Source organism: Bos grunniens, chromosome 26 (assembly GCF_055505025.1).
Source record: "Bos grunniens cultivar Pamir isolate PY7600 chromosome 26, Bosgru_T2T1.0, whole genome shotgun sequence".
Lineage (NCBI taxonomy): Eukaryota > Metazoa > Chordata > Mammalia > Artiodactyla > Bovidae > Bos > Bos grunniens.
The window spans coordinates 30,933,098-31,188,719 of NC_141190.1; the positions used below are offsets into that span (position 1 = coordinate 30,933,098).

The 255,622-nt window shown below is 44.9% G+C and overlaps 1 protein-coding gene and 1 long non-coding RNA gene across 6 annotated transcripts; both read left to right on the forward strand.

Annotated features, from left to right (window-relative positions):
* Positions 1–28,659: 28,659 nt before the first annotated feature.
* On the forward strand, positions 28,660–225,324 carry RBM20 (RNA binding motif protein 20). 2 transcript variants are annotated; one of them, XM_086378979.1, is made up of 15 exons: positions 28,720–29,339; positions 168,971–170,048; positions 171,427–171,488; positions 174,102–174,193; positions 174,975–175,072; positions 187,236–187,379; positions 190,173–190,304; positions 199,280–199,359; positions 200,995–201,114; positions 201,246–201,864; positions 206,169–206,273; positions 207,836–208,496; positions 210,086–210,220; positions 218,119–218,240; positions 222,418–225,324. In XM_086378979.1, the coding sequence occupies exons 1-15, from the start codon at positions 29,155–29,157 to the stop codon at positions 222,526–222,528; spliced, it is 3,744 nt and encodes a 1,247-aa protein (XP_086235105.1). In that variant the 5' UTR covers positions 28,720–29,154; the 3' UTR covers positions 222,529–225,324. The 2 variants fall into 2 exon arrangements, with proteins under 2 accessions (XP_086235106.1, XP_086235105.1); XM_086378980.1 differs by lacking the exon at positions 200,995–201,114 and having other exon boundaries at positions 28,660–29,339.
* Positions 225,325–227,298: 1,974 nt separating this feature from the next.
* Positions 227,299–248,366, forward strand: LOC147344322 (uncharacterized). Of its 4 annotated transcripts, none has more exons than XR_015155737.1 (4): positions 227,299–227,437; positions 228,607–228,703; positions 237,498–237,551; positions 247,666–248,366. It is a non-coding gene; the product is annotated as an uncharacterized LOC147344322 (long non-coding RNA). The 4 variants fall into 4 exon arrangements; XR_015155739.1 differs by lacking the exon at positions 247,666–248,366 and adding an exon at positions 243,967–244,833; XR_015155738.1 differs by lacking the exon at positions 237,498–237,551 and having other exon boundaries at positions 247,666–247,795.
* The last annotated feature ends 7,256 nt before the right edge of the window (positions 248,367–255,622 follow it).

Sequence of the window (255,622 nt, forward strand, 5' to 3'; positions counted from 1 at the left end):
TGACTCTTTATGACCCCATGGACTGTAGCCTGCCGGGCTCCGCTATCCATGGGATTCTCCAGGCAACAACACTGGAGTGGGTTGCTATGCCCTCCTCCAGGGGATCTTCCCAACCTGGGATCGAACTCAGGTCTCCTGCATCTCCTGCACTGGCAGGTGAGTTCTTTACCATGAGCACCATTATCTCATTAATGACGGAACCTGCAGGATAACAGATCTGGATAGGTCAATAAAACCATAATCTTTCGGGGTTATTTTTCTAGCTTACAAGAGTCACTTCCAATGTTCCAATTGGGGAAAGTTTCATTTCTTTGTAAGTTAACATCTAACTCAGCAGGATCTATGCCCTGATCCATGGAAGACAGTGTGTCAAACAAATGACTTCCCTTAGAAAGTTGGATGGCCCAAGGGGGGTCTGCTGGTCACTGCTCTAGTGTGACTTTGAAAGGGCATTCAGTAGGCTTGTTGCCTAATCCCCAAGAACTGGATACATTTGCTAAACGCCTGAAGCTTCTCAGACACATACTCCAGCCCTCAGAGGTGTGACCCAGAGGAGAGGAGCTCACCATCTTGCAGGGTTGGCAGGGGGAGGCCTAGTTAAGAGCCTTGGGTCAAGCCCAGTGGAGCAAGGGTGGGGCTGACAGGAAGGAAGGCAGCAGTGAGGAGGAGAGTAGAGTCTGGTACCTGCACCACAGGGAATGGATGGATGGATGGATGGATGTGGGGTTGTTGGTTTTGTTATTGCTTGTCGGTTTTACTCAACAAGCTTTTGGTGAGGACCTGAGATATAAAACCTATGAGTTAGGTGTTATATGGACCCATTTTACAGGTGAGGAAACTGAACCTTAGATTAGCAACTGGTGAAGCCCAGAGTTAATCCAGGCCTGGGCCTTCTGTGGGAGCTACTGGGTGGGAGGTGGCTTCCTCTGTGTGCGGGCGTGTGCGCTTGCACGCACTCTGGGGCAAGGTAGGAGGGGACTTCCTCCGGCAGCAGGTGCAGAGCCCGGGCCTGGTGCGGCATCAACTCGTCTCAACAAAGCCAACTGCAGGATTCCTCACAGCCCACCGCAGGGCGCGCACTCCTGTCCGTCTTCACCACCAGCCGCTGAAGACCCCAGAGAATGAGCTCAGCGGGCGGGGGCGCGGCGGTGACGGCAGCTGGCAGTGCCTTGGGCGGTTTGGTCCTCCGCCTTCAGTGCTGTTCCCAGGCCGGACGGGGCTCTGCCTTCCGTCCTGCGCACGGGCAGGAGGAGGAGGGGGCTCTGGGGTCTGTAACCGGATCTGAGGCCCGTGATGGTGACAGCTGCGCCAGGGGCCTGAGGAGGGGACGTGGGCAGGTGGCGCAAGGCTGGGCCGGGGTTTGTGCTCCGTCGTCAGCCTGGAGGAGCTTTCCTGGGGCCCCGGGACCCCCGCTCCAGCGTCCACCCGCGGCCCCTCGTGTCACCAACACGGTGTGCGGGGGTGTCCTCTCAGACGTGGGGAGGGCCCCGGGGAAGCACCCTCCGTGGAGAGAGGCTCTTTGAACCCCAGCCCTGGCGTTTGCGAGTTGTATGGTCTCAGGCAAGCTCCTTAACCTCTGTTTCCATGTCCTCTCTGGTAAAATGGCGATACCGCATCAAACTACCCTAAAAGGTGGTTCTTGAATTAAATAAGAACAGAGGCCTGTGCTATACAGTCATTGCACCAGGAGAATTAGGTTTAATTTTTTTTTATGCCAGTTGGTATCCAAGTTACATTTATAATATTTGGAGCCCAAATCAGCTTTATGAAATCTCGAAAGGCATCTGAGCTTAAACGGTGTATACAATTCAGGAGTGTGTGTACTTGCTTTAGAAAGGAGTCTGCATCCAGCTGCTCTGTTCTCTGGTATGTTCAAGATGGAAAGTTACCCTATAGTTATCTATTGCTGTGTTAAGAGATGACACCAAAACTCAGTAGATTAAAACAACCACCATTTTATTTTCTCTCATGGTCTTGTGGGTTAAGAATCCCGGCAGGGCTCGGTGAGGTGATGCTCCACGTGGCATCAGTGGTGGGCACCTGAGTGGGATTCAGCTGGAAGATGGGCTCACCTGGGTGACTTCAAGGCGGCTTCATTCCTGTGTCTGGTAGGAAGTTAAGGGAAACTAGCCATGGATGTCCCAGAGCGTCATTCTCACATCATTCATTGTCAAGCAAGTCATGAATCCATGAAGCCCGGCCCAGTTCCAAGGTGAGGGGAATAGGGCCCCACCTCTCCATGGGGGGATCGCCAAGATTTTGTGACCATCTCTAATCTGCTGCAGTTACCCTTTTGTAAGTAGGGGCTTACAGAATGTCTCTTTATGTGGAACTCTAGCAGTAGCCTCTAGAGCAGGCAGAGTCTTGCCACCAAGAACCCTGGGCTGGAGTCCAGCCCACCATCACTTTGAACCCCTGTTACCCCTGGGGCCTCTGATCTGGCTCTGGGAGCACAGAGGTGGATGGGAGAGTACTCCTGGGTTCTAGCGCTCAGCCAGCACCTGCTTGTACTGTGGGTGACCTCAGGCCAGTCCTGTCCCTGACCTTCTTGTCCAGGGGAATGCGAAGGAGGCTGGTCTTGCTGCCCACTGAACCCTTCCCCAGGACCCCCACTCCCAGCAACACTCCCAGAGCTAACTGGAATGACTAGGGGGGGACAGGCCTGCTGGCTTCACACTGACCTTCCAGAGCCATCTGTGTGCCTCTCAACCTTCTGCAAAGTCACAGAAAAACAGCTTTATGGAGCTCAATAGGGAGGAAGCAGCTTTCGGGTTAGAAAGAGTCCCAGTGGGAGTCCTTCGATGGCCAGCTCTCCCAAAGCTCCAGAACAGGAAAGAGATTCCTGGTTCCTCCTCAGAGACATGGAGGCGAGAGTGCCCCACCTGCTTGGCCAGCTCCCAGGTGGGAGGGTCTGAGGACTTGCACCCCTGGCCGGGCCATATTGTAAGGGGGAGAGGTCCAGGCTGTGTATCGCTCCCCTCCCTGCTTCTAGATAGATCTCCTCACCTGGAGAGGTCCCCGGAGAGGCCAGGGTCTCCAAAAAGCCCAGCAGACCTGCACCCAGGACCCTTCAGGACCACCCTGATGATGCCTCTGATGCTCCGTGGCTTCCTGGGGCCTTGGGCACGCTCGGACCAGGCCATCTGGGGAAAGAGGAAGACAGCAAGGCTCTGGCCACCAGCGGAGGAGGTGGGGGAGGGTGGGCTAGCACTCTTTTGGCCTGGGGCCAGGGCTGTGGGATTTACAATCATCCTGGGGCCTGTAAATGCTTGGAGCAGCTTTTTTATTTTGAGGCCATGAGTAATTGAGCCAACTGTGTGCTGTATCCCCCAGCCGGCCCTGCCTCCTCCCACTCACACACATGTATTTAACACCTGTTACACACACACCTGCACACACATCATTTGGAGAGAGAGCAGAGGTATCTTGAATGGAGGGGTTGTCCTCTGTGCTAGGCAGGTGCCAGGCGCTTTGCATATGCGCTCTTACTTAATTCTGACAACTCTTTAAGCTGGACCTCATGCATTCCCGGGAGAAGGCAATGGCACCCCACTCCAGTACTCTTGCCTGGAAAATCCCATGGAAGGAGGAGCCTGGTAGGCTGCAGTCCATGGTGTCGCTAGGAGTTGGACACGACTTCACTTTCACTTTTCACTTTCATGCATTGGAGAAGGAAATGGCAACCTACTCCAGTGTTCTTGCCTGGAGAATCCCAGGGATGGGGGAGCCTAGTGGGCTGCCGTCTATGGGGTCGCACAGAGTCGGACACGACTGACGCGACTTAGCAGCAGCAGCAGCAGCAGCATGCATTCCCATTTTGCAGAGAAGTGAACTGGCTGAGCCAAGGCCAGGGAAGGTAGCTTGCCTGAGAATCCACAGCTAAGCAGTAGAGAAAGGATTTGAGTCCCTGTCTGCTCCCCACCAGCTCAAGCTCTTCCCAGGCTCAGTTCAAGGCTGCTTTATTCGTTCATCTATTGACAGGAACTTCAATATCTTCCATATCTTGGCTATTGTAGATAATGCCGCAGTGAACACAGGGGTGTATATGTCTTTTCTAGTTAGTGTTTTTGTTTTCTTTGGATAAGTACCCAAGAGTGGGAGTGCTGGATCGTATGGTAGCTTGTTTCAATTCTTTGAGGAATCCTCATATTCTCTTCTTTAGTGGCTGCACCAATTTACACTCCCACCAACCCTGCACAATAGTTCCCTCTTCTTCACATCCACTGTACAGTAGAGAAGTCTGGAAAGTCAAGTGGCCAAAGTGAACATCACTGTTAATAAGGCAAAATGAAACCATGCACCACTTGTTCAGATGCAATGAGAAAAATGCAACCTCAACGTGTCATTTCAAAGTTTATGCCAGAAAATCCTATTATTTTCATTTAATCTGTATGAAAATTTCATGTCTATTATTTGATTTGTTAGCTTTCTTCCCGAGTGTTCGATTTCTTGATGTTCTTAAAATTTTTGGTTTTCAGGCTCATTTTGAGTAGTCCACAGAGATGTTCATTGTGCTTTCGAGCAGGATTGATGTTTTTCATATTTTATCCATTATTCCTGTGTGCTTGGAGCAGGAGTAGTACCTTAAAGTATGAACTTACAGAGAAAATTGTAGAAATCAAACATTCTGTCTCTACCCTGTGTGTGTCCTAAATCGCCTCAGTCATGTCCAACTCTTTGTGACCCCATGGACTGTAGCCTGCCAGGCTCCTCCGTCCTTGGGATTCTCCAGACAAGAATCCTGGAGTGGGTTGCCATTTCTTTCTCCAGGGGCTCTTCCCAACCCAGGGATCAAACTTGCTTCTCTTGCGTCTCCTGCATTGGCAGGCAGGTTCTTTACCAGCCCAGCCACCAGGGAAGCCCGATTTATATTGAGTGGTCCCTTAATCCAGTTTCTGTCAGGGGAGTTCTCAGAGGCAGTAAGGAGAACACAAACAAGCCAGAATGTGTGATATTTCTGGAGCCTGAAAATGAAAATCCAGTAGCAGAAAAACCTTTCTGGTGCTAACCAGTTTCTGGAGCTCTGGTAACTTGCAAAAATTAATGAAGCAAGACCTCTGTCTTTCTCAGGGACAGAGTCAAAGAGTCCAGTCATTCAGATCCAAACAGCCAGTAGTAATAATAGGTTGGAGGATATTGGATGTTTAGGTATGGGTGGTGGGAACTAGAGCGAAGGTTTTTTTTTTTTTAATTGAAATATAGTTGATTTCCAATGTTGTGTTACCTGCTGGGGTTCAAAAAAGTGATTCAGTTATACATATACCTGTAAATATATGGGGACTAGTTTTGAGTGAAACATGCCACAGATGAGCCCTGGTGTGGATCTGAGGCTGCCTTCCTTTGGCATTTTTAAAATTAAATTCCTGAGTCTTGACAGCATTTCTCTGGAGCCCTTCCAAACCCAGGATCCAGCCTGGGGGATCCAGTCCACTTCCCAGATAGTCTAGAGTTCTTTTTGTGGGCCCTCTGTCCCCTGGAGGTACTCACCAGACCCCCTCCAGCTGACATCACGGCCAGCCACACATGGATTTTCACTTGAATTACTGACTCTCCCTTCTCGTTCAGGGTGTGTGTCATAGCCAGTACATCCTTCACCAGGACACCAGAGAGGGAGATTCAGGCAAGAGAGAAAGAACTGGGAAAGGTATGTGACTACATCCAAGGCACTTTCACATTTGGAAATTAACTTAAGTCATTGAAACCTTATGAAGCCAGGAGGACATAATACTTATTTTTACTTCGTTAATGAGTTTCAGTTTGCTGGTAATAAACCCTGGTTACTTTAATAACAAAATTTTTGAAATTATAGAAAAGAATTACATGATTTTGCTACATGAAAAGAAATGATTAAAATTTGTTATTTTATTCAACATTGGCCTAAAAGAGTTATTTTTGTTCTTTGTTTCTTTCACCTTTACTGTAAATGATAATGACAACAAAATAGCTATCATTTATCAAAATAGCTATCATTTATCAAAATAGCTATCATTTATCACAGGTTCATAATAAGTAGAAGTGAAAATGAAAGTGTTAATTGCCCAGTTGTGTCCTGCTCTTTGTGAACCCTCTATAAGGCTCCTTTGTCCATGGAATTCTCCAGGAAAGAATACTGGAGTGGATAGCCATAGCCTTCTCCAGGGGATCTTCCCTACCCAGAGATCAAAGCCGAGTCTCCTTCATTGCAGGCAGATTCTTTACTGTCTGAGCCACCAGGGAAGCCCCTCATAATAAGTGGATTCTATGATAAACCTATTTTGTCTCACTTAATCATCACAGTAAACCAATATAGTAGATGTTAGTAAGCCCATTTTCCAGGTGAGGCCAAAAGAATTTAAGTTATCCATCGCTTAACATTCTTACACAATTATTTTCCTAAGTTCTCACATAATGTTTGTGATTCTGGTTGTTAGTTGCTACATGCTGATAATGTTTCCTCATCCACCCAGTTCCATTTCCCTTGTTAGCGATGATGATTAAAAGAGCTGGTTACTCACCAGCTCACTCACTCATGGTTGCCCATGAGTCTCTGCATATTCTTGTCTTGGGATACTTCTGTGTCCGTGGAAAGTAAATGACCAAGTGTACCATTTGAAGTCCTCCCCATTGGGAGGACTTCCTCTCTACACTCTCACAGAGCTATGCCAGAGTAGGGCTGCATGGGCAGCAGTTCGTTTTTGGCTCCAGGTATCAAGTGACTCACCTGTGAGGCCTTTTCCTCCTCTGTCGGCTGGTCATAAAGGACTTTCCCTTGTGCACGTAGATCCGGGCTGAGGGAGACACACTGGTGCAACAGTGATGGGTGACAAGCGGTCTCAGTCACCTGTTGGTACGGCTCACTTGTGAGTACTTGTGTTGCTTGTGCCCAGACCTGCCATACTACTCTCATCTTTCAGCGGACTGCTGGTGGACCAGCCTCAGCTTTTGACTTAGTGTGTCTAAGATAATCCAGTTCATGATGGACAGCTGCAGTAGAGACCATTTCTAAAATGGTCTCCCAAATGTCATATCCTAATCCTTGTAACTTGTGAATATGATAAGCTCTCCCTCCTGTGATGAGACCTGCATGTGCGTGTTTAGTCATGTCCTACTCTTTGTGACCCCATGGAACGTAGCCCACCAGTTTCCTCTGTCCATGGGATTTCCCAGGCAAGAATACTGGAGTGGGTTGCCATTTCCTCCTCCAGGGGATCTTCCTTGCTCAGGGATAGAACCCCTGTCTCCTGTGTCTCCTGCATTCCAGATGGATTCTTTACCACTGAGCCATTGGGGAAGCCCTTCTTCCATGGTTCTATTATGCTCTCCAGCACATTTAACCTTAAGATAAGAAGATTATCCAGGAGGGCCTAATTTAATCACATGAACCTTTCAAAGTGAGAGCTTTCTCTGGCTGGTGGCAAAAGAGGAAGCCAGAGATTTGAACTGACGGGGGAATTAGGTGCACTGTTGCTGGCTTGAAGAGGATGAGGGACACATTAGGAGGAATGCAGAGGCCTCAGGAGCTGAGAAAGGCCCTCAGTTGGTAGCCAACAAGAACAGTCCTACAACCACAAGGAACTGACTTTGGCCAACAACCTGAATGAGGTTGAAAGCAGATTCTTACTTTGAGCTTCCAGATAAGCACTTAGCCTGGTCAACAATTTGGTTTTGGCCTTGTGATTTGCTAAGCAGAGAACCCGTTTGAGCCATTCTGGACTTCTGACCTATATAACTAGGTTAATAAATGTGTATTCCCTTACACCATTATATTTATTTGATTTATATGATTTATTACACATCAATAAAAATATAATGCAGTGTCTCTGCCCACATGTGCTATGCTTAGTCATTCAGTCATGTCCAACTCTTTGGGACCGCTATGGACTGTAGCCTGTCAGGCTCCTCTACCCATGGGGATTCTCCAGGCAAGAATACTAGAGTAAATTGCCATGCCCTCCTCCAGGGGATCTTCCCAACCCAGGGATCGAACCCAGGTCTCCCACATTGCAGGTGGATTATTTACCATCTGAGCCACCAGGGAAGCCCAAGAATACTGGAGTGGCAAACCTATCCCTTCTCCATGGGATCTTCCTGACCCAGGAATCAAACCAGGATCTCCTGCATTGCAGGCGGATTCTCTACTGGCTGAGCTACCAGGGAAGCCCCCTCTGGCCACATAGCCACTTGTTATTCCATGGTCAGCAAGGTCAGAGATACTGTCTCTACCAGGGCCCAGCTATTTTTCCTATGTATATAATTCTCTGCTGCATTTGTCATGGCTTATTCCAGAACTCAGGTGTGTACATTGTGATTCTCCTGCTAGGGCTTGTAATGAATTCTACACAGCATCTTCTCCTTACAGAAGCCCCCAGAGGGCTTCTACAGACACCATAAGGTCTTCTGTATCACGTGGCCCAGGCAGCAGCCTGAACCTGACTGCAGAATCTGTTCCTAGTCGGAGCCTTGGTCAAAGCTGGCAGCCTTCTGTGTCACTTGACAGATGTGTCAGGGCAGTATCACAAGTGTGAAATAAATATTCTGCCTCCAGAACAGAAAGAGGTCAAGCAAGTGTTGTGTTTCCTTTTTGGTGGTGGATGATGCAAGATGCAATAATTTGTCTGTTGCTTTGAGAGGATGTCCTGGCAGGCTTCAGACCACCGGATCCTTATCAATTCACTACTGTGGCAGGTCCCTAAGTCTTTATAAGTTTTACTATCTCACCATTTGGACTGCAATACATTTCTCACTCATCTACTATTATTAATATGATATTATCAAAATAGAGGACTATTGAAATATCCTTCAGAATTTCCAGCTTGTCAAATTTCCTTTGGACTATTTTACAATGGATGACAGGAGAGTTAACTGAGTTCTGGGCATGACCATTGATGTATATGCCTGATGGCCCCATGTGAATGAAAACTACTTTTAAGAGTCCACATAGGTTATAATGGGCTTAGCCCGCCACGCTAAAAGTGGAACAATTAAAGCAGAAATTAATGAGTTTAAAAAGTAGAAAGACAGCAGAAATAGCAACCATATTCAAATGCTTGTTCTTTGAAAAATCAACAAAATATGTAAACTAATATTTACGCTAATAAATATCATTTATTATTTAAGCTTATTTAAGCTAATAAAGAAAAAGAAGCAAGGCCAAATTCACAAAAGAAATGACAGGAACAAAATAACCATGGAAAAGAGGAAATTTTCTAAAAATAAGGCTATTTTGCACAACTCTTTTTGAATAGAGCTGAAGATATAGATGAAATCAATAATTTCATAGAAAATACAATTTATCAAAATTGTCCATAAAAAAGATAAAAAGTTAAACAACACAATTCCCATAAAATAGCAGTTCTCATTATTGCTGGTCTCAGGACACTTTAATATTCTTAAAAAAATTTTGATGACATCTCAAGACCTTTTGTTTATGTGGGTTGTTTATCAGTATCTACTATATTAGACATTAAAAGTGAGACCACTGAAATAATATTTAAGAGACAAGCCTAATACATGTTAACATAAATAGCACTATTTTATGAAAAACAACTGTATTTTCCACCAAAAAAATTTAGTGAGTATAATGGTATTGTTTTACATTTTTGCAATTTTTTTTGTTTGGCTTAATCTAAGACAGCTGGATCCTTGTGTTGGCTTCTTTTTTTAAAATATTTTATTTATTTACTTATTTGTTTGTTTTTGGCTGTGCCGGGTCTTTGTTGCTGTGTGTGGATTTTCTCCAGTTGTGGCGAGCAGGGGCTACTCTCTAGCTGTCACGTGCAGGCTTTTCATTGCAGTGGCTTCTCTTGTTGCGGTGCACACACTCTAGGTGTGTGGGCTTCAGTAGTTGCAACTCCTGGGCTCTAGGACACAGGCTCAAGAGTTGTGGTGCACAAGCTTAGCTGCTCCATGGCATGTGGGATCTTTTCAGACTGCGATTAAACCCGTGTTTCCTCCATTGGCAGGCCAGTTCTTTACCACAGAGCCACCAGGGAAACCCCTCATGTTTGCTTCTTCATTCAGTATCTTGTTATATATTTGGACTGAAGAATATAAAGAAAATTTAGCTTCATGCAGATATTTAGTTGAAAGGAGAACTTTGCTGTCACCTTGAAAGGGTTTTATGGACCCTTGAGTGTCCTTCAGTCACTTATTTGAGAAACAGTTCCATAGAAGAAACAGAAAAAGTTATCCAAAATTCTGTCTCCCTTTCTCTCTCACACACACAGCATTAAGGTCACATGATTTACGGGAGAATTCTTCCAGTCCTTCAGAGACCAGATAATCCTAATGTTAGAGCCTAGAAAAAAAGAAAATTCCCCAACTCTTCCTCTGAAGTAAACACTGATACCTAAATGCAATAGACAAACAAAAAAGAAAATACATAAATAATTTTTACTTATAAAGATGCTTATAAAGATGTTTGAGATGCAAACATCTCAAAAAGCCAACAAATATTCTAGGAGTACATTCCAAACAATATACCATGATTAAGTGGGATTTATTTTGGGAACACAAAAATGGTTTGATATTATTCATTAATGTAATATGTAAACAGGTGGCTCAGTGGTAAAGAATCCACCTGCCAAGGCAGGAGGTGCAAGAGACGTGGGTTTGAGCCCCCAGTGGGGAAGATCCTCTGGAGAAAGAAATGGCCACCCATTCCAATATTCTTGCCTGGGCAATCTCATGGACAGAGGAGCCTGGTAGGCTACAGTCCATGGGGTTGCAAAGTGTTGGACACAACTTCATGACTGGGCATGGCTTCCCTGATAGCTCAGTTGGTAAAGAATCCTCTTGCAATGCAGGGGACCCCAGTTTGATTCCTGGGTCAGGAAGATCTGCTGGAGAAGAGATAAGCAACCCACTGTAGTATTATTGGGCTTCCCTTGTGGCTCAGCTGGTAAAGAATCCACCTGCAATGTGGGAGACCTGGGTTCAATCCCTGGGTTGGGGAGATACCCTGGAGAAAGGAAAGGCTACCCACTCCAGTGTTCTAGCCTGGAGAATTCCATATACTGTATAGTCCATGGGGTCCCAAAGAGTTGGACACGACTGAGTGACTTTCACTTTCATGCATGCAGAATGAAATTCAGCATTAAATTTAAATTTAATAAATTTAACATTTATTAAAAAATTAAATGAGTATTTATATACATACTGCAAATCTTTTGATAAAATTACTCATTCATGATCAAAACATTAATTAAACACAAGAATTAGTGAATTCATTTTGAAATAATAAATATATATGTATATTATACAATACACGTATATATTAGAAATGCATAATTCATTCCTAAAGTCAGAATCTTATTTAATAAATAAATACACAAGGTCAGGAACAAGGCAAGGATACCTAGCAAATCTACTACCATTTAACATGATATTGAAGATAATATAATTGGGGTTTAGTTGATTTACAATATTATATAAGTTTCAGGTATACAGCGTAGTGATTTAATTTTTAAAGGTTATAGTCCATTTATGGTTATTATAAAATATTGGCTATATTCTCTGTGCTTTACAGTATATCCTTGTAGCTTATTTATTTTAGTCTGTAGCAGTCTGTACCTCTTAATCTCCTACCCCATCTTGTCCCTTCCCCCTTTCCTTTCTCCATTAGTAACCATTAGTTTGTTCTCTGTACCTGTGAGTCTGTTTCTTTTTTGTTATATTCACTAGTCTGTTTTATTTTTATTTTTTAGATTCTACATATCAGTGGTATCATATAGTATTGGTGTCTTTGTCTGGCTTACTTCACCAAGCATAATACTCTCACAGTCCATCCATGTTGTTGTGATATTGGAGATTTTAATCAATGCAACCAGACAAGAGAAAACTATTAGAGGGATAAGAATTGAAAATGAGAAAATTAAAATATCTCTATTCATAGATAATATGATAGTATAGTTGGAAAATTCAAAAGTTTTAATGACAAATCTAATGCAAGCAAAACAATTCTATAAGAAATACATATAGTTGCACAATTTTAGATAAATAATATATAAATATTAAAATATGTTTATATAAGCAAAACTAGTTACAGGAGATAATAAAAGAGAAAAACCCTATTTTTTAAATAAGGTATATACAGTTCTTATCTTTTATAATAAATATTTTTATTGAAGTATAGTAGATTATAATATTGTGTTAATTTCTGCTATGATTCAGATTGTACATATATATACATTCTCTTTTTTAATATTTTCCATCATGATTAATCACAGGATATTAAATATAGTTTCCTGCACTATACAGCAGAACCTTCTTGTTTACCCATCCTATTTATAAAAGCCTGTATCTACTAACCCTAACATCCCACTCCATCCCTTCCCCAACCCCCTCCTCTTGGCAACCATCCATTTGTTCTCTATGTCAAGATCCCGTTTCTGTTTCATAGATAGGTTCCTGTGTGCTATGTTTTAGATTCATATACAGGTGATTTCATGTGGTACAGAAACAAAAACCCACATAAAATATTTAGGAATAAACCAACAAATATACGTGAACTATGTGGAAATTCTAACACAATCTGTTATATGAAGTTTTTACCTAATATTTCAGCATTAGACATCTAGAAAATGAGTTACATGGTCATAAATAAGAAAACAGGCAGGCTTATAATAGGTAAAAGTTTTAATGGCAAAACTAACACAAGCAAAGCAATTCCATAAGAAGTACGTATAAATGCACAATTTTAGATAGATAAGTAACATATGAATATGCAAAAATGTTTGTATTTAAATAAACAATAACCAGTTACAGGAGATAATGAAAGAAAATAACCCTATTTTCTTAAATGAGGTATATACAATTCTTTATTTCATTATTTTTAATCAATATTTTTAATAGAAGTATAGTTGATTTACAATTCTTTTGTAAAGAATTCTTTTTTTTAATATTTTCCATATTTTATACGCAGGCTCGGCTCTGAAAGTAGCCCCCTATGTGAGACATTTTGAATCCCTAGGTTATAACAAGTCCATGAATCAGGAGGTGGTGTCTAGCCTCCAGAGAGGGGCTATGGCTGCACTTTGTGCCTTCGCTGGTTATCTGTCTGGCTCCAGGTCTCTTGTGCCTCTGGGCTGTAAGACTGGCATCTGGTGTCAATGTGGTGATTTTGTTTGGTTCTGTCCTCTCTTCTGGTATCACTTTTTGTAATAAAACTTCTGTTTGATCTTCTGGAGAGTTGTTTTATTTGCTACAGCTAAAATCACCAAAGGGTTTCCCTTGTGGCTCAGCTGATAAAGAATCCACATGCAAGATGGGAGACCTGGGTTCAATCCCTGGGTTGGGAAGATCCCCTGGAGACGGGAATGGCAACCCACTCCAGTATTCTGGCCTGGAGAATTTAATGGACTGTATAGTCCATGGTCCTCCTGGCCACCGCCCCTGGCCTCGGTCGTGCGGTTGCTCCTCCCCGCCGCCGCCCTTGGCCTCGGGCTTAGGGGCGTGGGGTAGCTCCTCCCGGCCGCCGCCCCTGACCTCGGACGTGGGTTAACTCCTCTTGGCCACCGCCCTTCGGGCATGGGGTCCTCCTGGCTTCTGCCCCTGACCTCGGACGTGGGGGTGGCTCCTCTCGGCCGTGCTATGACGCGCCATGTCGCAGCCGCCTGCGCTATGGCGCGCGTGTCGCAATCACTGACCTAGAGCCAGACATCCTGGAATGTGAAGTCAAATGGGCCTTAGAAAGCATCACTACAACCAAAGCTAGTAGAGGTGATGGAATTCCAGTTGAGCTATTCCAAATCCTGAAAGATGATGCTGTGAAAGTGCTGCACTCAATATGCCAGCAAATTTGGAAAACTCAGCAGTGGCCACAGGACTGGAAAAGGTCAGTTTTCATTCCAATCCCAAAGAAAGGCAACGCCAAAGAATGCTCAAACTACCGCACAATTGCACTCATCGCACACGCTAGTAAAGTCATGCTCAAAATTCTCCAAGCCAGGCTTCAGCAATATGTGAACTGTGAACTTCCTAATGTTCAAACTGCTTTTAGAAAAGGCAGAGGAACCAGAGATCAAATTGCCAACATCCGCTGGATCATAGAAAAAGCAAGAGAGTTCCAGAAAAACATCTATTTCTGCTTTATTGACTATGCCAAAGCCTTTGTGTGGATCACAATAAACTGTGGAAAATTCTGAAAGAGATGGGAATACCAGACCACCTGATCTGCCTCTTGAGAAATTTGTATGCAGGTCAGGAAGCGACAGTTAGAACTGGACATGGAACAACAGACTCGTTCCAAATAGGAAAAGGAGTTTGTCAAGGCTGTATATTGTCACCCTGTTTATTTAACTTATATGCAGAGTACATCATGAGAAACGCTGGACTAGAAGAAACACAAACTGGAATCAAGATTTCCGGGAGAAATATCAATAAGCTCAAATATGCAGATGACACCACCCTTATGGCAGAAAGTGAAGAGGAACTCAAAAGCCTCTCGATGAAAGTGAAAGTGGAGAGTGAAAAAGTTGGCTTAAAGCTCAACATTCAGAAAACGAAGATCATGGCATCCGGTCCCACCACTTCATGGGAAATAGATGGGGAAACAGTGTCAGACTTTATTTTTCTGGGCTCCAAAATCACTACAGATGGTGACTGTAGCCATGAAATTAAAAGACACTTGTTCCTTGGAAGGAAAGTCATGACCAACCTAGATAGCATGTTCAAAAGCAGAGACATTACTTTGCCAACAAAGGTTCGTCTAGTCAAGACTATGGTTTTTCCTGTGGTCATGTATGGATGTGAGAGTTGGACTGTGAAGAAGGCTGAGCGCCAAAGAATTGATGCTTTTGAACTGTGGTGTTGGAGAAGACTCTTGAGAGTCCCTCGGACTGCAAGGAGATCCAACCAGTCCATTCTAAAGGAGATGAGCCCTGGGATTTCTTTGGAAGGAATGATGCTGAAGCTGAAACTCCAGTACTTTGGCCACCTCATGCGAAGAGTTGATTCATTGGAAAAGACTCTGATGCTGGGAGGGATTGGGGGCAGGAGGAGAAGGGGATGACAGAGGATGAGATGGCTGGATGGCATCACTGACTCGATGGACGTGAGTCTGAGTGAACTCCGGGAGTTTGTGATGGACAGGGAGGCCTGGCGTGCTGCAATTCATGGGGTCACAAAGAGTCGGACACAACTGAGCGACTGATCTGATCTGATCTGATAGTCCATGGGGTCGCAGAGAGTCAGACACGACTGAACGACTTGCACTTCACTTCAAAATCACCAAAACCTGAGGAAAACTTTAAAATACTCCCAAAAGGCTTGAAAGGAGATTTGAACAAAGCAAGAGACCTCCCTTGTTCTCTGACAGGACCCCTCAACATCATAAAGTTCTAATTCTCCTGAAGTTAATATATAATCTTAACACAATCATAATAAAAATACCACATTCTTTTCTGGAGGAGTCAACTCTGAAAATCATGTAGAAAAATAAGCATGCAAGAATAGCCATAAACTCCCCCAAAGAAGAGCTATGAGAAGAGACTAGGCTTGTCAAATAGTAAATGATATTCTAAAGGATCTATAATTAAAACTGGTAAATGAATAGACAGACTATTAGAATAAAATAGCAAGTCCAGGAATAGATCTAAGGCACATGGGAATTTAGCATATGATAAAGATAATATCTCAAATCACCAAGGAAAGCTGGCTCTTTTAATAAGTGGTGTGGGAGCAACTGGATGGACATTTGGAGATGGATAAAATTGGATCAACGCCTTACACTGTACACCAGAATAAACTCCAAGTGGATCAGAGGTCTGAGTGTAAAAAATAAAATGACACAGGTCATTTTATTTTATTAGAAGAAGACATAATTTAAAGGATTAAAATATTTTATTAGAAGAAAACACAATTTAAAAGATTATTTCAGCGTGGAGAAATTTGTCTAACTCTGTCTCAAAATCCAGACATAGCAATAACAGCAGATTGATGAATTTTTCTACGTAAAAATAAAGCAATGTTAGCATGACAAAACTATAAACAAAAATCAAAAGACAAATAATCTAGGAGGAAATATGTGTCACTCAGAGATAAAGATATAATTTTCCTAATACATGAAGATGACCTAAAATTCTAGGGTGGGAGGGGGAGATGAAAAACCCAATATAAAAATGAGCAAAAGAGACAGTTTATCAAAAGAAGTATACACTGTTTCTGAAATACCTTTTGTGAAAGAAAGGGAAATAAGAATAAGTGTATATAATAAACACACATACGCTAGAAAGAGAGGGGAGGAAGGGAGCAGGAGAGGAGAGAAAAGAAAGGAGAGAGAGGAGACAGGATATGTTCTTTCACTACAAAAGACATCAATCAACAAATGTAGAAGGAATGATTCAATTAGAAAACCTTCATTTATAACAGCTTCTGGCAAGGATCATCGATGGATGCTAAAACTATTGGGTGAATGACTATTGGTGACCAGGGCACTTACATAGTCTCAAATTGTCAGCCCAAAGAATTTCTAAGCACAAAGGGAAAGAGACCACAAGACCTGCTTTAACCAAGCTGGACCACTTAGAATCACTAATAATGGAACAATCTGACAAAATGGGCCTCTGGTGTGAGGAATGGAAAATATACGCCACATGCAGTCTTCTTGCTAAAAAATCTTAACCTGAATCTAGTAATGAGAAAGTGGTAAGACAAATTCAGTATATAGAAAATGAATTCTACAGATCAGTTCACCTGGATTCTAAATATATCAATGTTGTGAATGACCCCCGCAAAAAAGAGGTGTGGAGATTGTTCTAGGGTAAGCAGGATAAAGAGAATAACAAATAAATACAATGCAAAATGTTTTGGTTGAACCTTAGATCTAAACAAAAAAAAACAAGTATAAGGGACATTATTTAGATGACTGGGGATATTTGCATATGAACTGAAAATTATATATTATTGTATCGACATTATATTTCTTGGGTGTCTTATTGATACTGTGGTTATAGAGAAGAATGTCTTGTTCTTTGGCAATACTTGATATTTAGAAGTGAACTCATGCTGTCTATCACTTATTTTTAACTAGCTCAGCAACAACAAAAATACTAGATAATTATCTGGATCCTTGAAGCTTAATATGCAACATCCATTTTAAAAAGTCTTGCTTGGGAGTTCCCTGGTTGCCTAGGGGTTAGGATTCCAAGCTTTCACTGCCATGGCCCAAGTTCAATCCCTGGTCTAGGAACTGAGATACTACGAACTGCATGGTACAGCCCCCAAAAAAACCCCAAAACAAAAAAATCTGCTGCTTTAATAATGATTTTCACGACACACCCTTAAAAACCTAAATCCCAATTGTTGGGGGTCTGTGCTGAAGGTTTTAGGGACGCTCGATTATAAAAATCATCCTAGATGAAATAGTTCTTCAGGCAGTGAACACCCAGAAATGGAGTGGTTGTAACTTATCAAAGGTTATAGACAGTAAAAAAAGACTACAACATGGAGAAAGAATGCAGCCTTATAATGTAGCCTTAGACTATGTGAAATTTTTTTCTTTTACTTTTAAGGAACACTTTTATTATAGGTATAACATATATGGAGAAAGAGACACAAATCATAAATATTTAGCTTATTGAATTTCTCCAAAGTGAATACATCCATGAAAATGTTAATCGCTCAGTTGTGCCCAACTCTTTGTGACCACATGGACTGTAGCCCACCAGTGTCCTCTGTCCATGGAATTCTCCAGGCAAGAATACTAGAGTGGATTGCCATTCCCTTCTCCAGGGGATCTTCCCCACCCAGGGATTGAAGCCCAATCTCCTGCATTGTAGGCAGATTGTTTACCATCTGAGCCAACAGGGAAGCCCAAACCACCACCCAGATCAAAACACAGAATATCCAACAGCTCAGAAGCCTCTCCAGGGCTAAGATTTAAAACTCCAATTGAGCACTCCGTGGATGCTTTTTTCCACCATTTATTAGGAATACATATTTATTTCATTTTTAAAAGCAGACATTCCTCTGAGTCAGACACCCTGCAATCAGTGCATGTTGCACTTCCCATCAGCATGTCCTTCATTCTCGGTGGGCACTTGCTCTACCATAGGCTGTTCCTATGCTAACATTCTTTTCAGTTAAAGAATAGACGTTTGTCAGGCTTTCACAGTACAGCGTCCATCTGTTCCTGGCACTCTCAGATTTTCCACTAGGGGAATCACAGGCTCTGCAATTTTCAATCTGCCTGCTTCAGGTGGAGTGCATGGGGCATCTGGCACCAGGGGTCAGCATGAGGCTCTGGCTCAGCCAGTGAGATTATCACATTTTCTGGCTGTAGATTGGTTCACAAATAGGCACAGGACTCAATCAGAGCCAAAGAAATGTAATAAGGATTTTGTTAGGGTGATTGGGAGGGGCATACTCACTCTTCTAAGACTTGTACCTAGAGGGAGTGTTGATGTGGAAATGCTGAGAGCCATTTGCCTCAATGGATAAGGTGGATGACCCCAGCCTCAGAATCTCCGTGGAGTTGGTTGAGGTCTCCACTGAGACTTTTTCAGAGCCTGGTATCTCTTTCGGCCCAATTCTGCTTCCTTCTATTCTCTTCCACTTTATTGATCAGCCATGAGCGGCCCCAAATAAAGCTGCTATAGCCTGTCTCAGAGTCTGCTTCCCAGGGAACTTTGGCAGGCATGGTGCCAAGCACTTACATTCATCACACAGATGAATTCTGAAGGCACCCTGTGCGTTACACACAGTGCCGTCACTCTCAGTCTATGAACTTCATTTTAGAGGTGAGGAAACTGAAGCATACACAGGTTAGGTAACTTACCCAAGGTCACACAGCTATTAATTGACAGCATCAGGATTCAAGATCTGGTCTGTCTGATTTTAATGGCCACGCCCCTAATGATACAAACAAGCCAATGGCAGAACTAAAAAAAAAAAAAACTACTCTAGATTTCCAGATCTTCATAGCCAACGTTCTTGTGCTGGGCTTCCCTGGTGTTCAGTGGTTAAGAAGATGCTTTGCAATGCAGAAGACTGGTTCCATCCTTGGTCCGGGAAGACTCTACATGCCGTGGGGCAGCTAAGCCCATGCATCACAACTACAGAGCCTGAGCTCTGCGGCCTGCGCGCTGCAATGACTGAGCCCATGTGCAGCAGCTACTGAAATCCGCATGGTCTAGAGCCCGTACTCCACCAGAAAAGTCACCACAATGAGAACCCCATGCACTGCAACTAGAGAGTAGCCCCTACTCTCCACGACTAGAGAAAGCCCTTGTGCAGCAGTGAAGACCCAGCGCAGCCAAAACACAAAACAAAACATCTTTGGGCTGAATCAAGGAAACAACTATACATTCTACATGGGCAGATCTCCATGTTTGAGGATGAAAGGGCAGTTTGGAGAGGCATGCCCAGTCCCTGCATACCAAGATACCTGATATAGTCACGAGAACAAGGCACGACATGTGAAAACCTAAACCACAAACCAGTAAAAAGGGATCACTTTATCAAATAAAAAGTACACACAATTTACCGGGGAGTACACGATCAGCTGCTAAGTGAGATGCACAGTCCAGCAGTGCGATACATGCTCCACGAAGGGAGACATTCCGGGGCTGGAAGGTGCTCCCAGGATGGAGGTGGGCTCAGTTAGGCAGGGCACAGAGGGAGAAAGGCAGACAAGAAGAGACTCAGGGGGACAGAACACATAAGATGCTTTTCCAGGGAAAGAATTAGACTAGCCTGGCCAGATTTAAGTGTCGAAGGAGTTGAGCCTGGAGGCTGGACCACAGAGAGGCTGTGAAGGCTTTTGGGTGGGAGAGTCCTTCCTTCTTGGACCATGGAACTTGTCTCTGGCTCTTCTCTGCTTGGTTCAAACATTGTTTCTCACTTGGTTCAAATATCTTGCCTTCCTTGGTGGCCTCTCGGGCTGGAGGATAAGGTGGGGAGCCCCCAAGGACCCTCTAGCTGGGCATCTCTTCACCTGGCTTTCTGGGCCCACAGTTCCTCCCACGTCCCCAGTCCCTTTCCTCCCCGTATTACTCTCCTCCTGGCTGCTGTAACAAAGCACTGCAAACTAGATGGCTTAAGACAACAGAAATGGATCCTCTCAGAATGCTAGAGGCCAGAGTCAGAAATCTAGGTGTCAGCAGGGCCATCTGAGCCTCTGGGGAATCCTTCCTCCCATCTTCTTGGCTCCTGGTGGAGTTCCCAGCCTTGCAACTGCATCATGCCAGTCTCTGCCTCTGTCGTCACAGGGCATTCTCCCTGCGGAATCGATGTCTCAATTTCCCTGTTCTTGTAAGACATCGGTCACACTGGATCAGAGCCCACTCTAACAACTGCATCTTAACTTGAGGACATCTGCAAAAACCATTTCCAAATAAGGTCACATTCACAGATATCAGGGGCTAGGACTTCAACAGATCTTTTTAGAGGACACATTTCAACCCACAACACGACCTTAGACCTTTTAGACGTGCTGCTTTACTCCTTGCTGGGGAGAGTGGAGGAGAGTGAAGCAGACATATGTTAACAACCCTCCTTCTCCCAAACGAACCCTAACTGGCTTTCTTTAGGATTCTTTAAATCATCAGAGTGAAGTTTCTGGGGGAAATATACCAAGGAACAGGCACTCCTCCAGCAAGTTCCACCTGCCACGAATTCCCACCCCCCAAACCAAACCCAAACATACCTTTCACTTCCACACCCCCTCCTCTTGTGGGCATCCTGCTCTCACCGGATTTGTGTTACCTGTTACAGAGAGTAGGTCATCATTCCAGCCTCTGGGACTGAGAAGAGACTCTGGGCCAACCTTGGGTTCATCCTCACAACAACAGAAAGGAAATGATTGTTATCCCATTTCATGGATGAGGAAACTGAGGGCAGAGAGCTCACAAAGCAAGCCCAACGTCATGAGGCTGGCAAGGGCAACCCAGGTCTGTGAATCTCTTTTCCAATGTGTTCTTCTGACAGTACCCACTTTTCCCCAGTTTTCCTTCCAGATGGTTCTTATGATTACATCCTTTTTCCCTGGGACTTTTACATGCAGGAGGTGACAGACATCCTGGACTCAGAGCACCCCTCTCTCTTTCAAGAGCAGTCTATGGATTATGATTGTTGATTCTCCATTGGGAAGCCCGGTAATCATAATATTAAAAGCAGCTAACAACAGCTTGCTGACCTCAATCATATGCCTATCTGAAGTGCTTTAAGAAAATAATCAGCTTTATAGAGGTATAATTGACACATAAAAGGGTAAGATATTTAAAGTACATATTGTGGTGGTTTGATATACATATTCATTGTGAAGGAGTTCCTGCCACCTAGTTAATTAACACGTCCATCACCTCACATATTTATCTTGTGGGTGAGTACACGGAAGTTCTACTCTCAGCAAATTTCAATTATACAACACATTGTTATCAACTACAGTCACTATGTTTACATTAGATCCATAGACCTATTTATCTCTGAGCTGAAAGTTTGTACTCTTTTACCAACATCCCAAGTGCCTTACACTTAATCCTAACAATTACTTTATGATGGGGGCACTATTGACCCCATTTTTCAGATGGAAACACTGAGGCTCCCATCTGAAGGGAGCACAGAGAGGTAAAGTAGCCTAAAGTCATGCAGCTAACTGATCATGGGGCTGGGCTTCTAATCCAGCTCTTCTGACTCCAGAGTCTACACTGAGAGGGGGCTGGGCAGGACATCCGGCATCAGGTGACCCTGGGATGATCAAAGGTACCACATCGGGGAGTGGCACCAGTTTCCTCACTCAAGCCAGCTGCATGGGTGCCCACTCAGTGAGGTCAGCACATCACAGGCTCTCACTGTTCCTGGCGTCACGCTGGCATGCAGAGGCCTCCGGTGTTGCCTTCCATAATGGTCACCTGATCTCCGCGCTGGTGGGCAAACAGCCTGAGATGTTTATTCCCTGCAGACCAACTGGCCTGACAGCCCTGGTGATAAGGGAAGACAGAGCAGGCGACTAGGGGGAAGGGCTTGATAAAGGAATCCCCTGCCTCTAAGAAGTGCTGTTTGGCTTGGCTGGGGCCCCGAGTCACACTAGCAGCCTCTGAATGACAGTGACATTCCCCAGGGATTAAGCTTGCAGTGTAGAAGCTGGGTCTCCACGGGGGGTGCGGAGCCCCATGGAACTTAAATCACGCAATTAGCCACCAGCTAACGTTTCTCCCACATTCGCTTCATACCTCCGTCACTTCCCATCCCCCCTCCAAGAAAATTCAGCTGCAACTTGTTTTATGACACCCCTTATTGTACCCTGCTGCTTTGCTTTCTCTTGGTAATAGCAAAAGAGATGAAGCCATTCTCTCCTTCAAAACAAAGCTCAAAATTTTTCTTTTCCTGGAAGCCAGACCCAGGTAACTCTGCCCTATAATACCATGAGCCCCCTAGGATTCTAACTCAATCCTCTGTTGGTTTGTGGCCAGGTCCTGAGCAAGTGCTGGAACGGCAGAGCTCAAGCCACCTGGGCTTGGAGTTGTGATGCTTTTAGAGGAGGCAAAGATGTTGATTTCACCCCTGGTTTGGGATGACTGCTTTTCTGTTCAGGAACATTGGATACACCTAGAGGTCCAGAACTCAGATTTTCTGACTCCCAGTCAACTGTTCCTTTGATTATAATACAAGACTTGCACGGCTCATCAGAGGACAAGGAGCCTGGCTGGTAAATCCACCACCAGAGAGACAGTGGCTAAGCCTTACCCGGCAGCCAATGAGGGACATTCTGCATGAGTTGTTAGGCAGAAAAGAACCATATGGGTCATGTCCTCACTTTTCCTCAGCTAGAGTTCCCTGACTGTCGCCTTCACATTCAAATGTGCATCCAGTTCCATGAGTAACCATATTATTTTTAAACAGCATCCTTCAGCCGCTGCCTCTCTGGCATTTTCAGAGAGGTGATCCTTTCCAAAGCTAGCACAGGATTTTATTTTATGATTGTTTTAAGACACATGCAGGGATTCCATGAAGTTTGAGTAAAAGATTAGGGTGTAGCTCTGAAAGAGGAGCCAGCAAACAGATAAAGCTGACCTCAGGGGGGATGGAAAAAAGAAGCCAGGTTTGGTGGAGAGATGGGAAACCAAAGCATGAGGTACTGGAGATAGCAGAGAGGTCAAACCAGCCATCATTTAGCAGAGGAATATCTGGTCTTAAAAGCCCCATTATACCAAGAAACATCATTGCCACCATGTTGGAATAGTTAAAAGCCCTGTTCTAGGAGGAATGGAGACTGGCATTAGATGTGCAGTTCTTCCACAAAGTAGCTGTCAAGTGGCTGAACTTCTTTGAGTCTTGGTTTTCTTATCTGTAAAATGGGCATAAACACAGCCAACTAACAAGGAAGTTGTGAGGATTAAATGAGAAACATTATGTGCTCAAGACAGCTTGACATAGAGTAATACTAAAGAAATGATAACTGTTTATTAACACCCAGATAACAGTTAATATGTTATAGCTAATGTTGATAGGTTGCTTATATGATTATCAAACTAATAGACTGTATCAAAATGACTGTTGGGAATTAATGAATTAATTATTCAGTTGTCTCTATTGGGGTTGTTAGGATAACAAAAGACTACTCTGGACAATGCATGGTTCAAGGCGTTTCTCCTTCAATCTTCCAGATGATGTTTTGCTTAAAAAAAAATCCTATTTGTGTGCTAAGTGCTGTTAAGAAAGACTAGTTGAAGAGGGAAAGAACGGCTTTGTTGTTAGTGATCAGTAATAAAAAACAATACATGTTTATAGTAAAAAATTTCAAACAGTACATATACTTCAATAAAATTTTATTTCAAATATTCAAATGTAAGAGAGTTCCTGCCCTATCCCAACTTCCAGAAGTAATTACTGTTAGTAATTAGTTACTTGCATACTTTTCTAGAAGTGTTTTATACTCTTTGGTTTTATACAGATTTAATTATACTGCACTACTGCTGAGGAACTTGCATTTTCTCCTTAGTGATACATCTTGGAAATTTGGAGAAGGAAATGGCAACCCACTCCAGTCTTCTTGCCTGGAGAATCCCAGGGACGGGGGAGCCTGGTGGCTGCCGTCTATGGGGTCGCACAGAGTCGGACACGACTGAAATGACTTAGCATAGCATAGCGTAGTGCATACAGACCTAGCCCGTGTTTTTTCAGGGCTGCATTGTATTCCTTTCCAGGCAGGGACCATCCATTTGTAACCAGGCCCCCTTTGGCACCCCACTCCAGTATTCTTGCCTGGAAAATCCCATGGATGGAGGAGCCTGGTAGGCTGCAGCCCATGGGGTTGTGAAGAGTAGGACATGACTGAGCAACTTCACTTTCACTTTTCACTTTCATGCATTGGAGAAGGAAATGGCAACCCACTCCAGTGTTCTTGCCTGGAGAATCCCAGGGATGGGGGAGCCTGATGGGCTGCCGTCTACGGGGTCGCACAGAGTCGGACACGACTGAAGTGACTTAGCAGTAGCAGTAGCAGTGATTGTTTCTGGTTTTTGTTGTTACAATGCCACAATCAACTTCCTTGCACATGGAACTTGGGTTGTTGCTATAAATAAACCTACCTATAGGATAAATTCCTAGAAGGATAACTACTGAGTCAGTTTCCTTTGTTGTAATTGTAACAGACAGTACCAACTCACTTCCAAAGAGGCTGTAGCAACTGACACTTTCATCCACAGTATATGAGAATATTTGCAGTCCTGTATTTTTACCAGCTCTATTTATTATCAAACTTTACAACCTAAGTAAACTGTTTTTTTTTTTTAATAGTAATTACACATAGGGAAAAACAATACATATTAAACGATTTCATCTGTGGAGCTGAATGCTCACAATCACCTTGAACAGAGGACAGCGAGTTGCAGGGAGTCAGACCAGGGTATGAACTTCAACTCCACTATGTATTATCCTTGTGACCTTGGAGAGGTTCATCAAGCTTCTCTGTCTGCAAACTGGTGATAATTAGAGAAATTAGGCATGAGAAAGCTCCTAGAACCACTGTCTGGAACCCAGTAAACATTTATTAACATTACAGAACAAACCAGTGTGCCAGAATCCCTGGCAAGTTTGAGAATGACAGAGACCTGGTTTCTATTTTTTGTTCCTTTCTACTATCCCCCGCTAGGCTTCTTAATTTCTTTAAATTTTCTCACTTATGTCAATTTGGACCTTGCCTGATAATTTACTGATTAGATAAATATGAGTGGCAGAGTTGAATCACAATGCAGGGGGTATTTTACATTCACTAGAAGATGCAGGCAGTTATCACAGCAAAAGACTAGGTGGCTTCTCGGGTCTCTGTGTGCCACTGAAGCAGTGGGTGAGGTTTGGGGTCCGATCGGTCTAACTGCAGTTCTGCTTCTGCAGCTTAAAAGGCAGGTGACCTGAGGCAAATTCTTTTAGCCCTCTAGCCTCACTTTCAATTATAAAACATGGGTCAGTAACATGGAAACTTACAATACTATATGTAAAATAGATAGCCAACGGGAATTTGCTGTATGGCTCAGGGAACTCTGACAGAGGCTCCTTATCAACCTAGAGGGGTGGGATGGTGAGGGAGATGGGAGGGAGGTTCAAAAGGAAGGGGATATATGTATATCTATGGCTGATTCATGTTGAGTTTGACAGAAAACAGCAAAGTTCTGTAAAGCAGTTATCCTTCAATTAAAAAACAAATAAAAACATGGGCAGCTACCTCATGGGATTATTATGAATATGAAGTAAGTAATAATCTATGAAAGCATTTAACAGCTGACTCCCATGTAGTCATGTATGGATGTGAGAGCTGGACCATAAAGAAAACTGAGGGCCAAAGAACTGATGCTCTTAAACTGTGGTGTTGGAGAAGACTTTTGAGAGTCCCTTGGACAGCAAAGAGATCAAACTGTTGCAGGACAATCCCAAAGGAAATCAACCCTGAATATTCACTGGAAGGACTGATGCTGAAGCTCCAGTACTTTGGCCACCTGATGGAAAGAGCCAACTCATCGGAAAGTTGACAGAGGATGAGATGGTTGGATGGCATCACCGACTCAACGGACTTGAGTTTGAGGAAGCTCCGGGAGATGGTGAAGGACAAGGAAGCCTGTTGTGCTGCAGTCCATGGGGTCACAAAGAGTCAGACACGACTGAGCGACTGAACAACAACAATAACGTATGAAATGTTCAATATATTCATAGACAGCAAAAGCCTCACTGACCTCAGTTTCCTGGTATGTCAGCAGGGACAGAGCGCTTCTGCAGAGTGGAACAGAGATGTTACCAACCCCTCCCCTTTTCCCATTTGTCAAGTCAGGTGACCCCTACAGCCTTTCCCTCAGGTCAGTAACCGCAAGCACATCCCGGTGTGGTGGGGGTGGTGAGGACGCAGGGCAGACAAAGGCAAACCTACTAAAGGATTCCTGAACGGCTGCAACCCCATCCCGGGAGCTTTCTCATTTTTTCCTGGAAAGGAGTGAAATGACATTACGTTAATAAATATTTTTCACTGGACTTGCTTAATACGCTGAACACCTGACTTGCAAAATGGAAAGTCTCGTTCGTTGTTATCCTGGACAATATTTTGAGGGGATCTGAGGTAGGACCAGAACTAGCTTTAGGTTTTTGCTGCAGTGCTTCCCTCTCCCTTCACATCTGCTTCAAGTTTCAGTTCTTACGTAACACATACGTTGCAAATATTCAGCTACACTCACAGAAATGGGGCTTCTTAAAAACACCTTGTGTATTATTAATTTTCTCCATTTGGGGGGAAATTTTCAACTTACAGAAAGGATGGAAGAAAAGTCTAATAAATACCCTAGATGTATCCACTGTTATTTTGTCACAAAAGCTAATACCTTATTTTTGAGATACAGAGAGCTGCATTTGTATAATATGAATTTCCTCTCCTCCCTCTCTCCCTTCCTTTTATCCTTCCTCCCTTCTTCCCTCCCTCCTTTCTTTCCTTCCTTTATGTTTCTGCCAGGAAAAACGTTATGAGGATGGATTAAGTTATATCAATATTATGATTTCCAGGCACTCGGCTTCCTAGAGTTTGAGATCTATTGTTCTACTCGGTTGTAAGGTTGGAAGATAAAGAATCACTTTTGTGATAACTGCCAGACTGAATATCTCTTGTACCAATTACGCATCAATTATGCAGGATACATTATCTCTAATCCTAACAGTGACTCTGCAAGTCAGGGTCTCATCACTGCCGCTTTACATATTTGGTAACTGACGCTCAGAGAGACTGAGTCAGTCAACCTCTCTGGTAAAAAGTGATCTGTCTTTTTTTGACTACAAAGGTTTTGCGGGATTCTCAGAGGGATAGTTTAATACAAGCATATGGAAAGTTTTCCTTTCTGGGAGAGTTGCAATGTTTATTTCAGATCATTTCCCTCAACCAAGGAGGTGGGGTGGGGGGCGGCAGTGGAAGGTGGAGTTTTATGAAAACCATGGTCAGTACTTCAGTGATAGAAACTGAAAATGATGAACTAACTACTCTTAGAGCCCAAGAGGACTCTGGGACAGCCCTTTACTAGCCATATATAGTTGAACAAATAAATCACGCTGACTTGCCCCATTGGCGAAATGAATAAACAATTGGTTCGTCTTTACCTGGGCTTTCTGGTGAGATTCAAATTTGAGAATTATGATTACTCTTACGAATACAAGGCATTGGGTGTATCATTTTATCTGTAAGGGGAAGAAGGGAGAGAGTGAGAGAAAAGAAGGAAGCCAGAGAGTAGACAGGACCCTGTGTGTACAGGAGAGAGGGACGTGGGGGAGGATCTAGGTAGGATGACAGCAAAAGGGAGGCTAAACTTCTTGAAACCGGCAGGAAAGTTGACAGAAACTCACAGTCTAGGGAGAGAAGAAATCATCTTCCAGGGGATTCAATAGTTGCTGGTCCCCGGAGAATTCATCTTCAGAATTCTGCGGGAGGAAGATGGGTTGGCCTGAGACCCCCAGGAAGCTTCGTTCCAGGCCCTGGGGCACCCTGGCGCGCGCTCTGGCTTCCAAGGCACCCAAGGGACGCCTTTCCTCGTTTCTCGGGGCGCCTGTGTCAGGATTTAGAAAGTTATGTGTCCGCCAGACGGTAAGGATCTCCAGGGTAACCACTGTCCGAGATCTTTGCCCAGCTTCTGGACGTTTCCGCGGCACCAGGTGCGTCCCCAGATCTCTGCCGGTGCTCTAGGACATTACGCTGCACCTCGTGGGGTGACTCCTCAGCGCAGGACGCCCGCGTCCACCGCCGTGAACCGCCGTGTGCAGGTGAGCTGGCGCACGGTGGCTCCCGGGCAACCAGCAGAGCTTCCGAGGCGGTGATCCTGGGGAGAGCCATGGTAGTGAACTCCTCTTCATCCTTTACTTTCCTACTGAGATTTGGCCAATAAATAACAAGAATAAAACATACACGTTGTTTTGTCTTTGAGCTCGCGGGACAGCGGCAGGTCTTTTAGAAAAGTGGGGAAATAAATGAAGAGAAATCACGGCGGCCCCACAGGCTGCCTCTGGGGATTGCCAATTTGGAGAGCCCTCGGGTCCGGTCATCTTAGACCTAGGGTTACCAGTCGAATCGACCTGAGGGAGTTGTGGGCTTTCCCCCCCGCGGGTTCGGGCCCCTCAGCCACGAGTGGCGCTGGCTGGGCACCAATCGCGGGAAGGTGCCAAGGCCCGCGCACCTCGCGCTGGCGATGCGCGCAGACGCCCGGGGCGCACTCGGTCCGCCCCGCTTGGCAGGAGCGCGCGAGGCCGCGCGCGTCGTCCCCGGGGACAGTCCGGAGGCCGCCGGCTAGCGGGAGAGGCGAGAGCTCGGCGTCCGGCGGCGGGTTGCCGTGTGTCTCGCCGCCTTACGCGGTGGAGCTGAGCTGCCGAGAGCCGACCCGGGGACCCTGAAGGCGCGCGGGTGGCGGGTGGAGAACGCAGCGCCCAGGAGCTACGGGCAGAGATCCCCTGACCACCCGGGCGCCGAACGTCTCCCGCTGGCTGGGAGACGCCCCCTGGCCCCCACCTCTGAGTGGCCCGGCTGGGCGAGCGGGACCCGCGGGAGGAGGCGGAGGCGGCGCCGCCGGGACTGCCTCCTCTCCGCCCATCGCGTCTCCTCCCCGCGCTACCGGGAAGGACAAGGGGACTGGGCACGGGGACCCCGGCCAGTGAGCGCCCGTGCCCCGGGGCCGCCCCTCGCGCGCGCTCTCCCGCCGCGAGCCCGGGCCGGTCTCGCCTCACATGGTGCTGGCCGCAGCCATGAGCCAGGACGCCGAGCCCAGCGGCCCCGAGCAACCGGACAGAGATGCCCGCAGCGTGCCCGGTGCCCCGGCGCCCCCGGCGCCCCCAGGCCCGCGAGGGATGCAGCCGCCGCCGCCGCCGCCGCCGCCTCCGCCCCAAGCCAGCCTGCCCCAGATCATCCAAAAGTAAGAGGAGGGAAGGGGGAGCGGGGACCTGGATGCGCTTGGGGGACGCGCCCTGGGCGCCCCCTTCTGTGGCTTCCTCTCTACGGACCCGGCTAAACTTCGCTCGGCCGCCTCGCGTTTGAAGTTTTCTTGCCCTCCCTCTCGGCAGGGTTGGTGTCATTCCGGCTGTTCGTCAGCTTGGGGAGAGGAAAACCAAGCTATTTGGGGAAAATAATTTTGTTCTTTCTCATCCCCTTTCTTTTCTCTACTGGATATTTTAAACTCAATTAGCTCAATTCCGGGGGAATGGCCTAGAGACGATATTTCATCTTTCCAGCCCCAGGAGGCCGGTGAAATGTATGGAGAGTCGCGCGCGAGTATGTGCGCGCGCGTGCGGGAGGGCGCGTCAGTAAGACGCCCGCCCGAAGAAACCACCTTAAATGGTGACCCTGATACTGGGTACAAAGGGTACCGACGGTTTGTGGACAACATAGTTTGCTTTGCCCCACAAGAAGTGTTAACACTTTCCAAGAAGGCCCTTGCGAAGAGTTCTTAGCAGCGGAACCGTTTTCCATTAATGTTACCATCTCGTGGTTCGGGGGAACCGTGCGGCTTGGGTCGCGAATATTCCGGGCCGGACGTCCCAATGCGTGAGTAGGTTGGGGATGGCCAGTGTGCTCTCAGAAGCTCTATTCAACCCATCTGGGGGAGATAAAAGTAAAATGGTGAGGTTCCGTTCATTCTTTCCAGATTTTGTTGGACAGTTTAAGGCCTAGAATGTTGGTTTGTTGAAAGGATCTTTATTTTCCTAAAAATTTCCCTCAGTCTGTAGTGAAGTCCTCAAAACTAGGGTAAGAAGTGTTGGAAAGCCTGGACGATGAGTGCTTTGGTGAAGCTGGAGAAAGTAAGAGAAATAAACACAAGTTCAGCAAAATCAGCCCTATGGAACGAAGCAGAGGTTTTCCAGCGCTGTTGTGTTGATGCTTTGAGTTATTAAACTTATTAAAATGTAGTAAGAGAAATAACCAGTAATGGGGCGTAAATGGAAGTAAATATTGTTTTTAAGACTAACATGTCATTGAAGAATAGTGAAAATTTATGTTTGACATCAAAGAACATTGGTATCCTGTTGCAGAACAAAATGGTTCCCCCCCTCTTTTTCTTTTGACTGGTAGAATATTAAAAGCTCCATTTATGACAACTTTTGGCTTTAGTTTGATTTTATAAAACTTTTCAACTACCTATAAGTAGCTAATTATTTGAAACTGAAAATATTTTATATTGTTATTCTGTTCCCTTTGTTTTGCAAGTCATTTTAGCTAAGATTTACTAAGTATGATGGACAGTTTAAGTACATCATTATTTAAAATTTCTCTTTAGTCCTTAATATAAAGTAACACAGAAAAGATGTTTAAAACCTAAAGTTTATTTAGTAAAAGAGGAAAAAGCCCTAATTGACTGATTATTAATTGGGAAACATCTAATGTGCTTCTTATCAGTGTCTCCTGGCTTGAAATTAGGCTGCAGGTTAAGTTTACTGAACTTGTTTTGGTATTGTAATCACCCTACATTTTCCAGTCACTTACTTTTAATTAGGAAAAAGCCAAGAATTTTATGTTCACAGAAAAATCTTTGTAAATGGGTGTCTGACTATGAAATATTGCCCGGTTGAAAATAAAGGCTATTTTTGTGGGAGATGAATCATTTCAAGTATATATCAATTACCTCATGTAATAAAAAATTAACCTTGTAAATTCACCCCTGTTTTGAAAATTCCACCCCTGGAATATTTTACTTTAATTGATGAGCCTGAACTGTTCAAAGATGGCCCCTTCTGCTAGTAGTTCCAGGATGGAGACCTCAGGAACTACCTGATGGCTTTTCCTTGTTTTGCACTGGTGACGGATCAGTCTTCAGGCGCCAAGTCCAAGGCTGGTGAATGTGCGCATGGGATTTGATGTTTGTGCGCTTATGTTTCAGAGTCTTTCTTTTTATAAGGATGACTTGGGTTTTGTGCTCGCCTGATCACCCACTGTGATTCTGCTGGAAGCAGGCATAACATGACAAATGATTTGCAGGTCCATCTTTAATGCGCTGAAACTTGAGCAGGTTATTTTGAAACTGCGTTTGCATAATTTAATCTGAGCAACCATTTTTATGTAGTTATGAGGTGCTGTTTGCATCAGCCATCTTTGAGAAAATGTGGCGGGGAGAGATTGCCCTCAGCGGCAAAAAGAGTTGTCCGCCTCTTGATTTGAGAATTTTGTGAAGCTAGAGCTTTGGTTGTAATTCTCTAGAGGATGGCATGTTAAATGCATTGTATTGAGGAAACTTGTGTTTTTTCTAGTTATTTAAATGAGGTTATTATGTAATTTGTAAGAGGAGCTTTGATTGCTTTCAAAATGATGAAGATATCAATCTTCATGTTGCATAGCGTTTAAGGATTACAATAATTTTTTCACTTAAATTCTGTGTTTACTGATCTTCTTTAATAACGTTTTCATTTGGGGTGACATCAAGGATTTTGGTAAAGTAACAGTCATGAACATGATACATACTGAATCCTATTCACCTACGTTACATTTGGTCTCAAGAGAATGAGGTGTGACAATGAATAATGTGATTGACTTTGGGGTTTATTTTATAGAATCCAGTCTCTGTATTTATGAAGACTGCATCAGAAGTTAACTACCCTGGAGGTCTTTCGTCCTGTTCAGGTGTATTTAGTTTTTTCATTGTTGTATTGTTAGCTTCAGTCAAGCATGGTGCATGACCTCTCCACCCTGGTTAACCCCTGACCTCAGGCTAGTATTTGCCTTACCTATGAAGATTATCAGCCATGTTTAGACGCATATAACTAACGTCTTATAAGATATGTGTTTTAAACATGCATTCTTTAAGCTGGCCAGTGTGGAGATATTACTGAATAAAATCTGAAGCATTATGTAAGCCATTTGGGCAAAGGAATTATAAATAACACCTTAAGAGATTTGGAATAAGTTTAGGAAATCAGAATAATTTGAGAGCTTAAAAAATATATATTATCTTCCTATGAACAGAAAAAGAACAACATTGATATGTGTCAGTGAATGTTTTACAAGGATTTATCTCCTCAAATATTCACAATATTTTATTTTCAAAAGTATTTTATTTTTTAATTTTGTGCTTTATAACCAAACCTAATTCTTGATTTATAAGAAGTTATTTATTAATCCTGATGAACATCAGAAATTACAGTTTTAGGTTGTAAGTTTTAAAACTCTTCAGAATGAAAGCAGTCATTGGTTCTGTGTGCAGTGTGGAAGTCAGTTGTCAGATGCAGTTAGAAAGTATGATACTAATCATGGTGAAAATTAACCAAGCAAGCATATACATCTACGAGATGAGCACTCAGGTGATTTTCCTAAATTATTTGATTTGCAGTGAAATACTCCTGACTAATGCTTGATGTCAGGTTGCATCTTTAATTTGTATATTGATGACTTATTTTTTTCCTTTCCAGATTATTTTGGTATGAAGTGAATAAAAATCAATTATGAAAAGGAAAAAGTTTTGATTTAGCGTTTGATAGTGTCACCTGCGTGTATTGTGATTTATGAAGATATAAATCCAGTTTTGATTGCTTTTTCAGTCTTCTGCCTAGAGTTAAGATGCTGGCCGGCTGTGTCTTCAGTGCACAGTGCTCCCCGGATCAGTCTAGGGAATATTACAAGTAGTCACTCTGATTGCAGATAATTTTACAGATGTCTTGTATTTGGAAGGATCTCCATGTAACTCGTACGGTGACACTCAGACAAGTTGTGTGTGATGTCCACCCACTTTAATGGGCATGTTGACAATTACTTCCAGAATCTGAGAGAAAATGAGAGTTTGCCAAAAAGGGACATTATCTCAACTCATACTTGGTCCTGTTCTGGAAAGAGGTTGGAATTTCTAACATCTGTGCCACTTTCTAACATCAGTTTGGGTCCATTTTTAGAGGAAACAGGGATACACTTGTAGAAGGAATTTTGAAAATTTTAAACACCATCTTAAACTGCACATAAGACAAGCATTCAGCAGGAGAAAACATCTGAGAGGATTAAGCATTTACCCAAAACAGGGAGGGTTCTTGACATTCTGAAAAGTTTCTTTGCTTCACTAGAAAGCCTATTAAGGGTTGTTTTTTTAAAAAAGAAATTTTGCTTGAGGGTTTGTTTTGATAAGTACTTTTAGATAGTAAGTGTAGCCATCCAGTGTTTTCTCAAATTGCCAGAGATCAGTTTTATGAAATGTAGTACATTATTCCCATTCGTCACACTAAATGACTGTACATATGGTGTACACAGAGCTTTTCTAATGCCAATGCTGCACGGGAAGGAAAAGAAGACAAATTTTATCCCCTATTTTATTCTTCTGTCCACTTATTCTCTTGCTACTGCTTTAGCAGTTCATCAAATTAATAATTTAAAAAACCCATATCTGTCAGTTGGAATGTGGACTTGGATCTGTTAAGTTCTTTTTGCCTATGCATAAAGTCACCAGGGGGGAAAAAACCCCACCAGGATCGACTCACAGTGAAATGATCCCCCATTATCCAGTTTCTCTCTCTGCTTTATTTTTCTTGTGGCTGTAGGTTCTTGACTCCAGTTGAACAAATATTTCTTCCTTGACCACAACAGCTAATCCTCAAATAAACACACCAGTATAGCTCAGTTCACATCTCTGATAAACAAGAATCTACAAAATGTTAGGAACTGAGATCTAACCAAGGGATAGAATTAAAACAGATCAAACTAAACTTGAAAAACTAGAATGGAAGAAGTTTGAGACAGTGGAATTAAAACTCCAAAGGCAAATTCGTCCTCCTTGGTCCCTCTGTCAGGCAAAAGCTTAAAGGGGTCTCCTGTGCCACGAAATTCCGCTTAATCTGATTTTTTATTTCCTGACACAGTAATTACCTTGTTTGGGATGGTGTAGCTGATACGATTTTGTGTATTTTAACAAGGAAAGTCGCTGTGAATCCACAGCTGGTGTGAGTGACTGATGGCTGTGTTTAGAATAGTGCATTGAAAGGTTTTGCAGAAAGTAAAGTGATCCGTATTCCAAAATCAGGCAAAAGACGGTAATTAGCAGCTTGTAGAAAGGAGCACATGGCAATTCCCTTTCTGGTTAATGAACCTGACTGGATCTTGCTGATGTGTGTGTTCTGGAAGCTTCATATTGCCTCTTCCCCCCCAGTGAGAAGACTGGGAAATCCTGACTTTAATTAAGTAGGCACATTTTTAATCAGGAATGTGAATTTGGTTTCCAACAACCACCAAGGGGATATTGGCAGTGGGCTGATATTTTGCCTGGCGCAATGGGTGGTCACTGTTAATTCCACCCAACTGAGGTTTCAGTCTTCGACATTTTCAAGACAGCAAGTTGGGGGTATTTTGGATTTAAGGCGTATATCCATCTAATAGGATAAAGTCTTTACAGTGGCAGAAGTTACAGACAAGTTAATTGAGCCTCTCTTTTCCTACAATTCCTGCTGGATTTTATAAGATAAATAAGTCCCCTGATAGTTTACAAGGAAACTTTTCCAGCTCGCTGACAGCAGCTCTGTCAGGGGGATGGTCCATATTGATGGGAATGTACTTTATGAGCAAAACAGGAGCTGTGAAGCAAGTTGAATGAGGATGTGTTAATAACTTGCAGCTCAATTTGCCAAATAATTCTTTCCATGTGTTCAAAAGCAAAAGGCTGGAGGTCACGCCTGCATTTGCGGGTAGTTGTCACCCCATGAAGATAGTTTTCACGCCACTTTTCCCTTCTTTAATGTGGGTATTTGCTTCAAGGATGCACCAGAGCTATTTGCTGCTCTTTCTTTGCACCTGCTTTCTCTGGATCACAGTGATGACCCACCAGTTCTCAGTTGCCACTTCCACTCTGATCTAAACCTGGAAACCTCCATTCACGGCTGTCTAAACATCCTAAGTACTTTTCATTGGTGCAGCTTGTCTGCAGACTATCTTCCAGATGTGTTTTTGGTTCTTATTAGACCCACCCTTAAGCCTGACCTCCAGTGCTATGATGCTGAAGGAGAAGACAAGGTAATATATATTTTAAGGACGTATTCATTTCACAGAGTTACTTCTTTGGCTCTATTTTGAATTCATTACTGAATTGAATGACAGGTAGGATCTTTCTGGTGTTGTCAAATGTAAAATGAGTATCTTTGTTTTAAATTAATAGTTGGGTTTCTGACAAAGAGGGTCAGAGAGGAAAAGGAAACCCTGGATTGGGAGCGGGTAACCTGGACACATCAATTAATCTTCCTAATCCTGCTTCTCCAGGGTTTGGAAATGATCAATGTCAGTTCCTTCCAAGAATAAAATTATGTGAATCCCCAGGAATATTGCTGAGTGCTTATCACTGTAGGAGGCCTCTCCTTGCCTTCACATGTGATGGAGAATCAGTTACATTTTAATCAAGGGCTCAGGTACATGTTTGTGAGACTGATTACTCACGGAAACAGCAGTAGCCACAAAAAGAGAATTAAAAGTGTTCTTCAGCACTTGCAAAGTGCTGGATCAATGACATTTGGATCAATGACATAATTTTAAAACAGGTAGATTCTAATGTCAGTGAAAAGGAGGGCATTTCATACTGTTTCCTAATTATTACCAACTTAAAAAAATAAAAACAAATACTTTGGAATGTTCATTATTTTGGAATGTTAAAGTGAATGCTTGAGTTTGTAGAAAGAGTATGGTTCTCAATTTGGGAAACAGATCTAGTAATTTTCATGTGTCTAAATTAGATTGTATTGAATATAGGCAGGTGGGAGTGTGTTTGGTGGCGTTATTATTTTTAAAGGCAGAAAACATAAGCATAGGCCGACAGACATTTGGAGGAGCCTGCTGGCTGCCCAGGCTAGGACTAGATGCTGCCTGCTGTACTCATTCGCCGCAGCCTGGGCCGCAGACTCGCCCAGAACTCTGCGCCGACAAACACTTTGCAAAGAGATTACAGTTATCCAGAAGCTGGGCCTCAGGTTTCCGAGTGCCTCCTTGAAATCAAAGAGATCAAACGTTGCTTCCAGAGCATTCGAAAGCCCAGGTCTCCTCAGGGCCCTGCATGCTCCTGGGCTGGCAGGCTCACTGTAGTCTGGAGTTACGGGAGAGCCTTTATTTAATACTTGAAAAGAGATTTTTTTTTTTTAAACTTTTATGAAAAGGGAGAGGGGTAGTGTGATTAAATCTTGATTTAGATACTTTGTTATTTACATAATGAGGATGAACCTGAGGATATTTATTGCAGCATTTTCTAGAAGGACAAAAAATTAGAAACCACCCAGATGTTTCTCATTGAGAAAATAAATCACGTGCTTGTATAATAGCATGTACCATTCATCCATTAGAATGATGCCTTTATTCTATATTTGTTAATATGGAATGTAAACCATATAATATTGTTAACTAAAAGAATTACAAACAGCACATATATTGGGATCTTATGTTTTTTAAAAAACCTTTATGAGCATGTGCTGGTTCCTCAAGCCTGAAAAACCATCTAAAGAACAAATAAAAGATATTAATAGTGGTTTTAACTCTAGGTGGTGCAATTATAGTGGTTTGTCTTTCTTTTTTCCCTTTTTATAGTTTTTTTTTTTTTCCAGTGAGCATGTATTAATTTTCTAATCAGAGAGGAAACACTTATTTCCATTAAAAAAAAGAAGGAATAGACTTTTCACATTGGCATTGCATGTTGTCTGTAAGACTGAATGAGCCATTCACATCTTAAATTTTAGATCTGGAAGGCATCTGAGAGCTGCTTTAGCCCAGCCGCCCTGTTTTTCAGGGTAAGGCAAGTGAGCATCAGAGAAGTCAAGAGAATTGTTTGAAGTCATACAGCAAGTGGGGGTCAGGCTAGCATAAGAATCCTCATATTTCTGTCTGTTGCGTTTTCTGTTATTTGCCCTTTTCTCCTGCCTGGAAATGAGCGAGAAGGAAATGGAGAGCATTCCTTTTTATCTGCCAGCTCTAGTCGACCTCTGAAAGAGAATTTTGAAAATTATCTCTGGGTGTGTTATCTCCTCCCATCTCTCCCCACAAAGATCTTTCTGTTTTCTTTTTTAAAAAATTATTTATCTATTTTTGGCTGCACTGGCTCTTCATTGCTTTGCCGGGGCTGTCTCTAGTTGTGGCAAGCAGAGGTTACTCTGTTGCTGTGCTAGGGCTTCTCATTGCGCTGGCATTTCTTGTGCCAGGCTCTAGGCACACCGGCTTCAGTAGTTACAGCATGAGGGCTCAGTAGTTGCGGCTTGAGGGCTGTAGAGTGTGGGCTCAGTACTTCCCACAAAGATCTTTCTACGTGTAGGGGTAGACTGGGTCTCTCTAGGGCACCTCACACTCTTTTCCATATTTCCAAACAGAAGCAGTGTCACGTATTTTTCTTTAGCACCTGGAAGTAAATTGCATAGCCATGATGCTGTTGTTGCATCTAAGATGGTTAGTCTTACTTAAATGATTTCTCCAATAAACACTTAATTTTTAACTTTTTCCAGTTGTCAGAAAAATGTCTCATATAGCAATTCTTAAACCCCTCTGGTTCAGATTCAAGTACATTGTTTATGGTATCTCTTTGAATTTAGCACCTGCTAAACTTTGAATTTAGTACCTGCTCTTTTCTGCTCTTCGTGACCAGAGTCCCCACTACAGAATGAACCATGAACTGAGGGCTTCCCTGGTAGTCCAGTGGTTAAGACTCTGTCTTCCAGTGCAGGAGGCAGGGGTTCAATCCCTGGTTGGGGAATTAAGGTTCCATATGCAGTGGGGTATAGTCAAATTCTTTTTAAAAAATAAATATGTAAAAAAATAAGAAGGAACCATGATCAGGATGTATTTGTTGTTTCCTCATGGCCAGATTCAGGTTAAGCATTTTGGCAAGGGTATGCATTCAACAGGTGATATATGTTCCACTAAGTTTGATCCCTTGGTTAACATGGTCACTGCCAGATCTGTCTATCTAATCTGTCTATGATTAGGTTGTCTTTGGAAGTGATCCTGTGAGACCCTCTGAATACCCTGTTTCCCAACAAACTTTCGTCTAGTGATTTTATCTTTTAACTTGACCACCTTAAACAAACAAACAAGCAAAAAAAAAAAAACCCTTCTCAATGAAATTCCTGGAACTGGAAACTTAACTAAATATCACTTTAGAATAGGTTAATTTGGATAAATAGATTAAATCAGACAGCCTTGCAAATATGTTTGCATTGTTATCTGGAGCCTCTGGATTTTTCTAGTCTTGACCTGATAAGAAAGGACTTAATTGATGGGCCTGCCGCTTTCCATGTAACCCCTCCAGAGACATTCTGTCCTGAGCTGCAGTACTTTTTAATGTCCATACAAAGTGAATGTAAACCCCTTTTAATGTTGAAGCAGTGAGTGGGCGATAATGTCATTTTTGCTAGCTGGCACAATTTGGGGGGCATCCTCAAAGCTCAGTTGACTCTTTGCAGAAACCTTTAATCTCCTTTTTCAAAATCACTATATGAAGCCGACTTTAAAAATGACTGATGACTTGCCCTGGGGCCTAAACTGGATGAGTCTTGGAGTTGGTCTGTGCCTACCAATTTGTTCATGCTTTTTAGATTTAAGTTACACAACTATTTTTGCCTCTTCTCAATTGGTACTCTTATTTTCATGCACAAAATATGTATGGGTGGGGAAAGTGGTGTGGAGTAGTGAAAAGAATCAGGAATAAGCATGCTCTGTGTTCTGGATTCAGCTTTGCCACCACTAGCGCTGAGCCTCAGTGTTCTCATCTGTAAAAGGGAATAGTAATAATTACGTGAATAACACTGAACATTCATTGAGTGATTCCTGTGAGTCAGCCAATAGTCTCAGCACTTTATATATGTTTAATATCCAACAATAATCCTGTGAAGTTAATGCCCCTATTCACCCCATTTTACAGATGAAGAAATCAAGTCACAAACTTCAAAGGGCTCAACAAAGCTAAAGGAAAATAGTATTTATGAAAGAACTGGTGGTGTGGGGCTGGGATGGGAGAATGTTATATAAATTCAAGTGATCATGTCATCTGTATGTAAATATCTGCATCCTCAGAATAATTATTAAAAAACCCATTATTTACAAAGAAAATATTATTATGGAAAGATTACGGAAATAAATTTGAAACTCTGCCAAATTTAATTTGAGACAAACTAAGCAGTCCGATCAGAAACCTCTTTTTCCGTTTCTGGTGGCTTTAAGTATTACTTTTGGTTTAAAGTGAAATCCATATCCCAATTTAAATTCCACGAGCAAATCTGACTCTGGCATTTGATTCACTGTCTTATTCTGTCGTTATGCATCTTAGGCAAGATCTGAACTGGATGCTCACGGAGAGTACATAAACACTTATAATCCTCTCAGCATGTGCTCAACTAATAACAGATATGATCGTTTGATTTGCAGAGTGAGCCTCTGCCAAGTTCTACCAGACCTTTTTTGAACCAATTCAAAAAACCAGGATTCAGCAATGATTAAAGTGTCCTAGGCGCCTATTAATAGCAAAAAGAATTTCTGACTTGAAACATGGCCACATCAAGCTCGCTTAGTCTCCACCAGACATACTCTTGAACGGTTTTAGCAGATATTGTTACAGGTGTTCTTTTGCTTTAAGAAACCATTGAATGTAAAAAGCACACTTAATAGAATCAATAAATCAGGGAAAGATTGTTTGCTTTTGACTTTCAAAAGGGTTTATAGCAAAGATCCTCTAAACAGTTCCCCCGTGTATTTCAAATAGAAATTTAGTAAGTGTAAGAATTTAGAGGGCCAGGGATAATTTTTAAAACATTTGTTGATCTTTTCTCAGTTTTGCAGAAGTGTAATTGAAGTTCACTAAGCTGTACATGTTTAAAACATCCATCAAATAATAAAGATAGTAAACATTTGTATCACCCCCAAGAGTTTATTCATGCCTTTTATAATTTATCCTTCTCTCTTTTCCTTAACCCCTTTCCTCTCAGGCTACTAGTGATCCAGCATTATAGATGAGTTTGCATTTTCTAGAATTTTATACAAATGAAATCATAGTATGCACTCTTTTTGTTACTTGGCTCTTTCACTCGCATAATGATTTGGGGGGAAATAATATTTTTCAAAACTGTGATAAAATACATGTACGTTAACCATTTTAATGGTTTTCAAGGGTAATTTGGTCGTTTTAAGTATATTCACAATGTTGCTTAACGGCTACTGCTGTCTGTTTCCAGAACATCTGCATCCGCCCGAAAGGAAACCCTGTCCTCATTAAGCTGTTGTTCCCTCCTCTCCCAGGCCTTTGGCAATCACTAATCTGTTTTTTCCGTGTCTATGGACTTGCCTGTTCTGGACAGTTCATATAAATGGAATCATATAATATGTGGCCTTTTATATTAGCTTTCTTTCCCTTAGTGTAGTATTTTCAGGGTTCATCCATATTGTGACCTGTATCAGTACCTGATTCCTTTTTATTGCTGAGTAAATTGTATGGATAGATAATGTTTTGTTTTTCCGTTCATCAGTTGATGGATTTGGGCTGTTTCTACCTTTTGACTATGGTGAATCATTCTGCTATGAATTTTGTGTGCAAGTTTTGGCTTGAACATCTGTTTCCAATCCATTTGGGTATGTATCTTGACGTGGAATTGCTGAGTCATATGGTAATTCTGTGTTTAATTTATTGAGGCACTTCCAAAGTGTTTTCCAAGTAACTGCACCATTTTACATTTCCACCAGTAATGAATGAGGGTTCCAGTTTCTTTTCAGCTTTGCCAACACTTGTTATTTTCCATTAAAAAAAAAAATTTATGGCCATCCTAGTGAGTGTGAAGTGCGATCCCATGGTGGTTTTGATTTGCATTCCCTAATGACTAATAACGCTGAGCATCTTTTCATGTGTTTGTTGTGTTTATCTTTTTCAGAGAAAAGTCCTTTGTCTCTTTTTAAACGTAGTTGTTTATTTTTTTGTGTGAAGTTATGAATCAGATTCAGAATTTATAAATTCTGAATCCTAGACCCTTATCAGATACATGATTTGCAAGTATTTTCTCTCATTCTGTGAGTTTTCTTTCAGCTTACAATTTTATCTGTTCTTTTGCGCATATCGAAAGTTTGGTCCTTTTCATTGCTGAGTGGCTTTCTGTTTTATGGATATGTCATACATTGTTTATCACTTACCTGCTGATGGACATTTACACTGTTTCCAATTTTTTGGCTATTACAATAAAGTTGTATGAATATTTCTTTGCAAGTTTTAATGTGGACATGTCTTTAGTTTTCTTAGGTAAATATCTAAGCCAATGATAATTCAACCTTTTGGGAGCACAGATGTTATAAATAAGAATCAGTTTGGGGGAGATGAAAATTCCTTTGAATTTTTATGACTGTGTCTTTGAATGGAACTTATTGATACGATCCTTCAGGGTTTTTAAAGAACACACACTTTATCACCTTAGTTTTCAGTGTCAATCACTCATTAGCTTGGTTCTTTTCCTTCTATTGATGATTCTTCTGTCAATAAGTTTTCATTTGACAAATAATTATTACTCTGGAAATTGGGCTACAAGGCGAATAAGAAAGCAAAACTTCAAGCTGAAAGGGGCCCTGGAGATCATCTGATTCAGTTCTCTTGTAGAAAAGGAAGCCAGGTCCAGAAGGAAGATCAGATTTACCAAAGGCCACTTAGCTGTCAGAGAAGTTCAGTGAGCAGAGGAAACCTTCGTGTCTGTGAGGGTAAATTTAAGTCTCCTAGCGATGAAGGGTCTACAGATGCGACAGTGCAGGAGGGATTGGACAGCACTGGTGTCCTGCCGTGCTGTATGGCTCACAAGGCACTGTTTTTCCTCCTAGGTTATCCCATTTAATCCTCCAACAGCCCTGTGAAGTAGGTAGGGATTAAGTAAGTACGAGGAGTTCAGGGTCCTCCCGCCAGTGATTGGAGAGCCCAGGCTCAGAGCCCAGCTCTGACCCGCTCCAGTTTACACTGCCTCCTTCTTCCTTGGGAACCCCTCCCCACTTTCCGTGCCCACCACCTCTTCCCCAGGCCTCCCAGTGGGGCCTGTCCTCAGATCTTTCTTTTCTCTATGGGAGCACAGTGCTAACCATATCATCTGCTTGCTTAAAGCCCTGGGGAAGTTTCTCGTCGCCTGTAGGTCGAGATTCAAGCCCCTTCTGGCCTTGCCCCCCATTAACTCTCTCTATTCTCTCTTGGCTGCCATCCCGTCCCGTTTCCTTCACCTGAACTACCTTCTCTCTCCTCAGATGGAACATTCCTTTTGTCTTCAAGGATGGGGTGAGAGCCTGTTTCCTGTAACACTCTGTGGCCTCACCTGTAGCATTCACCCCATGCTCAGTCCATGGGGTCACAAAGAGTCAGACACAACTGAGCGACTAACGCACCTCCTGTTGGTCTTCCCTGAACACCCTGCAGAGTCTTTGCAGGCAGGACCACTGTCATTTGTCTGGGTGTCCTCAGCGTCTGGCAGGGTCCCTGGCACATAGTATGTTGAGTCCATGAGAGATGGAGCAAGTTAGCTGCAACCTAACTTTCGATCTCAGCAACTTTGTGATGAGAAAATCCACTTGGAAGGGCCTCATGGCTGAGAACTGATGGGAGACCAAAGCTTGGTGTTTGGTCTTTATGATTGGAGAGGTGGTCTAAGCAGTTGGGTGTGTGGGGGCACAGACTCAGGAAGTAAGAAGCTCTAGCTTAGGGCCAGATGCCACCTTCAAGTCACAATGTGGGCCGAAGTGCAGGGCTTCTGAGAGAGTGTGGGCTTCTCACAGGATGTGAGATTGGTTGTAAGAATCAACGATGTGACACAGGAATATAGGAAGGACATGCTGAACACACGTTTGTCTCAATGTAACCTGGCTTTCTGTCTCACTCCACCATCTCCAGCTGGGGACCTGATTGTGCCTTTAAAGGCACAGGAAATTTCCAGGCTGAATTTCTTCTCTGAGATTCATTTCAAACAGGGGAAGTTTGAAATGAAACGGGACCACTTGGGACATCCTTTAAGCCCCATTGCCTCAAAGCTTTCCAAGAAAGAAATTTCTAGGTCACAAAAAGGGTTTTCAAGCCCTCCGTGAATACTCTGCTTATTTCAAGCAATTTCTAGAACAACACAATTCAAGACGACTGCAACCCTCAGATACTTTGTTGTTACCTTGACACTGTGATGATGGTGACAGTTTAATTGTGGCAGTGCTAATGACAGTTGACCTGTGACAGCTGCAAAAAGGAGTTGCCCCCGAAATAACTTATTTGTCATGATTTCCCACTGAGATCTACTTTGACCACTGTACTTCAGTTGCATCCTGTATCTTCCAGTCCAAACTCCCTTACTTTGTTCTATCTTTTCCATAGTACTCGTCATCTTCAAACAGATTATATCATTTACTTATTGTACTTATGTATTATTATTATTATTTTGGCCATACCATACAGCATGCAGGATCTTCGTTACCTGACCAGGGATCAAACCCATGTTTCTGCAGTGGAAGTGTAGAGTCTTAACCACTGGACCACCAAGGAAGTCCCTATTTATTATGGTTTCCTTGTCTGTTTTATTTCCTAGCATCCTGCCTGTGCCAGTGAGCTTCACCCAGTGATTTATACCCCCATCAGTGGGTAAAGAATCTTATCTGCCTGCGATGCAGGAGACACAGGAGACACAGGAGAAATGGGTTCAGTCCTTGAGTCAGGAAGATCCCCTTGAGGAAGGCATGGAAACCCACTCCAGTATTTTTGCCTGGAGCACCCCATGGACAGAGAAGCCTGGCAGGCTACAGTCCATAGGGACGCAGAGTCAGACACAACTGGAGCGACTGAGCATGCATGTGTGCACACCTAAGAACAATACCTGGTACCTAGAAGCAGTTCACTAAATATTTGTTGAATGACTAGATGAAATGCCAAGTTTAGTTAATGACACATGGTACCATTTGTTTCCTCTTTGAGTCCACCTAAGATGTGAACTCTGTGGGCTACTGGATCTGAATTTTGTGGTTCTGTAAACTGAAGCGAAATTCCAAGATGTTAGAGGATCGTAAACTTCCAGATGTTCAAGCTGGATTTAGAAAAGGCAGAGGAACCAGAGGTCAAATGGCCATCTGTTGGATAATTGAAAAAGCGAGAGTTCCAGAAAAACATCTACTTATGCTTTACTGACTATGCCAAAGCCTTTGATTGTGTGGATCACAACAAACTGTGGAAAATTCTTAAAGAGGTAGAATACCGGACCACCTGACCTGCCTCCTGAGAAATCTGTATGCAGGTCAAGAAACAACAGTTAGAATTGGACATGGAACAACAGACTGGTTCCAGATCAGGAAAGGAGTATGTCAAGGCTGTATATTGTCACCCTGCTTATTTAATTTATATGCAGAGTACAGCATATGAAATGCCAAGCTGGATGAAGCACAAGCTGGAATCAAGATTGCCGGGAGAAATATCAATAACCTCAGCTATGCAGATGACACCACCCTTAGTGCAGAAAGCAAAGAAGAGCTAAAGAGCCTCTTGATGAAAGTGAAAAAGGAGAGTGAAAAAGTTGGCTTAAAACTCAACATTCAGAAAATTAAGATCATGGCATCTGGTCTCATCACTTCATGGCAAACAGATGGGGAAACAATGGAAACAGTGACTTTATTTTTGGGGGCTCCATAATCACTGTAGATGGTGACTTCAGCCATGAAATTAAAAGACACCTGCTCCTTGGGAAAAAAGTTATGACCAACCTAGACAGCATATTATAAAGCAGAGACATTACTTTGCAAACAAAGGTCCATCTAGTCAAGGTTATGGTTTTTCCAGTAGTCATGTATGGATGTGAGAGTTGGATTATAAAGAAAGCTGAACGCCGAAGAATTGATACTTTTGAACTGTGGTGTTGGAAAAGACTCTTGAGAGTCCCTTGGACTGCAAGGAGATCCAACCAGTCCATCCTAAAGGAAGTCAGTCTTGAATATTCTTTGGAAGAACTGATGCTGAAGCTGAAACTCCAATCCTTTGGCCACTTGATGTGAAGAACTGATTCATTTGAAAAGCCCCTGATGCTGGGAAAGATTGAAGGCAGGAGGAGAAGGGGATGACAGAGGATGAGATGGTTGGATGGCATCACCGACTCAATGGACATGAGTTTGAGTAAGCTCCGGGAGTTCGTGATAAACGGGGAAGCCTGGCGTGCTGCAGTCTATGGGGTTGCAAAGAGTCAAACACGACTGAGTGACTGAACTGAACTGAACTGAACTGAAAGGATCATAGCCTCTGCTCTGGTGTGATTCTTGGACGTAAAAGAAGGTACAGAACCTGAGCTGCTCCTGCTGGCATCAGTAACTTGGTCTCTTATTGTGGCTCTGGCAGTGGCCAGTCTCATTGGACTCTCTTTGGCAGAGATCTAAGCTGTGCATCCAGTGGGATCTTGATGTTGGATGAAGAGCAACAGGACTGGGTCTCATTCAGTCCCTTGAAATAAGGGGATATACTCTACTCCAAGTCGAGCAACAGGCGATGAGTAAATAGATGTGGCTCTATCCTCTCATACTACAAGGACCATCTCTGTGTGCTGTAACAGAGAAATGCCAAGGATATATCAAGCAGAAAAAGTAGGGTGCAAAAAGTGTGTATAGTTGGCTACCTTTTGTGTAAGAAAAGGGGAGAATAGGAACATATGTATAATATTATCATGTAAATTATATGTATATATATTATATACAGATTTTATGTATCAGTTCTGTTCAGTTCAGTCACTCAGTCATGTCCAACTCTTTGTGACCCCATGAATTGCAGCACGCCAGGCCTCCCTGTCCATCACCAACTCCCAGAGTTCACTCAAACCCATGTCCATCGAGTCAGTGATACCATCCAGCCATCTCATCCTCTGTCATCTCCTTCTCCTCCTGCCCTCAATCCCTCCCAGCATCAGGGTCTTTTCCAATGAGTCAACTCTTCACATGAGGTGGCCAAAGTATTGGGGTTTCAGCTTCAGCATCAGTCCTTCCAATGAACATCCAGGACTGATCTCCTTTAGGATGGACTGGTTGGATCTCCTTGCAGTCCAAGGGACTCGCAAGAGTCTTCTCCAACACCACAGTTCAAAAGCATCAATTCTTCGGCGCTCAGCTTTCTTCACAGTCCAACTCTCACATCTATACATGACCACTGGAAAAACCATAGACTTGACTAGACGGACCTTTGTTGGCAAAGTAATGTCTCTGCTTTTGAATATGCTGTCTAGGTTAGTCATAACTTTCCTTCCAAGGGGTAAGCATCTTTTAATTTCATGGCTGCAGTCATCATCTGCAGTGATTTTGGAGCCCAAAAAAATGAAGTCTGACACTGTTTCCACTGTTTCCCCATCTATTTCCCATGAAGTGATGGGACCGGATGCCATGATCTTAGTTTTCTGAATGTTGAGCTTTAATGTATACTTTGTTAAAAAAAAAATACTAGAAGGATAAACAAAAGAAGACCTGATAAAATGAGTACCTCTGAGTGCAGGTGGAGAAGAGGGTTGAGGTAGTGAGAATGAAAGTCATGTTATAGCAGGTTTTGTATAGGCATAGAGGGTAGAGGAGAGGGCGTTCAGGAAGGACCAGCCCAGATGTTTGAGGAAGCCATTCTGAGCTGGTTCTGAATCTCAGCATAAGAAGGTCTTGTGAAGTAGATGGGAGAGGGTGGGATCTAGATGGAGGTGGGAGAAAAGACTCATTTTCTGAGAGGAGAAAAACCATGATGACCTGGGAGCCTCAGAGTAATTCCACATGACTGGAGATCAGAATGTGTTTTTAACTAATGGGATGGAGTGTCTGGGAATGGCTAGCACTGAGGATGCAGACAGGCAGGATGCTGGTGATACAGAACATGTTTCTCAAGGTAAGGAGTTTGGATGTTCTCTTTTGAGTAGTCATTTGTGAGCAGGGGTCTGATGTAATGAGATCTGTTTTCTGGAAAGATTATATTGGTATTGGAGAAGGATAAATGGCAGAGTTTTGTGCATGTGTGCACAAGTGTTTGTGTGTGTAGGTGTGCTCCTAGAGGTGGGTTGGGTGTAGTTGGGAGGCCGCTGCACTGGTTGGGCAAAAGATGATGAAGGTCTGAAACGTGGAAGCACCACAGCACAACAGTTAAAGGTAGGCTTTAGAGCTGGAATGCCTGCGTGCACATCCTGGCTCCCTGTTTGCTTGCTAACTGTGTGACCTTGGACAAGTAGCTTCACTTCTCTGCTCTTTCATTTCTTCAGGTTTAAAAGGGGGCCAATAGGGCATCCACCTCATAGTGTTATTGTGAGGTAAATGAGTAAATGAGATAACACATGTAACAGTGCCTAACCTCAGACGCTGGGAGGATCCTGTGCGGAAAAGGAGGCTGGGGGAGATGTTCTGCGGTGGATGTGGACGGGAGCCAGTATCCACGTGTGGTGCCATCATAATGCACATCAGATCTTACTTGTTAAATGGGGGGAAGGAGAGGGCACCGAGGAGTCTCCCGATCTCCTCCGTGAACTTCAGTTTCAGTTCAGGGAACCACTTGTAGTTTGCAAAGACCTAAGCTAACCTGTGATATTTTCAATCTGAATGTTTAATATTGTGCTTGATTTCTCTGACATGAAAAGAATTATGTGTAAACTGTGTATTTAAAAGGTGAGGGATACAGGCAGTTCCTTGAGCACATCATTGCCCTTTCTCAAAAGAAATTTCCTTTGTCCAGAATGTGGAGAATTGAATTAGATCCCTTTCAGGGATTTTAAAGGAAGTCCCCTGAGATGTCAAGAGATTTACAAAAATGGCACCACCTCTAAGGAGAGGAATTTGACAATATTGAGCAAAATTACACGTACATTGTCTTTTGACCACACAATCCTATTTATAAGATCTATTCCAAAAATACACAGGTGAAAATAAGAAAAGACGTGCAGAGGGTATTCTGTGGTGGCGTTACTTGTAATAGCAGTAAGCCACGGGACATCTATACAGTGGGATGCTGTAGGGCTATATAAGGAAGCAGAATTATCTGTCTGCACAACTACGGCTATGGATGGAATGGTCTCCGGGGTGTACTGTTAAGTGAAAAAAAGCAGGGTGCAGAAATAATGGATAGCATATTACCTTTTATCTGAGAAATACATATGTATTTGCCTGTTATTAAAAGAAATGGAAGAGTAAACTAAAATTTTACACTAATAAACTAATAAAATTTACGAATACTGATTAACCTATATGGAGTGGGAAGAAATGGATGGGTAGGTCAGGATCAGGTCAGCTAGACTTTTAAAAAAATATTTGTTTATTTGACTGTGCTGGGTCTTAGCTGTGACACGCGGGATCTTTAGTTGTGGCATTCGGATTCTTAGGTGCAGCATGTGGGATCTAGTTCCCTGGCCAGGGATTGAACTTGGGCCCCCTGTACTGGACAAACAGAGTCTTAGCCACTGGACCACCAGGGAAGTCCCTAGACTGTTTTGAATGTATTTTGTTTTATAGATTTGACTTTGGAACACTATAAATATTTTCCTTAACTCTAAACAAAATTTAATTAAAATAGAAAAATTCACCCAATCAAGATGAAAATAAAAGGTTTATGTATCAAGTTGGTAGCTTAATCACACAGAGAATTATTTCACATACTTTAAAACATAATTCGATTATACAGCTCAAGTGGAATGTATCTTAAGGTCAAAACAAATTCTAAATAAATCTTAAGCTGTTTTCAGTAATATTGTTAGTAATAATATTGGTTTTACTATTTTGAATCTATTATATATATATGTAGTAATTATGTTAAAATAATCAGAAAGCAATATTTTTAGTATGATTTTGTAATCAAAGATGTTAAGTAAAAATCCTGATATACCTTCTCTTTAACAAATGAAAAAGTATTTCCCAACTTTGTCCACTGAGAAACCTATAAATAAGGACCAGCTCAGTAGCAATGAGCACCTGTAACACCTAGATTGTGGCCTCTAAATGCAAGTCTCCAATAGGCTGAGGGCAGGAGGAGAATGGGGCAGCAGAAGATGAGATGGTTGGATGGCATCATCGACTCAAAGGACATGAGTTTGCGCAGACTCTGGGAGACGGTGAAGGACAGGGAAGCCTGGCATGCGGCAGTCCACGGGGTCACCAAGAGTCAGACATGACTGAGCACCTGAGCAGCAACAACTAAAAGGGACTAAGGGGCCTGAGAAAAATGGCTGATTCCAGTTCTGGGACAGGAAATGTACAAAATGAGTTGACTTATCTTGTCTCAGAAAACAAAGGAGCTGTCAAAGACCACTTGTGTCCTGTCAAAAGGACTTGGGAACCAAGTTAAAGGGCTTCCCAGTGCCCAAATATGGAATAATTTGAGCATTAAAAAGAGTAACTATAGTGGATTAACACATATTAAATATATTCCAATGTGTAAAATGCATGAGTTAAAAATTCAGTGGTTTTTCACTGGAGGATGTTGGGGAACCAACTCATTCTGAACACCGTTCAAGAAAGGGAATGAATCAGACATTCATTCTGTCCTTTCTTATTGGTTACCTCATCCAAAGTGGATGAGGAAAAATCCTTTTGTAGAAGAACTTTCTAATGGATGGATCAGCCTGGTGACATCAAACCCACTGATCAATCTTAACGTCACAAAAAAGAAAGACTTCCAAGCATCACGTGCCTACTGTTGCAGTAGGAAGTACACAACACCATAAAAAAAAATAGAAGCTCAATCTATGCCAGACTCAAGATCGAACCACCAGTTCATAGAAAATACAGGGAACAGAGGAACGTGTCAAAACAACACCACGGAGGTAGAAATCCACCAATTGGAATGTGGGCATTCTGTGGGCCAGAAAACCTATTTTCTTTCTTTATTTATTTAAAAAAATATTTAATCTATGTATTTATTTGGGGGCTTCCCTGGTGGCTCAGACAGTAAAGAATCTATCTGAATGTAGGAGACCCAAGTTCAATCACTGTGTTGGGAAGATCCCTGGAGAAGGACATGGCTTCCCACTTGGTTGTTCCTGGTCTTAGCTGTGGTACACAGGCTGCTTAATCCTTGCTGTGGCATGCAAGATCTTTCAATTGCAGCATGTAGGATCCAGTTCCCCGACCAGGGACGGAACGCAGGCCCCCAGTGTGGAATCCCAGCCACGGGAACACCAGGGAAGTCCTCAGAAGACTTGTTTTCTTCAACAAATCAATTATAAGAATAAGAACTGCAGGAGTATGGATTAAGAGAGACTAAGAATACTTACCCCCATTCTCATGGCTTAGCAATTAAGTATCTGCCTGCAATGCAGGAGCCTTGGGTTCAATCTCTGGGTCAGGAAGATCCCCTGGAGAAGGAAATGGCAACCCACTCCAGTATTCTTGCCTAGGAAATCCTGTAGACAGAAGAGCCTGGTGGGCGACAGTCCATGGGGTTGCAAAGAGCAGGACATGACTGAGCACATACACATACATAGGAATGCTTAACAGCAAAATGCGGTCTGTGCTTTTTGGGTCTTAGCTCAAACAAACCAGCAATTAAAAAACAAACTATGCTCCAGGTCTTGAATGCCTAACACATACAGACATTTAATAAATATTTTAAAAATTGCTATACTAGGGAAACACAAGATCTACAGGTTAAAATCCTAAAGTACTTAGGATAAGCTCCCATGGAAGATGCTCATTGTGCCAAGTCACTTCAGTCGTGTCTGACTCTGTGATGCTATGGACTGTAGGCCACCAGGCTCCTCTGTCCACGGGGATTCAGGGAATAATACTGGAGTGGGTTGCCATGTCCTCCTCCAGGGGCTCTTCCCGACCCAGGGATCGAACCCGAGTCGCTTACATCTCCTGCATTGGCAGGTGGGTTGTTTACCACTAGCGCCACCTGCTCATTAGTCTTGATTAAATAAGGTCCCTTATTTTTTTACAGGCTATAGAATTGACTTTGATTTCTACAGTTTTCATTTTGGCTTGTGCTGGCTACTGGGTGGAAATTAAGTCTTTTAAGTGTAGTGTGCACATATGAATAAAGTACTATCCAAAACAAAACAAAAACTAAGAGATTATTTAGGATGTTTGAACAGACTGGATATTGAGGCTAAAGAATTATTTATGTATTGTTGTGATCAAGATACTGAAATTATGTTAAAATTGAAATGATATATTTTAGTGCTAGATAGCGAAATACTTATAGATGAAATGATGTATCTGGAATTGGCTTCAAAATAATAGTGTGGAGGGTGAGAACAGGTAGTAATAAACAAGGCTGACCAAAAGTTAGTATTAATAATTGTCGAAGCTGGGTGATATGTTTGAGACTTCATTGTATTGTTTTCTAAGGTAGCGCTAGTGGTAAAGAACATGTCTGCCAATGCAGGGAACATAAAAGATGCAGGTTTGATCCCTGGGTTGGGAAGATCCCCTGGAGAAAGAAATGGCAACCCATTCCAGTATTGCCTGGAGAATCCCATGGACAGAGGAGTCTGGCAGGCTACAGTCAACAGAGTTGGACAAGACTGAGGCAATTTAGCAGTTACTCACCTTTGTGTAGTTAGAAAATTTCCATAATAAAAGTTTAAAAAAAGCCACAAGCTCAGTCAGTTGGCCAATTCTTAGTCCAACTGTTTCTGAATTTAATTTTGGGCTGTGGAGTATACCCTTGTTGAAGTCACTTGGCTAGTAAGTAGATGGGCTGGGATGGGAACTTGCATCTCTCTGGCCCCAATGCTTAAGGTCTCTCTATTTTCCCCTATATTTTATGCCATTCTATGGCTTGGAGAAGGAAATAGCAACTCACTCCAGTATTCTTGCCTGGAAAATTCCATGGACAGAGGAGCCTGGCAGACTACAGTTCATGAGGTTGCAAAGAGTTGGACACAACTGAGCAACTTCACTCACTCACTCATGGCTCAGACTATCATGGCATTGTTTAGACTGAGGGTTTATAGGATTTTACAAGTGGCCTTAAAAAAAACACACAAAAAAATAGGGGCAGAAGCAAAACAAAAACCAAAAATTGAAACCAAAACATTATAATTGTTCCCTTTGAGGGGAGGAAATTAACCCAAGTGAAAGGCAAGAAAGTGGAAAAAGACAGCTTACCTTTGACCTTGACTTTGTCAGGCTTTTCCTGTTACACCATCCTGAGTTGTGGATTGAGAGAGGCCTGATTAAAGCAAGAACTACCCCTTGCTAGTTGTGTGACCTTACTGTTCTGTGCCTCGGTCTCGGTCTCTTCAACCAGCCTCGTCTGGTTGTTGGGAGGATTATGTGAGTTTTTGAGGGCCTTAGAAAAGAACGCAGAATCGCAGGTCACTGAGATCCTAAGAATCCCTAAGCTGGGCTGGGGATTGTGTGTTTAAAAGTGCCCTGTGACCTGGGCACAACACACACACACACACACACACACACACACACACACCCCCACACACCCCCACACACCCACCCACCCACCCCCTCCCCCTCAGTCCTAGCACTTTCTCCAGGACCAGGGGCAGCCCTGCCCAAGCTTGGAGTTAACCAGTTAGCCTGGGTGGGGAGGCTCAGTGCCCTAAGGGTGGTAATTTTCCCCACCTGGCCACATTTTATTTTGTTAGGTAGCTTGATAGCCAAGGGTCACTGGAGAAGATCCTTCTTTGGCGGGTCCATCAAAAAGTCCAGCCACATAGCCGGAGGCCAGTTTTAACTTCGCCATCTTTGAGATAAGAAGGAGAAGTTGAAATTGTGTGTCATTTCTGAAGGAAGCATCACATTTTCTCTCTCTTTTATCCCGTGTACCTTGCGCAACCAAAACCGTCCCTCTCTCCTCACTAAATCTTGTAACACAGGGCTCCATCCTGGCAATGAGGATCTTTTCAGGAGCCCTTTAAAAGAGTTCCTGGCGAATGCTCTTGGTTGAATCATTTGGTCACCTGGAAAGTGTCCAGGAGCCATACCTTACTGTCTTTGATCTGGTGTGGCCTCTGACCCCTGGGTGTCTGGCTCACTTTGCCCCACTGCGTGTGACAGGCCCACTTGCACACTTGCTGGGGGCTTGGGTGTGAGGGAGCTGCCGACCTGGGGAAACTCAGCTGGAGAGAGTCCTGATTTACGAACTGTCCAGATTTAACTGAGGCTACAGCACTTTTATTAATAGAACATGCTGCATTTCCTTTTTATAAAAATATGAAGATCGCTGCCCTCAGGAAAATGCCTGGTGACTTTCTGTCTTTAGGGCATGTTCATCATCAGGCTAAAATTAAAAATGAAGTCAGGCCCTTCTTGAGCCTATTTTTAACTGAGTTTAGCATATGAATGTGAACGTGAAGTCTTTCTTTAGATCTCCCTTAACTCAATTACTCACTTATGCTAAGCATCCCGCCTGGAATTCCTGAGCTGTGGCTGGATCTACCTACTCTGGGAGGCCCAGAGGGAAGTTAGGGGCACCTCACCGATCCCCGGCTTTCTGACTTTTCATGCCTTTGCCCATCCCAACCCCATAGAAGGTTATTCTGGAAGGTTAAGGTGGAGCTAGTCATTATACTGAAAAAAATAAAAGGAAAAATCCCATCAGCCAGCGTATGGCCGATCTGCGATGCTTAGTTATCAAGTAGCCCTTAATTGGTACATATTTTTCTTGGGGCCCCAATTTAGAAGCAGCCACTTGGGTGGAAGAGGAGACACCAGATTGCAGGGGAGACTTTGTCATTCAAGCAGAAAGCGCGAAGGGCCCCAGCATACCACGGAGACTTGGGACGACAGGTGGAGGGAGGGAGACGGGAAAAAACTTAACAAGTGTCATTCCTGTCCAAAGAGTTCCTGATGAGTGATGAGGGTGCCAGGGAAAACTCAGAAACCCTCTTAAATTCCCTCTTTGAAATCTTTTTAATGTCTGCTCTTTGAGGACTGTGAAGGGAGGGGAGGGCAGAGGGTAGAATTGATCCTAACTCTTAAGATTCTTTGGCCTAAAGTTTCACTGGAAGGGCGGGACTGACAAAGGCTCTTTTTTTGAACTTGTCCTAGAGCAGTTCTATGTGAATGTATTTTTTTGGGGGAAAATAGCCTGTTTATCATCATAAATTCTGGCCCTTGTTTTTTTTTAAAGTGATTCCCCTCCCCCACTCCCCTACCCACTTCTTCTCTTGTGTGGCTTGTGGGATCTTAGTTCCTGACCAGGGATAGAATCTGTTGTGCCCTCGGCAGAGTCCTAACTGCTGGACCATCAGGGAATTCCAGAAATGTGATTTTTTTTTAAATGGTGATTTTATGTGAAATAATAATGACAGTTTGCTCGAGTTGTGTCATTTCTCTTTGCACTTTTAAATGATTGTGTATTCAACTCCTGTTGTTTAAGGTGTTGTCATTTTTAAGCAAAGGGAAAACTTCCTTCTCTTTTTTTGGTATGCAAGCAAAGCCACTGTTGAGGATAAGCAGATTAATTTAAAACCCAGTGATTTTTGCTAAGCCGCTGACGGTGAGGTTGTTTATGGCTAGAGAATTTTGAAAATGTCTCCTGATAGAGTCTGAGAGGGGAGCACAGGAAGAGGTGTGTGTATATGTATGTATGTATGTAAGTGTGTGTGGTGTGTGTGTGGTCATTTTATTTTAGGGGAGTAGTAAAGATATTTGAACAATGAGCTCCTTCCATATATTAGTTGCATTTTCTGTTAAAAGCAATCAAAATGAAGTATGATGTGTTTATAGTCTACTACCATCTGTTTGGACTCTTATGGGTTTTTGCCTGCACTTCAAAAAGCCATTTGCAGGCTTTAATGATCTTTTCAATAAAATTTTGTATTAAATTACAGCGCTGTTAGGCTCAGAATGTTGTTGTGAAAACTCTGCACCTTCGTTTGCAGTAAATTTTAAGGGACAGGCTCTCCCAGCCGGATTGATAGTTTGGGTTCTGTCCATTTAGTGAAAGAAGGAAAGGGCAGGGCTGGGGCGGGTTACACATTGTCATAGTCCTTAAGCACAGTGACTGAAAGATGCTTTCCTAGTCTGAATAAGGCAATTTCTTGGGACTTGGTAAACAGACAAACCCCTCATAACCAGACTTCCTGAATTCAAAATAATATGCTATTTCGTTGAAACCATTCAGTTTTGCTCTTTTCACTTGTTCAGATATTTCTGTCTTACTTTTGACCTTAACTTTAATGGTTGAGCCTGTGAAACCTTTTGGTGTCACTTTGGTTGTTCATGTTAAGGAGAGCATTTTTTTGTCTGATTTTTCCCTTGTCTCAACGTGGCTCCTTGTAGAGAAGGTAAGGATTTCACCTCTGGGAGTTTCAGGGTAGATCAAGAAAAGGTCAAGATCACTCTTACATCTTTCCCAGGAACTGTTGGGTGGTGCCTGGCGTTTACAGGTTGGGAAGTGAAGAATGTGGCATTTTCTGAGATGGTCCACTGAGGTGAGAGTGGAGCCAAAATTTCTCACAACTGGACTGTGTTTCTTTAGATCGCGTGCTTGTGTGTGAAAAGCCTCTGGCATTATTAGCCTTGCTTCTTTCACTGTTACCGTGATTTGTGGGGTTGAGGCTAGGCCTGGAATCCCAACAGTGTTGTCTCAGCTGGAGTTTCCTAGCACAGGGGCTGAGAGCAGTACTAATCCCAGCTGCCGCCGGATCCTCCTCCTTCCCTGGCTAGGGGCAGCCGGGCTCAGGGAACATTTAAATACAATAGAACTATCTCTTAACAAGTTTCCATCTGAATGCTCCTGACTTGTGCAGATTTGGCTTATTCTCATAAATCCTTTAAGACAAACTTCCCTTTCTCCAGATTTTATTTATAACAGCTCAACTGTAATTATATAAAGGGAAGTTTTTGAAAGAAAACATTATTACCCGTGATCTTTGTCAGACTCAGTTATTTGCCTGCTTTGTCTTCATTCCTTTAATGTTTGGCTGTGTTGCATGTATTTTGAAATATTACATGCAACTTATTTTTTCTACTTAACAATATATTGTATTTGCAGCTGCATCATCTTCATAATTTAATTTTCCATGACTACTTGATATTCCACTGAGCTGACCTACCAAAATGCATCTAATTATTCACCAACTGATAGAAAACTATGGTCTCAGTTTTTCCCACTCTTAATACTATAGTAATGGATATCTTCATTTCTGGAGCTTTGGAATATTTCCCAGGAATTGGATTATTAGGTCAGAGGGTATGAATGTTTTTATTGCTCTTGATATATCTGCTGTGTTGCTTTATGATGAAGTTACAGCAGTTTACAAAGTTAGCAGTTACTTAGGAGGGCATGAATTGCACTGTGAAACTCCTGATTTTCATGAGTGGATAGGAGGACCTTTGCCTGGGTTGAATCCCAGGTTTGTCAATTGCCACTTACCAGCTGTGTGTCCTTGCACAGGCCTTTTAACCTCTCTATACCTCAGTTACATCCTTTGTATAACCATGTATGGGGATAACCATAGTACCTACCTCAAGGGGCTATTATTAGGAATAAGTTAATATTTGTATAGTGTCTAGAACAGAGTATGCAAGTATTACACACTGTGTGTTCGTAAAACATAACTCTCTAGTTCAAGATTTAAGAAAAATTAATAAAGTGACATTTTATTTTAGAAATAGTGACAGAAATGCTGTTAACAAATATGTAAAAATAGAAAAAAACCAAAGTGTCACTGTATTTCTATAAAATCAATTTTTAAAAATCTTGAAGTAGAGAGAGAGGTGTTAATAGTATTTCTAAGTAACATCCGGTTTAAAAATCTATTTTTTTGGAAAACGTAGATTTTATAATGTTAATTTACAGAACAGATCCATTCTGGTGGGACTATTCACATTATTTAGGAGCCGTTAACTTTCAAAACCGGAGCGCCTGTCTGCCCTTTGGTTCGTGTGTGAAGGTCAGATGTCAGCCAGCCGAGGTGGGAGGTGCTGAGACTGACAGCCACCCATCTCTAAGGAATTGGAATAATTAAATGGGGCCTCCCTCCTCTCCTCCCGACTCGCTAGGGGTGGGGTGGGGATGGGCAAATATGTGGGTACTTTTAGGCCTGTATTAAGGGATCTTCTTCTTCCTCTCCTGTTGAATGGATGGCTGTTAATGTAGAATTTGGGTTTGCGGGTCCGAGATAATTTTCACCTGGGAGCATGCACGGGACCCTTCTTGCGGCTCCCGCGTGTCTTGGCGCACGTGGAGCGGGTCCTTCCGTCCCGGGTGGCGATGCCCGGGACTCTGCGGGCGCGGGCGGTGGTGAGGTTTCAGCTCGCATCGGGCGGCTGGGGTTGGAGGGCGAAAGAGGTGGCAGCGCTTCTCACTTTATGGCTCGATCAGCTTTCCTCTCTTTAATCCTGGTTGTTTCTGCTGAGCTCTCCGAATAATTCAATCCTTGTGTGTGCTTAAAAACTCTAGAAGCCTGAGAAATCTCCGCGAGCCGGTCAAAGAGAAGGCTGCCCGTGCGCCGTATGTCAACTGCGCCGGGGCCCTGCGTCCTCCCTCGGTCAAGACCGCTTCTCCCTTCTGGGCGGCCGGGGCTGTCGGACTCGTCGAACTTTCGGGGGTCGTCGGTCGGAAGCCCCGGGGCCGGTGCGCTGGGCCCCGGGGGGTGTGCGCGCACGCCGGCCCGGTTCGCCCGCGCCCCAGAAGCTTCTCGGTCCGCAACTTCTGCCGTCTGCATGGAAACCTTCCCAGGCCTGGGCGGGGACAGCGGCCCGGAAAATGGTCTTTCTTCCTGCGTTGAGAACGCAGGTTCTTTCTTTTGGGGTGCCAGTGTCCCCATCATGCTGGGATGTACCGTGGAGTTGAACCTTACCAGTTTTTCAAACAGGGCTTAAAACGTGCTTAATACAGGACAGTAGAAAAGTTGGGAAAAAACCCTCATGGGTCCATTTCCCAAAATCAGTGGCTGTTTGGGATAGTTCCTTTGCCTTCCTCTTCTGTCCATAAATTAGTTTTTCCCTTTTTCCTGCTTTTAATTGTACTATAATGTTGAAGTTTGAAGTCTGCTTTTTTCATTTGACATTATCTTACAAACATACATACTGGTGCATAACAGCCCTTCCTCTGTGGATATTTACACGGTTGGGGTTTGCTTGTTCTTTAAAAAAAAAAATAAATTCCGTGATAAACACCTTTTTGCCTAAAGCTTTCTTTGTATTAATTGGTAGTCTCATTATTATAATTTTTTGGAGCAAAATGTGGGGTTATTTTTAAGTCTTTCTCTTTGTGTGTGTGTGTGTGTGTGTGTATTTCAAGTCATTTTCCAAAAAGTTTGTACCAGTTTTCACTTCTGCTGGCTATGTCTGAACTTGTGTTTTATGCCAGCCTCGCCAGCACTGGGTATTATGAAAATCCTCATCAGACACTGAGGTTAAGGCCACAGACATAGAGCATTAGGAAGTACTGACTGGAAGCCTGCCTTCTGTAACCCACTTATTTCCAACTCCCTGCATTTTAAAGATATCAGCCTATACTGAACCTGAGGGAATGAGGTTTAGTTGTGTGTCAGGGATTGAGGTGGGTTCTATAAGTTTTTCTTGGATTGATGTGTTTAAGATAGAGTGCTATCTGAAATTATCATGGCTTGGCAAGTAACGCAGGAGCTAGAGTTACATATAAAGGGAATATCATTTTCTATGAATATCATTTTCTATCACCTTTGGGGATTGGCTTCCATTTTGAGCAGAATGAGTCCATAGCAGAGAGGCTTTCTTTCTGCAGTTTGAGGTTGTGTCTTGCTGGGGCGAGGGCTGAATCTGAGATTGCTGGGTACACTTCCCCCTCACCAGCCCCAGAGGTTATACTACAGTTTCTTCTTGAGGTTGTTGCCTGGAGAGAGAGGGTCTCTCTTCCAGGATATCAGGTGAGTGGGAAGAAATGCAGAAATCACTTATAACCATTAGTCTGCTAATGTATTAGAAGTGTTGCCGACCAGGGTTCTTGGCCTTTCCTGAAAGTGAAAGTTAGTTGCACAGTTGTGTCTCTTTGTGATCCCATGGCCTGTAGCCCACCAGGCTCCTCTGTCCCTGGAATTCTCCAGGCAAGAGTACTGGAGTGAGGTTGCCATTCCCTTCTCCAGGGTATCTTCCCGACCCAGAGATTGAACCTGGGTCTCCTGCATTGCAGGCAGATTCTTTACCAACTGAGCTACTAGGGAAGCCTTTCTTAACCAACAGAAATTGATGAAGAGGCCAGACAAGAAATTCAGGCAAGGCTTCATTGGGGCCCTAATTGCAGCAGGAGGGGGCAGAAACAAGCAACCAGTTCCCTTGCTGGCTCTCTGAGCAGGGCAGGCTCCTTCCTTATACAGCGATAAGGTAGGAATCAGGTGGAGGGGTGGCTTAGGTGGTTTGCCCACTGTTTTGGTTGTGGTACGTACAGAGTGCATGCGCAGTACCCTGCTTTTGCTCTAGGTACCTCAGAAGTGGCGCTTGGGTTTTTTTGGTGGGGAGGTAATAGTTTTTTTTCATAAACTTGCCCCAACTGTGCATGCGCACAGTCCCATATTGTTTCTTTGTATTTTGTTTGTCCAGGTGAAGACACTGCAGCAAAGGGTCCCAGGTCCCAGCCTGTCTCAGAAGGGCTAAGTTTTAATAAGTGAACTATGTAGGATGGTATTCATGTTTGACTTGTTCATGGTCAGTACTTATTTTCTGTAAAATCCATTAGAAAACCTGTAACTGTATCACCAGTTCACATATTCTGTGCTTGGCTCTCGTGTTCCTGGGGCTTTGCTTACAACCCTGGTTTCTTAAATCCAAGGCTGTTATATTTGCCCTACTGCTTTAGAGTTAGAGCAGGGCTTCAGTGTCCTGCAGTTTAAACATGTTCTGAGTATCTTCTTAGAATTATTCTCAACTCCCAGCGCATGTCCAGATGATGGACAGATGTGAATTACGCAACCTGTAGCTGGACATTTGTGCCATGACTACACAGGCTCAGTAATGTGTCCCGTCTTTGTGGCTCACAAGATTAATAGTATTGAAGCTTTTAAATTGCGTAAAGGAAGCCAGCATATTAAGCTGATAGCAAGTGCAGGCATTAAGATCGATACTGCTTAAGGCTTTAAGATCAAAAATTAATAAATAAGGTTAGATAGGATGGTGGATGTAGGTTGGGAGGAGCCCAAGGCCAGGAAGAAAGGCTGATCCTTGAAATGCCCATCATCGTCATCAATAGTGTAGTGTTAGCACCTAGCCTTTATTTTGTGCTTGCTGTATGGTTCCCAGGATTTTACATGTGTTATCTTATTTAATCCTTGAACAGCCTTATGAAGCAATGACTAATATGTCTGCTTTACAGCAAAGTGAGATGTAGAGAAGTTAAGTAACTTCCAGCTGGGGTTGGATAGAGGTGGAGTTCAGATAGATTGAGTCAGGCAGCCTGGTTTCAGTCTGTGTTTTCACCGTAATATATTATGGCCTTTTAGTAATAGTTGTGAGCCCTTGATAAGATTAACAAGGTCTTCCCCCCTGCCACTGGCCCCCATTCCCCACGTCCTCCCTTGGGTTTTGGAGGAGATCAGCATTTCAAGTCAGACAGACCTGGGCTCACATTCTGGCTTTGCTGCTTATTAACTGTAACCTTACAAGTTATTTCTCTGATCCTGGATTTCATCATTTATCAAGAAAGGATAATAATAATGCTTACTTCAGGGTTGTTGAGAGGGTTAAATGAGATAATGTATGTAAAATCATCTAGCAGAATACCCAGCAGGGAGTTAGCAGGCAGAAAATGATAGCTACTATGGTTCTGAGATATACCTCTATAAAGAAGCCTCTGAGGAGAAGGATAAGGGTAAGACATGATTCAGGTAGAATTTATTTGGTGTCATTTGCAATAATAATTAGCCAACACAGATACCAGAAGCTGGATTCCTTCTGCCAGGGTGTTCCAGGAATGGACCAAAAATTCCAGATGTGGTTCTGCATTGTTTCCATGAACTGAGTGCATTTCCCTTTGTCCTCTGAAACTTGGAGGGTAAAACCAGGACATTGCCATTGTGCTGAAATTTGGCACATAGTTCGGTGCCAATTGTGCATTCCACGGGCTGAAATTGGGATCTGCTGAAATTATGAGTGTCCTTTCTCTGCTGCTTCCTGCTTCCTGATGGTGCTTGACCGCAGATAATTGGCCTGCCTCTTAGAAAGGACCATAAATATTTGAAAGTTTGAAAGCATTTGAAAGCAATTAAATTTGAAAGCATATTTAATTGTCTATAAAGTTAAATGATGCATGGAATAATTATAACTAAGACAGAGACATTTGAACAAAATATTTAAAAGAAAAAAAAAACCAGTAGAAGAAAAGCCGTGGACTGATGAAACACTGTTTAGAAACATGACTCTCAGAATTGGTAGAGGAACAGTACCCAGTGCTTCTGTTTGAGTCCCTGCACATTTCAAACTGTCCTCATGGTAGCTCTCCTCTGTGATATTCCATGGCTGTAGTTTTTCTTAGCATTGCTTCCTCTGAGAATTTCAAAAGCCACAATGTAAAGTGAAGTCGCTCAGTCGTGTCTGACTCTTTGCGACCCCATGGACTGTAGCCTATCAGGCTCCTCTGTCCATGGGATTTTCCAGGCTGGCAAGTGCTGGAGTGGATTGCCGTTTCCTTCTCCAGGGGATCTTCCCGACCCAGGAATCGAACCCGAGTCTCCCGCATTGCAGGCAGACGCTTTACCGCACACAAAAAGAACAGTTTCTAGTTTTTTTTTTTTCTGATTTTCAGCCTCCTTGGTTGTGACACATCTATTTGTTTCTAGTTTCTGTGCCCTTGGTATAATCCACCTTGGTTTCTTTGAAATTACTTAACATTCTTTGTTGCTCTTAATCCACTATTGGTTTTGACATTTGGGAATGCAAGAGAAGGTATAAAGGGAAATAAATGCTAAAAAATAGGTTGTTGTTCAGTTGCTAAGTCGTGTCCAACTCTTTGCAACCCCGTGGACTGCAGCGCCAAAAAAATGTAGTGTTTCTGAAAATGTGAAAATTTATTAAAATTTCTACAAATTTTAGAAAAAAATTATTAAAGTTCTACAGAAAATTTATTTCTGTAGAAACAGATTTCTAAAAATTTATAGAAAAATAAATGTCTAAAAATTTCTAGAAACTTTATTAAAAATTCTGCAGATTTGCTTTAGAATTTTTACGTTTTCAAATATGGCTAGAGTCAGATTGTAATCTGCTAGATCTGTTTGGTGCTATGGGGTATTTTGGAAAAATTGCAGTGTTGCCCAGTTTTTCATATTCCAGTTTTCTAGATTGGTGCATTTTAAAATGGGGGTCTGAAATGGTTGGTTATTTTGATGAACATATATCTCACGTTGCATGTCTTCATGTGATGGATGACCACTGAAAGGTAATGATGTCAACCTGGTTGGTAAAATAATGGTTTTCTGAACTGTTTTGCTCTAAGAAAAGGGGGTTCACATTCTTCAGAGGCTGGTGCTTCCCAGCCTAACACGTGGGACACTTCATTCAACTAGGAGAAGTATATATTAAACACCTACTAATGCTGGGTGCTGATGTGAAGTGACGTGATGTCAAGTGATAAACAGAACAGGTGTGGGCCTTATGGGTGGAAATTACAGTCTAATGAATAAAACAGAAACCAAATAATACAGATAACTATAAAAGCATAAATTGAGACAAGTAATATGAAGGAAGAAAAAGGAGTTCTTTCTACCCAAAGTGGGAAAATAGAGCTAGGGGAACTAAAACTAAAAAGTTTATTCGTATAAAAAAAGTTTCTATAATAGCCTAAACAAAGAGCCAAGGTTAAGAATGATTATGCAAAAGATATGATGTCAAGGTGTTCAAATATATCAAGTTGCCATTAATTGGCCCTGAGGGGGTCACTAATGAATTCAAGACACGTTTGAGCCATGCTGAGACCATAAGCAATGAATCGTCTCATAATTTGGTTCATTTTAGTTAAAACAGCCTTGTACTTACTGCAGTCTCACTGGGGAAAGGACCCCCTGAGGCAGGGCTACCACCGCAAATGTCTCATTGGGTGACTCCCCCTCATTGTTTATTTCTGGTGCAATTTTGTTCCGGAAAGCATGCTTGAACATGTAAGGCCAGGGGGATGTGGGGTCTACTCTGTGTTCTGCTGTATCTCCTTTATTCAAGGAGGTTGGCTTCGCTGAAACTAAAAGAGTTGGAATATAAAGGGGTTGAGCTTGATGGCCTTAAAGAGTTTTCCGAGGTCCAAATTTTATCTTAGAAGAAATGGGCAGTAGGAGAATGTTCGGGTAGAATCCCTTTATGCTTAATCAAGACGTGACATTTTCATGGTGCGGTGCAGCAGAGGGAGCTCTGGACCAGAAGTCTGAAAGGTCCAGGCTCAACGATACCATGGACTCCTGGAATGACTTAATTTGTGCTCATTCAGACCCAGACCACAAATGAGCTCATGCTTGGCTGCAGCCCACATTCAGAGACGGGAGGGCTCCACAGTGGGTAGGCTTGCAGGCTGTGGGTCCAAACCCAGAAAACCATGCTAAGTAGCTGTGTGGACTTGGGCAGAAAACTTGGCCTTCTTGAGCCTTGGTTTTCACATCAATGAAATGGAGCCTCCATTTCTCATCTATAAACACTCCTCTCTTCCTCTGAATGTTCTTCCTGATAAATGTCCATCATTGCTGACATTTTTCTTATTAATGTTTATAATGGCTTCAGTTACTGCAGTTTTCCAGTTAGGCACATCACAGACCCTGCTGTGTCTTGGTGTCCTGCCTGCGGTGCCTGCCTCCTGGGATTGTTTGGAAAGTCAAATGTGATTGTGTGGACGTGCTTTGTGAGCGCTTAGATCCTCTCCAAGGCGCAGGTGGTAGGACTGGGCAGGTAAAAGAGGAAGGCTGGAGGTCTGTCTGTGTGCAGAGTAGCTGTTTTCCGAGAGAGGGCTTGGCTGAGGCTGGAAGGCAGGTCTGTTTCTCCTGCCCTGACGGACTGGGGCACATGCAGACACGCTTCCCGTCCAGACAGACGGGCCCGGCCCGCAGATGGCCACCGAGTCATTCAGTTGGTGATTGTCATTCACAACTCCTGCCGGCTCAGGCCAGAGGCAGTCGGAGGTCATCTCCATCTCAGTTTCATCTCCCCACTGACCCTGCTTCCCTAGGCTCTTCCTCTGAGGTGTCCAGAGAAGGGCATAGTAAGGCAGAGCTGTTTTTAAATGATGTTAAAAACAATCATATAGGCCAGTTAACAAGGATAAAATCCAGAAACTGAGTGGTGGCACTGGGGCCGGGCACCTGTTGTTACGCAGGCTGGCCTGGGGGAGAGCAATTAGTTTGTTTGGCAAAACCACTGGAATGTTCCTGGTGGGGGCGGAAGCTGGGGAGTGGGTGGTGGGTTTGCTCCCCGGGTGTGTTGCCTCCTTCCGAGCAGATGGGGCTGAAAGAATTTCCAGAGGGAGGAGGGACAGCTCCACCCGGGGAGGGCCCAAAGGGCTGTTTTCCTGTCCAGATGGCCCATTCATAAAACGCCTCTTCTTCCTTCTCCACATGGCACCGGCCCTGGCCTAGTTTTCCCCACCCCAGGGGTTCATTTCTCTCAAGGCGGGGAGGAGGAGCACCATTGGCTGAAGAAGCACCTGGTTCTCCAGGCCCTACCGGGGCACTCTCAGTGGGCGCAGATGCTCAGGAATGGATGGCCGGCCTTTGCGGGGCACGGGTTCGGCCGGGAACCATCATCTGCCAAGGGTGTCTGGCTAGCTCCGGGACTGACTCACACGGTGCCCCAGTCCAGGCTCCGAGACTCTGTCCCAGGGTGCTTGTCACAGCGGCAGCTCACCTGGGGGCCCAGGGCGCTTGGGGACCACGTGATGGACTTGGCCCGGTTTGTCTGGACTTTGCCCTCCACCCAGCTTCATCCGCTTACTCAGGGGCTGATCAGTAAGGTTGCGGGGAGACAGGTGGTCTTTGAGGGTCCTTTGCAGGGAAGAGCTGCACCCACACTTTTCCTTGCCATTCCTCCTGTGTGTTCCCCCTGACCCCCGACCCGTGCTCCCCTTAGCATCTTTTTGCCACGTCTTTCTGGCAGTCTCAAACTGATTGTCTCTCTCTATTCTGGCATATTTATAGTGTGACTTGTTGAAACACATGAAAAATCCCAACTCTGTGGCTTGTTTTTGCCCAGGGGCAGTTGCCTGATGGGAGAGAAGCAGAGGTCCTTAGCCTCAAGCTCCTTGCTAACCCCGAAGGGCTCAGCCCTTGAGTAAATGAAGAATGGACATCTCTGCTGAAGGCATTTCACTGCTGTGTCAGGGCTGCACGGGGAACCGGTGACAGAACTGGACGTGCAACCCAGGAGGACGCTATCTCCCCCTGCTGTCAGACCAGGGTCCTCGGCAGTGGGGTCTGCACCCAACCTAACCCCCTCGACTCTTCCAAGACAGTCTTCCTGTCCACCTACTTGTTATAGCTCGTTAGAGCTGGTTATAGGCTCCGACAGACCTCATGGGAGAAATTTAGATGTCTTAGTTCATCCTTTTATTCAGTACTTTGTATTTAAGGACAGGAATCCCCAAGCTCAAATATATTTTTAAAGGCAGTATTGGTTGAAGCAGGAGTACTCTCTGCTAATCCTGTCTCCCTTCAGGCCACTGGCATGAAGTGCCAGTGACACTGGAATTATTTTCACAGTTGCCTTTAAGCCCCATAGAGACAAACTTTGGAAGGTGATGCTGGCCTCAAGACGGCTGCTGCCACTCCCTCAGCCTCATAGCAGGCTGAGGAAGTCATCACAGTTCTTTCTTAACTTTTTATTTTGAAATAATTTTAGACTTACAGAAAATCTGCAAAAAATAGCAAGCAGCACAGAGAATTCCTGTATACTCTTCATCCAGCTTCCTCTTGTGTTGACTAGTTACATAAGCGTAGTCCATTTATCAAAACCAAGAAAGGAATCTTGGTACAATATTTGAAACCAAATTGCAAAGGTTTTTTTTTTTTTTTTTTAATTTTAGCAGCTTTTCCACGAATTTTATTGTCTATTCAAGGATATTAAACAGGGTGGTCCCACATGGGATTTAATTGTGATGTCTCTGTTTGGATGGTATCACCGATTCAATGGACGTGAGTTTGAGCAAACTCAGGGAGATAGTGAAGGACAGGGAAGCATGGCAAGCTGCAGTCCATGGGGTTGCAGAGTAGGACATGACTGAGCTACTGAACAACAAACTGTAGTTTACTCCAGTGCGTGACAATTCTTCACTCTTGCCTTGCCTTTCACTCTTGAGGTGTCCTTTTTAAAAAACAAGGATCAGCCAGAGTTTTCTGTCAAGGGTCAAACAGTAAATATTTTAGACTTTGCAGGCTGTACGGTCTCTGTTGTGAATCCTCAGCTTTACGGTTGTAACCCCAAAGCAGTCTTAGACACCATGAAAATGAGTGAGTTCATCAACGTAACTTCATTTATGAAAATAGGCAGAGGCCTAGGTTAGGCCCTCAGGTTGAAGTTTGCAACCCCTGTTGTAGAAGGACTCTCTGTTTGAGTTTGTTGGACGGGTTCTCATGATCTGATTGAGGTTAGACATTTTTAAATGGGAATCCCACAGAAGGGTTGTGTCCATCTCAGTGACCTCTTAATCACTTGGTTAAGGTGGCATTAACTGTAAATTTAACAGTTATCCACCACCCCGCCCCCCGCACTGTGTAATTAAAAATATCTCAAGGGCTTCCCCGGTGGCTCAGACGGTAAAGCGTCTGCTGCAATGTGGGAGACCCGGGTTCAATTCCTGGGTCAGCAAAGATCCCCTGGAGAAGGCAATGGCAACCCACTCCAGTACTCTTGCCTGGAAAATCCCATGGATGGAGGAGCCTGGTAGGCTATAGTCCATGGGGTCGCAAAGAATCAGACATGACTGAGCAATTTCACACTCACTCAAAGCAGATACTCTATGCAAATGTCCCATTTCTCCTCAAACTTTCGTCTGCACATTTTAGCTTCCATCAGTGGATCTTGCCTGTAACAGTTATCTCTGTGGTGTTCTAATGGTGAATTTCTATTTCTATTCCACTCATTTCGTCTACATTTATTAATAGGAATTTTGTGAAGAAAAACTCTTCGTTTGTATCAGTGTGCACTCATAGCTATTTCTTCTGTATTTTGGATTAGGATGATCATGATTTTTGAAGTAGTTGCAAGTGTGTCCTCTTTTGGATTTCTCTGGTCTCATCTAACTCTTGACCATCCTCTTGATTTCATAGTTGGCTTTATTCTACCTAACTTCCGCTTTGTGGACATCTGGTGGCCCTAGACTAGTAGGTTTGCTTTTGTTCACTTGTCAGTGGCAGAGGCAGTTTTATTTTTCAGCCCAAAATGCTGGCCAAATTTATATTCTGTGTGTACTGCACAGCTGGTTGAGTTGCACTGGGAATGTGAGCCTTGGGGTGATTGAAGCTGGTCAGGAGCTGGCAATAGGTTTTCATTAATTTTGTTGGGTGAAGGAGGAGTTTGGAATATTTTCTGGTGCATTCTAGATCGGGTTTGAATTGTGAGTGTGGTCCAAGTTACTAGTTCTTCCTCCCTTCTGGCTCTTAAAGAACTTTCTTTTTACTCGTTGGAAAACTTTAAGGGTGAAGAACCTGGCTGAGGAACAGAGTTTAAAGTAAATAGAGTTTCCTTGCTTTTGTATGCATGTTTCTAGCTTGAAGTAAGATGTTGTCTTAAATGATTTGGCCTCAGTTAGAAAGCCCAAAGTGAAGTGAAAGTGTTAGTCTCTCAGTTATGTCCAACTCTTTGTGACTTCATGGACTGTAGCCTGCCAGGTTCCTCTGTCCATGGAGTTCTCCGGGCAAAAATACTGGAGTGGGTAGCCATTTCCTTCTCCAGAGGACCTTCTCAGGAATCGAACCTGCGTCTCCTGCATTGCAAGTGAATTCTTTACTACTGAGCCACCAAGGAAGCCCTTAGAAAGTCAAACAGGTTTCCAAAAAACAGGCTGTCCGATCTATTTTTAAACACAAGGTGAATATGTTGAGTCAGCTTTCTAAAATAGGAGAAACTTCTGTTTTTTCCTGTAAAAACCATTCCTTTAATAGCCATACAAAAGATGAACTGAAGAGTGGTGGGTGTGACTGTTCCATTTTTATAGGTCCTTTAGGTGAGTTCAAAAATGTTCTTTACTTAGGGCTTTGTGGTCAATGATGATAGAAAGAAGAGAAAAATCAAGGCACGTCCTGTGACAAAGATTTTTGAACTGATTAATTTTGGGGGGACAAGTTACATCAGCCCAGCTTTTAAAGAAATTTGTAGGAAAAAATTCTCCTATAGTATCAGTTTTAAAAAAAAGACACAGAAAGGAAAGAATTTTCATTTGCCCAAGACATTATTGGAGTGAAGAATAGGAAGGAAATTTGGGTGCTTCTGATGTTGTCCTAGACAGAATTTACTAAAACATGGACCCTTAAAAACTGCAGCTTAAGTCCTACCTTCTTTGGTGTAAAAAGGAATGGGTTGGGGAAGTTCAGGCGGGTTCCCACTAGTACTGAGAAAATGCATCCAAATCTCTGGCATGCTGTTTCTCCATAAGTTGTTCATCTTCCCTGATTGTAGGATTGGATGAAAAACCAAGATATTAATTTTTTAAACATTTATGAAAGGGAATCATAGACTTTGTCGCCATGTATTCTTATCAGTGTTTATGAAGCAGCCTAGTAAAGTCACACGCATGAGTCAGATGTAGATCCCTTGAAGCTCAGGGCCTCTAGAAGAACATAATGTGAAGGAGACAAAAGAACTGCTGGTGACATCTGTGTATGACTATGGAAGCTCCTGACATCTAGGGAAGGGAATAAATTCACAAAAGCTCTAGCACAGGTTCCTGAACCTGCCCTTTAGTCTGAAATGAAGTGCAGACTGCGGACGCTGTTTGTGAAATGAGGTGATTGAACCAGCTGTAGGTTTGGGAAAGATGTCGTGTGGGCCACTCCTGGCCTTTCTGGGGTTTGTGGTCACAGTGGAAACTCAGCGCTGTCACTTTCGACCTTACAGATTCGTTGTCCTCTTGTCCTTGGCGGGCCTGTCAAAGAGGAGTTATTTCGAAAGCATATCGCTGATTGTACATTTCATTCCATCAAGTGCTCAGCGCATTTCACCTAACTGCTGGAGGCTGCTGAGATAAGAGTGGAAAAGTGCCTTGTGCCCTTCTGAGCGGTGGGTGATCTATTTTCGACTTGGAGACTGGTGACAAACCTGTCTTCTGTCAGGTCAAACTCGCGTGGACTTTCTTGTTTTCTGTTCTTCTGTTGACAGCTGTGTCCGTGTGCAGGATGGTCATAGGGTAACTGGAAGATAGCTCTGGCATTTAAACACCTAGATAGGAAGGGGAGATGGAATGCATTTTTCTTTTCTATTTTGGTTAGCAAGTCCCCAGCCGTTCACAACAAGAGGTAAAGAGGAGAAGGGAGACCTCCGGGAGGGTCGGAAAATACACATAGAGAGAGACATTTCTGCCTTTGGATTTAGTGCCTGGAAAGGGGATGGCTGGAAGGAAAGTGGAAAATAAAAGTTGGATTTGGGGTGGCCTTGGGTAGTGGGAGAGAATGGAAGAGGGATGGAGGTGATACGAAAAGTAGGCTTTGTTTTGTTTTTTGCATGATGTATAAAACACAAATTAAAATTGATGCACTGCAAATTACATTTCTATAGTACTTTAAATAGTGTAAGGTTTTGTTTTAAAACCAGTGGTGCAATCTGATGTGATAGAAACACTGTTAGCTCCTCGGCTCTAATTTAATATAAATGTGCAGGTAGCTCTGATGAGGATTGGTTTAAATGACATCTGAATTTCCATTGTCTTGAATCCACATCTATTGGCCACGGAGCTAATCAAAGCTCTTTAGTTTCCTCATCCTCAAAACAGAACCAGGTCTCCCCGCCTGCCTCACAGAGCTGCTACATGGTCTATAATACAGTGCTATAGTGCATTCTTGAGGCTCTTCAGATGTTTCATAAAACCTGCAACAGAAACAAGGGGTCTCATGTCCAAACCTCACTTTCTGCTATTTATAGTAGCTAGCGAGTCTTCTCCTCACCCTTCCTTTATTTAAGATCATGGCTCCATTCAAGAGTGTTGTATGGGCTTTCTTTCCACACACACACACACACACACAGACACACACACACAGATTTAGCATTGATGTCAGAGGTTCATAGTCCGAAGCTCAGTTGAGAACCTCTGATTTGATTCTAGTTTTCTTTTATGGAAATTATAATTCCATTAGAAAGAACTAGGTTTTTACAGATGCCTGGCATTTGGCATTTTCTGTGTCTATGCACCTTTTTTAGATCACTTACTTTTCTAGAAGAAGAAATCATTAAATTGTGTCCTTTTGAGCTCAGTGCTTTTTCTAGGACTGCTGCGGTGTACTGCGTACAGCAGGATTGTAAAACTGTCAAAAGCAAGATCGTAAATGCAATGGAAGGAAAAGCTGAGTCGTATGGTACCAATCAGGAAAGTAGTAAGATAAATCACAGGCCCCCAAATCACGTTTCCCTTTCCATCCTCAAAATGTCCTAGTTAACCAGAGGGTTTTTTTTTTTTTTTTTAGTGATGAGCCCAATCAATGTGATGTAAGTCATCTGTGATATTATATTTATAGCCAAATAATTAAGTTGGATGATGTGACAAAACACTTAAATTGTATTTATGGTCATTGAAGGTTTTACACATTATTAGAGGGAAGCATAGTTACACCAAATTAGATGGGGACATCTGATCCAGACTTCAGTTCAGTAATTTCATGGGAAAAAATAAATCTAAATGAGCAAAAAATGTTTTGGTATTAACTCCAATGTGATGATATTACAAGTTTTCCCAGTTAATTAGTAACACATATTGTAGAACAAATGTTTGAAGCCGAAATCTCATGTTTTTGCATAACAGATAGAACCCTGCACTAGGGGTTGAGCTGGGAGTCTTAGCTCTCCCACTGCATTGCTGTGTGACCTTGGGCAGCTCACTTCACCACTCTGGAACTGTGGAGCCAGGAAATGGGACTACATATCTTCAGTGAGAGAAGATTTCTTGCAGTGTTAGCATTTGGTGACTTTGAATTTAATTCTGTTGGTTACTGCTTTTGAAAAAAAAAAGTCAACATTTAATGTACACGCAGAAAAGTGGCCAAATCATACATGCATAGCTCATTGAATTTTCACATTTCTAACGAGCCGTGGATTATGATACATAATTTTAATGTTATCAACATTCTAGAAGCCACCGTGGGGCTTGGATGCAACTCCTAAATGTAGGGAAAAAGTGAGAGAGGGAGGGAGAGAGGAAAAAAGAATTGAGATGGTAATACTTTTTAGAAATTTGAAAGTTTACCATTAACAGTCAAAATTTTTTGTTTAACTTTCTCTTTTTTTAAAAACTTTTTGGCTATGCCATGCTGCATGCAGGCTCTTAGTTCCCCCACCAAAGATCGAACCTGCACCTCTGCAGTGGAAGTGTGGAATCTTGACTACTGGACCTCCAGGGAAGCCCCTTAAAGGACAAAATTTTATTCATTTGGAATCCTCTATAATCCAGTCTGTAACCTCCTGTCTGCTATTTTAATATCCAAATAGCTCTGAAAACTGCAAGTTTTTAGAAAAATTTTTAGGCAACAAGATCTCACCCAAAAGAATGGTGGCTGTTGGCAGTCTTCATTTACCCTGCAGGTGTGACTGCTCACGCATCTTGCTAAAGAATTTTTCATGCGTTTGACAATAAACTGCTTCCTGGACCCCACTGGGGTTTCATGAACAGCACACATCATGTTTCTTCTTTGAAATCAAGTAGATTCTAAATTCCAAAACAAATCTGGTCACAAGGATTTTGGATGAGGAATTGTGGATTCAAATCACAGCATAATTGTTTACAAGAGTAGACACCTAATTTTTTTTGCTTGTTGTTGTTGCTTCGTCACTCAGTCATGTCCGACTCCTTGCGACCTCATGGGCTGCAGCATGCCAGGCTTCCTTGTTCTTCACTATCTCCTGGAGTTTGCTCAAACTCATGTCCAGTCAATGATGCCATTCAACCATCTTATCCTCTGTCACTCCCTTCTCCTAATGCCCTCAATCTTTACCAGCATCAGGGTCTTTTCCAATAATTGTTATTGCTTAGATTTGCATGATTTTATCTGAAAAATTAGCAGGTGTAGTTTCAGTTAACTACCCGGTGGGTTAACAGATGTTTCTCTTCCAACAGTAAATTTTTTAAAAATTAACGTTTATTTTGGAATAGTTTTAGATTTAACAAAATGTTGCAAAGATAGTACAGAGAGTTTCCATATGGCCTTCACCCAGCTTCCCCTAACCTTAACAGCGTACATTTGTCAGAACTAAGAAAATAGCATTGGGTACCAGCCTATTGACGAAATTACAGACATTATTCAAATGTCTGAACTTACCATCCTATTGACTCAATTATAGACATTATTCAAATGTCCCCAGTTTTCACACTAACATCCTTTTTCTGTTCTGGCATTCAGTCCAGGATCTCACGTAACGTTTAGTTGTCTTGTCTCTCTGATCTTTTCCAGTCTATGACAGCTTCTTAGTCTTTTCTTTTCATACCCTGATATCTTTGAAGAATACTGATTAGGTGTTTTGTAGAATATCTTTTAGGAATTTGTGTTATTTGCTTAAATTTTCATAAGCTTCTTAAAATTAAACTTTTTATTTTGAAATTATTGTAGATTCACATGCAGTTGTATGAAATAATACATATAGACCCTTTATTCCATTTCCCTCAATGGTAACATCTTGAAAACTACAGTCCAGTATTACAGTCAGGATGTTGATACAGTCAGGATACAGAACATTCCCACCACCACAAGGTTCCATCATCCAGCCCAACACTTGAACCCTCTTGATTCAGTGCATGTTGACTGAGGGCTCCTGGGGGTCAGGCTCTGTTCAAGTTCCAGGGAGGCAGGAGGTGAACAAGAGAGAAAAAGCTGCCCTCTTGGAGCCTAGCTTCTGGGAGGCAGACATGAACAAAGAAACACGTGCAGAGATAACAGGATGGCAGCTAATCAGTGCCATGAAGAGAGACTACACTCAGAGAGAGGAGGAAATCCAGAATTCCAGCTTCTCTTGAAAATTGAGATCCCTGGTCCCATGGGGTGGGAGCATCAGAGAAACTGCTTGCTTTTGACAGGGTAGCTGATTGTATTTCACATTAAAATCATGTATAACTACTTTACACCCTGTTTATTGAAAATCCTTGGTATTGTTCTGTGCTGGTAGTGGGTCTTTAAAAATCTCAGGAGTTTAAGTGAAATTCCATGGAGAGCCTTGTTTCCATTGCTTGTAGTCCCGCAGCGTAGGGTCTGGCCTCACAGTGGTGGTGTTTTGTGCATTTAGTGACAACAGGTGTAGTGTATAAAGCCTGTTACTTTGTTTTTATTCCTTAGTGTTTTTGGTACCTGAAGAAGTTGTGACACGATCAAAGGGCCAGGGAAGGTTTCGGATTGCAAGTGTTTAGAACGGGCTTTTCATCTGAATGTCGAATTGTGTCCCTCAGAAAAGAGGAATGGGTATTAAAAAATACTTAAATAGAGTTTTCAGCTCAATATACTGAGTGATATCAGTTATTTTCTACCCTGGAAATGAACGATTTCAAATGAACAACTAAGGCCATTTTTTTTTTTTTTAATTGGCGGCAAAGTATACATAACATGAAAGAAAGAAAGAAAGTGAAGCTGCTCAGTCATGTCCAACTCTTTGCAACCCCATGGACTATAGCCCACCAGGTTCCTCTGTCCATGGGATTCTCCAGGCAAGAGTACTGGAGTGAGTTGCCATTCCCTTCTCTAGGGGATCTTCCCGACCCAGGAACTGAACCCAGGTCTCCTGCATTGCACACAGATGCTTTACCCTCTGAGCCACCAGGGAAGCCCATAACCATTGAACAAAATCATTCTTAACTGTACAATTCAGTGGCATTATATACGTTTATAATGTTGTAGAGTTACTATCCACACTGTTTCCTGGACTTCTCATCATTCCCTAATAGAAATTCTGAACCCATTAAACAGTAACTGTCCTTTCCTTCCTTCCCCAAACCCCTGGTAAGCTCTTGTTTACCTCCTGTCTATATGAATTTGCCCATTTTAGGTATCTCATGTAAGTGGAATCAGATAGTATTTGTCCTTTTGTATCTGGCTTATGTTACCTGCTACCTGCTGCAAAGTCACTTCAGTCATGTCCGACTCTGTGCGACCCCATAGACGGTGGCCCACCAGGCTCCCCCGTCCCTGGGATTCTCCAGGCAAGAACACTGGAGTGAGTTGCCATTTCCTTCTCCAATATGTTACCTAGCATAGTATTTTCAAGATCATCCATATTGTAGTATATGTCAGAATTTCATTCCATATTTCAGCTGAATACTATTCCATTGTATGTGCATTGTATGTGTTTTGTTTATCCATTCATCTGTTGGTGAACACATGGGTTGTTTCTGTGTTTTGGTTATTGTGAATAACACCGCCATGATCATTGGTGTAAAAGCATCTGTTTGGGTTCCTGCTTTCAGTTCTTTTGGGTATATACCTAGGAATGGAATTGCTGGATCATCTAATTCTATGGTAAGGTTTTCAAGGAATTGCCAAATTATTTTCTGCAGTGGCTATACCATTTTACATTCCCACTAGCAATGAACAAGAATTCTGGTTTCTCCACATCCTCAAAAAATGCTTGCTATTTTGCTTGCTTGTTTGTTTTTTATTATGGCCATCCTAGTGAGCATGAAATGATGTCTCTTTATGGTTTTGATTTCCATTTCTCTAATGACTAAGGAGAGCTTCCCCAGTGGCTCACCAGTAAAGAATCTGCCTGCAACACAGGAGACGCAGGTAAGGTGGGTTCAATCCCTGGATTGGGAAGATTTCATGGAGGAGGGCATGTCAACCTACTCCAATATTCTTGCTGGGAAAATCCCAAGGACAGAGGAGCCTGGCAGTTTACAGTCCATGGGTTGCAAAGAATCAGACGAGACTGAGGGAGCATGCACGCACGCAGTGGCTAATGATGTTCAGCATCTTTTCATATGCTTATTGGCCACTTACATATCTTCTTTGGAGAAATGTCTATTCAAGTCCTTTGCCCATTTGTTATAGAAGCATAGTGTCTCATCTACTATATTTTTTTATTTTTAATTTTTAAAATTCTTGGTCTGTACCACGTGGCATGTGGTGTCCTATTTCCCCTACCAGGAATTGAACCTGTGCCCCCTGCAGTGGAATTGCAGAGTCCCGGCCCCTGGACCGCCAGAAAATTCCCTGTCCTTTGCCCATTTTTGAATTGGGTTGTTTGTTTTTTGTTGTTGAATTGTAGGATTTCTTTATATGTTTTACATATTAATCACTTATCAGCTATATGATTTGCATGTCTTTTCTCCCATTCTGTGGGTTTTCTTTTCACTCTGTTGATGATATCCTTCAGTGTTCCTAATAGTTAAATTTGGAAGTCCTGTTTATTTTTTTTCCTTTTGTTGTTTGTGCTTTTGGTGTCATATCCAAGAAATCATTGCTAAATCCAGTGTCATGAAGCTTTCCCCTATGATTTCTTCTAAGAGTTTTACAGTTTTAGTGCTTACGTTTAGATCTTTGACCATTTTGAGTTAATTTTTGTATATTGCATAAGGTAAGGGTCTAACTTCATTCCTTTGCATGTGGATTTCCAGTTTTTCCAACACCATTTATTGAAAAGATGGCCTTTCCTCTGTAGATGTGAGTTTTTCCCTGTTTTGTTTCTTTGGTATATATGTCTGTCCGTATGCCAGTATTATTTTGATTACTACAGCTTTGTAGTAAGTTTTGAAATCAAGAAGTGTTAGTCTGCCATTTTTTTTCTTTATTTTTTTGCAATTCAGAGTCCCTTGAGGTTCTGTATGAATTTTTTGATGGATTTTTTGTTTCTTCCAAAATTTTTCATTGGGAAAATTCCATTGAATCTGTAGATCGCTTTGGGCAGTATTGACATCTTAACAACATGATTATATTTTCCAATCCATGGGCACGAAAAGTTTTTCTATTTATTTCTGTCTTCTTTAATTTTTTTCAGCAATGCTTTGTAGTTTTCAGTGTACAAATCTTTCACCTTCTTCATTAAGTTTATTCCTAAATATCTTATTCTTTTTGATGTTACTGTAAATTGAATTATTTTAGTACTTTATGGTTTGTTCATTGCTACTGTATAGAAATTAAAATGATTTTTGTGTGTTGGTTTTGTATCATGCAAATTTGCTGACTTGTTGATTAGCATGAATGGTTTTATTCATGGAATATTTAGTATTTTCTACATATAAGATCTTGCCGTCTGCAAGCAGAAATAATTTTACTTTTTCCTTTCCAATTCAAATGGTATTTGTTTCTTTTTCTTGCCTAATGTTCAGGCTGGAATGTCCAGTACTGTGTTAGATAGAATGGTGAAAGCTGGCATCTTTGTTTTGTTCCTCATCTTAGGGAGAAAGCTTTCAGTCTTTCACCATTGAGTATGATGTTAGCTATGAGTTTTTCATAAATGCCTTTATCATGATGAAGAAGTTTTCTTTTATTTGTAGTTTATTGTTTTTACCATTAAGGGGTGTTGAATTTTGTCAGATGCTTGTCTGTATCAATTGAGGTGACCATGTGTTTTTTTCCTTCTTTTTTTTGAATGTGGTGTATTACATTGATTGAATTTTTATGGTGAACCGTCCTTGTATTCTGGGAATAAATCTCATTTGGTCATAGTCTATAGTTTTTTTTTTTTTCTATTATGCTGCTGCATTGACTTTGCTAGTATGTTATTAAGGATTTTCCATAAATATTCATAAGGGATACAGGCTTATAGTTTTTTTGTAGTGTCTTTGGGATCAGTATCGGGGTTATGCTGGCCTCATAGAATAAGTTAGGAAGTGTTCTCTCCCTCATCGTTTTTCTGGGTAGAGTTTGCGAAAGATTAGTGTTAATTCTCTAAAATTCCCCAATAAAGTTATTTCATCCTGAAATTTTCTTTGTTGAGAGGTTTTAGATTAATGATTCAACCTCCTACTTTTTTATAGATTTTCTCAGGTTTCCTATTTTTTTATGGATCAGTTTTTGCAAATTGTATGTTGCCTGGTATTTATCAATCTCAATTATGACCATTTGAAAATTGAACTTTTGGCAAATTATTTCTGTTTGATTTTATTACTGTCTTGCCTAAGAGTGAAATTCTCATTTTAAATGACATGTTGTCTCTTTACAAAGTAAAATCCAATGAAATATGAGAGTTTCATTGTATATAGTATTGATGTGTATTCTATTTTTGTCAAATATTTAATAAAATACTTCACGGTGTGTTTTGTGACTCATTCAAGGTGGAGGGTATATGTTATTTTATGTTATCAGGGTATAATATTATATTTATAATATAATATAAAATATTATATTTTATAATATAAAATATATATTTTATAACATAATATATATTTTATAACATAAAATATATATTATATTTTATAATATATAAAATGTATTTATATAAAATATATATTATATTTTATAAATATAAAATATTTATAAATTATTTTGTGTTTATAAAATATTATAAATATTATACCCTGATAATATTATCAGGGTATATATAAATGTTTCCAATATACTGATTACTTATAACTTAGATTATAGGGCTTCTGTGGAGTTTTTGCTATCATATCAGAATAGACTAACAATTATTCTTACTCTTATAAACTGACTTTGTATTTTATGATCTTGAGCCTGTTTAATTGGTATGACATAATGAACCAGTGATATATTTGGCTCAAGTTTAGATTTCTCAAGTTTCTTTTTAGCAACTGGGTCAGACAAAGCCAAGAGAAGCAACCCCCATCTGTGTGGTATAAGAACTTTGTGACTTTCCCCTCTGCTTCTGTCTGGTCCTCAGGCTGGGTGTTTTCTGGTAGAAAGTCATTCATTCAACATTATTTGAGTGCCTGTTGTGTCCCAAACACTGTTGTAACCATAGATTTCCCAATGATGCAAAATGCAGAAACACACAAGAAAGGTAACTTTCCTGTCTATTGGGAGAACCAAGGGGTAAATCCAAAACCAAAAGGCAGGGTTGGTCCTCAAAAAGAAAATAATTCTGCCATCCAATGGTACAGTCTAGGACCTTTTGTCCTGTTCCTTTTAATGGACCAACTGCATTCCCAGGTGCTGCCATCTTGGCTGTCATCTCAGTCGGTGCTGGGTTGGCCCTTGTGTTGGAAGCTTGAGTAGCTCCTTGAAGCGGAGGGAGACTGATGAAGCAGTAGCTAAATTTGTGCAGGACCTTGGAAGCCTTTCAGAATTATATGTGAAAAGTGATACTGTTGCCACAAAGGAAAATATAAGCAAAATGGGAATCTAACCCTTTCACTGAAACAAAAGATTGGACCTACTAATGCAGGGCTAGACGGATACAGAAGAGGTGAGGTTTGAATTCTAAGTTGGTCTGCATGAAGTGAAAAGCTGATGATGGTTTGGTTAAAATAGTTATTTCCAAGCTATAGGTCTTTCAACAACAGCAAACTAGATCTTACTATAAGAGAGGAGCTAGTTCTATTAGAACGTACCTTGGTTTTGCATTTTAATCACAGTCCCTGAGAAGCTGACTGGTGTTTAACTTGAGAATTGCTACAATTTTAAAATATTTTCTACCCAAGAAATTGGAGTAAATATGGCCAGTGGCCTCCTACCACAAGTCAGACGTGTGTGAGGAAAGACATTTTAGCAAAAGTGCTGTATCCATGGTCCAAATGTTGTGCCTTTACGTCTTGAGTTACGTTGTCATTGAGAGAATAGAATTGGGTTTTTTCAGATATTGTCACTTCAAAGTGTTCTTAAAACTCTTCCTTCCTCACATGATCGAATTTCATGAGGACATCCTTTGAGAGTGAGATGATATCCCTAGGTGCTGAAATCACTAAGTTTTCCGGCCCCTGCTGAGTGGTCACCCAGAACCCCCCTGCAGTTTAACTGAGATGCTTTATTCATCTGCAGACTGGAAGCCCAGGATTGGAAATCTAACACGAGATAAATAATTAAATCTCGGCTTCCACAAGTGCAAAGGGCATAAATAATCCAACAGCATGCTGCCCGGGCATTCCATACCATGGGCCATTTCGATTTCATGCCCAGGCACTCACTCGTAACTGAATATGTCAGAACGTGGTTCTTGCCCGGGACAGGGAGAGGGTGCTGTTTCAGAGAAGTGTGCTTGCCTGTCTGCTGGAAGGCTGCCTCCACCCTCTGACTCTCCTGGAGACCCTGTGCTGGCTTGGTCTCCAGGAAAATTCATCTTCCCCATGTTGAGCCCTGAGTACAAAAGATCTGTAATTAACTCCTTTTCTAGTTAAATGAAGGAGGTGATATATTGAAAGGAGACCCAGGAAAATCACTGATTTATTTGAAGAAACAGATGAGTTCACTGATGGCAGCGGACTTTGAAAACTTCATTCTCAGAATCAGGAGTTTGAACCTGAGACCATTTGAGCATTGGGGAGTGGCCTCAAGTTGGTGTCATTTTCTGCTTCAACGGCAAGTCTTGTGAAGGGTACAGAGGAGTAGCAATCCATTTTCTGGTGCCCAGAGGAGAGAAGACAACGGCTGGTTCTAATTATGTCTGCATCTTTTGTATGACTTTGCTCCTGGCAGAGACTTGATAAAAGTTTGTTAAATGAACAAGGAAAGAACACTGATGCATCGTGATGTTTCACACTTCCTGCTTGTGGTCTCGTCTGGTGCCAGTTCCAGGGAGGTCCTTGGACTATCAATACCAGCATCACTCAAGTTAGTTTGGAATGAAAATGCCCAGACTTTGTTTCAGACCTCCTGATCTGTAAGTCTGGGATGGGCCCAGGAATTTGTTGTTAACAAACTCGCCAGAGGTTCTGATGCTTGCTAAACTTTGAGCACCACTGGCCTGGAGGTGCTTGAACCAGAGAGATGACTTAAGAATCTTACCCATACTCACTTCCTCTCTCAGTAGGAAGTCACCACATCTGGTTACAAGAGAATCACGTTTAAAATCCTTACATGGGTCTGTTTCTTCACCCTCTTACCCAGGATGCAGCTGGTCTCCTGGCTTTGTTCTGCAGATGTCATGTTTCCAGATTTTACACTGTTCGTTCTAGGAAAATAGAGATGAGGTGTGCTGGGGGACATCCTTCTATTTGCTGATTGCCTGAAGGAGGATGAGCTGTCATGGCAGACACTAACGCCCACCATGTGCCAGACTGGACCCCAGTGAACAGTACACAGTCCCTGGCTCCAGCACCTCAGGGGCTCCCAAGGAGTCAGACAAGGAGGTGACAGGTGCTGGGGGGTGAAGAAGTCACTCCCTGGACTGTGTCTGGGAGCAGCCAAATGGGCCCAGCTTAAATCTGGGCTGGCCTGGGGTAGGAGAGTCTTCCTGGAAGAGGTGCTGCCTGGGCCACCTCTTACTGGATGGGTTGATGGCAGCAGGGTGTCGAGAGGGAGGGGCTGAAGGGAATTATAGGTGGAAGGGGCAACATCACAGAGAGCACACTCTAGAGAGCGTGGGGAGACTCCATTTAAATTGCATTGTAACCTACAAATAGTCAAGGGTGCAGCTCTTCAGTTTGCAGCTGGGTGAATTTTTAAGTATGTCCTCACTCTTGGGGGGCTTTTCAGGTGGCTCAGTGGTAAAGAACCCATGTGCCAATGTAGGAGACGTGGGTTCTAGCCCTAAGTCGGGAAGATCCCCTGGAGAAGGAAATGGCAACCCACTCCACTATTCTTGCCTGGAGAATCCCAGCGATGGAGGAGCCTGGCGGGCTACAGTCCATGGGGTTGCAAAGAGTCGGATAGGACTGAGCAGCAACAATAACCTCACTCTTGTAACTCACCACCCAGATCAAAATATGGAACATTTCTAGTCTTCCTGTACTCATTCTAGTCCAGAGGCCCCGCTCCCAAAGGAAAACCCATTCTCACTTCTGTTACTGGGGACGTTTTTACATTATAAACTTCTTGCGCAGAAAGTTTATCCTGAATAGCCAAAGATCGCTAACAGGCTGGATATGGCTCCAAAGTATGTTTTGTTTGGCTTGCACAGTTTATTTTTTAAAAAATTATTGTCTACATTTTAAAATTGGGGTGTTTCATAAAATAATCAAAACATCTGATAATTCTGGGCTCGTGTACCTCTGTGGTGGCGCTGGGCTGCGGTTGGGTGGGGACTTTCCCCCGAAGACGGGCTTCTGCACTGCGGTAGCTCCCCCTGCTTCTCCCCATTCCCTGCTCCATTGCTTACCCCTAGCCGGCTATGCTTGTTGCCTGCCTGGCCCTGTGGGCATTTGTGTTTGCAGCCCCTGCCATTGGGTGTTGTTTAGTTTCTTGGTTTGGGGCCTCTAGCAAGGATGAGGGTCCTGAGTAATTTTTACTCACTGATTCATCAGCATTTGTGGAGGACAGCCTCTGAGTCAGGCACATGCTGGATGCTGGAAATACAGAGGTGTTCACGGGCAGAAAGATGAGGCATTGCTTGTTAGCTTGCCCTGCAGCTCACTGGATGTGTGGCGTGTCCCGTCTTTGTGGGTTCATTTTCGCTACCCTTTTGGGTGCCACCCATGCTGGCTGTGTCCTGGCCCCTGAGCCTAGGGACTTACAACCATCACACTTCTGCTGTCTCCCTCTCTTTTTTCTCCCTGTCTGACCTTCACCCTTCCCTGAAGCATTTGCTCAAGTTCCTTCTCTTCAGAGAAGTCTTTGCTGACCATCCCTTTCTCCTGTGACATCTCCCTCCTCTGAACTTTTAATCAGTATATCTCTTACAGCAAACAGTGAGCTCTGTCTTTGGTTTCCTCACATTAAAAAAGAAAGACCTTATTTCTCAAACTACAGGTGGCATGCTCTGTGGGCAGACTTTGCCTTTAATTCCTGACATGGCTGCATAATCCCCTCCATGGCTGAGCTTATAGAGGCATCCAGTAAATACAGGAGGTGGTCTGGGAAAGTAAGTGGAACTCAAAAGAAGAGGCTGCAGATGGTAGCACCTGGGGTGGGAGGCGGAGAGGAAAGCACTGGGAGATGCCCCCGCTGGCGGTTGCCCAGTAGGAATCCAGCCTGGGAGGACCTCTCGTCCTTGTGAGAGTGTTGACACCCACGTGGAGATACAGACATTCTGGCTGGCCATCAGGCTGCAGGCATTCCAAGCAGTGTCATGTGAGGTGGCCTTTGAGGTTCTCCCCTTACAGCCTGACAGAGTGTCCCTGCAGGATGGCAGGAGAAGGTTCACTGAAGACAGCCAGTGGCTAGAAAGGAAAGGTGTCATTTTGATGGCCGTTGCCCCAGCTCTGCTCCATCAAGAGCCTGAGTGCCTCGCTCAGTCTCACTTTCAGTTCCTAACTTGGTGATACTGATCGCTAAGGGTAATCTAATTGCAAATAGCCCCACACCTTGTCACATTGCCTCCTTGAAAAATACCTTAGATGCTGGAAAAGAATAATGACCTTTCTTACTGGACTTCTGCACCCAGTCGGACCCCTTGCAGTGGAGGTGAAAGAGGTAAGAAGAGTCTTTAAATTTAAGGGCACTTGGCAACGAGCCACCTTGCTTGCTAGGGTTCTGTAATATGTCACTTGGTGTGCAGAGTTCCAAGAACTACTTGGCCTCCTGACAGGGAACATGATAGAATGTCAGGACCTGAGCTAATGTAAAATATGCTTTGCTCCGCCAAGTCATGCACAGGCAGTACCAGAAGCCCATCGGTCATTCGCATGTCTGCACCATGTGGCCGAGGGGCTCCCCTGATGGGATCTGGCCTTCCCAGAGCTCCGTGATGATGGAGATCAGGCACTCAGCTGCTTTTTACTCAGAGTGTGCTGATTTTGAAAGCACGAGGGCATCCCTCAAAAAAAAAAAGAAAAAAAAATGCACATTCTTACAGAGCGCTTGTTTCCTGTCTCTTCTTCCCCCCATACTTCTCTCTTCCTGTCCCTCCCCACCCACCCTCCTTTCCTCCTCCTTTCCATGCCTTTGTGTTTACTCACTGTGCCTTTGGCAGTAACTCCTGAGGTCCAGGTGACAAGGCCTGCTAGCTTTATAGGTGCTACACTGTGTTATGTGGGAGCTTCAGATTAAGTACAAGGATAAAGAGGTCTACAGGTTTCATCCAACTTTCAGCCATGGGCCAGTTAGGGAATGTGACTTTGGCAGCTATAATACAGTTGTTGAGCAAAATCATTATGGGAACTTTATGCCAATTGACAAATGTTTGCCTGACAACAGAAAAGTCAAACAGTAGGTTTAACCTGAGGGACATTTATCATCTTCTTAACAAGAAGTCTGGAGGCAGGAGGCCCAGGGTTGCTTTAGTGGTTCAACAGGGTCCTCAGGAACTCCATCCAGGGTCTTCCCATTTGTCTACCTTGATGCTTTTGTTCTTCTGTCTGTGGCCTCCTTTTCCCAGGGTCTTGACCCAAGTATCATGTACTTTCATGCCAACAGGCAGAGCAGGAAGTTAGGGGTGGATGGAGGGCAACGGAACGAGGTTCCGTAAACGGAACGGCTCTTTGTTTACATCTCTCTTATCTGGGAGCAGAACATTTTGGATCTTTGTTGCAAGTGAAAGTGAAAGTTGCTCAGCCATGTCTGATTCTTTGCGACCCCATGGATTGTCGCCCGCCAGGCTCCTCTGTCCATGGAATTCTCCAGGCAAGAATACTGGAGTGGGTTGCCATTCCCTTCTCCAGGGGATCTTCCCAACCCAGGGATCGAACTTGGATCTCCTACATGGCAGGCAGATTCTTTACTGTCTAAGCCACCAGGGAAGTGCTGTTTAGATGTGAAAACTGACATGGATCCCAGTCATCTGGGTGACAGAGTGAGCCAAGACTCCATTTTCCCAGTGCATATTTCCAACTCCATTCCCAATTATTCTTTCTTAAAATCACAGTTTGAGAAAAACTATTTCCTCTTAGTTTCTTTCAGCTCAGAATTCTTAGTTGGGCTTAATTTTCATCAACTGAAGAGCCAAAGCTCATCTGAGAGTATCTACGAGTTCTCATCTTAGAAACCAATAAATTCTGACCCCTACAGTCTAGTACCCAATCCCCCTTTTCTGAATGGTGCATCGTATCAGCCTGGACCACTGGTAACATACTGTTCACCTCATTCACCCAGTGGAAACTCTGAGCTAGAGTGTTCACGATTAGTGTGAAGTTACAGTGCCCTCTGGTTGGTAGTCTGTCTTTTGAAAAATCTGAGTCTTTAGCCCTCCCTTTGCCCTTTCTAGCACTGAATCTTGGGAAGTGATTTCTCTGCTAAAATGACTTTGGTTTGTCCACACACACCAGCACATGCACATACCCCAGCTCTGTGCAACTCCAGTGGGAAAGGGAGACTGTGGTTTCATGGTAGCTGTCTTTTTGACGAATGTCCCCATGTCCACCCACAGAGGCCGTGACATTCCTGCCTTCCCCACTTGATAATCTGAAAATCTTCTGAGCCAGATGGCCTTTGCTATAGGCCTGCTACTCTAGAATGCCATGCAGGTTCTGGGTTTCAATCCCCAGGGCCCTCCCTGGCTCTTATTTGTAAGAGCTGGTGGGCTTGAAGCTGATAAGGCGGGGAGCTCCCTGAGGTCCGTTCCCAGAGTCAGGAAAGACACAGTGCTGGAGGCAGGGCAGCAGGGCGGAGAGAGCTGGGGTCAGGGTGCGCAGAGCTTGACGCAACTACATGGTCTTGTTTGAGCTTGCCCCTTTCATCTACTCTCAGATGCATTTTGCTTTTTACGGCTCCACACTCTTGCAGTGTGTTCCCAAACGTGCCCAACTCTTACCTCCATCTTCTGACCTCTGTTGGCTAAAGTGACACAGGGAAGTGTAGACTTTACTCTGTGGTGAGTTGTTCCTGTGTTAGAAGTTTTCATCCTCTCACCCGGTGGGAGATTTTTACACTAGAATCTGATAATTCGTTTACTTCCTTTAAAGTTGACAGCTTGGGAAGTTTATGGTTGACTTTCTGGTCAGAAGGATTTGTCAGATATTCGGCCTGGATTTTGGGGACTCTTCTAGAAGAGCCACTGTCAGCATCCAAGGTCTAGTCTGTTTGGTGGTCCCCAGACTCTGAAAGTGAAATGCAGAGATCTCTGAGGGGAGAGTTTTGGATCTTAATTGCCTGCCTTGGGAACTTCCCAGGTGGTCCAGTGGTTAAGAACGTGCCTCGATTCAATGCAGGCAACACAGATTCGATTTCTGGCCGGGGAACTAAGAACCCACATGCTGCGGAGCAGCTAAGTGCATGCCCCACAATGAATGATCCTGCGTGGTGTGATGAAGGTCTCCCATGCTGCAACTAAGACCTGATGCAGCCAAATAAATAAGTAAATAAATATTTTAAAAATTAAAAAACTTGTATGTCAAAATAATCCTCATAAAGAAAGAATCGCCTGCCTTTGGATCAGTTTCATCAGTTAACCTATTTGCTATGTGTCCTTTGGACAAAGTGTTCTAACTTCTCTGTACTTCAGTTTTTCCATCTGTAAAATGGGAATGGTAATAGTCATGCCACCTGTGGTAGTTAGGAGGAGTCATGAGATGATATTTAAGTGTTTATAATAGTCAGTTCAGTTCAGTTGCTCACTTGTGTCCGACTCTGCGACCCCATGAACCGCAGCATGCCCAATATAGCAATTTTTAACGTAGGATATACCTAGGCACTATGAACATTTAGTGCTTAATGTTGATGACTCTTCAGTTCAGTTCAGTTCATTTCCGTCGCTCAGTCGCGTCCAACTCTTGGCGACCCCATGAATCGCAGCACGCCAGGCCTCCCTGTCCATCACCAACTCCAGGAGTTCACCCAGACTCACGTCCATCGAGTCAGTGATGCCATCCAGCCATCTCATCCTCTGTCGTCCCCTTCTCATCCTGCCCCCAATCCCTCCCAGCATCAGAGTCTTTTCCAATGAGTCAACTCTTCGCATGAGGGGGCCAAAGTACTGGAGTTTCAGCTTTAGCATCATTCCTTCCAAAGAAATCCCAGGGCTAATCTCCTTCAGAATGGACTGGTTGGATCTCCTTGCAGTCCAAGGGACTCTCAAGAGTCTTCTCCAACACCACAGTTCAAAAGCATCAATTCTTCAGCGTTCAGCCTTCTTCACAGTCCAACTCTCACATCCATACATGACATACCTGGTAATTAGTAAGCTCCTTATAAGTGTTATAAGAAATGGCAACCCACTCCAGTATTCTTGCCTGGAGGATTCCATGGATAGTGGAGCCTGGCAGCCTACAGTCCATGGGGTCGCAAATAATCAGACATGACAAATATATTTAAAGTAAATATATTACTTTAAATAAGTAAATATTATTAGTTTGAGATATTCTTGTTAGCTTACTGCTTTTCTGCTATGATTATAGCAGATTTTACTGCTATGATTATAAATTTAGATGTAATTGTAAGAAATAATACAGACAGTTCTCATGTTCCTTGTTCCATTTATCTAGTTTTCTCCATTCTGCAAAACTGTAGTACAGTAGCACAACCAGGATATTAACACGGATGCGATCCATTTGCCCTATTCAGATTTCCCCAGTGTTACGTGTACTCACTTGTATATGTGTGTACATTTCGTTCTGTGCAATTTATCACGTGTAGGTTACGCTTGCAGCACCACAGTTAAGATCCTGAACAGCTCCATCATCCAAGGACTCTTCACATTGCCCTTGTGTAAATACACCCACATCCCTCCTTTTCAAGCAACCCCTGGCAAAGACTAATCTGTTTTCCATGTCTAATATTTTGTCATTTTAAGAATGTTAGAGACTTCCCTGGCAATCTGGTTGGTAAGACTCCAGGCTTTCTCCCACTGGGGACATGGATTTGATCCCTGGTCAGGGAACTAAGATTTTGTAAGCTGCGTGGTGCAGCCTTTAAAAACAATACTATATAAATGGGAATCTTACAGTTTGCAACCTTTTTGGATTAACTTGATTCACTCAATATTAATTTCCTGGCGACTGACCCAAGTTCTTGAGTCTATCAATAGTTCATTCCTTTTTCTTGCTTGATAATATACCATGATATAGATGTAGCTCTTTGTCTAACCATTCACTCAATAAAGAACATCTAGGCTTTCCCCCGTTTTTAGTTATTACAAGAAAAGCTGCTATGAACATTTGTGTACAGGTTAGTATGTGAACTTAAGTGTTAATTTCTCTGGGAGGAGTGTCCAGGAGTGCGGTTGTTGGGTGGTTTGGCACATGTTTAAGCTTACCACTGTAAACATAACACTTCGTTGTACCCCTCAACAGTAAATTTATGTTCAGTTCTTTGATTTATAGTAAGTACTTTGTAAGTATTTGTTAAATAAGTTAAAACGGGCCACTGACTTTTATAATGTGTGCAAGACTATGTAAGAGATAGGCAAGGGAAAGAGATTCAAATGGTATGGTGATGGTTTTTGTCTTCAGGAATGTTTTACCCTGGGTGTGGGAATTGAGTGGTTGCAAATAAGAGCCCATATATAAAAACTGTGTGCTATCTGATTATAGATGGCTTGAAAAAGCCCAGTGGACAAGTGCAGAGGTGGGAGGTGCGGGATGGGGAAAGAGTGGAGATCTGGGAAAGGGTTTGCAATGTTGGTGCCACCACTGCTTGAGACTGGGAATTTGCTGGTCTTCTGTATTTGAGGAAAATTTGGAAACGTTTGAATTTGAGGAAAAGCATCAATTTTGCATGAAAAGTATGTTTTGATCAAATACAGTGATCATTGTAGAATCAAATTTCTTCACAAGGGCATTCTTTACTTACGAGAGAGAGCAGAGCATGGCATTGTTGGAACACCAGCTGGATTGAACATTTTACCATTGTGGACAAAGGACTCACACCTGGCCAGGTCACATGCTGGTTTTCCCAGGCTCTGGAAGGATGTTGGTTCTTCCTGTGAAGAGGGGTCAGTTTGATGGAGTGCAGTGAAAACTCACCTAGCACATCTGACATCTGGAGCAGATAATTTTTCACATTCCTGTCCTCCAAATGACCAAATTATTTCCAGTAAAAGCCATGTAACCAGTACTTATTATTTTCTTGATTGGTTTCTTTAGTTTGTAAACACCGAAGAATTGAAAAAGAATACATTTAAGGTTTAAAAATACTACTCAAATTTAATATTTCACTAAACTAAATTCACTAAATTTAGTATTTCACTGAATTAAAATTTATACTTCCAGCAAAATTATCACATCTTGTAGTTTGGTATTATACTGTTTTAAATTTTAAACAGGAATGAAAGCTCCAAGTGGTCTCATAGCAGGACTGAATTAAAGTAACTTAAGTTCTGTTTTTTCATTTTTACAGTCACTGTGCTATTGCTGTTTATTTTAAATTGGCTTAAACGCAGGAATATATAGTACTGTAGGGACTGGAGACATGACTGTCTGAATTGAAATCAAGATTCTGATCTATTATAAATTTATTTTTGAGGTCTGGTTTGCATGGATGGGGCTAACTGAAAAGCTAGGGATGCTCTAAGTTACCTTTCCTGTAAATACAATGTTTATCAAAGGATAAATAACACAGATATGCTCATTTGAAGCTTACATATATGTTGTTGTTCAGTCATTAAGTCGTATCCAACCCTTTGCAACCCCACAAACTGCAGCACGCCAGGCTTCCCTGTCCTTTACTATCTATCTCTCCAAGTTTAGTCAAACTCATGTCCATTGAGTCGGTGATGCCATCCAACCATCTCATCCTCTGTCGCCTCCTTCTCCTCCTGCCCTCAGTCTTCCCCAGCATTAGGGTCTTTTCCAATGAATCGGCTCTTCGCTACAGGTAGCTCAACAGTAACTGCAGGGATATTTTAGAACTTAAGCCAACAAAATATGCTTTCCAAGAGGAATAGCTTCTCACTGACATTATTGCTGATGGTTGGTGATAAGAAAAAGAAGGTGGCTTTTCGTGGTTTTAAGTTCTCTAGGGACAAAGCCTTGTCTCATTGCCTGCACTGGGCAAGCCCCACATTGGGCTTCATTGCTGATGAAAGGCAGGGGCAACGTCTGTGTGTCTCTGGGACTAGCCCTGGACTCTGAGAAGGGAGTTCAGGCTGGCTGCTCACAGACCTGCCTCCCTTATCCTGTCTGCCATTCCCTCGGGAAAGGCCACAGTTCGTTTAAATAGAGTTCACTGAAAGACTCTACTGAAGACTCCCAGGAGAAGCCCTCTCCCTGGGATTCCAAGATGCATCCATCAGAAGGCGATATTGGGTGTAGACGGTTATTCTGGTCTCTCCTGGGCTGAAAGGTTGGGAGTCTCAGCACGATGTGTCTAGATTGTCTATCAGAAGGGTGACCCTCAGGAACACAAGTGATTTTCCTTTGCTTGGGTGAGAAGAGCCCTGCAGCTGTTTCTCTTAAATGAAGAGGCTGGGGTGTAGTCAAGGCTTTTTACAAACCACTTTCCCCTTCTCTCTCTGCCGCCTCCTCACACTGATAATTGCCAAAGAATGTGGTCCAGGCCTTTGGTTGGCTTTGGTGAGCCTTTTATAGACGTTTAGAAAGAATTCCTGGTATTCTTATCATGTATTAAAGATCAAGCTATTCTTATTCATGACCTAGCTCATGTTAAACATGGAAATACATTTAAATGACCCAGGGAGTTGCTAGGATGACTATTTTATGTAGCAAATATTTGTTGTTGTTGTTGTAAAATGAACCTTTGTGCTTTGGAGAGACTAAAGAGAATTCTTAATTTTATACAGTATAATCTGGCAAGTGTTCAGGTTTTCTTTTCCCTTGCTTTTAAGGGAAGTCTATTTAGTTGTGGTTTACTGGAGTAGAAAGAAGTACATATATTGTTGTTTTTAAAAAACTGAAAGCTTATTACAAAATTTATCCTAGAAAATTATCTCTTGTAAATAATCTCAATTATAGATTTTTGAATGTGAAATGGAGTTTAAGATTTTATTTTTGCTACATTGATACTCCAGACTGTTTTGTGTTTGCAGTATTAGCTACATAATCAGTGCATTCTTACTGGAAAATATGTCAGAAAACATACAACTTAATCAAAGTCAAGCTGAAAATATACTGTTTTGGGGGGTGTGTTTTGCGTTTGGCTGAGCAGCATGTGGGATCTTAGGGCCCATGAGGGATTGAACCTGTGTGCATTGGAAGAGTGAAGTCTTAACCACTTATTTGCGTGTGCTCAGTCACTCAGTTGTGTCCAACTCTGCGACTTCATGGACTGTAGCCCACTAGGCTCTGTCCTTGGAATTCTCCAGGCAAGAATACTGGAGTAGGTTGCCATTTCTTCCTCCAGGGGATCTTCCCAACCCAGGGATCGAACCCAAGTCTTTTGCCTCTCCTGCCTTGGCAAGTGGATTCTTTACCACTCTGCCACCTGGGAAGCCCTTAACCAGTGGACCACTGGGAAATTTCCTGTACTGTTTTTTTTTTTTAACATTTTTTCCTGGCCTTGCTGCTGCTGCTGCTAAGTCGCTTCAGTCGTGTCTGACTCTGTGCGACTCCATAGACGGCTGGCCTTAGTCTCACCTAATTCTCATTCATTCCTTCGAGAATGATAAACATTTTTAGAAAATAAAATGAATGGTCTTGAAGGCAAACATGATAGATCTGAAGCCTTAAAAATACAAAGATTTGGCAATCATTGGTTAAAGTAATGTGACTGGCAGGTGACATGAGCAGTCACACAAGGCCCCATGCTTAGAAGGGTCCTGGCTTGGTTTAATGCTCTCATATGTGACTGGCAGTGACATGAGCAGTCACACAAGGCCCCGTGCTTAGAAGGGTCCTGTGCTTGGTTTAATGCTCTCGTATCACTGTTTGAAAATTCTTAATAATTTTCGAACATGGGGCCCCACCATTTTCTTTTGCTCTGGGCTCTGCAAATTAGGTAGCTGGTCCCATGAATCAGCCACCCGGTAATTCACCTTAAACTAGTTTTAGCCTTGTGAATTTCCAGCTTGATCCTAACCAGATGTTTACCAGTTCTCTCTCCCTAAATATGAATTGTGAGGACCAGGATCACACAGGACTTTCGTTTAGATACATTTCTTTTCAACTATTTTCAGAGTTCACAGATAAGTCTATGTTTATGAACATTTTTATTTTGTTGCGTATGATATAAAACTAAAACCCTGTTTTTTTTTTACTAATATCTATTAAAATATGTAGATTCCACATATTTTTGCTAGGTAAGAATAAGTGAAACGAAACTCTTGTTTCTCAAATTATTAATGGTGGCTTTTGCTAGAGGCTGAGATTTCAGAGGATTTCCACTTTTTCTGTTTTATGTTATGGCTCTGAATTCGAGTTTCTACAACCAGTGGGAATTATTTTTGTAATAAGGGAAGCAGGGGTAGGAAGGAGAAACAATAAAGCTAAAAAACCCAAACTGACTCATTCATTTTAGCTTTCAAAGGAACATCTCCTTTTGGTTCTGGCAGGCAGCCTTACAGAGTTGGGATGCTAGGGTTCCCATTCCTGCAGGGCAGTCAGAGAAATGTTAGTAGGGGTCAAGAAATGGCTTGGAGCGTGTGTGGCCGAGAGCGGGTGGTACTATTTTGGCAGAAATATTCAGTGGGTGTTTGTAAACTTGAGGATAATCTGGGCCTGGGATCCAATTTTACAGGAGGCACTGATGGCATCTTATTTCATTTTAAGTCCTTGGCTATCAAGTGTTGTGTTCCTTTGTTTTTCTTGTGTGTGTGTAAGTATCATCTATAAGTCTTGTATTTTTTTTCTTGTTTTAAACGCTCCTCTCACCCTTCAACAACAAGATAGGAAATGTATTGCTTTTGGGCAAAGCTGCAGTTGGCCTTTGAACCAGGGCAGGGCTGTCCTTCTTCTGATGTGGGGTCAGATCCAGTGTGAGATAAACAGCTTTGGCCTCAAAACTCTTGTTGACATCTCACCCCACTGCTATGCACAGTGGCACCACTAAAGCCCTCCTGCTGGTTGTGGACTGGCCAGGAATTAAATGCCGGGTTGAGAGTAAGAGAACTAGGGGGTGACCGGGGCGTCCTCCTGGACGCCTGCCTTGGAGAGGGCAACCCCGAGGGCGTCCTGGGAACACTAGACCAGACGCCAGGCCAGTCTGGGACAAGCCCCACTCCAGCCAGCCTCTGTCCGGTCCCTCTGCTAAGGGGAATTTCTGCCCTGATGCCCGGGGGTCATCTTTTATTTTTCTGTCTGTGGCCAGAAATGCTTTGGTCTACTCCATGCTTTTTAAAGAGAAATTGTAATTTCAAAAATTATAAGGCTCAAAGTAGAGCAGAATGAAAACCCTTCTGAGGTTAAGAGAATGTTATGTTTGATCCATTCAGCTGGCTTTTGAACTTGTGTCCCCTGAAGCCCCAGGGGCTGGGGCAAAGGGACAGGATGGGGTGAGGGTTCCCTCCAGGTCCCTGCCCTCGCATCTCCCAGAACTCCTTCAATCACATCAGCATTATATTTTAGTCTTCCACCTATTATTTCACACGAGGAAAGAGTTCATTACTAAAAGCCACAGAATTTGACCATTACCTTGCAATGCTGTTCAGCTCTTAGCATCTGCCATCTCTTTAGTGCTAATATTGTGCTGAGGTGTGAAAGCAGGTACCAGCAGTTGGGCCATGACTGAGTTGAACATGGTGCTTTGTATTTGAGGTGGGTTTTAGCATGACAGGTTGGTGGTTGAGCTGAGTAGCTTCACCCCAACAACCTGGAAATGCAGCCAAGACTCCAGTGATGAGGACAATCGCTTCCGAAGCTGTCACTGGCCTAAGTGCTCCGTGTTCACTCATTTAATCCTCACAACAACCCCATGAGGTAAATACTGTTCTTATTCACATTTCACAGCACCTCTGGTTCTAAGTTTAGAGAATAACTAAATGTTGGGGCTCCTGAGGGCTGCTTGGAAATTAAAGAGGAGGCCGGCCCCTCCCTCTCTGAGCTGGGAGAGAAGAGAAGAGAATAGGTGGGGTTCCTTTCCCAAAGTCTCCTGCAGAGACTGGGCACCCCTGCGGCTGGCTTCCCAGTTGGACAGCCTGCTTTGTCAGGATGTGCTATCTGCTCTGGGCTCCTGGTGCAGGGGGAGAAGAGAGATAGGACCCCCACCTCGGAGATAGGTCCCACGTGAGCTCCAGACCCTAGAATGTGGAGGAGAACAGGTGACATTGGGCCACAGTTTGTGGGACTGTCATTACTTGAGGAACAAGGAGGCTATGTGGACAGGTTGTCCGGAGATGTCACCACTGGAAGGGGGCACCCAGGTTTTTCAAGGTTCCTCCAGAGGAGTGGCTTTCGAGGGAGGTTCTCGTCAGTTTCCAAAGCCAGAGACCACAGAGGAGGTTCTGTGTGTGTGTGTGTAGTAGTAGTAGTAGTAGTAGTAATAGTGAACAAAATTGAGTCCTTTTAAACTAATGACTATTGCAATTTAGTAGGGCTTCCCTAGTGGCTCAGATGATAAAGAATCCACCTGCAATGCAGGAAACTGGGATTGATCACTAAGTCAGAAGGATCCACTGGAGAAGGGAATGGCTACCCACTCTAGTATTCTTGCCTGGAGGATTCCATGGACAGAGGATCTTGGAGGGCTACAGTCCATGGGATTTCAAGAGAGTCAGACACGATTGATCAACTAACAGACACGTGATAGTTCAATCATGACATGAAAAGACTTTCTAGAATTTTTCAGTCTTTATTTTGTTGAGATTATTTTATTATTCATATTGCTATTTTTAATTTACTTTTATTTTTTGACTGTGCTGCACAGCATGTGGGATCTTATTTCCTTACAGGGATCAAATCCATGTCCCCTGCTTTGGAAACGTGGAGTCTTAACCACTGGGACACCAGGGAAATTTCTTTCAGTCTATATTGATTGAGGCTAATAACCTGTTCTGGAGACCTCAGTAACCACTCTCCTGTCATGTCATAGGTGTTACTTTATCACCTAGACTCAAATATGTGTTTCTGTTTGGCAGAAACAGTTTTTGCCTTTTCTGTAATTCCCCATCACATCCATGACTACATTTCTTATATTCTCTATAGAGTGTCTTGAAGTGGTTTTCTGTCCTTTGAGGTCACCCATCTCTTTGGCTTCCATATTCTGAGCGTTTCTTCTTCTCCTTTGAGCCTCAGTTCTGGGCTATCTGCTGTAGTGGTCTTTTGTTCTGCCCACTGTCTCAGTTCTTGGTTTTTTTTTTCCTGTATTCTTCAGGACTTTCAATATGAGGATCACAAAGATGAGTAGTGGATATAGAGCCTGGACTAATAGGGCACATGCAGAGAAGTGGATTTATTTCATTGTTGTTCAGTCGCTAAGACGTGTCCAACTCTTTGCTGCCCCGTGGGCTACAGCATGCCAGGCTTCCCTGTCCTCTGGTATTTCCCAGTTTGCTGAAACTCACAGCTATTGAGTCGGTGATGCTATCTAACCATTTTATCCTCTCTTGCCCCCTTTTCCTCTTGCCTTCAATCTTTCCCAGCATCAGGGTCTTTTCCAATGAGTCAGCTTTTTGCACCAGGTGGCTAAAGTATTGGAGCTTCAGCTTCCGCGTCAGTCCTTCCAATGAATATTCAGGGCTGATTTTCTTTAGGATTGACTGGCTTGACTTCCTAGCAGTCCAAGGGACTCTCAAGAGTCTTCTCTAGTTCCACAATTCAAAAGCATCAGTTCTTCAGTGCTGAGCCTTTTTTGTGGTCCGATTTTCACATCTGTACATAATTACTGGATTTATATGTACATGGGAATAGTCCTGGCCAAGCAGTCTGGACACTCACACTTGGGTTCCAGGCCTGGCTGGGCTCCAGGCCTGCTGGGCCATCCTAAGCAAGTCTCCAAACAGAGTAATACACAGTAAGTGTTAGCTAGCATTATAGCTGCTGTTGATTATTAGTTAACCATTCTAGGCCTCAGTTTCCCTCTATCTTATGTGGGGGACATGGCTGGGATGAGATTCTGAGTCCTCTCCACTCGTATTTTAAATTATAGCCCTGATAAGAATAAGACACTAAGGAACAAGGACCACGCCTTAAACCTCTCTGGGTCTCTTGTGATACTTTGCACACTTAAGGGCCAGAGTAGGTAGTTAGTAATTTAGTATTGTAAGCTGATTAATTATGACATTGATAAGAAATTCTAAAAATTAAATATATGTATTTGCTGCAAATAAAAGAATAAATGAACTAGTATCACCCAGAGTTTGCATAGTGTTTTGAAAGAGTGTTCACATTCACCAATTTTATTATTGATCCAATTTTTTATTTCTGTATCAGTGTATTTTCCAAAGAGCTGTCTTGTTTGTTAGATGGGTGGGAAACAGTATAGAAATACTTGCTCATGAAGATCGATTATATTTTGATGTATTTTTAACCCCTAGAAGATGCATGTCCAAGAGGATCAAAACCCAGGAATATTCCAAGGATGATGCTCATGCATCTATGGTGGGGACCTGGGTTAAGCAGGTCTGTGCCCGAGGTTAGTCTCAGAGGCGATACTGATCCTGCATCTGTGGTTCTGGAGGAAGAAGTCGGACTCCTGCAGACCCACTGAGTGGACACTGGAGCCTTGGCACACTTGGGATTGAGGGATAGTAGGAGATATCTACTCTTAAGGGAGATGGGGTGTTCCCTGATCCAAGAGGCTCATCAGCTTGGGTCTTGCCCATGCTGGGCAGCTAGAAATGTTAACTATAAGTCCTTGAAGGGAAGTGAAAAGATTTTGTCAAGGAGGAGTTTGTTGGCAGATGTCTTCAGTACCATTGTTGCAACAAAGAAGGCTGGCCTGGCATGGGCTTATCTGAAGTGATGCCTTGCATTAACCCTGCTGGCAGGGCTGCTGGACTGTCTTAGAACTGCTGGTTGGGTAAGGCAGTGAGGACCCCAAGAGCAGCCATCAGAAGGCAGCCCTAGAAGATCACTTTACCTGAGAGCAGGAGATTTTGCTACCAGGATAGTTGAGTGACCTGTTGATGAGAGCATCTGCTGGCCACAGTCAGAAAGAACCGCTGCCCCCGGAGAGCAGAAATAGCCAATGGGAGCTGTGGGTGCCCTGTAGCCAATGGGAGCCCCCAGTGGGAGCAGCAGATAGAGTTCCAGGCATTTAAGCATCCTCTGTATGACAGTATCTTTCCTGCTATTAATAACAGGGAGCAGGGTGGTTAGAGCAGGCCCAGATCCCTCCATCCAAGGCAAGGTGTGACCTCATTTCCTATGAGGCAACAAGGGCTAGAACACCACCCCATGCCTGAACACCAGAGTGCTGGCTTCTCTTGCTGTCCAGGCCTGGGTGAAGGCAATCTTAATTATGTGGCAGCCAACATAATTAAAAAGTGCATCATCTACCTTTATATACTCAACCACCATTGAAAACGTGTGGTTTGGGATTGACGTAGGCTGGTTGATTCAGTAGTGCAAAATGTAGATTGTATCCTAATTTTGAATGAAGCCCAAGAGTGGTCAGGATTTCAGAAGGCAGAGGGTATTTGAGTAAGCAAGTATTTATTGAATAAATGGCTAGAGTATGGGAGTAAAAGGGTTAAACAATATGGAAAAATTGAATCTACAACTGTGCCTGTTATCCTTCCTGTTATTATATTTTTCATTTATCTGTTGGTGACTTTGGGTTGGGTTTCTGTCATGTGCAATTAAAGAGTTTGAACAAGTATCATCAGCCTGTAGAGCTTTAAAAGATTTTGCAAGCAATCATCTGTTGTGTTGCGTTAGTCGCTCAGTCATGTCTGACTCTTGGCAACCCCACGGACTGTAGCCCACCAGGCTCCTCTGTCCTTGGGATTCTCCAGGCAAAAATACTGGAGTGGGTAGCCATTCCCGTCTCTAGGAGATCTTCCTGACCCAGGGATCAAACATAGATCTCCTATGTTACAGGCAGATTCTTTACTGTCTGAGCCACCAGGGAAAGGAATATGAATTCATAATTAGAAACATTCAAATAGCTTAGTGTTTCCTTAGAAGCATTGAGTAGTAAGTGAGGGGCTCCTTCTTCCGCACCCCTACCCAATAGAAATCCCTTCTCCCAAAGTCTAACTGCTGGGAACTTCTAGCTTTTTTTCTTTGTATTTACATCCTTATAAATGTATATACATACTCAATTTGTGTTTTATTTTTTAACATTTAGAGTAACATTATGCATATTATTCTATAATGTTTTTTCAGGTTTTTTTGGAAATCTTTAAGGCTAATACATATAGTTCTACTTCATTCTTTTTAAAAGACTTCACTGTATTTGATAGCGTGGATAATTTGCTTAAGTAATCCCATGTTGATGGACGTTTAATTGTTACTGTCATGGCTTTTTCTTTCTGTAACAGCACTGCTGCAGTGAATAATTTCACGCGTTTTCTTGAACACATATGGGCATATATCTGTAGACAGAGCCTTCTAGCAGAATGGCTGAGTCGTAGGAAATACACGTGAAATGTTTTGACAGATTCTGCCATGTCATGTTCCAAAAAGGCCAGACTGATGACTCAGAGTAATTTCCACTCCCTACCCTCCTAATCCCCAAAGTCAAAGCATGAGGTCCTTGTTCACATGAATTCCTCTGAATGCTGGGGAGGTGAGCACCCTGTCACAGAGGTTCTGAATTTCTTCTTTGGGCCAGTGGGTATCCATAGTTTTTGCTTGTTAAAAATGTATTTCTTTGACTTTTTCTTATGGATTTGAATATATTCTTTGCACGTTATAGATAACTGTTACTGATGTAAATAGCTTCTCATATTGCTTTTAGTTTTGTTTACAGATAAGTTTGAATTTGTTTTTGTTTTTGTCTCTTGGGTGTGTGTGCATAGTTTTAAGTTTTGTCTTTTTATCTTTGATCAGGCAAACATTTTACATTCTTATGAATTCAAATTTGTTAATCTTTTTCTTTATGGCTTCTGAGTTTTGCATCTTGTTTGGGAAGGCCTTTCCCATCCCATATTGTAAAGAGTTTCTCCTATGAGTATTTTTACAACTTTAGATATTCTTTCTGTAACAGCACTGCTGCTGTTACATTTCCAAGCACTGCACTGAAGCCTTCTTCCATCATACTGGTGTTATCGGGCTGTTTCTTTGATGCCAGGGAGTTTGGGCACAATATTCTGGAATCCTGTGTCCATTCTGCCACCAGTGGGTGACCAGCTCCTTCCAGGGAGTACCCAGGACTTCACTTGCTGTCCTCGAAAAGCAAAACTCTGCCCATGTCTACTGTCTTAATGCACAGTTGGCACCATAACTTAATGCACAGTTTGAGACTCAACATATTCTCAGATCCCAAACCTTAAAGTCATCTGGGACTTTCATCTTTCTCTCCCACATCCAATCCATCGGCAAATCCCTTTCAGATCAGATCAGTCGCTCAGTCGTGTCCGACTCTTTGCGAACCCATGAATCGCAGCACGCCAGGCCTCCCTGTCCATCACCAACTCCAGGAGTTCACCCAGACTCACGTCCATCGAGTCAGTGATGCCATCCAGCCATCTCATCCTCTGTCGTCCCCTTCTCCTCCTGCCCCCGATCCCTCCCAGCATCAGAGTCTTTTCCAATGAGTCAACTCTTCGCATGAGGGGGCCAAAGTACTGGAGTTTCAGCTTTAGCATCATTCCTTCCAAAGAAATCCCAGGGCTAATCTCCTTCAGAATGGACTGGTTGGATCTCCTTGCAGTCCAAGGAACTCGCAAGGGTCTTCTCCAACACCACAGTTCAAAAGCATCAATTCTTCGGCGCTCAGTCTTCTTCACAGTCCAACTCTCACATCCATACATGACCACAGGAAAAACCATAGCCTTGACTAGACGAACCTTTGTTGGCAAAGTAATGTCTCTGCTTTTGAACATGCTATCTAGGTTGGTCATAACTTTCCTTCCAAGGAGTAAGCATCTTTTAATTTCATGGCTGCAGTCACCATCTGTAGTGATTTTGGAGCCCAGGAAAATAAAGTCTGACACTGTTTCCACTGTTTCCCCATCTATTTCCCATGAAGTGGTGGGACCGGATACCATGATCTTCCTGAATGTTTTCTGAATGTTGAGCTTTAAGCCAACTTTTTCACTCTCCACTTTCACTTTCATCAAGAGGCTTTTGAGTTCCTCTTCACTTTCTGCCATAAGGATGGTGTCATATGCATATCTGAGCTTATTGATATTTCTCCCGAAAATCTTGATTCCAGTTTGTGTTTCTTCTAGTCCAGCGTTTCTCATGATGTACTCTGCATATAAGTTAAATAAACAGGGTGACAATATACAGGCTTGATGTACTCCTTTTCCTATTTCGAACCAGTCTGTTGTTCCATGTCCAGTTCTAACTGTTGCTTCCTGACCTGCATACAAATTTCTCAAGAGGCAGATCAGGTGGTCTGGTATTCCCATCTCTTTCAGAATTTTCCATAGTTTATTGTGATCCATACAGTCAAAGGCTTTGGCATAGTCAATAAAGCAGATGTTTTTCTGGAACCCTCTTGCTTTTTCTATGATCCAGCGGATGTTGGCAATTTGATCTCTGGTTCCTCTGCCTTTTCTAAAACTAGCTTGAACATCAGGAAGTTCACGGTTCACATATTGCTGAAGCCTGGCTTGGAGAATTTTGAGCATTACTTTACTAGCATGTGAGATGAGTGCAATTGTGCGGTAGTTTGAGCATTCTTTGGCATTGCCTTTCTTTGGGATTGGAATGAAAACTGACCTTTTCCAGTCCTGTGGCCACTGCTGAGTTTTCCAAATTTGCTGGCATATTGAGTGCAGCACTTTCACAGCATCATCTTTCAGGATTTGGAATAGCTCCACTGGAATTCCATCACCTCCACTAGCTTTGTTCGTAGTAATGCTTTCTAACTTGCCACTTCTTACCACCTCCTCTGCCACCCCTGGGGCCAGGCTGCCATGGCCTTTCACCCAGATACTTGGTGTCCTTCCCATTCCTCCAGCAGCAGCCAGAGGTGCCCTTTAAAATGCAAATCCAGTCACTTCCTTTCTCTCTCTGAAACCCTCCCAGGTGACTCAGAACAGAATCCAGAGGTCTTAGCTGCAAGGCCCTCCGTTTTACCTTCAGGTCCTCTTTTTTCACTCTTGGCCTTTCTTGGACACTCTCCCCAGGTATCTTGCTCTTTCTGTGGTGCCCCAGGGCCTTCGCACCTGCTGTCGGGAGTCCTGGTCTTCTGGATGCCTACTGCATTCACTCCCTTGCTTCATGTGGCCACCTGCTCAACTGTCACCTTATCCAGAGGCCCCTTTCTCCATTTCCCATTTTTCTTTTAGCCCTTACCCACGCCAGACACATTATACATTTATCAATTTTTCTCTTTGTGTACTGGAATGTAATTTCCTTGTGAAGAGAGATTTTGTTTCCTGTTGAATGAATCTCCAGCACCCAGACCAGTGCCTGGCATGTCCAAGTCCTTCATTTATTTGTTGAATGAACATAGAAAGGTCCAACCTGGACTCTTCCTGATGAGGGCCCGGCCTGCTGTTAGAACCTTGCCTGCCTTCTCATTGATCAGCTCCAGGACTCGGGCCATGGGATCGCTTGCTCTTGTTAACGCCGTTTCCCGGGGGGTCTCTGGACTGGGGTAGGCTCAGCCTGGACAGGCAGGGTCGGTGTTTGTGTGTGTCTGCCGTACATTTGGGTCCAAGCAGGCAGAGTCCTTCCAGCGGTAAATCATCACTTCTGAGACCATGCCTGTGCGTATGACCCAAGGGCAAATCACCAAGCTCTTCAGCAGCCTCCCTAATTGGTGTCATCTTCAAACACCCCCTGTGGCTTCCGACTCTGGCTTTGCTTATGAAAGCGTCTCCCTGCTTCTCAGGAGACATCTTAATGTAGCCAGGTATTTGGATCTCTCCACACTTTCTCAGCTCATCAAGCTATAAAACGAAGGCCTAAAAATAGGTGTGATAAGCGTCACAGCAATGATGCCAGAGCCCCCCCCCCCCACAGCTCAAGTGCATGCGGGGACCTCAGATGTCGGCCCGAGGTGTGTGGGGGCCGAGTCTTGTTTCCCCTTTTATTTGAGGAGGGGAGGGCTCCCCAGTGGGCACCTGCTCCTGCCCCTGCCTCTGACCATTTCCTTTTCTGTGCCTTTGGTTAATCGTGGGTGGGGGAGGGCTGTCGTTAGTAGTTGGAAACAGTGAATTTAGTTGTGTTTCTTTCGATGGCAATGTTTCCTTGGTAAAGCCTTCCTGGCTCTTGGTTGCTATTTGTGTTTAAATGACTGTTAGAATGGACGATTTGAAATGATTCATTGTTGTTCACTCAGTCCTGTTGCAGTCTTTGTGACCCCATGGACTGCAGCACGCCAAGCTTCCCTGTCCTTCACCATCTCTTGAATCTTGCTCAAATTCATGTCTGTCGAGTCGGTGATGCCATCCAACTATCTCATCCTTTGTCACCCTTTCTCCTTCTGCCCTCAATCTTTCCCCTTATCAGGGGCTTTTCCAGTGAGTCAGCTCTTCCTATTAGGTGGCCAAAGAATTGAAGCTTCAGCTTCAGTCCTTCCAGTGAATATTCAGGGTTGATTTCCTTTAGGGTTGATTGGTTTGATCTCCTTGCAGTCTAAGAGACTCTCAAAGAGTTTTCTCCAGAACCACGGTTCGAAAGCATCATTTCTTTGATGCGCAGCCTTTTTTATGGTCCAAATCTCACATTCATAACGACTGCTGGAAAAATCATAGCTTTGACTGTATGGACCTTTGTTGGCGAAGTGATGTCTCTGCTTTTTAATATGCTGTTTAGGTTGGTCATAGCTTTTCTTCCAAGGAGCAAGTGTCTTTTAACTTCATGGCTGCAGTCACTGTCCACAGTGATTTTGGTGCCCAAGAAAATAAAGTCTGTCACTGTTTCCATTTTTTTCCTATCTATTTGCCATGAAATGATTAATAGTAAAAGGTATTTCTAGCATAGAAGTAGGCATTGAAATTTTAATTTTAATTACTCAAGTAGTATGTGAATATGTTCTGCTTTGAAGTATTAAAACATTGCATATAAAGCTAGTGTTTGTTTTTCTTTGCACCACCCAGAATCTCAGATCCTGCCCCCAAACCAATCTTCTTGTCCATCTGTGTCCTTCGTTTTGCTCCCCAGGAGGCCTGGAGCACAGGGTGACAGTACTAGTTCCGTCTAGAGTGCTGTTGACCGGAGCCCCAGGACTCAGGTTCAAGGGCAATGCAGCAGCAGGCTGGGTAATTCTCCCAGCAGCCCTGGGAGGGGGAGGGGGAGTACCCATGGTTGGTAACAGCTCCATTGAAGTACATGTCATACGCTATACAGTTCACTCTTTTAAAGTCTGCAGATCAGTGTTCTGTCTAGTCACCGAATTCTACATCCATTGCTAATATCTCATTCCAAAACATTTTCATACCCAGAAGGAGATTGTAGATCCACTGGAATGGCAGCCACTCCATGTCCTTGCATGTAGGTTGTTCCCATGGGTTGCAGGCTGCTCCAGCTGAATTGACCCAAAGCAGGGGGCTTGCAGCACTGAGGTGGCTTTGTCGGAGGATGTTGGAAGGTGTTTCCGTGCAGGAGAGCTTCTCCAGGATGACCTCAGTGCTGTTTTTGGGGCTGAAGACGGTGGTTGGGTCACTGGGTCGTTGACTCACTTTACAGTGTGAGAGGAGAGAAGGGTCAGTACTCAGACTGCCCAGCATCCTTCTACTGAACCTTAGACTTTTCCTCTCAAATAGCTGCCGTGATGCCCAGTGATGTCCCTGCTGCCACTGGTATGCTGGGTCATATTGTTGCCCTGAGAGAAGCCAGCCCTTCAAGACTGAGAGAGGGTATTTTTTTTTTTTTTTAGCCAAAGCAGATTATTTTTGCTGCGTGTGAATTGTCTGAAGAGTGAGAATAGCAGACAAGGCAAGACATGACCATAAAAAGCATTTCCCGAGCACCCTCTGTGCGTGTTTGGTTTACTCTGGCTGTGCCAGGCATCTCCCATGCCAGGAATTTGACCTTTTGGACCTCAATTGCACACCTAGCACGTGCTGGGTGTTCAGTGACTGAGGCCCCATCTCTGTCTTTTTTTTTTTTTTTCCGGCTGCACCATAGGGGATCCACACCCCCAGCCTTGGAAGCGTGGAGTCTTAACCACTGGACTGTGGGGGAAGTCCCTCATCTCTGTCTTCAAGAAATGTTAAGTCTTTGGTTTGGTGAAAACGTCTGTGGACCAGGTGGACTGTGATAAAGAAGTCCTGAGCCGCTGATCAAGTTGACAGGCACACCTCCTGAACTTGGACTATCCCTGCCCTTTCCCTCCTGCCCAGCAAGGTGATCATTCACTCGCTGTTTAGTTCACTGGGATGTCTTGAGAGTAAATGAGACAGAGAATGTGCCAGCCCTGGATGTGCTGGTAGCTCTTAACATTTTAGGGTCAGAGATCCCTTTAAAGAGCTGATGAAAGCTTTGGACTTTCACCTCAGAAAAATTGCTCTGGGGCGCACACCCGTGTGATTCTGCAGACAATTTCAATTTCATGGTTTTTATGGACATCCTGAAACCCATCCATGGACCCCCGAGGGGCTGGAGGCTAATAACACCTGTTTTAGAGCTTATCTCTCACAGGGTGTTTTTAAAATCCTGGATGGTAATTCATATTACTGTTATTAAGAATACTGTTTCTCAGTTATTTCTATGTCAGAATCCTTTCTCGTTAATGGTATCATTTTCCAAAGGTTCCTTATGATGCGGTATTATTTAGATTCTTGAGCCTCAAGAATAAAGCAAAAGCAGGATAAATCTGATAAACTAAATTTTTTTTTGTCCTGGTATACATGTATAAAATAAAGTAGAAAACAATGACATAGGAGCAGACTTTATATATATACAATGCATCTGGATTTTAGGAGTGACATCCTGCTTGGTTGTGTAGTTGGGGGCTGCAGAGCCCACAGAATTGTTTTAGGGGAGGGCAGCATTAAATCCACTGCTCTTATAAAACGAATTTGATGGCGCAGAGCTGGAGGTGGGGCGTGTGGGTAGGAGGCTGAGGGCACTGGCCATGCCAGGTTTCCCAAGACGCGGAGGCAGGATTGACAGGCACAGCTTGGTCTGGCGCGGTCGGGGAATCTGCTGCGTGTGCAGCCTCCTTCCTGCCCCTCCCCACGCTGGCAGGCGGCGGTGCCACCGTTGGCCGCCCCGTCTGCCCCCTCCTGCCGGAGTCCCCTCTCTGAGCACCCCCCTCTCCGCTCCCCTGACGCAGCCCCTCCACCGGCCTCCTGGTGGAATGTCCTGTCCTGGGAGGTGTTGCATCAGTCTATGCAGGCACCCGCTCCCCAGGGCTGGTGTGACTCTTGACCATGAAAGGGCTGAGGTTTGGGTTTCAGGGCTGATGTGGTATCTGTGTCCTGGGTGGCATGTCTCAAAGCTGAAATGGTAAGGTCACAATACCACGCAGCATCTATATACAGCATAGGATTTTTTATTTTTTCTTCCTACTGAGGCACTTCCTAAGATCTCCCCATGGCATGGCCTGCTGTTCAAAGCGAGGCCCTCTGTTCACTGGTCCGCAGCTCTCGGAGTAGTCTGAGACGTGGTCCGGCAGGTGGCAGCAGGACCACATGCCCAGGTGAGAGTTCCAATACTGATGCTGTGGCTTAGTGGTTAACGCCAGGTCCCCCACCTGTCTGGTGTGGGATTGTGGGTCGCAATGACCTCTGTCAACTACTCAGGCTCCCTGTCTCTGAGGTGAGAATGAAACACCTGTTTCCTTGGGTTTACGTGCGAATGAAACAACAATGCCGAGGGAGTACCGAACTCGGAGGCCCCGGGGCCCTGCCTTTACGTCTGACACCAGCTGCAAAGTTTGGAGTCTCCAAGACCATCCTCTGGAGTGATCATTCATTAAAAAGACTTAGAGAACTTATTGCAAACTGTGCTAATTGCAGTTGTGGTGAAAGGATACAGATTAAAATAGGCCATGGAAGAGATGCCAAGAGCAGAGTCTATAAGAATTCCATGCCCAGAGCTTCTGATTGTCTTCTCTTGCTGTCTTTCCGTGAGGCTGACCTTAGTGTCCAGCTTCTTAAAGGTTATGCTGATTCAATATGGCTCAGAGCCACCACCATAAATCATATTGTTAGACTGGTGTGGCCCTAAGTTCAGTAACAGACACTCTTACCAGGCAGGACAATCTGAGGGCTTAAGATCACCTCCCAGAGCCAAGAGCAAGGCAAAGGCCAGCTGTCTGTGAAGCTTGACTCTACTGCACGTCTGTAAAATGGGCACAGTACCCGGCCCATGGCTGGCCCTCAGGCCGTGTCACCACATCCTCCTCTCCAAAGCTTGTCACAGTGGGGTGGGGAGCCCCCTCCCGTCTTTCTCAGATTCCTGAGCTGCGACAAAGAGCCCTCGGACCCTGCGCTAAGTGCCTGCCTCCCCCTGTTTCTCTCCTCTTCCTATTTAACAACGATGCTAGGGCAAAATCACACATCAGAGGCTGGCAGGCAGGGAACCAGGCGGAAAGGAGAAGGGAGGCACCCTTTCCTGCCCACCCTCCCAACACACACACCCTGCTCAGGGTGGGCACAGAGGGTCAGTTGTCCCGTACTGTCCCAGGAAAGCAGTGTGCTCGATCTGGCCTTTAATGTGTAACGTACATGCTTTGTGTTGAGTCATTGCTAAGTATCCCAGTATTTCATTCAATGACTAAGGTAAGTTTTAGGCATGAAACTATTTTGTCCTTTCTTGGTATGAAAGGTCATCATCCCCTTAGTTACTCTGAGTGCGGTCAGCTCTCAGCATTCGGGAGCTGTTTACTATCCCTGCTGGAAAATAGCCAGGCTCCTTCCTACTTTCTTCTCACCGTGCCTGTCCTCAAACTCAGACACAACACAGGCAAGCAAGCCAAAAAGCTGCTGGCCTCCCTGCTGTATTCCTTTCCTTGAGAGAATGGAAGAAGAAAGAGGGGTATCCTGTTTGACTTCTTGGCTAACAATAAAAAGATGGGAGGGATGAGGGGGGAAGTTGAAACTGTGTTTGGAATTTCAGTCAGTGCAGTGATATCCCTTCCATATTATCTTACATTTGTTCCCCAGGCTACAGACTTCCTGTCATACCCCATATATCTGAAAAATCTAGGAATCCGTGCTTTTTAGCTAAATTCATGAATCTGCTTCAGTTCCAGTTCTGTCATTTTTATATGTGCTGCCATCCTGATCCTTAAAATTATTTTTCAGCAGCTCTTTATCTTACACGTCTGTAGATAATATCTTTTTTATCTGCTTTGTTTTGTTGTCTAGGCTGGCTCACCTGAGACTGCTGAGAATATGGTAAAGACAGTGTACAGGCATCTCTTGCCCTAGTCTCCTTTCTCAGATTTCTTTGAAAAAACTGGGGGGGAGCTTTTCTTCTCATCGGGTATAAGCAGTGTCACTTGCTCCTTGATCCTGACTTCTGACAGCAGTAACACTGGGTTTTCAAGGGCAAGGCCAGTTCACTGCTTGTCCCTGAGAGTTGGGGCTCATTCCTTGGTAGGTCCTGAAATCATTCTCTAAATTTCTCTTCTTTCCCGAACACCAGTTGTTCCATCCTGAGGCCCCGGGGCCTTCTGGGCTGAGTGTGAACCCCAACAGTGAGGTTTGTCCTCGCTGGTCACTGACACCCCATTATTGGATTCCGGAGCAGAAATTCTGTGAGAGATGCTTTCTCTTTTTCTTGCCCCAAAAAGACTGAGCTGGTGTTAAGTGTGAGAACCTGGTCTTCTGAGCCTAGGAGACTTGAGGACCTTGCTGAAAACCTCTGACCCCTGGAACCATCAGCAGCTCCTTCTCCCCAATATCTAGTTTCCAAGAACAGACCACAGAAAGCCCTGGTAAACCTCCCCAGGCAGCAGGATCTGGCCTGAAGTCAATCATGGCCTCTCTCAGTTACCTGTATTATCAGGCCTATTAAGCAGGCTCAGAAAACCTCTTGTCTTAATCACTACTTTCCTTACAGAATCACTCGTTATGGGTGCCAGCATCCATGGTGGGTGTCCTGTCTCAGTCAAAATTCTCTGCTCCCTTTCTGTCTCTGTCTCAGCATCATCACTTAAAAATACAACAAGAAGGAAGCTGGCAAGGCTCGGAAATGAAGCACCCTGGACAAACGACGCCCTTGGGACAAATGGAGTTCTTTTGGAAGCCATTCTGGGAGCCCCTTTCTGGCCTGCTAGCTCCAGAGTTTGCTTCATGGTGACTCAGTTCCATCTAGCCCTGTCCTGCCATGACTTTCCTTCTAGGGCAGAATCAGTGACCCCCTCTCCCTTGCTGAGATGCTGCTTGTGTAGGGATGAGCAGAACTGTCAGGTGAGACCACGGAGCACAGAGCCGTGTGTATGGATGAGAGGGCTGTGCATGTTCCTTCCAGATGTCTACCCAGCGGGGGTCTTGTGGAGGAGACTGCCTCTGGACAGAATTCCTTATATGCTGAGGAGGCAAACATTGTGATTTACGGCAACCTACTCCAGTATTCTTGCCTGGAAAATCCAATGGACAGAGGAGGCTGGCAGGCTAAAGTCCATAGGATCGCAGAGTCAGACACGACTGAGGCGACTTAGCAGGCACTCATGCATGAATAGAGTTGCCCATGCATGGCAAGTTCTTTGGTGTGTGCACCTTGATTAACGTCATGGCAAATCAGGGGTGCAGCCCCTTGAATGATCCCTTGGGATCTTGTCTGGGGTGTCTGCTTAGTTCTGGAAATACTGGCTTGGCTTGGCTACACTTTGCCCACTTTTGTGACTCAGCACTTCCTGGCCAGCTGATGCTCGTGACTGCAGAATGACCAAGAACTGCTCGCTCAGCTACCTTCACTTTCACTTTTTTAAAGGTTGATGGCCTCTAAACCAAGATAATGGACAAATTTTTATACTCAGTAATATGGTGTTCCCTTCTAGAGTGCTTTCTCAAGAGAGCAGTCTTACATGTGACTTCAGCTAAGCAGCTTGTGGGGGGTGTGCTGTTTAGCCACACCTGTCTTCCTCATCTTTTCAGTGTGCTTGAGACTGCCTGTTAAACCACGTTCACTAGACTCATTGCTTCCCTTTCTTCGTGAAAATAAAACCAATTCCTTCCTTCCATTCGATGAAGACATCGTTTTTACCGTTTACTAAAAATCTTCCCTCTGTCTTGAATTATTGGTCTTTGGGTAAGAGCTAGAAAGAAGCATGCTAACTCAAAAATCTCTTCTTGATTGATTTGGTTTTTATAATGTCATAAAGTGTGATAGAAGGTCTTATTTGTGTCCTTGGAGAAATTTATTTGTGCCTCCCTTGATGTTGTGAGCTACTCTTGAGGTATTGAGCAGAAGGATGGTGAAATTCTGGGAGAAGAAAAAGGAATGCAGAAGAGAATGGAACAAGGACAGTTAGGTCCAGGAGTACTGTCTTATCAGTTCAGAAATGAACTCAAGACTTGACTCTGGGAGCTTGTATGTATTGGTGATTTTTAAGTCATGAACTTTCAGGTATGGTTTTGAGTATTTTTAAAAAATATTTGTTTGGCTGCACTGAGTCTTAGTTGCAGAATACAAACTCTTTACTTGCAGCATGTGGGATCTAGTTCCCTGGCCAGTGATGGAACCCTGGCCCCCTGAATTGGGAACATGGAGCCTTAGCTGCTGAACCACCAGGGAAGTCCCTGGTTTTGAGTATTTTCTGAATTTCGGGTTTCATTGGAAATTATTCTTTCTGTTCAGTCTTTTCCCCTCATTAAAACTGGATTTGCATCTGCATCAAATTTTATGTTTTAGCTTACCTTATTCAATCCTGTGGGTGAATTCATTTTACCCTATAAGTCAAGATGTTAAAACTTTGGCATGGAGACTACATAAAAATTCCCTCGTATTCCTGTTTCAAGCAGATCCTGAATGTACCTAGACCACAACCTACTATGATGAGTAGTAATCTTAATGCACGATATTTTCTCATTTGTAAAATAGGGTTGCTGAGAGGATGGGGTGAGGTTAGGCATGTGCCTGACACACCTCTCAGGTAGCTCTCTCATGATCATGTTCCCACTCAGCAGCCCCTGTTGAGCCCAGCTCAGCTATTACAATGAGGGACGTTCTGACCAGGCTCTCTGTCCTGTGGCCTCAGGCGGCCCTTGAGGCACATCCATGGTGGAGAATAATTGTCCCTTAGAAGGCAGTGGCAACCCACTCCAGCACTCTTGCCTGGAAAATCCCATGGACGGAGGAGCCTGATAGGCTGCAGTCCATGGGGTCGCTAAGAGTTGGACACGACTGAGCAACTTCACTTTCACACATTGGAGAAGGAAATGGCAACCCACTCCAGTGTTCTTGCCTGGAGAATCCCAGGGACGGGGGAGCCTGGTGGGCTGCCGTCTATGGGGTCGCACAGAGTCAGCCACGAAGTGACTTAGCAGCAGCAGCAGCAGCCTCTCTGAAATGAGAGGTGGCTCGGTGGTAAAGAATCTGCCTGCCAATGCAGGAGACACAGGAGACCCAGGTTTAATCCCTGGGTCAGGAAGATCCCCTGGAGGAGGGCATGGCTGCCCACTCCAGTATTCTGGCCTAGGAAATCCCATGGACAGAGGAGCCTGATAGGCTCCAGTTCATGGGGTTGCAAAGAGTTGGATACAACTTAACAACTGAGCACGAGCCTTTCTGAAGCCTGAGTGTCAGACCAGAACTGGCTGCCCAGCTGACTCTGGGGCTCTTTGGTTAGGTTGGAGGCAATGAGGCTCCTTACCTCTGCCCAGGTCCCTGGGGCAGCACCCAGACCCCTCTCGCCTACCCCACTGGAAAGCCAGATGGAAGTCTTAGAAGCCAGGCATGCTCCCCTGCTAACCTGTTAACCACCACTGTCTTTAGGAGCAGGTTGAGTGAGAGGCAAAATAGGGAAATGTGATGATGATCACTGCCTGCCATTCACTGAGTGCTAACTTCATCCCAGTGGTTAGGGCCCTGGGATAAGCGCGCTTGCCTCCAGGACTTCTTTAACCTTCACAGTGGACACTACCAGGAAGGGTTACTCTCTGTACTTTACAGATGAGGAAACAGAAAGTGTCATCTGCCTAATGACACATGCCGAGTAAGTGGCCAAGCCAGGATTTTAACCCGAGCCCGTTTGGCTTGAAATGTGTGATCTTAACAAGTCCCTAGAGAAATGTATATTTAATGAATATAATAATAATACCAAGATGGGACTTCCCTAACTGTCCAGTGGTTAAGACTTTGCCTTCCAATGCCTGGGTTCGATCCCTGGTCAGGAACTAGATCCCACATGCCTTGTGGTCAAAAAACCAAAACATAAAAAAAAAGAAGGTAATATTATAACAAATTCAATTGACTTCTTTAAAAAGTACACTTAAAACATAATAATAATACCAAGATAACTGAGGCCAAGAGGGAAAATGGATTGAACTTTCTCACAGGCACACCAAAGATAGAAAACATTTCAGAGATTTATTTTATATGTCTGTCTGGAGGGTCTAATTGTGTCATATCCTTCTGGCCCTTGCTCAGAGCTGCTTGCGCTTGGAGTTGTTCCCAAATACCCTAAACAACACCACTTGCTTTAAAGTCTGTTTTGATACCTCCTTGCAAGCTGTGTATCGAAGCTGCTATTTATCTCATATTCTTTAGGGCAAAAATCAAGTTTCTGTCTTTGGTATGTGTATTTCCCAGTGAATAAAATTAAACTAAATTTATTATTTGAAAACATTGTGTTAAAGTGTGTTAGTGGTTCAGTCATGCCCGACTCTTTGCAATCCCATGGACTGTAGTCTGCCAGGCTCCTCTGTCTGTGGAATTTCCCAGGTAAAAATACTGGAGTGGTTGCCATTCCTTCTCTGGGGGATCTTCCCAACCCAGGGATTGAACCTGGGTCTCTTGCATTGCAGGCAGATGCTTTACCATCTGAGCCACTTTGAAAAAATTGTGTAAGTATGATAAACATGCAAATAGTGCAAAGTTATAGATAATAATTAGTAAATCTCCCTTCTTCTGAGACATTATTCACTTCTCTGTTTCCCCTGTTGGGTTTCTTGGATGTCTTTCTATTCCCTGCTTATATAAACATCTATCTGCGTGCATACCTTTTTTATGCAAAAAGTAATGTGTGATACTACTAAGCACCGTATGTAACTTTGTTTTAACAATATGTCTCTGAAGAGATTGGTGCCTGTGAGCACATAGAAAACCACTTTGTGCTTTTGTTGATAAAGTAGTATTCCACTGTACGAATTAACCATAATTTATTTGCATAGTCCCTGTTGATCTACATTGTTCCCAATATTGAGTATTTTGCTGTCACTGACAGGGCTCCACTGAGTATGCTAGCACATGTGTCTTTGCATATATATATGAGTCCACTCGGAGAATACATGTCTGTAAGTAGGATTGCTGGGTGGAAGGAATATGCTTCTTTATCTTGTTAAGGTATGAGAGTACCTGCCTGCCATTGTCTCTAGATTTTATGCCTTCCAAGAACCTGCTCACCACCCATAGAACCCAGGACACTGACCCACACACAAAAGTTATGTAATCAAAGTTGCTACTTAAGATTGATCTTAATAGGCATTTGGAATGTTTGCTCAGGATTGCCAATTTCATGGCTCAAGCATTCAGCCTAAGGAGTGAAAGGCTTAGGAATTTAACCACAAATTTAGGCTGTTAAAAGGTCTGCACAATAGGGCTGTGTGTGTGTGTATCTGGCACCAGCTGGGTGTTTTACAGTTTTAACTCGATTCTGACACTCTGTACCTGGAAAGAGCGTCAGATTCTCACAGGTGAAAGGCTTAGTCTCACAAGACTGTCCTCTTACTCTGTCCCTCGTCTGTAGATACCAGGTGGCTACAGATTAGAGAGTCCAACAGTCCCCTCCTTAAGTTGGGTTAATTTGCTCGAGCGACTCACAGAACTCAGAGAAACATTTTACTTCCTAGATCACTGGGTTATTGTAAAACTATATAACTCAGGAACAGCCAGATAGAAGAGACACATAGAACAAGGTTTGGGGAAAGGGTGAGGAGCCCCCATGCCCTCTCCAGGCTGGCACTGCCCCTGAATCTGCATGTGTCACCAACCTGGAAGCTCTCCAGACCCTGTCCTTTTGGGTTTTTATGGAGGCTTCATTATAGGCCCGACTGAACCTGGGTGAAGACAGCATGTATATTTCTTACTCTAAATCGCAGTATCATAGCTATGAAGGCCCACTATTCCCCACCCTTTGTTCTGACTATTAGCTGTGTGGTGGGCAGACCTGTCCCTTCCTCCTGCCAGCTGGTCTGCCTCAGAGCACAAATGCATTTGCACAAAACATTCACACTTTCAGACCCAGAGAGGATGAAACTCAATCTTTTGGCAGCAAATACTCAATAACAGGCATTTAGGATTACAACTTCTTCGGAACCATAGCATTTGGGAAGAAGTCGCTAAACCAAGAAATCCATAATGCAGTTTTTACAGAAATTAAAGAGGTTGAAGTCCACTTGCCCAAATGGCATTTTGTCATTTGCTTGCTGCTCTACAGTGCGATTTGCACAAAACAGACCCAGTTCACACTGAATTCCATTTCTTGCTCCTTTCTGTATCACACACTATTTGTGTTTGTCAACACATTTACAGCATATAGGAGAAAGTGTTTTATTTTTTTGGCATTAAATTTCATACATTTTTGGGTTAGGTCGTTCAACAATAATCCTGTTTCTATTAGTGTTTCATGGGTGAGCAAAAGATTTATCCCCATCCTAAAAAAAAAGTGCAAGAGGAAACCCCGATAACAGACAAAGAGGAACACGGTGGCTGCAAGTGCCCGCATGTGCTGAGAGTATAGAAACACGCACATGTGTGCTCTGAAACCGCTCAAACACCCTCCTGACTTGTTGAGATCCAGCAACAGCTAATGAAGGAGCTGTCCTTCCAATTTTTTTTCAGCAAGCTTTTTATGGCAAGTATAACATACCTACAGAAATAATAAGTGAACATTCGATGGATTTCATGCAATGAACATATCCCTAAAAATTCAGACACAGATCAAGAAACAATATTATCAACATCCCTGGAGCTCTTTTGCCCCCTGGCCTTCAAAGGTCATTCTACTTTTGACCGTTCTGACCATAATTTAGTTTGCCTGATTTTGATTTTCACATATTTGGAATTATATAATATGTTCTTGTGTCTAACTTTCTTTTGCTCAGTGTTATGTTTGTGCCATTCATCATATTATAGCCAGTAATGGTACTTTCTTCATTTTCATTGCAGTGTAGTATTCCATTAAATGAGCATCCTGCAATCTATTTATTTATTTTACTGTTCATGGATATTTAGATTGGTCCAGTTTCTGGTGGTTACAAATAGTGTGGTCATGAACATTTTTGTACATGCCTTTTGGAGAACATGTGCACACATTTCTGCCAGGATATAGAATTGTTGGGTCTTTGGGTGTCTTATTAGGTGCTGTTGCCTGTCACTAAACTCTTTGTGGTCATTCATTCATTCGGCAGGCCCTGTGCAAGACACTGGGATGTGGTAATGAGCAGAAACAGATGTGGTTTCTGTTCTTATGCAGACATTAATCAAACACACTAAACTGGGGTGGTGTAATTGCGACAGAGATGAGTGTTAAAGAGCAAAGAAGCAGCATTCCAAGAGAATGTCTGACTTGGGAAATGGATCTGGACTCAGAGAAGGGGTAGTACGTAAGGGAAGGCTTTCCTAAAGAGTTGACAAAGCTGGGATTTGAAGGATGAAGAGGAGTCAGCAGGGTGATGGGAAAGCTTGCCATGAGGTTGAGAGAGCCTGTGAGTCACATTCCTGAAGCTGAAGGAATGCCAGGATGGCCAGAGCACAGAGCAAGGATTCGGTGGTAGAGAGAGGGTAGTGAGGCTGAGATTGGGGTGGGGTGGGGGTGGCAGACCTCTGTGTTAGAGCAAAGGGAAGCCATTGAGGTGTTCGTGAATGCAGTCATGTGATCCTGTAGGAACCACAAGGACCTCTCTCTCTGTTTGTTCACCTTCCTCTGCAACAAGATGAGGCTGGGCTGGCAGTGCTGAGTGTGGGAATGACAGCCCTCAGAAGGGACTATTGGCCAACGGGATGCTCTCTCTTGGACCAGTCTTATCTGGACCTGGCATTGGTTCAGGACCCTTTTAGGTCTGTGTGTCACCCTGTGGACATAATCCAGCTTCTTTTGTCTTTCTTCTGTCTCTTATGTCTCTCACTGGCTTTTGTCTGTGTGTTTTGTTCTGGCACCTTCCCCATAAAAAAGGCAATTGAATCCCATCCTAAAACCCTAGCTGTAGCAGTGACATGAAAAGCTCTTTATAGATCTCACATTAATAAACCTCTTCAACTTTACCTGGCTCCACACTCCATCTGCAGCATTCCTGTCAAAGTGGGTCTCTTTCCTGGCCCCACATTCTCAGAGTCTACTTTCTGCCTTCCATCACGATGTTCCCTTTGCATAGAATGTATGCCTGTTTACTCATGGTTGTAACCTGTTCTTCAAGTCCCAGGTGAGGTCGCTTCCATAGGAAGCCTTCCCTGGTTACTCCCACTCATGTTTATTTGCCCCTTTCCTATTTCTAACAACTACTATTATAACTGGAGAAGGCGATGGCACCCCACTCCAGTACTCCTGCCTGGAAAATCCCATGGACGGAAGAGCCTGGTGGGCTGCAGTCCATGGGGTCGCTAAGAGTCGGACACGACTGAGTGACTTCACTTTCACTTTTCACTTTCATGCATTGGAGAAGGAAATGGCAACCCGCTCCAGTGTTCTTGCCTGGAGAATCCCAGGGACGGGGGAGCCTGGTGGGCTGCCGTCTATGGGGTCGCACAGAGTCGGACACGACTGAAGCGACTTAGCAGCAGCAGCAGCAGCACTATTATAACTGGGGACAGAAGCACTGATGAAATGTTTCTTTGGGTGGCTGATTAGCTGAATTTCCTCATTTTGAAAAGATCTATTTGTATTTTCACATTATTCTGGTTAATGAAACAATGCCAGCCTTTTGTAACAGAGCCTGTAGGGGTTAAAACCTGGCAGATGTTCTTGTCTAGTGATTCTCTGTGAGGTGGATGGGTATTAGCACCTATGTGTGGGGCATAAAGGGGAGCTGGAGGTGGAGAGTATAGAATATGAAAAGATGCTTCTAGGAAAATGCAGATTACAACCATATGGAAAATACTGCTAAACACCAGAATGACTAAACTCTAGGAAGACTGAAAATAGCAACTGTTGGTGACCATGTGGGAAAATTGGAACCATCATTCATTAATGGTGAAATCATAAAAAATGGTGCAGCCACTTTGGAAAACAGTCTGGCAGTTGCTCACAGATTTACCAGCAAAGTCCACTCCTAGGTATATTCCAAGAGAAGTAAAGAAGTATGTCCACACAATGACTTGTACATGAACGTTCAGAGTAGCATTATCATAGTAATAGTAACAGCTCAATATATATCAACTGATGAATGCATAAACACAGTGTACTTTAGCCACAAGCTGGAATATTACTTGGCCGGAAAAAAGAAATGAAGTACTCACATGTGCAACTGGAGCTTGCATACACTGCTTGGGGGAAGGTAAAATGGTACAGCCATTAAGGGACACAGGCAGTGTCCACTGAGGTTAAATATATGTCTACCCTGTGAGCATGTCAATCTGCTGCTAGATATGAAGTTCACAATCAGGTAAACCCATATTTGACATTAGAAAAATGGTGGTTTTGTTGGGGATGTATGTAGACCAAAAGGGAGACGTATCTTTTGAGGTACTGCAACTATTTCATATATCCTAATTTCCATGGTGGTTTAGGTGGATATACATGCATGTTAACAAAATTAGTGCCTTTTATATACTTTATTGTGCATTTATTATTTCACAACAAAAAACATCTTATTAAAAATTAAATGTTATTTTAAAATAAATTTTTTAAACTTTAAACACTTGAAAATCAGTTTAAAAGTTGTCTTGATCTTCACACTAGCTGCAAGCTCTGTTAGACAGAGACCTTGGTTTATTCCCATCTGGGGGCCATTCCCAAGCTGACAGGGGTGCCCAGCATCTTAGGTGTGGTTTTCTTTCAGGTTGGCAGAAATAACATGGGGGAAAGGGGAGCTTGCCCAGTTTCAGGAGGGTCAGAGCAATCAGTCTGCTCTTCTCCTAAAGGAAATGAGTGCAGTAGAAGGGTCTTCAGACACAGCACCCCCTACAGGGAGTCTGGCTGAGGGGCTCTGTGAGATGTGCAGAGCCCCACCTATCTGTCATTTCCTGGTGTGGCTCAGGAGCCCTGTGTTGGGAGCTCAGGCCAGCAGCACTGATGGGGTAAGAAGGGCTCACTGGCTGCAGGCTTAGTGGGAAGTGTTTGAAATGTTCCACTGCTCAGAGTCCTTCAGGAGCTGACACTGACTGAAAGGGGTGAGGCTTATTTCCTCCCAGGATCCCACTGTTGCTGGGGACATTTCTGGCTGGACAGGGGAAGACAGATGGATGTCTTTCTGTTTGTTGAGTTAAGGTTGGTCCCATGAAGACTGATAGCTGCCCACAACTGAGTTAGGCTGTCATGGTTACTTTAGCCCAGCCAAGGGCACTTGAAACCTTGCCTTGTCTTTATGAAAGAGACTGACCAGGAACTATGATATTTTTGCAAGAATCTGCAGTCTAGGAGGGCATTTTTTCAATGAACGGTTGATTGGATGTCTTCTCTGTGTGAGCATGTGCTGGGCACTGTCTCAGACACTGACACTCCAGAGTGAACAAAATAGACACAAATTCCCATCCTCGTGATGCTACAGTCATCCATGGTCTTCTCTTAATATAGGGTTGTTTTGTCGAACTGCCTGTTTTCTTAACATCTCAGGCAATTTTCCCTTAGGAAAAAGTGCTTATCATAGGTATAAGGAAGAAAGTAGGGAGGAAATTAGGCTTTCCCGGTGCCCCAGTGGTAAAGAATCTGCCAGCATTGCAGGAGACAGGTTTGATTCCTGGGTCGGGAAGATCCCCTGTAGGAGGGCCTGGCAACCCACTTCCATACTCTTGCCTGGAGATTCCCATGGACAGAGGAGCCTGGCAGGCTGTAGTCCATAGCGTTGCAGAGTCCTTCACGACCGAAACAACTTGGCACGCACTCAGGGAGGAAATTAGCAAGGCTTCCAGATAGAACTCAGGGGGCTGATCTGGTCAGGGAGGCAGAGTAGAGGAAAGACATCAGCCTCAGTTTGAACCTCTGGGGGTGACTTCTTGGAGGTAGGGCTTTTGGCAACTTTGATCTGTAAAACGTAAAATAATCCCCACTGGCGGGATTGTTATGAAGACTAAGCTGAAATTGTGGAGGTAGGTCAAGACCCTGGCCTGAGTACTGGTGGGCAGCTATCTTGGCCATCAAGGTGGGGGGCTTCCCAAATGCACACCGCAGAACAACAAGAAAACCTCACCCACTCAACAGCCCCGCCCGTTCTGAGTGTTCTCAGCCTTGGCTGGGCCGTCTTCCACTGCTCCCTGTTCCGGTTCCCAGACCTGCTCCAGCCTCCCTCTGATCCTCAGCAATGCAGACTTGTCTGGGAACTCGAGCGCTAAAGCAGCCTGGCATTTCCGGCCAACTGCTGAGCTGAGACGAGGTTCTTGGTCAATGCCGGGCCAAGGAAGGAAGTCTGATCTGCGGCCCCCTGGGCTGCTTGTCTCAGAGCTCTGGAAAGATGGCTGCTCAGGATTTTGTGAAAGTCTGTTTCTTGGGTGTATGTTTGATGGCCTTGGCATGGAGTAATGTTGACCTTGGAAGGGGAGATTGCTTTTGTTTCTGATGCAGTTGCTCAGTGTAGGTCACTAGGATTGTGTGCTGGAAAGAAAACAATTTTTTTTTTTTTTCTCCTGAGATTGGGTGTTTCTGAGTCAGCCAGATCTATATGGGCTGGGCAGACCCAGGTCCCCTGAATTGGTACAGCTAATGTGAGTGTTTTGTGGGTGAGAGCAGGGTCTGGGGAGTGAAGATTGGCCAAGGTCCAGCTGGAGAGGAAGGCGGCAGCGGAGCTGGTAGGAACCCAGGGGTGGTGGCTGCCTTCTGCAGGGCTGGGCTGAGCATCTGCCAGAGATGGAGCCCACCCTCCCTTTTCTCCCCTCCATAGCTTCCTCTCTCACGAGACTCGGTGGGGAGCATTGTTTGTGGTGGGGGGCAACTTGTGGCCAATCTAATCTCCTTTGGGGGCTTCTTCCTGGGCTGAGGTGACTTGGTTTCTTCACCTTACTCAGGTGAATGGTAGCAGATATGGTATCCTTATTTGTGTGAAAACATGTAACACATTCTCCACAGAAGATAGTGCTCTGCAGGCGCACAGGTCATTCACCATAGCTCTCGTGGGTTCAAAGAGGGGATTCAGAGGCCAGCTGGACCTCAGCGATCCTTGGTGTTGGGAGTTTCTGTTTTGGGTAATGTGGCTCTCATACCTGGAGTCCGGATCCTTCTCTACCTTATTATTTTGTCTTTTCTTTTGGTTCTGTGGTGTTCAGCTGGGCTCTCCTTAACTTCTTGACATTCAAGATGGAGCCCCAGCTCTGGGTGGGCTCGGTCTCCCTCAATGGCTCCCCAACACATCCTCCAGCTTGTCTTGCTTCTCCAGTGTCCCCCACCCCTCTAAGTACATTCTTTGTCTTTGCCTTCTGTACCATTTTCCATCTGGGGCCTCTTCCACCCCTCCCCATGCTGGAGGCTCTAGTGAATAAGCTGAAGAGCATATATAGAGACGTGTTAGGCTGTCATGTGAGTCGCTGGACACCGCCTTGCTGATATAGCTGTTCCTCCCCGAGTGGCTCAGACTTGGGTTCTGAGAACCTCATGGTTTAATCGCTGCTCTGTTGGGGGAGCTAAGACAAACTAAATTCTAAGAACTGTTTTTAAAAGGTTTATGATAACATGGTGAATTTTATGTTTTGTGTATTTTACCAAAAAAAAAAATTGTAATGGCTTATGAACTAAATAGAAGCTTTCACATATTAATACATTATCTTACTTCATTCTCTTAACCTCCAATGGTGAAAAAGAGTCCCATTTTACCTGTTATGAAATCAAGGCACAGTGAGGTTAGGTGGCTTGCCCAAAAGTATGAACTAACTGGGTTCCAGTCTCCAGTCAGCATTACTTGGAAGCTTATCCCTCTTCCCACCTTCTCACTGCCGGCTGACCCAGTGATCAGAGACACACAAACTCCAGTCAGCTATACTCTGAAGCTTGTCCCTCTTCCCACCTTCTCCCCACTGTGTAAACCCAGAGTTCACACACACACACACACACACACACACACCCCTTCAGTCCCTACACTGTCCCTTTGCTATATTTTTATTAGGTGTTTCTTCTTGGAAGAAATCAGCTTCTCTTCCCCAGAGGGATTTGTCAGTCATCCACATCTCAGACAGTGGGGGCTCCAGGCCCCTTTTAATGTGGAGGAAGTAGAACAGAATGATCAAGATCACAGGACCTGAGTTTGAACCCCAGCTTCTCCACTTGCCAGCTGTGTGACTCTGGGCAAGTTACTTCACCTTTCTGAGTCTCAGATACCTCATCCCTTAAGATGAAATGCAAGTATAGCCCACCAGGCTCCCCTGTCCATGGGGTTCTCCAGGCAAGAATACTAGTGGGTTGCCCTCCTCCAGGGGGTCTTTCCCACCCAGGATTGAACCTGGCTTGTCTCCTGCATTGGCAGGTGGGTTCTTTACCACAAGTGCCACCTGGGAAGCCCAAGTAGAAATACAAAGAGGATTAAATGAATTTGCGCCTGTCCGTTAGCGAGTGCCTGGCACCTGATAGGCTTACAGGATGCCAGTGGTTCCTGTGGTCCAGGAGCCTGTGAGGAGAGCAGCCCAGACTCTCAGATCTTCTTGTGGGGAGGAAGTGGCAGGGAAGTGTTTCACAAGCAGCCAGCTGATGCTTGTTGGGACAGCTGAGATGGCCACTGATGTGACAAGTCTATAAAGGTGTTGTTCAGTCGCTCAGTCATGTCCAACTTTTTGTGACCCCATAAACTGCAGCATGCCAGCTTTCCCTGTCCTTCACTATCTTCCAGAATTTGTTCAAACTCATATCCATTGAATTGGTATTGCTATCTAACCATCTCATCCTCTGTCACCCCCTTCTCCTGCCCGCAGTCTTTCCCAGCATCAGGGTCTTTTCCAGTGATTCGGCTCTTTGCATCAGGTGGCCAGAGTACTGGAGCTTCAGCCTCAGTCCTTCCAGTGCAGAGGTGATTTGATATAGACAGTAAAAGGTCTTGGGGGTAAGTCCAGGACCACACTTTTTCCAAGTGTGGTCCTGGACCAGCAGCTTCATATCTGGGAACTTCATAGAATGCAGATCCTCGGACCTTAGTCTAGATTTAGGGACTCACAAACTCTGGGGGTGGATGCTAGCAATACTGTGCTTTAATACACCCTCCAGGTGATTCTGATGCCTGCTGAAATTTGTCAGCCATGTCTTAGAATTAAAGAGCCACCCCATTATTTCATTTCAAATACATTTAGATGTACATGTAGCAATTGAGGGAAAAATTGTAAAGATGCGTTCACTTGTACCAAGAAGAGAGAAGAATTTGTGGATATGGGACTCGGCTCTGTTTCTGGCAAAGGCAGTAAGTCCATCCTGGTCTTTGGCTTGTCTTGTGGTGAAACACTGCAACTGGTGTGTGGACCAGAGAAACTGAGTTGAGGATCTGAGCAGTGGCCTCAACCTTGCCTCTTCTGGTGCTGACAAGGGCCTGGTGCGAGCAGCTCTTTCTGCTGCTTGGATGTACCAGCATCCTTCTCTACCCTCTTTGTCATTTCGGTTGGTAGTCAGTGTTGAAAGCAATCGCTCAGTTACAAACCTTCTCCCTCCTCATCCTTGTTCCTCCTGGGCAAGCCCAAGTGGTGACAGCCGAAGACCTCTGAATAGTCACATTTTTCTCAGTGTCTCCCACCCAGTTCAGCAAAATACCCCCCTCTAGTGGCAGCGGAGCCGTCTGTGTACCCATGAGTGTAGCTTGTAGTTGGTGGAATCAGGATGTACCCGTGACAGAACAAACATCACAGTCCTCCCCATGGAAGATAAGACCCTCCTGATACAAGATCTGCAAGGAAGGCGCGATAAAGGAATGGGATATTACTGCCTTTAACTCCTTATTTATTGTCTCTGTTGCTTCCTGCTCCTCTGAAGCCATCACATCACCCTTCTGTACTTTCTGTGGGTATCACAAATCTCTTAGGCAAAGTGTTCCCATTTTCTTCTTCCTCTTCTATCATTTTTACTGCCCCATGAAAAAGTTGGCTTAAAGTTCACCATTCAGAAAATGAAGATCATGGCATCTGGTCCCATCACTTCATGGGAAATAGATGGGGAAACAGTGGAAACAGTGTCAGACTTTATTTTTGGGGGCTCCAAAATCACTGCAGATGGTGACTGCAGCCATGAAATTAAAAGACGCTTACTCCTTGGAAGGAAAGTTATGACCAACCTAGATAACATATTCAAAAGCAGAGACATCACTTTGTCAACAAAGGTTCGTCTAGTCAAGGCTATGGTTTTTCCAGTGGTCATGTATGGATGTGAGAGTTGGACTGTGAAGAAGGCTGAGCGCCGAAGAATTGATGCTTTTGAACTGTGGTGTTGGAGAAGACTCTTGAGAGTCCCTTGGACTGCAAGGACATCTACCCAGTCCATTCTGAAGGAGATCAGCCCTGGGATTTCTTTGGAAGGAATGATGCTAAAGCTGAAACTCCAGTACTTTGGCCACCTCATGCGAAGAGTTGACTCATTGGAAAAGACTCTGATGCTGGGAGGGATTGGGGGCAGGAGGAGAAAGGGACGACAGAGGATGAGATGGCTGGATGGCATCACTGACTCGATGGACGTGAGTCTGGGTGAACTCCGGGAGTTGGTGATGGACAAGGAGGCCTGGCGTGCTGTGATTAATGGGGTCGCAAAGAGTCGGACACGACTGAGCAACTGAACTGAATTGAGCCGAATCTCTGGGCTGAGATTTTTCTCTGCTCAGACTTTCTCCTACTTTATTAAGACCGGATATTTCTTTTCTTTTGTATCTTCTCCCTCCCTTGGAAAGCCTCCGTCCCTTTCCCCCTCACTCCATTTGAGATATTCCCAGACTCCTCTGGGATGTGGAAGAACATCTCATCTCTAGCAGATAGGGTCAGTAATAGTCCTGGGCAGGCCTGTTATAGCTGGGACCTGGGAGGGCTGGCCCTGAGGTTATCTCGGCAGTGGGGCTGGTCTGTGGGGTAGCAGGGGGGTGCTCCATACTACTCACAGTTGGTGTTGAAGCTCACAGACTTGGATGTCCTCACATTCCAGCTCCTCCCAAATGATTCCAGCAATTGGTGATACATAAACATTTTCCTTTTCCAAAATCATCCCTTAAAGCTTTGAAATAGCAGTAACAGCTACTATTATTGATGGTCCACTGTGTTCTAGCTGCATCAGTGGTTCTCAAACTTTAACAGGCACCAGAATCCCTAGAGGGTGTATGCTGCTGCTGCTGCTAAGTCGCTTCAGTTGTGTCCGACTCTGTGCGACCCCATAGATTGCTGGGCTCACCCCTGAGTTTCTGACTCAGTGTGTCTGGGGTGGAGCCCCAGAAACTTCCGTTGTAACAAGTTCCCAGGTGATGCTGATGTTCCTGGTGCAGGGACTCCACTCTGAAAGCCATAGTCCTAGATCATCTGACAGGTGCTCAGGCAGTCAGCTTCATCCTCCTAACACCCTGTAAGTTTAGGAATGATTGCCCCCACTTTACAGACAAGAAAACAAAGGGAGGGAACAGCTTGCTGCAGGTCTTGGATAGCCAGCAGCAGAGCTCGGATGTGAACCCACAGCCCTGGTAGTGGCTGTCCACCATCAAGTCACAGTTTCTCCCAGCCCTGCCCTGTTGTACAGGCTGTAGAGGGGCTCAAGGCTCTCTTCCAGATTTGTCTAAGGACATGAGACCCAAAAGAGCCTTAGCACATCTTAGCCCAGCCCCATACCATTCAGGGAGCAGCCCAAGTTTCCCCCGGGTTTCTCCTCTGGCTGAAATCTTGACTCAACCAGATGCTCAGTCCTTTATCCCATGTAGTTTAGTGCTTCTTATTTAAATGTTCCTCGAGATTCTCCTTTGAGAAAGGCCCATGGAGGCACAAAAGGAATCATGTCACCTCTACTGTGGTGGCCTTTGACCCTCTTTCATGGCAGAGTTAGAACTGCACCAGGATGAAAGATCATCAGAGACCCCGATTCTGCTCCCCCCAAGGTGGGGGAGAGGCAGGTAGAGAAATGGACGAGTGGCATGAAATAACCTGATCATCCCATGAGTTGTAAAGCCTTCTAGCCCACAGCACCCCACATGGCAGCTCCTAAGCCTATTTGCTGGCATTCTTTCCTGTTCTTCCCGTGTGGTGCTCCACCTCCAGAGTGCTCATCCCCATGGGCAGCATCTCCTTGGCTCCTGCTAGGTTTGACCAGTGCCAGGCACTGGGGGGAGATTGTTGGGGGGAGGGGGGAGGAAGGGAGAGGCCCACGCACTCCTGCCCCTCCTTCAGTATGGGTGGCATCTCTCGAAGTGACTGACTATCTTCCAGGGCTCGACCCACCCCTTCCTGTCCCACCATCTTTAGTTTGCCTTCTCACTTGTATAACAAAGTCCCTGGATTAAATTTTCTTTGTTCTAAATATGTGGAGTGGTTTCTCTTTTTCTAATTGGGTTTTGACTAACATATCCATCCTACCACCCCTCACTGCCCCTGTCCAGGTAGTTGCTCCTGTGTTCTAAACTAACACGTACCCAGTGTTATGATGCATTTGCATATGTGTCTTTTCCAGCCGTGACCTTCTTAAGGGTTGGCATCGTATTTAATTCAGTGCCAAATCTTTTAGTGCCTCTTCAGTCACTATTGTGACATGCTTGGTTCATTAATGAATGAAAATATGTAGCAGGGTCTGAAAATGCATAAGGTGGAAATATGTAACATTCAAAAGTTGTGCATTAGCCAAAATTCATCATGTGGAAATACTGATTTCTCCCCCCCATCCCCATGTTTAAAATAGTAATAATAAACCTTAAAGTTCAGCATTGTTTAGTTGCTAAGTTGTGTCCAACTCTTTTGCAACCCCATGGACTGTAGCCCACCAGGCCCCTCTAGTCCATGGGATTTTCCAGGCAAGAATACTGGAGTGAGTTGTGCTTTCCTTTTCCAGGGTATCTTCTGAGCCACGATTGAACCCGTGTCTCCAGCACTGGTAGGTGGATTCTCTACCACCGAGCCACCAGGGAAAGCCCATATGTTAGTTATCTACTGCTATTTTACAAGCCACCCCAGAATTTAGTGGCTTAGAACAAGAGTTTACTGTTTCTCATGATCGAGTTGGCTTCCTCTGGTCTTGCCTCGGCTCATTTGTCACTGCATATGGTAGTGGTTGGGCTGGGACTGCTGGTCTTGCATGGCCTCACTCGCACGTCTGGGACCTTAGAAGAAATGACTGAGATGGCTGGTTCTCTCTGCCTCTGCGTGGAGTTCCGTCCTCACAGAGGTTAGCCTGGGCTTGTTCTAAAGGTGGCAGTGTTCCAAGAAGGAGAGGTGGAAGCTCTGACGCCTCTTGAAGCAGCAGCTTGGAAGTTAAGCAGCATCACTTCTGTGCATCCCTGTTCCAAAGCGAGTCACCAGCCCAGCCCAGATTCCAGAGATAGACTCCACCTCTTCATGGAAAGGGCTTCATGGAAACATCTTCAAGGAAAGGGCTTCAGAGAATTTGTGGCCATATTTAATTTACAGAAGAGTAGTTATTTCTCATTACAAAACATTTCTGATTAGAATATTCAGTGCCTTAAGTACGCCTTTTCCTGGAGTAGATTTATAAAGAGAGTAGGTAACTCAACATCCATAAAGAGCTACCCATTATCACTGATTTTCTTAGTTCTTTGTCTGACCACCAGATGGCGTCATTGCTTAGTCAAGCTGGAGTTTTGAAGGTCAGCACCAAATTCCACCTGGATGTGCCCTTACAGCTGAGGACTCCTGTAATTCTGCTGGGTGGATCAAGGGCTGGGTGGTGATGATCACAGAGGGGGCCTGGGCTGAGGACCGTCATGGGTGTTGGCTGGGAAACACCAACTCTTCCTTATTATAGAACTGTCACAGGAACAAATACTTGTGAAGCCTCTTCACCTCTGGGATGGGAGATTCTGTAAATATAAACAAATAAGATGCTCCAAATATCATCCCATGACAGTGGGTACAACACAAAAAAATACTGTTTGTGATACTGTTTGTAACTGCACACACAGGTGCTGCCTATCAAAATTAACATTGTGTTGATTTCACTCCAATGTTGTATATTATTCTACACCAGTGCTTTCTTTATCCTCTACCAGTATAGCTGTTTGTAAACTTAAGTGTATGCAAAAACTGTTGACATCCAAATGAGATCTGTGGTCTAGTTCCTCCTATGGATCTCCTGTCAGGTCCTGGTTTTGATAATGTAATATAGTTACATAAGATGTTACCACTGGGAGAAGCTGAGTAATAGGGACAGAGACCTCTCTGTGCTATTTTTGCAACTTCTTGTGACTCTATAATTATTTCAGAATAGAAAGTGAAAAAAAATCCTCTCTATAAATAACCCCCACCTGCTTGTGTATTACTCATATTTGCATTATTGTTTGGGAAGAGTTGAGCCTCAATTTAAAAACCTTGTTTTGTTTTTTTTTCGGTTGTTCTGCCAGAGTAGCATCCTCTCCCACTTCAGATCCACTGGCTGTTTCCACAGAGCGCCTGGTAGACCAGCTGACTACCTGTGCAGAGGGGCTGGAACCAAAGACTTGGGGGTGGTTGCCTCCCTCCCCTCTGGGCTCAGGTCTCGTTCCAGGTGCCTCCTACACTCAGGGCTCTGCCTTTTACTAAGCACTTTCCCTTTTGGAGTATTAATGATGTCTTACAGCATCCTCCGAGGCTCATAGGAAGACCCTTTCAGTCCCATTTTGTGGATAGGAATACTAACTCTGAAGGCTGAAGGACTTGCCCAAGGTGATGAGTAAGAGATGGACCCAAGGCTAGCATTTGGACCTTGACCTCTAACCTAGGTTTTCCTTGCCAATTCCTAAATAGAGTAAGAAGGGAAAAAAGTTTTTCAAGTGTAGTAATAAAACTTGTTTTGAAGTCTCCATGTTTAAACACTAGGCCACTATTTCATGTGTTTTTATTTATTGGCTTGCTCTATAAAAAGGCAGCCTGTGATGTTCAGTTTTTGAAGTAGAGAAATGAAACTTTCTCTTATGAATAAGTGGAGAAAGTGGTGTTAACTTTTGTTTTTCCCACCCATTAGAAAACAATAGGTAGCAATTGGCTTAGTAGTTCTGTGGCAAAAAGCTATTTCCTGAGATTGAATCACTGGCAGAAGCAGACTGTGGTGTTTTGCTGACCAAAGAGCGTGGGAACTTTTCTGTTAAAATGCAAGTCAAAACCTTGAAAAATATAATGGTGCCCAGGGTGCTTGTCAGTGCCCGCCACACCGGTGAGGTCAGTAAGGCTGGTGGGAAGGCTGTACGGAGGGTTCTGCCCTCGAAGACCTTATGGTCTGGCCATGGAGACCCAGACCAGTGTGCCGAAGGCCGCCAGAGAGAAACAGGGCGCGGTGGAGCTTTTGTGCCAAGCTGCGTAGCACAGTCACGGTGATTCTGAAAACGAGGGTTCCTGAGGCCTGGATCACTCAGAGAGGATGCCTGGACTCGGGCTGCATGTGGCGATGTTGGGGGACAGCTCTTGACTCTTAAAATTGCAGTGAAAAGCTGGACTCTTAAAATCAACTCCTGCAGTCACACTCACTAGCTATGTGCCCCTGGAATAATTGTATCTTTTCAGTCTCAGTTTTTTAAAAGTGAAGTATAGTTGACTTACAGTACTGTGTTAGTTTCGAGTATACAGCAAAGTGATTCATTTATATATATATCTTTATTCAGTTCAGATTCTATTCCAGTGTTGGTTATTACAAGATACTGAACATTGTTCCATGTGTTACACAGTAAATCCTTGTTGTTTATCTGTTTTATATATAATAGTGTATATCTGTTAATTCCATACTCCTAACTTACACCCCCACCTGCTTTCCCCTTTGGTAACCATAGTTTGTTTCCAATCTGTGAGTCTGTTTCTGTTTTGTAAATAAGTTCATTTGAATTATTTTTTAGATTCCACATATAAGCGATATTGTCTAATATTTGTCTTTACTTCACTCAATGTGATATCTAGGTCCATCCATGTTGTTGTAAATGGCAAATTTTGTTCTTTTTTATGGCTGAGTAATGTTCCTTTGTATGTATGTACAACATCTTCTTTATCCATTTTCTGTTGATGGGGACTTAGGTTGGTCCATGTCTTGGTTATTGTAAATACTGTTGTTATGAACACTGGAGAGCGTGTATCATGAGAGTTTTCATCCTTCAGCTTCAGTTTTGTTTGTGTGGTAAAGTACCCATAGCATAACATTTACCATTTTAACCATTTAAAGGTATACAGTTCAGTGTAATAATGTTGTATAACATCACCACTGTCCATCAGTAGTTCCAGAACTTTTTCATCATCCACAAAAGAGACCTTATACCCAGTTACAGTCACTCTCTTCTGCTCCCAAAACCCACTGATCTATTTTCTGTCCCTATGGATTTGCCTACTGTGGGTATTTCCCATAAATGGAATTATGCTATATGTGGCTTTTTGTGTCTGGCTTTTTTCACTCTGCATGGTGTGTTCAAGGGTCTTCCATGTTATTTAGGCTTAGTTTTACATCCTAAAAAACCACCATGTAAGGGACACTGTGGGGCACAACTGGAAAAATGAAACTTAGTTCATGCCCCTAAGGGTGCTAGTCTGCTGGAGGAGAGAGGCGTGTATCTGGTTCATTCTGTCCACAAAGTAGGGACACTCGTGACACGGGAAAGAACACCCAGGTTCAGGGTGAAAGATGTAGGTGTGTTTGGGTAAATGCCATTAGTCCAGGTGGCTCGTGCATAAGACCCGTAGAGAAGCAAGGTGGGGGATGAATCCAGCTCAGAGCTGAATGTCTTTCTGGAATGTCTGGATTCATTCAATGTCAAGTAGGAGCCATTGGCAGTTTTGAGCAGAGCAGTGACTGCTCCAAGATGAGCACCATGGTCATGGTAGCAACATGGAGCTCCATTAGGGCCTGGGAATGATGGGAAAGGGTATTAGAATCATTCAGGTGAGAATGTTGACTAGTGAACTGGCAGTGAGAACAGCAAGAAGTGATGAGTTTGCCATTTGCAGTTCAGGCTGACTCAAAAGGATTTGGCCTCTGTGGTGACTGTGGGGTCTGAGGGAGGTGGGGAGGCGAAGATGGGCCCAAGGGGATCCTGTAGGAGGCCCGGCAGTCCGGCCAGCCTGTCCAGCCTTTCTCATTTCTGCTTCATTCCACATTGAGCTGGCTGTGTGCTGAGTCTGGTTGCTAAGTAATAGAGGAGTTCTCATGGCACCGTGAGGGAAGGCTTTATGAGTCTTCCTGGTGGCACCCAGGTAATAACTTATTCCCAGTTTTCTCAGTTTGCCCTGGTCCTTCAAGCCAACCATTCAGGAACTTTCAATCTCTAGCTTCAGCGAAAAATTTCCCTTAGGGGCTTTGGGTGTTTCAGGGACTAAGCAGGCTGTCCCTCGTCCCTGGCCCATGCTGTAGTTGAACTTGGGACCATGGTGCCTGTCCCCATTTTACAGATGAGGTACTTAGAGACTGAAAGTTTGCCTGTGGTGATAAGACAAGTGAGTGGTGGGGCTGAGACCTGAACCCAGGCCCCCTGTCTCCAGCAGAGTGTGAGCCTCTCACCACTGCCTGAGCCTGCTCCCCACTTTGTACCCTGCTGCCCAGGAGCAGGTCACTGCCAGCAGTCTTTCTGATTTCACCCTGCATGTGCACCATTATCCAGTTTTCCCTTTCTAGCTGTTGGCTTGAACGAGGCTAAGGAGAGTTTGGGGTGGGGGTCAAAATCATCCCATCTGCTGACATTCTCATTCCTCCATATACCTCAGGCCAAGTGAGCTGATCACTGGGGAAAGTGACTTGGGGATGCAGCTGAGGAGGGCAGGGAGCAGGAACTTGAGCATGAGAGAGAAGCATGGACTGTAGTTCTGTTTCTCTCTTCCTCACCACAGGCATTTTCTCGTCAGCATGAATGGAGTTCCTGGTGGTTTTGTGTGCACAGCCTCAGGGGGACTATGCTGGACAGACTCCCAGGAATTGCTGAGAAGCCAGAGGTGTGTGGCATCACTCCAACTGAACCGTGAGGGCAGTGTTCTCCGGCCTGTGGAGCTACTGCTCTACACAAAGGAATAGATCCTTGTGAATCTGAAAAAGTTAGTGACCCATTCGGGGGCCGATTAGTCTCTCTAGTTAATCCTTACTTATATGGGATGAACAAGGAATGAGCAGATAAACAGTCTCCAGAGGGTAATCAAATCTCAAATACTTGCAAGAATTCGCTTTTTGAAAACCTGAATTCTTTGTTTTCTTTATGAACCTTCATAGCCTCACTACTTAGGCTATCATCTCCATGAAGTTAAGTATGAACACACATACACTTGAAGAACACCCATCTTACAACCATCTAGCCAAGGGTTGCTGAAGAGTCTACCATATTTATGCAGCTTAGAGAAGCAAAAAGTGTTAAACATAAGTAGAAGAGTTTAAAAGTATATGAACAATCTCAACCATCTATTGTGCACTAATTATATGACCAGCACTGTACTATATGAGTGGAAAGATGTATGAGATTTAGGCCTTGCCCTGAAGGAGCTTGGGGCTTCCCTGGTGGCTCAGTGGTAAAGAATCTTGCCTGCAAGTCCTGAGATACAGGAGATTCAGGTTTGATCTCTGGGCTGGGAAGATTCCCTGGAGAAGGGCATGGTAACCCACTCCAGTATTCTTGCTGGGAAAAATCCCATGGACAGAGGAGCCTGGTGGGCTATGGTCCACAGAGTTGCAAAGAGTCAGATGCAACTGAAGCAACTGAACACACAGACGCTGAAGGAGCGTCCTAGTTGTGAAGATGCCATCTGAGGACACAAAAAAGGCAACTGCCATTCTGTGGCCAGCATCGTGCTTACTAGGGTAACCTTAGAAGCATTTACAGCTAGAGTCAGAAATGAGATAAGGATACTAGATATCACTGCTGTTCAACATTGTGCTGGAGGATCTAGCCAATGCAACAAGACAAGAAAAAGAAATGAAGCTTAAGGACAGAAAATAAGAGGCCAAAGTTTTTCTTACGTGAACATGGGATGATTGTATACCCTCAAAATTCAAGAATTTTGAAAACATTATATGTAATAAAAGAGATAAACGTGGTGCAGAGTACAGTATCTACATACAAAGAGCAGTAGCACTTCAGTGTAGCAATAACCTATAGGAAATGCGCTAGGAAAAGAGATATTTTAATAGCAACTAATCTGTATGGTACCTAGGAATCAAATAAAACATATATAAGGCTTTAATGGAGATGTCATAAAACATTATTAGAAAACAGGAAGGAAACCCAAGGGAGAAGGCTACACGTATATGTGTGGCTGATTCACTTTGCTGTACAACAGAAACTAACACAACATTGTAAAGCAATTACACTCCAGTAAAGAATATTAAAGTTTAAAATAAATGGACAATGATACATTCATAGACAGGACAACTTACTGCCGCTGCTGCTAAGTTGCTTCAGTCATGTCCTAGATATAAGGATATCTAGTACTAGTCGTGTACTAGATATAAGGATATCTAGTATCCTTATCTCATTTCAGTCGTGTCTGACTCCATGCGACCCCATAGACGGCAGCCCACCAGGCTCTGCCGTCCCTGGGATTCTCCAGGCAAGGACACTGGAGTGGGTTGCCATTTCCTTCTCTGAGACAACTTACTGGCGTATCATTATTTATTAGTGAATAGTAGAAGGATCTGACTTAAAAGTATACACATAGATGTTGTCTCTGGACAGCGAGAGAGGGGAGAGAATGAGACAGGGAACTCAACTTTATCCATAATGTTAAAAATGAAGAAATGTTAACACTGGTTGATTCTGGATGGTGGGAACATAAAGTTTGTTACATTTATGAATATTTTTTATATTTTCAACATTTTGTTTTATTTTTTCCTTCAAGTTTTATTGAGATATAATTTTTTAAATTATATTTTTATTTATTTGTTTTCGGTTGTACTCAGTTTTCGTTGCTGCGCACGAGCTTTCTCTGGTTGGGACCGGTGGGGACTATGCTTTGTTGTGGTGCCTGGGCTTCTCACTGCAGTGGCTTCTCTTGTTGCAGAGCCCAGGCTCCAGGTGCGTGGGCTTCAGTACTTGCAGCACACGGGCTCAGTAGTTGTGGCCCATGGGCGTAGTTGCTGCAGGGCATGTAGAACCTTCCTGGACCAGCGGTCGAATCCATGTCCCCTGCATTGGCAGGTGGATTCTTATCCACTGAACCACCAGGGAAGTCCTTGAGATATAATTGGCATACAGCGCAGTATAAGTGTAAGGTGCACAGCATAATTCTTTGAGTTACATTATGAACTGATTATCACAGTTAAGTTTAATAAACAGTCATCATCTCAAATAGGTGCAAAATTAAAGAAATAGAGAAAAGGTTTTTCTTTGTGATTTACTCTCTTAACAACTTTCGTATATAACATACAGCAGTGTTGTGCATTACAGCCCTGGTGTTATTACCTTATAACTGAAAGTTTGTAACTTTTCACTGCCATCTTCCAGTTCACCTGCCCCCCATTTATAAATATTTTTGTATTTAAAATTGTTTTTAAGAAAACACTAAGCAACTATCAACCCAAATCAGCAAGCAGTGTGAAAGCTGCGGCTGTATAAGGGAAATTGCCTGGACCCCAAAGGTCTGATTCTCACCATAGCACTGCCGTCAGCAAGCTGGGTCCCTGGGTAAGACCCTCCTTCTCAAGGACTTTTCACTCTGGAAAACAAAAGTCTGCTAATGTCCTCTCCCTTGCCAGCTTTCACTGTTTCTCTTCTTTCCATGGGAGAGGTTAACAACTGCTGGAGGAACAGAAAAAGAAGAATGCACAGGCAAGAGCATTGTCACAAGCCTAAGTTCTGTACAAGCACGGGGAGGTGATTATCACTGCGGTCACGTCCTGTTTGCCTGACCTCTTAATTCATGGGCCCCACCTGACTTCTTTTAAACCTTTGACCTTGCTGTTTTCCTCAACAGGGTGGATCTGGGTGCCCTGTAGTGACAAGTGTGCTCCCTACCAAGTGGCAGAGGTTCTTAATTAGCTGCCACTGAGCAGGAGTGGCGTGCTACTGACATTGAAGCCCCAGCTTAATTGGTCTCCATTATTACTGCTCTGGAGTCAGAGCCTGAAAAAGAGCCAAGCGATTCACTCGGGTATGGTTGGGTAGGGTGGGTAAGGATGTCAGGGTCGCCAAGGAGGTGTGATGTTTGGATCAAGGTGGTTTCTGTGGGCTGTTCATTTAGAAACAGGAGTCTTGGAATCCTACCAGTCATCTGTGGATCTGCTGGTCTGTCCTGCCTTAGTTTTCTCATCTGTGAAATGGAACTGACCAGATGAGACCAGAGTGGTGTAGAGGGTCATTTCCTTTTTACCTGCAGAGAGGGAGAAAGAGGACTTTGAAACCAGGAAGGGAGTGGCGCACAGGTTTCCACTGGCTGAGTATTTATAATTACAGTTATCACTGTTCTCAACCCCGGCAGGGCGTGTGACCAAGACCTCCGTCATCTTAAATGATTTGTCTGTGTGGACACATTCTTCAGACCTTACACGATGTCCTTGTGAAACTGGTCGGGTGCTCAATGACAACAAAATCAGAGTGGAGAGGCAGGGCATCCTCTAATGGCCCGTGTTTGCCACAGGAATGAATTTTATGAGACTCAGTTGAGGATCTAAATGGAGTACTGGTTGTAGCAGGATCAGATTGGGAGTGTAGGCACGCACTCCTTATGTTCATCTCCATCTTTCTGCTGCAGGTACAAAAGAAATTCATTTTCTACCACCACCTGACTCCTATCTTTTCCTCCCTTCTCTGTTTCTTCCACTCTTCACTTCATTTAGCCATCTCCTGAAAGACATGGCTACCCACTCCAGTATTCTTGCCTGGAGAACCCCATGGACAGAGGAGCCTGGTGGGCTACAGTACATGGGGTCACAGAGAGACTGACACGACTGAGCAACTAAACAACTGCATCTTCTAGGTTCTTTCCCTGCAAGGTCATTTGGGAAATCCTCCAGAGGCTTCATTCTGTTGTCACAACAGTGTTTTGTAGGGTAGGCTCTAGAGATGGGGTGTGCATGCTCAGTGGTGTCCAAGCCTCTGGGACCTTATAGACTGTAGTCCTCTGTCCATGGGATTCTCCAGGCAAGGATACTGGAGTGGGTTGTTATTTCCTCCTCCAGGGGATCTTCCAGATTCAGGGTTCAAACCCACGTCTCCTGTGTCTCCTGCATTGGCAGGCAGATTTTTTACCATTGAGCCACCTGGGAAGCCCGAGGCTCTAGAGATACCCTAAAAAAAAAATGCACTGTGGCTTTCTGTGACCTGAAGGATTGTAATGAAAATAGCCACTATGTAATGAAAATGGCCAATAGCTTTTTGCAACACAAAAGTACTGGCTGTGATTTAACTTGGCAACTTTTAAGCTTCATCACTAGCTCCTTGACATCCGTGAAAAGACTGTCCTCATTTGAGTGAGTTCACTGAAGGGATAGTGTTTGCGTAGCAGAGGCTGAAGCTGAGAGGGACCTGGGAAAGTGGACATTGCTCAGAGGCAAATATGAAGTTGCTGTGTTTTCAGTGACCAGTGTTGAAAGTCTTGTGCTTTATGGCAGTTGTTTTGATCTGTTCAGTTCAGTTCAATCGCTTTGATCTGTTAGGAGGTTGTAATTAAAAATTAGCAATAAATAAAATTGCTGTCTAAGTAGTTACTTGTATCAAGATGAATATCAAGATGAAATTGATTTCTTTAAAACTGCTGCTACTGCTGCTGCGTCGCTTCAGTCGTGTCCGACTCCGTGCGACCCCATAGACCGCAGCCCACCAGGCAAGAACACTGGAGTGAGTTGCCATTTCCTTCTCCAGTGCATGAAAGTGAAAAGTGAAAGTGAAGTTGCTCAGTCGTGTCTGACTCTTAGCGACCCTATGGACTGCAGCCTACCAGGCTCCTCCGTCCATGGGATTTTCCAAGCAAGAGTACTGGAGTCTATGCAGATTTATTTCTTAAGCCACTGTGACTATTTGTGCTTCTCCTTCTCCACCCTGCCTGCTCCTCTCCCCCCACCCCCTCCACAGGACTGTGTGAGGCTTCCTCCCTGAATGAGTTCCTCCTTCCTGGTATGGTGCTGTTTGCCTTTGGTTTGATGCATGACTTGTGGTTTTAGCAGTGTTGTTTTTGGTGAGCATCTTACTGAGAAGCCACGTCAAGTCCGGGCTTGATTATGTGCCCCCCCCCCGCCTTTTTTAAATCCCTGTTCTTGTATTGTTGCATCAATATTAAGGGGGAGTCTTGCAAAAACACTGTTAATTACAAGCAGTCACACGTTTCTGGCCACTAGCACGTCATACTTAAATATGCAATAGTTAGAGGCAAGAGGATGCAAGCTCAGTTCTGGGGCTCTCTCAGTGTGACAGATACCACCCTGGGTGGTATCTTCAGATGTGTTTGTGAAAAAGAGAATTTGCTTTATTTTTGAAAAGCAGAAGTAAAAGTTATTCTCAGGTAACTATCTGGATGAAATCACTGTGGCCTTGGATAAATGATTCAACTTTGTTAGACTTCAGTTGCATCACCTATAAACGAGGTAAAACAAGAATTTGCTTCTCTGTAAATAACGAGGCTGGATGAATGTCCTCTGGAGAACTCATTAGGGATATTTGATTTGCTAAACACTGAGCTGAGATGAAAGAGTCTGGACATAGTATGGTTGAAAGGGGTACATATGTGATTGTTGTTTTCAGTTATTTTCCATTGCAAAAAAAAATGTGTATACACCAAAAAATACTTAAAACACATATGCAGAGTTCAACAAATGAACACCTATGTAACTATCACCAGGTGGATGAATAGGATGCTACTGGCTCCCAGAGCCTCTGAGAGTGCCTGATCCATCCCAGCCTCTTTCCTCACTTATGTTTTACAGTAACTTCCTGCTTTCTCTCTAGTTTTACCATCTGTGTTTCCCTTTGCTCCTTTGAAAGTTACGTGCTCTGTGTATTCTAAAAATTACAATATTTGTACTTGGAGTTTAAGGTTGATGAAAGCTTTCATTTCCCACTGGGTAACACCAGGTCCTTGGAACACCCCAAAACATTTACCCCCTCCTCACTATTTTCTCTCATTGCCGTGTGTTTTAATTCTGTATGTTTTGAAGAACACCATGAAATAAATTGTGCTACACAGTCAGCGTTCAATTAGATTTATTCGTGCATCTGTCACTGTCTTGTGCTCTTTCCTCCTTTTTGTGTTTCCAGTCTTCCGTCTAGAATCCCTCTGCTCCTGCCTGATGTACGGCCTTTAGAATTTCCTTTGCCAATAAGGAACTGTCTCAGGTCTTGCACGCCTGAAAACGCCTGAATTTCACCTTCTTTGTGGAAGGATAGTCTTGACAGTTGTATTGGTTTCCTATGGCTGCTGTACAGATGTGGTGACTTAAATCAGCAGGATATTTATCCTTGGAGAGTTTTGGAGGCTGGATACCCGAACCCTATGTCACTGGGCTTGTCTAGATGTCAGCAGAGCTGTGCTCCTTCCAGAAGCTCCAGGGCAGAAATGGTTTCCTTGCTTTTTCCAGCTTCTAGAGCTGTGTTCCTGGTATCCTGTGGTTCGTGACTCCTTCCCCCATCTTCAAAGCCAGCATTGCAGCATCTTCAAATCTCCATCTCCTCCCACATGCCTTTCTCCTCTGTGTGGAGTTTCCTTCTGCCTCTCTCTTGTAGTAACATTCGTGATTGTATTGAGGACCTACAAATAATCCAGGATAATCCACCCATCTGGAGGTGCTTAACTTAATCATATCTGCAAAGTCTTTTTTTACCGTATAAGGTAATATTGCAGGTTCTAGGGACTGTGACCTGGTTATCTTTGGAGACCACTATTAATCTTTGCACAGGACTGTATAAAACTACGTGTTGATTTTTATTTTCTTTCAGCATATTAAAGATATGATTCTACTGTCTTCTGGCTTCCAGTTTTAAACCATTTTTTAAAGTTGAAGTGTAGTTAATATACAATGTTGTCTTAGTTTCGGATGTATAGCAAAGTGATTCAGTTCTTTTTCAGATTCTTTTCCATTATAGGTTATTATAAGATTGTGAATATAGTTCCCTGTGCTATACGTAGGCCCTTGCTGTTTATCTATTTTATAGCATCTGTGCTGTGCTGGGATTAGTCGCTCAGTCATGTCTGACTCTTTGCAACCCCATGGACTGTAGCCTGCCAGGCTTCTCTGCCCATGCAGATTCTCTAGGCAGGAATACTGGAGTGAGTTGCCATACCCTCCTCCAGGAGATCGTCCCAACCCAGGGAACCCAGGTCTCCCACATTGCAGGCAGATTCTTTACCATCTGGGCCACCAGAGAAGCCCATATCAATGTATAGTTGTATGTCTATGTTAATCCCAAACTCCTAATTTGCCTCCCCGTTCTTTCCCCTTTGGTAACCATAAGTTGGGTTTCTATGTCTGTTAGTCTATTTTGGTTTTGTAAATAAGTTTATTTGTGTCATTTTTTAAGATCCCACATATAAGTGATACCATACGACATCTGTCTTTCTCTGGCTGACTTCACTTAGGACGACAATCTCTGGGTCTACCCATGTTGCTGCAAATGGCGTTATTTCATTCTCTTTGCGGCTGAGTAATATTTCATTATGTATATATACCACATCTTCTTTTTCTGTTCATCTGTTGGTGAACAGTTAGGTTGCTTCCCTGTCTTGACTATTGTAAATAGTGCTGCTGTGATCACTGGGGTGTGTGTCTTTTTGAACTAGAGTTTTCTCCAAACATATGCCCAGATGTGGGCTTCCCTGGTGACTCAGACAGTAAAGAATCTGCCCATAATGCAGAAGACCTGGGTTCGATCCCTGGGTTGGGAAGATCCCCCAGAGAAGGGAATGGCAACCCACTCCAGTATTCTTGCCCGGAGAATCCCATGGACAGAGGAGCCTGGCGGGCTACAGTCGTCCATGGGGTCATAAAGAATCAGATACTGTTGAGCAACTAACACACACACACACATGCCCAGGTGTGGGGTTGCTAGATCACATGCTACTCTATTTTTAGTTCCTTAAGAAACCTCCCTACTATTCTCCATAGCGGCTGCACCAATATAGGAGTGTTCCCCTTTTTCCCCTCACCCTCTCCAGCATTTATTTGTAGACTTTTTGATGATGGCCATTCTGGCCAGTGTTAGGTGATACCTCATTGTAGTTTTGATGTGCTTTTCTCTAATAATTAGTGACGTTGAGCATCTTTTCATGTGCCTGTTGGCCATCTGTATGTCTTCTTTGGAGAAATGTCTGTTTAGATCTTTTGCCCAGTTTTTGATTGGGTTATTTGTTTTATTTTTTATATTAAGCAGTATGAGCTGTTTATATATTTTGGAAATTAAGCCCTAGTTGGTAGCATCACTTGAAAATATTTTTTCCCCAATAGATTGTCTTTTCATTTTGTTTATGGTTTCATTTGCTGTGCAAAAGCTTTTAAGTTTAACTAGGTCCCATTTGTTTGTTTTTGGTTTTATTTCCTTTAGGAGACAGATAAAAAAAAAATTATTGCTTCAATTTATGTTAAAGACTGTTCTATGTTTTCCTCCATGAGTTTTATAGTACATGGTCTTACATGTAGGCATGTAATCCACCCTGAGTTTATTTTTGTGTATTTTGTTAGAAAATGATCTGATTTCATTCTCTTACATGTTGCTATACTGTTTTCCCAGCACCATTTATTAAGGAGACTGTCTTTTCATCATTTTATTTTCTTGCTGGTTTCCATTTTTGATGTTGAGATGTTATCTCTCAGTCTGCTCATCATTTGTTTTAAGGTAATCTATACTTTTTTTTTAAGATTTTTAATCTTTGTTTTGATAACTATGATGTGTCTAGGTGTACATTTCTTTATATTTATTCTGTTTGGTAGTCTCTGGGTCTTTTGAATTCATGGTATCTTTCAATAGTTTAGGAAAATCCTTAGCTGTTATCTCCTCAAAATTATCTCAACCCCATACCCCCTTTCCTCCTCTTCTGGGACTCCAGTGAAATGTATGTTAGAATTTTTTTACTATATTCTCCTTGTCATAAACTCACTCTTCTGTGTTTTCCCTGTTTTTACTTTTCTGTACTATATTCTGGATATTTTCCTCTGATCTTACCTCTGGTTTATAATTCTCTCTTCCATTGTGTTTAATCTGCTGCCAAACACTTCTATTGAAATTTTAATGTGTTACTATATTTTTTCTTTCCAGAAGTTCTATTTGATCCTCTTCCAGATCTGCTTAGGCATGTTTTATAGTCTTTTCTCCTTAGTTATGTGTGAACTTGTCTCATTTTTTCATGTGGTAAGCATGTATAAACTTAATAAGCCTATATCTGAAATCTGTCCACGTCTGTTTCTGCTCTCAATTGTTTATACTGGGTCTCACTCATGTTGCCTTATTTCTCTATGTGTCTACTTATCTTTTAACTGTTTCACTGGTTATTGTCCTTAAAACATTTTTTGTGATTCCCTGAGGCTTGAAATAAGTGTACTGTCCTCCTTCTGACTGTCTTTTCAGGGCACTACAAGTTGGGGATCACATCAAACCAAATTCATTGCCTATCTGTGCTGTACAATCTTGGGGTGAAATGTGCATGAGGGTGGGCCTATGGCCGTGTTTTCTCAAAATTATTTTCACCACTTTCCTTTTCCTCCTCCTGCTCTGCTTCAGTATAAAGCAACCTCCCTTAGCCTGTGGAGCTGGGGAGAAACAGGAAGTGACAGATCAGCTCAGAGTCCTCCTACTTGTGAGAGTGTACTCTGGGGGCCTGCTTCATGCAGGGAGAAGTATCCTGTAAGTCTTTACATTGAATGTCCTCTTTGCCTGGATATCCGTTACCCTTACCCCTCCAGTGTCTTTAAGGTGAAAGCAACTTGGCTACTCAAATAGTTCTCTGGTCACTTTGAATTCAAGCTTCCCCTCAACATTGGCCTGGCAGGGCTGCACTATCTTTTTAGCTCCTAAGTGCTTAAAGGTGATTTATCCAGAGTTTTTTCTTTTCAGTGAGAGATTTATCTGAATAACCTATAACCTAACCTTCCCTTATGGAAAACATCTATTCCATTTTTATTGTATAAAATTAAGCATTTGTGTTTAACAACTATATTTACCCTTAGGAAAGTTATAGTGCAAGAAGATAAAGGGAATGTAAGCCCATAAGTTCTTTTGTGTGTGGTAACAGATTTAGTCTTAACCAGTCAATCCTAAAGGAAATCAACCCTGAATATTCAGTGGAAGGACTGATGCTGAAGCTGAAGCTCCAATACTTTGGCCACCTGATGAGAAGAGCCAACTTATTGTAAAAAAAAAAAACCTGATGCAGGGAAAGACTGAGGGCAGGAAGAGAAGGGGACAACAGATCACGAGATGGTTGGATGGCATCACTGATTCAATGGACATGAGTTTGAGCAAGCTCCAGGAGATAGTGAAGGACAGGGAACCCTGGTGTGCTACAGTCCATGGGGTCACAAAGAATCAGGCACAGCTGAGCGATTGAACAACAAGAGATTTAGCAGTCATCCTTTGGAAGACTGATCTGGAGTAGAATTTGAGGAGTAAAAGGTGTGAGTCTTGGATGGATTGTCCCAGTGACATTACAAACTTGCAGAGCCCGTCTTGCTTGATACCACTTGTTCTTTCCTTAAGGTGTGTCTTCAGCTAATAAGTTGCATCTTTGCCTTGAAAAAATAACCTCCAAAGGAAAAGCTCTCTTAGCCGGTCTCCCTGCCACTTCAGGCTGGTCCTGAACTGCGCTGTAGTGGTGGAGGTCCAGCTTTTTCGAATTCGAGGCAGCGGTGAGGGCAGCTGGTTTTGGCTCAGACGGTGGAGACAGCGCTTGTCAGCAGCTGCGTATCTCGTGGCCTGATGCCTGAGCACTGCGACGTGAGTCTGTGACAGTGAAGGTGGGTTGCTGACTCTGGCGGTGGATAAGTGCACATGCTTGGGCCGGGTTTATGGGTCCAGTCTTTGGCCTACCCTCAGCATCACGCTTTGACCAGTTGGTCTTGGATCAAGTCTTCAAAACGTTAAATCTCACATGTCAGGAATGAATTTTTGACCCTTTAGTCTTCCAATCCCAACTTTGGATGGAAGCCTCTGAAATGACAGTCAACATGAGGAAAAGCTTGTAAATCATTTGTTGATTCAGAAAACACTTAATGAACTTCTGCCACCTGGAAAGCATCATTCTGGGTATTGCAGTATCCTGGCCTCCAGAATGCTTATAATCTTGCAAAGTATTAAGGCCGATCACCTGAGAGAGAAACTGAGATTGAGGGGGGACCTGAAGCTGGTTGTGAGGCTGATCTGTGATGTTTGTCATCCCATTGCTCGTGAGGGTTGATTTGGCTGCCCCAGCTGGCTGGAGTTCTCTTTCTTCCCCACATTTCAGGGAGCATCCCTCCCAAAACTGGGGTCATCTCTGAGAGTATGACCTTTTCACCAAGAGGCAGCTGTCCTTTGGTCAAGTATAAAGGTGGCCGTGCTTCTCTTTTTAAGACCTCAGTTCAGTTCAGTTCAGTTCACTCGCTCAGTTGCATCTGACTCTGCGACCACATGAACTGCAGCACTCCAGGCTTCCCTGTCCATCACCAACTTCCAGAGCCTACTCAAACTCATGTCCATTGAGTCAGTAATGCCATCCAACCGTCTCATCCTCTGTCATCCCCTTCTCCTCCTGCCTTCAATCTTTCCCAGCATCAGGATCTTTTTAAATGAGTCAGTTCTTCACATCAGGTGGCCAAAGTATTGGAGTTTCAGCTTCAGCATCAGTCCTTCCTTTTGGATTGACTGGTTTGACCTGCTTGCAGTCCAAGGGACTCTGAAGAGTCTTCTCCAACACCACAGTTCAAAAGCATCAATTCTTTGGCGCTCAGCTTTCTTCACAGTCCAACTCTCATATCCATACATGACCACTGGAAAAACCATAGCTTTGACTAGATGGACCTTTGTTTGCAAAGTAATGTCTCTGCTTTTTAATATGCTATCTATGTTGGTCATAGCTTTTCTTCCAAGAAGCAAGCGTCTTTTAATTTCATGGTTGCAATCACCATCTGCAGTGATTTGGGAGAAGATATAGTCTCTCACTGTTTCCATTGTTTTCCCATCTATTTGCCATGAAGTGATGGGACCGGATGCCCTGATCTTAGTTTTCTGAATGTTGAGTTTTAAGCCAACTTTTTTTTTTTAAGACCTAGCGAAAGACAAAGTGGAGAAAGATGGCAACCAATCTTGCTGCTTATCTTGGACAAAGCTTCATGCAGTCTTGGACAAAGAAACAAGAATTAATGAGTGATTTATGTGTGAGAATAAACTCAGTTTTCTGGAAATCATCTTAGAATGGATATTGGAATTTGATTAATAAAACATGGCTGGAGTGGAAGATGTGTTCTCTTTGCCAGTTTGCTCAGAAGTCACTGCTGGGACTTCCCTGACGTTCCAGTGGTGAAGACTTTGCCTTCTGATGCAGGGGGTGCAGATTCAGTCCCTGGGTGGGGAGCTAAGATCCCACATGCCTCCTGGCCAAAAAAAAAAAAAATCCCAAATATAAAGCAGAAGCAATATTGTAACAAGTAATGAAGACTTTAAAAATGGTCCATGTCAAAAAATCTTTAAAAAATCATTGTTGTGCGTTGTTCTACAAAAATGAGTTTGGTGCACTTTTTAATTAATACACTAAGAGTGCGGGTAGAGCTCAGTAGACAATTGCCAATGTGTGCCTTTAAGGGGAAACCAGCTTAAAATCAGATTTGTTTCTTCATCAAGAATTAGAGGATACACTAGAAAGATTCTCCAAGCCGCCCCTCTCTTTCTTGGCAAGCGGTCAGGCTGTTAGCTTCTAGCCCCCCAGCTTCCTTGACTATGGGAATTCCTTCCTAGTTTGACTCTGAGCGCAGATTCCTCCTGCTTTTTTGTTTTCTTTTTGCCTGTTGTTCTTCTTTCATTGCACATGCTCTTTTTCTATGTCCTGTTCCTCTGTCTTGCTGAGTTTTTTTTGATCCCAAACAAGGATGACTTTGTATTCAGCTTGCTATGAAAGTTCAATAACATGTGACACGTGGTATGTTTTCCAACTTTTATATCTTAATACTCTTCTAGCATTTAGCCATGGGGTCATGTTTTGCTGAATGTAATACTCTTGCCACTCAAATTTTAATTGAAGTAAATAGTAAAACACAATTGTAGTGGGCCTGTACCTCCCCTCCTCCTCCCTGTCCCCACCTTCTCCCCCTCCCTGTCCCCACCTTCTCCCCCTCCCCACCTTCTCCTCTTACTCCTCTTCTCTTTCCTCTTCCTCTTCTCCCAGGGGAGGTGTCAGAAAGCACAAGAGTCTGCAGAGTAGTAAAATACCAACTCCTTTTTAAAAATTTTACCATTTTATTTATTTATTTTTTAATATAAATTTATTTGTTTTAATTGGAGGCTAATTACTTTACAATATTGTAGTGGTTTTGCCATACATTGACATGGATCCGCCACAGGTGTACATGTGTTCCTCATCCTGAATCCCCCTCCCACCTCCCTCCTCATCCCATCCCTCTGGGTCATCCCAGTGCACCAGCCCCGAGCACCCTGTCTCATGTATCAAACCTGGACTGGCGATCTGTTTCACATATGATAATATACATGTTTCAGTGCCATTCTCCCAAATCATCCCACCCTCACCTTCTCCCACAGAGTCCAAAAGACTGTTCTATACATCTGTGTCTCTTTTGCTGTCTCATGTATAGGGTCATCGTTACCATCTTTCTAAATTCCATATATATGCGTTAGTATACTGTATTGGTGTTTTTCTTTCTGGCTTACTTCACTCTGTATAAATGGCTTCATTTTCATCCACCTCATTAGAACTGATTCAAATGTATTCTTTTTAATGACTGAGTAATACTCCATTGTCCCTATGTACCACAGCTTTCTTATCCATTTGTCTGCTGATGGATATCTAGGTTGCTTCCATGTCCTGGCTATTATAAACAGTGCTGCGATGAACATTGGGGTACACGTGTCTCTTTCAATTTTGGTTTCCTCAATGTGAATGCTCAGCAAGGGGATTGCTGGGTCATATGGCAGTTCTATTTCCAGTTTTTAAAGGAATCTCCACACTGTTCTCCAAAGTGGCTGTACTAGTTTGCATTCCCACCAACAGTGTAAGAGGGTTCCCTTTTCTCCACACCCTCTCCAGCAATTATTGCTTGTAGACTTTTGGATAGCAGCCATTCTGACTGGCGTGAAATGGTACCTCATTGTGGTTTTGATTTGCATTTCTCTGATAATGAGTGATGTTGAGCATCTTTTCATGTGTTTGTTAGCCATCTGTATGTCTTCTTTAGAGAAATGTCTGTTTAGTTCTTTGGCCCATTTTTTGATTGGGTTGTTTATTTTTCTGGAATTGAGCTGCAGGAGTTGCTTGTATATTTTTGAGATTATTTCTTTGTCACCAACTCCTTAAACTTAGGATAAATCTCATTTTGTCACTTGCTTTTGTATATACACATGGAGGAAAAGTGATCACCTGTTGAAAAGTATCTAATACTGTGTTAGAGGTTACTTTGATCTTTTGCAAAAGCAGAGAAGGAAGACAATGCAAGTGCTGGGCACAGCACTGTTGACTGACTGGTAGCAGTGATGAAGGGTAACCAGTGTTCTAGGAGGAGAATCAGACCAAGGTTGGGTGTTGGCTACTCTGCTATTACGTAGGCACACCCACAACCCTCAGTCTCCCCAGGTGATCTCATGAGCCCATGCTTGGATATTATCTCGGCCTGTGGGGAAATAAGATGCAGCTGTGTTGGGTGGCTAGTGTCCTCTGATCCCAGAATGTTGAGGTAGACCCTACTGCGAGTCATTTATGCAATAGTGTTTACCAAGCTTCTGCTTGTGCCAGGTATGGTCGTTGGGAAGGCAGCAATAAAAGAGACCTGTTCTCATGGAGCTTATATTCCAGGGGAGTGACAGGCAATAAAGCACAAAATAAACAAGATAATTTCAGATATCGACAAAGGTAGGATAAAGGGACGGAGAGTGACTGTACTTCCTTTAGGTTCCTGGGTCTGAGGTGGGCCTCTTTGGGAAGGGGACAGTAGCACAGGAAGCTGAGGTTGCGAAGGGGCTGGTCACATGAGGATCTGAAGCAGTGATGTCCTGTAGAACTTGCTGCATGCTGAAGATGTTGCATATCATGCTGTCCAGTATGTGTGGCCATGACTCTCATGGCTACTGTGGCTGGTACAGCTGAGGAACTGAGTTTTAAATTATATTTAATATTAATAACTTCATGTGTTAATAGCTACTCTCTTGGACAGTGCAAGATCTAGAGAAAGGCCTTGCAAGGAGAGGCCTTGCAAAGGTCCTGAGGACATGGGGCCCCTGAAAACCCAGCATGGGATCTGGTCTGGAAGCTGGGCCCAGTCTTCAAAGAGCAAATCTGGAAAACTTACAATTGCTTCCTGCCTCTGTTTTGTGACCCCCTGGAGAACCTACAGAGGAACAACAGTTAACCAGATGAGAACGAAAAGCTCCTGCCCAACAAAAAACCTGCTTCCTTTTCTAGGAAGGGCTCATTCCCACATCGTCTGACTCACAACTCTTGACTGGTTTCCTCTGCTCACAGGCAGGGCTGGCCTTTGTCTTGCAGGATGTAGCCATTACATAGATCTTGCTTGTTCATTCTGGGAACGAATCCTGTGTTTGTTCTTTCCTTGAAGCTTTTTGTAATGAGAGGCTGGAATCTCTACAATTTTTCTTTTAAGGGGATCTCTAAAGAGCCTCTTTAGAGAGGTGATGAGGTGAAAGAGGAGTGTGAAAAAGCTGACTTAAAACTCAACATTCAAAATACTAAGATCATACATCCAGTCCCATCACTTTATGGCAAACAGCAGGGGAAAAAGTGAAAACAGTGACAGATTTTTGTTTTCTTGGGTTCCAAAATCACTGCAGACAGTGACTGCAGCCATAAAATTAAGACACTTGCTCCTTGGAAGGAAAGCTATGACAAACCTAGACAGCATATTAAAAAACAGAGATATCATTTTGCCAACAAAGGTCTGTATAGTCAAAGCTGTGGTTTTCCCAGTAGTCATGTATGGATGTGAGAGTTTTACCATAAAGAAGGCTGAGCACTGAAGAATGGATGCTTTAGAATTATGGTGTTAGAGAGGACTCTTGAGAGTCCCTTGGACTGCAAGGAGATCAAACCAATCAACCCTAAAGGACATCAACCCTGAATATTGATTAGAAAGACTGATGCTGAAGTCAAAGCTCCAATACTTTGGCCATCTGATTTGAAGAGCCAACTCATTTTAAAAGACCCTGATGCTGGGAAGGATTGAGGGCAGAAGGAGAAGGGGGCAACAGAGGACGAGATGGTTGGATGGCATCACTGACTCAATGCACATGAATTTGAGCAAACTCCAGGAGATAGAGGACAGGGAAGGATGTCGTTCTGCAGTCCATGGGGTTGCAGTTTCGGACATGGCTTAGAGACTGAACAACGACAATTCTGCATTCTTCTTACTTCCCTCCAGTTATCTCAGGGGCCAAGGCTCCAACTTTTCTGGCTTAGCTATTCCCTCCAACCCCCTGTCACAAGCTAGGATGGCATAATCAGTCCTGGTTATAAAGAGAAACTGGTCTTTGGAAATAGTTTTACCCTGAATTGCCACTTCTGTTGAAAAGGTTATGAAGGAAAAGAGGAAAGGAAACGAGTGGGAAAAAAAGACTCCAGGAATGTTTGCAGTGGTTTTCTCACATGCCGTGTGTGTGCTGGGATCTCTTAGGCCGTGGAAACCTCTGTACCTCTTGGCCAAGAATTGGGCTATTCACTCTTGCCTGGAAAATCCCATGGACGGAAGAGCCTGGTGGGCTGCAGTCCATGGGGTCGCTAGGAGTCAGACGCGACTGAGCGACTTCACTTTTCACTTTCATGCCTTGGAGAAAGAAATGGCAACCCACTCCAGTATTCTTGCCTGGAGAATCCCGGGGACAGAGGAGCCTAGTGGGCTGCTGTCTATGGGGTCGCACAGAGTCGGACACGACTGAAGTGACTTAGCAGCAGTAGTAGCAGCAGCAAGCAGCTTCTGGCTTATCCTGGCAGAGTGGAGGAGGGAGTGGATGCCGCAGGGACCAGCTCTGCCTCTCCAGTGCAGGGGGGGATTCGGCTCCAGCAAGATTTTCAGCCAAACACAGAGGTGAAGTAGCCCGTCCAGGGTCAGTGTGCAGCAGGTTAGAGGAGGCCCAGCTGTGGTCTCTAGTCCAGGCCTGGCCTGGATTAGTCATTGTGCTTGCACATCCCATGGGAGGTGCAGTTACTTAGTCCCCCTCTGAAGGGTGCGAGAGACTGAGTCTGTGGGCCCAGGCCTGCTTCTGGGGGTTGAACTATGACTGTCGTTTCCCTTCGGCCTTGCCTAGCCATCTGCAGTTAACAGAGAGTTCCCCCTCCCCACCCCCAGACCTGCATGGGAAAGGGAAAGAGGCTGCTTTTTTTTTGTTTTTAATTGGAGGATAATTGCTTTACAATGTTCTATATGTCTGCGTTTCTATTCCTGCCCTGCAGATAGGTTCATCAGTTCTGTTTTTCTTGATTCCATGTATTTGGGTTCATGTATGATATTCATTTTTCTCTTTCTGACTTACTTCACTCTGGCATGACAGACTCTAGATTCTTCTACTTCTCTGCTGATGACCCAATTTCATTCCTTTTTATGGCTGAGTAATATTCCATTATATATATGTACAACAGTGTGTACACGTACCATACGAGAAGCGGTCCCCTGCCGATGACCTTGATTTCTCTGGTCAGAAGTCTGAGGTCCTAAAATGGGCCTTTGTTGACCCCTGAACAGTGTGCTGGCTCCTCCACCTACCTTGTGCAGGTGCCTTCCTGGCATACAAGTGTGAAAACACACCTGCATCTTGCACTTGGGCCTCCACAAGAGAACATGGATGCCTCCCTCCTCCAGGTGCCTTGCCCTTACATTCTGGCATAATGGTTCTCCAACAGAGAAGTGCCTGCTATGGCAAGGAGCCTTGATGGACAATTTAATATAAGGGAGTTCACTGAAAAGTCCTTATGCGCTAGATGGTACAGTATGCTTGTCCAGCTGAATTCAGTTTGTCCCTGAAAAAATTTTTTCCCCTGAAAAATAAATGTGCTTATTAAAGAAAAATTGGAACATTTACCCAAGGAGAAAGGAGGAAGCAATGACCTAAGAATCCACCATCTAAACTCAGCTGCCCTTGTTACTATTTTGGTGTGGTCTCTGATAGTATTTTTTCTTTTTACCTAAGGGTTGTTTTGCCTTTTACATGTCTATAACCATAACGTATATACAATTCTGTGCACTGTTTTTTTTTTTTTAATTAAAAAACTTTTAATTGAATTTTAGTTTATTTACACTGTTGTGTTAGTTTCTGTTATACAGTGAAGTGATTCAGTTATATATACATACTTTTATATATCTTTCCATTATAGTTTATTACAAGATATTGAATATAGTTCCCTATGCTATATAGTAGGCCCTTGTTTATTTTTTGTATAGCAGTGTGTATCTGCTAATTCCAAACTCCTCATTTATCCTTCCCACCCCTTTTTCCTTTGGTTACCCTAAATTTGTTTTCTGTATCTGTGACTCTGTTTCTGTTTTATAAATAAGTTCATTTGTATCATTTTTTTTAGATTCCACATGAAGTGGTATCATGTTTTTTGTCTTTGTTTGACTTACTTCACTCAGTATGATACTCTCTGGGTTTATCCATGTTGCCACAAATGGCAGTATCTCATTCTTTTTAGGGCTGAGTAGTGCTCTTGCCTGGAAGATCCCATGGACGGAGGATCCTGGCAGGCTGCAGTCCAGTGGGTCACTAAGAGTCGGACACCACTGAGTGACTTCACTTTCACTTTTCACTTTCATGCATTGGAGAAGGAAATGGCAACCCACTCCAGTGTTCTTGCCTGGAGAATCCCAGGGACGGGGGAGCCTGGTGGGCTGCCGTCTATGGGGTTGCACAGAGTCGGACACGACTGAAGCCACTTAGCAGCAACAGCAGTATTCCATTCCGCACAAACCGCCCCCCCTCCATCTTTTACATCCATTCATCTGTCAATGGACATTCAGGTTGCTTCCATATCTTGGCTATTGTAAATAGTGCTGCTGTGAAAATTGGGGTGCCTGTGTCTTTTCAAATTAGAGTTTTTGTCTTTTCTGGGTATATGCCCAGGAGCGAGATTGCTGGATCATATGATAATTCTACTTTTAGTTTTTTACAGAACCTGGTTTTTAACATTCAATAGTAAGTAGATTATAGACTTCACTTTGCATGGCTATATGTTATGCCCTTAAGTTCCTGTGTGCTTAGCACTTGGATGTTTTGAGCTCTGAGGACTCTGCAGGGGCTGGCGGCCACACGCTGAGTCAGTGATGAAGCCAGGGGCCATGAAGCAATGCTTCCCACCTCCCTATTCTTAATCTTCCGCTGCCTTCACCATTCACCATGGGCTGTACACGCCTGCCGGGTGTGTCTCATGTTGCACTACTGTGTGTAGCCCCTCCCCCACCTCCACTGAGGGTCACTACACCACCTGGTTTGGGATGTTGCTCCTGGAGCAGAGGCCACATGATCCCCTTCCATCGTGTCACCTCAAGGAACTCATAGTCTCATAATAAACAGCAGCATTTCATCTGGGATAGAATTGCCGCCTGCTTCTTCCAGCCCAGGGCCCCTGAACCCTTCCCATCCACTTGTTGGTGCTGGCTTGGTAGCAGGAGAAAGGCAGAGCTTTAGATCCGGGTTTGGGGAGATGTGTGTGGTGGAGCACTTTGTAGTAAACCCTTATCCTAAGCAAGTCCCGAGTGTAATGAGATGAGACAACAGACAAGAGGAAGGGCAAAATGTGGCGCCACCTCGCACCTTGAGGAGGACTAGTTGATTGTGGGAGGGGCCCAGGCCTGAGCGGAAATGCAGCTGCGGCCAGGCTGGCTGGATCCTGTGCGGCAGGATCTGGGACTGGCTCCTTTAGGTGTCTGTGACTGAGTGGGCGGCAGAGAGCCAGGGTGCCTGGGGCAGCCTGTGGGCTATGACTAAATTAGGAAGAAGGAGCCCTCGGGCTCTCAGGGAGCTCAGTGGGCAAGTGGGTGGTGGACCGGCCTCTGGTGGGCAGCTGTTCAGGCAGGCAAGAGTGGCCTTCACTTCGACTCGCCAGTGGCTGCAGGAACGTCACACCCTGAGTGTGTGAAGAAGAGCCTCCCCGAAGCTGATGACCATCCCCATCCCCACCCCGATCCCCACCTAGGAGTCTCAGGCAAACAACGCCGTGAGCTTTCATCCCTCAGCCTTTAAGCTCTTTTGGGAAGGTTTTACCTTGCAAAACGCCTACCCTCCTGAATAGTTTTGCGCAGGGATTATATAGGATTCTGGGCATCACAGATGAACATCAGATGGTCCAGACAGGACAAAGGGGCGATGGCAGCTCTGTTTAACCTGGCAACGAGGCATCTGCAGACAGCAGCATTTGACTTAGAAAGTCATGAGAATGTTTCCTTGGTTTGATTAAGTATAATAAAGAGAAGAGGAGGAAAACTGGCAGGAGAATGGTGACTCCTGGGGAGACAAGTGAGCAACTTAACTTCCTAAGTAATTAAACAGTAAATCAGGCAAGTCCATCAGGGGACCCATGGTCTCTGGTCAGTGCCTCACAGAGAGGGCTTCTTGCCTTTGTTCTCTTTTCTTCCTTTCTTCCTTCTTTCCACGCTCCCCCCTCCACCCCCGCTTTTGGTGTCATATTTTTTGCAAGACTTTTAGAGGTACTTAGCTGTAGGATATTTTCTCAGCTGCAGCACTATTGCCCTCTTGGACTCGTAGTCCTTGTTTATGGGTCTGTCCTGAGCATTGTAGGATTTTAGCAGCACCACTGGCCTCTGTCCAGTAGATACCAGTAGGGCTCCCAATTCTGAAACAAAATGTCTACAGTGTACCCTGGGGGACATTCACCCCCAGTTACGGGCCCCTGCTTATAGCAGAAGACAGCCGGTTCTTCCTGCTGAAAAATGTTGCAGTTACAACTTGGGATGGTGAAATGATGAGTCACTTCACTCCATCTCCTCTTGCTTCACAAAAGTTTTATAAAGAGAGGCCAGCCAATCAGGAGGTTTGTGGGTTGGGAGTCAGTGTGACCACGCTGTCTGAGGCGGCTGCATTGCTAAGCGTCGTTATGGGGTCCTTTGGGGGTTCTTCAGGACCAGACCCAGAGTCAAAAACAAGCAAATAAACAAAGCACTCTCATCACCGCCACCCACAAAAAATAGGAAAGTAAACCAGAACTGAAGGCTTTGGAATTTTATTAAAAATGGCCTCATGATTAGCACCAGACTCCCTCCTTCAGAAGCGGTCTTAGGCATCCTGTCTGCGTAGAGCTGGCCTGGGCATTGATATGTGAAGAGGCTGAGAACATGTGGTATAAACATCGACTGATATTGTTTGCCATTTACACTCAGCATGTGTAATGCCACAGGAATTGCTCCTGGCGGCATGTGACTCTGCTTCTAGCCGGGTGTGCGGTGCCCGGGGTGCTCCTTCTCTTTCGCTGGCTGCCTTGCTGGCGTCCCCCCTCCTCTGCCCCCTTCCCAGACTCCGGAGAGTCTAAGCGGACGCTTGTCATGATTGGCATGCGGAAAGCTGGTAGAATGTCATCGGAATTTTCTAGGGAGGCACACGCGCAACACCCAAAATGACTCCCGGCTTCGGTGGCCTCAGGTGAGCCTTCCATGCCAGGAGCCCTGGTCTTTTTCAGAAAGGTAAGGTTGCATGACGTCATCCTACCTTTCCCCAGCCCAAGCGGGAAATCAAGGGTTGGGTTTTTTTTTTTAGTTCTCTAGTCCGGGCTGCACTTCTGACCATGTTCTTGGCGCTAAGCATTTGTGCATGAGTATGCGATTTGTGTGGATCCCCACCCCCTTCTGTTTAAAAAAGTTGTAATAAATGATTCATAATGGCAGGGGTAACATGTGACCTAAAACAGCTCCTCATGACCCCAGTGAAATCACCGATCCCAATGTCAAGGAAGTCTAGATGCTCTTTTTACGCTGGTTACTAAACTCTTTTATAAAGAAAAGTTGTGTGGCCACGGGAAAACAGATTGCGTTGTCACCAGATCGGAGGGAATGGAAGGGGACATTTTGGATATCCCGAAACCTTATGAATTATGAGGGTCTCTGAAGGTTGAGGTTTGTTGTGTTCGTTGCTGGAACTTGTCGATGATGGAAAATGAACTTTAAGGCATTTGAAAGGTCCCGTGTCTGTTGAGTGCAGTCAGACTCATGAACCGGAGGGGAGTGCGGTGTTAGGATTCACGAGCAGGGGTGTTTTGCCAGAAAAGCATGCTCGCAAGTCACTTTTGAGCACCTCTGCAGGAGCTGTGATACGCATTTCAGCAACTTCAGATATCTTTAAATTACAAAGCAAAACTATATTACCAGTCCCCAAGCAAGTACATAAACTTATGTCCTGAGGTTCAGGGGACATAGTTGGACATGGATGTGATGATCTGTTAGCAGGCTCAAGCACAACCAAACATGACTCACCTCATTTCTTCATCTGATGCAATTAAAAGTCGCTTGGACGCATTTGAGAGAGGAATACTGGTTCTCTGCTTGCCAGTGTGTCAGAGCAAATCCACACTCTGGTTAAATGGCGTGTATGATGTGTCTTACATTGCGGGAATTTTTTTAACCTTAGAAAAATCCAGATGTTATCTTTGCTATTGGTTTCTGCCTTACATGCATTGGAATCTTTTTTTTTTTTCCCCTCCTTTCTTTTTGTGCCCTTTTTTGTCAAGATGTTAGAAAACTGAAGGGGAGAGGGTTAATATTTTCACACACTCACCCCTCCCCTACACACATACACTAACAGCTGCCACGTATGATTTTGTGGAATTTGATATTTTGAACAAAATGACTTCCTTATTTTCCAGAGTAATATAATAATCAATTTTACCATAGAGGACTGTGTACATGTCAAGCCTTGGCTTCCCCTAATTAGCAATGGATGGGGTGGCAGGGGAAAGGGCTGGAGAACAGTTTTGAGTGAAAAGCCAGCCATTGGGTTTTAACCATTCCTACTTGCCTCAGCCGAGGCAGTTCTCAATCTTGCTTGGATCTGAACCACAGGTTTAATTTGCGGTGATCTGAGAAAATGGCTCCAAGGGCACGCACACGTGTAACCGAGATGGGTCTGTCCCTCTGTTGCTGCTTTTTGTCTTTCATCCTCTCTCCACAGTAACTTTCATAGGACCACAGCTTAGTAAAATAGTGACAAAACTCAGAAGTCACCCACATAGAATATTCTCTGCCTTGGGGGGCACCTGTGTTTTGTCGGCTGTAGTCAGAAAGGTTTTTTAAGGCACCAGAAATTTCTCTCCATTTTCTCAAACAAATAGTTATATGGTGTATTTATAAAGTCCCATCCATAATACTCTCATTTACTCTAAGGAATTTAGAAGAATTAAACAATGCACATTCCCACAACACGAGGAAACATATACCTCATACTCCACAATGAATCACTTAGCATATTCTGCTAAGGTCTCTGTTCCCATGGGCTTAGAGACAATCGTAAATCCAAGTGAGTTGAATAAGTGTTTGTTCACCGCCTCTAATTTGCCCGGCACTGAGCCAGACAGACACTCAGGAATTTGAAAGATTTTAGGATGTGGATGATGTCTTCAAGGTGCTTATCATTTAGAAAGCAAGAATCATACGCCAGCAAACCTCACCCAGCTTCCTACAGCAAAAATTATTTATATACTTTGCGACAAGTCTTGCCACAAAAAATATTTTTTGAATTGTGTGAAAGATGCTTCAGTCTAGCTAAGAAATATTGATCGATTGCCCACTGTGTTTGTGACCCTTTGTGGGCTTATAAAAATTTCAATGTTTATTCATAAGTACAATTTAAGACACATGGACATGTTTTTTGTAGTGACAAAAATGGCTTGTGGGGATCAAGGTAAAGAAGAACAGATTGATAGTATTCCTTTAGAGACTGGTGAATCTCAAACTTTGTTTGTGATTCCTCTGAAATCTCCTGGGGTAGCTATTAAAAAATCCCAATGCCTAGGGTGAAAAGAAATCTCTGGAAATGGGGCCCAAGTATCAGTATTCTAAAAAACACCCCGAGTAATTGCTATACCATTGAAATCTAGCGATACAGATGATTTTATCAAAAACTTTGTTTTTAAGTCTAGGGTGAGTTTGGAAGGTAGGCTTTCTCTTAATGATGATGTTGCTTGACTAAAGAACTTTTGACATACTGGAGTCTGATCCTCTGCCCTCTGCATCATTGAACTCAGGGTAAATGGAGGTATGCTTTCTTCCTAGTCAACAAAGTTAACATAACACTGAGCCAGTCAATCCACTAAATTACCTGAGGTTTGTGAACCTTGAACATTTTGATTGCAAGGAGGTCAAATGTTGTTGAACGTGCCGACTGAATCTCTTAAAGGAAGTTAGGTATAAGAATAACCACATTTTTGCAGTGTCTAAAACCCCCACAGAAAAGGAAGCCCCTTCTTGGGGTACTGCACAATTAGTAGATAGAAGTGGCTCCTAAAAAAAATACAACTGCTACTAAATTCTTTATAACTCACCACCATAGATTCTTAGAGTTGGAAGGTCAATTCAAGCTTGTCTTCTTAAGTGGTTCTGAAAGTGCAGCATCAGTTATCACCTGGACTTGTTAGAAACACAAATTCTCAGGTCCCAACTCAGATCTCCTAAGATAGAAACTGGGAGTGAGCCCAGCATTTGTGTTTTGAAACTTTCCTGATTCCCCTTCCCCCAACACCTGAAAATCACTGCTCTGGTTTCACTTTGTCATTTTACAGACATATCTGTTAAGCAGAGGTTAAGTGCCCCGAAATTACCCAGCACTAGAGAAGCAGTAGAGGCTAGAAACTCAGATTTCTCAGGGCCAAAATCTGTCTACACCGTGGCCAGATCATCCTCACTTTTCTGTGTATCATGAGTAACAGCTTTAGGAAAACGCCCACCATCCTAAAATCACAAAGCGTAAAGGAGCTTTAAATGTTGTCTCATTTGGCCCTCCCATTTCACAGATGAGAAAACTGAGGTCTGCAGGGCGAATTGATTGCAATAAGATGTACAATTATTCATGGCAGAGCCTGTCCAAGGAGTGGGTTGACTTACCAACAAAAACTGTCTCTCTTGGCATCCTGCCTAAATACCCCATAACACCTCTTCGGTTTCATAGGGACTCCTAGTATTTAGCTTAAATTACACTGATTAAAATGTCCAGGGTAACAGTCAGGCAACTCCAGGAAAGGACCAGCTTTATTTGAGTAAGAATTTAAATTCTTTAAAATTAAACTTTTATTGTGATTTAATATTAACTTGAATTTTATAATCCTCCTTGTACACTTACCAGAAAAAATCAGTGATATAAACTGAAAATAAAATTTAGAAAACATAGGGAGCATTCCTGGAGCATGTGTTTCATCTCAGAATCGTGTAGATTAGACACGTAGCTCCTCAGATCACACACTGAAATTGCATTTTCTTCACATTTAGTTAAAAGGAAAAATGTGGCAACAAGTCTGTTTGTTGACTATTTTAGAATTCTATCCTTGATGTGGATGGTGGTTATTTACATAATTTTGACAGTGTTCAAAGACTGAGTCTAATCCACATTCTCCACGGAGCTTCATCTTCAAAGCCTTGTAGCAGCACACATGGAGCACTTAGCCAGGAAACAAATTGAGAATGTGATACACAGCTATTATCTCCGCACGCATATGCACGGAGCAGGTGTGTACAAGTATGGGTGTGTTTATTGGTTCCACACACCTACTGTGTGCCAGGCACTATGACATGAAATGGACACATAATTACTGCTTTCAAAATGACCGTGGGGTATTAGATGAGGACATGAGATGAGTGATTGAGTAGATAATTATCAGTGAGGGTGGTAGGAGTTAGAACGGAGTGTAATTGAGGCTTGATAGAACTGCAGGGCATTATGGGGGATGACAGAGGAGACACCAGCACACACTGGAGGGGGGCAGAAGTCAGAGAAGGCTGCCTGGAGGAGGTGCCATGTGAGCTGCATGTTGAAGGATGGCAGTTATCCAGGTGAGGGGGAGTAGGGAGGAGGTGGTCCAGGGGGAAGGAGCGGTATATGCAAAGGTGTTCATGTCTGTGTACACACTGTTCTTCACTGGGGCTAGTGACCTATAAACCCCTAAATACTTCATTTGCATGTAGAAACATTATCATTTGGCTTCTTAGAGAACTTGTTTAACAGTTTTTAAACATGCATTTCAATGTTTTTTTTTTTTTTGGACGTGCCCTGGCTTTGCAGGATCTTAGTTCCCTGATCAGGGATTGAACCTGGGTCACGGCAGTGAAAGTCCAGAGCCCTAAAACTGGATTGCCAGGGAATTCCCTTAAATACACATTTCAAACAGCTTGTTTTTCCATCTCAAAGACCCTGATGTTCCCCAGAAGAGTTAGTGGGTTGAGAGGTCACCATACCTTATGTCACTGAGAAAATAAAGATCTCTCCTAACCCCTATAAGTCAAATTACCCCTCAGTTTCATCCTTCACAAAATGAGTGAAATTCTGCATGCATTTCCTGAAGAATTATGTCTCAGGCAAACCAACTCCAGACCCAGAGTACTTTGAGCTTCATTTTACTGTGGAAGCCTGGTTCTGTCTATGGAATGCTTTGTAGAAGACAGTATCTTGTGGCAAGACACTTTTGATATTTCATTTACTCAGTCTTCATGGGTGGAGTTGAGAGCTTGTCCTTGTGCAGAACTGCCTACCCAAGAAAGCAGTTAGAAGAAATTGAATTATTTCATGCCGCCTGGACTGCAACATGTCAGTCTAAACCAAGTTACATGTTTAACAACAGTAGTGTGACAATAGTTTCTTTAAAAGTATTCAGCACTTGCAGAAATAAATCCGAAGTAAGCACATCCTCTACAGGGTGATAGAGGTGGTTGACTTATTAAGGGTTTCCAAATAAAGAAAATCATGTCTGAACTCTGAAAAAAAAAAATAAAAAATAAATAAAAGTATTCCCAGAAGCTTAAAAATAGCTTAATTTTAGTGAGTAGTATTAATAATTATTATTATTCAGTATTATCCAACTAATATTATTACTATCATCACTGTTTTGCAGAACACTTGCACATAATGTTTGATCTTTATAACAGTAAGGCAGACATTGTTATCTCCATTTGACAGATGAGATTAAACCTTAGAGTCATCAGATTTCAAAGGTGGAACAGGCCTTGGAGATCCTTTCATCCAGCTTTCTCATTTTACCAAAAAAAAAAAGAGGAAGTTGACTGATATATAATCCCACCAGAAGTAAATAGTAACTGTAGGTCCAGGCCTGGATCTTCTGATTTCCAGCTCACCAAGTTTTTCACTGTATCATGCTATTTTTAACTTTCAGTGTGTAAAAAGAAACTTGAAAGAATATGTATTTGTTTCTTTAAGAGAAATATTGTTGAAACCAGTCTTATGTGCTGTTCTGTAAGCTCATGCAGGTATAGAAGAAGTCTCTTTTATAATTTTTCTGTATATAGATAGGTAAACAAACAGATATATAGGTAAATAGATACACAAATCACATGTGGATGTTATTGGGGGAGATGAAGGTGGAATTAGACTGGGCAGTCTCAAAGGGATGTCAGTTTTGTCTGTATAATTTTATTATTTTGATAAAAAATACTTGGGCTTAAAATGACTGTAATGGTAGTATTTGTTAATTTTGATTGATGAGCAATGAATTAATAACTATTTGTTCTTTAGATTTTTGTAGTTTTAAAATTCAAAACAAATACTAATATGAAAAATAAATTAGCTCCTACAATACCATCATTTCATAAAAGAAAGGATATTTTAAAGAAAGAAATTTGGTACAAAGGAAAGGAAAGAAAAACCAAAGCTCATATCTAGTTCTTGGTGGTTAAGTTGACATTCATTCTCTCTTTGCTTGAAGTCTTTTCCTGTTATGACTCTAGCAGGATGTGTATTCATTTCTCTGCTTCTGCTGCGTTATCAGTTCTTTTTTTTCACATTTCAAGCACTTCTAATAACTCTGGCAGGACAGGCAGGCCCTCTCTTGTCAGTTATAAAATCGCTAGCTGCACCTTCGTGACTACATGTCCCCCAGGTTCCAAGAATTTTAATCTGACTGATTAAAGTGGTACTGAGTACAGTGGACCAAAAAGCTGGTGATTTGATATCAGATGTGTTATTTAAAATCACATCCTGACTGTGTTAGCTAAACTTATTGTGGTGATCACTTCATGTCATGTACATATATCGAATCATTACTTGTGCACCTAAACTTATAGAACATCGCATGTTAATTCGAACCTGGGTCTTCTGCATTGCCGGCAGATTCTTTACCATCTAAGCCACCAGGGAAGCCCTATATGTTAGTTATATACCTATAAAGCTGGGAAAAAAAAAATGAAACACTATGAGAAGTTGGGGGGAAAAGCACAAATTAAAGGAAATAGCTTTTTATTTTAGTAACTTTAAACAAACAACACCTCCCCCCCCAAAAAAAAAAAAAAAACTGGACTCAAGGAAGTAGATACAGGAATGTGGTTTTATAAACTCCCTTTAATGAATGTGTAAACTGGGGATAGGGTACTGGTCGTACGTAAAAAGACCCTCATTCAAGCCCCAGCTAAGTACCTTATTTGCTGGATGCCCTCATATGATTCATCTGACCTTTTTTGGTCTCACTCAGTCTTACTATAAACTAGAAATGGTCGTGTCGCGTTTACCTAACCATGTAACTGTCCTAGCGGTCAGGTAGCTAATGAGGTGAAAACATCTATTAACACTCCAACTGAAAGTCACAAAACAAAAGAGAGATAATAGGATTATGATTGCTGTTATGAATGTGCCATGGTGATATGAATCATCACATGATAATGTCATGGCTAAAACCCAAACACGGAACAATGCCAGCATGGACCCAGTCATCTCAAAATTAGTCACAGAGGCCTCTTTAGTGATAATCCAGGAGCCCTATTGTTACCAGGAAGGCAGCACTATCAAAAAAGTGTGTGATCTCACTCTTCTCCCACAAAGAAGACTCCCCTGATGCATGTTGATGGGGACGCATCTGCCACAGTGGCTGCATTAGCCCCAAGGAAGGAGGATGAAGACTGGGTTCCAGCCTCAGCTCTCCCCTCTCTAGCTGTGTTGTTGGGTTAACTTACACTTACACCAACTACTTTAGGTTTCAGTTTTCCTCTGTAGAATGAGTGAGTTAGACTCAATGACCTCTGAGATCTCTTGCTCTTACGTTTGTGATCAGATCAGATCAGTCGCTCAGTCGTGTCCGACTCTTTACGTTTGTGATAATTAGGTGCAATTTGGAATTCCGCCCCAGTATTACTGTGGTCTCATCATTGTCATCTTTGTAACCTGACATTTAGGGGTCACCTAGCTTCTAAGAGTGTTATAGCAGACTTGAGAGCTTGTGATTTGAGGTTCCACTCCTAGGACGCAATGGAAAGCCCGTCCCTGACCCTGACTATTGCTCTTGATTTGATTTGGTTGCTCTGTAAGCTGTGAGCAAAGCTGGGAAAACATTCTCTTGTGAGCTCTCTGGTCTGGATTATATTTTGTATCTTAGCACTTAAGAAGAAATGGCATATTCATTGTGGCCTGGAAAGGGAGATGAGTTGAACTGGAAGTGAATTTAAATTCCTGATTGTTTATTGTGGAAGGTATGGTGCTTACTGAAAATGTGACTGGTCCGGTTGACAAAGGTACCGCTGTGCTCTGGACTTCAGTTCTTGGCTTCTACCTCTGGATGGACGAACATTACCAGGGAAAAACTTGGTGTGAGTTCACACACATTGGTACACTACACTTCAGCCGCGCCCTTGTGTTGTTTTACGGCTTTTAAATCTATTGTTGACTACTTATCCAGTTCACCAAGCATCTGTGATTAACTCTCTGTGTTTTCTCCAAGTCCCCGTCCCCACCCCTGCTATTCCTCTCTCAGCACACGTCTGCATTTACTTTTTAAATTCTTTTTTTTCCCTCAGTGTTTGCATCTCTTTATGTTTTCTTTTATCTATCTCTATCTGTCTCTAAGGAAGTTTCATCCTCTCTGCCTTGGCAGAGCTCACCTGCCATTTGCCCTGCTGATGACTATGATGCTGGTGATGATAGTAATATTAGTTATGGTAACAACAGTGGTAAGAAGACCAGCGGTGGTGCTGGTCTCTGCTGCGTTGGTTTAGTGGCTGCTTACTGTATGTAGGAGCTGTGCAGAACAGTTTATGTCTACCCTGTCATTTAACTCTCAGAACAAACCTATAGCTTAGACATAACCATCTTTACTTTAACAATGAGAACTGAGGCTGAGAGAGAATAAATATTTGCTCATAGTCACTAGCTGATATGTGGCAAACTGAAATTCATATCCAAGTGATACAAACTCTGAAACCTGTGCCCTTAGCCTCTGGGCAATGCTCTTTACATCCCTACCCGCCATATGCGATGCAGAGCGCAGTCACATTGGTATGGTTGAAAGTGAAAGTCACTCAGTTGTGTCTGACTCTTTGTGACCCCATGGATTATACAGTTCATGGAATTCACCAGGCCAAAATACTGGAGTGGGTAGCCTTTCCCTTCTCCAGGGGATCTTCCCAACCCAGGGATTGAACCCAGGTCTCCTGCATTGCAGGCAGATTCTTTACCAGCTGAGCCACAAGGGAAGCCCAAGAATACTGGAGTGGTTAGCCTATCCCTCTTCCAGACGATCTTCCCTACCCAGGAATCGAATCCATGTCTCCTGCATTGCAGGTGGATTCTTTACCAACTGAGCTATCAGGGAAGTCCTTGGTATGGTTCAGCCCTTGGTACACCCCAATATGTACTCCATTAATATGGCTGAATCAATTTTACCTCTTTCTACTTTGAATCCTAGTGGCAAGGAGGTTATCTCCATGGATGTGGGTGATAAATATCACTTCCTCTATAAAGGAACGTTTTCTGAAAAGGAAGAATATGTTGTGATCACACAAAAGATGTTCTCTTTCCAATAATCTTTGGCCAATGCCACACCTTTACATCTGTAAGTGCCAAATAATTTACAGAGCGTTCTGACAGCTCCTTACTGAACCCCGAATCAGTCCTCAAGATATAAATGAGGAAAGACTGTAAGTTCTCTTTTCATGGTTGAGGACACTGAGGCTCAGAGAGATAAGCTCTGTTGTCCACTGTGACGCAGCTGATAAGCGCTGAGTTAGGGCTGGATCCCCTGGTTCCTACCCCGGTTCGTAAAGGGCAGCCCACAGCCCAATATGTACTCATTGTACACTCACCTCCCCTCCAGGTGAAAGGAGACCAGAGAACTGTATCTGTAATAAAGAACTTTTTCTCCTGGGGAATAATGAGTGTCTGGCATAATAAAGCCAGTTCTCAGTACAGCAAAATTGGCTTGTTAGGTGCTGAGAATTGAAAGGCGTTGCTTAGAAACTCTCTCAGGTGAGGGCCAAGACATTCTGTCCCCTCTCACAGGAGCACCTGCATGGTCAGCTTTGGATCTGCAAACCTGCAGGATGTTGGGTCCCTTACTCTTGTGGGGACTCTTCCCCGGCACCCTATTCACACTTTGTGATCACAATGCATGGCTTTTAGTCCACCCAGGATCGGGGAGCATTCTGCTTCCTGAATCTCCAGGAAACAGGTCTCTTTGATCAGCAGGTACTCGCACCAAAGTGACCGCCCAAACTTTCCTTGAGTGACCCCTTGCCTCCAGCTGACGAAGCTGGAGTGTAACAGGGGACTCTTGATTTGATGTGGGACCACGGAGGGAACCATCCAGATTACTTGCAGATGGTTCTAGTAGGCTGCTTTTCTTTTTACCTTATTATTTTTATTAAGCACCTAAAGGAAATGCATTGGTTCATGGAAAGAAAAGTCCAAGCAGATTCAGGGTTCATGGAAAGAGAAGTCCAAGCACGGCTCAAGGCAACTCCCAGAGTGGACTGGCCCATCTCCAGGCCAGTGTCTGTTGGTTAGCTTTATTCTCAGGCAGCCTCTCCTTAAGCGGTAGCTTAAATTGAGCCAGTTTAGCAACCCAGGCATGGCCTGACAAGATGACGAGGGTCTGTCTCTTAATGGCTCCAGTAGCATCTGGGAGTGTCCATTCCTGAGTCAGTCACGGTGGCTGGGGGCTCTGACTGGCTGGATCATATTGGGTAGATATTACTATCCCCATTTTATAAATGAGAGAATTCTGAGGGTTGGAAAAAATTAAGCGATTTTCCCCCATCATATGTCTCTATGGCGTAATCGATTAGCGCATTCAGCCATTAACCAAAAGGTTGGTGGTTCGAGCCCATCCAGGGCTTGTTTTCCTCTACAGCAATTCGTGTGTGGCTTCCCTGATGGCTCAGACAGTAGAGAGGCTGCTTGCAGTGCAGGAGACCAGATTTGATCCTTGAGTCGGGAAGATCCCCTGGAGAAGGGCATGGCAACCCACTCTAGTATTCTTGCCTGTAGAATTCCATGGACAGAGGAGCCTGGTGGGCTACAGTCCATGGGGTCGCAGAGTCGGACATGACTGAGCCACCAACACTTCACTTCACTTCCCCCATCACACCACCAGTAACAGGCACTTGGAAGCTGGTCTCTGACCATAACTCACCCTACAACTGCCTTTCACCAACAGCTGATGCATCTTTGCACATGTAGGTGGATTAATAAACCCAGACTGTTTCAAAGGTTTTGTTCAGAGTTCAGGGACAGCCCTTGAGTTGGTCTTTTGTTTCACTTGTGACATTGCTGTGAGACATCTGAGGCTTGAACCACTTCCTTGCTTGCCTTGCTGTTTTGTGCTTACCTCCGTGGGAATATTCATCTTCTCTGCACTGATCTGTCTCCCCCGTGGTCTCAGGACGTTTCTCTTTTTCCATCTCTAGCAACTTTGCCTGGCACATAATCGGTGCTCAATCCATTCTGGTTGAATCGAACTCGTCCATGTCCTATTGACCCCTCTGCTGGAGTTTGTTTCAGAGGAGAGGCTCTGCAGCCCCTGTCTGTGTCCTGAACACTATCTTTTCCTTTCGGAACAGGACGGATTATGTCACAAACGCTGAATTTCCAGCACCCCGACTTGAACTGAGGAAGGAGAGTGCCTCAGTTACTGTGCTCAAATATTAATCCATCATCACATCCTGCTGGGTACTCAGCATAAAATGTGGAAGAGCTTTGGGGCAAAGAGTGAGCATTGCAGACAGCTGTTGGCTGCCCTGGGAGATGCAATATGGTGCACATCCTTTCGACGGTATGGAATTAAATCATCGGAAACAGTTTTCATCTGGAGCTCCTAAATCTTCCGGCTTATAAAGGCAACTTGTTCTCCTTTACATTGTATTTTATTTTTAAAATTATTGAGAGAAATGCTGCTTTAATTGGGAAAAACAACCAACTTTCCGAGTGAGTAGGGAACCAAAGTTTTGGATGTAATTATGCACTGTGAGGTCTTTGTTACAATGAATGGCTCAGGAAAGGGAAGGAAGCCTCAGCTCTGGGCACAGTGAGCCTTGTCGAGGCCTGAATGAACCCGAGTGGCTGTGCCGGGAGTGGACGGGCCCTCTGTGGGGCTGTGTGGTAGGTATTCTGGCTCCGTGCCAGGTGCCCAGGTTCTGTGCCTGACTGTGCTGCTCTCCCTCCCTCCCCGGATCTCAGGTTTGACCATGTGACTGTAGACAGAGCTGCCACACAAGACTTAGGAGAGGATGTGGCAGATGCATAGAGCCATGCTCCCCACCCACTCCCCAGACAAGAGGGCATCCTTGCTGTCATCACTGGAGCTGACAGGGGTTCCAGAAGGGCCTGCATCTCCACCTCTCTCCAGGGCTCAGCAAATGCCTTGCCTGTGGCAGGGAGTCAGCATCTCACTGAATAGAGAGGAGGACCACAGAGAAATATGGATGGAGATGATGATTTGATGATGAAATAGTTCTGAAACTTAAGACTTTTGGAGGCAAGGCTGTTCTGTCAGGCACTAGAAGCTGGCTTGAAAGCTCTGGGTTCTGATTAGATGGGTTTTGTGTGGCTTTGGGCAAGTCACTTTCTTTGTTGACGAGAGGGGTAGATGAGTTGGTCCCTAAGGGTCTGCATTTCTAAGCTTTCCCAGGGTGCCATTGCTCCAGCTGTTTAGAGAAATCTGACTTGGAAAAGGAAGAGACCTCTGTGTTGTTTCGGCTCCTGGCTAAGTTCCCAGAGGGTCTTCAGATCCTGGGTCGGATGGTCTGTACTCCCCAGGACTGCTGTGGGCAAGAGTTCATACCAACAAATCCAGCCAATGTCCCCATACCCACCCCTGCCTCTCTGTGTGGAAGCCTCTTTCGCATCTCACTTTCTTGGTGGATTGTTTTAGTTTCCTATCGTGTCTGTAACATGTTACCACACATTTGTAGCTTCCAACAATACAAATTTCTTACACTTCCGAGAGTCAGAAGTCCAAAGTCAGTCTCACGGGCCAAAGTCAAGGTGTCAGCAGGGCTGGTTTCTACTGGAGCCTCTAGGGGAAATTTTATTTCCTTGCCTTTTCCAATTTCTAGAGACCACTTGCATTTCATTGGCTCACGGCCCCTTCCTCTGTCCTTGAAGCCAGCAGCATAGCATCTTTTCTCCTCTCTGCCTCTGCTTCCATCGTTATATCTTCTCTCTCTGACTCTAGTCCTCCTGCCTCTGTTTTATAAGGACGGCTGTGATTACATTGGGCCAGCTCAGATAATCCAGGATAACCTCTCATCTCAAGATTCTTAATTTAATCACATCTGCAGAGTCCCCTTTACTATGTTAGGTAAGATTCACAGCTTCTGGGGGTTAGGATGTAGAGATATTTGGGGTGGTTCATTATTCAGGCTACCACAGGGATTGTCCATTTGATTTCAAAACGTAGATTCGGGGACTTCCCTGGTGGTCCAGTGGTTGAGACTCCACACTTCCACTCCAGAGGGCACGGGTTTGATCCCCGCTCAGGAAACTAAGATTCTGCATGCCACATAGCACAGCCAAATAAATAAAAATGAAAAACACTTCATTTGGAAAAAACAAGCACACAAACCTAGATTTGGACAGGGAGAGAGTGTATTGGAACTCCTGCTCCGGTGACTCTGTACCTGAGTGAAGTTCAAGCTGTATACAACAGCAAAATCCATTTGCTTTCTGGCTGTATTTAGATTCTCCTTCCTTTAATTCATCCATTATCTTCCTTCTTCATTCTGTTCATGGCGGTTACCAAGTGCCCACCAAGTTTAAGCAAGTGTGCCTAGAAAATGCGAGAATCTCTGAGAAATGCTCCCTTCCCTGGTGGAGCTTGTGTCTAACGGAGGGTGAAAGACACATAAGCAGTTGCTTTCAATACAGGGCAGGGACGCAGCAGTGACAGACTGAGGTGGTGGGAAGACAGGAGGGTGACATCCATTCTGTCCTTTAGGGTTTCAGACCACGTGCCCCAGTTTTTGGTTCAGAAGTTTGATTGTTACACACACCCGAATTTTATTTTTTAATTTACTTTCGTTTGTAATTTGTTTTGGCTGCACCTCGTGGCATGCAGGATCTTAATTCCCAACCAGGGATCGAACCTGTGTCCCCTGCAGTAGGAGCACAGAGTCTTAACCACTGGACCACCAGAGAAGTCCCTGCACCTGAACTTTAAGTTACTAACTCTGATAGGCTGAGAATCTTAAGACTTTTTAAAAGTAGGATGATGTGTCATTTCTTTTTAATATAAGGGTCTTTGGTTCAAAAGGGTATCTGATTCTGACGATTCTTATGAAACTACTTCTACTCAAGGTTGATTCAAGTTGGGGGCCAATTTGCCAGGCAAAGCGGAAGTCGAGAAGAAAATCTAGTCGGTCTTCTTAATTTATGCTGCATGTGAATGAGTAGACTTCTGTAACCTGGGCCATCCTCAGGAAAGCACTTGTTTCCCGTGGCTGACCTACAAATACCCAGCGAGGTTGGCTCTCCTCGTTGGAAAGACAGCTCTTCCCCACATGTCCTTTCAGAGGCGAAGGGGAATCTCCAGCGAGAGCTCCCTCCAGCCCAGAACACTGTTTTAGAAAATACAGCTGACTTCTCTGGGAAAAACAAAACCAACCTTGTCTTACTCTCGTCATGGAAACCAAGTTGGCACCTCATTATCGCCTTGTTAGCAAGGACAGGCTGCATCGGGTACAGACCTGGTAGGAAGGGTTGGCCCTGTGTGGGCAGGGTTTTGAGTTAAGCTTAATTGCTCCTCTAAAGCTCAGCCACTTAATACTACACAAGTAGAAATCTATCACCAGCCTCTACACCATCCTCCTGTGCCTTTCACATTCTTGCCTACGTAGACAGTTAGTACCTCTCCAACTCTGCTGCTGCCATGATGTGTGCCTGAGCCACAGTGGGGCCACCAAGGCTTGGCTGCAACCAGCATGACTACCCACAGGAGAAGAGGTCTGTCACCAGTTTTAACCTCGACCCCTCCCCACAGCCCTGCAGTATCTTAACATGCAACCAGCCTGCTCTGTCCTTGGAGCACAGCAAGGCTGCTGGCTGAGGGAATATCCTGTCTCTTTAATGACTTACAGCAAATACTTGATTTCTCATAGAATGAGAAAGAGTAAGGCAAATCTGTGTTTGTCTGGCTCTGAGATGTGTTTTGTGCTTGAATTTGAACGTGGGGGTGCCTAATGTTCTGAGAACTCACTTTGGACAAAACAGTGAAGCAGCCCATGAAGAGGGCTGCGCCCTTTCTCTTCTTTGGAAAGCCTGACTCCTTGGTCTGTTCTCACCAACAGTGGGCATTTGTTAAATAGGTCACCTAGTCTCTCTGAGCTGTAGGTTCTTGCCCTGCAAAATTGGGATGAAGTTACCTACCCCATGGGCTCCCCAAGTGGTGCTGCTGCTGCTGCTGCTACTGCTGCGTCACTTCAGTCGTGTCCGACTCTGTGCGACCCCATAGACAGCAGCTCACCAGGCTCCCCCGTCCTTAGGATTCTCCAGGCAAGAACACTGGAGTGGGTTGCCATTTCCTTCTCCAATGCATGAAAGTGAAAAGTGAAAGTGAAGTCGCTCAGTCGTGTCCGACTCTTAGGCAAGAGTACTGGAGTGGGGTGCCATTGCCTTCTCCGTCAAGTGGTGCTAGTGGTAAAAAACAAAAACAAAAACAAAAACAAAACATGCCTTCCAGTGCAGGAGACCTAAGAAATGTGGGTTCAATCCCTGGATCGGGAAGATCCCCTGGAGAAGGAGATGGCAACCCATTCTAGTATTCTTGGGCTTCCCTGGTGACTCAGATGGTAAAGAATCTGCCTGCAATGTGGGAGACCTGAGTTCGATCCCTGGGTTGGGGAGATTCTCCTGGAGGAGGGCATGGCAACCCAGTATTCTTGCCTGGAGAATCTCATGGACAGAGGAGCCTGGCGGGCTGCAGTCCATAGGGTCGCAAAGACTAGAACACAACTGCAGTGACTTAGCACAGCACATAGCACTACCCACCCCACAGGACTCATGGAGAGGTCCAGTGAGATAGCATAGACAAGCACTGGTCACGTGGCATCACGGTAAAATGTGAAGAATCTCTCCCCCTCACCTGCCTCCCCAACCTGCCTGTGCTCATTCTCTTAGACCAGTACAGAGCACCAACCCAAAGTGGGAGAGATGTGACATGCCAGCCACCTCTCTCTCTTTCCTTCATATGCCTACCCTCTGGCCCTTCCCCTTTGTTTCATTATCATCAGACTTGTGCTGTACAAAGCCTGTGACAGTGGACACCTTGTTAAACGGTCCCAGCTTTTCAGTTTCTCCCCCACACTTCCGTAGGCATGCTGAATGTATAGCCAGGTCTGTCCATGATAACCCCAATCTCAATTGCACAGTTCCATTCTTCCCATTAAGATGTCCTGAGAATTCCAGTTTATCAACATCCCAAACACATTTCCTGATTGCACTCATTCCCCAGAAGGGGAGTTTAAGACCAGGAAATATATGGTCTTACAAAACGGCCCTGACAATGGTAACCACACATACCACGAAAGGGAATGTCTGTTCCCTTTCCAGTTCACAGGTCCTGATTTTTGGTCTAGAAAATACCATAACCAACCAACAGAAGTCACGTGAAACGCACATGTCAGACAGAACACCCCTGCAATAAGATTCTGTGAGAGCCCACCACTGCCTATGATCGAAAATTCAGATTCTTCCCTTGTAATTTTTTTTTTAAATTTCTTTTGCTTGTTGGGTTTGAGAATGGACTGAAGGCCACATGAGTCTTGTTGCTTTTGGATGTGAAATGAGGACAAGGATAAAAATGTATTTGGCACAGATATACACACACAATTCATTCTCTGTGTAATTTTGAAGACTACTTTTTTCACTTAACATTAGAGTAGATGGATTTTCTCTTGTCACCATTTTTTTTTCTTTGTAAAGTATGACCTGACCAAATTCAAGATGATGTCTGTCATTGGCAATGATGAAGGTGGGGTGAGGATGGAGAGAGCAGATGCCCAAGGAGGACTTAGTGTGGTGGAATATCTTCTATCTTAAACTTGATGATGGGAAGATTTCTTTGAATGTCTTAAATATTGCATAACACAATGGAAATTCTTGCACCAGTAGTGAATGCTTACTGAACATTTCATTCTGCCAACGTATTATAATTTACTCGCTTTAAAACTCACCTCCCTGCTGTTATCGGATATTTGTAACTTTCAACACTGGACTCTTAAATAATGTAGTTCTACTAAACATCTTTGCATATCAAGTTTGGTCTGCATTTTAGCTTGTTTTCTTAAGGGCATATTTATAGGATTGAATTATTGGGTCGAAGAATATGGCTGTAATGAGCGCCTGTTGCCAGACTACCTTTGGGCAAGGTTGCACGAGTTTGGATTATCACTGACCTTGTGTCCATTCCACTTTACCTCACCAGCACCGAGTGCTGTCATTTATGCGTATGTGTGTATTTGCTACTTCGGTCAGCAAATATTTGTTTCTAATGGTTTGACTTTGTCTCTTTGATTACCAGTGAGTTTGAATATTATACCTTATAAGAATTTTTCTGTGTTAGTTGCTCAGTCGTGTCTTTGCCACCCTGTGGACTATAAACCACCAGGCTTCTCTGCCAGGGCTTTTCCCAGGTGAGAATAATGGAGTGGGGAGCCATTCTCTTCTCTAGGGGATCTTCCTCACCCAGGGATTGAACCTGGGTCTCCTGTACTGCAGGCAGATTCTTTACTGTCTGAGCCACCTATTGGAATTTAAAGGATTATTGCACCGATGTGTATGAGCACAGGTTTTGCAGACTGGATCATATGTGGGGCCTGTGTGGGAGGTCTTATTTGTATGGGAGGGGGGACCACAGGCAGCAAACAAGCAGCCCGTTGCCTGCCAGGTGGAAAGCAGCCGTGCATCTAGCCCTTTGTCTCCTCACAGTGCCGCCAAGCTCCTGGACAAGACCCCGTTCTCGGTCAGTAATCCGAACCCGCTGCTTCCTTCGCCCGCCAGCCTCCAGCTGGCCCAACTGCAAGCTCAGCTCACCCTCCACCGGTTGAAGCTGGCACAGACAGCCGTCACCAACAACACCGCAGCTGCCACGGTCCTCAACCAAGTCCTCTCCAAAGTGGCCATGTCCCAGCCTCTCTTCAACCAGCTGCGGCATCCGTCCATGATCAGCGCCCCCCACGGCCACACCGGGGTGCCCCAACACGCGGCCACCGTGCCCAGCACCCGCTTTCCCTCTAACGCACTCGCCTTCTCACCCCCTGGCCAGACGCGAGGCCCAGGGCCCACGGTGAGCCTTCCCAGCCAGCCCCCCAACGCCATGGTGATGCACCCCTTCATGCCTCAGACCCCCACCCAGTCAGCGGTCATCCTGGGCCTTGGAAAGACTGGGCCCGCGCCCACTGCTGCAGGGTTCTACGAATATGGCAAAGCCAACTCTGGCCAGGCATATGGTTCTGAAACCGATGGTCAGCCCGGCTTCCTGCCAGCCTCGGCTGCTACCTCGGGCAGCGTGACCTACGAAGGGCACTACAGCCACTCAGGACAAGATGGCCAGGCTGCCTTTCCCAAGGACTTCTATGGACCCGGTGCCCAAGGGTCGCAGGTGGCAGGTGGATTTGTGGCTGAGCCGGCTGGGGCCTTGAAAGGCGAGGTGGGTCCCCTGCTGCAGGGTCCAAACAGCCAGTGGGAGAGCCCCCATGGGTTCTCTGGCCAGAGCAAGCCTGATCTTGCGGCAGCCCCCAGCCTGTGGCCCCCTCCCCCTGGCCAGCCCTATGAGCTGTATGACCCTGAGGAGCCCACACCAGACAGAACCCCTCCTTCCTTTGGGGGTCGGCTCAACAACAGCAAACAGGGCTTCAGCGGAGCCCGGAGGCGGGCCAAGGAGGAGCAGGCAGTGCTGTCCCTGCGGCCCCTGCAAGCGCACGAGCTGAATGACTTCCACGGTGTGGCCCCCCTCCACCTGCCGCACGTCTGTAGCATCTGCGACAAGAAGGTGTTTGATCTGAAGGTGAGTCATCTGAGACCGGCTGGGAGCTCCAGCTGGAGACTGGGGGAGCCGGCCACCACAACCCAACCCTTGCTGTTCACGGGCTAAGAACTGTGACACTTGGGGGTTGGGTGACAGGATCTTGCCATAGCTACCCTTGATTAAAATCCTTGGTATTAGAACCAACAGGAATTTCAGAAATGTATCAGAGCCAGTCTCTTGCTTTAAGGCAAGTAAGAGAGTCTTACTTGTATTTATAGATGAGAGAGTCAAGGTGAGTGGGGATCAAGGGACCCAACCTGGGTTATGAAAAAGGGACTCAGGAATTAGAGCCTCTGCCTCCTTGAAAAGGGCTTTTCTCTGTAGAGCACCAGGAAGCTTGAGAGTCTATGTTCCTTGAGAACATACATTGTACTGAGTACAAACAGAGAAAAACTTAGCAGAATTTTGAGTCAGACAAGAAAGTCATTCTCAGATGGGACCTAGACAGATTATTATAGAGGGGCCTCAGCTTCTCCATCTGCAGAATGGAGGTAGAGCCTCATGGCACCTTCCCAGCGCTTGGAAAGTGCTTTGGGCCCCTGCAAACAAAAGCCCATGGTAGTATAAATTTCCCCCTAAAATGTATTGCTGATGCAGTAAAATATTATAATTACAGTTAGCATACTCTTTGTCTGTGTCAGCAATAACTCTCCAAGAGAGACACTATTATTATACCCATTTTACAGATGCAAAGACTGAGGCCCAGAGAGATGAAATGATTTGTCCAGGACCCCATAGTCAGAAAGTGGTGGAATGGAGATTCAGATGTGGGTCTGACCCTCCCAGAGCCTGTGCCTCTTAAGCACTGAGCTGTACAGCCTCTTGTCTCTTGTCCTGTCTGCAGAGCGCAATAATCCCTGTTTAGTGGGTGTCCCACCACGGTGTGTCTTTCACCTCTGCTGGGTCATGTCATCCAAATGCATCCCAGTCACTCTGGTGGGACATACCTTCTCACCTCCATCTCTGAAGGGGGTCTGGCTAATATAGGAGGTGATGGAGGATTGAGCCTTTTCTAGGGCTTTCCACCTACCGGCTTCTCCTATAGAAATTCATCGGTGGGACCAAGGGCCCACTGAGACGGGAAGAGGGAATCAGACTTGTGAATCTGGGCTCCTGTCTGAGATAGACTTGGGATATGCAGGTGGATGCTGGTGGGATGAGGGCTGGGTAGGGTGGCAGGAGCGGGCCGGGGAGGAGCCTGGATGGTGGGGGAGGAAGGGAGGGAGATGCGCCTGCAGGGTTGGTCCAGCGACTGGGTGCTCTGCGCTCCCTGTGTTTAGGAGGAAGCCCGCACTCATCCATTGCCTTCCCGTGGACTCAGTTCTACTTCGGTCATTTTTCTCTCCTTCTGGCCTAGGACTGGGAGCTGCATGTAAAAGGGAAACTACATGCTCAGAAATGCCTGCTCTTCTCTGAAAAGTAAGTGCTGTCCAGGAGGACAGGTCCTTGCATGTGCTCAGCAAGCCTTCATCAAAGAAATGTGTGCTTTGCCCCATTCTTGCTGGGAAAACAGAGGACAAAACAAGCCAACCCCTGTGCTCAAGGAGCTTATACTTAATGACAGGGGGTGACAGATGACACACTAGTGAGGTATGTGTTGGGGTGGTGAAAAAGTTCTTTTGAGTTTTTCCATGACATCATACAGAAGAACCCAAACGAACTTTTTGGCCAACCCAGTAGCATCTCTGGCGGTAAATGCTAATGAGAAAACAGAAAACAGCATCAGGGCAGAGAGAGAGAGAGACTATGTGTGTGTGTGTGTGTGTGTGTGTGTGTGTGTACGTACGTATGTGTGTGTGCATTCACTCACAGGGGCTGCTGGCAGGGAGACCTCACTGAAGACATACCAGGAGGGTGTGGAATGAGCCATGACTGCCTGGGGGACCGGCACTCCCGGCAGAAGGAATAGCTACTTTGAAGACCCTGGTGTGGTCCAGGGTTGCTCAGCAGCATCAATGTGAGCAGTGCAGAGTACCTGAGGGGAAGAGCCAGGGAAGTCATGGGGCCCCATCCTGAGCACTTTGGCTCCTCGAGAGGACTTTTAACTTTTGATCTGAGTGCAGCTGGAGCCCTGGAGGGCTGAGCAGATGAGGGATGTGCTCTGGCTTCATTGATTGGGACCCCAGCTGCCATGCTGAGAATTCAAGTGGTAGGGGGCAGAGGCAGATACCTGGAGACCGATGTCGAGGGTGTTGTAGACACCCACACAGAAAAGAGGAGCTCTGGCCCGGGGAAGTAGAGTAGAAGATGGGGTTAAGCATTTAGAAATGAGCTCATTCAAAAGGCCTCTCTTTCTTATTTACAATAACCAAAAGGTAGGAAGCGACCTAAATGTCCAGGCTAGATGAATGGATGAACACATGTGGTCTATGTTTACGGTGGAATATCGTTCAGCCTTCAAAAGAAAGGGATTTCTTACATGTGCAACAACATGGGTGGAGGTTATGCTAAGTGAGATAAGCCAGTCACAAAAGGAAAAATGCTGTATGATTCCACTTACAGGAGAGAACTCAGATTCATGGAGACATAAAATAGAATGGAGGCTGCCAGGGCTGGAAGAGGGATTTGGGGAGTTAGTGATGAATGGGTAGAGAATTTCAGTTTTACAAGGTAGAGTTCTTCTGGAGCTGGATGGTGGTGATGGTGGCCAAACAATGTGAATGTAGTTAATGTTACTGAACTGTACACTTAAAAATGGTTAAGATAGTAAGTTTTAGGTTCAGTTCAGTTCAATTCAGTGGCTCAGTCGTGTCCGGCTCTTTGCAACCCATGAACCACAGCGCGCCAGGCCTCCCTGTCCATCACCAACTCCCGGAGTTTACTCATGTCCATTGAGTCGGTGATGCCATCCAACCATCTCGTCCTGTGTTGTTCCCTTCTCCTCCTGCCCTCAATCTTTCCCAGCATCAGGGTCTTTTCCAATGAGTCAGCTCTTCGCATCAGGTGGCCAAAGTATTGGAGTTTCAGCTTCAACATCATTCCTTCCAAAGAACACCCAGGACTGATCTCCTTTAGGATGGACTGGTTGGATCTCCTTGCAGTCCAAGGGGCTCTAAAGAGTCTTTTCCAACACTACAGTTCAAAAGCATCAATTCTGTGCTCAGCTTTCTTTATGGTCCAACTCTCACATCCATACATGACCACTGGAAACACCATAGCCTTGACTAGCAGGCGTTTGTTGACAAAGTAATGTCTCTGCTTTTTAATATGCTGTCTAGGTTGGTCATAACTTTCCTTCCAAGGAGTAAGCGTCTTTCAATTTCATGGCTGCAGTCACCATCTGCAGTGATTTTGGAGCCCAAAAGCATAAAGTCAGCCACTGTTTCCCCATCTATTTGCCATGAAGTGATGGGACCAGATGCCATGATCTTAGTTTTAGGTTATTAACACAATTTTAAAAATTGATTTTAAAAAACCATTTCTTTTCTGGTTCCCCATCATTTTATTATGGTAAAATTCACATAAGATTCGCCATAGTAACCATGTTAAAGTATACAATTCAGTGCTACTTAACACATTCACAAAGTTGTGTAAATAGGACGACTCTCTAGTTCCACATTTTCTTCACTTCCAGGGAAACCCATACCTGTTAGGTAGTCACTGCGCATCCCCTTCCCCACCCCCAGCCCCTGGGGACCACTAATCTGCTTTCTATCCCCATGGATATGCTGCTTCTAGACATTTTATATAAATAGACTCAGATAATATGTGACCTTTTGTGGCTTTTTTCACTTCGCATAATATTTTCAGTGCAACCCACATTGTAGCATATGCAGCCTTTATATGGTTGAATAATATTCATATATATAAAAACATTTCGCTTATCCATTCAACTTCTGATCTATATTTGGGGTGTTTCTACCTTTGGGATGTTATGAATAGGGCTGCTGTGAACATTTGTGTACAAGTTTTGGTTTGAACATCCGTTTTCTACCCTTTGGGGTCTGAGTGTCTTAATGAAATTTCTGGGTCACATGGCAATTCTTTGTCTAACCTACTGAGTAACCAGTTCCCCTTTCTCACCCCCTCCAGCGCTGGTGTGCGGTGTGTCCTCGGTCCTGCAGAGGGAACACTGTGTGGCTCTCCCAACAGCACAGCCGTTTATAACCCTGCTGGGACGGAAGGTGAAGAGGGGCCCACGGGTCAGCAGCTTGAAGCAGAAAGCAGTTTCCCAAAGGCTTCTTTCCTTTTTTTTTTAAGATTTTTTTTTTTTTTATGTGGACCATTTTTAAAGTCTTTATTAAATTTGTTACAGTACTGCTTCTGTCTTATGTTTTGGTTTTTTGGCCGAGAAGCATGTGGGATGTTAGCTCCTCAACCAGGGCTTGAACCCAACCCCCCTGCATTGGAAGGCGAAGGCTTAACAACTGGACTGCCAGGGAAGCCCCCTCCCAAAGGCTTCTTGTGCCTCATCTTTACTAACCAAATGTCCCCGATGTGCCCTCCTTAGACGTCTGTAAAGCAAACAGATCCCAAGATGCTAAGAGGCATTGGACTTGCTCTCTGGGCTCTTTGATGTTTTCTACGTGTTTTAGACCTAAAGCTTTGCTGGTTATCAGCACACTCAGAAGTATAATCATGCCAACCACTAATCACTATATTAAAAGGGAATTTTCACTTTTCCCTTCCCACTTCTGTCCTGATAATGACTTTTGTGGGGGTGGGGGTTAACCCAGTTATTTATTATTATGTTTGCCTTACAACTTTTAAACATTTCTTTTGAATGATTTATTTCAAGAAAGAAAAGCTAACTTTAATTATTTTTAAAAAGAACATTTGGCCAAAAAGTCATTGTTATTTTTAAATAGGGGGGGAATGACTCTTGCACATATCCATAAACAAGGACTTCTGAAGGTCAAGGAAATGACTGGGTTTTCACTTGATTTTGTGTAATTTACCATTCAGATTACTCCTCAAACCTTGGAACGTCATACGCGGCCATTCCTGCGAGGTCGTTTACCCAGTCAAGTCCCGCGTTCCCTTCAGCTTCCCCAGGGACAAATGTGAGTACAGAAGCGTTTTCTCCGTTGTCTCTCGTCATCATCGAAGCATTTTTACCACCTTCTCTGCCTGGGTGTAGAGGTGCAGAGGAGGCTGGGTGAAGCAGGTACAGATGGCGCTTAGTGAAGGGCAGGAAAGCAGAGGTCAGCGTTTAATTCAGTCCAACTGGGGTTGAAACACACAGATTAAAAGTCTGACTTAATTTCTTCAAATTGAAAGCACTCGAAGACTTTCTAGCATTCGGTCCTGGTTTAGAAAAAAATAAGTTTGAGGTCTGTGTGTATGTTTATGTGTTTTCTAGCATTTTGACATTTTATTGAAGTGGACCGTTTCCTTTGAGTGGGTAATTCTGAAACTTGAACAGAAAGAGAAAATGTGTTTGAAAAGTAGGGACTCGTCGCGCGTGGTTATTTTTGGCTCCTTGGGGAAATGGTGACATCTGCATAACGCTTTTTTCAGTTGTGTTTGTGTTCCTTCTTCTCTGCAGTGTGCACTTTGGTCCCAAAGCTCTAAGGGCTCATCCCTCTTTTTTCCACCAATTGTGACAACTTGCTCTCCCCACTTGCTTCTCCCACTCCCAGGAGCTACCCAGCTTCCTTTCCTCCCTGGGAAACGCGTGGAAGGCGATGAGCCACAGAGCCCCCCATAAAGCGAATCTGTTGTTGTTTATTCGCTAGGTCGTATCTTTCTCTTTCTGACTCTGTGAACTATTATATACCAGACTCCCCTGTCCTCCACTGTCTCCCGGAATTTGCTCAAATTCATGTCTATTGAGTCGGTGATGCTATCTAACCACCTCATCCTCTGCGTCTGACCGAACCCTGCTTGAGGCCGAGTGTCTGTGTGGTTTTGCCTGAATCTGTGGGGTGTTTTTTTTTTCCAGTTTGTCATGTGAGCAGCTGCAGGCTCTTTCTTCTCCAGCTCAGGAGAGCCAGTCTCCCCACATGCCATCCTCTCCACGCATCAGGGCATTGGAGCAAAGCTTGGGAAGAGCACGCTGAGATGTTTAGGTTTAGACCCTGGGTGCTGAGTGAGTGGGGAGGTGAGGAAGTTCATGATGAGAAGCGAGGCCTGCTTGGACCGCAATTTCTATTTGTTTGTGTTTCGGGGAGAAGTGCTTCAAGGGGGCGCCCCTGTCTGCAGCCCATGTTTTGGTGAGAGAGAACGTTGTGGTTTCTCTCTGCAGTCTTCAGATGGAAAGCCACGCCTGGTCAGCGGCAGCGTTGGGTCAGTCCCAGGAGAGAGGGTGGGTTCAGTGAACCTGTCGTTTGTCTTTGAGTCAGACGCCAGATTCCATGACCTCGTGTCCAATGCAGGCGCTGGCAGCTCTGGCACGGCTCCCACCCCAGGGCCTGTTTCCCACACTGTGGACCATGGAGCCAGCTCTCTGCCCACTCTGAGACCCCAGCACTGAGCAGAAGGGGCTGTGACCCAGATGGGGGAGGCAGGACTGGGGGTCAGGTGGGCCAGGGATCTGGACACAGGAAAGACAGACTATGTCAGATGAGTCCTTTATAAAGGGGCAGGGGCTGAGTGGGGCGAGGAGAGAAGGACACCTCTGTGTCGGCCTGTGCCTTAGCCACATCCTCTGGCCCCGACCAGTGAACCGCAGGGCCAGAGCCCAGGTTCAAGTCCCAGGTCTGGAGCCCGCCACTGTGTGGCCTCAGACAAGTCACTTTACTTCTGGGAGACTCCTTTTCCTCAAGTGGGGCAAATACTCCCCTGATAATGACTTTTGAAGTTGGGTTTCCGTTTTGGCTTGTGAGCCTTCTGATGACGCCACTGATCTTGGAGCATCTTTGTGGCCGTTTGAGCACTGTCTTCTGATTCGATAGTCTGAGTGGTAAGGTGGGCGTGAGGCTCAGGGCAGACCAGTGTTGTCCTGCCCTTGTGAAGGTCAAAGGAGACCATGTCGGTGACAAGGATTAGTGAACCGTGCAGCGTGTGAGCAGTAATAATGGCTGGTATTGAGCACAAGACCATTTAACCTGTTGTGGGGAAACCCGTGCTATGGTCAGACAAACCTGTGCTCTGTCTGCTGGCCGTGTGACTAGGGGCTGGTCTCAGGGTCAGCATTCCTTCTGTGCGACTCTGTCTGGGAATCCCTCTAGTCCCGTCTGCTCCCCCTGAGAAGCTGAGAGTTCCCACGGAAGGGCTTTACCCAGGCAGGGGGCAGACACCAGCAATGTGCTGACTCGTGATCATTTGTGAGTACAGCTTCCTCTGGATGCCTAGAGACAGGGCGTTCATCTGGCTTGAGCCTGAGAAGCAGCGCAAGAAACATTTTGCTTTCTGTGCTGTGGCAGCAGAAAGGTGATGGAAAGCCCAGACATAGTCAGATGATAATCACAATAGCTATTATTATATGGTGCTCAATACTCTCTTAGCGTTTTTGTATGTATTAACTCATTTAATCCCCTAGACAACCCTGTGAGGTGAGGAAACTGAGGCACAGAGAGACTAAATTCCCTGCCTAAGGTCACTCAGCTGGTAAAGGGTCAGCCATGGGATTTGAACTCAGGGGACCTGGCTGTAGAAGCCTCACTTTTAACAACTAAGCCCTACCGCCCATCTCTGAGGTCTCTCCATCAGGATGATTCTCTCCTTAGTACGTTTCCCCGTGTCCCTCCCCAGCTTCCACTCCACAAGCTGCTTAGCAGGCTCTCAGGCTGTCTTGGGAGTGATGAGGTCTTCTTGGGCCTCAGTCAGCAGCTGCCGTGGAGCAAAAGGTGAAGAGGCCGTCAGACCTGGCAGCCGAATTCTTCGGCACCGTGACAGGGTCTCCCAAGATGAACCCAGACGTTTGGAGGCATTTGTACACACTCAGTGGAGGCAAAGAGGTGTCATCTGGCGATTTTATCGTTGTAAGTTGTGAAGTCTCTTTGGTCACATGAGCTTCCCAAGGATATTTGGGGGACAAGGACAGAGTTTGCTCCAGCTGGTCCCTGCAGCATCAGAGCCGGTTCATCCTTCTGGTCCTCTTGTTGCCGTTTCTGACAAATGCAATCAAATGTAGGTGTGTTTCTTTAGAAAAACCTGAAATCCAAAATTATTGACTTGTGAAGACAAGCCGAGAAATATGTTGAATCCGCTACTGAAAAATACTCTGCGAGGCTCCTTATGTAGTGCTAGAGTTCCTCAGAGGAATTATTGATTCTTTTTCTGTCTGCAGTTGCTGGTCTCCAAAGATAAGCAGATGCACCAAGGGGTGGTTAATCTGTTACTGAAGGGCACTTTTTTCAGGCTCCATGAGTGCCTAGAGAGCGCCTTTTGCATACGTACATCTATTGTGTTTCCTGCTTACATAATGTGTGCTTTTTGTGAAAACTCAAGCAGAAAAGAAATATTTAAAGAGGACACTGAAATTCCTCCCACTTTCCCCCCTTTCTGCCCCCATAGAGACCCGTGAAGGCTTTCGTGCCTTTTCCTCCAGAAGTGTTTTCCAGTTGAGTGCCCGGGCTTTTTCTGCCTGATTCCGCTTACATACATCTTTTCAGAAACACGTTTTGAGTAAAAGCAGGAACCACCAGGACTCGGCCACTTTCACATCAGTATTGTTTGTGGAGCAGAGAACAGTTCTTCCTTCTAAAAAGTGTGTGTTTTAATCACTCAGTCATGTCCAGCTTTTTGCGACACCATGGGCTATAGCCCGCCAGGCTCCTCTGTCCATGGAATTCTCCAGGCAAGAATACTGGAGTGGGTAGCCATTCGCTTCTTTGAGGGATCTTCCTGACTCAGGCAAAGAACCTGGGTCTCATGCACTGCCGGCAGATTCTTTACCATTTGAGCCACCAGGGAAGCCCTCATCCTTCTAAAGCCCCCTGTTTTTAAGCAGGGAACAGCCACACGGGGTTCCATGGCGTGACGGAGGCTTCAGGGGGTATCTGAACTGCCACAAAATCTAAAATGACCACACAACCTGTCTACTGGCTGAATCTGCACTTATCTCAATTCGGTTAGCAGTGCAAGCCGTGCAAGCCTTTCCGTGTTTATTTCTGACAGAGATGGGGCGCTGAAGTGACGGTTGTGTGCTCTGCTGAGGGGGGGTGATTTGTGCCTGTCCCTGGCCCCTCCCCTCCACCTCCAGGATCCCGGGAGAAGGGTGTTCACTTTCACTTAAGCTCCTGCCGTGTGAGGGAGCAGAGGCGCTTTATCCTTGGCTGCCTGAGTCGTCATAAACAGAGTAGTCAGGTTTCTGCAAGGGGCCACAGGGGCCTTCTCAGCCTGTAAATAGTCTTCTTGAGCCTGCCTGAGATGCACTTTGCCTGCTGACTGTCCCATAAAGTCACTTTGCAGTTTGCACAGACACCTTAGAGTTCACTCAGTAGTGCCAGTGCCTCAGATGGGGCTTCCCCGGCTGGGGACGATATGTATTGTTTTCACAGTTTCTTTCTCACTAGAACCTTGCTCACCAGAAAATGTGTGTAAATAAAGAAACCGAGGCACAGGGAAATAGAAATGCTGTGAGAAGCCAGAGGTTTAAGTCATAGGTTGCCCCTCCGATTGCTGGCTGTTTCTAGAATACCTCTCTTTCCACCCTGGCCTCTAAGTTCCATGGCTCAGAGCACCCTGGTCTCCTGACCCCGCATAGACCATGAAGAGTAGTAACTGATGTGGCAAATACTCTTCCCCTCCTCCACCATTCCGGCTCTATCCTTGCTCTTGTCCCCTCGGCAAGGCTCACCTTGTGCATTTTCAAAGAGAGCAAAGAATGAAGAAGCAGAAGACCCGCATGGGTCTTTTTTTTTTTTTTTTGCTTACAAATATGAATTTTTTTGTTGCTGCAAAAATAGTAAAATGATGTAAATGTTAAACAGTAACAGAAGTATACAGAATAGAAAATCCAACCCTGGAGCGAAAACTAAAGGTAAATGTCTTCAGCTATCACTGTCTGTCTCTAGCTAGGGTACCTGTGCAAATTTACTTACTGTAAGTGTATACTTGGGGGGAAATCAGATCATGTTGTATTGTCTATAGTGGGACTTGGTTTTTTCAATATCTGCATGGTATGTTCAAAATCAACCCCATGAGAACTAAACATTTTCCCTGTGTCTGTCCTCAGGTATGTTTAGCACAAACCCAGCAGAGGCCCACACACTGTGTGCCAGGTGAAATTAGGTCACACCTAGAGGAGATGAGGCTGGAGCAGAGAAAATGGTTTATTGAAGATCACCTCTATATTATAACTCTTAAAAGCAGATTGAGAGACTTCTCTCACCCTGGGGGCCTCTTGCCCAGAGCCACATTGTTATGACAGCTCTGTTAATTATTGAAACTGGGTCTGTTCTTTGAACTCATCTTCGAAGTCTGCTCCCTCTTGCATCAGAGGGCATTGAAAGGTCTCAGAATCTTCCTACACAAGTCTGCTCTTCTCACATTTCCACCCATCCATAAAAGATCTGCGAGGGACTGGAGAGGTCTTAGACCCGGTCGCATGAACCATTAGAAGCAGTGTCTGGTTTTGCTTTATTTATTTATGGCTGCGCTAGGTCCTCCTTTCTGTGCATGGGCTTTCACCAGTTGCTGTGAGTGGGGGATACTCTATTATCGTTGTGATGTGCGGGGTTCTCATTGCGGTGGCTTCTCTTGTTGCAGAGCACAGGCTCTAGAGGATGCAGACTTCGGAAGTTGCAGCCTGTGGGGCTCAGTGGTTGAGGTGCATGGACTCTAGAGTGCAGGCTGAGTAGTTGCGGCACATGGGTTTAGTTGCCCTGAGGCATGTGGAGTCTTCCCCCACCATGGATCGAACCCATGTCCCCTGCACTGGCAGGTGGATTCTTAAACACTGGGCCACCAGGGAAGTCCAGAAGCAGCGTCTGGTTTTAAATGAGTGGCTGCAACCGATGAAAATGTACCCAGGGCCCTGACTGCACGTGGGGGCATGCCATGCCATGCTAGCTTGTGAACTGACTGGAGCATCCCTGGGCTGGTGAGGGATGATTGTGCCCTCAGGTTAGTAATGAAGACTTCAGTTACCACCCAGACACCTTAGCTCTCCTAGAGACTTGACCTTGGACTGGAAAGTTTCAAATGCACCTTGCGCCTGTGTGCCTCCCGGGAGAGCATTAGTGGGTGGGATGCTAGCAGAGCCCATCAACACCAGCCTCACGATTCTAAGTCCAGCTGCTGCTCTACCCCCCAGCACATCTTTTAAAATTTATTTTTGTAATTTCAAATTTTAATTTAATTTAAACTTATGGAAAAGTTGCAAGAACGATACAAGAACCCCCATATACCTTTTACTTAGATTCACTACATTTTTACATTTTGGCTGATGTACTTTATCATTCTTTCTCTGTGCCTCTCTGTCTCTCTGTATCATCTGTCCTTCCATCCATCTGTCTATCCATCCATCCAATGATCTATATGCATGTTTCTCCTGAACTATTGGAGTCACTGTACCTCTTCACCCATAACTACATCAGCATGAATTTCCTAAGAACACAGACGTTCTCTTACATCATCATAGTACAGTTATATTTTTTTTCCTTGTCCAGTAGCATCATGTGTGTGCATGATAAGTCGCTTCAGTCATGTCCAACTCTTTGCAATCCAATGGACTGTAGCTTGCCAGGCTCCTCTGTCCATGGGATTTCCCAGGCAAGAATACTAGAGTGGGTTGCCATGCTGTCCTCCAGGAGATCTTCCTGAGCCAAGGATCGAACCTGCGTCTGTCTCTTATGTCTGTTTCATTTGCAGGTAGATTCTTTACCCCTAGCACTACCCGGGAAGCCCAGCACATTCTTGAAGTGTCACAGGAAAGAAAGGAACAAGTATTTATTTATAGAAGCTTGCTGACACCAGGCTTTGCATGAAGACACTTTATATAGTAGTACACTGTGGCATTTTTGTCCTATGGAATCAGTTTTTATTTTCCCTGTTTTATAGAGAAGCAAAATCAGCTTGGAGAAATTCAGTCCCTTGCTCGTGGTCGACACTGGAGAGCAGGAACACTGGAGACAGACCCAGGTCTGTCTTGATGCTCCTACTGCCCTGGCCCGAGTGCCTGGAGGCCAGAGGCACACAGCTGCTGTGTCTGTCCTCAGGGTGGTAGCAGGCCCCGTGTGTGTTTAGTTTATCTCAGTGTATGATCTCAACTCCTCTCGTTCCTTCAGAAGGCACAGTCATTCAGGGGGGCAGACACATTGGCAAGGTGCTCCCTGCTTGGAGCTCACCCTCAGCTCTGTAAAGAGGAGACCAATACCAACACAGACAGGCCTGTCTGAAGGATGACGGTCCTTGTGCATGTATGCGTGCTGGAATGGCTGATCACCCAGAGTAGAAGACAGGCATTACATTCATTGGGCAGGGGGTGGAAAAGATGCAGGTTTCCTGTGTTTGCCCAGCACAGTTGGGGAAACTTATCATTATCCTGGGTCTTAGGCTTTAGCTTGGCAAGGCTTCTGAGACAAGTGGAATTTTAGAACGCTGAGCCACATAAGCATGGCTATTTTACATCTGGAAGGGACTTGAGACATATAGACGAACTCCCTCATACCCCACCCTGGGGAACTCACCCCCCAAAGGAAAGCTAGCTTGTCCTTGTCATGCCCCTAATCGGTAGCTGAGCTGGGTCTGAAATCCAGTCCTCTGTCTTCCAAGTTCAGGGTGTTTTTTTTTTAACTACATCAGAAAGTCTTGTGGTTTTTACAGCCCAGACTCTTTTAAATTATTCACTCCTACCTCAGGCAGCCCCTGTCCTGCATTTTATGTTTGGCAAAGTTCTATTTGCCAAAGTACTTATATTAGTGAGTTTAGTGAGTAATTAACTAGTTACCCGTTTTTATTAAAGCAGATACATGAGTCACCCTTTCTCATCAGCCTAGAGATCTAACCAAAGGTTACCTTATTAGTAAAGAAACTCAAAGTATGATTTCAACTTGGGTTTTTTTAAATGTCAAAAGTAACCATCCTTCTTTAGGGGATGTATGTATACCTATAGCTGATTCACTTTGCTGCACAGCAGAAACTGACCCGGCAGTGTAAAACAACTATACTCCAACACACACACACACACACACACACACACGCACGCACGCACACACACACACTCCTTTCTTGATACATTATTACCTTCAAAGACCCTTCAGGACTTGGGCTCCTTAGAGAACCCAGGTTGGGAATAAGTGTACAACATTGTGCTGCCTGCTCCAGGGCACTCAGGGTTGTCTGCGATCCTGGTGAGCGGACTTTAGAAGTACCTCCTGGACCATATCCTCCCTTCCTCCCTCATCATTTAGATCTCCCATGGGACGTAAGGCAAATAATAGCCGTGTTTTATATGAACTGTTCAAGGATGGACTAGAGTGATTATACATATAACTCTATGCCCTTGATGAATCAAATATGATTTTGAACCTAATTAAGTTTAACAAAAAGATATTTTAGATCACTCACAGAATGTAGACTGAACTATATTAAATCGAATATTTGCAAAACAGTACAACACATAGAAAATGTTTCTAAGGACTTCCCCAGTGGTCCAGTGGTTAAGACTCTGCCTCCCAATGCAGGGGGTGCATCCATGAAATGTACTTTTTTTAATATGTAAATAGGTACTTTATTTTTAAATTTTTTTCAAAATGGACAACTTTTCATTGAGGTGCAGTTGATTTACAGTGTAGTATTAGTGTCAGGATGTGAGAGTTGGACTGTGAAGAAGGCTGAGGGCCAAAGAATTGATGCTTTTGAACTGTGGTGTTGGAGAAGACTCTTGAGAGTCCCTTGGACTGCAAGGAGATCCAACCAGTCCATTCTGAAGGAGATCAGCCCTGGGATTTCTTTGGAAGGAATGATGCTAAAGCTGAAACTCCAGTACTTTGGCCACCTGATGGGAAGAGTTGACTCATTGGAAAAGACTCTGATGCTGGGAGGGATTGGGGGCAAGAGGAGAAGGGGACGACAGAGGATGAGATGGCTGGATGGCATCACTGACTCGATGGATGTGAGTCTGGGTGAACTCCGGGAGTTGATGATGGACAGGGAGGCCTGGCGTGCTGCATTTCATGGGGTCGCAAAGAGTCGGACACGACTGAGTGACTGATCTGATCTGATCTGATCTGATTAGTGTCAGGTGTACAGCAAAGCCATTGTTTTATGTGTGTGTGTGTGTGTGTGTATATTCTTTTCCAGACTTTTTCATTATAGGTTAAGATATTGAATATAGTTCCCTGTGCCATATAGTAGGTTCTTGATTTTTATCTGTTATATATATATAGTAGTGTATAAATCGGAGAAGGCAATGGCACCCCACTCCAGTACTCTGGCTTGGAAAATCCCATGGACGGAGGAGCCTGGTAGGCTGCAGTCCATGGGGTTGCTACAGTCGGACAGGACTGAGCGACTTCACTTTCACTTTTCACTTCCATGCATTGGAGAAGGAAATGGCAGCCCACTCCAGTGTTCTTGCCTGGAGAATCCCAGGGACGGGGGAGCCTGGTGGGCTGCCGTCTATGAGGTCTCACAGAGTCGGACACGACTGAAGCGACTTAGCATAGTGTATAAATGTTAATCTCAAACTCCTTATTTATCCCTCTGCCACTTTCCCCTTTGGTTGTCATAAATTTCTCTATGTCTGTGAGTCTGTTTCTGTTTTGTAAATGAGTTCCTTTGTATCATTTGTGTAGACTCCTCATTAAGTGATGCGAGACTTGTCTTTCTCTGACTCACCTCACTTAGTGTGATAGTCTCTAGGTGCCTCCATGCTGCTGCAATGTACTTTTTAAATTTAAATGAAAACCTTAATTGAGACCCATGTATTTTGGCACCTTTGTAACCTGTCTGCAGCGTGACTTCATCTTGTTCTTAGGTGACCTGCAGCAGTGGAGGTGTTTATTTCTCAGAGGCAGGCTCTGCCCTCAGCAGCAGTTGCTGCACTAACCCTCAGATAAAAGCCTCTTGAGTTGCTTTTTTAATCTGCAGGAGACAATCGGGGAGGCGCTGGCCCTCATGCCCGGTCACTAGGCAACAGGACAGGCAAGGAGCTGGAGGGGCCCCGAACCTCCCTGCGTGTCTGCCGTGTGGTCTGAGCAAACATGAGCCCAAGCCGACCACAGCAGTCACGTGGACAGAGACGTGCCCAGCTGAGAGAAGCCGGCGGAGCACCCAGCCTCAGCCCTTTTGTTGATGAACTCAGAGGACTGGCAGTTTTGCCGAGCCCAAGAGCTCAGCTGGGTCGGCATCTTGGTGTGGCCCCCTCGCCCTAATGAGAGGCAAAGGTCCTGCCTCTTAGCTCTCCTCCCGTCACACCTGGAGAAGGACACAGTTCTTCTGAGCCAGGCTCACACTCAAAGCCTCCCAGCTTATGCAGAGCTCTTTTTGCACCTTAGGGAGGCGCGCACATGCTCTGGGAGCCACCCGGGCCAGGCACGGAAGACTGTCCCACTTTGGGAAATGCTTGACCTCTGGACACTGCAGAGAGGGAGGTCTGAAACAGGCATATGGGTTTCTTCAATTCAGGGCTGAACCATCCAAGGAAATTCTTGACTGACTCTAATTGTCCTCAGCCCAGATGAGAAAAATGAAGACTTTTCATGGTAGAATTACCCAAGTATTAGTCCCTGTTAGGGATGAGACCTCAGACTTTCCCACTGTATTACCATAGCTGAGTAGGACCTACATCAAATGTAATTAGATGTTGAAGTTCACTTTATCACAGAAGATGGTGATTATGCAAATATGGGCTATGCTATTAGTATGGGTTTCGAAAATTGCATCCTTCTCTTCTACTTTAGGTTGGCTTATGGGTACTAATTCTTGAACCTCCTGGAGACTCCAGGCTGATTAAAGTTTGCACAGACCAAACACACACTTCCTCCCTCCAAGAGCTGTGATTAGGCCCAAGTCTTTGTTTCTGAAATGTGTTCCTTAGAGGCGCCTTTGGGACTGTTGGATGGAGGGTGGCGGCAGAGTGTTGGACCATAAGGTTTGTCTAAAGCAGCTCCTCTTTAGTTGTTGAATATTTTGGGCTGGTGGGCAAGCTTTTGTTTGAAGAAAGGATTTCAGGGCTAACAAAGTTTTGAAAGCCACTGTCCTAAAAACCAAAGATTGTTGCTGTGAATGTCTCTGTGTATGTATTAGGTTCACCAGCCCTTTCGTGTTCTTTTTTCTTTATTGAGTTTTTAAAAAATTATGAGCCAAATAATACGAGGTATATAAGAAACAGGTTAAACATCTCTCCCCTTACTCCCTTCCAGTTCTGCTCTTTGAAGATAACCAGTACTGACAGGTTGATATGCACCCTCCCACATGTTTGTCTGTCTGTGCTGATATCCTTTAAAATGTTTTCATTGTGAAAAATTTCAAACATGCAAAACAGTAGAAACGAGTGTAGTTAACCCATATGTACTCATCCCCCAGTTCCAATAATTATCAAGACTTTACAACACTTGCTTCATCTTTTTCTCATACATTTTTGGGTTTTTGTTTTGTTTTAGAAGAATAGTGTTATACTACATCTGTACTTGGAAACTGTTTTTTACTTAATCTGTCTTAAAAATTTGTCCTGATCAGCTCATTTACCACTTCCTCTTCATGGCTGCATAGGTTTCCATCATATGTGTGAACGATCAATTACTCAGTCATTATCCTATTCTTGGACATTCAGGCTGTTTCCAAAAGTTTTGGCAATAAGTTGTAAATTTATTATAATAAGCTAACTGTAATAAAAGTCCTTGTATGTATTTACATATTGGTAAATTTATTTCTGTAGGTAAGATTTCCAAAAGTGGGATGGCAGGATCCTGGGCTATATATTGAGTTGGCCAAAAAGTTTCCATAACATCTTATGGAAAAACTGAAAGGAAATTTTGGGCAAACCCTATATATTTTAAGTTTTATCCAATATTGCCAAAGTATATTCTCAAAAGATTGTCAATATATAACTTCCCACCAGCAATGTATGGATATGCCCATTTCCCAGTCTCTTTATCAAGCCTGGATAGGATTGCTCGTTAAAAATGTTATGAATCTTCTGTGTAGAGATGGCATAAAATCAATGTTTCATATGTGTCTGCGAATGGATTCTTTTTCTGCATTTGTTTTGTAAATTTTAGTTTTGCAATCGTTATTTGGCTGGGGGGGGAGATAGCCATTAGGCTCATCTGGAATAGAGGGCAGGAAGGAAATGTCTTTTGAAGACCAACCACGGGTCTTTGTTCCCATTAGTTTGCCCAGCGGAAAACGGGCGCCGGCCGCGTGGTCCACATCTGCAACCTGCCGGAGGGAAGCTGCACAGAGAATGACGTCATTAACCTGGGGCTGCCCTTTGGCAAGGTCACTAATTATATCCTCATGAAGTCAACTAATCAGGTAAGTCTGAGCATGTTCACACTGATAGGTACCGGATAAACCACACACTGGGAAGGGAACTATATAATTTTTTTTTTATAAAAGAAGCTGTTTGTAACATAAAGGGGTGATGCACAGCTGGCCTCCTGCTGATGCAGCACCGAGATTTTCGTCGGCGGTGGTGGTGTTTTGTTTGCTCTGGTTTCACTTTACCCTTCTTGTGATGGGCCCAGGCCTTTGCGAGTTACCTAGAGGTGAGGATGTGTTTTGGAATGAAGTGTTCCTTAACATAGAAAAGCCAGCTGGTTCCTAAACAGAAATCCATGGACTCGAGTCTTTGCACTATATTACCCACCCCTGAGCTAACGCTAGTCTTTCTCACCTTCTACGTTCCTCATCTCTGATGGCACGTGGATTTTGAGCCAACCAACAACTGACCGGGAAGAGGTATTTTCACTGATCCTTGGGGTTGACATCCGAGGCTCTTGGCTCTCGTAGCAGGAGAGTAGGTGGGAATTAGTGGATGCACGGTGAATCTAAGGAACTGAGAACCCTCAGCCCACGTGGAATGAGTCTTGGGGGTTATGTTTGTCTTCATTTCTAAAGTCAGGAGAGGAATTTATACAGAGACTGGTCAGCAGTAAGAACATTTAGTCTTTTATTTTTAATGACTATTTTAACTTTAGGAATCAGAGGAACGGGCACAGGAGAAATTCTTTTCTTAAGTAAGGCACGAACTTTGGAAAATCAAAGCCACCTTGGATCATCAGAGGTCTTCCTCCGTCAACGGGCTTGGACTACTCGTGTAGTCTCTTCATTCCTCCTTCTCAGAATTCTATTTTGGGCCAATTTCCAAAATTCAGCTTGCAACATGAATGCAGTGAGATTCACTGGGTTCATTTTATTTCCGTGTGAGGTGAAAGCTAGAGGTGCTAAAATGTTGGCGTGAGGAATGAGGCACCTAGAGTCAGACAGATAGAGCTTATACTGTGGAATCTAAAACATACAGCAAAGTAGTGAGTATAACGTAAAAGAAGCAGACTCACAAATATAGAGAAACAACTGGTGGTTACTAACGGGGTGGGGGTAGGGGCGCTATCGGTGGGCCAGTGGGAGGTACAAACCGTTGGGTGTAACATAGGCTCGGGGTGTGTTACATGACACAGAAAATGCAGCCAATGTTGTGTCATAACTGTAAATGGAAAGTAACCTTTAAAAATTGTATAAAAATAAAACATTTTAAAAAAGAGGCACTTAGAAAGCTGAGTGGTAGATTTTGAAATAAAACTGTAAAGAACTCTGACTTGTTGGTCTCCCACCCTTCTGCCGTGGACTGTGACAGCACAGAGAAAGGCAAGACTGCAATGCAAAAGCAAATGTGAGGGAAGCGGGGTTGGTGGGGGGGAGTGTGAGCTTGTTTAGCCCATGCAGTTCAAGGAAATGGGAGGTGAGGGCTTGCAGAGAGGGGTCCCTGGTCACAGACCATGTTTCCTTCTCAGCATTGACATTGAGAAGTTGCATTGATCAGTCAGTGGTCAATTGACCAGTTGGTTGCATCGTGATTATGGTATTAATACAAACCCATCAAATCTAAGATACAATAACAGTGACCAATCTGTCGCTGCAGCTCCTGGGGCAAACTGACGGGTCAGTCAAAACAATCTATGCAGGGAGTTCACTGGTGGCTTAGTGGTTAGGATTCTGGCTTTCACTGGTATGGCCCAGGTTCAGTCCCTGATCAGAGATCTGAAATCCTGCAAGCCGCTTAGTGTGGCCAAAAAAAAAAAAAGTCTATGTAGAAACTCCCTGTAGCATCAATTGAGTGGAAAAGCCCGCTTCTTTGTAAATTTTTATTAGACCGGTTAAAGAGGAGAAATACTGTGGAAATATAACTGTTTCCTCTCTCTCCAGCTCACAAAGACATGGCCTTCCTTCAAGCCTCAGAAACCCCCATGGTTTTTAGAGTATTTCTTTCTTTGCTAAGAAATTGAGAGCTCAGATACCCAGGACTTGTGTCTGTCTCCTGCCACTGGCCGCGCTGACTAGCAAGTTTTGCAGGGATCAGCCCAAGGTCACTTGTGCAACAGACTCAGCCCCTCCTCTCGGGGAACTGTGGGTTAATGGACCCTCCCAACCCAAGGGGCTCCTGTGGCATGTTGTAGCCACAGATGGATGTACGTAATTAAGAATAATGTTTGGTAACCATGGAGATCAGGAGAGGGGCCATCTTATAATGAGCTCTTTTGCTAAAGTTAATAAATAGGTCTCTTTGAACAGATGGGATCAAAGAGAGCTCTTTTCCTTGTATTGAATTTTTTTCCTTTTTATTGAGGTATAAAACAGATACCCTAAAATGCACTAATCTTAAGTGTGTGTGTGTGTGCTTAGTCACTCAGTCATGTCCGACTCTTCGTAACCCCATGGACTGTAGCCTGCTAGGCTCCTTTGTCCATGGGATTCTCCAGGCAAGAATACTGGAGTGGGTGGCCATTCCTTTCTCCAGGGGATCTTCCTGACTCAGGGATTAAACCCAGGTCTCCTGCATTGCAGGCAGATTCTTTACCATCTGAGCCACCAGGGATTACTGTGCAAGTACAGATAGAGAACATTTCCAGAACCCCAGAAGGTTTCCTCATTTCCCTTCCTAATCAATATCCACCCCCAACCCTGAGGGAAACTCAACTCTAACTTTTACCACCATCAATTTGTTCTGCCTGTTCTTAAACTTTATATACATGGAGTCACATCTTGTATGGAATTTCCTTTAAGACCACTCAAGTCAAGTCCGACGTCTGTCCCTCCGTTCTTTCCTAGGCCTTTTTAGAGATGGCTTACACAGAGGCTGCCCAGGCCATGGTCCAGTACTACCGAGAAAAATCTGCCATGATCAATGGTGAGAAATTGCTTATTCGGATGTCCAAGAGGTACAAGGAATTGCAGCTGAAGGTAAAGCACCCTCTCCTTCGTTCAGTTGTTCAGCAAACATCAGCTGAGTGTCTCCTTGTCAGCCACTGGCCTGAGTGCTGGTGGGAAGGAGACAAAGGAAAAGATCCAAAAAGTATCCACTGCCTTTGAGGATATCACATGGGAAGGCAAACCCATTCTAACATGGCAAGAAACATGCTCATTGAGGTAAGGACAGGATGCAAAGGGGTGCTTGAGACAGGATGGCTACCTACCTGGGACCCAAACGATTTTAAGGGAAGTCTTAAACGATAAAGCAAGAGGGAAAGGTGGTTGCTTTTTCAGAGGTTAGAGCTCCAGGCAAACCTCTGAATGTAACCTCCTTCTCTACTTAGGTATTAAGTTACTTTTTCTTCCTCTGTCACCTCTTGATTTTTATTCTCTCCTCCATCCTCTGTATTTATGCCTTAAGTGAAAGTCGCTCAGCCATGTCCGACTCTTTGCAACCCCATGGACTTTACAGTCCATGGAATTCTCCAGGCTAGAATACTGGCGTCGGTAGCCGTTCCCTTCTCCAGGGGCTCTTCCCAACCCAGGGATGGAACCCAGGTCTCCCATATTGCAGGCAGATTCTTTACCAGCTGAGCCATGAGGGAGGCCCCCATTTATGCCTTAAGGTCCATAGAAATTCTTCTAAGCAGCACATGACTGAGTTGGCCATTGTCCAAACTCAGGATTGAACTGAGGTCATTCCAGACAGGGCTTTTGTCTTTGTTTTAGCTTGTTCTACCTTTCTTTTTTCCTTTCTTTTTTGTTTTATTGTGAAGTATAACAAAAAAAAAATACTAATTTTGTATTGTACAGCTGAAAAAGTAATGATGGTAAACTTCCTTAAACCCCGTAAAACCACCACCAAAGTCAAGAAATAGGACACAGACAGCACCCAGAAACTCCCATGAGTCCCTTTTTATGTTCAACTCTTCTTTCCACTTTCCTGACTAAAGATAATCATTTCCTTACTTTTCCATTTATTATTTACTTCCTCTCCATGCCTTTCTTAACATTGTAGTTTAGTTTTGCCTATTTTTGAGTTTTTTGTGAATGGAATCATATTGGATTCTTTCATTCAACATTTTGCCATCTATGTTGGATGTGTCTATTTTCACTGCTATGTAAATTTCCATTGTATGAGTATAGATTTGTTTATCCATTCCACTGTTGATGGACATTTGGGTTATTTCCAGTTTTAGGGTAGTAGGGACAGAGCTACTGTGAACATTTTCAAACATGCTATTTCAGTACCCATGTATGTACATGAGTATATAATTAGGGGAACTACGTACCTAGAATTGCTGGATCACCAGGCATGCTTACCCTCAGCTTTGCTAGATGATAGCATTCCTACTCGGAGCAGGCAATGGCACCCTACTCCAGTACTCTTGCCTGGAAAATCCCACGGGCAGAGGAGCCTGGTGGGCTGCAATCCATGGGGTCGCTAAGAGTCGGACACGACTGAGTGACTTCACTTTCACTTTTCACTTTCATGCATTGGAGGAGGAAATGGCAACCCACTCCAGTGTTCTTGCCTGGAGAATCCCAGGGACGGGGGAGCCTGGTGGGCTGCCGTCTATGGGGTCGCACAGAGTCGGACACGACTGAAGCCACTTAGCAGCAGCAGCAGCAGCAGCAGCCGCATTCCTACTAATAGTGTCTGAGAGTTTTCATCAGCTCCCCTTCTTGCTAATTCTTCGTCTTGTCCAACTTTTTTGCCCCTCTGGGAAAGAGTGTGATGGTTTATCATGGCTTTATTTTTTATTTTCCGTATTAATTGAGGCTGAGCAATTTTGTATGTGTTTGTTGGTTATTCCACCTAGATCTTCTCTGGTGGGAAATTTTGAAGTCATTTGTCCATGCATTTGGTTTAGATTGTATCTTCCTATTGGTTTGCAGGAGTTCTCTTGACTGGAGCACTGAGTCCATTTGGATTTGTTATAATTAATGCCATATTTTTGGTTAAATCTAACTTTTTATTTTGTACTTTCTACTGTCCTATTTAATAGGGATTTTCCAGTTCACTTCAGCTCATTCCACATTTACTGAGGGTCCATTTTGCTCAAGACTTGGAGCCCTTAGTCAGCCTTCAAGGCTTAAATCAGAACACAAAGGCTAAGCAGCTGTTTCTAGCTAGGACAAGCTTTCTGACAAGTCTACATATGTAGATTGGTAATACGTCAACCAGCTGCCAAGGTCCTGATTCTGCTTTGCTTGCATTATTGCTTCTGAAGTTCCTTTGCCAACAGTTCAGCTTCAGGCAGAACCTGGCATTCTTTTCCCAGCTCATGAAAGCCTGTTGCTTTTCTCAGACAAGTAAAAGATCCTGCCCCATTCTGTACCCAAAGTTCTTGTTCTCCCTGGTTCTGCCCTGGGGGCTAGAATTGAATTTCTGCACTGAATTCCCAGTGGAGCTTTGGTCTCCAAATGAGATGTCGTCATAAGGCTCTAGTTAGGATTAACTGCAGTCCTCTGCTTCTTAAAGTACCAAGGCACCGAGGTCCCTTATCCAGGGAGGTCTTTTGTGGTGGGTTAAATGGGTCAGATGATTAAAGTTTGCATTCAGCTAATGTTCACTGAGTGCTCATTGTGAGTGGGAACTGGGCCATGAATATGGTGGCAGCGAGTCTGTAGAGGAACTCACAGGCTGGTGGGAGGAAGAGCATGGAGACACAGAACCATCAACAACCATGTGACCTACCCCAGATTGGGGGGTAGTAGCACCAGCCTAGGCTCTACCCCTTCCAGCTTTGATGACCTTGGACAAATCGCTTAACCTCTGTGAACCTCAGGTTCCAGATCAGTAAAGGACTATACCTTGTGTTCTTTGGTTTTAAGCATTTTTTTTTTTTCACACGTGGTCGCCTTGAGTCTCACAATCAACCTCCCCTGTGACGTGTGTAGGGTGGATAATAACAGTAATTAAAATAGTACAACAATAATAATGAGAATATGTACCTTTAATTGAGTCCTGGGTCAAGTAATGTGCTAAGCACTTTAAGATATTATCTACTGTGATCCTGACATCAGTCCTGTCAGACAGGTATTATTATCATTTCTACAGACAAGGAAACTGAGCCTCACAGAAGTTTAGTAACTGGCCCAAGATCATAGTTACTGGAAGAGTCATGATTGTATCTTAGGACTGTTTTGGTTTTGCACTCTGTGTGCATCTCCATATTGTGTTTTTATGATCTCCGTTGTCCATGTGAAAAAAATAAAAGAGAAATCAGATAATTTGCTTACAGTCATCCAGTCATTAAGGAGCAGAGATAGTATTCTAACAGAGCTTCTCAAACTTCAGTGTGCGTACACATGACTTGTGGATCTTGTTGAAATTTCTGATTCAGTAGGTCTGGGTCAGGGCTGTGATTCTGCATTTCTCACACGCTCCCAGGAGATGTCAATGTTTCTGGTCCTTGTAGCACACTCTAAGTGGCCAGAACACAGTGATCCTGACCTTTAGCGAGGATTTTGTGCTCCCCAAGTAGTCACACTGCCTCTACGTGAAAGCATTTTAGAGCATGTTTCAATTACATAGTAACGGGTGTATTATGGTTCCCATGTTGACATGAATCAGCTTGGACTTTCTCTGCAAGCAACAGAAATTTATCTCCATTAAAGCATACTCGCAAATGTAAATAAAATAATTTATTGGCTCATGGAACCGAAAAAAAACAAGAGTAGCCCTGGGTTGCAGGCATAGCTGGATTTAGGACTCGGTTTCTGTTCCCTTGGCCTTGTTGGGGTCTCCCTGGGATGGCCCCTGACAGCCCCCGGCTCTCCCCTCTAGGTGGCGTGATGGCTTCAGTGACTCCAGCATCTTTGGCTCTTCAGCCTCCCATTTTCCTTCACCAAGAGAAAGCCAGAGTTTTTCCTAGTGGTACCAGGGAAGTCTCTCTGATACATGCACTTCCCTGAGCCAGTCCCTGTAGCTGTGGTGTGATTGGTCAGAACATGTCACCTGCTGCATCCTGGGAGCAGGCTGGAGACAGGGGATGGTTCCTGGGGAGGCAGACAGCAAAGAAAGCACCGTGTCCATATGTGTCTCTGGGCCAAAGGGCCACCACGTGGGGTCCCACCAGGGCTTGCAGAGGTAGGGGAGATTTTGATTGGTCTTTCTCCTGTAATTTTACCTTTTGCTCACCAGACAAAGTGGAAGAAGAAGGAGAGATTTTTTTTAAGGCATTTCTCCTCTCCTCTCAAATATTTCCTCATGTTGGTAATCTTGTCTCACTCTTTGTGGCCGAGATTCTCTTCCTCAGGGCATTTGGGACAGAAACTTTCACACAATAGGTGTCCTACAAACATGTGAAATGAGTGAGAAAATCTGAAAGAATGATAAAAAGTGAGTGTTTTCCTTCCTGCAGACCTGCATGAGAAGACTGATTATTCTGTAGAGACTTCTCCAGAATCACAGTATCTCACATGTAGAAGGGAACCTGCAATAGTTGAAAGCTGTGTGTTCCAGTCACTCCATCAGAGAACTGTCAGGGAAGTGTCAAGTCCTCTTGGCCAGAGACTCTCATCAGGTAGCCTGGGGTGGGACTGAGGCTCCAAGGTGGTTTGGGAACAGTGGGCCTGTTTTCAGAGCCACTGGTCTTGCCATCTTCCTACCCACAGGGACGGTCTTTGGCCCTGGGAAGCAGTCTTGTGAGTGATCCATGATGTCTTGGTTAAGGAGAATAAATCAGTAATGACGACTGAGGGTCTTTTCCATGTAAGATGTGGTGCCAAGAGCAACAGTGAACATGAGAGAGGTCCTCACTTGGGGGAAAGTTTGCCATCTCACTGGGCAGAGAAGCTCATCTCATGATTTAAACCTGAGTGCATCCGTTCCAAGTTCCTAGAAGATCAGTGGCAAAAGGCAGTATGACTTGGTTGTGTCAAGAAGGGAGAGATTCCTGAGTAGAGCCTTGAAGGATGAGGCAACTGAACAGAGAGGGGGCTTCTGGGCAGGAGGTGGGTGAGAAGAGATGTAGAATCTGGAAAGCACAGTGATACAGAAATAATCAGGGATGCTGTGACAGTCTGTGGCTCTGACAAGTTCAGGGCTCATCTGCAAGGTGTCAGCATCTTCTTAAGGCTCTTGAGACAAATGAAACAGCCCAGGAGGGGTCAGGAGGCACGAAACTCTCTAGCGGCTTCTTTTATGCTGGCCCAGCACTCCATGACCTCTATCAGGACAGCGCTCTCTGCCCCGAGGCTCTCAGTGGATGCCAGGTGGGCCTCATTATCTCACCTTTATAGGTAGAGAAGGTGAGTCTCTCACAGGCAACAAGCCATGACCCCAGGTGACCCTGCCAGCTGGCAGCAGGGCTGGGCTGCTCTTCCTGGGTGGAGATTCTCCATCCACGGAGACTCCCTGTGAGATCATACTTCCCTGGGACTGTATGGGGTTTGGAATCTCACTCTTGCCTTAAAGCAGCAAGATGTGTCGACAGAGAGCATTGTAAATGGTCCCCTGGGGGCTGGTTGACAGTGGAAGTGGATTCACCATTGGTGTGTGTGTGTTAATATACCATCCTGTCCACTTCTGTGTGTGTTTGAAGTATTCTACAATAAAAAGGTATATCCAAACATCATCACACACCTACTCCATCCTCTTCTTTTTCCACTCCTCTGCAGTGATTATGGCTTTCTTTTACCTGCTTCCTTTATACCTTTAACCACAAGATAATGAGGCCAGGCCTGAAGAGGAAGGTTGAGAGAGGATTTTCTTAGAGTTGTGAAAAGTTGATTCTGTTATTTGAAAGCCTTTGGCCACTTCTGACTCCTTCTCAGATGGCAGCTGGCAGGGTGTTTGGGCCAGAGAGTGCCAACAGTTTGGAATTATCACTTAAAATAGAGGAACTGACCTCCGGTCCTCAGAGCGGGGAGTCACGGTGCCTGTGACCACCATCTCCAGCAAATAGTATTTGCAGATTGTTGTGGCCTTTCTCTGCAACCCACCTCTCCAGCCAGTCATCGTGCCGTGAAACTCGTCGTTCCATGAGGGGCCCAGTGCTGCTACTGGTCAACAAGCCCATTCCCTGCTTCACCCAGCCACGCCACCTGAATAAAAGCAAATTCAGGGGGCTCTGGGCTGACGGTGGCCTCACGAAGCTGTTCTGTGGTTGAGAAAATAAGGGCAAGGAAATATTTAAGCCCAGAAGAGGCTCTTCTAGCCCCCAGAGAACTCTAGAAGCACCTCTCTGACCCCCAGGGGATTGCATTGGGCCATTGAGGATGTTTTTATCTGTGGTGCCTGACTGGCCAGCTCTGCCCTCTCATCAGCAAGGCATCCAGAAAGAGGAGGGCCTGAGGGACTGTTGTCTGTGATGATGGAGGTCAGTAGGCTGCGAGAGCTCCTCGAATGCCTCTGGCTGTGCCACTGGCCTGACCTGCCCCTCCCTGTAGGTCTCAAGCCCACCCTGATGCTGCCCTGGGTAGCCTACAGAACCTCAGCTGCTCCCTGACCAGGCCCCTCCTCTCACCCCAGGCTTTTCTGGGTCCGGACTGGAGGGACAATCACAAGGACTTGAGGTTCCAGAAGGCAGAAGAAAGGTGTTGGGGACCCTGGGGACTCTTTTTGCTCCAGAAAGTCCCTGATCCAGCCTCCTCAGGGAATTTGGATGCTGTGAAAAGTTGCCATGGTACATTTCACCTGGTGTGGGGGCACATTCATTAACCTTGGGCTGTTCCAGCTTGGCAGGGTGAGGACAGATTTGGGCCTGCCTGGTGCCAGCAGATCTTGTCCCACGTCCCTGCTCTTGGCCTTGAGGGCTCTCAAGGGCTTTCCCAGGCTGGCCCACATGGAGGCAGTGATGCTGCGGGTCTCCTAAGGACCAGCCATCCCAGGCTGGCCTCTCCTGTGATGATGCAGGAGGCAACTTTCACTTTGTGGTCCAAGACGGGGGCAGTCAGGAAGAAGGCCACTCAGTAGGTTCAGATCAACCTTCTCGTTCTACCAACAACCCAGGCAGGAGGACAGGTGGTCTGCAGTGGGGTGGAAGGAGGCACCCTGGCAGGAGCCTTCTTCTCCATGCAGGCCCACAGCCCCAGCTCCTTCCCTTCTTGGCCTTGGGTTGCCGGCTTCTGATCCAGTCTAAGCAGTTAGGGTGCTGGTTGCCTGTGCAGAGCCTGGGTGATCTGGGTACTCATAAGTGACACTTCCATAGGCTTATAGAGGGGCCACCTTTATAGCTGTGGTCTGATGAAAGGGATCATTTGCCAAAACTGCAAGGCCTGCTCTCAGGTGGGTATCCTGACCTGTGCTAGTTCCTGACCGTTTTATTGAATAGGGATGGTCTGGCTTTTGACCTCCCCCTCCTCCTTCATAGCCACAGTGGTAGCGATCACTGACTTCTCTTCTCTTCTCTTGTGTTTCAAGTTGACAAGTGACCCTTCCCTGGCTTGAACATTTTACATCCCTCCCCTAAGTCCTAGCTCTGACCTCTCCTCTGAACCCACAGGAGCCTCCTCCTTCATTCTCTCCTCCCTTTCTTATTCCTTAGCACAACCCTCAATGGCAGCAGTAACACAGATCAGTGGCTATGCATCCAGCTCATCATGGAGCTCACTTCGTATCTTGGGGCCTGGGTCTCACACCTATAAGATGAGGTGTTTGATGATACCTGACATCCATATAGGCTCTAAGATTTCATGTTAATTGTTGGGCTGGCCAAAAAGTTTATTTGCGTTTAAACACACTTTTTGGCCAACCCAATATATAGGGGAAAAAAAATAAGGATATAAAGAACAGTTAATTACATTTCCCAAGAAAATTGTTTGTCAAAAATTGACATTATAGACTGAGGGTTTTCTAAGTCTTTTTTAAACATCAGTATTATAGGGACGGCAGAGGATGAGATGGTTAGATAGCATCTGCAATTCAGTGGACGTGAATTTGAGCAAACTCCAGGAGATAGTGGAGGACAGAGGAGGCTGGTGCGATGCAGTCCATGGGGTCACAAAGAGTTGGATATGACTTAGCGACTGAACAACAACAACAATTTTGGGGATATAAATCACAAAGCATAAATTTACCCTGCTCCATCCATTTTAATTGAATGGACGAATTCTGTGTAGTCTTTTGCAAAATGCTTCCATCCTTCTGTGCTCATGAATTTCATTTTTAACCACTTATTTTTATTGTTTTCTTGTTGTTTGTCCACTCTGGCTTTAGGAAAGGGCTTTGGTTGGGATTTGGGGGCTGGGTTGGTCCTGTCCTGGCACAGTCACCATATGGTGACTTCTGGAAGGGTGGAGCCTTGGGTGCTTGTATCCTCAACTGTGAAACCTGGCTCACAGCCTGCACTGCCCACCTTGCAGATTTCCATTTAGCACTAAATGACCCACTAAAAGAACCATGCTGTAGTCAGGAGCTGCTGGAAGCGTGGGGGCGTGGAAAGGACCTTGGAGTTAAAATGCCGGTTGTCAAGTCCTAACCATCTCTGTAAATGTGTTCCTTAACCCAACAGAACTCCAGAGGTCCCCCTAGAACACAGCGGGGCTGGTGACTGGAGCCGTGCCAGGCAGAACTCTGCCTTGATGTCTCTGGGTTTCAGTTTCCTCAGATGTAAAATGTGGGGGCTGCATTCTCTGATCTTCAAGTCTCTTTCTAAGTTGTAACACCTCTTCCCCTCCCTCCCTCTTTCCTTTTGTTTCTTTCACATATTAGATATTTTCTTTTATTTTGGAGGGAGGTGGGTAGTAACAAATGCTGCTTTCCCCCCTGCACCTGGATAGTGAGCCTCAGACTTCTTCCTTCCCAGCTTAATGGATGCCATGTGCCCTGGACCACTCAGCCCCGCACTGTTCAGCATTACGCTCATACTTCTCATCCTCTGGATTAAACTTTCTCCCCCTAAGGAGGCTCTTTTCCCCCTTTGGTGGATGGGGCAATGAACCCAAGTCCTAGCTGCTTCCCTCTGGTGTTTGCAAGGCCCTCTCAGGTCTGACAGTGACCCTCTGACTTTGCCTAGAAACCTGGGAAGACCGTGGCTGCCATCATCCAGGACATCCATTCCCAGAGGGAGAGGGACATGTTCCGGGAAGCAGAAAGGTGAGGCCCGGCCTTGGTCTCAGGGCAGATTCTGGGTCATTGGAACATCCTCCCCTTTCTTGGGGTACTTGAGTCATTCTGTGCCCTGCCCTTGCCTCATCCTGTCCATCAGCTTTTTCTGGGCATTACACTTTGTGTCCGATGGAATACGTGAGTCCAGTCGAGTACTCAGGTTAAACTTCAGAAAAATTCAAGACGCTCAGCTTCTTCTCAGCTGCTCCTCCTTTGTTGTAAAGGCATATAGGAGAGGGTCTGCTGATACATGACTCTTAGGGCCAAGGGTACACTCTGCTAAAACGGCCTGAAAGTGTGTGTGGCATATGTGTGTTGTGTTTGCTGTGTATTGTGTGGTTGTATTGTGTATGTGGTATGTTGTATGCCTTATGGTTATGTGCAGTGTGTGTATTTTGTTTGTGTTACATGGTTGTATTGTGTGTGTTGTGTTGTACATGTGTTTGATATGTGTAGAGTGTTGTGTGTGGTGTCTGGTGTGTGTTGTGTGTGTGTGGTGTGGGTGTATGTGTGTTGTACATGTGGTGTATCTGTGGGGTCTGTGTGTGTGTTTGTGTGATATGTGTGGTGTGGGTGTATGTGGGCTGTGAGTGTGGTATGTGTATGTGTATGTCTTCTGTTTAGAGACAATCCCTGATTTTTCTTGAGCTGAATGTAGGTGCAGAAACGTCTGTGACTTGACCGGTCACTCACTCAACATGGAGTCCCTTCAGTTGTCCACCTCATTTCTCCCAACTGAAGCTGTGACTCTGCCAGGCTGCGGCTGCAAGTTCACCACTGTCAGCACCCTGCAGAGTGAAGACCGTCCCTGCGGAGGCCGCTGTGCAGAAAGCGGAGCGGCAGCTGGCCTGCTCATTCTGTGGGTTTTACCCAGAGCTGCCACAGGTGGCGCTCTAACCTTGCTGCAGAGGGCCCAGCCCAGGCTGTATCCCCAGAGGAGGCCAAACCTGGTCCCAGGGAGCCACATCTCTTGTCTCCTGGTCAGTGAGGACTGCGTGGTTTTCCTGTATTGGGAAACCAAATGGAAGTTCCCCATCCTTTTAGAATATTGGGTGGATGACTCAACTGACCTGTTTAATAACAACCGTGTGTGTGTATGTGTGTGTGTGTGTCTATGTTTGCAGCTGTTCAGGGTTGGGATTTTTGTTTGTTTCAAATATTTTGGCTGTTTGAGTTTTTTAAAGACACGTGTGAAGCTGCAACATGCCCCTGCAGTTCTGTGGTAGAGACCCGAGGGCAGGTGACCAGGAAGTCTTGCTCTGAACCCTAGATAGGCTCAGGTCCTTTTCTGGATTTCTGTTTCATCATCTGATACATGAGCAGGTCAGAGCTCTAAGGACTCTTCCAACCCCAAATGCCGTCCTAGAAAAATGGAGGCCAAGAGGCGGCCTTTACTTCAGTGGAGGCCAGGTGTAGGGGTGACTTCAGTCTCCTAGTCAAGAGGTCGGCTGATAGAACCCCAGGTTAGGCAGCCTCTCCCACCAGGCTGGACCAGAGCAACCTTGCCAGACCCCAAACTCCACCCTCTTCCCTGGGACAGTCTCCTGCTTCCTGAGTGTAGCTCATTTCCAAGAGGAGATGTGGCTGAGCCAAACCAGCCCAATTATTCATCCCCATTCCCAGGAGCATTATGAGGAAAGAAGCAGAGGGCAGCCAGCATTGCGCCCAGGGAAAATCCCTCCCTGAGGGCGGAGGGAGGCAGAGCTTGCTCCAGGACCACTCTGGGCGCTGTGCACAGTGGTGGTAAGAGCGCATGGCCGGGTGGGGTCACGTGCACCGTGGTTCTGTTGCAGAGATGGGGTGTATCTGGCCAGGGTGGGGGGACCTGTGGGTGCCACAGATTCTAAAGTGGCTCCTTTGCCACCCCCTCACAGGTACGCCCCAGAAAGGCCGCGATCTCGAAGTCCAGTGAGCCGGTCGCTGTCCCCGAGGTCCCACACTCCGAGCTTCACCTCCTGCAGCTCTTCTCACAGCCCCCCGGGCCCTTCCCGGGCCGACTGGGGCAACGGCCGGGACTCGTGGGAGCACTCTCCCTACGCCAGGAGGGAGAACGGGGAGGACAAGAGGGATAGGACGGACACGTGGGCGCATGATCGCAAGCACTACCCCCGGCAACTAGACAAAGCCGAGTTAGACGAGCGACTGGAAGCGGGGAGGGGCTACAGAGAAAAGCACCCGAGGTCTGGGTCCCCCAACCCGCTCCACTCCGCGTCCGGCTACAAAAGCCGGGAAGACGGCTACCACCGGAAAGAGTCCAAGGGTAAATCGGACAAGTACCTGAAGCCGCAGCAGGATGCTCCGGGGAGGTCCAGGAGGAAAGATGAGGCCAGGCTGCGAGAAGGCAGGCACCCCCACACCGACGACGCGGGCAGAGAAGACGGACTGGAGCCCAAGGGCACCAAGTCCAAACAGAGTGAGAAAAACAGAGCCAAGAGATCTGATCGAGACCAAGAAGGAGCTGATGACAGAAAAGAAAGGATGGCAGAGAATGAGGTAAGGATGGAATCCCTTTCCCCCAGGTAAGGAGAGGCAGGTCCCAGGGGAGAAGACTAATAAGGATAATTAACACTTATGGAATGAATGAAATGCTTACTGAATGTGTACTCTGTGCCAGACACTGTGCTAACCATGTTATCTCAACTCTTAATCCTCGCAGCAACCCTACGAAGAAATACTAGTAATAATACTATCATTACTGTGGATGAGGCAGCTGAGGCCCAGAGAGCTTACGTTAGTTGCCCAAGGACACACGGTCAGGAGATGGTAGAACTGGAATGACACCCAGTCATTGATCTGGCTCTAAGTCCCAGGGCACCCTCCTGCCTTTACTAGAAGTTCGGCAAGGACTTGATGCAGAGGCCTTCTGTTGGATTTTGTCTGTTTGTCCAGGGTGGAGCTGCCCTGAAGTGTTTGCACCCACACACTGCCAGGGTAGATTAGACCTTTGGTCTGCTCCGTCCTTTCTCCTGCCAGAGCATCCACCAGCGTTGGGCTTTGATGAGAGGTGGTGAAGGAGAAGCCACCACCCCCCGCTAAGTTATACTGGGTGCCCAGGGCTTGGTGTGTTTCTCCAGACATTGTGTTTCCTTCCACTGGAATAAAAATGCTCAGCAGTTGGCTGGCGCCTTCCATCCAAATGCCTCATCCGGGGCTCACCATCTGCTGCAGGACTTCAGTCCTCCTTGTGACCCACTGATGTTAAACTCTCATCACCATCTTGAGAACAGCCTACAACCTATAGGGTTGCCCCAGGAGCCAGAGAACAGGCAGCAACTGAACTTGGGGAATGAAGGCTAAGGACAGGGTCCCTCCCTTTCTTATGATATGAAAAGCCCACCACAGGGCATTCCCCTGCCTGGGAGCCCCTCCCCGGAAGCTCCTCCCCTGCTGACATCCACATGGCTCCCTCCTCAGCTCCTGTGTCTTTATTCGTTGTCACAATCTCCAAAGTTTATTCTTGGTCACTGCATAAAATCACAACATCCCAACCCACTTCCCATCCTTCCCTGCTTTCTTTTTCTTAGTGGCATCTGTCTCCTTCTCATCTATCTCCTAATGTTTTTATTTTGTATAGGGTCTCCTCTCCCTCCCAGCCCTCCCCCACCCCAACCCCCTTGTGAGCTCAATGAGGGCAGGAATTTGTGTCACTGCCAGTCCCCCCTAATTCCTGGATTAGGGTTTGGCACAGAGTGGGTGTTCAATAAGTATTTGTAAAAGGAATGAATGACTGAGTCCAGACTCTGGAGGCAGAAGCCTGGCTTTTGAGAACTAGGTCACACCCTGTTCTTTTGGCCTCAGTTTTCTCCTTTGTGAAATGGGTGTGATCACAAGGCTGCTGTAAGACTTTTAACAAGATTGTGCTCAGGGGAAACCCTGGGAGAGTCTGAAGGGAGTGCCCGTGCTGGCAAAGCCATTGTATGCACTGCTCAGTGTTTGTGGGAGGCCACAGCCAGACATAGGCTCAGCCCTGACCATGAGACCAAAAGAGAAAGAAAGAAGACAAGGCAGTGAATAGGACAACATGGGAAAGAGGCTCTCCTCCACTTTTCCTGGCAGGGGCACCAAGGTTTACAGACCCAGATGCCTAGGGCAGGGAAACCAGACAGGTGACACAGACCAGGTAGCATGACTGAAGCCAGAGAGGAAAACTGGGAATGTGGTGGACCAAGGAGGAAATGCCTGTATATTGGGTCAGCCATTTCTCAGGTCCACTCTATGGCTGCCGTGCAGGCATACATACCCTGTGTCTGATTTCCCTTTTTTAAGGCAAGACCAAAGTCCAGATGCAGATATCTGTATGAAATTTCCCATGTTTTAGAAATTATGTAAAACAAAACATGTCTGTAGGTCAGGTGGAGCCCCAGGCGTCCCCAGAATACAGCCCCCAGTATACATAATCCACAGGAGAGAGAAATATCAAAAGAACTCATGCTCAGTTCAAAGCCTAGAGAGAGATCCATGCATGCTGGGTGGCAGGTGTGTTCTTATTACTCACTTCACCCTCTCCTACCAGTCTCCATTCTCATATTCATGGAGCATCTAGCACTAGGGCTGCAGCTGTGAGTCAAAGCTAAAATGACTCTTAATTGCACGGAGCTCATGGTCTCGTGAAAAACACGCTCATAAAATAATTCCTTCATTGAACAGATGAGTATAAGTGTTAAGTGTTAAGGAGGTGGAGGATGCAGTGCTATCAGTGCCTTTAACAAACCAGAGGCTTTCCTGGGTTAGGATGTGCCTGTTGAGATTGAAAGGAATGGTGGGTATTTATTGGGTCAAAAGGAAGGAGAACAGACAGAGGGAATATCATGTGCAAAGGCCCTGTGGCTGGAGACCAGTGTTGCTGGAGCAGAGAGAGCCAGGGATAGAATGGTGGGAGGTGAGGCTGATGTGTCAACGAGAGACTGCATCATGTAGAGCCTTACAGGCAGGTTGAGGGGTTTTGTCTTTATCCTAAGTTCTAGGGGAAGGAAATGAAGCATTCAGGCAGGAAGGTGCAGGGAGGATATAATTGTTTTTACATTTTGGAATCGTCATTCCCGAGGACCTTGGGGAGAACACACTTGGGAGGAGGCTGCCGAGCAGAAGGGGAGACCAGTTAGTAGGTGGTTTAGCAGTGACCCCAGCCCTGTGGTGACAGCACTGCCTGCAATAGTCAGGACCTAATACTTTGCTCCCTAAGCTGGTGGGTGGGGATGGGGTGGGGCGCGAGGGCATTGGTTGCCTTTGTCTGTTCCCTGTAAGCTGCTGTCACCTGGAAATGGTCCCAGGTCTAGGGATGCCCTGAAAGGCACTGCGGTGTGGCCTTTGCCTGCAGGGATGAAGGGCAGGAGGTCCTTCTGGCGAGGGGCTTTCCAGAGGCTGGGTTGTCCCTGCCTCTCCCAGCTAGAACTGGAGGGAGTCTCTTTACTGTGTTGATCTGGATATGTGGCTGCAGAAACTGCCTGGGAAGGGTACAGGCTGTTTATTTTGACAAGAGAGGGCAGTGGGTAATTTATTCAGGAAAAATAAAGAAAAGTGGCCCCCTGTTGGTAGAAGCTCTGGGTTCTGAGGGCTAAAAAGGCATTTGGAGCTGCTTTCAGCTCAGGTCAGCTCAGAAGGCTAGAGCAGAGATTCTGCTGCAAACACTGGAAAGAGCAAAGACTTGAGGATTTCAACTGTCTTTCCCTGTCTGGTCATATCTAGTTAAACCCGTCAGCCCTGAGCTCCCAGCCAGGCTGGCTCCTTGTCAGCAAAGAGAGGTGTGTCTGCTCGTAAGAAATCAGAGCGAGAGTGGTTTACTTTGAGCCAACCTCAGCCAGAGTTGTCGAGAAAATGCAGCTTGCTCCCAAGAACATCCGGGAACACTCATTGCTTTGGTGGCCAAAGTTTAAGTCATGGGAGAATATTCTCCTCAAGCTTCTAAAATGGGGGTTGGCAAATGTTTTTCTACAAAAAAAACAGAGAGTAATTATTTTCGGCCATGTGGGCAAGTAGGCTAAATTGAGGATATTATGTAGGTACTTGTATCATCATTTAGCATGCAACTGTTTAGAGATGTGAGAAGCATTGTTTAGTTCACAGACTGCACAGAAAAGAGGCCCTGGGTCAGATTTGGCTTGAGGATGGGAGTTTGCTGACCCCTGTTTTAAAGGCGGGTCAGAGACCCTAATTCTCAAAGCAAACACCTGCTTCAGTTGTTCACTTTCCCAGACATGAGTGCTAGCATGAGGGACTTAATCTGAGGGAAGGGATGGGAGGAAGGAAGGTGGGAGAGGATTGCTAGCTGGGGCGATAACTCTAGGACAGACATAAGTCAAAAGTGAGGTGACGGGGCCCTGATTGGATGACAACACTCTTCCTAACCCTAAGTGGCCTGGAAGTGATTTTTTTATGGCTAATACAGATCTGTTATGAGACGTCACCATGATGGTTATGAACCCCAGGATCAGATTCCCCTTGTCCCCTTTATTCACCCTGTCTACAGATATCATGGCTGCAAAAAGTATCCAATTTGCCAAGGATTTCTATCTCCCTAAAGTCCTCAGGGAAAACATTAGTGAAACATCTCTCTGCCTCCGTTTGTCTGTGTGACCTCGAGCAAGTTACTTAACCTCTCTGAGCCTCAGTGTCCCCATCTGTAAAAAGAAGACGATAACAGCCCCTGCCTCCAAGGGATTTTGTGAGGATAAAGGAAGTGATGTGTGTGAAATGCATCTGGCATCATTAGTTGTTCTCAATAATGTTCTTTTTCTCCTGGTGTGCCCTCTGTCATTGTTCACTATTGATTTGGTTTGTTCTGTGCTTCCTTTGCTAAGGCTGGAAAAGAGGAACAGGATAGCATGGAAGAGAGTCCCCCGTCAGTGGGCAGACAAGAGAAGGAAACAGAGTCCTCCGATACAGAAAACAGAAGGGCAAGGAAGGTAAAGTTTGTGCCAGATGCTGGCAGTGTAGCCACATCGGCACAACGGCTCTGGGGCACCAAGTCACAGGCCTCCCCAAGTCATAGGCCTTCCCGTGCTGCCTGGGGGTGACCTGCTTGCTGCATGGCATGTGTCTGAGACCCCAGCAGTGGGTCCATGAATGAAGCCAGCACTTTCTGGAGTAATGGCTTCACCTGGGACCTTTGCACAGTCTTTATTGAAGAGATCTTTACCACCTGCCTGGGCTCTGTCTCCATCTTCAGGAACTTGGCTGTGCTCATAAGAGAAAGCATGTGCCCACAAAAGACTCCAGGCTACAGAGCCAGACTCCCAAAATAGGCAGGTCCTGGGGAGGGGCTGCAGGCAGAAGGGGGCTTTGGGTACTCAGGCTGGGGCCCTGACCTCAGTAGGCCCTGACGCTGGGATTAACCAAACATCTCCTGTGCTTGTGAAGATTATTTTACTTAATTAAAATGAAAAACCCAGTCACAGGGCTGGGGCTGCCACAGCAAAAAGAAATGTCCTTGGAGCGTGGCCAGCTTCATGCCTTTCCAGTCAGAAGAGGCAGGGAGATGAGTATCACTGGCTGGAAGCTGATCTCCTAAATCTGGCTGCCGGGCCTCTGGGCCACTGGGGACGTGAGGGAAAGTCTCGGGAGGAGCCAAGTGTGAACTGTGGCTATGGAGGGTTGTACCCTTGCTGGGAGAGGGTGTTTGGGGGGACCTTGTAAGGGCTTCGCTGCAGTTACATTTAGTGATGCCCTGCAAGCAAGGTGATGCGTTTAGAGCTTATAACTTATTCATTCAAAAACTCTGTCAAAACTTAAAAAAATAAAGTTTCTAGAAATTAATCATAAAAAGATGAGCAGAGATTATTATCTATTAATAGGAAGTATGTGGAGCTTCTCTGGTGGCGCAGATGTTAAAGAATCTGTCTGCAATGCAGGAGACCCAGGGTTTGATCCCTGGGTCAGAAAGATCCTTTGGAGAAGGGAACGGCTACCCACTCCAGTATTACTGCCTGGAGAATCCCATCGGCTATAGTTCATGGGGTTGCAAAGAGTCAGACGCAACTGAGTGGCTAAGCACCACTATGGAGTGCTTCACGATAGGAAGTAGGCTAAATACCTTTGACTGGAATCCTACATGGGCGTTAACAGTTACGGTAGAGATGTAGATTCTATGATATAGAAGCACCTCTAAGCCATAATACCAAATAAAAATGTAAGCTACCCACAGCTGAAAACAAAACAAACAAAAAAGCCCTATCTTTTTATTGAACACCTGTTTATGTACCAGGAGTTGAGATTCTTTGTGCCACTTGGTGGGTTAAGCATTAAGGGCTTACTCCAACTCCTGTGCTATTTTGAGGCCCATCCTAGGGATGAATCAGTGATGAGAGATTGAATGGTTTACAGCTCCTAATTACCCAGGTAGCAGTAAGATTGCGCAGCATCTTTCCGGTTTGAGGGGCCCTGTGGTCACGATTTGCACCCTCTTCTGGTTAAATACTAAGAACCAAGCCTCAGCCACCCTCTGACGTCCATCCGCATTTTTATTCAGGAGCAGGATTCGGAGAGTGGAAGTGAGGCTGAGGGTGAGAGCTGGTACCCCACGAACATGGAGGAGCTGGTGACAGTGGATGAGGTAGGGGAGGAAGAAGATTTTATCATGGAACCAGACATCCCAGAACTAGAAGAGATTGTGCCCATAGACCAGAAGGACAGAATCTCTGCAGAAATATGTCCCTGTGTGACAACTGCCTTAGACCTGGACTTTACCAAAGGTTTCGCCAAGGAGGGAGTCAAGACCATCGGGAATGGGGCTGGAGAAATCAGCCTCAAGTCGCCCGAAGAACTGCCTTCTGCTTCAACGGGCTGTCCCAGTGACATGGACGTGGAGATGCCTGGCCTAAATCTGGATGCTGAGCGGAAGCCAGCTGAATGCGAGACAGGCCTCTCCCTGGAGGGCTCAGATTGCTACGAGAAGCCCGCAAAGGGAGGAGAGAGCTCAGATGTTCGTCTGACCCCTCCACTTCTGCAAATGTCTTCCCCCAAGCCAGCAGAGGAGAGGGCCTGGCAGCCCAGCCCGTTTCTCGATGACTGCAAGGCCAGGGGGACCCCCGAAGATGGGGCTGGTGAAGGCAGCCCCCTGGAGGAGAAAGCCGGCCCCCCCACTGAAACCGACCTCCAAAGCCAGGCTTGCCAAGGAGCGTCGACCCCGGGTAACTACCTCCCTTTTTCCTCCCTTTTTCTCTGCCGGTTGGGTTGATCCGACCACTGCTTCCCTGGAGCGGTGTGTGGGCAAGTGCAGGCTGGAACCAACAGAAGTCAGGGTTCAGCCAGTGTGAAAGCTGGTGCAGGAGGCAAGCTGAAAATCCTGATTAAACTGCTAGAGCTTTGAGGCAGTGGTTAGCTCTTAGCTTTTAGGTAGGGGACGTTGGGTAGGAGATCGCACATTTTCTGAAAAGCAGACTCAGATGGGACGTACTTCTTTGCCTTGACAGGAGCCCAGATGAACTCTGACAACTAAATTAGCAAGTGTTTGGGATTATCAAAGGAGCTTTGGTTCCTGGGGATCAGCAAGCAGCCTCTCTTGCCTGCGCCACAGAGGACCACCCAGGCCGTTACTTTGTGAGGCCTGAGTGAGGGGGCAGAGCTTCAGAGGGCAAGAAAGGAGAGAAAGGAATGGGCAGAGGGCAGAATGATGGGCTCACGAAGGGGCCTGGCTGGTTTCCCTTCTCACCACCTCAGACCCACTTTTCTCCAGGGTCTGATGGTGAAACCAGACTTGTCTTGGGATCTCCTCCACCTCCATTGGAGGTGATGTTGTGTCTGTGCCTGGCACTATGACATCATGAAGACAGAGTTTAAAATAGGCTAAGCCCGGTCCTCTCTGCCAAGTGGAAACTAAGATCCAGCAAGAGCTGTGGGAGGAGGGGGGAGGTGTGGCCCTCCGTGTTCTCCCAATGAAAATAGCTAGAAATTCATTTTGCAGAAAGCCTGTGGCATTCCAGAGTTTGAAGGAAGTGGGGATAAGAGTCCAGGGCAGAAAATAGAGAGGAAGGGCTTAAAAATAAATATTTCAACTCAGTGCCCTGTGGTTGGCACAAACTGGTTGGTGAGCGGGTGGTCTGGGCTTCCCTCCATGTCAAGCTGACCTGAGCTCTCTTTCACCTGTGTGGATCTGAGCCTCCATGGATACTCTGCCGTGAGCTGCCTTGTTGCTAGAGCAATGCTGAGGCCTGGGCTGTGTCTAGAGAAGGCAAGAATAAAGGAGGAGCGAGTGCCATTCACCTTGCTCGGATTGAACCTCCTCTGTGTTGTAGTATAGGTCTTGACATGCACTGGTGTTCATCGCTCATTAGCTTCCCCAGTGTTTGGAGTTCATATTTAATAGCACTGCTCAATAGGCTTGGGGTGAGGATGGCATTGCCTCTTCTGCCCGCCTCTGTGCTCCTGTGGATGTCAGCACAATTTTTGCACTTCAGTGATTCTTCTGCCTGCAGAAATGGAGTGATACTGAATCGGGGGCACGGGTGTGGATCATTCCAACTGAAGGCATCAGAGGCCCATCCCCCACAGAGCCAGTGCAAAGATTTGCCAAGTTTTCTTGTGTGTGGCGTTCTTTTGGCAGCCGTAAAAGCTCTTTATTCTAGCACTTTGGTTCTAATTAGCAGCCCTGGCCCTAGTCTCATGTTATTAAGCAGCCCCAGGACTATTTCCCATTACACAGTGCAAGGAACAGAATTGCAGGGATTCTTGGAGGCAGGTTGTGTTTCATTGGTATTCTGTCCCGGCTCATGTTTTGCAGAAAACTCCAGGTACTCAGAAATGAAATCTCTGGACGTGAGGTCACTGGAAGATGCTGAAGTGGAGCTGAAACAGCCCCTTTCTTTGCCTTCCTGGGAACCAGAGGATGTGTTCAGTGAGCTTAGCATTCCTCTAGGTGGGTGAGATACTCAGTCCTTCCTGAGAATTCAGTTCCAGGGGACGATAGTTCTGTAATAATGTCTAAGAGCTTGAGAAGGCTGTTCGTCATTTTGTTGTAGTATTAATGTCTGATGCAATCACCCAGATTAACCTGCAGCTTTAAAGTTTCTTGCAATTTCAGTCTCCCATAGTAGACCAAGATAGCTCATGGGGCCAGACTTTGAATGGCACTGCCCTAGGAGCCAGAGCAAAGAGACTTGTTTTTCCTGTCAGGAAATGTTTTATTCCTAACCGCACAGCCCTTATTCAGCCCAGGTAGTGGCGGCCCACCAGCTGCCACAGAGTCAACAGAAATGCCCTGCTGGCCCCAGCACTTCTCCAAACAACGCTGCTTTTTTTTTTTTTTTTTTGCTCTTTGAGGGACTAGCTTCTCTGAGGCAGTGATACTGAATAGACTGTGTTTAGGGGACTTCCCAGGTGGCTCAGAGGTAAAAGAATCCACCAGCCAATGCAGGAAACGCAGGAGACGTGGGTTCAATCTCTAGATCAGGAAGATCCCCTGGAGGAGGAAATGGCAACCCGATCTAGTATTCTTGACAAAAAAATCCCATGGATAGTCCATGGGGTTGTAAAGAGTTGGACATGACTGAGCAACTGAGAACACACTCTATAGTTGATAGAGGGTCCCTGGGTCCCTGTCCTTCCCATGTTGGTGACTGCGTGTCCTCAGACAAGTCATAACCAGGAATTTTTTTTCCAGTTACAGCAGGTCCTTCAGCTTCCCTGGGAGCTCAGCTGGTAAAAATCCACCTACAATGCAGGAGACCCCTGTTCAATTCCTAGGTTGGGAAGTTCTCCTGGAGAAGGGACAGGCTACCCACTCCAGTATTTATGAACTTGTGGCTCAGCTGGTAAAGAATCCACCTGCAATGTGGGAGACTTGGGTTCAATCCCTGGGTTGGGCAGATCCCCTGGAGAAGGGATAGGCTACCCACTTCAGAATTTATGAGCTTCCCTGGTGGCTCAGACGGTAAAGAATTTGCCTGCGATGCAGGAGACCTGGGTTTGATCCCTGGGTTAAGAAGATCCCCTGGAGGAAGGCATGGCAACCCACTCCAGTTTTCTTACCTGGAGAGTCCCCATGGACGAGAAGCATGGCGCTATAGCCCATGACACAACTAATCACAGCATGGCAGGTCCTTCATTAACAAGTCGATGAGCCCCAAGGGAGTTAGTCAGCATGGAGGCTCACACTTTCCATCAAGCTTTCTTTTTTCCTTTTTATCTGCTGTATAAAAATCCCTTATTTTTTTTCTGTCTTCCAGTGTGCCATTTAGTTAGATGCAAAGAGCAAACTTCCTTTTTTTTAAAAAAAAAAAAAAAGAAGAAGAAGAAGGAGTTTGCTACATAGCATCCAGCATGCCCCAGGACAAAAATTAAAAAAAAAAAAAAAAAAAAACGGAAATACGTACTGACCTTAGAATGAACTAAGATGATTGCAAGAAGGCCCTGGGTTCTGGAAAATAGTTGCAAAGGCTGCCTTTCAGGAAAAAGGTGCCAGCAGCCCTTCCTGGATAATGTGGCACTGCGTGAGGCACTCGGGGCAGGGGCACTGAGAAATGGAACACAAGTCTCTTGGCATCCAGGAGCTTGGAATCTGTATGATAGACACAGGCAGAAATTAAGAATAAATTCTGCTGCTTTATAATTCATGTCTTATTTTTATTATAAAAAGTGTGAAAGATTATTATAAATTTATCACCCATATAAAGTAAACATTAAATGTTGTTTCTCTTCTCTCCAGTCTCTCCCCGTCTCCGAAGGTGACCACAGTCATACCCATGGATAGTTTTTCTCCCACAAAAACAGGATCAAACTATACACACAATGTTATGCAGTTTGCTTTTATACCTTAACAGTGAATCTTAGAGCTCTCTTCACATCAAATGCATTCTTCTTAACTACTGCAAATATTTTTTCTTAAAAGCTGTACCATACATTACCGATACATCTCTCTACTGGTGAACATTCAGAATGTCTTTAATTTTTTTTTTCCATTAAAAATTAGATTGACAACAATACTAGGTAGAATATGATTTCCATCATAGTTTAGCACTGATCAATAACCAAACATTTCACATATTTCTACAGAATATATTCTTACATTCTAAAAGTATTGTATATTTGAATGGCACTGCCCTGGGAGCCAGAGCAGAGAGACTTGTTTTTCTTATCAGGAAATGTTTTTCCTGTCAGGTATATACTATATCACAAATTTATTCCTGTTTTCCCATCTTTAAAGTCAATAACGCCTTTCTCTTACGTATTTACTTCTAAGGATTGTAATATAAAATTAAGTAAGATATCCAATGTTAGGAATGTTAAGCAGCCAAGAATAAAAGAACAGTATAAGTGAGAAAGTACAAAGTAACATTATTTATGAAAAATTAAAATTATTAATTTAAATGCTATACAAGTTAGACTTTTATTTTTTTCATTTACCATTGAACTCACAAAACACCTGTGGGGTTGGTAATATTTTCAGCCCTATTTTACAGGTAAGAAACGAGATGCTGGTGGTTTAGTCGCTACGTCGTGTCTGACTCTTGTGCCCCCACGGACTGCAGCCCACCAGGCCCCTCTGTCCGTGGGATTTCCCAGGCAAGAATACTGGAGTGGGTTGCCATTTTCTCCTCCGGGGGATCTTCCCGATCCAGGGATCGAACCCACGTCTCCTGTATTTTAGGCAGTTTCTTTACCACTGAGCCACCAGGGATCTAGGATGAGAGTCAGGTTGCAGAGCTGATGAACAGCCCTTTGACTCCTGGCCCCGCGCTCTTGCTGCCTGGGCACCTCCCACCTTCCGTGCTGCCGCCTTTGTGTGTGAACCGGTTCCTGCTGGATAGCACGCTAGCCCAGGGGAGAGGGGGGTGTCCATGCATCTTTGCATTTCACATTTTCATAATTACCACTAAATCGCTATCCAGAAAGATTATACCAGTGTTCTTGAGAGTACGGTTTCTCCACATCCTTGCCAGCTTTGGATCTTAGCAGTTTTTAATCTTTACCAACCAATTGGAGGAAAATGGTAACTCATTTTATTTTTTAAAACAGCTCTATTGAGGTATAATTGAGGTTAATGAAGTACACATAAAACCTGAATTTTGACACATATACACCTGTGAGCCTTCACTGCAAGCAAGACAGTGAACATACTCATCGCCCCTGGATTTCCTGATTCTCCTTTGTTACCCCTCCCTCCCAACCCCAGTCCCCAGGTAACCACTGCCCTCCTTCATGTCACAAAATATTAGTTTGCATTCTAGAATTTTCTAGAAAGGGAATCATACAGTATGTACTCTTGTTGCCTGGTTTGTTTCACTCAATAGTTATTCTGAGATTTATCCCAATTGTTGGGTGTATGGATAATTGTTTATCGTTGAATAGTGCACTGTGTTTATGGGTGGATCACATTTTGTTTATTCATTCAGCTGTTGATGAGTGTTTGGGTTTTTCTGGTTTGGGGCTATTACAGACTGTACTTTTATGCTTGATGATAGTGTCCGATTGGCTTTGAGACCTATTGTTTCTTTAATCTCAGTGGGGGTGAGGGGTATGTGATACTGTTTTCTGCATTTGCCAGGTAAGGAAACCGAAGCCCAGAGACTTATTACCAGAGTTGTTTTTGATTTTTAGTTGCTAAGTCGTGTCCGATTCTTTCTGTGACCCCAGGCTCCCCTGTCCACGGGATTTCCCAGGCAAGAATATTGGAGTGGGTTGCCATTTCCTTTTCCAGGGGATCTTCCCGACTCAGGGATCTAACCTGAGTCTCCTGCATTGGCAGGTGGTTTCTTTACCACTAAACCACCAAGGAAGCCCCTTATTGCCTGAAAGCACACAGTAAAAAGGTCAGAACTGAGGGAATCCTAATTGGAGACCAGGCTGCCCTGCCATTCAGGCAGCACAGTGGAAGGAAAGGCAATTTTGGTTCAGTGGTTAAGAGCACAGAGTGTGGAATCTGACTCCCTGGGTTCAAATCCCAGCTGGCTGGGGGACAAAGAGCTGCTGATTTAACCTGTCTCCCTGGTTTTCTTCACCTATAAATCCGGGATGTAGTAGTCGCCTACCATGTAGGGTTATTTTGAGGATTAGATGAATGAGTACATGTAAGGTCTCAGTCTCTTTCAGTAGGAGGTACTTATTATGAGTTGTCTATTGTTATTATTTGTTTCTCTCCCTCTCTCTCAAAGTCACTCAGTCACGTCTGACTTTGCGACCTCATGCACTGTAGCCCACCAGGCTCCTCTGTCCATGGGATTCTCCAGGCAAGAGTACTGGAGTGGTTAGCCATTCCCTTCTCCAGGGGGTCTTCCTGACCCAGGGATTGAACCCAGGTATCCTGCATTGCAGGCAGATTCTTTATTGTCTGAGCCATCAGGGAAACCATTATTCATTTATGGAATAGTTTTTGAGACCTACTCTGCTTTCTCTCACTGGGGCTGCATAACCCTTCACCCTCCATGGTTTATCACTACCGCAGAGAGACTTTTTAGGGAGTGGGGACAACTCAGGCTTGGTCCCTGTGGCGCACATGGAGGGAGAAGGAGAAGGAGAGGTGAGGCAAAGTCCTGCTGCTTCGGGGCTGGGCTGGGCACGGGGGTAAGAAAGGGCAGCTCCGTGGTTTCAAGCCAGCTCTGGGTGACCCCAGCCAGCATGAGCCTGCCAAGGCCTGAGCTCTTCCCAGAACCAAAGGGAAGCCTACAAAACGCAAGCTCCCCCTCTCCACCCATCACAGGCTGTGCTGGGATGACAGGGCTGTAATTACCCGTGGCAGGAGCTATTATTAGAAGGCAGATGTTACTTTAATTACGGTACTTAATAGAGGCTGAAAAATGGGAGGACCAGGTTGCTACAGAACTCTCTGGGTCTGGGGCTGTGTTTTCTTCACGCTGTGCTTCCCCGGGCCCTCACGTTCCAGAGGTATCCCGAGGCGGTGTTGGCATTCTAAGTGCCTGGGCAACTCCTGGTTACTCAAGGGTGAGTTCCCAGGCATTTGGGGATCTTGCCCCAGCTTCTCCCTCCTCAACACTGTCTCTGACCACCTGGTACTGCCTGAGTAGCCCTGGAGGTCTGCAGGGGCCCGGAAGAGAGCTGCTGCCCAGCCATGGAGCCTGGATTCTCCAGGCAGCTCTGGTGAAAGGCTGGAGGGCCAGAAGGCTTCTGTGGAGAAAAGCCTCACACATGTCTGCTATTGTTTTTTGATAAACAGTTTAATAAAGAACTAATGTTTGTTGAGCCCTAGGCAAAATGACATGTGCTTCCCCATTATACCATTTACTGTATTATTATTCCTGTTTCACAGACAAGGAAACTGATCTCAGAGAGGTTAGCACACATACCTGAGGTCGCACAGTGTGAGTCAAAGAGCTAGGTCTGACTCCAAATTCCATTTTCTCTCCAGTATACTGTGGCTTCCAACTTTTTTGTTTTTTGGCAGTAGAAGCCTTTGTTCAAGTGAAATCTCACCCCAAACACTACAGATGGTAGCCATGCCCACTGCTGGGGCTGAAATGGGCCACAGCTGCCAGCTCGGGTCTGCTTCACGTTCTGTGGTGGCTTCTGAGGCAGCTGCACCCCTTTGGGGGGCACCCAGGACAGGGATTTGAAGACCTCTTGGGAAACGTGACGGATTCTGGAGGCCTCGTGGGATCTGCACAGAAAACCTAAGGCTTCTTTCTTGGTTTTACCCAGTTGGTCGCCCCTACAAGGTCTGGACTCAGGGAGAGGCTCTGATCCCCTGCCTGTGTCTGCTCCCGTGGCCTCGGGGTGGGGGGTGGGGGTGCTTCCCCTTTTCTGGTTGCTCTTTTGTCCAGTGGGGTCCTCTGCTCCCTGTGGAGCAGCAGCAAAAGGGAGAAGTATTTTGCAGGCACAGAGGAGGAAGGCACGCCTTGCTTAATGCTCTGTTTGCCAGCAGCAGCCAGGAGCCAGGGCCTGGGGGAGGTGGAGGGGCGGGACGGCCACCCATAAAGCCAGCACGTTCACATCCTTTGCAGTGAGGTTGGGAGGACACTCGGCCTCCCCCAAGGCAACTGGGCCCCTCACCCAAGGACCTCATTGGAGATTGCTGAGGGCACGGCAGGCAGGCTTGCTACGTGGCAGTTAGAACCGGCCAGCCAGTCCACTCCCCCCCACCACCACACACACACACACACACACACACACACACCCCACACACACACACCACACACACCACACACACACACCACACACACACACACACACACACCACACCACACACACACACACCACACACACACACACACACACACACCACACACACCACACTCACACCACACTCACACCACACACACACACACCACACCACACACACACACACACACACACACGCGCGCGCGCGCCATCCATTAAGGCAGAGCGCAGGCAGGCCTCCCAGGCTCCCTCCTTCCTCCAGGCCTGTGCTTCCAGGCTGATAAGTGGCTTTTGTGAAATGAGGCTGGAAGAGGGGCGGGGTGAGTGTTGGGGGGAAGGTTGTAATTAGAAGTCTAAACTGCTCCTCTATGACAGGGTCTCCTGTACATTTAGCTCTGTCTCTAGAGGCAGGAGAAGGAAAGTGGAGGAAGGCCTGGGCTTGTGGTCGCACGCAGGGCCTTGGCGGAGACCTGGCCTGTCCCCCTTTCTGTAAGAGGCTGCCCTGGCCTCGTGTGTGGCTCCCAGCCCCACTTTCCCTGACACCCAGGGGGCCAGCTCTCTGACCATCCCTCCATCCGCAGCAGAACTCACCATATGGGCAGCAGCAAAGCACAGCTGAGGGGTCAGCACACAGGGAGCGGCCTTAGCCTGAAAGCGCCCGGGGTCGGGAGTGGGGAGTGGTGCGTTTGTGTGTCCTGATCTCCGCAGTCCTCAGCCCTGCTTTTTAGCTAGTGCCTCAATCAGAAGGCCCAGGAGGGATTCAGCCAGCTCTCCCCAGGCTACACAGATTCTTAGCCTCTGGTCTTAGCCCCTTCTCAGACCTGGGTTCTTTCCACTCTGCTGTGTCCTCAAGAGGAGAACTGTGACCCCAAAACAGCATGGTGTAGGCTGGAGCAGCCACCGTCCCCCTTCAAAGATGAATCCTCTGGGCTGTGACACAGTCATTTCTCTGGCTGTTGGGTCACTGTTTCCTTTCCTCGGAATCAAAAGAGCTCCCCAAATCCTGGAACTTCTATTTAACGCATCATAAATAAAATGCTACTAACGAATGGCTAAGATTTAAGACTGGAGAAAGACGGAAAAATGTTTATGATAGATCATCACATGAAAAAGGGAGGAAACAGAATTACACTTAGGGTGTCATTAAAAATGTCCTCTTCCACCCCACAAAGGGCTCTATATATAGATAGTGTGGAAGAAAATATTTTGATTGGAATGACTCCGAGTGATTTTTCCTCACTTTTATCTTTAAAAAATTCTTTTTAGTGAACATAATTGTAAAATAAGCAAACAAAAATGAGTGTGCTTCCAGTCTTGGCCACAGCAGCTGCAGAGAGACGTACAGTGTGGAGAAAGGAAATCCACCCAGGGAAATGTGAGAAACCTCCTTACTCCTCCTTCCCCAGGAAGCAGACTGATGTTAGTAGAGCCTGAGCCTACTTCTGGAAGGCAAAGCATGTGATTTCCCAGCACTCCATCACACTTCATCACACTGCCTGTGAATGAAGCTGATGCTGTTTTCTTCGTGCCAGTTTTATAAATGAGGACAATGAGGCTTGGAGAAGTTGGGTAACCAGCCCAAGCCAATAGCAAGCCAGGGCTGGATCGCGTTGCTCCTATTTCACCCTGACTGCTGTCTGGACCCCAGGGGCCTCCCTCCACCTTCCTAAACTGCCTACCTGTCCATCCCCCATCCTTCTGCAGGGGTGGAGTTCGTGGTGCCCAGGACCGGCTTTTATTGCAAGCTGTGTGGGCTGTTCTACACGAGTGAAGAGATGGCGAAGATGAGCCACTGTCGCAGCGCCGTCCATTACCGGAACTTACAGGTAACTGTTGGTCTTCCTTGCCTAGTGCCCAGGAGGGGCAGTCCCTGGGCTAGGTTTCTGTGAGGTTATATCTCCTTCCATCACATGGAAAATTCATTCTGTGGTCTGCATCCTGATTCCACCAGACTTCTCCACATGGTGGCTGCCTTCCTTATGCTCTCAGAGCATCTGTCTCCACTTTAATACAAAACATTCTATTTGGGTTGGATATTTTTGGCAACGGCCTCTCCCTCTAGACTGAATGACTTGTTAGTGTTCACCTAGCCCATGGTTGGAGCTGATCCCTTTTCACAAGACCTGGATATTTCAGATACAGATATTTCTTGTGTTTTTCTCTTCTCCTGTGCTAGTATCCATGTTTGGCTAGAATAAAAGTCAGTGTTATGTTCTATTGAAATGTCTGTTCATACTGCAGCTGTATCAAAGACATAGCATCTGGGACCAGACACTGGGGGTACAACATACAACAACAAAAAAAGCAGATAATAACCCCTGCCCTCATGGACCTTCCATTCTAGAGTAGTAGATTCTTTGTATATTAACTGTGACATATACAAAATATTCTATATACCATATTTCATCCAATCTAAGGTGCCATCAGTTGTAAGATACAACGCTATTTTTTGATACCAAGAAGAAAAAAAAATGTTACGGATTAAACAGTGAGACTCCATCAACTGGAAAATACATCTCAATTTCAGGACTGTTCATACACAGGGAAAAAACACTTCTTAAAATCAATGAGATATAGCAACATATCCTATAAAAATACCTAAATAATATATAGCATATTAGAATGTGATTTTCATATGACTTCTGGTATAAGCTGGGGATTAGTAATATAATAGAAATCATAGTAGATAGATGCTTGGGGTAAGTGTATCAAAGTACCTTCTGTTCTAACTGCAAGGAATTTAGACTACTTTTTTGAGGCGTAAGGCCTTGGCTCTGGAAGACCCTTGTGGTAGTGAGTGAGTGAAATCTCTCAGTCATGTCCGACTCTTTGCGACCCCGTGGACTATAGCCTATCAGGCTCCTCTGTCCATGGGATTCTCCAGGCAAGAATATTGGAGTGGGTTTCCATTTCCTTCTCCAGGGGATCTTCCCAACCCAGGGATTGAACGCAGGTCTCCCGCACTGCAGGCAGACACTTTAATTCCAGAGCAGATAGTACTGTTCAGTTTAATTGTTAAAGAGTGGCTGCTCTGGTGGTTCTTAGCCAGGGATGTGAACCAAAGTCCTGTACGCAGTGTTTCAGAAGTATTTATACTACATAGGCCAAGGGTTCAGCAGAATTTGGGAGAGACCCAGGAATATGTAATTTGAGAAAATTCTCCAAATGATTTGAATGTATACCCCTAGTTAAGAAAACTCAGATACAGGCCAACTCTCTTATTTTATAATTGAGGAAACTGAGGTGCAGAGAAACCAAGGATTTATCTAAACCTTGGATTAGTCCAACCCTTGGATTTGTCCAAGGCCATCAAGATGGTGAGTTACCAGGGCTGGAACCAGATTGCCTGATTCTTAGTCACTTTGCTGCTTTCACTCGACTAAGCTGGTCTATGAACTGAGACTCATGTCATAGCCTGGGTCACCATCTGCAAGGAACTGTTACTAGCTGTGCCCAAACTCAGGTCATTTAAGCCTCTTGATTTCCCTCCGGAAAGCAGCTGTTGTATGACCGAGAAAGTCACAGGGCCCGGGGCCCAGGTCCTGGCCTCTCCAGGGTGTAGGCAGTGACTTGGCCAGGCCAAGGGTTCAGCTTGGGCTACACAGAGCCAGCTGGCGGCAGCTGTCTAACCCTGAAGACATCATCACCACCCACCCACAACAAGAGGAAAGCTCTAGAATGGAAGAGCTGAACAGGGTCTTGAAGATCATCCAGTCCTGATTTTCCCAAACTTTGGTCTTCAGCTGGAATCTTTTTAAAATGTGGCTTCCTGGACCTACCCTATATTTGCTTATTCATTGTCTCTAGCGTGGGGCCTGAGAATCTGCATTTTAAAGTCTTTCCAGCAGATTATGATACCCCAACATGAGAACCTTCTCATCCTGTCTTCTCGACTGGACTGCATAACCCTCAAGGAGACACACAGCTCAAGGTCACCCAGGAAGGTTGGAAGAATGCAGACTCCCAGGTCCTTGAATTCTAAACCCTGTGGTTTTTGCAGGGCAACAGACTTCACTGTGTTTTGGGCCTCTGGGCCAACCCCCCAGGCACACTCGCCTCCCTGTAGCAGGCCACAGCCGCTCCTGTGGTCCCAGGCCTGTCAGGTCCAGACACTGGCTCAGTCCCTTACGCCCGCCAACTGCAGTTCTGCTTTCCCGGGTGCACCTGTCAGGGAGCTGGGAGCCTCAATCACAGGTGTCCCAGATAGGGTTTCTGCCAGTGGCCTCAACAGACTGTCTCTGTCCACACAGACGCACCCATCCCACCCCTACTCCATGTTACATGTGCGAAAAGGGAAGAATTCAGACGGGAGTGGCCAGTGCTGGCTAACACCTCAGTCAGGCAGCTTGTAAATCTAGCACCCCGGGAGGCTGTGAGGCGGGGGCAGGGGTTGCTCCTGGGGGTAAGGTGGTAGGAATCTTCATTTTCTGTCTGCAGTCCCACTCTTCTCTCGTGCTCTGAGAGAAGCCACAGCAGGTGATCAAAATAGCAGGTGGAGAAGGTGCTAGGTGGGAAAACTAGACATTTGCTCAGCCCCAGATCCGATACTCGATACATCCACCCACTTGCCTTCCCTGAGACGAGGTGAAGGAGCAACCTAGTCTTCCATCAGCAGCCTGATCCCCTGGAATCCACGGTCTGCCTCTCTCCATCAGTCTCACCCACCTCTCAAAGCCAACCAGTCTCTCCTAGAGATACCAGGTCGACTCCATCACCTCTCCCACATCATCGGGTCTGACCCTCAGATTCACCCCTGGAGGATGAAGGAGGAAGATACCATCCTTCCATTTAACAATTTAGGGTCTGAGGCTAGGAGCAGATAAGTGACTTTCACAGAATCAGACAGCCAGTGCCAGTTATGATCAAGGCGGCACTGACTTTTTGGCCCACCCAATATATAGCCCAGGATCCTGCCATCCCACTTACAGAAATCTAACCTACAGAAATAAATTCACCAATATGTAAATATGTACAAGGACACTTATTGCAGTTAGTTTATTATAATAAATGTATAACTTATTGCCAACATTTTTGGAAACAGCCTGAATGTCCAGGAATAGGGTAGCAATGGAGTAATTGATGGTTCACGCCTATGACATTGCTAGGTATTTATTCCATGCCAGGCTCTGTGTTTGATGCTTTATGGTACCTCTCTGGGATGTCACAGCAACCTTGTGCAGTGGTTACCGTATTACTCACACTTAACAGATGCCAAAGATATTGAGGAACTTGCGGCTGAGAGCCAGCCTTTGAACCCAGGTCATGTGATGGCAAAGCCCACACATTTGACGGTTGTGGGGGACTTAACCCTGCTGACTCTTAATCCAGCACTCCTTGCACTGCCCTGGGCTCCCCCAGCCATCAGAGGATATCCAACTGGGGCCTAGGGCATCTTCTGGTTCTCTCACTGCATTGAATCCAGAACCTCATGAGCAGCCTGACAGGCTCACCGAGTTGGACTTGGGGGGCCAGTGGGAACATGGGTGCTCTGAGGTGGGGTGCAGGCAGCCCCCTGCCAGCCTGTCTGTGGAGTCTCAGGTGTCGGGCTGCAGTTTTGTCTTTCACAGTAGGTATGGGACAGAGCTGCTCCCCTCCCTGCCCTTCCAGCTTCCCTCTCTTTCCTCTGCCTTTTAAATGTGGACGTGCTGCCTGGATCCTGGGGCTCATTCTGGACAACGAGTAGAGTTGTGAGAATTAAATGCGTTTATAGAAGAAAAGCAGTTAGCGCTGGGTCTGGGATAAGGGCTCTGCACGTGTTTGTTGTTAGGATCTGCACTTCCCTGCATTTCTCCAGGAATCATTTGTAAACTAACATAAAGAGGGTGGAGCTCATCACTGAGCCTGGGTCCCGGGGCCCTGGAAGGATCTGGGGAGGGAGAAGAGGGGTCCCACCCCAGGGGGGCAAGATGAGAGGAGAGGGGGGCCAGGCACACAGCCCCTTCCTCTCCTCCCAGCTCACCACTGTCTTTCTCCCTCCCGACTCTGTCCCTCTTTACACCACAGAAGTACTTATCCCAGCTGGCCGAGGAGGGCCTGAAAGAGACGGAGAGGGCGGGCAGCCCGCGGCCCCAGGACAGCGGAATCGTGCCGCACTTTGAAAGGAAGAAGCTCTGACACCGCGGCTTGAAGAGGGAGAGGAGGGCCTGAGAAGTGGGGCCTTCCTGCCAGAGAGGAAGGAAGACCAGGGAGCCCACGGCGGTGCCTGAGTCGGTCTGCAGAGACTCATGAAAGGCCTGGAGCACCTCCCGGTGCCTTCATCCCGGCGTATCCAGTGACTCGTGTTTCCTTTGAACAGTTTTTCAATTTGCTTGTCTATCTTCCTCTCCATCTCTCACTCCCTCCTTCTGTGCCCATAAAATCCAACTTCTCAGGGATTTTCACAGTGTTCCAATTCTTGGTGGGATAGGATAGGTCAAGCCAGGCTGAGTCTTCCAAAAAAAAAAAGATTTCACGGAGACTCCTGGGTCGAGAACCATGTCTCTGCTTGGCATCCTGTGTGTGTGGGGGTGGGGGATCTGAGTTGGGTCGTACGGTCCTGGATGGGGGAGCCTTGGACCACCAGCAGGCAGAAACTGGGAGCTCCTCCAGCTCAACCACCTTTTTGAAAAGCCCTGATTTTCATAACTCTTTTGTCCTCTCCATTGTTCTAGAAGCCCACCAGATTCAAGCCTTAAAATTTAAGAAGGAAAAGAGCTCTTTATTTTGGAAGCTCTGATCATTTCCCTCCTGTTGATTTCAGGAGATGCTAGGGTTTGTTCTCCTCTGGATATTGAGTCTGGTCTAGATTCACTTTAAATAAAAATGAAAACAGAAGCATCTTCCCCTTCCAGCTAAAACATTAGAAGGTCAGGACTCCTGTTGAAGACTGGCCTCCCAGCTGTGCATGGTTGGCTTGAGAGACACCAAAACAAGGAAAAGGCATCCATCCTTGACTCGTCCTTTGGTGCCTGCACACTGGGTACCAGCAGCCTCACAGTGGGATGGTTTTTAAATGGTCTCTTAGAGGTGGGGGCAGCTAAGGAGAAGGAAGGCTGCAGGACTGAGGAGCATTGAGGGTTGCCAGGTATTTGTAGGTGGGCCCTTTCCAATTGGGCAGAAGGCCAAAGGCCTCTCAGAGTTTACTCCATGTGCAGACTGATATTAAATGTTACGAAGCGCAGAGCTCCTTCCCATCGGGCTGTGGGTACTGAAGGTCAGTGCCTTCAGGTTCCTGGACAGGACAGGCTGAGGGGGTCTAGGCTGAGGTTCACTGGGAGGGTTTGGGAAAAGGTGCTGGGGAAAATGAGGCTCAGCTGAGCCCTGGAGAAGCCCTTGAGAAGGTCAGAAGGGAGCCTGGGGCTGCTTCCTCAAGTGAGACACTTGCCCGGAGGCGGCTGCCCTGGCTCAGCTCCTAGAGGATGGTTCCTGTTAGTTCTATTCCTGACCACAGGTAGGTAGGCTAGGACGAGATTGCTTGTTTTATTTTAATGTTTTGCTTTTTTTTTTCTTTTTATGGTAGATAAGACTATACTGCATATTCTGTTTTCTGTCCTCTGCCCTAAAAGCAGAAGGTAGAGAGATGGATTATTTGAGTTCCACACTGACATCCGATCAGTGAGAAAATTAAGCCTCAGAAAGGAAGGGAAAATAAAAGATACAAGGATCACGTGTAAACCTGGGGGCAGGTGGCATCGGCAAGGAGAGAACCGCTGGGGACCTGTGAGAGAGAAGAGTTCAGGCAAGCTTCAAACAGACCAGCTTGAACAGGTGTAGAGGGAGGCGGCATGCAGTGGGAAACCTGAGCTTGGCATCAGGCAGCTGTGGGCCTCAGAAAGGTGAGTGTCTCAAAGAGTATAGAGTTTGAAAACAGTGACTCAGCCTAGACCTGTTCCCCTGGCTGCCTTCTCTGGTTTTTACCTGGTGTTCGAGAAACCGGCCTCCTCCATTTCTCAGAAACTCTGTGTGTCTTTCTTCCCACTGGTGGGAAGTCAGGGCCAACTCTCTGAACCTCGCTGGGAAAAGCCTAAAGCCTAAAACTGCATTTTTAGAGAAGCTGGCAGCCTTTTCTCCCAGCATAGTGGAAGCTGACCCCATCAGCTCACCACCCCCCTACCAAGCAGTGTTTCCATGGAAACCTGGATGGCTGTTCAAACAGCCATATTCCCTAGTAATGTAATGGCTCTCTTGCTGATAGACCGAACTTCCCTATATTTTAAAGCTGGAGACCGGCCCTGGGAAGGAGAGAGAAGAAGCTCTTTGCGTTTAATAAGAACCTTTAATTTAAAAAGTCATCCAAGGTCCTATATTTGTGTGTATATATATATTTATTTTTATTTATTTTTATACAATTCCATTGGCATAGTTTCACCCACTCTATAATTTGCACTTTTTATTCCTACGTGTGTCATACACAATGCAGTATTAAAAGCAACCAGGAAAATATTGATTTTTTTTTTTAAAGCTTTTCTTCAGTGTTTGTTAACCATTTCAAAATGTCTCCCTGGAAAAGTTGTTCAACAGCAGCTGCTACCTTGCGCAGCACATTTACTCATACCCTGCATTAATAGAACAAAAGGCCTGTGTACTTTTTATTGTAAACACCTGAAATAAAGTATATTCACAGCGTATTCCCGAAGAATTCGGTAAACTTGGTGTTGGTGTGAGCAGCAGCCGTTAGTATCAAGGTTTCTCTTGACAGTCTGAGGCTGTGATCTGTTAGATTATACTTGAACTGGACCAGAGTTTGATTATTGAGCTTGTGAGAAAAAAAAAACCATTAGTTGATTTAAGTTTGAACTTGTAAAGTGTTGGAATTTGTTGAGTGTGTCCTATTAATCGTCACTTTTCCTGATCTGTATAATTGACCTCAAGCGTTTGTTTTTACAAAAGGAAAAACAAAAAAAGATTTTTAATAAAGAGAACTTGAAAGCTTGTGAGTGAGTCGTCATCTGTTACACTGGGATCCCTAAGTGTTTGGCCAAAGGATGCTCACTGAGTGTGGAGGTTGGGATTCAGTCCATCTAAATCTAGAATGTTTATGAAGAGTTGAAAAAACAAGACAAGAGGTTCCACTTGGGACTCTGGCGGGGAATCAGAGCTTCTCAGGGGTGAAGCTGCAAAAGGGCTGAGTCTAGGAATATGGGGAGCTGCTGTTTCCCAGGCCAAAAGGGTTGGATAGAAAAATCTCTTGGCTTCTTCTAACCCTGTGGCCCTTCTCACTGCCCTCAGGTTGTCTAGTGGCCGAACTCTGTTGTCCTGCACTGGAGTCAGGCCGTTTCTGGAGGTGCCGTCCCTGTGAGGAGGTCAGCCCCTCGCTTGGGTCCTTTTAGCCTTGTGACTTCTGAAGTCCCGTTTCCTTGGGTGCAAGGGTGTGTGATGGTATTAATCACCTCCCTGATTGTTTCTGGGTTAAGGTCATTGCTGGTGAAAGCAACTGCTATGCTGTGCAGCCCTGAATCTTTGCTGTTTGGGGATTCAGAACAACCCCCCAATTTTCAGAGGTTCTTAAGTTCTTTCTCAACCGTTTCTTCTAGCAAAACAATGCTAATCTCTTGGGACCGGTTAGCAAGTCCTTTGAATGGCCTGGAATCTTCTCAGGGCCCTCCCCTCCTGTTGGCAGTGCTCCTGAGTCACCGGGGAGGGGCAGGGCAGTCCGGCCCCAGAGGGCAAAGTGAGTGGGGCTGCCTGTAATTAGTGGGTGCAGATCTGTAGATCTGAAGAAAGTTCCCATCCAGCCTGTTGCTGCCCACCCCCTCCCTGCCCCCCGACCTATTGTGGCCATCCAAGGCTGAGCTCAGGCCTCCAGTTCCCAACCAGGAGGGGTGGGGAAACATCCTTCCCTACCAGTGCCGGCTGTGTCCTTGTGGGCCAAGGCATCCGGTGGGCCCGGAGCTCGTCCTGCTGCCCTAAGTTCAGGATCCAGGGTGGCTGGGGTGCCCCTGGTACCTGGTCCCAGTCCCTCCACGTGGCACAACTCCAGGGGGCATCTCGTACATTGTCTTCTGTAAGACACACCCCCCACCCCCCCCACCCCCCCACCCCCGAGCTGTGCAATAGAGCCATCCTGCCAGGGAGCCCCCTGAGCTGAGTTCCCTGCCATGCTGGAGGCTCCTTGTTTGCTTTCTCATATTCCTAAGGGCCTGAGGCCTAGTTCTGAGCCAGTGACCTGGGCCTGGGCCCTGACATTCAGACCCGCTCTCTGGGCTCCCTCTTCTCCCCAGGGATCAGTGCCAGACTCTTCGGCTTGATTCTGCCATGGCCCAGATGCTTGAGTTGCTCCTCACAGTCCCCGGAGGCCAGGCCACTTAGATACTGACCTTGACCCCCACCTGACCTGAGATCTCTGTGCCCCTCTCACATCAACAACTGTCTACCTAGGCAGGAACAGGACCTCTGCGCTCATCCCCAACAGGTCCCCATTCTCCTTTTCCACCAGGCCGGCCCTCCAAAGCAGCCTAACCTAAGTGGATTTCCAAGCCTGTTAGAACAGGATGGCCCCAGGGACCACCCCCGCACCCCCCACAAGCCCTGGCCTTCCTTTTACAGGTGAGAAAACAGGCCCAGACGGGAAGTGATTTGCCTAAGGCAATACAGCTTATTGGTATAAGGTAAGGGGATCCAGATCTCCTGGGTGGTCCTAACTGGGCACACATGAGGAGTGTAGTTTCTTTCAGCTGAATTATTTCGTGAATTTTCCAGATCTAGTCCTAGCTGGACTTCCGCAATTGGCAAAGGACTCAAGAAAAATCACTGATTTTTGTGCTTTGTGTGGATCTGAATCACCTGGGGAGCTTGTTAGAACTAGAGACTCCTGCCCCCCCACCCCACCCCCGGTGGAGATTCTGCCTCACTGGGTCACGGGAAGGCACTTGCATCTTAGTGGAGCCTCATGTGTGATTCAGTGCAGGTGGAGTTTGTTCCTCGCGCTTGGAAAAACGCTGCCCTAGCTGTCAACCGGGGACTTCCCCAGCAACTCCTGGAAGAGAAGGGACATTTATTTTGCTGGGGGGAAGGGCAGAACAGATGTGAATGGAGACCATTGAAGGTACGGGAGACTCCAGTGTGGAAAAGGCTTGAAGACGGGACATACAGGGGAGGAGACAGTCTGACCGTAGCAGATGGAGATGGTGGGAGCTGGTGGTGGTAGGGGGTGGTTGTCAGACTGGGTTTGGGGCACGTCAGGATTTTTTTTCAGTTGGAATCATATTTACTAGGGTTAGGCAAAAGTCTTCCAATGGTCTCTTTATCCTCGTTAATGGCTGAAGGCATTGTAATTATCAAGACTCCTGGTGATATGCTAGCCCCTAAGGGCAGAGAGCTGTGCAGTCAGCAGACCCTAGAGGAGACTGAATCACAGGGAGCAGGGGCATTCTCCAGGGCCATGTCACTGCTTGTGAGGAAACCTGGGGTTCACACACCCTCTCCTGTGCTCCATGAGCCACCATTAATACTGATATTAGCCCCACAGATTATTAAGTGCATGTCACACTCTGTGTGTACTCTGTAGAGATACAGTTTCTTGGCCTCTTTACAATATTGAGAGACAGGCGCCATTATTCTCCCATTTTACAGACAGGGAAAATGAGGCTCAAAGATGAAAATAGTTTGCCCAGGGACAGCTAGTGAGTGTCAGAGTTGGGATTCAAATCCAGGTCCACATGACCCTCAAACCATGCTTTTAACCACTATTCTCTAGTGCTTGTCTCAGGGTTGGGGTCTTCTCTTGTTCCTGCTTTTTGCTAAAACTTCTAGATTCTGGGTCTGCCAGAAACAGTGGAGTAAGGAGGATTAGAGAGCTGGATTTAGCTAGACTCAGGAGTTTATGACTGATCCTGATTGTTAAATTCTGAAACTGACCTCAACACTTCCCTCCTTAGACTGTAGCTAAACAAAGGTCTCCACCCACCGCAGGGTAGGAAAACTGAAGGGTAGGAAGGCTGAAGGTGCCAAAGCAACACAGTTTCTTCGTCCCCTCACTCAGGAGGTTTCACCCTAGGAGCTGGATCTAGGGGTGAGCCAAGGGGTTGTTCCTGCTCCTCTGGGGAGGGGAGAAGAGCACCTAGTTTTGTGTTCTTGGGGAATTTAGGGGTATAAGGGTGTGTTCAAAAGGAGATTTCCCATGGCCCCTAGATGCAGGCCAGACTTTGCACTTTTAACCCTTCTTTCCTGAGTGAAACTTCATTGTTTATTTACCTGCCACCTCTTAACAACAAGGAATTGAGTTAATATACAACACAGGCCATGTGCGACCAGATTAAGCCAACGGAAACTTTTGAAGTGAGGATTGAGGAAACCTGCAGGCGGCAAGTAGGTGAGTAGGAAGGGCCGAGGCAGTGGTGGTGAATTAGTATGAAATGTGACTGGGAGCGTCCTGGGAGCCAAGGCAAAAAGAGGAAGCAAGCTCCCCTGCTTAGCTCTTCCTGTTAGAATCGAGAGAGCATGCCAGTTAAGCGCCACCCGCTTTGCTTTCTCACCCCCGCAGATCCCACCTGTGGTCCAGGCTTGCTCAGTGCCGCCTGGGTCCTATTTAGGCGCCATCTCAGCCCCTCAGTTTTACACATGGTCTCCCACTGCCTGGATGCCCTTCTCCTTTCTCTCTGCTTGGGAACCGGGACTTTCTTTAACGTTCCTTCTAAGTAAGCGTTACCTCCATTACGAAGCCTTCCTTGACCCTCTTTGTTCTCCCTGCAGGTGTTTCTGCTCCCACACGGTGTCCCAGCACACCATCTCCACCCCCAGCCCCACACAGAGGCCTCTCTTTATAGCCCTTATCAGGCTGCCTTGTGATCTGTTTACAGGTTGGTCTTGCATTAACCATTGAGTCTACAGGGCAGGAAGCGTGTCCTAGTCCCCTGCGTCTGCACAGAACAGGCACCAGTGACTGTTGAAGGACGAAGCAGCCCCCTCCCCATCCCTGTGGCTGCAGCCACAGGGGCCCAAGCTCCAGGTCTCTATCCAGCTACCAGCTGGCTGTAGGAACAGGACTGTATTCTCAGAGAGGTGCCAGGGAGCATCTCCCTACCTCCCCGCCTTGGCCCTGCCCATCTTTTCCTTCCAGGTTGCCAGCCACCGGGGACTGGAAGGTGGCTCTGATGGTTGGTGTCACAGACCCTGCTTGTGTGGCTTGAAGCTTGGCCTTTCAGTGGTCAGATTCTTCTGCAGCCACAGACTGGCTTCCAATGCCAGCTTCACCTCTCTGGGTCCCCAGGGGCACGCCCTCTCCAAACCTATCTGTCCTCACTGCACACCCACCTCGCCAGGCCCACCCATCTCTCAGGGACCTTCCCGGGCGGAGCTGGGAACAAAGCTCAGTTTATGACGCTTGTGTCAACATGGGGTGGATGGCCTCGGTTCACCCTGCATCGTGGAAACCACACCTGCCTGCCTGGTGCCCACACCTAATCAAGGCCTCCTGAAGACCCAGGGGCTGCAGGGAAACTCCTCACACTCTTCTTCTCTCCTAGCGTCTGGGAGGTGCTGGGGGCTTGGGCTAGTGAGTGGGGATTTCACAGCCCCGGAAGAGAGAGACATTGCTCTAGGCTGATTAGTCTGGTCAGATGATTAATAATTAAACCTGACCTGTTCCCAGCTACACACACACACACCCTGCAGCCAGGAATCAGCAGAGATCAGGGGTAGAGAAGATCAGCATGGGCCCAGCTCCAACTCCCCCACCTCATTCCAGGGTTTGGGAGAGTCTCAGGGCTCCTCCTCCTCACCTACCTAAGGTCCTACCAGTCCACTTCCTATATAAAGCTTTCTTGATTTTTCCCACAGGCCTGAGCTCTGGGCAGGCTTTGGGCAATTCCTAGGCTGCACAGGCCGGGGTGACTCTGTAGGAGTGGGATTTGCAGATCAGATAGGACTTGGGCTCCACCTGTGTCGACACTCAATTTCAACTCCATCTTGACTTCTGCAGCCTCTCCACTTCTTATTTATACTCCCACTCCCCAGAGCTCTAGGAAGAGCAGGGCATGCTCAGCACCCTGTCTGATCTTAGCACAGCAGAAACATTCAGCTTGGGGAGGTGGGAGCCAGTCAGCTTGGCTGCATTCTGCCCTCATCATCATGGGCTGCCCAAGTTTTTCCAAAGGTCCTTCTCTGGCCACAGGAATCCTGAGACTCTGGTTGGCTGCTGGGCAGATTGAAGCTGAGAATCCATACACAAGGGTTCAGCTAGGTGGCCAAAGTGGGGTCCCCTCCTACCCTCCTCCACTGCAGATCATCCTTCTAGCTTGTCCCTTGTGTTTTCCAAGGTCTTAAGGAAGCATGATCTCCTCCTCAGAGACCACTTCCCACCCACCCTTCCTCCTTCCAGCTCCGCATCTCCCCAGAGCTCAGAAGCCTTTCCCACTCAGTGGATAATGCTCTTCTAGTACATTGTCCTGGAGAAGGCAATGGTACCCCACTCCAGTACTCTTGCCTGGAAAATCTCACAGACAGAGGAGCCTGGTAGGCTGCAGTCCATGGGGTCGCAAAGAGTCGGAAATGGCTGAGCGACTTCACTTTCACTTTTCACTTTCATGCATTGGAGAAGGACATGGCAACCCACTCCAGTGTTCTTGCCTGGAGAATCCCAGGGACGGGGGAGCCTGGTGAGCTGCCATCTCTGGGGTCGCACAGAGTCGGACATGACTGAAGCAACTTAGCAGCAGCAGCAGCAGTACATTGTCCAGACTTTTGTAGTTAGATTTTATTTGGGCTGGGTAGGGAGGAGTAGGGGCTCCAGCCCCTGGCCTCCCTCCCTGGGCCTCTTCAACCCAGGAAAGCAGGTGATCATCCTGACCCCACCTTCGTCCCTCCCAGGGCTTTGTGAGGTGGAACAGAAAGGCCTCAGCCTGTTATTTAAACACACGTGTGTATGTGTACATGTGTTTGTGCCTGCCTGCATGTATGCACGCAAGGATACATGTATATGAAGCTTCTGGACAAGCTTGGAGGTTTTAAAATCTGAGCCTCCCCAGGATGCCCCATGTTAGGTAGCACTCCAATCCTTCCCCTGGCCATGGCCAGGTGCACCCACCTCTGTTTTAACCCACACTGTGATCTGCTTGTTCTCTTGTTCCCAGTCCAAGAATTATTTCTATGGGATTAGTCAAAGCCTCTTGCCTTTCCCTTTCCTTGCTAAAGAAAATTCGAACTGCCAAGCATTTGGCCCTCCCTCTCTTGCTTATTAAAAACAAACAAACAAACAGGTCAAATTGTCAGGTTGAGGAAGAAGCAGAGGAGTGGGGTGATGTCCTTTGAAGATGACTGAGGTTGATTCTCAGAGAGAAGAGGGGAGGGAGGGAGAGAGAGCAGGAGGGAGAGGAAGAAAGAGGATACCCTCGTTCTGGGAGAGATGTCAGGGAGGTTTCGTTACGTTTTGGTGGACAATAAAGAGTTCAAGATGGAAAATGAGGCTTCTGGGTAGCTATAGGGGTTAGACAATTGGAAACCAAAAGAAAGCAGGAATTTTGGGACATGTTGCTTTAGGTAACAAATTTGACTTCACATTTCTCTGAGAGACCCAAATAATATTTTTCATCTCATCTAAGAGAATGTCAATTCTGCGTTTTATTTTTTTTGTGCAACTAGGAAAGAAAAAACTCGGCCAATTAAACCCTAATACAGGTATCCTTATCAAATCATTTGTTAGCTGCAGCCCGACTTTAGGAATGTTAAAATGTGAAAAACTGTTTTACTAAAGTTTATGAATAAACTAGTTTTACTTACGATTCTTTACAATGCGACAACATGCTAGGACTAGACAGTATTAGGCTCTTAAATTTATTCTGACTACCGTCATGTAAATGTTAGCCCCCCAACCCTAACCCATCCCTGGAAAGAACATTGACCTTCTCACCCTTATAACCTTTATATTTACTACGTGTGCCTGGCATAACATAGGAACCTATTTGCTCAATTAAATTTTATGAGCCATCACGTACTCTCAAAGGGCTGCAGTTAGGTCCTCTTCTACACATTTTTTCACCTAAGCAACAATCTGAAAGATGGATAGACAGACACACATACACACACACCCCAGTCTGAACAGCTGGATGGCCAGATGACCTGATTTCAGTCCTCCTGTGCATGTGTGGGTTTAAGATGGCCTTGGTGCCAGCAGCGTACCAATTGCTCTGATTATCCCAGACCCTTGAGGAAAGTATAGATGGGCCTTAGGACACAAAGAATGTGTTTGTGCCTGCTGAAGGGATGACGGGGTATTTTTACAGCAGTTTTAAGAAAGAAATGTGGCCGTAATTGAGAGCACAGGGACAGATCACATTGCCTGCATAGAAGAAAGGAGGTTTTGTGGCAGAGCCCCCAAAGACTATTGTTGTGGAAGAGATGTGCAAAGGAGTCTGAGAAAAAGCAGCCAGAGAATTAGGAGGAAACCCAGGAGAATATGACATCGAGGAGACCCGAGGAAGGGAGTCTTTTGAAAGGGAAGCATTGGTCACCAGAGCTGAGTAGTTGAATTGATCACCTATAACCCTGATTTGTTATTTGTTGTTCAGTCACTAAATCATGTCTGACTCTTTGTGACTCCATGGACTGCAGCATGCCAGGCTTCTCTGTCCTTCACAATCTCCCAGGTATTGCTCAAACTTGTGTCCACTGAGACAGTGATGCCATCCAACCATCTCATTCTCTGTCATCCTGTTCTTCTGCCCTCAATCTTTCCCAGCATCAGAGACTTTTCCAATGAGTTGGCTCTTTGCATCAAGTAGCCAAAGTATTGGAGTTTCAGCTTCAGCATTAGTCCTTCTAGTGAATATTCAGGACTGATTTCCTTTAGGATTGACTGGTCTGATCTCCTTGCTGTCCAAAGAACTCTCAGGGGTCTTCTTCAGCACCACAGTTTGAAAGCATCAGTTCTTTGGCACTCAGCCTTCTTTATGGTCCAACTCTCACATTCGTACACAAGTACTGGGAAAACCATAGCTTTGGCTATATGGACCTTGGTCAGCAAGTGATGTCTCTGCTTTTTAGCACTCTTTCTAGCTTTGTCATAGTTTTTCTTCCAAGGAGAGTGCCTCAATAATTCTGAGGATAAACAAGTAGCACAGGCAGAGTATGAAATGGTAAATGTGAAACCGCCTAGACAGGTGGAATTGCATTCAAGCAAATGCCATTTTAGAAATGTGATGTCTTGTGTGGCATGACTTCCATTGACCTACGATCGGTCTAAATGATTCTTCTCCATCCCCAGCTTCTAACATCTGAGTCCCCGCTGCCTTGCTCCCCCACCTGACCCCTGAGAGCCCACTGGGTTCTAATTCTTCAATCAAACCTGACAAAGATTGTTGTTGTTTAGTCGCTCAGTCGTGTCTGACTCTTTGCAACCTCATGGACTGCAGCACACCAGGCTTCCCTGTCCTTTGCCATCTCCCAGAGCTTGCTCAGACTTATGTCCATTGAGTTAGTGATGCCATCCACCCATCTCATCCTCTGTCGTCCCCTTCTCCTCCTGCCTTCAATCTTTCCCAACATCAGGGTCAGCTCTTCATGTCAGGTGGCTAAAGTATTGGAGCTTAAACTTCAGCGTCAGTCCTTCCAATGAATTATCAGGATTAATTTCCTTTAGGATTGACAGATTTGACCTCCTTGCAGTCTAAGGGACTCTCAAGAGTCTCCTCCAACACAGCTCAAAAGCATCAATTCTTCAGCACTCAGTCTTCTTTATGGTCCAACTCTCACATCCATACATGACTACTAGAAAAACCATAGCTTTGACTATGCAGACCTTTGTTGGCAAAGTAATGTCTCTGCTTTCTAACATGCTGTCTAGGTTGGTCATAGTTTTTCTTCCAAGGAGCAAGCGTCTTTTAATTTCATGGCTGCAGTCATGATCTGCAGTGATTTTGGAGCCCCAAAAGATAAAGTCTCTCACTGTTTCCATTGTTTCACCATCTATTTGCCATGAAGTGATGGGATCGTATGCCATGATCTTAGTTTTTGAATGTTGAGTATTAAACCAGCTTTTTCACTCTTCTCTTTCACCTTCATCAAGAGGCTCTTTAGTTCCTCTTTGCTTTCTGCCAAAAGGGTAGTGTCAACTACCACATATGAGGTTATTGATATTTCTCCCGGCAATCATGATTCCAGCTTGTGCTTCATCCAGTCTGGCATTTCTCATGATGTACTCTCCATATAAGTTAAATAAGCAGGGTATCAATACACAGCCTTAACATACTCCTTTCCCAATTTGGAACCAGTCCATTGTTCCATGCCTGATTCTAACTGTTGCTTCTTAACCTGCGTACACGTTTCTCAGGAGGCAGAGAAGGTGGTCTGGTATTTCCATCTCTTAAAGAATTTGCCAGTTTGTTGTGATCCACATAGTCAAAGGCTTTAGCGTAGTCAATGAAGCAGAAGTAGATGTTTTTCTGGAACTCTCTTGCTTTCTCTATGATCCAACAGATATTGGCAATTTAATCTCTGGTTCCTCTGGTTCTTATTGCTGACCAAGATAGCAAACTTACAATAGTCACAGCCCCAGCATCATTGAAGGGAGACACAGAATGAGACATCTGCCCTTTTAAATACACGTGCAATCTGACCTAACCTGAGCTGTGGTCACCTGGCCCTGCCTGTTGGGCTAAATTAACAAGCTGCCAAACTGGCTGCAGGACCTGGGTTCCCTCAGGGGCTGGGTACCCTCAGGGGCTGGGTAACCTCAGGGTCTGGGCTCCTGCCTGGGAACCGTCACCCCAGCTTTGATCTCTTCTCTTGCCTGATGCTGCCATCAGACTCCCTCTGGAACAGGCCAAGTCATGAGACTAAACAACAAGCCCACACACTTATTGCCAATTTCTTTGCCCAGTTGAACTCTACAGTGGGCTGGTTTGACCATGCAGTATCCCTGCCCTAAAGAGCTGCTACTGCTGCTGCTAAGTCGCTTCAGTTGTGTCCAACTCTGTGCGACCCCATAGACGGCAGCCCACCAGGCTCCCCCGTCCCTGGGATTCTCCAGGCAGGAACACTGGAGTGGGTTGCCATTTCGTTCTCCAATGCGTGAAAGTGAAAAGTGAAAGTGAAGTCACCCAGTTGTGTCCAACTCTTAGCGACCCCATGGACTGCAGCCTTCCAGGCTCCTCCATCCATGGGATTTTCTAGGCAAAATTACTGGAGTGGGTTGCCATTGCCTTCTCCGCCCTAAAGAGAACCACTCCTTTTTATGGGAACCCATCCCATCCATCCCAAAGGGTACTCTTTCTGCCCCCTTCTGATGCCTATGTCAGAAGCTTTTTCTATCTCCTTTATACTTTAATAAAACTTTATTACACAAAAGCTCTGAGCAATCAAGCCTCATCTCTGGCCCCGGATTGAATTCTTCTCCTCCGGGGGCCAAGAATCCCAGTGTCTTCGCGTGATTCAACAACAACCTTTCATCTTGGGGGCTCGTCCGGGATCCTTCAGGACAAGGTAAGGATGCTTGGAGCTTTAGTTCTTTGTTCCCTTAGCGAACACGTTTTCTGCTGTGCTTTACTAACTCTACGGTGTGCTTGTATGAATGAATGGCATGCCCTGTGTGAAGCAAGTAAGGAGCCCTGCTCTGCGGTTCCACGGTTATCTCATACGGCTTATGGCAGAAACCTGTCGGGGCGTTATACCAACCTGCCTATGCCAAGAGGCACCCAATGTCTCCTTCGGGAACCGACCAGAAATGGGCAAAACGTGTGGACCGAACTCTCCTTTCTCGGTCAAACTTTTCGGTCTCTTTGACCATTTCATAACTCCTTGGGAATTAGAAGTACTAACCTAATCTATTGGAGAAGGCCATGGCACCCCACTCCAGTGTTATTGCCTGGAGAATCCCAGGGACGGAGGAGCCTGGTGGGAGGCTGTCTATGGGGTCGCACAGGAGTCAGACACAACTGAAGTGACTTAGCATCCCATCCATTGGATGGATGTGTCTTATCCTTCTCAGAGAACTGCTCACATAATCCAGGCCTAACCAGTAAAAGTGCCTCATTCTCCTCTTCACAGTGATTGATTCAGGTAGAGGAACATGACCCAAATGGAAACATTAAAATCTTCCCTGTGACTTTTGCCAGAACCATACCAAACGAAACAAAACAACAGCAACCTCTCCTCACCAACACATTCTAATTCTGGGGTTGCTAGCTATACGTCACTGGTTCTCCAAGTGTGACCTGCAGTTCTCTAGGGATCCCCAAGGTCTTTTCAAGGAATCTATGAGATCAAAACTGTTTTTGTAATGATACTGAGATTTCACGTGCCTTTTTTGGTATGTTGACATTTGCACTATCAGTGCAAAAGCAATAGTGGGGTGAATTACTGCCACCTTGGAATGAATCGAGGCAGTGACTCCAAATTGAATGCATTCTTCATTGCCACACACTTGCAGGAAAATAAAGGTCAGTTTCACTTAAGAAATGTCATGATGAAGCAGTAAAAAATATCAATTTTATTCAACCTCAACCCTTGGGTACACATCTTTATAACATTGTGAGGATGTCTTGTGATGAAATGAAAGGTATCTATAAACCATGTGGTAATTGGGCTTTCTAGGTGGCATAATGGTAAAGAATCTGCCTGCCAATGTAGGAGATGCAGCAGAAATGGGTTTGATCCCTGGGTCAGGAAGATCTCCTGGAGTAGGAAATGGCCGCCCACTCCAGTGTTCTTGCCTGGAAAATTCCATTGACAGTGGAGCCTGGCAGGCTACAGTCCATGGGGTCTCACAGAGTTGCACACAACTGAGCACAGCACAGCAGCATCATAAAACATGTGGTGGCTGTAAAAATGTGCCACTCAGATCAGCTTGGGGAGGGAGCATCTGCTGTCCTTTGGCCCTACCTCCACGCTGTGTCAAGGCCTTGCTTCTCTCGGTCTGCTCCCTGCCGATGGTTGATCATGAGGGGAGTACTAATGCAGGTTCATTCTTGAGAAACGTGGGACTCCTATCCTGGGTGATTTTGGCTTGAGGACTCCCCACTGGCCTGGCTGAACTTTCGTTGAACTACACTGCAGTCCAAGATTTATTTGACTTGATCCTTTTTCCTTTCCTTCCTCTTCCCCTGTGGTTAGACTAGCATCGTGGTCAAAGGATCTCCTTACTTCTCCAACTCCCTCCCCATTTTCCTTCACAGGTGTTTTCCTTGGCTATGCACATTTCATCTGGCCTTGAAATCTGTTTCTGGAAGGTGCGTGAAACACTTCTATTGTACGTAAAGTACTTTCAACTGTGTAACAAAATACTGTGATTGTCTCAAGAAAAATACTCATGTGATTGTTTGAGCCATGAGCTGAGCCAGCTACTTTTTTCATGGATTTCCATCTTGCCTGAAAAGAATGACTGGCAAACCACGGTTATTCAGACTTGGTATTTGGCAGACATTTCCATATAAATGAAAGGAGTGAGCTTGCCATTTCAAGGAAAACAAATGATGGTTTTGTTGTTGATGATGATAACATTTGAATTTTAAAGCAAAAATTGGAGTTTTGGAAAGTCATATTCTCTACTGTGAGCTTATTAGCTCCCAATGTTTCAAGGCTCCTGATGTGATTGGTGGTGATATTAAAGAATGTGATTTGGGGATGTTGTGTAAGGAGATGGGTCAATATTGGAAGATCTGCAAAACTCAGTTGAACCAATACTTTTCCAATGACCAATCCATGATGTAAAAACATGAATGAGTAAAAGATCCATTCAAAACACAGGATAGACCGATGGATTTTAATGTAACAGAGTGGGAAAAGTTCATTGACCTGGTTTTATTTTATTTTTTAAAGATTTTTTTTTTGTTTTTGATGCGGACCATTTTTTAAAGTCTATTGAATTTGTTACAATATTTCTTGTTTTATGTTTTGGTTTGTGGGCTGTAAGGTACATGGGCTCTTAGTTCCCTGACCAGGGGTCGAACCCACACCCCCTACATTGGAAGATGAAGTATTAACCACTAGACTGCCAGGGAAGTCCCCACAGATATGGTTTTAGGTTTCACATTGCAATGACCTTTAATGAAACTATCATTTTTGTATTGATATGTTATCATCACAGATGTTTCAGACCACATGGACAAGCCACTCCTCTCAATTTGGTGTGTATCCTTTCAAGTAATGTACTGTGTACACACAGAAATATATAGTTTGGGGCTGGGGGCAAAGATGGGAGAGAGAGACATCTATCATAGAACACTCATCTTCTTTTGAATTTTGAACTGTTTGAATGGTTCAAATATAAACACAAATACAAAGGGAAGCTTCAGGCAGAAGGAAAGTGGTCCCAGATGGAATCTTGGATATTCAGGAAGGAAAGAAGGACAGTAGAAAGGGAAATATGGATAAATGCAAATGAATCTTGGTTGTATAAAACCATACAACTAATGTTTAAGATACAGAGAGAAAATTAAAATATAGGACACAAAAGAGTCAGGAAGAGGGTAAACGGAGTTAGAATGTTCTAAGGTCCTTGCATTGTCCGGGAAATGAGTGAAATGTGCTGTGTTGGAAACACTAATTTAAGGATGTCTGTTCTTGCCTGGAGAATCCCAGGGACGGGGGAGCCTGGTGGGCTGCCGTCTATGGGGTCGCACAGAGTCGGATACGACTGAATCGACTTAGCAGCAGCAGCAGCAGCAGCAGCTCTAGCTCTAGGCTAACCCTGGAAGAATCGTAAATGGATTGATATAACCAGCCAATAGAGAGGAAAATTACATCATAAACTTGCCTGCATATGTATTTTTTAAGAAGACACTACCATTTTTAAATTTCAGTGTAGTATCAAAGAAGTATAGCCACAATTATCTGAAAAAAGTTATTAAAATGTTCCTCCCTTTTCTCCCTAAGTCTTTGTGAGGCCAGATTTTCTTTAAATACTTCAATGGAAACAATATATTGTAGCAAATTCAATTCAGATAATGGACAGTCAGCTTTCTTCTGTTAACCCTAAGATTAGGGAGATTTACAAAAATGTAAAACAAGGACACTCAGTAAATAATCTTTATTCTGGAAAACATAATTTTCTCAAAGAAATATGTTATTTATGCTAATATGGAGTAGGTTTATTATTGTTATTTTAAATGAAGTAATTATTTGTATTAAAATTTTTTTTTTTACTATAGTTAAATATTGGCAGCTATAGTGTACATTAAAAAGACTCTTTAGGTTCTTCAGTTACTTTAAAGAGTTATTAGAACTACTGTTTACTAGGCAGCCAGCTATCCTTTCATCATTATGTGGCAAGAAGCTATCTGAAAAGGAAGCCAAGCAAGACTGAGAAACAAAGTCAGAATCCAGATATACACAAACATTTGGACCAAATCCCAGGTGCCAGCTATTCTCAAGGAGTTATGAAAGGCAATAAATTATTTTCTTTATTTCACTCTGACTGAGTTGGGGTTCTGTCACGGGCAATCAAGGGTGCTGACGACAGCCTCATCTATCTGAGAAGCTGGCCCAGGGTTCTCTGTCCTTGCTCACTTGCGTGCTTAATCGCTCACTTGCGTCTGACTCTTTGGAACCCCATGGGCTGTAGCCCACCGGTTCCTCTGTCCATGGGATTCTCCAGGCAAGAATATTGGAGTGGGTTGCCATCTCCTCCTCCAGGGGATCTTCCTGACCACAGGGATCGAACCCTTGTCTCCTGCCTCTGCTGCGTTGCAAGCCAGTTCTTAACAAGTGAGCCATTAGGAAAGCCCCTTAAAGTTTTATAAGTACCATCTTGGCTCATGCCTAACCTGGATGCCCTCTGGACATTGTACTTTTTGTTGATTTTAACTGATACATGTTTAATTTTTAAATGCCTACAAAATGTGACATATGGCAACCAGTCTCCTGTAAGTCAACCCATCTTGTATGTAGATGTATATACTTTGTCTCATTGTAGGATTGTTAGAATGTGGGTAGGACCTTTAAAGGCAGGGAACCCTTAGAACGTCTCCCACATTATACTCTTGATCTATCACCATTGACTTTATCATTGGCCTGTATACCTGCCCCCACTTCATTTACCCGGACACTATCGTTGGTTGTCCCAGTACAAACTTTAATGTGCATATGAATCACTCAGGGAGCTTTTAAAATGCAATAGGTCTGAGAAGATACCTGAGATTGTTCAATTTTAATAAGCTTCCAGGTGATAACCCACACCCCTGGTCTGTGGGTAGCACTTGAAGTACTAAGGCAACAAACACTTATTCTTCTCAAGTTTGACATTCAGAGTTTGTAGTCTTCCCTAGGAAGACTTGGAGAAGGAAATGGCAACCCACTCCAGTGTTCTTGCCTGGAGAATCCCAGGGACGGCGGAGCCAGACATGACTGAAGTGACTTAGCACCAGTCTTCCCTAGGAGTCCCAAAGATCCAGAACCTACAGTGATTTGTCATTTTATTAATCCATGAACTTTAATTGGGCAAGTGTTGAAACTGACAAATAGTGTAAGCCGCTTAGCCAGTGACAACCTAGTTAACCTACCAACCATGTTTTACAAAACCAAAGTAATGTGTATATTTAATGTACACAAAAATCAAATGGCCCTAAAAGGCTTATTAAAGAAATGGCAGTTTCCTGTGTTGCCTGCTCACCCTTCCACAACCTACAACCAGCTCCTAATCACTCCCCACTGTTTCAGCTATTTCTTCTGTTATTTTCCTCCATGTTTCTAAACATATGCCTAAAATGCATTCACTCCTGTTGAATGAGTTTTACACACTCCCCACTGACTTCTTGGTGTGGTAGAGGAGAATTGTAGCTTGCTTACGCTACCCCTTTCCTACCTCCCTTTCTCGCATTCTAAATTGGTATTTGTGTTTTTATTATTATAGCTAAATAGATACGAATCACTCATGTGTCAAGTAGCAAGCTGTGATCACATTGTCTTTTTTACACTTTATTTTTTAGCTAATAATTACCTCTTTTTGTTGTTGTCGTTGTTATTAGTTTCCTTTGAACCCAGTTCTGTAAATAGAATTATCTACATACTCAGTAATCTTTTGGTTCCTTTCTTTTCTTATTGCCTGGATCTTCTCTGTAGGACCACCCCCTACTTCTTCCTGTCAGTTTCAGTTGGAACCCGTTATCCTCAGACTTACCATGTAGCTGTCATCCTTAGACTGTCACTGCCATCCCTGTAGATTCTCTTTGCATCTCTTCTGAGTGGCATCTCTTATTTCCTGGAGCCCATGCCTTTCTCTTTCTTTGTTTATTAACTTTTGTTTTCAGTAGAGCACGTATTCAAATAATTCCTGAAAATCATGGGTAATAGTAGTTCAGAGACTTTTCAACTCTTGAAATGTCTTTATTCTACTCTCAGTATTGATCTGGAATCTGGCTAGGTAGAGATGTCTGGGTGAAAAACCATATTCATTATTCATTTGGAATATCGAAAGCATTGCTGCATTATCTTCTAGTTCCCAGTGTTGCTTTTTGTTGGGGTTGGGGGGGGGCTGGAATAGTGTCATATTTCATTCATTTATTTTTTTAACTTTTTATTTTGTATTGGTGTATAGCTGATTAACAATACTGTGATAGTTTCAGGTGAACAGAGAAGGAACTCAGCCATACATGTATGAGCCACACATACATACATGTATCCATTCTCCAAACTCGCCTCCCATCCAGGCTGCCATATAGCATTGAGCAGAGTTCCATGTGCTATACAGTAGGTCCTTGTTGGTTATCTGTTTTAAACCCATACAATTTTAATACTTGTTCCTTTGTTACCTGATTTTTTCTCCCCCTCTGGAAGCTTTGAGGGTCTTCTTTATATCCTCAGAGTTTTAAGCGTCACTATATTGTACCTTGGTATGTGTGTGTGTTTTTAAATTCATTCTGCTGATTTATTTCTACCCAGACACTCACAGGAATGCTGTGCTTCGACCTTCCCTCAGGCTCTCTTTACAGCTCCATCTGTTTTCCCAGCTGCTGAGCGCTGTCTCTGGCCTGTTCTATGAGAAAGAGCCAAGTGGCAGATAGCTGAGTGATAGCTATATGAAACCAGTCTTACCCATGCCTTGCCCTGTAGTTACAGAGATCAGGTCCATTGTCACAGAACTCCAGGGCACCGTAACTGGTAGTCTGTGTGAGTGGTCCCACTGAAGCTGTTCGGTGTACAACCTACATGGCCAAACCCAGCAGTCCTAAGAGCCATGCTTTCCAAACTATGCTCCATTTGACTGGTGCCACAATATGCAATTCACCAGAAAGATGCCATACTTAAATAAGATTGGGAAGGCTGCATTCTATATATCTCTCTCTTGGAGATTCTCAATGGAAATCTGCATACCAAAGGTTCTGAGTCCTCCAATAAAGTAATCTGGTGGAGTTGACTTAATTCCTTCTTTCCTGAACAGTTTGGCATTGTTTCATTTTAATTCAATTCAATCATTTCAATTCAAAGGATGCTTAGTGATATGCCACAAAATACCAGACTTAAGCAAATGCCATTGAATAATACTGTAAACTCCATTAGAGCAGAAACTATGTCAAGTCTTATTTCCTGCACTATGTCAGGGTCTAATACAGTGCCAGGCACATAGTAGACCCTAAAAAAATTATTTGTTGAATAAATCAACAAGTCAGTGAATGACTGATGCTTTCACAAGTCCCTGATCTCCTTGGTACTCTCTATATGGACAAAAAGTCAGGTCCTGTTAGTGCATTATTGATGCTGTTTTGCTAGCCCTGAATTTGGGGCTGTGGTCAATTGTCTTTTTCAAATGATACATTTTTCAGGATACAAGCAGATGTTAGGCATCTAAATGTGTTCCCTCTGTGAACAGGGCTGGGTGAACACAACTGTTTCCCATTAGCCCAGCCACACTGAGGCCTCCCTTCTCTCTGTGGTTTGGGCTGGAGAAGCAGCACAAGCAAGCCCATCCCAGCGGTTTTGTGTGTGGTTGGCAAGGAACTAATGCCAGCCTTAGAAAAGGAAGGGCCTGTGGCCGCCCTGACTTCACTCCGCGATGCTGGGGCCCTTTGGCAATAACGAAACTTCTGGAACCCCTTTCTGGGGAGTTGCCAGGCTCAGCCTGTGAGTTCTTTGAGAAAGAAAGGAGTGAAAGTGTCTCAGAAACCCTGGGGTTTAGAAAATGTAGGATTTGGAGCCTAAAGTAAGAGAGAGAATGAAAACAGCCTCCTCTGTCTTACTCTCAAGTGCAGGAGTTAAACTACAGCCTGAAGCCAGACCTACCCCACTGCCTCTTTCTGTATTGCCTATGAGCTGACCATCACTGAAAACAAAGTGAAAACAGTACTATTTTATGACCTGTGAAAATGATATGAAATTCAACTTCATTCTCAAAGATGAAATACATACTATCTCATTACGTATTATCTTTAGCAGATGAATATTTGCAATAGCTTTTGAAGAAGGAGGACATTAACTCTGAACCCCAAATAAGTGCCATGTTATTCCTCAAAAAAAGAATTTTATTCTTCACATTGGGGGCCCTGTATTATTTTTTTAAAAGCTGTATTATTATTATTATATTTTGAACTTCATCAACAAAAATGTCATGGAAATTTAATTTTTCTTTTGCTTTTTAAGAGATGGATAATAGTCTTGAGTTTGCCTCTTGCCTGCAAAAGTCTAAACTATTCACTCTCTAACCCTTTGCAGAAAAAGTTTTCTGATGGCTGCTCAAGTGGATTATCTGCTCTGTCAGGCTGATTTAAAACTGTTACATGTGGCGGGGGAGAAGGGAGTTTACATTGATTCATCCAGTTTTCATTCAGTCAACAAGTTCTCCTGGGGCCTTCTATGTACCAGGTCCTGAATGTACAGAATTGGTGTTCAAAGCCATCTTGATTCCTGCTCTCAAGGAACTGACAATCCAGAGTCGAGTCACTGGAAATTCACCAGCCCCAGTGTGCCTGTCTATAGGATGATAAGTCAAAGTGACAACAACTCTGGAGTGTTAAATGTGTCAGCTTGTCAGTGGGTCACCTTGGCCAGGGCATGCCTGCCCAGAAGAGCTCTGAGAAGCTCCGGAAGGGTGTGTGAGGAAGGCAGGGTCGGCTGAGCACCCTGAGACCAGCAGGGGAGAAGCCAAGTCAGGAAAGGCAACCAGGATAACGCTGCTGTGTCCTATTGGTTCAGGCAAGAGGCCAGAGAGTTTAGCCAAAAGCAGCACCAGCAGATGAAAAACAAGGAGGTGACCCACGTCCGGAGCAAAGTTGCCTGTGCTGAGAGCTCTTTCCTCCACAGAGCGTGGCTAAGCCGGGTGCCTCAGCCTCTGTCGACTCATGGTTCCTGAAGAAAGAGAAGACATAGGGATTGTCCTCTTGGGAGGCTGAGCAATGCAGACTCGCTGCTTCCTTTAGGTCCAGAATTTCTTTCTTCTTATGGCTGCGGAGGCCTCTTTGGATCCACGAGTCCACACACTTACACAAGATTCTACCAAATCACCTTCCTCCCAAAGTTGTGCAGATTTGCACTGTACTCACAGTGGATGAGAGTATTCACTCTTACAGATCCTTGCTATGTGTAAGGGTTCTATTCATTTTTTTTTAATGTGCATTTTTGGACAGCAGTGAAGTTGAACATCTTTTTATGTTTATTGGCCATCTACCTTTCTTCAGTAAATTCTTTGCTTATATTTTTTGCCCATTTTTCTGTTTGGATGTCTTACTTGGAAGAACTCTTTGTCCATTAAGCATGGACATCCATTGATAGGAAGAAAAACACTTTATTTTGAAGCACATACGGGCAGGGTTAGGGCCCTTGGAACAGGTACTAAGGAGCCAAAAGTCTTTGTTTGACAATAGGGATGTTAATCTTCTGTCTGTTAACAGCTGCAAATATTTTATTCAAATCTGCTATTTGTTTTTAAACTTTATGCTGACTTTCCTCTTGTAGGAGTTTTAAATGTTTCAGTATTCACACCTGTTAGTTTTTTTTTCTGGCCTCTGGGTTTCCTGTCTTGCTTAAGAAGTTTTCCCCATCCTCATGTTACATAATTAGTCTACTCTGTTTTCTTATAATGCTATTATGGCTTTATTCATTACGTTTGTATCTTTAATATTTCAGGAATTTCTGTTTAGAGTAGATGAGGAATTTTCTGTTCCCAGCATAGATGCTATGTTTCTGAGATTGTTCCTCTCAGCACTCTGAATGCATTGTAGTGGTTTAGTTGCTAAGTTGTGCTCAACTCTTGTGACCCCATGGGCTGTAGCTTGCCAGGATCCTCTGTCCATGGGATTCTCCAGGCAAGAATACTGGAGTGGGTTGCCATTTCCTTCTCCAGGGGATCTTCCTAACCCAGGAATTGAACCTAGGTCTCCTGAATTGCAGGCAGATTCTTTACCAATTGAGCTACAAGGGAAGCCCTGAATGCATTAAGGGGTCCATACTTTTTTGAGTAAAAAAGTCCTGGGTACAGTATGATCCTATTCATGTACTCATTTATATGAACAATTCTACAGCTTGTTAATGCTGGTTATTAATACAAATATTAATATTGGTTATTTTTGTGTGATAGGATTGAAGAGGCTTTTAATTTTTCTCTCTTCTCATCTGTATTTTTTTGTTTTGCTACATGAACAATTATTATTTGTGCACCAAAATGTATTTAAAGAAAGAAGTATCAGGAAGAGTGCTGTTAAGCCAACACTTCACATTGATCCAGGCCCGATCCTTGAAAAGCCCTGAGTCTATAAGCTTCTTGAGGGACGGCCCCATGTTCCTTGGGTGCCCGTCCTTCCCACGCAGCTATTGTGGAGCCTGACCAGCAGCAGATGGTGCAGCTCAATTGATTACATTTTTCTGTGAGCCCACAGTGTCATACAGATGTGAAGACAATAGGCTGGCTCATTGAAAAGGATGCTTCATCTGGACAGAAACTTTATTTCCTCGTTCCTCCCTGTCTACTTCCACAGTAGGCTTGCCACATATCTTGGGAAAAGTCCACCCTCTAGACAATAGCCAAGGCAAAATAGATTTATTGACTTTGCCAAAAAGTTCATTCCAGTTTTTGCACAAGATGGTACAAAAACACCAATGAAATTTTTGGCCAACCCAACACATTCCAGGCCAACTCATCAACAAGTATGATAATTAGGATCATTCCTAGACAGCCAGCCTTCAAGGGATTCAAAACCAAGGGATTACCCCTCACGGTCCCCTTGGTTGGGCAGTGTCTAATTGTTCAGGATATTGGAAAATTTCCTCTTTAAGCACCCAAGCATTATTTATTTAAAGCATTTGCAAGGAAATTTTTTCTAAAATAATATTCTGTAAAGCCCTGCCTTGCTAACAGTAGAAATACAGTACAGTCATTTGAAATTTCCTTGAAAAGTCCTTGAAGGGTCAGTTATCACAATAGGCTCCTAGGCGCGACGGACTTCAGAGCTACGGACATGTGTAAACATGTTTGCTTTAGTGCTATTGATACATGGGTTGTGTTGCTTTTAAAGGTCTTGTTTCTGCTCAACAGCTTTTTTCTCCTTCTTTGCCTTCTTGGTTGCCTTTTGTGTTCCGTCAGTTCCTAGGATGATGACGTCAGTCATCAGGTCCTATGTTTAGCAGACCCAGCTCCCTGCTAATCAATCGTTTGTCATTTGTGGTCAGCCAGGAAGTCAGAAAACCAAGCATATTCTTATTATGAGAAAACATAGGTTTCAAGAGAAGAGCTAAAGTAAGCTTTTCTCGGAGTAAAGAATATGAGGTAGGCTGACAGATGGATTAACTTCTTCTGATTTTTCCGAAGCCTTTAGGATCTTCTTCCTGGTATTCACGTTGATGACAGCACTAGTCCCACTTTACAGATGAGGAGACAAATGCCACAGAGACAAGGTGACTTGGTCAAGGTCACAGTGGTAGCTGAGTGGCAGAACAAGCACTGAAACCAGAATGTTTTCCTCAGCTCCATGGCCCTGTCAGGCCCAGCTCTGGACGCGCTCTCCTTGATAAGCCAAGTGGCAGGAGCTCGGCGGGGGCGGAATTCATCATTGTGTCTTCTGTGTTTTCCACCAGTAGGTTGGGCCAGCTGCAGACACTTGCTTCTCTGGGAGGCTTAACCAAACCTATGATCTACCTGGATCCCTTCTGCTATCGACATGGGCCCCTTCATCATTAGAAATGAGAGCCTGGCAAACAGCTGTGTTTACATCTTGAGGGCTAGTTGAGCACTGCTGGGTCCTGCCCGGGATCGTTCCACCTTATCGTCTGTAGATAGCGATGTGCTGAAGGCTGCACAGTACTGACCCAGATTGCAATCAGCTGCAAAACATGTAGTCCTGAGTGCGTGTACACGTACACACACATGCTTCTCAGGCAACTTTAGCCAATTGCAACTCTGACACATTCTTTCCTCCACAGGCCAACTGCTTCCCAGGAGGTTGTGAGCTGAGCCAAAGCAAACTGGCAGGACAGCAAAGGTCCCAGGACGCTTTGTCTGTGGAGCCAAGACCATTCCCTGGAGCTGGGTGCCGGCCTCCTGCCCCACAGGCCTCATTCTCACGTCTTTCAGGCAGGGAGGGGGCTCGGTGAGATGCCACAGAGGAGAGAGAGCGGCATGGGGTCGTGCAACATGCAAGAACAGGACCAAGGGGCAGCTTTGGGCCCCTGCACATTGTATGCAAATCCTGAACTTTTGGGTTGGCCAAAATATTCCTTCAGGTTTCTCCATAAGATAGTATGGAAAAATCCAAATGAACTTTTTGGCCAACCCAATACTTTGTGAAGGAAAGAAAGCCCTTGTGAAAAATGGTGGAACCTGAGTCTTTCTGTTTAGAAATTCCACAGTCTGGTGTTCCAGGTGGTAGAGGACTAACTCTCCAGTCATCATGACCCTGATCCGCTCCCCGCCCTAGTCAACAGCCTCTAACAGCTTCCAACAGCCTGGCCCCATAAAGTGCAAACTATCATTCAGGACCCTTCATGGACTGGCCGCAGCTTTATCTCCCTCCCAGCCTAGAATCACCCTCTTTCTGCTCTCCACCTTCATCGTCTTTTATCTGCACCCTCCTAGCATACTTATCACTTTCCACTGCATATTATACTTGTTTTTATGGGTCTTATCACTCCTACTGGTCTAGTCTATGAACCCCTTAAGGGCAGGGCCTATGCTTATCTTTGTACCCTGAGTTCTTAAAACGGTACAGGATGTTGTGGGGTGCTCAGTAAAAATTGTTGAATTAAACCAAAAACCCTCCCCAATGGCTGAGCTCAGCTTGAGAGACACAGCAATGCTTCAAATTTCCCAGTGTCCCATGAGCAGGAAGGACACCTCCAGGCTAGCTTGGTGGAGAGCATTTTAGACAGAAATCTCAAGGCCCAATCCTTCCCTTGCATTTAACTTCTAAAATTTAACAATTTTATTTTCATTAATTTTGGCAATGCCGCTGGGCATGTGGGATCTTAGTTCCCCAACCAGGGATCAAACCCAAGCCTTGTGCATTGGAAGTCTTAACTGCTGGACCACCAGAGAAATCCCTCCCTTGCATTTTAGAGATCCAAGTACTGGGCTAGGGATGGTGGATAGTTTTCATTTCGTTTATAGCTGAGAGAGCTGAGGTTCAGCCAGCAGAAGCCAATTTCTCAAAGTGAGACAGCTAGAGGGAGGCAGAGTTGGGATTTACACCTGGGTCTGCCCAACTCCAAAATCTATTTCTGTTGTGAAAAGGGCCCCAGCCTCAGCCTCCCAAACACCCAGATGTCCTGCTGCTTTCCCAGAAATGGGCTCTGTCTGACCAAGGCCAGGGAGGGTGTAAGCACTGAGGCAGGCAGTATGTGGCTCCAGTCCAGCCTGAGCTCTGTGGCTGGAGAAGCTGTTTATGAACTTTGTTTGTCCCAGGCCTGGCAGCCCAGCCACCCCAGATGGGTCTTTTCACAGAAGACCCGACAGGCAGGTACCAGAACATCACACAGAGCCTTTGTCCCGAGGGTGCAGTGTTTCCCAGTGAGAAGTTTGCATTGGCTGTGATGATGGGAACAGGGGAAATAGAGGCCCTGCTGCCTGCAGGGCTCTGCTCCAAGAAGGCAAAGCCTGAGGCTCCCAAGAGGGAGGAGGGAGGAGGGCAGAGGGGTGCAGAGGGAGCTGGGGCCAACAGGAACCCAAATAGAAACTTAGGAGAGAAACAGCCTGGGTGGTATCAGGGATGTGGAGAAGGAACTCCTCAAGGGCTCCAGCTGGATTTTGTGTTGCCAGGCTGCACTGGGTAGTGGGAACAGCTCAGGCTAACCAGTCCTTAGGTTCAAATCCTGCCTCTTACTGTTTGGAAGGCCTTGGACTATTTTTTAAATCTTTCTGAGCCTCAATTTTCTTATCTGCTGTGTGAGGGGATAATAGAAGTATTTTGCTGGCTGTGGTGAGGACTGACATCATGAAGTATGCTCAGGCACACGTGGTAAAGGCTATGAAGTTTTTTAAGCAGTCCCTCAGTTCCCAGGTTTATGATTTAATGAAAGGAATGAGCTGTGGAGAACACCTGGGTAGGGGTGTTGAATGACTGTTGACCGAGAAAAAGAAAACGGAATCACCATGAGTAGACCCACATTTAGAGGAACTCTGCCCCAGAAACAGATGGGCGGGAGCGGGGGGAGAAGACAATCTGTTTCCAGTTAGGGAGCAGCCAACAGAAGAGCTGTAAAGTTTAGAGTTGTTGATTCATGAAGGTTTTAAACTTGGCAGGAGTATGTGTGTGGTGTGTGATGTGTATGTGTGTGGTTTGTGTGCATGGTGTGTGTAGGTGTGTGTGGTGTGTATATGTGTGTAGTGTGTATAGTACATGTACATGGTGTGTATAGGTATCTGGTGTAAATGTGTGTAGTGCATAACGTGAGGAGGGCATGGTGACCCACCCAGTATTCTTGCCTAGAGAATCCCCATGGACAGAGGAGCCTGGCGGGCTACAGTCCATGGGGTTGCAATGAGTCGGACACAACTGAGTGACTAAGCACAGTGTATACAGTATGTGTCCATGGTTTGTATAGGTGTGTGTGGTGTGTATGTATGTGAGGTATGTATGTAATATGTGTATGCTGTGTGTAGTGCATGTGTTACCTCTGCAGTAAAATTTCATCTTCTTACTGAAGACCTTGTCCTTCACCTTTAATAGTGCTTAACAGAGAAGGAAGGAAACATATTTATTACATAAAGGCTTAATCCTTTAGCATATATTTTTGGATTAAGTCTCTGAAAGGGTCCCCAGATAAGGAGGATAAGGCTCAGAGACACCTCCTGTCTAAGGTCAGCCATCAGTGGTGGCAGAGGCCAGCTCTAGACCCCCATCTGCCTGACCACAGTAGGTGTTACCAACTTGACTCCTGAAAGAAGAAACACCCAGATGCAAATCGAGGCAGGGTGTTGTTGTCAGGACTGGTCTTCAGGCAGCTTTCATGTGGTGTGTCACCCAAACACCTATGCTCTGCTCTGGCTTGCAGACCCACAGACTTCCTGCAAGCACTTCAACACTCAGGTTTTATTTTTGTCAGCTCTTCCTCTGCACCATGCTCTCCCCAGTGAAGCCAACTCAGTGAGAGCAGAAATAGCTCAGGGGCTGTTGGGCCCGGCCCCTGCGCTGAGGCAGAAACATCACCCCTGGCCCAGCTCATCAGGTCAGCACGTTCCCGGGACAGCTGGAGTGTTCTTCTGCACGTTCTGCCTGCATCCAGCGTGCCTGGGCTCCCTGGAGACCTCCGGTTTCCTGCAGCTCCTGGAAGCCCCTCCAATCGCCACAGTTCCCCTCCTTGGCACGTTTTCAGCACAGCCAGGCTTCAGCTGCGAGCTCTGAAGCCAACTTGTTGCCATTTATTCTCCCAGCAACTTCCTGCAGACCCAGAGAGTGACAGGCAGACATCTGCTGGGTCAGACCAGGAAGTGAAACTCCCAGCGGCAGCCTCAGACGTGCTCTCATACAGAAAATCGAAACTGTATTAGTTCCAGACGTTTATTGACAATCCCCTATTCTGTGCCTGATGCAGGAGCAGGGTTTAGGACTCTCAGGAGCCCACAGACTACTGGGGAGCCAATGTGAAAACAAAAAGCTGAGCCTGGGAGACCAGCATGAGACCAGAAAGGCTTACTGTGGGAATGATGGAGAAAGAAACACTTCATTCTGCCCTGACCTGGGCAAAACTTCTCATATTTTATCCAAGTCAGAAGGATCAGTCAGAATTCAATAAGTACTAGTAATATTAACAGCAACCACAGTATTATTATTAATTAGGTATTTACAATATATCAGGCATCCTGCTGAGTACTTTACAGTTTTGAACAGAGCCCTAATGCAATAGGTACTATATGATTCAGGTGACTTTATAGGTGAGGAAACTGAGGATCACAGATGAGTAACTTGCTCAAAACTAGAAAATACAAGAGCCAGTATTTGAACCTAGTTCTGTTAATTCCAGAACCTAAGCTGTTATACTTTATAATACGTCCAAAAATTACCAGAGTATAAACAGATATATGGCTTTCCAGTGGTGCTAGTGGTAAAGAACCCACTTGCCAATTCAGGAGACATAAGAGACATGGGTTCAATCCCTGGATCAGGAAGATCCCCTGGAGGAAGGCATGGTAACCCACTCCAGTTTCTTGCCTGGAGAATCCCATGGATAGTGGAGCCTGGCAGGTTACGGCCCATAGGGTCACAAAGAGTTGGACACAACTGAAGTGACTTAATTAACATGCATGCATGTGGGCATATAAGCAATTATAGGGCTTCTCAGGTGGCTCAATGGTAAAAAAAAAAATCCGCCTGCAATGGAGGAGACCTGGTTCAGTCCCTGGGTCGGGAAGATCTCCTGGAGAAGGGAATGGCTAACCACTCCAGTATTCTTGCCTGGAAAATCCCATGGACAGTGGAGCTTGACAGGCTACAATTACCTGTGGGGTCACAAAAGAGTTAGACATGACTTAGCAACTAAACAACAACAACAACAAAACAGGTACATGCTGAAAAACCTGTCCCATCCTGGACCCAGTATATCTCATCTCCCCTTAGTCCTTATAGATGTAAACAGTTATATTCATTTCTGGTATATCCTTTCTTTACACAAATATAAACACATCAATAAATATTCTTATTTGTTCCTCTTTGTTGTAAGATAAAGTGGCATATATTAACACTGATCTGTACCTAATGCAGTCTTAGAGATTTTTCCACTGGAGTATATAGAGACTGTCCTGTTCTTTTATATAGCTGTATAGTTCTCCATTTGTTGATCCCAGCCTTTTAAAGACAAGGTAGTGTGTTCTCAACTGGGAAGATGTGGGTATGTTTTGCTAAACTGTTTAAATTTCACGGGGCACCAAGGAGCAAAAGGGTGTTGAGAGAGACTTAAGATTCCCTATTCGAGGCAAGAAGATGCGCATAGCACAGCCTGCCTGAACATGTGGCCCCACCTGGGTAGAAGGACACATACGCTGCCACAGTGGTGGCTGGGGAAAGCCCTTCTGTGGAGCAAGTTCCGACTTGTTTCTGGCCCTTTTCCCTGCAGCCTGGGGCTCCTGCTTTTTATGACATCTTCCCTATGTTATGCCTGCAAAATTTTTATAGAACTTCCATGCAGAAGACACATGTAGTCTTACTGCGTCACCTTGGGCTAATTCTCCACTGATTGTGCAAGAGTCCAAGACGTTCATAGGTAGTACTTAGTGTTCCCAGGCCTCTAGTACTCCATGGGAAAGCTTGCCATCAGGTTGTTAAACACCTTTGAAAGGGAGCTGGAGTCAGCACTCCTTTTCTCTGAGATAGGGGATTCTCCCAGAGGATAATAATGCCTATGGAAGTAACTTTGGTCCTTTGAAAAGAGGCATTTGCTTTTAAGGTCATGCTTAGTAAAAACCTTGGTGGCTTCAAAGAGGTTGTGCAGCTTCCAAAACAGCAGCCCCATCAAACACACACAGTCTCCTGTGTGTTGCCTTTGTGTTTACTAAGATGTAGGGCTTTGAGCCTTCCCCATGCACTCATCACAGTGATAAAGCTGCCCCTACTTGGCAGTGTGGTTCCATCCTGTCTAGTGCTTAGAAATTTACTTTCTGTCTTCAAAGGATTCTTAAGAGACTGTGGCTTATAGGATAGCAGGTACTACTGAATAGTCTCCTGGATAAAATATGCATAATTGTAGAAAATAGCTATATGTGGAAACCAAGATATCATACTGTATAGATCATAGTTCAGGAAAGAATCTGGGAGACCTTTTAAGCTCTACACTTTTAGAGCTCTCAAGTGGCCACATCCAATGAGTAGCAGATCTAGGATTGTAATCCAGGCTTCCAGCCTTCTATCTCAGGTGCCATTCTACTGTGTCACTGCTTTCCAGGGTGTATTTCATAAAATCTGAATAGATATTATGTAAAAAAAAAAAAAGAGTGCCATGGTCAAGCTAGGTCAGCAAACACTGGGCTGAAGAAAATGAAATGAGCTTACTTCTGCTAGGATTTTTCAGAACCTTTAGAAAACCATTGCTTATGGTGATCCTACAACAGGGCAGATGATCAGGAGTTTTCTTCAAGTTACTTCATCCTAGGATGCTTTTGTGGTGGAACATATGTGGAGCATATTTTGAGAGACAACACCTACTGCTTCCTCTCTTGAGTAATTTCAAGAGTTCTTAAAAGATAAATTCATGGATATGGGAGCTATGGCCTTTGTTTAGGAGGCTCAGGGGTTTTTTCTAATATTTTTTTTAATTTATTGATGATTGCTTTGTAATATTGGTTTGATTTCTATTTATATACCTGACCTATCGAGGTCAACAAAATGAAGGGTGCTGTCATACCTGACTGGAGTGACTATTAGGATGTCCTAAAATGTCATTCCAGCTCTTTTTAGGACAACTGTTATCTCCAAAACCACCATGATTCTGTTTTAGTTCCCTATTGTGGTTACTTTGAAGGCACTTGGATTCTGCACCTGGTTTGACATACCAAGGAGAGGCCAGAGGCATTTCTTGGTGGAGCATCCACTCTGAAGATGAGCCTAAAAGTAATAGTATGCTGTGTTCCAGAAGTTCTTAATCTTTTCTGGGACATGACTCTTTTGGGGGTCTTATTATGAATGAAGTTACAGACCCCTTGGGTCAGAAAATACATACTCATCATAAAATTTGCATACATTTTTGACATATTTGTGCACCCTTTGAGGCTTATCAATAAATCACTGACCTAGATTCATTGCCCTCAAAGAGAGCTTTCTAGAAACAAAACACACACCATGAACACGCACATACACAAAACAAGAAATGGTGGTAAGATTTTAAGTGGCCCTGTCAGGAGTTATTTTTCTTTCTTTCTTTGGAATTCTTGGTTCTTAGAGGGTGCCTTGTTTCCTGCTAGTCCCTGTTGGCATGCTGGCTTTGTCAGTTGTGCTGGAGGGCTGCCAATCACGTTGTGTTAAATGCAGAATTGAGGGATTTCCTGGAGCTGCTTTAAAATGTCAGTCCTTGTTTTTCATTCTGAAACTGCCCTTTCTGGAAAGAAAGAAAGAAAGGAGAAAGGAAAGAAGGAAGAAAGAGAAAGAAAGAGAGGGAGAGAGGGGGAGGGATGGAAGAAGGATGGAGGGAAGGAAGGAAGGGAGGGAGGGAGGGACGGAGGAAGAGTGAGGGCTGAAGGCCAGGCTCTGCATAGACTCACATTGAGCAAGGGAGCCAGCGCATACAGGAGGAGGGATGTGGCTCTCTATAACATGCCTGGAGCCAGACCTCTTCCTCTTTCCAGGCTTCAGTTCTTTCATCTGTATTCTGAGCAAGTTGGCCTCACTAGGCCATCTCCCAGGATCTTCATCTGTCTCTGACCTTCCATGGGGTTAACTTCACTTTATCATAAACATTTCATAATAAAAAGCAGTATACCTCTTGGCTCACTCCCATTCTTTTCTTACTTTCCACTACTTTTCTTTTTACCCCTGAAATAGATAGTAGTTTGATTATTAACTTCCTTTTCTTGGTATGTTTCCCTCTGTCCAGCACTGACCTCTTCAGCCTGCTCTCCACCCCCTCAAGCCTTCCCTGGTTGTGTTTCTCTGTAGATCAGGCTCTCATAATCATAACCCTTGATTGTTCCTCTTATTTCCCAGCACACAGTCCACATCATTTCCACGTCAGACTCCTTGGGCCTGCTTTGGGTGGCAAGCAGCAACTGTGCAGATACAGTGGGGTATGTAATGGCAGTTTACATGCACTCAGAGCTTACTGGAGGAGAGGGGATGAACTTCATAAAGTGCAGAGCCTAGCCGAGGACCCAATGTTCCAGAAGAATGAAAAAAAAAAAAAAGCTCCAGAGACACAACTGGAGAACTTCTTTACTCTGACCCAACACAATTAATTTGAT

Excerpts from the sequence above, each read along its gene's own strand:
- RBM20 (XM_086378979.1), top strand. The coding sequence starts at position 29,155 with ATGGTGCTGGCCGCAGCCATGAGCCAGGACGCCGAGCCCAGCGGCCCC. Across the intron at positions 174,194-174,974 it reads TAACCCTGCTGGGACGGAAG|ATTACTCCTCAAACCTTGGA; the intron begins GTGAAGAGGGGC and ends TTTACCATTCAG. Across the intron at positions 201,865-206,168 it reads AAAGGATGGCAGAGAATGAG|GCTGGAAAAGAGGAACAGGA; the intron begins GTAAGGATGGAA and ends TCCTTTGCTAAG.